The following is a 288,358-nucleotide window of genomic DNA, read 5'->3' as shown; positions in this document are numbered from 1 at the left end:
TTGGAGAGCGATCCGCCTTCACCAACATGCATAAGCAATTCATTAATACTTTATATATATATATATATATATATATATATATATATATATATATATATATATATATATATATATATATTTGAATTACAAAAGACTAACAATAAAAAAAATTGCATGGCGCGAGATTTGATCCGGCGACCTTCGGATTACGAACCCGAGCGCTTACCGTTGCGCCACGACGCTGTAGAGAATTATTAATCGTAGAGAGTATTTCACCGCAACGGTTTCTTTTAACTGTCGATTTTCTCGACAACGGCTGAGAAGTGCATCTTGGTGCTTTGCCACATTACACCTCTGGCCATGAGCTTTTATTATGCGCTGTATGAATCGAATCTGAATTTCACAATTGGCGGCCTCCCCTTGTAAAACCCCCTCCCCACAGTTCGGCAAAAGTCTCGGTGGCAAGCGCTCCGTATGCCAATACAGAGACACTACGCGAAATAGCCCTAGGTGGCAGTATGCACCTAGCATGCAGGCAACAACTTGACACCTTTACACAACACCGATGCCAATGTGCTTTTTTTAATTTTTTTCTGTATTCGAATCTCTGTCTTCCCCTACAGTTTTACTACCTACAGCTGCCTTTAGCACCAGGGAGATTACTCACTGATGTCTTAATACCTGTTCTATCTCCTGTACTTTCTTATTGTTGTTGTTCACCATATGTTCCTTTCTTCGGTTATTCTACATCTTCATTCATTATCTTATCAGTCAACGTAATTTTCATTATCCATCTGTAGCACCACATTTCGAACGCTTCGAGGAGGAGGATATTAGTGTGTACCGTCTCGTCGACAACGAGGTCATTAGAGACCGAACACAAGCTCGGATTTGTGAAGGGTGGAGAAGGAAAGCGGCCGTGTCCTTTGGAAGGAACCATACATGCATTTACTTCAAGTGATTCACGAAAATCACGAAAAACCTAAATCAGGATGGCCGGACGCGGGCTTGAACCGTCATCCTTCCGAACGAGTGTCCAGTGGGATAACTACTGCGCCACCTACCTGTCTTCTTTTCTGGTTTTCCCACTATCCATGAATCAAAACCAAACAATACTGCGCTCCTAACGTACATTCTTGGAAATTACGTCTTCAAAGTAAGGCATATCTTTGATAGCGATACGCTTCTCTTGGCGAGAAATGTCTGATTAGCCTGTGCTTCTCTGCTACATATATCCTCCTTGGTTTGTCCGTCATGGGTTATTTTGCTTCCAAGGTAGCAGAATTCTTTTAACTTCATCTACTTCGTGTCACCAATTTAGGTGCCATCTCGTTGAGATAAGACATTTCGACATCGTAACTCGAAGTCTTCATAAGGTTTTGCCTGAGAGTCCCCGAGATGAAGACGTTTAAATATCGCATTGGGAAGACGCGGAACATTGGCAGGGCACCCGAACCACGAGATGACTTGCCGTGAAATTCTAAGAGATTACACAAATTCTGATCTTACGTTTCTCGCTATACTCATTTGTGCTACTTCTCCGTGCCTTTATCTTTCTCTGGTTCACTCTCAACCCCTATTCTGTACCCACTGGACTGTTCATTCCATTCGTCAGATCCTGTAGTTCTTCTTCACTTTCCTTGAGGACACCAGTGTCACGAGAGAATCTTATCGTTGATATCATTTCATGCAGAATTTTAGTCCCAATCTTGTAGCGTTCTTTTATTTTCCTCATTGCTTCTTTGATGTGTAGATTGAACAGTAAGGGTGAAATACTCCATTCCTATCCAACATATTTCTTAATCTGAATATTTTGTTCTTGGTGTTCCAGTCCTCTTGTTCCCTCTTGGTTACTGAACATAGTGAATATTACCTGTCTTCACTTAGTTTACTTCTGTTTTCCTCAGAATTTTGAACACATTGCACCATTTCACATTGTCAAACGGTTTTTATAGATTGGAAAATCCTGTGATCGCGTCTTGTTTACCCTTCTGTGTTGCTTCCATCATCACGCGCAACATCAGAACTGCCTCTTTGATACTTTTACCTTTCCTGAAGCCGAACTGATCATCATATAATAGATTCGCTGTTTTCATTTCAATTCTTCGGTATATTATACTTGTCATCAGCTTACTCAATCAGACCTCAAACGGAAAGATTTAGGTGTTCGCGCCATCGAGAGTGGAATGGTAGAGAAGTGGTGTGAAAATGGTTCGATGAACCCTCTACCAGGCACTTAAGTGTGAATTGCAGAGTAACCATGTAGATGTAGATGCATGAGTTGTTTAGCTCATTGTACGACAGTTCTCGCACGTATCAGCTCTTGCTATCTTGGGAATCGTGTGGATGACATTGTTGTGGTGGTACGTTAGCAGTATCATAAACTGTACCCACGAAATTTTTTAGTCACTTGGTATGTTTTTAGAGATTTTGATGGAGTGATGTGTATCCCTTCTGCCTTATTTAATCCCAACACTTCCAGAGCTCTGTAAAATTGTGAGTAGAATACCAGACCCTCTGTGTCTTCCATATAGAGTCCAATTTCTTCCTCTGTAAGGTCATCAGGCAATTTCTCACTCTTGCAATGCCCTTCAGTGTTCTCTTTCCGCCTATCCTCGTCCTCGTGCATGTAACAGTTGCATTTCCATTGCACTGTTAAGCTTACAGCCCATCCTTTTAATGTAATCGGATGTAGTTTTGACCTTTCTATGAGCTCTAAGTCATGCAGAAGACCATTTCCGTTTAAATTTCTTCACATTTTTACTGCAAACAAGTTCGCCTTGGCTGCCACGCGCTTCCCATTTATTTCATTCCTAATGTTCATATATTGCTGTATTTCTGATTTTCCTGGACATCTTTGTACTTCTGTCTTTTGGTGAACAATTGAAGTATTTATCTATGTTACCCAAGGTTAATTCGCGGTTGCAACCCTTGTACCATGTCTACTATAACCAGAAAAATGTTCTAGATATATGCTTGTTTAGCATGACCGAATGCACTGAACATTATAGCGCTCACATTTATGTGCTACCATGCTTGTGCCTCATAAACTAACTCCATGACCTTTCTTGATAATGGTATTGAAACAGCAAATTTACTGTTTCCAAAGAAATGTTTAGGTGGTATTATGATGCTAAATCACCCGAGGCGGAAAACAAACTCTTCCTACCACGTATCAAAACAGTTTGATTCAGGCCATTTGCAACGAACTCAGCTAAATGATGGACACAGTAACGGAATATTTCCTTAGTACTAGGATAATATACATTCAGTCTTTACGTTCTCTGAGTATTAAACCCTTTCTGCATTTGTCTCATAACATGTTTCAATTGAAGAAGACTAACATTAAGTTAGATGTGATACCAGCCAGCACATGACAGAGACCGGGTCTGTTCTGAAAGTACGAGGGCTATTCAGAAAGTAGGGAACGTTTCTGCCGGACGCCGCTGGGCGCGCGCCGATCGCGTACACTTTTGCATGTGCGTGCTCGGCAGCTCAGTCGGCAGCCATCCGTGACAGCGGGAACGTCTCTGCGCGTCTGGTTTTTTCGATATTCGAATTTGAAATGTCCGCTGCAATCGAAAATTCCGCAAGTTGTGAGGTGCTGTCTGTCATACCATTTTTATTGGCCATAAACTTCAAAAGTAAGGAACTTTATCATGAACTGTGCAAAGTGTACGGAAATACCGTAAGGAGTGAATGTTCCGTCCGGAAATGGTGCATTCGATTTAAAAATGGCCGAACCAACGTTCATGATGAAGAGAAGAGTGGACGCCCGAGCATTGTGACTGGCGATCTTGTCGCTAAAGTTGATGGAACGATTCGTGAAAACCATCGCTTCAGAATAACGATGCTTTCGCTTTCTTTTCCTCGAGTTTCAAGGACTTAGTTGTTTGAAATTGTCACTGAAATCTAGGCTAAAAACTCATTGCCTGAAGTCTCAGGTGGCAGAATTTTACGACGAAGGTCTTTCAAAGCTTGTGCACCGTTATGATAAGTGCGTCAATGTGTTTGGTGACTATGTGGAAAAGTAGTATGTCAGTCGCTCTTTCAGATATACATAATAAAATGTATTTCTTGTACTTTGATTTTTTTAATGTTAAAACGTTCTCTACTTTCTGAATAGTCCTCATAAGATCCAATCAGTCTCGTAATGGAAACCACAGAGAAAATCAACAATGTTTTATTTGCAAAAGTTTGCTACACCTTCCAGCTACTTCTCTAGGTAGTCACGTTTGTCGTATCGTTGTACCAACTTTCCAGTACTATCAGCATTGAAGGCAGCCATATGTGTTTTCCGCTGCTTCTCTTCTCTGGTCTGCAGTACGTTGTGTTTGTCAACATGTTGTCATCGTAGCCACCGGTTCATGTGAGCGGGGATGAACATCACAGGGAGCCAATTCCAAGCTGTATGGTAATAGATCGAACAGTTCCCATTGAAAACACCGCAGCGGCATCCTAGTGGCACCTGCAGTGTGCGGCTGAAAAGTGTCTGAAGAAGGAAATGCATAACAGGTTCGTTATGTGGGGTAGCGTGAAATCAGGCAAAATCTCGCAACGAGCACCCATACGAGGTGCATTCAAGTTCTAAGGCCTCCGATTTTTTTCTCCGGACTGGAAAGAGATAGAAACATGCACATTGTTTTAAAATGAGGCCGCGTTCATTGTCAATACGTCCCAGAGATGGCAGCACTGTACGGCAGATGGAATTTTACCGCCAGCGGCGAGAATGAGAACTGTTTTAAATACTTAAAATGGCGACGTTTTCCTTACTTGAACAGTGTGCAGTCATTCGTTTTTTGAATTTGCGTGGTGTGAAACCAAATTGAAATTCACTGACAGTTAAAGGAGACATTTGGTGATGGAGTTATGGATGTGTCGAAAGTGCGTTTGTGGGTGTGACAGTTTAATGAAGGTAGAACATCATGTGACAACAAACCGAAACACCCTCGGGCTCGCACAAGCTGGTCTGATGACATGATCGAGAAAGTGGAGAGAATTGTTTTGGGGGATCGCCGAATGACTGTTGAACAGATCGCTGCCAGAGTTGGCATTTCTGTGGGTTCTGTGCACACAATCCTGCATGACGACCTGAAAATGCGAAAAGTGTCATCAAGGTGGGTGCCACGAATGCTGACGGACGACCACACGGCTGCCCGTGTGGCATGTTGCCAAGCAATGTTGACGCACAACGACAGCATGAATGGGACTTTCTTTTCGTCGGTTGTGACAATGGATGAGACGTGGATGCCATTTTTCAATCCAGAAACAAGGCGCCAGCCAGGTCAATGGAAGCACACAGATTCACCGCCACCAAAAAAATTTCGGGTAACCGCCAGTGCTGAAAAAATGATGGTGGCCATGTTCTGGGACAGCGAGGGCGTAATCCTTACCCATTGCGTTCCAAAGGGCACTACGGTAACAGGTGCATCCTACGAAAATGTTTTGAAGGACAAATTACTTCCTGCACTGCAACAAAAACGTCCGGGAAGGGCTGCGCGTGTGCTGTTTCACCAAGACAACGCACCCGCACGTCGAGCTAACGTTACGCAACAGTTTCTTCGTGATAACAACTTTGAAGTGATTCCTCATGCTCCCTACTCACCTGACCTGGATCCTAGTGACTTTGGCCTTTTTCCAACAATGAAAGACACTCTCCGTGGCCACACGTACACCAGTTGTGCTGCTATTGCCTCAGCGATTTTCCAGTGGTCAAAACAGACTCCTAAAGAAGCCTTCGCCGCTGCCATGGAATCATGGCGTCAGCGTTGTGAAAAATGTGTACGTCTGCAGGGCGATTACGTCGAGAAGTAACGCCAGTTTCATCGATTTCGGGTGAGTAGTTAATTAGAAAAATGATTGGAGGCCTTGGAACTTGAACGCACCTCGTACTTGGCGGGAAGCAATATTGTTCTAGGTATCTTTACGTGCCTAGTGTGTGTTCGGAACTGAAAAGAGCGACGCGACGCGATCGACAAGCAAACTAGAGACACCACCCAACACATTTGCGCATAGCTTCATGGGATTTTCGTTATCGTTTCCATTTCGTGATCTGCCGGACATTATTTTCCAAATAGCTTCCCACTTATTTATTGAACTTCATGAGATTAGGACCATCAGGCTCTGTCTTACATTAAACAAGCCTTTCACGCATACGGTATAATTTTTTATGTCCTAGTTACCTAAGAAATAGTAAGTTTAATACGACAAATAGTAATAAATAATATGAGTGTTTGTAGCAACAAGGCGAATAAATATTAGTGAGTGAAAGCTATAAAATACTAGCTGTACGTCTACTACTGCAGCTTCTGTCATTAATAGTGCTAATAATAGTAATAATAATAATGATGACAGGAGTAAAGGAAATGATACTGGCAGACACTATTAAAGAATTTATAGGTGTACAAAATATTTTCTAATATAGCGAGATCTGGGGAAGGGAAATTTAAGGAGACTGCACCAGATAAAAAGTGGGTAAATGAGCAAAATGTGGTTCGAAACAGGGAGATACGGGGGTAACGAGAGTGTACGGCGACAATGGTAATCACTATTATTGACTCAGTAGATATGTCATTAATTGTCTTCTGAAGCTGGAGATGTTATTTAGTTCTCTGTTACAGGATGTTCCAAATAAACTAGTACGCCTATCGCCTGATTTTCAAGAAACAATGGATTAATTTAAGAAGAATAATTAATAGTAATATTAAAAACATGTAATTACCTGCTTATGAGTTATCCTGGAAATGGCAGCCTTAGTCATCCATGCTACTTCACAAGGAATTCAACTATAGATGAATAACCCGCGCGTGAGGCGTACTACATTCATGTGGAACTCCGTTTATAATGTGGGAGGTTACTGCTAAGTTCGGTTTGTGCTACTGAAGAGAACTTCGAGAAAGTGGGTAACGATGGCGTGGGAGAGAAGCTATTTTCTGTCCATGGGAGTGGGCATTTCTGCCAGGTTGTTCAGACAAGAGCGTTAAAGACGATGAGAGATGTGAGGGGCAGTGTTCATTGATAAGACAGTAGAGAAGACAGAGGATATGGAAATCTCTGCTCTTGTGTGCACGCAGGCAGGATAGTTATGGATATGGTGGTGAAATTTGATCAAAGAGTTGAACATCACAGATACAGCGAACACGGGCATTTATAACCAGTTCCAGCCGCGGTGAGCTTCGCCGAGATTGGCCTTGCAGGGTAATACAGCAGTGATCAGTAACTGGAAGCATAGGTTTTTGCAGCCGGCCGCTGTGGCCAAGTGGTTCTAGGCCCTTCAGTCCGGAACCGCGCTGCTGAAACGGTCGCAGGCTAGAATCCTGCCTCGGGCATGGATGTGTGTGATGTCCTTAGGTTAGTTAGGTTTAAGTAGTTCTAAGTCTAAAGGACTGATGATCTCAGATGTTAAGTCCCATAGTGCTTAGAGCCATTTGATCCATTTTATAGATGTTTGCACAAGTTTTATTCAGCTCGAGAGGGAATAGGATTTCACGTTTTTATAGGTCATGCAGAGAGGCTGATGTTTCCTGGTAGATTACAATTACGTACTCAGTAAAATATACATTTTAATTTGTTATTACTCCTAAACTCCTTATTGAAAGAGAGAAATTGATATTTATCGCATTTAGTGTTAAAGATGGTGGGGATACCTGATACTGCGGCCCTAATGATCCTAGAACGACCAACTAGTACTGCTTAGATTTTGGATGGGTTGAGCTTTAACGCTATATCCTGCGCCCATTTTGATAGCGCACGGAGGTCGATGTTGAGAGTCACGATAGCTGTCTTCAGGTTTATTGGTTTTACACTTAGATGCAATCGGAGGTCGTCAGGGTAGATGTGGTATCTACAACGGGGAAAAACTGATGACACACTATTTACGTACAGTGTAAAGGGTATAGGACTTAATACCGAGCCACGGGAAAGCCTGATACTACCTGCCTCGATTGTGAATCTGTGGTGCCGGACAAGACGCATTGCTGGCGAGTCGTCTGGTAAGAGAAAAACCAGTGCATTGAACTAGGCGAGAAATTTAGGCTGCTAAGCTTGGCAAGTAAAATGTCGAAGTCGACGGTGTCAAAGGCTTTGCTCAAATCCAAGCAGCACATGTACTCGCTTCTTGTACATCCACAACAAGTTTCAGCTGAGCTCTTACCTTTATCGAGGCACATGATTTACGGAAACCTGGTCAGTATTCGTCTGGTAGGTTGTTTGTAGTTAAGTAGTTTGTTATCTGGTCGTGGACTATATATTCAAAGTCGGTAATCAGAAGGTTCTGTAGCAATGTCCTTTTTAGGCAATAGCTTGACTAGTCCTTGTTTCCAGGCTAAAGGGAGAACGTGGTTAAGGAGTGGGTGAAGATTTCTGTTACAGTGGGCAGTAGAGGCTAAATACTAAGTTTCGTCATTTGTAGTGTGATGGCATCATGTCCAGCAGATGCTGATCAGGTACCCATTATGGCTTTCTTGACAGTATTGCAAGGTTCTTTCGAATTTGTGGTGGCTGCCGACATTTATCCCCATGAAATAATCAATGAGTCACTGTTTAGTTTGCCTTCAGTTGTGGTTGTTGCTAATGTGAAGTACCGGTTCAGTTCGATTGGCTGTAACACTGGGATAAGCGGCAGGTTTTACTTTGCCTGTACCGATACCATGCAGGTTTTTCCGTAGGACAGCTGCTCTATTTCTGCTGCCATTTAATGAATGGTGATGCGAATCTCAATCAGCGACGAGTACAAATTAAACGTATTAGGATTTATTCAGCCGGAGAGGCAGCTAGGCGTACACTCCGGTACGGAAGCATTGCGACAGTATTTGTCGATGGTACGGGCCAGCGCCGACTCGGCGCCAGGCAACATATAACGTAACGTGACTAGCTGGACGCTGTAGCCGAATGCATAACAGGGATCAAAGTAGCTTTCTCACATCACGTGATGATGGAAATATACCATGTACGTGGTCAGCCTCCAGGGAGGAGATATAGAACATTCTAGAAGCTTTCCGTGACGAACGAAGGTAGTATAAATAGGGGGTCAGGAGGACCCTATAGGCAGTCGAGATCTGCTGACTATAACGGCGCAAGCTCCGTGTCGTTCTACGGCAGGAATGGGAACTTAGCACGATTTGCTAGCCTTGGCTCCGCAACAACCGGAGAGATAGATTCCAAAGTAAGGGATTCAACTGACAGAAAGTAATGCAAGATAGTGCCAGTAGTGATTCTCAGTTATCAAACTATAAGGGCTCTTACAAATTCTACCCTACAGCAGTGATCACTCCCCACCTACTTCCGTATCCTGCTCCTCAGCAGTAGCTTGCTCCTTCTAGCTGTCGGAGTTACAGAAGCTGCCCGTGCCTACATCTACTCTTCGAGAAGATCGATTGAGGTACAACACCTGAATTCAATTCGTGTCAATCTCACTCCCTCTCGGGACACGACAATGGGCCTGCTTGAGTTAGCGTTTCTCACAGCTTGACTGGCTCTGTTGCGCATCTGTTCGCGAGCACAATGATTCTCTGGTGTAAGGTGTAGCCTACATGCCCGATGTCCAGCGTCTCTGAGATTTTTAGTTCATCAGCTAGCTAAGGTGCAGGTTTTTCATATTTTCCGGTCTATATTTATCATATAGTTGGTATTTAGTTGACTAAATTTTGTACTAAAACCGTGGAGTTATTCGTCTATGTCCGAGAAGGGAACAGGAGTCGCCCCCCCCCCCCCCCAAACTGTTTCTTTCGCCTTAGTTGCAGTATCAGATGAATTAATTACTTTGAAGTTTCGGTGTGTAATCATTTGTGATTTCTATCTGGGAAATTCTGGTGAGTATGTCATGAAGACTGCGTCTTGGGCAGACATTCCGGATGCAGGTATTTTAGTGTGACTACTGGACATGCGGTGCGTAGGCGTGAGCTGAAGCAGCGAGCAGAAAGCATCGGCTCACAATGTCACACTAAGTCTGTTGTACTGTCATTATACACTCCTTGAAATTGAAATAAGAACACCGTGAATTCATTGTCCCAGGAAGGGGAAACTTTATTGACACATTCCTGGGGTCAGATACATCACATGATCACACTGACAGAACCACAGGCACATAGACACAGGCAACAGAGCATGCACAATGTCGGCACTAGTACAGTGTATATCCACCTTTCGCAGCAATGCAGGCTGCTATTCTCCCATGGAGACGATCGTAGAGATGCTGGATGTAGTCCTGTGGAACGGCTTGCCATGCCATTTCCACCTGGCGCCTCAGTTGGACCAGCGCTCGTGCTGGACGTGCAGACCGCGTGAGACGACGCTTCATCCAGTCCCAAACATGCTCAATGGGGGACAGATCCGGAGATCTTGCTGGCCAGGGTAGTTGACTTACACCTTCTAGAGCACGTTGGGTGGCACGGGATACATGCGCACGTGCATTGTCCTGTTGGAACAGCAAGTTCCCTTGCCGGTCTAGGATTGGTAGAACGATGGGTTCGATGATGGTTTGGATGTACCGTGCACTATTCAGTGTCCCCTCGACGATCACCAGTGGTGTACGGCCAGTGTAGGAGATCGCTCCCCACACCAAGATGCCGGGTGTTGGCCCTGTGTGCCTCGGTCGTATGCAGTCCTGATTGTGGCGCTCACCTGCACGGCGCCAAACACGCATACGACCATCATTGGCACCAAGGCAGAAGCGACTCTCATCGCTGAAGGCGACACGTCTCCATTCGTCCCTCCATTCACGCCTGTCGCGACACCACTGGAGGCGGGCTGCACGATGTTGGGGCGTGAGCGGAAGACGGCCTAACGGTGTGCGGGAGCGTAGCCCAGCTTCATGGAGACGGTTGCGAATGGTCCTCGCCGATACCCCAGGAGCAACAGTGTCCCTAATTTGCTGGGAAGTGGCGATGCGGTCCCCTACGGCACTGCGTAGGATCCTACGGTCTTGGCGTGCATCCGTGCGTCGCTGCAGTCCGGTCCCAGGTCGACGGGCACGTGCACCTTCCGCCGACCACTGGCGACAATATCGATGTACTGTGGAGACCTCACGCCCCACGTGTTGAGCAATTCGGCGGTACGTCCACCCGGCCTCCCGCATGCCCACTATACGCCCTCGCTCAAAGTCCAACTGCACATACGGTTCACGTCCACGCTGTCGCGGCATGCTACCAGTGTTAAAGACTGCGATGGAGCTCCGTATGCCACGGCAAACTGGCTGACACTGACGGCGGCGGTGCACAAATGCTGCGCAGCTAGCGGCATTCGACGGCCAACACCGCGGTTCCTGGTGTGTCCGCTGTGCCGTGCGTGTGATCATTGCTTGTACAGCCCTCTCGCAGTGTCCGGAGCAAGTATGGTGGGTCTGACACACCGGTGTCAATGTGTTCTTTTTTCCATTTCCAGGAGTGTATAATCGTATGTTGATTCGAGGCCTGAGACAGCAGCTTCGAAACAGGCATACTTTACGGAGTTTCCAGAAGACACATATTAGTCATTTTCTGTTAAGGAATTCGATCTCAAGATGCGTATATTGAAGTTATTTTTCATTATTCTTTGATGTTTGTAACACAGTGTTAAATCAGACCGCATCTACGGCCCTACTCCATCCCCTCATCTGTTACCTCCATCGTGTCTTAGAACGATGTAGCCATATACACTGAAACACCAAAGAAACTGGTATAGGTATTCGTATTCAAATACAGGTATATGTAAACAGGAAGAATACGGCGCTGCAGTTGGCAACGCCTATATAAGACAACAGGTGTCTGGCGCAATTGTTAGATCGGTTACTGCTGCTACAATGGCAGCTTATCAAGACTTCAGTGAGACTGAACGTGGTGTTATACTCGGAGCACGAGCGATGGGACACAACATCTCCGAGGTAGCGATGAAATGGGGATTTTCCAGTACAACCAATTCATGAATGCACCGTGAATATCGGGAATCCGGTAAATATCAGATCTCCGATATCGCTGCGGCCAGAAAAGGATCCTGCAAGAACGTGGCCAATGACAATTGAAGAGAATTGTTCAGCGTGACAGAAGGGCAACACTTTCGCAAACTGCTGCAGATTTCAATGCTGGGCCATCAACGTCAGCGTGATAACCATTCAACGAAACATCATCGATATGGGCTTTCGGAGCCGATGGCCCACTCGCGTACTCTTGATGACTGCACGACACAAGGCTTTATGCCTCTCCAGGGCCCGTCAACACCGACATTCAGCTGCTGATGACAGGAAACATGTTGCTTGGTCGTCCGAGTCTCGTTTCAAATTACGTGGACGGGTATGAAGAAAATCTTATGAATACATGAACCCTGCATGTCAGCAGGGGACTGATCCAGCTGGTGGAGGCTATGTAATGGGCGTATGCAGTTGCACTGATGTGGGGTCCATGCTACGTCTACAAAAGACGCCGACAGGTGACACGAGCGGGATTAGCCGAGCGGTCTTAGGCGCTGCAGTCATGGACTATGTGGCTAATCCCGGCGGAGTTTCAGAGTCCTCCCACGGGCAAGGGTATGTATGTTCGTCCTTAGTATGATTTAGGTTAAGTAGTATGTAAGCTTAGGGACTGATGACCTTATCAGTTAAGTCCCATAAGACTTCACACACATTTGACATTTTCGACAGGTGACACGTACGTAAGCATCCTGTCTGATCACCTGCATTCATTCATGTCCATTGTGCCTTCCGACGGACTTGAGCAATTCCAGCAGGAGAATGCTACACCCCAAACATCTAGAATTGCTACAGAGTGGCTCCAGAACACTTTTCCCAGACATGAACATTATTGAGCATGTATGGGACGCACTGCAACGTGCTCTACCCCTCGTACTCTTACGGATTTATGGACAGCCCTGTATGATTCATGGTATCAGTTCCGCCCAGCACTACTTCAGACAAGAGTCGAGTCCATGCCACGTCGTGTTGCGGCACTTCTGCGTGCTCACGGGGGCCCTACACGATATTGGGCAGGTGCACCAGTTTCTTTGACTCTTCAGTGTAGATTTATTGAACTTGTGAAATACTCGGTTTCATCCAGGTCTCCGACAGAAGTGCTGTATGGATGTCTATGTCTTGAAATACGTGGCAAAATTTGTCGTGATGATCTGGCAGAGATTGGACATTTACTTGTACGATACGGAGATTCATGCGTCCAGGTGCAGAAATTGCATGGATGCTACTGATGGAAAATTCCGACTCTGAGGCGACACTGGTGGAATGCACTTGAGCGGGGCAGTGCAGGTTCCAGGAACTGAAAGCGGTAGGCAGCTTCAGGGAGAAGGGGCCTCACATGGTCAAGGCCAGGAGGAAATGCATCACTGATCGAACAGACGATTGGTGACGGGACAAAAAGAAATCCCCCTACTGCGAGCTGGGATTAACGGAGAACATTAATACGTTAATAAACAGCGAAATAGAAAACGGAAGTAAGACAAATGTTTAAATGTGTGTGAATTTCTAAGGGACCAAACTGCTTAGGTCATCGGTCCCTAGACTTACACACAACTTAAACTAACTTATGCTAAGAACGACACACACACCCATGCCCGAGGGAGGACTCGAACCTCCGGCGGGAGGGTCCACGCAGTCCGTGACATAACGCCTCAAACCACGCGGCCACTCCACGCGGGGGAAGTAAGACAGCTGGCGAACTAATTGAAAAAGTAAATGAGAAACAATAAAAAAAACAGGATGTAGTAATGAAGTGAAACGAAACAGTTAACACACTGGTTAACTTGTGGCTAACTGCATTCTATAATAACAACATGAACACACAAACTAGTGGCAGCAAGGATTGACATGATCTTAGCTTGTGAGCTTACATTGCCGATCTTTTCCGATTTTCGGTCTTCACCATTATCCTTCTGTAGCTCAAATCTCTAAATTACATTGTTCAATATGTATAATCTTTCAGAGGTGAGAGCCTCTCCTGTTGTCAGACTTGACTTTGCGAGTTTGTTTTTCGCTCTGAAGATTCGACATCTTGTCCTGTACGAAACGAACTTCACTATTACTGGTAAAGCTTTTGTAGATCCCGTTGTCCAACGTCGCACTCTGACTTCTGTTGACGTTATCTCCAGCCTTGACTTCTCCTGGGCCAGGTTCATCACTAAGTCGTCTGTGTTCTCTCAGCTGTTGTCCGGAATCTCGAACATCACTGCGTCTCTGATGTTATTCAAGCTCGTCGGACTTCGCGACCAATTTCTCTTCGAGCAATCGTCACAGGTCGCAAATGTTGGAATAATCATAAGTGACTTTGACACAGGGCGGAATGCTGTAGTCCGGCGTTTAGGAGATATCATCTCGATACGGCACACGTTGTTGAACGTACTCTCTCTCTATTCGTTTAGTCGGTTCCGACTCTTCGTGACCCCATGAACCAAATCACGCCACTTTTTCCTGTCTTGCACTTTCTCCCGTAGGCCTTCCAGGTTGGAACACATTGCTTCTGTGATGCCATCGATCCATCTCATCCTCTGACGTCCTCTTCTTCTAGTTCCTTCAATCTTCCCCAGCATTAATGTTTTTTCCAGCGAGGCATGCCTTCGCATTGTGTGTCCAAAGTAGGTCAGCTTTTGTTTTAAGATTAGACCTTCCAGGGGGAAATCTGGTTTAATTTTCTCCAATATTGATCTGTTGGTTCTCTTTGCAGTTCATGGAACTCTAAGAAGTTTCCTCCAACACCACAATTCGAAGGAGTCAATTCTTCGCCGTTCAGCCTTTCTAATGGTCCAGGTCTCACATCCATACATCACAACTGGAAAGACCATAGCCCTCACAATACGGATCTTTGTTGCTAGTGTTATATCTCTGGACCTTATAACCTTGTCAAGGTTCGACATCGCCTGTCTACCGAGCAACAGGCGTCTCCGGATTTCATGGCTGCAGTCACCGTCAGCAGAGATCTGGGAACCGAGATAACTGAATGTGGTCACTACCTCCATGGTTTCTCCTGCTATATCCCACGAATTGGTGGGTGTAGTTGCCATAATTTTCGTTTTCTTCACATTCAGCATAAGACCAGCCTTTTCACTTTCGTCTTTCACCTTCAGCAAGAGTGTTCTCAATTCTTCTTCACTTTCTGCCAACAGGATCGTATCATCCGCGTACCTGAGGTTGTTTACATTTATTCCAGCTATTTTAATTCCTGTTTCTCCTTCATCTAGCCTCGCATTCCGCATGACATGTTCTGCATACAGATTGAATAAGTACGGTGACAGTACTACCCCACTGCATACGGTTCCCACTTGTTCCCTTGTTGACCTAACGAGGCATTCAGTTGCGATTACAGTGGGCACAATATCATAGAGAATGAACGGTGGATCAATGGGAAACTGGTTGGATGCATCGCGTCTCTTATTACAGCAGATCGACGGTAGTGTCCGAATGCGTCGTCACCCAGGCTAAGGACCTACTCTAAACAGAAACCGCTCTATGTACGCAGGTCGATGGGGGCAGTATAATGGTAAAGGGTACACTCATCCGGGCTTCCACGGGCCTGTGATCGGAATGCAAGTTACCATGATAGCTGCGGGCTAAATTAAAATTACTGCGGTCCACGTGTACCGCATCATGCATATTGCCTTCCCCGAAGCCGAAAGTGTGTTCCACAAGAATATCTATAAATTTAACAAGGCCATAATCGTACACGTCATAGTGACAACACTTGCCCAAAAAATTCGTCTGCTCTGAGCCTTATGGAACACTTCTGGGACGCAATCAGGCACCAGTTCCGCCCTGTCAAAGCACTGGGTTGCGATTTACAATAGTTACGTGGCTGTCTGTAGGTATGTGTTGCCACGTATCTCCGAAAACGTGACAGACACTTACCGAATTCAAGCCACGAAGGACTGCTTCAGTGTAGTGTTCCAAAAGTGGACCAAAACGTTATTAAGGAGGTGATCATTATCTTTTGGCTCACCACTGTGCATGACTAACTCAGCGAAGTGGTAACTTTGTTAAGACACGGGACCACGTTAGGGCAAACAGTGTTCAAATAACATTCAGAAATTCTCAGTAACATTCCACTGGTCTTTAGAAATATTGCAGATACAAAACACTACTGGGAATTAAAATTGCTACACCAAGAAGAAATGCAGATGATAAACGGGTATTCATTGGACAAATATATTATACTAGAACTGACATGCGATTTCATTTTCACGCAATTTGGGTGCATAGATCGTAAGAAATTAGTACCCAGAACAACCACATCTGGCCGTAATAACGGACTTGATACGCCTGGGAATTGAGTCAAACAGAGCTTTGTTGGCATGTACAGGTACAGCTGCCCATGCAGCTTAAACACGATACCACAGTTCATCATGAGTAGTGACTGGCGTATTGTGACGAGCCAGTTGCTCGGCCACCATTGACCAGCCGTTTTCTTTTGGTAAGAGATCTGGAGAATGTGCTGGCCAGGGCAGCAGTCGAACATTTTCTGTGTCCGGAAAGGCCCGTACAGGACCTGCAACGTGACGTCGTGCATTCTCCTGCTGAAATGTAGGTTCTCGCAGGGATCGAATGAAGGGTAGAGCCACGGGTCGTAACACATCTGAAATGTAACGTCCACTGTTCAAAGTGCCGTCAATGCGAACAAGAGGTGACCGAGACGTATTACGAATGGCACCCCATACCATCACGCCGGGTGATACGCGATGACGAATACACGCTTCCAATGTGCGTTCACCGCGATGTCGCCAAACACTGATGCGACCATAATGATGCTGTAAACAGAACCTGGATTCAACCGCAGAAATGACGTTTTGCCATTCGTGCACCCAGGTTCGTCGTTGAGTACACCATCGCAGGCGCTCCTGTCTGTGATGCAGCGTCAAGGGTAACCGCAGCCATGGCCTCCGAGCTGATAGTCCATGCTGCTGCAAACGTCGTCGAACTGTTCGTGCAGATGGTTGTTGTCTTGCAAACGTCCCCATCTGTTGACTCAGGGACCGAGACGTGACTGCACGACCCTTTACAGCCATGCGGATAAGATGCCTGTCATCTCGACTCCTAGTGTTACGAGGCCGTTGGGATCCAGCACGGCGTTCCGTATCACACGCCTGAAACCACCATTATCTGCTAACAGTCACTGAGTCTCCACCAATGCGAGCAGCAATGTCTCGATACGATAAACTGCAATCGCGACAGGCTACAATCCGACCTTTATCAAAGTCGGAAAGGTGATGGTACGCCTTTCTCCTCCGTACACGAGGCATCGCAACAACGTTTCACCAGGCAACGTCGGTCAGCTGCTGTTTGTGTATCAGAAATCAGTTGGAAACTTTCCTCATGACAGCACGTTGTAAGTGTCGCCACCGGCGCCAGCCTTGTCTGAATGCTGTGAAAAGCTAATGATCTGCCTAACACAGCATCTTCTTCCTGTCGGTTAAATTTCGCGTCTGTAGCACGCCATCTTCGTGGTGTAACAAGTTTAATGGCCAGTAGTGTATGTGTTTTATTTAAATGGCAGTGGTACATATACTTACCAGTCCTTGTCCAACTGACTTAATGGCGATAGATCGTCGAGCCTGTGTTCCTTCTTTCATATCAGTATTTTTGAAAATTCAGCAGTAAGGCCCATTACGCGCGCACATATACTTTGTATGAGCCGTGATCTAGCGGTAGAGAGCCGAAAATTTAAAATTTATTTTAGAATATCAGATATAAATTTCATTGAATTACAATTGTTCATAACATAATATATTCGGCAAGACCTACACTATTTTAAATACTCACTAACTGCAGTAAATGTAGATGTAGAACTCTTAACTGATCCACTCCTAGCTGCGGCAACCGTTTCTACAAGTGACTCCAGAGGAAAATTTAACTGTTATGTTCTACTCGATATCAAGAACTAAGGATAAAAAAAGGGTACAGAACAATAGAACTCAATATGTAAATTTTGCGTTATTGGTTGTGTGAAATCTTGATCTATGCTAATTTTTGTTCATTATTTAAGTATAAATTTTGAGATAATTAATTTTTGTGCTTGTAATACGAGTTTCTGATACCTTAATCCTCAAACAGAAATACCTTCGCTGCTTGCGTGCTATTCGCGGATGTTCCCTAGTCCAGACTGGAAAAGCTGTTTACAATACCAGCCTCACGACAGTCGTCTTTATCAGGAAACCACGTGTTGTGTAACACAGCTTCTTCCATGATTGATCAACCAATTTGCAAAATGTAGCTGCCGCGCGTACCTCTAGCCGTAAACTTATGCAACGCTGAAATCTTTTATGAAAACAGGTGCACCTCGGAATAAGTAATGCGTCGGACCAGCTGAAGTGAAATTTCCAATTTGGCGCTCCGTACGTGGAGTTCCATTCGTAGCATTGCTTAATGTTGTCTTACGCAGCGTCTTCGGTTGTTGCAGGATGTGCTAGCGATTCCTTGTGAACAGTGCTGAAGAAGTAATAACATTTAACACGATTTGCTCCAAGAAGGACCAAGTTTATCTATCCTATTCCCTTCAGTGCTTCAAATAGCCATAAGTCGAATTCGCAGACTGTTATAGAAGACCTATTTCTTTATTTACTTATGATGATTTTGCTGAACTAAGGAAAAAGGCACTAATTGCTCACATCATTAGAATTTTACCTTTGTAGGTTAGCCGGCATGGAATATCAGCGTGTTTGGTCAGAAAGCTTGTTGGTCTCTTTAATAAAAAAAAAACTGTGTGGAAGGATCAACAAACGAACTTTAACGGATATCATGTGACGTCCGAAACGACCAAACACAACGATTTAAAATAAAAAGGAGGGGAAGGTCAGCGCGACAGAATGTCAATCCCAAGGGCCCGGGTTCGATTCCCGGCAGGGTCGGAGATTTTCTCCGTTCAGGAACTGGGTGTTGTGTTGTCCTAATCATCTTCACCTCATCCGCATCGACGCGCAAGTCGCCGAAGTGGCGTCAAATCGAAGCACTTGCACTTGGCGAATGGTCTACCCAAGGGAGGCCCTAGTCACACGACATTTACATTTTACCATACGAAGCGACTAGAAAGTCGTAGGTCAGCCGGAGAAAACGGAACAGGTGATTATTTGACAGGAACAGAGCCAAACAGAGAATGTGGGCGGCCAAGCAGTTGTGTTCTGAAAGAATAACCTTGCCACTGTGGTATGAAGCTGTGAGAGACTGAAGAGGCGCTCATTTGACGAGAAACAGCGAACTACTTTCCACACTGCGTATTTAGGTAGACTTCAAGAGCCAAATACAGAAGTATTTTCTCTGAGAACACTATTGTGTGTATAGGCAGAAAATAAATTGCTGTTAATTATTCCAACAAGCGATGGCTTTGCTGCCCAGAGTTGCACACTGGAATCTGAAACGAAAGGGCGGTCGTTTTCCTGGGAACTCCTTTCTTACATTGGGCAGCCACGCACTATGTCGACTCACGAACAATCAGTTACCAGCCACCCCTGTCGGAGCGAGGGGGGGGGGGAGTTGGGGGGGGGGGCTAATGGGGGAGGGGGGGAAGTCGGAGCTGTATACCTTCGCAAACAGAAAAGGCAGGTCGTTAGATAGTGTAAACCATTGATTATAAACACGTTTGTCCTTCACGAATCGAGTCTACAGTGTTTTTTTAAATACATTTTGGGGCACTGTAGTATCAGGTTTGCAATCAGTGTTGGAGTTCAAAACTAAATTCTATTGTCTCGGAAGAACCCGTTCCAGAACCCCCGCCCCCCTACCCACGATTTTTGATGCGCTCTGCGTAACTTTTGCCCCCTCCGAAATGAAGCTCTGATGTCAGATTGAGGTTTTAATGAGTGACCCACAGTGCCTATGGATATATTTCACGACAGAAACCGAGTTTATACTCTTGCATGAGCACTCAGGCACAGGAGTGTCAAACATACAAAGTATTGTGTATTATGAATTGATTTTTTTTTCGCAGTCGTGATACAGTTATACTACGGTTTATAATTTCGTAAAGTAAATTAAAAAAAGAAACGTAGTCAATGGCAGATTAGGAAGAATAAGTCTAAAATTCGATCCCCAAACGCCATTACGCTTTATACAGTTACGTATCTCTTCTTTGACTTCTGGCGGGAATTGAGGACTGAAAGCAGTTTTAAATGTTTTTGTCTGAACGAAGATTAGGTGAGTGGTTTAAAAAAACGAAAAAACAAATTCTGTTGGTATTGAAATGTCGATTATTTAAGAATCATTGCAAATTCGGAGCTAATAAAACATTTTCTCTTAATTCAATTATCGAGGGTGAACTATTTCTTTGTTACGTAGGAAACACTCATTTTATTGTTCCTCATTCATTTCCCTTCTTTGCATGACAGAACTAGCAGTCGCGATCTTCAAAAAAGATCCCCGTTGACGAGGAGCTTGTCAGAGATGGACAGAAACTCGACTTTGGAAGAATGTGCGAGGAGACGGTTGTGGCCCCTCCAAATAACCATCCGCTTAATTTATTTAAGGAAATAACGGTAAACCTAGATGTAGATGTCCAGACGAAGATTTGATGCCGCGCTTCGGAGTTCGTGTCCAGTGCCTGACCTCTGGGCCACGTTGCTCGGTGGGGTCTTCAAAGGCTTCCGCATTTTTCTAACAGAATTTGCTTATCTTAAAGGCTACAGCAGTCATAACGCACAGTTTTTGGCATCCATTGGAAACAGAACTTAGATTTTGCAGTATTCCATATAATAATTAATCATCGACTTTTAAAAATTGTAAATTCTGTCGTAATCTACCCGTTAAGAGGAATAATCATACTTTAAAGCTCTAGTACAGTAATGAACCGTGCTGTGGCTCGCGTTGGTGCTGTTTCTAGCTTTCCGCCCTCTGTCGGAGGCCGCACGGTGTCGTTTAGTTGGCATGGTTGCTGTTGTTTGTCTTCTTCTCGCGTTGACTGGCGCCACTCGGATTCGCAAGCGTTTTCTGTCTGCTAGTGGCAGCAGCGACGGTTATCGATAGGTAGTAACTATTCCCCTATCTTTGAGGTGACGTCGTTGTTTTTCCAGGTCGTGTGAGTGGGCAAGTTCGGTTGGGGACTCACGAGCAGCCAGGTCTGCACTGTGCCAGAACACGCCGGGACCGCTGGCGACACAGATGGACTGCCGAACAGAAGGGCTGTGGTTACGAGGGTGCACGACCTCGTCGTAAACAGGATCCAGCAAACTTTAAGATGAGAGCATTTCAATCCACGTAGAGAAACCTCCACCATTGTGATATCTCGCGAATCTCCAGTGTGTTGCTACTCGTTGTGTCGCTGAGGCGAAGAGCAGCAAGTGGAGTGGTTGGAGAAGGCGGATCTCATCAGCTTTCCTCGACTTCTTATAATTATTTACTGCGTTCAACTTGTTACAATTTGTTGAGTGCAATCAGCGGTAATTTTTCTTGCCTAGTGGCGGCTAACGCTCCAGTTTCCTGCCCTAAAGGCCGGTTGGTGATTCTTCTACTCTGGTGGTAGTGATTCCTATTTCGTTTCGGTCGCTCTAAACACAGTGTTCTGGGGACATAGTGCAGACCCCCGGTTCCGGCTTTGGACTACTGTTCCATCGTTGCATTGGGTTTATCGGACGTCAGGTAGCTTCAGCAAGATTATCATTAGTCATTCGTTAGGCTGCCACTACTCTGAGTTACCATCTTGTGAAGTGAATGTCAATCTTGGCTGACTATCTCATCGCTCGCGAAAGTGTTTGTTGTCGGACCTTCTCAGAGGCCGATTCCTGGAGCACCGTCTGTAGCCCCTTGATTCTTGTAAGACACGTGTGTTCTAAAAGGAGGCTTGATGGCCAGTAGTTCAGTGTAACGCTCCTTCAGTCCACGCATTCTGCGGGTATAATATGCCTCGGTACCCTTTAAGGAACTTATGTACTGGCCCTTGTGTTTTATTAATGTATGATTTACCATAATACCATGCAATGCCTACATTAAAGGTTATATATGTCTAGTTAATAGGTCTGGTCGCCTTCTGGAATAAACCTAGCAGTGTAGTGTTCAGTGGATGTTAAGGGTTGTGATACAGAATTTATCATCATCATATTTCACCCGTTTGGTTATCATTTGCCTGTTTTTTTTTAATTAACGTTTGCTATTGTATTTGCTGTTTTACAGCAGGTTTCTAATATATTATTGCCGTTCCTCGCGTGTAAGGCCATCAGCCATGATTGTGGTCATTTGCCTTAAAATTCTAATTTGGCATTTGTATTTTGGCAGTAAGCCTCGAAATCTTATTTACTGCCTTTCCTGGCGTCTGATGCCTTTTACTGTGTTTGTGGTGACTTGCCTTTAATATTTCAATACCTGTAATTTGGAAGTTGCAGCGAGTTTTAAACAATTATTAATTTATTGCCGTTCCTGGCGTGTAAGGCCTTCTTCGCAGATCACAGTGGCTTGCTTTTAAAACATTATCTGCTGTATCTGTATTTAACGGTGATTTGCTAAATTGTAACTCACTGGAAACGCTGTTATTTACACAGTCGTTTATTCTTTCATTAATAGCGAGTGGTATTTTTATTCATTGTTGAGTCTTGAATTACTGGTTTAAAATAAATTGCGTGTAACTGTAAAAGGCAACCAATAGTAACTGATTACGTCCCCATCCATAATCGTAACCGAATCCTGTCTTCCCTTGACTACCAGATTTCAAGTAAGTCAGTCATATTAAAGTTGGAAACTATCTACTGTATATGTTTCAAGGCTGTGTATCCCTCTGAGTGCAAAACACCCAGACAGCATTCATCCAGTATTTGGGAATGACAGCCCTTGGCGGCTTTCAACATACTTCACATGTAACTTCAAATTTATTGCAAACTTTTTCTCCCTCACATCGCCATAAAACAATGAATGGAATAATATTTATTGTTTGACGTACTCCCACTGTTCGTGCAGTAAATCTTCAGCATCGTGTATGACTTTTTAATTTATTTCTTCTTCAGTACTAACTCTATTCGCGGTACGTTTTACAGACAGTATTCATATACACTACTCAATGTACTTGTGATACCATATCGTCGTGCGACACATATTTCAGAAAACTAACTTCGTAAATATTAACATGCGTGAAAAATTATCTGCTTTTCCCACGGTTGTTCTATTCTTTAAAAGTCGGGTGTCTGAGAGGGCCGTTACAAGTATCCTGCTAAACCGTTTTATACATAATTCAATATTCTGAGTTTCGACGTTTCATTCCCATTAATTCAGATGACAGCAGCACACTGTAGTTACGTATCTCCTTCTTTGCATTTCTAATCTCTTTGGTGCACACACAAACATTAAAAATTATGATAATTTTTGTATTAAGATGCTTCAAGAACAGATCGGAGCCCGAACATCCACCACCAGAAAAATTTTTCTGCAAGCAGCTCCAGCTTTGTACCATTTTGAGCACTGAAGCCATATTATCCTTGTAAGCCTTAGCAACCCCTCACGAATCTGACGTCTGCACCATTGTCCTTACTACAGACAGAGACAATACATTTCTGTATGTAGTGCTCCAGTGCCTTATTTGTAGTTTTCTTCCTAAGTAAGAGTCAGTGTCTATTTTCACATGATGAAATTTCCAGTATCTTGGCCTATTTCCATCTCGTACATCAGCACCACACTCCTCAACGTTGAACTGCTACAGAAACAACCGTAGACGATGAGTTGTCTCCACGGTAGACATACAGGGACTGAGGTAGCAGTTTTCGAAATGTAAATTTTGAAGTGACTGTCAGGATTCCATATACACTGACAGAAAATGAACATGTGGCAGCACGAACACCTGAATGAACGCCGCCAAACCGATACTTCAGTATTTTCATCGTTGTGAGGTATGAGGGTCAAAATTTAACAATAATGCGAGTTTACAATTAGTATTTTCAGTACAGAAAATAGCCACTCCTTTAGATAAACAACTACGCGAATACATTATGGCTAACGTTACTAAAACTTGGCACCTTGTGGTGAACGCAACACAACATAGCCAGACAAAGTGTACTTCCAGCTCACACTCATCTTTTGGGCTTCGTGAGAAAGTTCGGTTCGAGTTTGGAGCGTCACACCAATACATCGTAGAGACAATTAGCTGATTGTAATGCAATGATTGCAGAACGACTGGTGGCGATGGACTCAGGACAAACGTATGGCGAGGAAAGTAGTCATAGCAGCTTCCAGAAGGACAACACTGCGAGAATATCGTGGGATTGTTCGATTGGCTGTGAAAGACAGAGGAACGACAACAGGTGAAATCCGGGCAATGGTTACCGCTGGCCTGTACCAAAGAGTGTCTGGTTGAGATACTGAGTTTCCAAGCGTCGTTTACCACTGATATCATACCAAAAACAACAGAGACTTACATGGTATGGAGACGGAGTCAACTGGGCACATTTAAATTCTGTGGTATCTGTCTTACTTCTGTTTATGGCGGTCTGATGAACTCCAGCATGTACGTAAATGATCTGGTGGAAGTTCACAAGGAGCAATGATCGTAGAGAGTCATAGCGCTACCAACTTCTGCACTCATGACGTGGAGATCAATGGGATGTGGCATCAGAATTGGTATGGTAGTGGTTGAAAGCAGTGTGACTGCCCACCATTATGTGGCAAAAAGTTAAAAATCAGTTGTCAAACACTTCATGACCAGGATAACAAATGGCATATTCCAACAGGATAATACCAGACCTTACCTTGCAGTTCACATCAGAGATATCTCGAGCAATGGATGGATCCTTGACTGGCCTCCCCTTCCCCCTCATTTTCTACTCATAGACGGTATCTGGGACATCAGCTTGCAGCCAACAACATTCATAAACTGACAACATGTGCCTCAAGCATGGGAAGAAGTTCCTCAAGAAAGAGACTGTAAGGCAGTTGCCTTACATACCACTTCATGACCAGGATAACAAATGGCATATTCCAACAGGATAATACCGGACCTTACCTTGCAGTTCACATCAGAGATATCTCGAGCAATGGATGGATCCTTGACTGGCCTCCCCTCCCCCCTCATTTTTCGCTCACAGACGGTATCTGGGACATCAGCTTGCAGCCAACAACACTCATAAACTGACAACATGTGCTTCAAGCATGGGAAGAAGTTCCTCAAAAAAGAGACTGTAAGGCAGTTGCCTTCCATACCACAACGAATACGAGACTGTATTCTGACTCTTAAGTGATGGTGATGACACGCATCAGCTGTGAGTGGAACGAAAAATTAATTACTTTGCCTGACGCAAACAGTGAGACACGCAGACGACAATATCGGACGTAAATGTAACTTCAAATATGTACACACTATCGGCAGATATGTAAATGGTGGAGTTCCAGTTCTCTGAGATGGGTAGAATGGCTACCAGAGTGCGTTAGTGTTGCCTGTAAATAGGAAATTCGTGGTAAGTTCTATGGGACCAAACTTCAGAGGTCATCAATCCCTAGGCTTACACACTACTTAACCTAACTTAAACTAACTTAGGCTAAAGACAACACATACACACCCACGTCCGAGGGAGGACTCGAACCTCCGATGGGGGCAGCCGCGCGAACCACGGCAAGGCGCCTTACACCGCACGGCTACCCCGCGTGGCTAGTGTTGTTCGTGTTTGCTGTTGTTATCAGAGCTGATTGGATATATACGAAGTATTAACAGCGTCGGATGCATTGTGAAGGACGCAGAGGTGCAGTGTATGATTGTGAGACAGCGTTATGAGCAACTGTCAAGGACTGAGGAAGTAAGTTTCGAAATCTACGGGGTAGGTGGTCGAATCATCCCATATCCAAATCTGTGGAACATTGGTATGTGACGGTGGTTCGATGTTGGACTGCAGGGTGCATATGGTGCACCAAACGCATTGTAAACCGCTACACTTCTGCACCTCTCCGCCCAGAGCAGGTAATGGAGCCCCTACAATATATCGTGTCATCTCGCACCATTGGTAAGAAAATACAGGCATCCACATGAAGGAATTACTGTTCCATGTGCAGGCTTCCATTAATGCCCCAACCCAAAGGACTAACGTGGTTCCATGATCGGAAAGCGTGAATTGCTGATAAATGGCATCGCATTGTGTTCAATGATGAATGGCAGCTCAGGACTAACATGTATGATCGTCGTCGGCCAATATTGCGCTGTTATGAGAACTGCCATTCTTCCAACGTTCTGGAGCGGCACAGATGTATTATTCCTGCGTAATGGTATGGCGTGCCATCACATCGCAGTCGGTAATGACTGACGAAACGCTATTAGTGTAACTGTACATTGCAGACATTCTGCGTCCTCTTGTGGTAACGCCGCCCCCCCCACCCCTCCCTCCCATGTGACAGTGTCCTGTTGCCATTTTTCAACAGGGCATTGCTTATCTGTGCATGACACGAGAGTTTATGAACTGTATGCACAGTGCTGAAGTACACCCGTGTCCGCAATGCTCTCAGAACTACCCTACAATAGATGTCTGAGACCAGCTCAGACGTTAATTCCACCCAATTACCTGTACCTAGGGGATCAGCGACAACAGATGTGGTCCAGCTTTTCTCAGGAGAGGGTACAATGGCTTTATGAGGACCTTCAAAACTGAATCAGAGCACACATACAATTGAGAGGTAGTGCGACGTCGTAAGTTGCCTCATAATGTCAATTTTTTTGTAAATTTTCAGTCAGTGCAGTACTGCATATCCTTTCAACCTGTGAAGTTTAACTTTGTCTCTTCCCCCTGTTCCAGGTGCTTGGAATTTTTTGTCAAGTAATGTATTTAATATACCAAAGGCCTTGCCACAGCGGTAGCACCTGTTCCCGTCAGATCACCAAAGTTAAGCGCTGTCGGGCTGGGCTAGCACTTGGATGGGTCACTGCCTGGTCGTCCGAGCGCTGTTGGCAAGCAGGGTGCACGCAGCGTTTGTGAGGCGCATTGAGAAACTACTTGACTAAGAAGTGGCGGCTCCGATCACGAGAACTGACACCGACCATGAGAGCAGTGAGAGCAGTCTACTAGCCTAGCAAACTCGTGGTCGTGCGGTAGCGTTCTCGCTTCCCACGCCCGGGTTCCCGGGTTCGATTCCCGGCGGGGTCAGGGATTTTCTCTGCCTCGTGATGGCTGGGTTCGTTAGGTTTAAGTAGTTCTAACTTCTAGGGGACTGATGACCATAGATGTTAAGTCCCATAGTGCTCAGAGCCATTTGAACTAGCCTAGCGCCCATCCTTATCCTTATCCAGTACACCTATAAGCTGAGGATGACACGGCGATCGGTCACTACCGTTGGGTCTTCTGAGGATGTTTGGTTTGGTTTGTGGGGCGCTTAACTGCGTGGTGATCAGCGCCTGTACAAAGTTCCAATTTTTACACAGTCCAATTGTTTTACACAGTCCAATTGTTCTACACAGTCCAATTGTTTTACACAGTCCCATTGTTTTACACAGTCCAATTGTTTTACACAGTCCAATTGTTCTACACAGTCCAATTGTTTTACACAGTCCCATTGTTTTACACAGTCCAATTGTTTTACACAGTCCAATTGTTTTACACATTCCAATCAAGCCACTGTCACGAATGATAATGATGATGATATGACGAGGACAACACAAACACCCAGTCCCCGGGCAGAGAAAATCCTCAGTCTGGCCGGGAATCGAACCAGCGTCTTCTGAGACCTGTTCGGGCAGAGTGTGGGATACCTAACTTGTGGGGAGCATGTCTACAAACGTTGGATAATACCAGAGTGGTTCCTCATGTGTAGTTTTCCGTCTTAGGTGGTTACAAGTCGAAGCACATATGATTTTGCCTTATCAGAATTCATCAAAGTGTCGTCCGCTCCCGGTAGCTGAGTGGTCAGCGCGACAGACTGTCAATCACAGCTGCCCGGGAGCGATTCCCGGCTGGGTCAGAGATTTTCTCCGCTCAGGGAGTGGGTGTTGTGTTGTCCTAATCATCATCATTTCATGCCCATCGACGCGCAAGTCACCGAATTGGCATCAAATCGAAAGACTTGCACCAGGCGAGCGGTCTACCCGACGGGAGGCCCTCGTCACACTACATTTTTTTTTTTATCAAAGTGTCAATCGCGACATTATGTAATTCTGTGGAATATTTTTCTACCACTCGGAGGGAACACCCGAGACAGGGAAGCAGGCGCACGTAAACCTGACGAGATTACGCCTGAGATACAAGGATTAAGATACTTGGGTTTAATCAGCTTTTAAAAGCGGGAAACATTCTTTCATCCGCATTCCAAGCGCGAGAGATTAAACTAGAAAGGAAATAAGTCTGCGAATATTTCATTGCTGGCGTGGCGCGGATGCCAGGGCGGGCGCCCGGGGCCAGGGATCCGCGGCCGCTGCTCAAACAAAGTTTCTGGCGGAGCGTTAATAACGCGGGACGGACGGGACGGGACGCTGCAGCGGCGGGAGCTTCAGAGAGTGCGAGCGGAGAGAGGGGCTGCGCGGAGCGAGAGCGAGAGAGCAAGAGAGAGAGAAGGAGGGGGGGCGGCGAGAGGCGACACAGAGGCTGCCGCTGCCGGACCAACTATTTCATTCATACTGAGAGGATTACGGTGTTCCTCCAGCCTTATCTGGCGCCCGGGGCCCGACCGGCGCCCAGAAGAGGACCAAAACCGGCTGCTCCAGTTTCATTATTGCTGCGAAGAATGCTGCAAAAAACTTCCGCGAGGGCGCGACTCTGATTTCACTGAGCGGTGCATTCTTTGATCCGTGCTATTGGGATCCCGTCGCGAAAGCGTACAGTGCCGGGTTGTTCACTGTACATGTCGTGTGAAAATACTTTGTGGTGTCTGCAGTCTACTGTTTACTGCTTCCCGCCAGTAGTGATCACCACCAGAACACTAAGACGTCTCACTTCTAGTACAAGACGGCGCATGTCAGAAGAGAGTATACAGGGTGTTTCGGTAAGAGCGGGAAAAATTTAACAGGGCACAGAGGATGCTCCACCGGATAATCTGAGGTAGGAAATCTGGGGTCGGAGAAGCCACCTTAAGGGAATAATAGGAATAAAATCACATTACTGTGTACTTTTTTATTTACAGTAGTTACAGTTAACTGTAAAACTATCATTGACACAATGAACGCACTATTTGTATTGTATCTTACAAAATGTGCTAAAACTGACGGCCATCAACCTCAGTACAAGCATGACATCGGCGAACCAGATTCGATGCACCGTGACAAATATCCCTGGTTTGTTTCGAATCAGGCAGCGACAGTTCTGGCAACTAATTCCGTCTCCGTATCCACTGGAGTCTCACCCACAAATGACTTTAGATATCCTCATAGAAAATAATCAAGGGTGTTCAGGTCAGATGATTTCGCCATGTGATAGTCTCTCAGAGACCAGTTTGGCCTGAGCTCCCAGTTGGTGCACATCGACAGCGCAGAAAGATAAGTATATAGCTTATTTTCTGTGTTTACTTCGTAGATTCTTACTTACATTGCGTGTGAGTTTTGTATAGGAGGTGTAATTTCGAGTTTTAGTTACTGTAATCGTAAATTCAGGCAGATTGTAGAGCAGTCGTTAGGCATTTGTACAGGTTAGTTCATACATTCTTTGCATGTTTCTCTTGCGTTATCTAGGCACGGACTCGTGTTTCAGTAACTGTTGTTCAACATCGATTAGAATGGACAGGGACTGTGATTGCTGTGTTTGGATGAGGGCTGAGTTGGCATCCCTTCGCTCACAGCTGGAGGCGGCGCTGACTTCGGTCGCACAGCTTGAGGCTGTTGCCAATGGGCACCACTGTGGGGCGCCGGACTTGGGTATCACGAGGATGTCAACCTCGTCCCGTCTGTCCCCAGATCGGTCTGCCGCTGTGGTAGCCCAGTTGCTGCTGCCCGCAGTGGGGCTGAGCCCTCGCCTGTGGTTGATTGGGAGGTCATTCCAAGGCGTGGCAGGCAGCGAAAGACGTCCCCGGAGGCTGGTCACAAAGCCTCCCCAGGGCGTCTGACAAACAGGTTTCAGGTGCTGTCTCTGGCTGAGCCAGATGCAGCTGCCTGCCCTGTTTCAGAGGATGATTCTCAGCCTTCAAGGTCCGGGCAATCGCTGAGGATGGGCTTATTGGTAGTTGGGAGCTCCAATGTTAGGCGCGTAATGGGGCCCCTTAGGGATATGGCGGCTAATGAGGGGAAGAAATCCAGTGTGCACTCCATGTGCATTCCGGGTGGAGTCATTCCTGATGTGGAAAGGGTCCTTCCGGATGCCATGAAGAGCACAGGGTGCAGCCAGCTGCAGGTGGTGGCACATGTCGGCACTAATGACGTGTGTCGCTTTGGATCTAAGGAAATTCTCTATGGATTCCAGCGGCTATCTGATTTGGTGAAGGCTGCTGGTCTTGCTTATTAGATGAAGACAGAGCTCACCATCTGCAGCACCGTTGACAGAACCGACTGCGGACCTTTGTTGCAGAACTGGGTGGAGGGTCTGAATCAGAGGCTCAGACGGTTTTGCGACAGTGTTGGCTGCAGATTCCTTGACTTGCGCCATAGGGTGGTGGGGTTTCGGGTTCCGCTGAATGGGTCAGGAGTTCACTACACTCAGCTGGCGGCTACACATGTAGCGGAGGCTGTGTGGCGTGGACTGGGCGGTTTTTTAGGTTAGAAGGCCTCGGGAAAGTATGAGGTGGGCTGCAATCTCAAAGGGTACATGGAAAATAGAGGACGTGCTTGGATCAAGGAACAGTCGGAATTGTAGTTGTAAATTGTTGTAGTTGTGCTGGGAAAGTCCCTGAGCTTCAAGCGCTAATATAAAGTACAGAAGCTGAAATCGTTATAGGTACAGAAATCTGGCTAAAGCCTGAAATAAGTTCTGCAGAAATTTTTACGAAGGTTAGGCAGATTTGGTGGGAGAATGTTTCTGTCTGTTAGTAGTGGTTTTTTTTTTTTTTTTTTTTTTTTTTTTTTTTTTTTTTTTTTTTTTTTTTTTTTTTGTAGTGAAGTCGAAGTAGATACTCCGTGCGAATTGGTATGGGTGGAGGTTATACTTAACAGCCTAACTAAGTTAATAATTGGCTCCTTCTACTGACCCCCAGACTCCGATGATAAAGTTGATGAACAGATGAACAGTTCAGACAAAATTTGAGTCTCGTAATAAATAAATACCACACTCATAAGGTTATAATTGGTGGGGACTTCAACCTTCCCTCGATATGTTGGCAAAAATACTTGTTCAAAACCGGTGGTAGGCAGAAAACATCTTCCGAGATTCTCCTAAATGCTTTCTCCGAAAATTATTTCGAGCAGTTAGTCCACGAACCCACGCGAATTGTAAATGGTTGCGAAAACACACTTGACCTCTTAGCCACAAACAATCCAGAGCTAATAGACAGCATCATGACTGATAAAGGGATTAGTGATCACAAGGTCGTTGTAGCTAGGCTCAATACAAGTTTCTTCCAAATCCACCACAAACAAATGCTAAATAATTGTATTTAAAAAAGTGGATAAAGTGTCACTAGAAGCCTTCCTAAGAGACAATCTCCATTCCTTCCGAACTAACTACGCAAATGTAGACGAGATGTGGCTCAACTTCAAAGATATAGTAGCAACAGCAATTGAGAGATTCATACGTCACAAATTGGTAAGAGATGGAACTGATCCCTCATGGTGCACAAAACAAGTCCGAACGCTGTTGCAGAGGCAACGGAAAAAGCATGCGAAGGTCAGAAGAAAGCGAAATCCCGAGAATGGCTAAAATTTACAAACTCGGGAAATTTGGCACGGACTTCAATGCGAGATGCCTTTAATAGGTTCCACGATGAAATATTGTCTCGAAATTTGGTAGAAAATCCGAAGAAATTCTGGTCGTATGTAAAGTACACAAGCGGCAAGACGCAGTCAATACCTTCGCTGCGCAATGCCGATGGTACTGTTACCGACGACTGTGCCGCTAAAACGGAGTTATAGAACGCAGTTTTCCGAAATTCCGCCACCAGGGAAGACGAATGGAATATTCCAGAATTTGAAACACGAACAGCTGCTAGCATGAGTTTCTTAGAAGTAGATACCTTAGGGGCTGCGAAGCAACTCAAATCGCTTGATACGGGCAAGTCTTCAGGTCCAGATTGTATACCGATTAGGTTCCTTTCACATTACGCTGATACAATAGCTCCCTACTTAGCAATCATATACAACCGCTCGCTCACCGATAGATCTGTACCTACAGATTGGAAAATTACGCAGGTCGCACCAGTGTTTAAGAAGGGTAGTAGGAGTAATCCATCGAACTACAGGCCTATATCATTGACGTCGGTTTGCAGTAGGGTTTTGGAGCATATACTGTATTCAAACATTATGAATCACCTCGAAGGGAGCGATCTATCGATAAGTAATCAGCATGGTTTCAGAAAACATCGTTCTTGTGCAACGCAGCTAGCTCTTTATCCGCTCGAAGTAATGGCCGCTATCGACCGGGGATCTCAAGTTGATTCCGTATTTCTATATTTCCGAAAAGCTTTTGACACCGTTCCTCTCTTAAGTTGTTCGCAGATGATGCTGCAATTTATCGTCTATTAAGGTCATCCGCAGACCAGTACCATTTGCAAAGCGATGTAGAAAAGGCTGATGTATGGTGTGGCAGGTGGCAGTTGACGCTAAATAACGAAAAGTGTGAGGTGATCCACATGAGTTCCAAAAGAAATCCGTTGGAATTCGATTACTCGATAAATAGTACAATTCTCAAGGCTGTGAATTCAACAAAGTACCTGGGTGTTAAAATAGCGAACAACTTCAGTTGGAAAGACCACTTAGACAATATTGTGGGGAAGGCGAGCCAAAGGCTGCGTTTCATTGGCAGGACACTAAAGAGACAGCTTACACTACACTCGTTCGTTCTCTGTTAGAATATTGCTGTGCGGTGTGGGATCCTTACCAGGTGGGATTGACGGAGGACATCGAAAGGGTGCAAAAAAGGGCAGCTCGTTTTGTATTATCACGTAATAGGGGAGAGACCCGTGGTCTAGGGGTAGCGTCTTTGATTCATAATCAAAAACGTCTTCGGTCCCTGGTTCGATCCCCGCCACAGTCGAAATTTTGATAAATGATCAGTATTGGCGGCCGAAGACTTCCGGCATAAGAAGTCAGCCTCATTCTGCCAACGGCCTTGTCAAAGAGGGCGGAGGAGAGGATAGAGTTTCAGGGCACTCTCTTGTCCTAGTGGTGGGAAATTGCCCCTAAAGGTGGAAGAATCACCAATGACCAACGACATGAGGATGCAGAAGGCAATGGAAACCACTGCATTAAAGACAAGTAACGTGTATCCACAGGACATGTGGCTTGTAATTGAAGAAGTGTCATGATGATCTCTCCATTGGCAAAAGGTTCCGGATTAGTCCCCCATTCGGATCTCCGGGAGGGGACTGCCAAGGGGCAGGTTACCATGAGAAAAAGATTGAATAATCAACGAAAGGATAACGTTCTACGAGTCGGGGCGTGGAATGTCAGAAGCTTGAACGTGGTAGGGAAACTAGAAAATCTGAAAAGGGAAATGCAAAGGCTCAATCTAGATACAGTAGGGGTCGGTGAAATGAAGTGGAAGGAAGACAAGGATTTCTGGTCAGGTGAGTATCGGGTAATATCAACAGCAGCAGAAAATGGTTTAACAGGTGTAGGATTCGTTATGAATTGGAAGGTAGGGCAGAGGGTGTGTTACTGTGAACAGTTCAGTGACCGGGTTGTTCTAATCAGAATCGACAGCAGACCAACACCGACAACGGTAGTTCAGGTATACATGCCGACGTCGCAAGCTGAAGATGAACAGATAGAGAAAGTGTATGAGGATATTGAAAGGGTAATGCAGTATGTAAAGGGGGACGAAAATCTAATAGTCATGGGCGACTGGAATACAGTTGTAGGGGAAGGAGTAGAAGAAAAGGTTACAGGAGAATATGGGCTTGGGACGAGGAGTGAAAGAGGAGAAAGACTAATTGAGTTCTGTAACAAGTTTCAGCTAGTAATAGCGAATACCCTGTTCAAGAATCACAAGAGGAGGAGGTATACTTGGAAAAGGCCGGGAGATACAGGAAGATTTCAATTAGATTACATCATGGTCAGACAGAGATTCCGAAATCAGATACTGGATTGTAAGGCGTACCCAGGAGCAGATATAGACTCAGATCACAATGTAGTAGTGATGAAGAGTGGGCTGAAGTTCAAGACATTAGTCAGGAAGAATCAATACGCAAAGAAGTGGGATGCGGAAGGACTAGGGAATGACGAGATACGTTTGAAATTCTCTAACGCTATAGATACAGCAATAAGGAATATCACAGTAGGCAGTACAATTGAAGAGGAATGGACATCTCTAAAAAGGGCCATCACAGAAGTTGGAAAGGAAAACATAGGTAGAATGAAGGTAGCTGTGAGGAAACCATGGGTAACAGAAGAAATACTTCAGTCGATTGATGAAAGGAGGAAGTACAAACATGTTCCGGGAAAATCAGTAATACAGAAATACAAGTCGCTGAGGAATGAAGTAAATAGGAAGTGCAGGGAAGCTAAGACGAAATGGCTGCAGGAAAAATGTGAAGACATCGAAAAAGATATGATTATCGGAAGGACAGACTCAGCATACAGGAAAGTCAAAACAACCTTTGGTGACATTAAAAGCAACGGTGGTAACATTAAGAGTGCAACCCGAATTCCACTGTTAAATGCATAGGAGAGAGCAGATAGGTGGAAAGAATACATTGAAAGCCTCTATGAGGGTGAAGATTTGTCTGATGTGATAGAAGAAGAAACAGGATTCGATTTAGAAGAGATAGGGGATCCACTATTAGAGTCGGAATTTAAAAGAGCTTTGGAGGACTTACGGTCAAATAAGGCAGAAGGGATAGATAACATTCCACCAGAATTTCTAAAATCATTGGGAGAAGTGGCAACAAAACGACTATTCACGTTGGTGTTAGAATATATGAGTCTGGCGACATACCATCTGACTTTCGGAAAAGCATCATCCACACAATTCCGAAGACGGCAAGAGCTGACAAGTGCGAGAATTATCGCACAATCAGCTTAACAGCTCATGCATCGAAGCTGCTTACAAGAATTATATACAGAAGAGTGGGAAAGAAAATTGAGAATGCGCTAGGTGACGATCAGTTTGGCTTTAGGGAAAGTAAAGGGACGAGAGAGGCAATTCTGACGTTACGGCTAATAGTGGAAGCAAGGCTAAAGAAAAATCAAGAAACCTTTATAGGATTTGTCGACCTGGAAAAAGCGTAGCGTTCGACAATATAAAATGGTGCAAGCTGTTCGAGATTCTGAAAAAAGTAGTTGTAAGCTATAGGGAGAGACGGGTCACATACAATATGTACAACCAAGAGGGAATAATAAGAGTGGATGATCAAGAACGAAGTGCTCGTATTGAGAAGGGTGTAAGACAAGGCTGTAGCCTTTCGCCCCTACTCTTCAATCTGTACATCGAAGAAGCAATGATGGAAATAGAAGAAAGGTTCAGGAGTGGAATTAAAATACAAGGTGAGAGGATATCAATGATACGATTCGCTGGTGACATTGCTATCCTAAGTGAAAGTGAAGAAGAATTAAATGATCTGCGGAACGGAATGAACAGTCTAATAAGTACACAGTATGGGTTGAGAGTAAATCGGAGAAAGACGAAGGTAATGAGAAGTAGTAGAAATGAGAACAGCGAGAAACTTAACATCAGGATTAATGGTCACGAAGTCAACGAAGTTAAGGAATTCTGCTACCTAGGCAGTAAAATAACCAATGACGGACGGAGCAAGGAGGACATCAAAAGCAGACTCGCTATGGCAAAAAAGGCATTTTTGGCCGAGAGAAGTCTACTAATATCAAATACAGGCCTTAATTTGAGGAAGAAATTTCTGAGGCTGTACGTCTGGAGTACAGCATTGTATGGTAGTGAAACATGGACTGTGGAAAAACCGGAACAGAAGAGAATCAAAGCATTTGAGATTGGTGCTATAGACGAATGTTGAAAATTAGGTGGACTGATAAGGTAAGGAATGAGGAGGTTCTACGCAGAATCGGAGAGGAAAGGAATATGTGGAAAACACTGATAAGGAGAAGGGAAGGGATGATAGGACATCTGCTAAGACATGAGGGAATCACTTCCATTGTACTAGAGCGAGCTGTAGAGGGCAAAAACTGTAGAGGAAGACATAGATTGGAATACGTCAAGCAAACAATTGAGGACGTAGGTTGCAAGTGCTACTCTGAGATGAAGAGGTTAGCACTGGAAAGGAATTCGTGGCAGGCCGCATCAAACCAGTCAGTAGACTGTTGACCAAAAAAAAAAAAAAGGGGAGAGAGTGTCGCCGATATGATACGCGAGTTGGGATGGAAGTCATTAAAGCAAAGACGTTTTTCGTCGCGGCGAGATCTATTTTCGAAATTTCAATCATCAACTTTCTCTTCCGAATGCGAAAATATTTTGTTGAGCCCAGCCTACATAGGTAGGAATGATCATCAAAATAAAATAAGAAAAATCAGAGCTCGAACAGAAAGGTTCAGGTGTTCGTTTTTCCCGCGCGTTGTTCGGGAGTAGAATGGTAGAGAGATAGTATGATTGTGGTTCGATGAACCCTCTGCCAAGCACTTAAATGTGAATTGCAGAGTAATCATGTAGATGTAGGACCTCCCGTCTGCCTGCTGAGATGGGTGGTAACGTGTTCGCCACCCATGCAAGCCGGCCCGGGTTCGATTCCCGGCCGGGTTGGAGGTTTTCTTTGCTCGTGGACTGGGTTTTGCGTTGCCCTTATCACCGGCGCGCAAGTCGTCCAATGTGGCGTTCAATTAAATAAGACTTTTGCTTGGCTGCCCAACTTCCCTGACTAGAGGCCTCCCGGCCAACGATGCCATACGCTCTTTTCCATTTTTTTACGACCTCCCCTTCCAATTCAGCGTCTAAGAAATACAGCACTGAGACGGTTGTGGACATCCAGACGAAAGTGAAGCGGTGTATATCAGGTTGTACTAACATCCTCTGACGAACAGGCAAGGGTACGTTCTCCAACAACTCAGGTAGAACTCTTCGCACAGGTGGCCATTCAGACGGCCGGCTAGAAGATATGGTTCAACGAGATTGTCACCTACAATGCCGGTCCAGGTATTCACAGCGAAGCGTACTTGATGGTGTCACTGTACTACAGCGTTAGAGCCACCTTATGGATAAAGCAAAGTAAATAAAACCTGCATCATGACTTACTAGTAATCCGGTTCGCCTTCTTTCTGCTATATTGTTTCAGTTCCGTCTACCACTTTCTTCCTGTGTTGTCAGTGTTTTACTGCTGACGCCATGTTTGGTCCCACGCTTCGGTGTGGGTAGGCACATATTTTCCAAGCTTGTTACCTGTGTTTACGTTCTGTTCTGTCTTCCCGTTCTGAGTATTTTCTTGACACCCTCCTCAATCTGTTGCTGAGCGGGCGCTGAAGACCTTGCCGTCGTGCGCCCATGCAACCCTCTCCATCCATCCATCCATGTTTCCTTGCGGGAAATAAAGAATGTACGCATGGTAGTTGTAAATAAGCTGGACAAAGCGATTGACAAGTTTACCTCCGTGTCTCCTTAAACTGGCTTCTCCGTCCCCAGGTTCCTTATCTCAGATTCTTCAGTGGGGCATTCTCTGCCCTGTTACATATTTGCCTGCTCTTACGGAAACACTACTTACGTTCCGGATTTCATGCAGACGCAGTTCTTCTGCTGTACGGATAACAGGTGCGTCATAGCGTGTCACCGAAGTAGCGTGACAACTGGAAACATGCTCCGAAGTAGAGGTACACGGGACTTTACGATTCAAGTTGGCAAAACGTCCATATAGCACACAGAAGCACGGCGTAATGCTGATGATATATGGATTGAGTGCAGTGTAACATCCACCTGTACTTAAATGGAGCCAACGATTTGTTCAAAGCCACACAGCCGTGGCTGATGTCCACATCTTGCACCACGCGATACCCATCTTTTCGGCTAGAGGAAATGTGGGAAGCAAAGAGATTTCCCAACAATTAGAACGTTAACCCTGTGACCAAGGAGCGGATTTCTAACGTTGAGGACTTGAACGATTTCCACATCGTTCCGACCTATATTTAGAGAGACTTGGTTACGACGTCGAAAAATCATGTCATGTATATGTGTCATTTTGAAGCATAGTCTAGCAAAACATGACCCCATGCCCCTCCTATCCGCATCCTCCTCGGAGGATGACACGGCGGTCGGATAGTTCCGATCGGCCACTTGTGGCCTGTAGACGGAGTGGTTTTTTCTAGCAGTACGTAAAAGTTATTTGGCTTGTCATAGTAATGAGTACCTTAATCTTTGAAGTACTCCGGTACATATCGGATGAGCTTGAAGGGCATTCTGTTCTATTTTTATCAGGAGCAGCGAGGGGTAACACTGCAAAGCGACATGAAACTGAGGAGCACTAAAGTACGTTAGCAGGGAAGGTGAATGGTCAGCTTCAGTTTATACGGAAAATTTTAGCAAAATGTGGTTCATCCGGGGAGAATAACGAAGGGATAGTAAGTAGTTAACAGAAGGTAGCCTAACATTCCACGCGCCTATTCCATTCCGCCGGGGCGCGGACTGGACGATTGCCGTGACGGTCAGAAACCGACACGTCCTGGAACAGGGCGAAGATGCGACACCAAACCGGACTTGACAACGCACACTGGTTATAACTTGTAGTAGATTAGTTTTTTTAAGTAGAATGTAGTTTTTTCTTCAATATCAGTTGTAGTACCTGCAGCGATTCAAGTTCACGGTCACCTAGAGCCAGAGGCACGCCAAGGCAAAATTAGTTTTATATATCTTTTGGCACACCTGTAACGCTGCAGGAGTGTAGTTTGTTAGGGAAGTATAGCACAGTAGACGTAGAGATAAAAATGTTGTTGCCCATAGTGTAGCTAACATTTCCTATAGCAGTAGAGAAGCTGTCAAAAATGGTTCAAATGGCTCTGAGCACTATGGGACTTAACTTCTAAGGTCATGACTCCCCTAGAACTTAGAACTACTTAAACCTAACTAACCCAAGGACATCACGCACATCCATGCCCGAGGTAGGATTCGAACCTGCGACCGTAGCAGTCGCGCGGTTCCAGACTGTAGCGCCTAGAACCGCTCGGCCACTCCGGCCGGCAGAGAAGCTGTCACCTGTAATAGCAAATACACTGCTAAGAATTGTATTGTAAAAGTTACGAGCCACTAATGTATTAGGTGGTGGGTTAATGTAGTATTGACAATGTTGTTGTTGAAATGAAGATTTTTTTAAACTATGGCTAATCTGTAAAGGAGGTCACGTATAATACACTGGAACAATCGTTTCTTGATTACTGTTCAAGTGTCTGGTATCCTTATCCGGTCGGATTAAAGGAAGACATGAAGCAATACAGACACAGACTGCTACACTTGTCACTGGTAGGTTCTATCAACACGCTGGTATTAAGGAGATTCTTTGCGAACTCAAGTGGCAATCCCTGGAGGGATGATGAAATTCTTATCGCGAAACACTACTCAGAGAACTGACATTTGAGGTTCACTGCGAAACGATTGCACTCCTGCCGACGTATGTTTCTCATAAGGTCCAGGAAGATAAAATAAGAGAAATTAGGGCTCATACGGAAGCAAATAGACATTTGCTTTTTCCTCACATATTTTGCGAGTGGAACATGAAAGGAAATGAGTAGTTGTAGTACAAGGTACCCTCTGCCGTGCACCGTACGGTGGCTTGCAGGAGATGGAGACGAAGATAAAACCAAGTTCGTGACCACTCGCACAGACGGAGGAATAAACAGTAAATTCCGTGTGCTCCATAGCAGTAGACTTCACATAGCGTAAGTCTGACCAGAAGCGACGTGCGGACTACAGCAATGGTCTTCGTAAACCGTGATGTAATACCTTCAAAGGCGACTTTAAATGAATCGAGGGACTTTACGTGTTAATGAGTAAATTTGCTTATCTACTTGATGTGTGATGTGAGGATGGTACATAATGGGTAGGTGAGTAAGATACACAGTTTTAGAAGTAATTCTCCCTGATTTATGTGACTAGGTATCTAGTTGTGAGACAAAGTTACTAATTAGCGTACAGACGCGATTTTCAATTATTTGTATACGTCTGCCGGCTTTCATGCGTTACGATACACCTGGAAACTCAAGTTAGCGATTGGGAGACACCAGGCAGCTTAAAGTTTCAGAATCGTGCTCCCACATCTGTAGCAAGATACACAGCCAAATTTTCCAAACAGAACCGAAGACTTAAACGCTTCTCACTTTTTGGGATGTTGTGGAGAAATCAACTCTTGCGCGTCCATAGCACAAGGATCAACAGTGTAGACGCCCTGTTGTAGCAGTGTTCCAGAGTGCTGAAGCGTCAGACATTTAGGGAACGATACTGGATTTCTACGAGAAATTCGTTATTTACGTTTCTAGTTGCTTCCTACCAGCGAAAACTTAATTAATAAATATTAAGAACATTGCTCGAATCTGTCGCTTCAATCCAACCACGAAGTCATCCAAGTTACACCTCAGGAATGGATGGACTGGTATTCTGTTTCATAGCATGGTGTAGCAGACCCGTGTATCGGATCTCCATCATCAAACAGGGGCCGAACAAAGTCGCCAAAAAATGAACATCGCTTAACATGACTCGTCGCTTGAATGAAGTACTATCTGTAGCGACTAAAAACAAGGTCACAGTTCAAACATTAACTTGTCGGATAGCTTTTTGTAGTGAAAAAGCTGTGATAAAACATTACCAAATCTATATCTAAAACAGCTGGTGACGGGAAGCACCGTATATAACCTGGAGAAAACCTGATCAGAAACACGTTGTGTGGAGTCGTCCATAAGTATTATGCCTCCAAGTGGTAACACAGGCCTTCTCAAGGTTGAAAGAAAAGGATGGTTAAGATACTGGTGCATAGGAAAATCTGTTGGGTAATCACCTTTAACAGGATCAGGCAACCAATGGCTGAGTGACACCTCCTGAACCCACATGGAAACAGACTGAAAAGCTGTCTGGACTCTAGGACCCAGACCAGGTGGTACTTCACCATCCGTTCCTAGGGCAGGGTTTTCCAGCGCAGCTGGTGTAGGCAACGCTACGATAAACGTTTGGATGTCCATTTGAGAACTGTCAATATTATTTTTAGCTTACTAATAGACTGTCTGATGGTTCAAAAGGCTCTGAGCACTATGGGACTTAACAGCTGTGGTCATCAGTCCCCTAGAACTTAGAACTACTTAAACCTAACTAACCTAAGGACATCACACACATCCATGCCCGAGGCAGGATTCGAACCTGCGACCGTAGCATAGACTGTCTGATGAAAAGTATCTAGATACCTCTGTACTTCAGAATTGACCGTTAGATGTTTAGAGAGACGATCCGCCAGTATAAAAGGAGGCTAGGTGTGTTGTGATCACAGCAAACAAGCAGAGTGGTGACTGCGGAACGAGTCCTTGAGGAATACGTAGTGGCTTCAGCGGTGGACTAGTCATTGCATGTCACCATTATACCAAGTACATCAGGGACATTTTGACCCCTCTACTGCTACCTTAGTCAGCTGTTGGTGATTGCGAAGTGGAGCCATGAAGGCACACCCACAGCTGAACCAAGGCGTGGCAGAACCCATGCACTGGCGGACAGAGATCGTCCAGTCCTGCGGAGGGTGGTTGTAAAGAATGACACGAAATGAGCGGAAGAAAGCACTCGTGAGTTCCGAAGTGCTAGCAGCCAGCATAATGACTTTATTTAGGGACATAATGTGACTGGAGCAGCTTCTCATAAGCCACATATTTCTGTTCTCATTGCTAACCGACGCTCGAGATAGTGTAAAGAGTAATCCCGTTGGACACTTGTTACGGTGTGGTCCACATATTGCGTTCAAGGAAACAGTAAATGAGGAAGGATGTGAAAACATCAAAATTTTGGTTTTGATTCTGGAGAAATGTAGGAACATGCAATACAGACCCTACGACTTATCTTAGAAGATAGATTAAGGAAAGGCAAACATACTATAATACTAACACAACATTAGTGTAACCCTCTGGGAAGATTTTTATGTTTTGAGCGTGCATGTGTCTAACGGATAAAAGTATCGGACAGTAATTTCGATATATAATACAATTAACAGAAAAACTAAACACGTTTTACTTTGGGGATAATGAAAGTAGAAAAGTTCATACGAATGAAACAATAAACGGTCGCCTGCCTAATAAGGCATTTCATTAAAACTCCCTTTGAATAGCACACTGGATACACACGAATACAGGACGACCTAAATTGTGGATTCCAGTAGTTATCATTAATGTACAAACCAGTAATTATAGAAAGCCAAATAGTACTCCACTCAGAATATTAACAGTTACGATTACTACCATTACTTGATTCAGTACTGATATGTTACTGCAGGAAACACTGAAAGATTTCTGACTTAACTGACATACAAATACCACAAATAAAATTAAATAATACTACAATTACACTCTTTATATTCTCATTCATGGAAGTGCATCAGATTTCTTTAGTTGTGATAATATTTCAAATATCTTTCCAGTAAGACAGGGACATGTTGGGGACCCATAAACTGATACTGTCTCATTAGTCAAACTCTACGATTATTTCAGAAGGAAAGTTCAATTTAACCAAAATTAACGCTTAGCCCGATTTGGAATAATTTATGTTTTCATCATCAAAATATCCACGGGTGTACAGCCGGTCTACAGTGTCCAACGGGCACAATATTTAGGCGATCATACATGTCGCCATCATCAGGTGAGGACAAAACAAAGTTCCGACCCGGTGTTTCTTCAAAATGCGGGCGATTTTGCCCGAAAGTGCGCCTGTATATGGAATAAACGCAGTGCCTACCTCCTCCCTCGTGATTTCATCAATCTCCACAGGTTGTGCCGTAGTGGTTGGGCGTAGAAGCACGTTGAATATGCCACTCCGAGTATTTCGAAAAAATGGGTACTCGAAGTGGCAGATTCAACGTGCTCTCTGCCCATCCACTGCAGATGAAATCACGAGGGAGGAGTTAAACACTGCGTTTATTCCATATACAGGCGCACTCTCGAGGAAAATCGCCCGCATTTTGAAGAAACACCGGGTTGGAACTGTGTTTTGTTCTCCGAATAAAACTCGTGCACTGGTGGGGAGCGCCAAAGATGACCTCGGTTTGAGGAAGGCCGGCGTGTACCAGATTCCGTGTCAATGTGGCAGGTCGTATATTGGTCAGACGATGCGTACCGTCGAGGATCGATGCCGTGAACACCAGAGGCACACTCGACTGATGTATCCGAGCAAGTGGGCGGTCGCTAGACATTGTTTGTCAGAAAATCACGCTATGGAGTATGAACGCACGAGGATTCTGGTACAGACGTCGAGATATTGGGACAGCGTTGTTAGAGAGGCCATCGAAATTCGCACGAAAGACGACCTCATAAACCGTGACTGTGGCTATAATCTTAGCAAGGCTTGGGAACCAGCGATTGGGTTAATCAAGAGTAAATCGAGCAAACGTATAGTTGTGACGACCACGGCGGACAGAGCCATCACACCGACGTCACCTCAGACGCCGTCGCAATCTATTCCACCGCGCGACCGTGGCGCGGGGCGCGGACGGCGGAATAAGCGCGCCGCGGGCAGAGGGTATTTAGATCGGCCGCCGCCGCGACTGAACCCGGTTCCTCCGGAGCAGCCATAGCGTACGGATCTCCGTGCCGGCACGTTCACAGGAGCTCAGTCCGTCAGTTCACCTGATGATGGCGACATGTATGATCGCCGAAATATTGTGCCCGTTGGACATTGTAGACCGGCAGTACACCCGTGGATATTTTGATTATCAAATACGCCGGGAGAAACTCAAGAATCATATGTTTTCATCGTTTAAAGAAAATTACTCAACACTGAGCTCGATTAACCTGTAAGTAGGCTGTTTAAGTTTTTATATTGGTAACGCCACGTAGCGCTCTGTATGAAAATCACTGGCTGTGCTGTGTGCGGTCTGTGGCTAGTTTGCATTGTTGTCTGCCATTGTGTTGGGCAGCTGGATGTTAACAGCACATAGCGTTGGGCAGTTGGAGGTGAGCCGCCAGCAGTGGTGGATGTGAGCAGAGAGATGGCGGAGTTTTGAAATTTGTAAGACTGGATGACATGAACTGCTATATATATTATGACTAATAAGGTAAATACATTGTTCGTTCTCAACTAAAATCTTTCATTTGCTAACTATGCCTATCAGTAGTTAGTGCCTTCCGTAGTTTGAATCTTTTATTTAGCTGGCAGTAGTGGCGCTCGCTGTATTGCAGTAGTTCGAGTAACAAAGATTTTTGTGAGGTAAGTGATTTGTGAAAGGTGCAGGTTAATGTTAGTCAGGGCCATTCTTTTGTAGGGATTATTGAAAGTCAGATTGCGTTGCGCAAAAAAATATTGTGTGTCAGTTTAAGCACAGTCATGCATAATTGTTCAAAGGGGACGTTTCATATGGCAACCCTGCCAGGATTCGAACCTGGAATCTTCATAGTGTTTGCACGTGCGTTAATAATTCAGCAAGGGGCTGAATAACAGCGTTGCTGGTTCTAAGGACAATTCCAAAAACTGTGTGAGTGCACAAGTGGTGGTTTATGGACTTGCTATATTCTCCACAAGACTCTTCGATGGTGATTGTGCACCTGCACAGTCGCAGCAGATGGCTGCTGGCCACCTCTACAAGGACTACAGTGGGTCTACTCTGTTATGACCTACCTACCAATATTCTTCAAAACTTCGACTGACTCTGCGATGGGTTTGCTCTGTTGTGGCCCATTACCTGTCTGCATGTCAAGAGTCAGCACTGTCTTTTCGTTGGAAGGACAACACTACTTCTTCAAGACTGCATGGAAATCCACTACTTCCGTGTGCATTTTCTTCAACTGCTCAGACTTTGAGAAAAACACTGCTATTTAACTGTGATGAACGATCAGGACTGTCTTTATGGACTGTGAGAAAATTTTAGCTTTTGACCAACATTGTATCAATAAGTGTGTGCATTTGATTTCTTTGTTATTGTAATTACGAAAAATTTTTTCAAATCTGTATTGGCCACTGCCCAAAACAATTTGTAAAATTTTTTGTGGGGAGCATGGGGGCTATGTAAGTAGGCTGTTTAAGTTTTTATATTGGCAACGCCAAGTAGCGCTCTGCATGAAAGTCACTGGCTGTGCTGTGTGCAGTCTGTGGCTAGTTTGCATTGTTGTCTGCCATTGTGTTGGGCAGCTGGATGTTAACAGCGCATAGCGTTGGGCAGTTGGAGGTGAGCCGCCAGCAGTGGTGGATGTGGGGAGAGAGATGGCGGAGTTTTGAAATTTGTAAGACTGGATGACATGAACTGCTATATATATTATGACTAATAAGGTAAATACATTGTTCGTTCTCTATTAAAATCTTTCATTTGCTAACTATGCCTATCAGTAGTTAGTGCCTTCCGTAGTTTGAATCTTTTATTTAGCTGACAGTAGTGGCGCTCGCTGTATTGCAGTAGTTCGAGTAACGAAGATTTTTGTGAGGTAAGTGATTTGTGAAAGGTGTAGGTTAATGTTAGTCAGGGCCATTCTTTTGTAGGGATTATTGAAAGTCAGATTGCGTTGCGCTAAAAAAATATTGTGTGTCAGTTTAAGCACAGTCATGTATAATCGTTCAAAGGGGACGTTTCATAAACCTCAAAAATTGATTGTTCATGATAGCAATCAAGACTAAATTACGTTTCAAATAAATTAAATTTATATGTACTTTTCATCACCTATGAAGCAGGTATTTTAGATAGTAAAATATACACTCTGGCACAGAAGTTTTGCACATGTAATACACAGAAACAAATTGCTATTTTGTTAGAAACAGGATACTTGGTCTTATGGACTCTTAGGAGGGCATCCTGCATCGGTTCCTGAATGGGATAAACACAGGTTTATAGCACTTGGATTATTATTGCGAACACTCACACAAATTATATGGTCCATGCTATAATACATATTTGTGTGCGTGAAATTGGTGGAGCTGTGGCGATATAGTGGTGGCAAGCGACGTAGAGGCTAACTGTACTCACGGCTCTTGATGTTGAATGCTCTTCATAGTTTCTTCTTGGCGACGGATTTATTTCGTGTTACAGCCATTCCTTATTGCCAAGAGAACCATGCAACAGTCAGATCCACATCTGAGGCAAATTTCCATGCAAAATGGCTTCCAAATGCCTCCCTTGGCACCCTCGATGATTACCGTGCAACCGCTTGGCACTGACTGCGTACCGTTCCCACCAACGAACCGCCCAGATCGACCGCGAAAACCACCTTTTAACTCGCGCCAAGCCACTTCCATTGCGGAGGTACTTCGCTACAGCTTTTTTATTTCACAATACAAGTTCCCTAAGCATGAACCAGCTTCCAATGCAAATTTTTCTTTATGAACATACATGTATTATAAAACTTCATTGCCGCGCGGGATTAGCCGAGCGGTCTCAGGCGCTGCAGTCATGGACTGTGCGGCTGGTCCCGGCGGAGGTTCGAGTCCCCCCTCGGGAATGGGTGGGTGTGTTATCCTTAGGATAATTTAGGTTAAGTAGTGTGTAAGCTTAGGGACAGATGACCTTAACAGTTAAGTCCCATAAGATTTCACACACATTTTTTTTAAAAATTTCATTATTTTAAACATCATTTAACTTTAACCATACATACATTACAATCTTTAAATTTCCTGTCACAAATCAATGACCTTAACTAACAAAGAACAAACACTTCATAATTATAGATACTCATTTACATAGTATAAATCTAATTCCTACCCATATAATTGTTAAACAACGTTACAGCATTTGTAGACAGAGAAAGCTTTTGACAATTTTGACGAACATTCCCCCTGAAATTCTGAATGTATCAGGAGAAAACTGCCGGGAGCGAAAGGCTATTTACAACTTGTACAAAAACCAGAAGGTGGTTATAAGAGTCGAGAGGCAAGGAACGGTGACAGAGATTGAGAAGGTAATGAGAGAGAGTTGTAGCCTATACCCGATGTTATTCAATCTGTACATGGAGCAAGCAGTAAAGGAAATCAAAGAACATTTGGAGTAGGAATTAAAGTTAAGGGAGAATAAATAAAAACTTTGAGGTTTGGCGATGGCATTGCAATTCTTCAGAGACAAGAACGGAGTTGCAAGAGCAGTTAAACAGAATGGACAGTGTCTTGAAAAAAGGACATGAGATGAACATCAACGAAAGCAAACAAATTAATGGAATGTAGTCGAATTAAATCAGATAATTCTGAGGGAGTTACGTTAGGAAATGAAACACTTAAATTAGTAGATGAGTTTTGCTATTTGTGTAGCAAAATAACTCATGCTGGTAGAAGTAGAGAGGATATAAAACGTTGACTGACAATAGCAAGAAAACCATTTCTAAAAAGATAAATTAGTCAACATCGAATTTAGGCCTAATTGTTAATCTCTTCTGAAGTTATATGTACGGATTGTAGCCATGTATGGAAGTGAGACGTAGACGATAAACAGACTGGAAAAGAATAGAAGCTTTTGAAAACTGGTGCTACAGAAAACTGCTAAAGATTAGATGGGTAGATCACGTAACTAGTGAGGAAATACTGAACAGATGTGGGGAGATCAGAATCTTGTGACACAAACTGACAATAAGAACTGATCCGTTGGTAGGACATATTCTGAGACATGAAGGGATTACCAGTTCAGTGCCGTAGGGAAGCGTGGGGGGAGAGGGGGAGGGGGGGGGGGGTAAAATTAGTAGTGGGGGACCAAGAGATGAAAACAGTAAGCAGATTCAGAAGGATGTAGGTTCCAGTAGTTACTCGGAGATGAAGAGGTTTGCACAGGATAGAGTAGCACGGAGATGAGCATCCAAGCAGTCTCTGAACCGAAGACCACAACAATGCGAACGCTGTTCATAGAATTTTTTGTTTGTTCAGCAGGGGATCAGTTGAGAGACAATGGCTGTTGGCATATACTTGAAAGTTCAGCCTGTCATAAAGTAGCATGTGTCAGGCACTTGTTTGTGGACAATAAAATTCCTGACGTGGACTGACTTTCCCAGAGTTTCGAACTTGACGCAGTGAGTTATACCGTCGACTCTCATCTAGACAGCATGCTCTATGGTTTCGGCTCTGTTGGAAGACTGGTCTGTCATTCCTCCACGAACATTCAGCCACCTCACTGAATGTGTCCGCAGCAGAGATCAAGCCATTATTTCAGTCGAAAGATGGACGCACCCGATGTTAATGCCCATTGACCCCTGTGGAACACTGTATCGGTCACGCCTTCCAAGTTCGCCCCATTGCTTGTACTTTGCTGCTTGCGGGATTGGTTTCTCTCTCTGTATAGCGAGTGTTTTTCTGCACGCGCTCCGGGCGCTTAGAGGATGGCTACAGTCATTGTAACCAGGAAGAAGGAAGGTACTCTCGGTGGCTTGTGGGGCCTGAGTACCTGACAGTACCCATGCACGGAGTGATTGTGGGCAGTGTCAGTTAGCAAAACGAAGAGGGATGAAGCTGTGCTCGGCTGCCTGGGCGGAAGGGCAGAGCGAGTTACCCACGTGGCCGCTAGCATGCGTGGAGTTACCGTGAGTTAGGAGAGACGAAGCGTTTGGTGGTGCGGTAATTTGTGACTAGCGAGTTTAGTCCCATTCACTCAATTCTATTATGACCACAACGTGTATATATTTGTGGCAAGGGATTTGGTAACTGAACAGGTACTATAATCTTGTAGATGCCACACTGCAAGTAGTTTTGTGTTGAATTATAAATTGTATTTTTTTCACCCAACCGCCACCCCCCCCCCACCCCCTACCGCACACACACGCAAGGTTAGATGTCAAAATAAACATCATTTCCGCCCTTTTTATTCATGAAAAGCACACATTGCATCTTCTACCAACATACAGCGAGATCTACAGAGGTTGTGGTCCAGATTGCCGCACACACCGGTACCTCAAATACCCAGTAGCACGTCGTCTTGCATTGATGCATGCCTCGTATTCGTCGTGGCATGTTATCCACAAGTTCATCAAGGCACTGTTGTACCAGATTGTCCCTCCCCTCAACGGCGATTCGGCGTAGACACCTCAGAGTGGTAGTTGGGTCACGTCGTTCATAAACAGCCCTTTTCAGTCTACCCCAGACATGTTCGATAGGGTTCATGTATGAGAAGATACTGGCCACTTTTGTCGGGCGATCTCGTTATCCTGAAGGAAGTCATTCACAAGATGTGCACGATGGGGGCGCGAATTATCGCCCATGAAGACGAATGCTGCCGATATGGTTGCACTATCGGTCAGAGGATGGTATTCACGTATAGTACAACCGTTACGGCGCCTTCCATGACCACCAGCGACGTACGTCGGCCCTACATAATGCCATCCCAAAACAGCAGGAAACCTCCACCTTGCTGCACTCGCTGGACAGTGTGTCTGAGGCGTTCAGCCTGACCGGGTTGCCTCCAAACACGTCTCCGACGATTGTCTGCTTGAAGGCATATGCGACACTCAAGGGTGAAGAGAACGTGATGCCAATCCTCAGCGGTCCATTCGGCATGTTGTTGGGCCCATCTGTACCGCGCTGCATGGTGTCGCGGATGCAAAGATGGACCTCGCCATGGACGTCGGGAGTGAAGTTTCGCGCTATTGAGTACAGTTTGAGTCGTGACACGACGTCCTGTGGCTGTACGAAAAGCATTATCCAACATGGTGGCGTTGCTGTCAGGGTTCCTCCGAGCCATAATCCGTAAGTAGCGGCCATCCACTGCAGTAGTAGCCCTTGGGAGGCCTGAGCGATGCATATCACCGACAGTTCCTGTCTCTCTGTGTCTCCGTCATGTCCGAACAACATTGCTTTGGTTGACTCCGTGACACGTGGACGCTTGCCTTGTTGAGAGCCCTTCCTGGCAGGAAGTAACAAATGCGTACGTGATCGAACCACGGTACTGACCGTCTAGGCATGGTTGAACTACAGACAACACGAGCCGTGTACCTCCTTCCTGGTTGAATGACTGGAAATGATCGGCTGTAGGAACCCTTTGTGTAACAGGAGTTGCTCATCCATGATTGTTTCCATCTTTGAGCGGGTTTTGTGACATCTTTGAATAGTCAAAGGGACTGTGTCTGTGGTGCAATATACACAGTCAACGTCTATCTTCAGGAGTTCTGGCAACTAGGGTGATGCAAAACTTTTTTTGATGTATGTATTATGATATGGATCTGGTGTGAGAGTAAGTTCTAAGTGGAGAGGTTTTTTGCTTGATATTGTACATCAGGCGTATGCTGATAAACTGTGTTAGTAATTCGCTTGTGCTGAAGCGGATCCGTAATATATTATGTTTGTTCTGTGTTCTTACAGAGGTTGTAATGCTTTCAGCGACAGTCCGATCTTTAGATTTTTCCTGTTACGAATATTATATCTGCATATAGTGCGGCTGCAGCAGCAGTGACTTGCGTAACTGATAAAAGGTTCTGTTATCTCCATTGTTAATACTAACAGGTAAGCAGTTTGAGGAGAGCTGTTGTTGGGTATCTGGTACCTTGTATCTGCTAGTGGGCTGAGCCTCCAGTATCGACATCTGTGTGACGGTACTGTTCCTCGGGCTCATGGCAAGTAAAGCTTCGATCCAAATTATAGTCTTTACTGTAATGACTACCTTACTTTTCCTACTTGCATACGAAATGAATATTGATGCATTTGCACTCTGTGCGGTACGTGCTTCTTGTAGAAATTTGTGTCGGGTAGTATCAAATTGAACACGGTACTGAAGTTTAATTTCTTCAGTGTCTTGTTATCTTTTGACTAGGACAAGTGTTATTCACTAATTCAGTTGCTTGCTGCATTGGACACTGTTCTAAAATTCAAATCAAGTATTCACTTTGGCTTGGGGTTATCAAGTTGGAGCTAATGTATTCGTGAAGTTAGTGAGTGTAACTTACAGTGCAGATAAAATTAATATTGTAGCGTTATTAATAAATGAGTAATTGTTGTACAGTCAACTCAGTCAATAGATTCCACTCTTTCATTTTTTTATGGGAAAATCTACCTACCACACCACAAATAGGTGTCTGTATAGTTTTGATTTGACGGTGTGTTCCAGTTACGAATTAATCCCTCAGTAAAAATTAAAGGAGAAAGGCGACCGAAATAAACAGATTCCTGAAGTACAGAGAAACTGAAATCTGTAATCGGATTTTGGTTGTGGTCATTCAGTCAAATGACTTACTGAAAATGGTGGCGATCGTTAAAAATTGGGTAAAATTCAAAATGTTTCGTCTTGACTTCGTGGCTAGGCTCAGAGATACTGTAACGACGGTCTTTTAGTGACTGAAAGTGAGACATAAAGGGAATCCTCTGTCAGGGAAGACGTGGTGTGTTCCCTACGCTACAGCTGGTAGACCTTGGACCCAGCTCGTTCCTGCACTTGACAACAGCCCTTTTATACGGTTGTAAGCTCATTGAAGAGCAACTAGGTAGATGTCACAAATACAGCGCAGCTATTAAGAGCCTCATTTGCTCATTCCTTATTCTGCTAGCTTGCGATTGCCACAAGACGCCACCAGTGCGAACACTCTTTCCTCTTGGCACGTCGTGCCTTGCATTTACTCGCTGCCTCTCAATTCATTAATTTTCAGCAAAACGTCGTAATGATTCTACTCAGGGCGAGTGCATGGCGCCTCGTCCGAGGACCGACAGCTTCGGACATGTGAAGAGAAATCATCGCGACCACCCATTGGCCACCTCGACCACGATCTCGTATGTTCAGTACCATCTCTCTAGTATCATAAAATCTTCTCATGAATTCCCCCCCCCCCCCCCCCCCAAGTCCAACACCACTGATGTATGCTTTGGACCAAATTTTATGTTTTTATATAGATAGTATTAATCACTGGTTCACGTATCTGTCGATGTAACCTCTGTTTCACAAAGTCAGTGAACGTCCTTGGTTCATTTTTGTAGCTCTGTTATCAGAATGTATATCATTCTCTATCTTTAACCTTTTTTTATTAAATCAAGGTGAGCCGGCCGGGGTGGCCGAACGGTTTCTAGGCGCTACAGTCTGGAACCGCGCGACCGCTACCATCGCAGGTTCGAATCCTGCTTCGGGCCTGGATGTGTGTGATGTCCTTAGGTTAGTTAGGTTTAAGTAGTTCTAAGTTCTAGGGGACTGATGACCTCAGAAGTTAAGTCCCATAGTGCTCACAGCCATTTATACAATTCAAGGTGAAATCGCTATCCACCATCTCCATCATTCCCCTAAGTTATCAGGTACACCAGTAAGTACGTATGAAGACGATGCTTTCTGCTGTCGAGACTATGCAGCAATTTAATTCAGTTCCCAGGGGCGTGTTAATTTGACCTGCCCTGTAGACAAGAGCATGTCCATTATAACTATCCGGGCTGTTATGCCGTGGTCGGTTGATGAATTTTGTCTCAATTCCCAACGTTTCGTCTCCGACTGCGGGAGACATCTTCAAGGGGGTCCGTAGGTCGATGGAAGGTCCAACACACCCACTGGCTCGCTATTGACTGCCAGTGGGTGTGTTGGACCTTCCATCGACCTACGGACCCCCTTGAAGATGTCTCCCGCATTTTGACTGATACGCCTCCTTTAAGGCGAGGAGAGTCACTGAGTTTTCATTGGGAACTCTGAACATTTGTCCCAGCATCATATCCGTAGACCCAAGTTTCATCTCCAGTTACATGAAGTCCGAATGCGAATAAAGACGGTCCTTGAGCTCCGTGAAAACTGACGCACCATTTTCCTTTTGTTCTTCACACTAAAGTCTGGGAACAAATTTTGCGCTCACTCGTTTCTTTTGCAAATTATCGCTTCAAATGCCTTGCACGGACCCGTAAAAGAATTTAAGTTCTTCGATCAGTTCTCTAATATTTATCTGCTTATTTGAACGAGTACTGTTCACCGTTTTTGACCCTTTTCCTTCTGTTTTTGAAGTTAATAGATGTCCCGAAAGTTGCTCGCCTCCTGCCTATTGTACTCCGCTTTTAAATAGCTGATACCACTGTTTGCATCTTCAGAGTTACAGCATCATCGCCATATAACAATTCCAACATTTCATGAAGTTCTTTAGCAATTTTTTGCAACTTGAAACAGAAATTGTTCGAAAGCCATGATATTCGACATACATGGTAAGCACAATTTCACTCTAGCGTATGTGGAGAATGACTGAGAAGTCAGAATGTGTTCCATATTGACGCTGCCTATCTTAACAGATCGTGCTACCAGAAAAAAATCGCATCAAATGGTTGTAACGTCGACATTTGCTGCTAATAAAAGTCATTCAACTGATTTCTGACCATACCTCGCATATAGAAGCAGGAGAATAAAACAAGGCAATTACAGTTAAGAAATGTAAGTTGACGGATTTTGACGTAGACCTTTCCCGTATAGAGGTGATGAATTATAGTTAGCCTCAACTAGTATCTGGGTCTATTAGGACGTCGTGTTTAAAGCAGTAAATACTCGCAGTGACGTTAGAGAAAGGTTTTGGAGACCAGCATTCCGGGGGTAGGGTATAGCGGATGATGGAGAATATCCAGATTAAAGGACGATAAATTTGTGGGTAGCAGATAAATTAAATAAAAGGTATGAAGCCGCGCGGGACCAGCCGAGCAGTCTCAGGCGCTGCTGTCATGGACTTTGCGGCTGATCCCGGCGGAGATTCGAGTCCTCCCTCGGGCATGGGTGATTGGGTTTGTCCTTAGGATAATTTTGGTTAATTATTGTGTAAGTTTAGGGACTGATGAGCTTAGCAGTTAATTCCCACAAGATTTCACACACATTTGAAATTTTTTTTTTTTTTTTTTTTTTGAAAAGGTATGAAGCATGAAGAGAGTAAATGTACAGAATTATTGGTGACAGAGTCTTTATTTTCGAACAGTCACTTTAGAGGTTGTGATATACGAAGTGTACTAACATAAAATATACGTCGTTGTTAATATTAATCTGGTTGTGACAAATAAGATGTCTTTAATTAGCTCTCGTCCAAGGAAATTAATAGTAAGGGGTAAGAGAGTAGTTCATCGCCTGTTTGATCTAAAATACCGATGGAAAAACAGTGTCGTGACATTCTGATATTACAACGTGGTGGCTTGCATGTCAGGAAATGAATATTACTAAGTCAGTTCACTTTCCCAACTTTCTGAATCTGGACACGAAAAGATACTAAAACCGGTTGCAGGTGCAGCGCCAACTAAAGGGGCCTAAAACAAACCCCCTGATAATCTGCAAGGACTAATAGTTATTATCAACCTCACAGAAATTTTTTCATCTAACTGAGGTCAAGTGGGAAGATCGTAACTACTAGCAATTGATAACACACTCGGAGGTTCTAGTAATTCTTGAAAAATCACGTAAATGGTTTCGCTTCAAACTAGCGATCTACAGGGTGTCTCAAACCTTTTGGGTCAAATCGAAACAGGTGGTTCGTAGCTCTACAACCGAGTATGTTGAGATAGGGAACCAATGGTCGTAAATACACATTTATGGTGTTATAGACATACACAGCGTAACTGCATAACAACAACTCAGCTCATAGTAATTGTTCGAAATGACGAAAGCCAGTGTCAATGCATGCATTGCAAAGCGGTGGTGCAGTCCTGCCGCACTCTCGCGAAGATCCGAGATGTCTGTTGTACACTGGAAAAGGCAGCAGATGATAAACAGCGTATACCCATGACCACCAAAGAGACATACTGTATACAGTTTCGCTCAAAGTACGTGTGTCATGTGACAACCGCATGCATTTCACGGGGGCCTTAACCTGTGCCACATGCACTTCCTTGGTTTCAGTTGTCCATTGCATCAGACAGCCTGTGATGTGTTCGTGGTTAGGTGTGTTACTGTGTACAGTGCATTACACTTAATGTTACTCGTCACAAATTTAATGCACATTGAGGCAGGATGTAGTGCCCGTAAGACGTCATCCTAATTGGTAGAAGTTTATCTCCGTGGATCACAACTTACGTGAGACGGTGTCGTGCACGCCAAAGGAGTATTCGGAAACCAGACTTTAAGAACATGGTGTTGGATCGTGTGGCCGACCACCCAGCAACAAGCCCCCGTCAACTAGCCCGTCAAATGCTCATTTCAAACGATACAATGTGGAGAAGACTGGTCATAAGCAACTTGTGCAAGCACATAGATCAACGAATTTTGAGCTCTGCGTTCACTCCTGTGGAATGATTATCCATCGCAACGCTATAGCGCCGAACTTCGTACAGTTTGCATTGTTTACGGATGAGGCCTCGTTCACCCGTGATGGTGGTTTCAAAAGATGCAGCAGCTATGTCTGGAGGGAGGACAATTCCCAATGCTATCCAGTCGGTGGGCACCAGCAACTCTTTTCCGTCAACGTATGGGCAAGCATTCTCCAATATCACCTAATAGGACTTACTTGCTGGCTGCCCGTTTGTCTGACTCAGTCTACCTGGTGTTCCTGCCACAGTTCTTGGCGATCACACTGTAACCTCCACCTCACTTATCGACCTTAATGACAGTGAAAAATTAAACCGCGTGTACCTAATGGAAATTTGGGAAAGCAATCGTCACCGAAGTTAATTTGTCGGTAAAGAGGGAGGAAAGGGTTACATCTAAATGAAAGGAAAAATGCAAATGAAAGTGGTGGAAACTAATTTTGAAAAGGGGCAAAGTTAATAAAGAAAGTAAATGTGCGGCCGTTACGTTAACAATTAACTAGCGGTAATTAGATATTTGAGATTTGGGGGAAATTACGGTCGCCAGTCCTAAGGGCAATTACTATAGTAACTGAAAAAGAAAGGTTATTACACATATAATTAGCACTAGAAGCGTGGCAACTGAAGGTTGACACGTGTAGTGTGAAAACTGAAAATTTGTCAGAAGTAATAAATTTCGCTACACTCTGACTTAATTTAGCAAAAGAATTAATGAAACCGGAAAATCGAAAGTTAATTTAGTGACTGAAGTTAATAGTGAGCTTTCTTTCTGAAGCACATCGAAATTCAGTAAAATACGGTTAGTCTTGGACTACTTCAACAATCATTTCAAAAGCAACTTGACTCTACGCAATTTAGAAATAAGAGATTTAACTTTGAACTTGAATTAAATGATTCTGAACAATTAACAGTAGTAAAATTTTGTACGTACCAAGCTGAGCTGAAGTCACAGGTAAGCTAAAATATGCTAACAAAACTCGCACTCTTAATTTGTACTTGTGTAATCTAAATATAGTAACCAGCTATGAATACTTTAACTGATCTTTGAAATTAAAGCAGTGAAATCGAATTATAATGCTTTAATGCTGGCGTTTGAATTTCAACGGCACTCGGGTTCATTTCGGAAAAGGAAGGGACCCTGCTTGGCAATGCAATTGGGACAATGAGCAACAAAGGTTCATGCTACGTTGCTGTAATTTTGAGATTTGAACAGTTTGAAAAGTTGAGGTCTGCCATACAGTTCTGAAACTTTACGTGCTTTTAGTCTTCCTTGTTGGTTGATTGAAGGTTTGAAGTCGCCGATCGAGGAGGTGGCGACAGTCACACATTGTCGGCCGTCGCTGTTGCAGAAGCTGGATGCTGGCGCGCCTTCTTCTCGACACGGTCACCAGGCGAAACGGGCTCTTGATGTGTGCCAGCTAATGCTTCCCGTCCGCGACACCGTGCTAGAAACTACCATAGCCAGTCGATCGCAATTACATGCTGCGAAACCCCGAAAGCCCTGCAACTTGCGGGAGCGTCACACAACACACCTCCTCCACTGCACTACTCCAACCAGACTCTCCCTCGCTGCCCGCGCTCCACGCGGCAGAGTTAACACTACCAAAGATCCTAACACTTTCGTTCTCCACACGACCTATCGATGTATTCGTTCGATAGCATAGTTTTCCCTGGGCAAGACCCAGCGTAAAATACAAATAATATTTACAAAACAAACCAATTATACATCGACATAAATGCATAAATATATATATATATATATATATATATATATATATATATATATATATATACAAATATTAAAACAATTACAATATATAAAGACACAGAAATGTTATATCTTCAGGTAACAAAATAAGGAAAAAATTATGGTACAATAGATGGAAATAGGAGGATATGCATTTCCGGCGTTACAACACGGCTTGTTGTCCACAAAGGGATGTGGTTTCAACACGACGGTGCAGCAGCCCACTTCGGTGTTAATATCTGCGAGCAACTGAACACGTACGTTCGCCGTTGGCTTCGAAGAGGAAGTCCTGTCACATGGCCAGCGCGAGCGCCGGATCTCAGACTTCTGGACGTTTTCCCCTTTGTGTTACGTCAAGATATTGGTGCATGGAACCCCTTAAAACGGGTGCAGTACTGATCGCAAGGCTCCAAGCTGTCTGTCTCAGTGTACATCAGGAACCAAGAATCTCCGAGAAATTGCGGCAGAACTTCACGCGCCGGTTGCTATGTATGCATTGAGACTGGCGTTTATCCTTTTGAACAATTACAATGAGGTACATTGTTACTATGCGGCGTATGCTGTGTATGACCATAACACAATAAATATGCATTTCCCATCATTGGTTCTCTATCTCAATGTAATCGGTTGTGGACCCTTTATCACCCGCTTAATATGCCCTAAAAGGTTAGAGAGGGCCTGTACAACGTTTCCCTCAATGACCATTTGTAGAATGATATCAAAGCAGTAACCGCACGTCTACAAATCACAGGGACGCAACTGGTGAAACTCAAGAAACATTTTCAGCAAATAATTACACATATTGAGCCTCTTGAGTCACTGGCCTTTAGTATTTTCATTTAAACTCAAGTAAATGCCAGTCAGAAAAATATATCATGGTGGTATAAGACGTGTATGAAGGTGCAATGACGCAAGTCAAGAGCAGTGCAGGTGTAACAAAGGTATTTCCAGTGAAAGTAGGACTACATCAGGGAGCTGCTCTCAGCCCATATCTCTTTGACCTTGTCAAAGATGTGAAAAAAGAGGCACCTTGGAACATGATGTCTGCCGATTATGTAATATGTGAACCCATCCAGCAGGCTCTTCAAGACAAGCTGGAACAGTGGAGAAAAGCTCCAGAGGAAAGGGGAATGAGAATAAGCAGGGTGAAAACAGACTATACAAAGGATGCCAAAGATCTATATATTAACCTGCAAGGAGAACAACTGACGCTCATCAAGAAATTTAAATACCTAGGCTCTTAGATGCAAAGTGATGGAGGACTGGAGGCCGAAATACAGCACAGGATAAATAGTGGATGGATGAACTGGAGGAAAGTGAGCGGAGTACTGTGTGGTATGAAGGTTAGTTGCAAAATCAAAGAAAAGCTTTACAAGTCTGTGGTGAGGCCTGAGATGCTGTATAGTGCTGAAACTTGGCCAATTACAAAAGCCCAAGGGAAAAAGATGGAAGTGGTAGAAATGAGAGTGTTAAGGTGGATGAGAGGGGTGACATGAAAGGATAGGCTAAGGAATGAGTACATCAGGGGAACAGTCAAAGTGGGGTCCATAGGAAAGAAGATCCAAGAAAGTAGGCTAAGATGGTATGGACATCTGCAGAAAAGAGCGGAGTACTACGTCGGGAGAAGAGTTGAAGACCTAGAAATCGAAGGACCAAAAAGAAGAGGAAGACTGAAACTGGGGTGGAAAGACAAGGTAGCAGGAGACCTAAGGGTGAAAGGATGGCTCAGAGAAGAAGCACTGGATAGGCATTTATTGAAGAGAAGGATGCAGCAAGGAAACGCCGATCCCACATGATGTGGGAAACGGCTAAGATGATGTTGAGTCTCGACCCAGTTAAAATCTTGACCTGGTGTATCACTCTCTCCAGTATACAAACAAGAATTGAATGTTAAGCCAAAACATTATGACCACTGGCCGTCGCGACGTTAGATGCCGCCTGGTGGCGTTGTTGGCATGTGACACGAAAACAAAAGTATGTAAGCGGAGCATACACGAAAAGGGGACCACCGTAACGAAAATATCGGCAGCAAATGGGGGAATCTGGTGAGATAAGCGACTCTGATAGAGGGCAGATTATTATTATGCAGAGCCTGTCAACAAGTATCTCGAAAATTTCGAAACTGTTCAAATGCTAACCTGCTACTGTTGTGAGCATCTATGGAAGGAGGTAGAAGGCCAGTGAAACTACTACCAGGCGCTAAATGGTTGTGTAGGGAAGCAGCCTACTCACGTCGTAATAAATTCACATCAGTCTTTCCATTGTGTGCCAGCCAGTCCGCTGTAACTAGCTCTGACGTCATAAATGTTGCGCAATACTTTTAAAATCAAGCAAATAACCTAAAATCGGTTCTAGCATGTCAGGAGTAATACTAAATTAATATGTGTTGAATATCAGTTCGATAACTTTAACCATTTTCGAAAATTTGACGTTTTTCTGTGAAAATCATTGGCGCAACAGAAAAGAGCTAGAGAATTAAAAATTTATATTTATATTCCTTTTTCATAATAATTTAGTAGAAACAAGACTTTGGATTTCACAAATTAAAATTTTAGTGGAAATTCATGATTTTCTGGTTTTTGTCTTAAAAATTAAGGAAGCAAGATAGATTGAGTAGGCTAATAAATAAGGCTAGGATGTTTATATTTAAGTAGAATGGAGATCCGCTATAATCCTAAAGATGTGAGAAGTTTCATTTGAATAACTATAAAACTATAGCGATAGCGTATCTCCAAAGGGCAGGTTCAGAGCTCGTCTACTGCGTGTAGTGTAATTAAATTAATTCTCTCGCCCAAAATATTTTACTTAGCCATGTCAGACTGTTATTATGATTACTTACCTGTGTGCTGAATGCGCATTTAAATTGAGAGCTTCATCTGCCATCAGCAAAAGAAGCTATGATTTATTCAATAACTTAATGTGGTGCATTACTAGCCCAGCGGCTAGTCGGGAGAGCCGATTTGATCAGGCGTTCCCTTAGCCGTCCGCACCGCGGCTTTATATATAAGAACGCTGCGCGAGGAAGCAAGGCCCCAGTTCTCTCCAGACGCTGAATAGCACACCATTTGTGTCGGGAGTCGCGTCGCGTCGGTATCATTGCTATAAACAGCCTCGGATGCCGTATTAAGTTACTCGAGATATGCATAACCATGAAATCATTTTCGAGTGAAGTGTTAGTTCTGGGATGACTTTAATTATCGATCTTCAGTTTGCGTATGTCGTATTTTCACGTGCCGCCGCGGGACAGACATTCTACCATTATTTAGCGTGGCGTTTGATGAACATTATCATCAAATTATGGCGAGCATTCATTTAAATATTTAATTTGGACAGTTATAGTGGCATCAGCGCATTAGACTCTGAACTGCTCTGTTAGTTAGATTGTGTGGATTCTTTTTTTTTTTTCAATCTGTGACTTTCAGATTACAGAGAAAGTTTTTTTTTTCACGACCATTTTTGATTATAAATCCCAGACAATCTGCTAATTCCTCAGAGCTATAAGCTGTAGCTATAAGTGTATTTCTCAGATGAAGTGGGCACTAGGAATTCTAATTACAGGTTTCACGTTTCGCTAATCACTTTCTGGTTGCCAATATTGTAGTTAGAGAGCCAGTGTTGAGAACGGCAAACAACAGCATAAATAATAGGAACTGGTTTTACATTCTACAAACCAAACATTTATATTTAACAACAATAATTCCACCCGCCGCCGCACATATGGTTAATCGGCGGGGAAATGCAGTGTTTCTACATTCTACAAATTTTTATAACACGCCATATATTTTCTACCAGCCGCCCCACATACGGTGCATCGGCCGGGAAGTGTTTCAACATACAAACATTTATACAACAGTAAATTTTCTAACCGCCGCCCCACAGTTGGACAGCCACGACTCTTGACAGAACGTCAAGTGTTTCCGCAACATCTCAGAAGTAACATCCAGCTTCTCGTAGCCATATTATACGATTTTGTTCAAACTCAGTGAGGTGTTGGTAATTGCGTCTTTGTCGCCTGAACACTTTCCACACTAAGCCCGTACGCAGTACGTTCTCGCAAACGCAGCACTTTGGACGGAGCCCCAATAACGTTCGTTGCTTTGTTTCCCGCTCATTTGCTCCGCGCATTTGTACTACGAAAATGTAAGCTTTACGTTTCGTCAATTGAACTGGTGGCAAGAATAGTTCATTTACTTTCCGACAGAGGTCACTGTGGAGCTTGAGCGTAGGCAAAGGTTCTCACGGGCACAGTCGCATAACTTCAGATTTGGACGCAATGAATTTTACGTGTTTGCATTTTGTGAGCAGCATGGATGTTTTTGATGGATTTTTCCGGATCAGAGGAGGAAAACTCTAGATATTGATCACGAACCTTCAGATGTATTTTCTGAAACTTCCAACGTATCAGGTAGGCCTACTGGGTTATATAATTGAAAAATATCGTTAAGAAATAAAATGCTTTTACCATAAAAGCTAATATTTGCTCAAATTATTTTGATATTTTGATAGCGGTTTATAAGAGTATTTATTTATTTATGGACAGATGAAGATGAGGGTTCTAGTACTGCTGCTTGTCCTCATACATCGCAAAACGTGATCACTGATGTGAGCAACTAGTCAGTATTTGACAACCATCCTGAGTCACCAGTGTTCGATAGTGCTAGTGGTGTGACTCTGCAGATGGGTGAAAATTATAGTGAATTTGTATTCTTATCAGCGTTTTTCGACGAAAATTGAAACAATCGGGTATGTAGGACTAAAATTTATGAAATGAATAAGAAGTAATATATGAAAAGGAGATCTGTGTGGCAACGGTGGTCAGTAGTAAAGATATATGAAATGTACTTGTTTGTCTCTATTATTTTGCATATTAGTCTAGTGAAGTTGCCGAAAAGAAGAGATTATTTGTCAGAGGACGCATTTATAAATACTTCATAGGCGAGCAAGGTAATTAGTAGAGACATATTTACTTTATTTACTAATTTTGTTTACGTTGCACTGGTAAGACAACACGAACTTCACATAACGAGGTCAGCTATGATATGAACCACTGCACAATAGGCCTTTCCACCGTTCTTCTGTCACAAAGTGTACGAATAACTCCAAACCAGATGTGAACCTCACAATTGACGAAGGAATATTCCCCTTCAGAGGCAGAATAGTATTCAGTGTTTATTTGAATGCAAACCAAATAAATACAGAATCTGACTTTACTTATTGTGTGACTCTACAACAGGTTATGATTTGAATTTACACAAGTAAAGCAAACAATGTAGATAAATTCGTCGTGTCAGTAATTGGGAGATCGTGTGGAAATTATTTTGGCAAAACACACTGCATTTATGTGGATAGGTTTTATGCAAACCATGTCGTGTTGGACTATCTGTGGCGGAATAAAACCTGGGATGTAGGCACTGTAGTGAAATACAGGACGTGTCTACCTATTAAAATGAAGACTATGAAGCATAGGAAAGTGGAAATGATGTTTTGGAGGAATGAATATTTACTTGCTGTAAAATTGAAATCAACCAGGGATGTGTACTGTCTTTCCACCAAACATCGAGCAATTTCAGCCGTTATTAGCGCCATAAGTAGAGATGAACAGGTAGAGAGACGTAATCCAGATGTTGTAACAAGTGTGAAACTGGAGTAGACAGAGTTGAGTGCATCCAAGCTACTATCCTTCCTGTCGGAAGACACTGAAACTGTAAAAAAAGGTTTTCTTTTACTTATTTCTTTTAGCAGTAGTGAATACTTGGGTTTTGTACAAATAAACAGTCAGAAAGGCAACATCTCTGGTGTGCTTCATGAAGGCCTTAGGTAAGCAGTCAGCAACTCATGTTGGTGTGGAACGGCTTCAAGATTCACAAGGTGGATCAGCACCAAGTGTGGACAGAGCGCTTGAGTGACACTTCCAATAAAGCTCCCAGCTACAGCATGTAAACAAAATGCAGCAAGGTGTTGTGAAGTGTGTGCAGACGAACGGTAAAAGAAACTGGAAGGAAAAGAAACACGAAGGTGGTGTAAGTAGTGTAATGTGGGTCTCTGCGTACCAGCATGTTTCAAAGAGTACCACACCAGAATAAATTATGCTCGATATAAAATAAGCTACAACTCCGTATTGAATTTATCTTGCACGTACATGATTTTTTTAAACAAAGGGCTTTTGTACACGCTCATTTCTTTGAAAACATTGGAAGCAATGAGCTTCAGAAGTTAGAATTTCTTCTTTTCCTGGAAAAAATTGGATTTTCAAAATTCTAGAAAAAATATCACTTACGTTCACAAAAAAATTATATAACAGCATTAGAAAGAAGAAGTTTCAAAGTTTAATGTAAATAGTTTACTGTCTTTACACTTTCTTCATGACTTCTATAAAAAGCGAATGAAACTCTTGAAGTGGGTCAGTCCTTAGCGACAAAGTATGTCTCAACGGCTCAGTGTGGAAGGTGTTAAATGCATTCTTGACTAACACCAACTCACTGCATCCAATCTCAAAACGAACGATCACGACCGTTACAGCGTGTACTTGAAGCAAACCTCATTTGCGTCCTCATAGAGGCACTCCTAGCGACACTCTTATGCGAGAAGCGCGAAATCTGAATAGACGTCGTCATCCAGATGTGGAAAAGCCTACAAACTTTCGTATACGTCGCACAGCTCCTTCTTCAAGTTGCGATTTTTTTTTTCGTGATTGTGTTACTTCTCAAGTCATCATTCCTACTTTCAACACATAATAATAGTACAGGGATGAATGAGGTATCATTGTAAAGGTCTTATTAACCGGCTTATGATGTCGCATACAGATTTTGCGCTAAAGCGTAGTATTTGTGCCAAATTTTAACATAAAAGAGACTTTTAACTGTCATAGGCAACAGGCCTTCATGAAACCCCAGTTTCATACCTATATTTTACGAAGCTAATTTATTGCTTCAGAATAAGAGATTTCCTTTTCATATTATAACAAATGATACTTTGTTCTAAAGTACTTATAATTTTTATACAACATATCACAGATGAAAACCGTGACCACTACGGTAGTCCACTGCGTCTGCCCGTCGTAAAAGTTGCCTTCCTAAATGAATATACTTTTTGAAACGACAAATATATTTGTCATTGTCACCATGAGTTCCGATTTACCTATTGGTATTACGGCATAACGTGTTCACTGTAGCAGGGCTCAATGCAATTACGATTAATGCTCAGCTGATTGACACTGGGAAAACCGTTGTAATAGCACGGACAAACATAACACCATCTGCTCTAAACATTCCTTTTCAGTTGGCGAGAAGACATGCCCATTAAAACTGCGTTTACTATCATTATAAAAAACTATCAGGGATAAACGCTTCGAAGGGCAGGAATGTATTTATGAAATCTCGTCTCTACTCACGGTCATTTATATGTAGCCTTTTCAACCGTAAGTAAATCAAATAACGTTTTTGTATCTCTTAAGAAAAATGAAAAAGAAAAAGGACACGAGGATTACTTTCTTACTTCAAATATCATTTACATCGAGGTACTGTAATGCTCTGTAAAGTATTTTGTTGAAAGTTATGTGCATCGAAATGTATGCTGGGTGATACAAAAAGGTACCGCCAAACTTTCAGGAAACATTCCTCACACGCAAAGAAAGAAAATATGTTATGTGGACATGTGTCCGGAAACGCTTACTTTCCATGTTAGAGCTCATTTTATTACTTTTCTTCAAATCACATTGATCATGGAATGGAAACATACAGCAACAGAACGTACCAGCGTGACTTCAAACACTTTCTTAAAGGAAATGTTCACAATGTCCTCCGTTAGCGAGGATACATGCATCCACCCTCCGTCGCATGGAATCCCTGATGCGCTGATGCAGCCCTGGAGAATGGCGTATTGTATCACAGCCGTCCACAATACGAGCACGAAGAGTCTCTACATTTGGTACCGGGGTTTCGTAGACAAAAGCTTTCAAATGCCCCCATAAATGAAAGTCAAGGGGGTTGAGGTCAGGAGGGCGTGGAGGCCATGGAATTGGTCCGCCTCTACCAATCCATCGGTCACCGAATCTGTTGTTGAGAAGCATACGAACACTTCGACTGAAATGCGCAGGAGCTCCATCGTGCATGAACCACATGTTGTGTCGTACTAGTAAAGGCACATGTTCTAGCAGCACAGGTAGGGTATCCCATATGAAATCGTGATAACGTGCTCCATTGAGCGTAGGTGGAAGAACATGGGGCCCAATCAAGACATCACCAACAATGCCTGCCCAAACGATCACAGAAAATCTGTGTTGATGACGTGATTGCACAATTGCGTGCGGATTCTCGTCAGCCCACACATGTTGATTGTGAAAATTTACAATTTGATCACGTTGGAATGAAGCCTCATCCGTAAAGAGAACATTTGCACTGAAATGAGGATTGACACATTGTTGGGTGAACCATTCGCAGAAGTGTACCCGTGGAGGCCAATCAGCTGCTGATACTGCCTGCACACGCTGTATATGGCACGGAAACAACTGGTTCTCCCGTAGCACTCTCCATACAGTGACCTGGTCAACGTTACCTTGTACAGCAGCAACTTCTCTGACGCTGACATTAGGTTTATCGTCAACTGCACGAAGAATTGCCTCGTCCATTGCAGGTGTCCTCGTCGTTCTAGGTCTTCCGCAGTCGCGAGTCATAGGCTGGAATGTTCCGTGCTCCCTAAGACGCCGATCAATTGCTTCGATCGTCTTCCTGTCCGGACACCTTCGTTCTGGAAATCTGTCTCGATACAAACGTGCCGCGCCACGGCTATTGCCCCGTGCTAATCCATACATCAAATGGGCAACCGCCAACTCCGCATTTGTAAACATTGCACTGACTGCAAAACCACGTTTGTGATTAACACTAACCTGTTGATGCTACGTACTGATGTGCTTGATGCTAGTACTGTAGAGCAATGAGTCGCATGTCAACACAAGCACCGAAGTCAACATTACCTTCCTTCAATTAGGCCAACTGGCGGCGAATCGAGGAAATACAGTACATACTGACGAAACTAAAATTAGCTCTAACATGGAAATTAAGCGTTTCCGGACACATGTCCACATAACATCTTTTCTTTATTTGTGTTTGAGGAATGTTTCCTGAAAGTTTGGTGGTAGCTTTTTGTAACACCCTGTATATAAGGATGTACCATAAACTCATGATCATTACTTCTTATCGTACGGTTCGTTTTTCATGATTCCCTTCATTCCCACAACTGCCCTTATTACAACGACTACACTTATTCCATATACAGTCATTATGTAAAACTATAAAAATGCGAAAGTTTCGCACGGGGCACCTGGTGATAATTAGTCCACAACAAACTACAAACTTGTTATAATTAATTCTGCAAGGCCTGCTGGAGAAAGGCACTGTATAAGCAGTCAGTCGTGACTTTCACTAAAGATGTTTTTCGATACAAACACAAATGTTTTTTTTAAAAAGCTAGCGGAACAAAAAAAACATGGAATTGCACCTCCACTTACTAGATTTTGATCGGTATGGTTGCTGTTCACAGGTATGAAATAAGCTGATAATCGACCTTAGAGTTCAAAAACAAGTAGTGTAGTGGAACGTGAAATTGAAGCGTCACCCATCCACCAGTGTCAGCCCAGTTTGCAGGTGAATATAAATTAATTTACTGTTTTGTTTATGTATTTTTGCAATATTTGTAATGGCTGTGAATTATCTAAAGTCAGGAAGTCGTTTCTGAAAGTATTTGTACGGAGTGTAGCCATGTATGGAAGTGAAACATGGACGATAACTAGTTTGGACAAGAAGAGAATAGAAGCTTTCGAAATGTGGTGCTACAGAAGAATGCTGAAGATAAGGTGGGTTGGTCACGTAACTAATCAGGAGGTATTGAATAGGATTGGGGAGAAGAGAAGTTTGTGGCACAACTTGACTAGAAGAAGTGATCGGTTGATAGGACATGTTTTGAGGCATCAAGGGATCACAAATTTAGCATTGGAGGGCAGTGTGGAGGGTAAAAATCGTAGAGGGAGACCAAGAGATGAATACACTAAGCAGATTCAGAAGGATGTAGGTTGCAGTAGGTACTGGGAGGTGAAGAAGCTTGCACAGGATAGAGTATCATGGAGAGCAGCATCAAACCAGTCTCAGGACTGAAGACCACAACAACAACAACAACAACAACAACAACAAGGCACACAGGTACGAATTAAAACATGAAGAGTCCTTCGGAAGTCAATGAGAGTCTTCGTGGAGCCTTTACCAGCCAGCGGCGACTTCGCGGGCGTGAACAGCTGACGGAGCGCAGCCAAGCAGTACGGTCACGCAGTTATTCTACGAGAAGGCGCATCTGTTGGGCAGCAGCTGAACGCTACAAACCCCGACAACCTTTTTCTCCCTAAACTAACAGGCCCAGTCCGTCAGCTGGGTGGCGCTCCTCCGGCTGGTATTAGAGGTGTTGCTGAGGGCTTCGCCTGTCTACGGTGCGGCCGGGCGTGGTTGCAGCCAGTGACGTCTCCGGTGTTCGACTCAGCGTCCAGCCGGTTGCGGAAGCGGGGTCGCAGCATCTCAGCGGCTGCATCGACGGCTCTTACTTCTGCAGCCCATAGCAGCACACTGATCACCGATAACTACAAACTACAATATTAGTGTCCGGTGAGTCTGTTTCAAGTTGGAAGTGGAGTGTTGTACATAGGGAGTGTGCTTTTAATAGGATTGTTGATTACAAGTCTGCGTGTGTAACTAGTTAATATCTTACAATAACGTCGGGAAGTGAAATGTCAGACGAAGAGCAATCTATGTCCGATAGGAGCATGAGATCCCTTTTTAGGGCGATCGCTAAATTAAAACAATCTAACGAAGAATCTACTGCTAGATTAAAAGAGGAATTAAAACCATCTAACGAAGAATCTACGGCTAGGTTAAAAGAGGAACTTAAAGGGGAGCTAACAAAATCTACAGACAGGTTACAGGAACATCTTAATGAAGTCAGTCGAGAATTAAGTATTAAAATAGAGGCTTCTAAACTTGAAATGCAGGAAAGACTAGTAGGACTTAGTAATAAGATTGCTGATAATTGTTAAAGGTTAGAATAACATATCCAGGAATCGCGTGAGAAAAAAGCTCGCATGGGAAATGATATTACTGACTTAACCAAGAGACTAGATAATGTCAATGTCTTAGTTGTAAATGAAGTAGAGGAAAATAACGATAAGTTACGAGATGCATTTTCTATGCAAACAGAAACTCTTCGTAGAGAATTATTAGAATCTATTAAAGAGGTTTCTACCAAACCTGTAGAGATTTCTTCAATAGATAATGTAGAATTAGAGACATTAACTCATCGAGTAGAAAAAGATCATACTGAAATAGAAAACATGAAATTTTTAATTACCGAAATATGCAGTAACCTTGAGATTTCCAAAGATAATAACATTGACGAAGGTACAGAGCGTTCACATCGTGAACCAAGTGAAGAATCGACATTAGCTAACCGTGTATCCAATACAGAAATGCGAATACAGGAAATTACTAAACGGTTATCAGAATTAGATAATAATGAAAACATCTCAGGTAGTAGAAGTAATAACGTAATCAGAGACAACAGTCGCATCGTGTTTGCTAGCTCGGACGACAACAATACAAATAAAGAATCACGGCAAGCAAATCCGACACAACTCCGTCTCTGCAATCTAAACAAAATCTAACTGTCTCTCGCAAAATGTTGGGATGATATAACGACAAATTCAAATGTAGCAAGTTGATTTCCTGTATGCAAACCAGGAGGCGAACTTCACCCAATAATCCTTATAAAAGCTTTTGAAACTTGATTATCTCCTAAATGGAGTAATGAAAAACGAATTCAATTTGTAATACGACATTTAAAAGCAGAAGCTGCGGAATGGGCAGTACTGCATAGAACTAAATTTATGGACTGGGGTGATTTCGTTAAGCAGTTTAAACAAAATTATTGGTCAAGAGGAAAACAACAACACTTAACTTTAGAGTTGTTAGACCCTCCTCCATATTCTAAACGGTGGGGAGGTTATAGGAATGATTTCAAATGTCATTTAAACCGTGCTAAATTAATTGAAGAACCTAATTAGTAGGTTACTGTATTATATAAAGGAAAGAAAAATGTTATTCTACGAATTTTCTATCCAAACGAAAAAATTCGCGAACAAATTGTCAAAAATGCTGAACGGAGAATTAAAAGTTATAATCAACATGCTATAGAACCCTCATTTCAGGTAGGAGATCTTGTATTAGTACAATCTCATCCTAAAAGTTCGAAGATCAGTAAGGAATGTAGAAAATTCTTCTTTATCTGTGAAGGTCCAAATGTTGTTCATAAGACTGTACACCCCAAAGCGTTACTTCTTAAGGAACCTTCATCAGGTGTAATTAAAGGATTATATAGTGTCGATCAAATGAAACCCTTCATTTCTAAATAAGTTAATATTTAGTATATGTTACATACGGAAGAGTGTTCATAGTTTATTCATGCGAAGTTTTTCGTGATAGTTACGTGTTATTTAAAGAAATAACAGAAAGTTTAAACAAGTGTTCTACAATAATCTACCGGTACTTAAAAAGGAGAAAGATAACTAAAAGGGGATTTATATGGAAGAAATTTTGTTATTAGGCCAGAAGGAATTTTGTATATTTTATATTTACTCGGATAGTAGGAACCAAAGGGGATGGTTAATAATTTTAGGGACCATGGGCGCCCAGAGCTGTATGGCTCACGAGAACATAGCAGAGTTCCTTTAATAGGGATTTGTAATAGTGTTAATATAGAACACACCAAACGGGGCTCTCTCGCTTGTTTCTCCTAAATAATTTGCCATTACCCAATATAGTGTCCGAAGTTAAAGAAAGCCGTGCCGAGATTCTAAAGAAAGGTTTGCTTGATTTCCTTTTGACCTTAGGCATAAATAAAGCATTAGGGAAAAGAACGACGTAAAGTAAATAGTACTATTAGTTATTGTGAGAAACTTATTAGTAATATATATTTTGGAAAGAATAACTCTAGTAAATGAATAAAACTTAAACTAACCTATCACAATTTGAACGCTCTGTCCTAATGTAACAACGTTAAAGAATGTACAAAATTATTATTTACTAGCAACTATTAAATGGAAAGGAGTAATCTCCAAATATTCGGTTATGAATTACCATAATAGCACAATTAAAAGTAAATGACAAATAGTCACAACAATATCGTCATAAAGGGATTGAATCTATCTAAGAGCAAGGACTTTAGATTACGGAAAATGTGAGAAACATGTATAATATTAACATGTATTGTATAAAGAAGAAGTTTTATTTTCGGTTAAAGCCTGACAAACTGAGCTTGTGGGTGGGGTATGTAGTGGGACGTGAAATTGAAGCGTCAAGCATCCACCAGTGTCAGCCCAGTTTGCAGGTGAATATAAGTTAATTTACTGTTTTGTTTATGTATTTTTGTAATATTTGTAATGGCTGTGAATTATCTAAAGTTTTGTATTTATTTTTTATGTTTCATGTACGGAGAGGGCGGCGCAACGAACGGAGACAGCATCTTCACTGCCGGGACCAGAGAGAAAATTGGTGGCCACTATACGTCGCGGGTCGACAGCCAAAGAGCAACAGAAGATCCTGAAACCGAGTTGTTGCGTCGTGCTTCTAAAAACTGAAAATTAAGAATTTGTAAAGTTTCTACAAGAATGACGTCATAGAAAGTTTAATCATGTTGTAAATGTTCAGTTCTATCTTGTCAAGGCTCAGGTTCACGTCTATATGTAGGAAGATAATAAACTAGTGGATGCTACGAAAGATTAAATACGTGTTCCGAGAATTTATTTATGAAGGATTATGTTACGTAATTTATTTGACAAGATTATTAATTTTTGACAACGTTCTTCACGAGTTTGAATCTTGAAAGTTTATTCAATGTGGTTCTAATATCTATTAAAGCAGATAACTTTCATTAATATAATTTCTGAGGAGAAACAAACGACATCTAAATTGAAAAAAGATTGCGCAAACCAATTGGACTGAGTGACGTAATTCTGCGCATACGACTCAAATGATGATGTTTTAATTACAGTTTCGTTCAAGAACCATTTAGAGACAAATTTTAAAAAAGAATTTAAATAATTTTGAAGTGTGTTGTAACTGACGTAGGTGACGAAGTCTGCACATGGTCATATGTCAAAAGAAAATCATTCATACAAAACTTACGTCGTTACACTACAGTAGCTTGTTCCTAAGTTGGGATATTTCGTTAAGTGAAGCCTTTCTAGGCTAGAGCGAACACTGGAATAACTCACATTCCAACGTCTTCTCGTCTTTGCTTCGACAGCACAGCCACCTAGAGTTCTCTGAGAGTCTCGCAGACGTTCTTCTCATTAATTAGTGCTGGAAATACCTCTGGCTCGCTGAGTCTAGCGCCACTTGCTGCAGTTACAACGGGGACCACCCCTCCCACCCCTCCACCACCCCCTCCCAACAGCGCTTCCGAGTTCTACACTGAGCGAAACCATAAAAAGTGGCATCTGGGACCGAATGAACATTCACACTCCTGTCTGGTGCTGCCGTGGTCGTTGAGAGCGGCCGTAAGGAACGCAGATTAGCCATCGGTTTCTCGTGTCATACGTGCGGCAATAAAGTAGTACCAGCAAACAGCAAGAACCAAGGAGCTAGAGAATACATACACGTTGATTAATGTCAGAGAATTGGTATTTGGTTTTGTAAGCTGGACACTTGCTGGATTTGTTTAGGAATTGTGTTTGGAGCCTTCTCAGCGTATAAATGTATGCACATACCCGGTAAAACGATAAAAGATTACTACATATACTTTTACAAATGTTATGTAACCGAGTTGCTTTTATGTACATTGATGTATTTGTTTAGTTGTGTAACACACTGAGGTGACAAAAATCATTGGAACCACGCAATATCGTGTCGGACTTCCCGGAATAGTGCAGCAATTATACGTGGCATGGACTCAACAAGTCGTGTGTCCCTTGTGGCCCAGTGACTTCGCGCTTTGTCATCTATGAAAATTCCCTCGTTATTTGGGAACATGAAGTCCACAAATGGCTGCAGATGGTCTCCAAACAGCCAAAAATAACAATTTACAACCAATGACCGATTCATTATGATCAGAATATCCAGTCGAGTCCACACCATTCTCGAGCCACAACCAGCTTGCACGGTGCCTTCTGGACAAATCGTGCCCATGGATCGTGAGGGCTGCACCACACTCGAACCCTCCCAACTATTACCAATTGCTGTCGCGGCTCATCTGACCAGGCCACGGTTCTCCTGTCATCTAGAATACAATCCATTTGGTCGCGAGCCTAGGAGAGGCTCTACTGGCGGTATGCTGTTTAGCAAAAGCATTTGCGTCGCCGTTGTCCACTAACGACAAATTGTGTCTCGCTGTCCTAACGGGTAAGTTTGTCGTGGGTCCCACATTGATTTCAACGATTATTTCAAGCACTGTTGCTTGTCTCTTAGCACTGACAACTCTACGCAAACGCCACTGCTCTCGGTCGTTAAGCGAAAGCCATCGGCCATTGCGTTGTCCGTAGTGCGATGTAAAGCCAAAAATTTGGTATTCTCGGCACACTCTTCACATTGTGGATCTCGGAATATTGAATTCCCTAACCATTTCCGAACTGGAATGTCCCATGCTCTTAGCTTCAACTACCATTCAGTGTTCAAAGACTTTTAATTTCCGTCGTGCGGCCATAATGACCCTCGGAAATCCTTCTCACGTGGATCACGTGATCTCAAATGACAGCTCCGATAACGCACTGCCCTTTTATACCTTGTGTGCGTTATACTGCCACCGTCTGTGTATCTGCATATCGCTGTCCCATGAGTTTTAACAGCTTGACGTAAAACTTGTTTTATCTACGTTCTCCTTGCTGTATACCTTAACACATATTATCTCTCCAGAATTTTGTGACCATGGAGAATCATGATAAATGCTTTTAGCATACATTGCAACATTTCTGCGACATCCGGTCAATAAGATCGTTAGATATTGTTCTGTGACTGAAAACTTAGTTGCTGGATAGAAAGTATGGGCAATGACAATATTTTTATATACACTTTAGAATGTAAATAACAACTGCAACAGTCATTACTCCAACAATTACTTTTTGCTATCACCTATTAAATTTTAAATGAAGTAAATTTTCAGATTAGAAATTGTAGATTACTTACAAAGTGCTGTAATATCCTGTAAGCAGAAAGTTACCAGTTTTACATTACAACAGCGTATCATAGTAGGACTCCTTCGTACGTGAAGTAAAAAGTTCAAAGTGTAAATTACTCTGTGAAATAAACTTACTATCCTTTGGAACAATCATCTGTAGTCATTCTCATTTTGCAACATTTGGATCTAAAGGATGTCCAAAAAAGAACAAAACTTTTGAAATGGTCACCATTTCTCTTCCGAACGTTGCACGATTTTCATCTGTTTTCTTTCTGACTACAGTGCGCGTCATTTATGTTGGCGGCCGAGTTTAGGTTCGTTCTGCGCATCTTACGTCACAAAATACAGTCAGCCAATGAACTATGAACGACGTTGCCAGATCTCGACTGCAGAGCAGAGCACGGACGAGTGTCTTCAGTTTTAGAAACATTCAGTCATAAATAAAGTAATAGAACAAAAGCAATGTCTTGATAGCAGACTTTGTTTTATAGAAAGTTTGGAAAAATTCATTCTTTATACCAATTACTTCATATTCTATTAATTAATTAAACCAAACAAGCAATAAGACGCCTAATTCAGGCGATAGCAAGGAAAGGTGTTTGTATCAATTTCACGAACCGCTTTTTCTCAATAAAGAACAGCGGTAATTGTTTATTTCCCACTGCACTTTGACGAAATGCGAGTAATTCATAGGCATACCAACAGTGTTTGTCAGAATTTTGCGTGCCCTGTTAGAATCCTTATGGAGGTGTATTGCAGGCTGAGCTGCACTAGCATAACGGTTAAGGCGTTGGGTTAATAAGCGAAAGGTAAAGAGTTCAAACCTTGAGTGATACTAAACATTTTATTTATTTAAAAACAATATCGAAGTGACTTACTTCACGAATTTTATTCGTTTGAATGCAATTTTTTGAATTTTCTAATGCTTTGTCTCTTCATTAATCCTTTCGCTGCTGCAGTCACGTGCTCCCCGCATGCCGCGCTGTGCGCGATTTGGTCATCACTGCAGTGCTCGCCTGTGCAGACACATGGTGTTCCCATTGCTTTGACACACTTATCATTCGATTTCACAAAAACTATTTAGCCCAAAAATTAGATTTTTACACAACTTCTTGACTGATACCTCCCCCCCATAAATGACTTAACTTTGTTTCGATGTTCAACCCAGTTATTGTGCAGCATTAAATGTAGTAACCCATTGTACGAAATTTTGAAGAGTTTGCAGAGGTAAAAGTCCATAGCGTATACTTTCCGTATGGTCGATTTTAGTTGCCACATTGTTGAGAATGAAATGTGGACAAGGTACCTAAATTTTATATAAAATTTATTGTATAACAATATCTCGTTTAATTTAAGTATCACATAGGTGTTGTATGTAATATTGAGAAATATTCCGTCTTTCGCGACTGTAATAAAAGTTTTATTTACACCGAGCGCGTTTGGCTTTATTTTAAAGCACTTCAATCCATGAAAGGTATGGCACATACACAATGGTACTCATGTTCTCTTTCTTGTTTTTGTTCCACAGTCGTAGTTTTACCAATGGTATTGAAATATATTCCTCTTCTGCAACTGTAATAAGCGACATATTTAGACCAGACGCGTTTCTCTCTCTTGAAGCATCTTCAGTGGACAGTATTTTGTCTCCTCCATTGCCAAGTCATCTTTCGTAGTTTTGTGTTGCGGTAACACAATATTCAACGTTTGTGTCGGCTGATCAGTGTTTTAGCAAATAAATGCTGTTTGTGTGTGCCACACACAAAAATTACATTTGACGTAGCTCAGCAGAGCACTTCACTGATAGACGGTATATTCAAGTCCTAATGTTTTTGTAAGTCCACAGTTTTGTTGAATGTACTTTGTCTACTTCCTTTTGATTGATTGAAGTGCTTTAAAATAAAGCCAAACGTGCCCAGTGTAAATAAAACTTTTGTTACAGTCGCGAAAGACAGAATATTTCTCAATATTACATACGATACCTATGTGGTACTTAAATTAAATGAGGTGTTGTTATACAGTAAATTTTATATGAAATTTAGGTATCTTGTCCACATTTCATTCCAAACATTGTGGCAACTAAAATCGACCATACGGAAAGTATACTCTATGGACTTTTACCTCTGCAAACTCTTCAAAATTTCGTGCAATGGATTACTATATTTAATGCTGCATAATAACTGCGTTGAACATCGAAACAAAATTAAGTCATTTATGGGGGGAAGGTATCAGTCAAGAAGATGTGTAAAAATCTCATTTTGGGTCAAATAGTTTTTGTGAAATCGAATGATAAGAGTGTCAAAGCAGATGGAACACCATGTGTCAGCACAGGCGAGCAGTGCAGTGACAAAATCGCGCACAGCGCGGAATGCGGGGAGCACGTCTCTGTAGCAGCGAAAGGGTTAATGCGGCCGTGGTGGGTTTACTTCATGAACCGCGCGCTCCCCCCTAAACGTAATCTTGCGAACTATGCTATACTATGGCGCTGCTTCTATTGGCGCGTGCGTCGTGTGCAACTGGCAACGCAGCAATCTCCCGCGTCTGGGCGGGCATGCGCGAGCCGCCAAGATAAAATAATTGAACTATAGTAACGGAGCGCTTTACGACAGGAATGCGTGCTGTCGTAGTGAACACTTTGCACAAACGTTGAGAATGTTACGCAGAGACTGTTCGCAAACTCCGTGGAATGTTTAATCAACGTAATGCACCGTGTATGTAGACTGTGACCAGACTGATTGCTAAATCTGAGAAAAGCGGTTGAGTTGTGGATCTTAAATCCTCGAGACTTCCTCATGTTAGTCGTTCTGTGGAGAACGTCACCAACGCGGCAGGTAATGTTCTTGTTAGTTGGATGAAATATATTCGCCGATTTTCCAACTGCATAGGTAGACCCGGTACGCAACGAGTTCTAAACGAAGATCGATATCTTCATGTCTATAAAATTCTGTTCTCGGCCCTGCATTTCGCTAAGGTATGACGGTGCAAGTTGTTGCATTCTTCGCCCATTGATCTTCTTACGGACGCACGAATTTATACTATGTTTTACCTGTCAAGATTGTAACGTTCTTTTCTCAACAGAGAGTGCAACAACATCCGTTCCCATAGCATTTTGGGAATATGATTATTTGTAGACAGAGGATCTTTTTCCATCCTAATGCACTTACTTGACACATACGTCTAGAGAGTGTCTGTTTAAACATTGCCACAATTCCTCTACGTCCGTCACAATGGAACTAAATGATATCCATTCATGAAGCTAAGAACTGCTTATAAATTATCAACTATTTTTGCATAGATACTCTACTAGCCTTCTTGTTGGAATCATTAACTTCAGATGATGACATCTTGATCACCAGTCCTTGTCTCTGTACTGACGCGGTCAGGTATGTTTGTATGTACACGGTATAAGACATTTCCATTGCATGTGGATTCTGTAATTAGTTGTTGAAGGCAGTTTTCGAGAAACGTTTTGAAAACTACTTCACCAATCTATACACGGTAAATTAGAGTAATTTTACTGCATGATAGGGGTATTTACATGATACTGGCTGTTGACTATTTCTGAATGATCCTTAAACTGTCACAGTGGAGCCGTGTGGCAGGCGAAAACAGCCAACGGTTAACTTGATTTCACGCTGACCTGTTATACGCGGCCAGGTAACTTCACTTTCACGCTGAATTTCGTCCCCAATATTTTTAGTCAACTGCAATGAACACTCTCCCTCCTGCGGTGTCTAATCTGACTCGCTGAAACCCTCAGATCTTTCTATATATGGTTTCAACAGGCTCTCGATAGCGAGAATAATTTGAGCTTAAGAACTATTCTGCAGGGCAATAAATTCGGGAACTACGTTACGAATCCTTCGACCATTTACTGATAAAATTATGACAGTCTAAGTACTCTATCACACACAGAATGGTCTGGTAAATGTCCCGATCTTAACCACTTATAAGCCGGCCGGACCGAGCGGTTCTAGGCGCTACAGTCTGGAACCGCGTGACCGCTGCGGTCGCAGGTTCGAATCCTGCCTCGGGCATGGATGTGTGTGATGTCCTTAGGTTAGTTAGGTTTAAGTAGTTCTAAGTTCTGGGGGACTGATGACCTCAGCAGTTAAGTGCCATAGTCCTCAGAGCCTTTTGAACCATATTAATCACTTAAAACATGTCTGTGACTGTTTGGAATAGCAGGAGAAACGTACCAATTGATATGCTTCATCAGTCTTATGACTCACTTTCCGATTCCTATTGGTGTCTCGTGTTGCATCTCGCAACTGAACACGCTAACTTGTCCTGGTCCCTGTCGACAGCCTTGTAATTGCACCAGTGTGTGCCTACGACCATCATCCGGCCCTTTGTTCATGGCTAGCGGTAAGAATGGGCTACAGTGTGACCCTCCGATAGCAGTGATATCTGTCCACGTAACTTTTCGGCACCTGCGATTTTTAGTTGCCATGTGTCACACTTCAGAACCGCAATTTATGAATTTAAAACTTGTATGCGTCTGCGACATTAACTCGTTATTTCTACTACACTGAAGGAAAAAATCGCAACATCAAAAAACAATAAATGAATAGTAATGAAATTTCGTGAATACAGTTGTATAGGTAACAAATTTAAGTCATTAACTTTGCAAGAGCGGAGGTTAATGTAAACGCGAGGTAAACCATTGAGAATACGAAATGCTGGTACATTAATAACCGGTGTAGCCCACAGAACGTTGTATGTAAACATGGAAACGTGCGTGCATTGTGTTGTACAGGTGCCGGATATTAGTTTGTGTGATGGAGCGCCGTGACTGCTACACTTAGTCCGTCAGTACATGGATGGTTGATGATGGTTGTGTATGACGCTGGAGTTGACGTCCTGTGATGTCCTGTATGTGCTCTATCGAAGACAGATCTAGTGATGGAGCAGGCCAGGTCAACGTTTCGACACTTTGTAGAGGATGTTGGGTTACAACAGTGGTATGTGGGCGAGCTTTATCCTGTTGGAAAACTCCTCCTGGAGTGCTGTTTACGGATAACAGAACAAGAGGCCGAATCACCAGATTAACGTACAACATTGCACTCAGGGGGCGTGGTATAGCCACGAGAGTGTTGCTGCCATCATACTAAATCGCAATGCACGCCGTAACTTCAGATGTAGGTCCTGTGTGACTAGGCTACACACAGGTTGGTTGCAGGCTTTCACCTGGTCTCCTCCTCAACACAGGGGAATTAACTGTCACAAAATCAGAACCAGCTTTCATCAGAAAACACAACAGACTTATACTCCGCTCCTTAATGAGCCCTCGCTTGACACCACTGAAGTCCGAACGGTTGTGGTTTGAGGTCATAGGAATGCACTGTACAGGGCGTCTGGCTAGTAGCTGTCCTTGAAGTATCAGTTTGTTGCGTGACTGTGTTGCTGACTAATACTCAAATTGCTGCTGTAGATGGCGTTACGATGCCCCAGAGCCGTACGCCAAACACGATGACCTTCCCTCTCGGTACTGCCTCGTTGCCTTCAGGGGCCCAGTCTTCTTGCAATCGTACATTCTTCTGAACACCGCTGCCAGCAATCATGCACAGTGGATACATTCCTGCCAAATCTCTCTGTAATACTCAAGAAGGAACATCCAGCTTCTCGTAGGCCTGTTACACGACCTCGTTCAAGCTCAGTGAGGTGCTGATAGTGGCCTCTTCATCCCGACTAATATCAACCCTCCGTGTCCAATCTCAAAGGCAAGTGACGCTCACGATTGTTACAACGTGTATTTAAGGCAAACCTAATTCGCATCCTCATAGTGGCGCTACCAGAGCCATTCATATGTGTCTGGTATGAAACTGAATAGACATCATCTGTCAGATGTAGGAACCTGCATACGATCTTTTGTTTATGTGTTACAACTCCTTCTTGGTGTTGCGATTTTTCCCATCAGTGTATTTATCACTGTAGATATTACATTGTTGTTCAGCGCAAGTAGCAACTAACAGGTACTGCGAAGTATATCTGCCAACATGTAAACTGTCTCACTACAACGGAAGTGATATATTCTTCCTTGTAAAGTGTGCAGACTGAGTATTCCAACAGTGTGTCAGTGTGTCGTTAACCAGTTTTAAAGGGGTAGTAAAAATAATATACACTCTGAGTGAATAATGAAAATTCCACTCTCAGCTTTTCAAAGCCGTCCCGCACTCCTATATTTTATGTCAAATACTTGTTCATCAAGATGTGGTTATGTGTTTAAAAGTTGATGACAAGCAACTGAAAAGAGTGGGAAGCACAGGTCGTCCAGTAAAAAGTTGGCAGCGGGAATAGTTGCAGTACTTGTAGGTTCTGTGCAGAATTGTGGAGGAAAGGAATATATGGAAAACACTGACAAGGAGAAGGGACAGGATGGTAGGACATCTGCTAAGACACCAGGGAATACTTTCATGTCACTAGAGAGAGCTTTAGAGGTTAAAAAATGTAGAGGAAGACAGAGATTGGATTTCATCCAGCAAATAATTGATTACGAAGGTTGCAACTGCTACTGAGATGAAGAGGTTGGCACAGAAGAGGAACTCGTGGCGGGCCGCATCAAACCAGTCAGAAGTCTGATAACTCAAAAAAGGACGCCTACAGAAGTTTAGCTGTGTGTTGTGGTGTTAAAAAAAGAACTATCAAACATTAGACAAAAGTTACGTAGTGGACCACCACCACCCTTCTGCTGCTACGTTTTTTATTATTTATGTACAATGTATTTGTGTAATATGCACAAAAGTACTCGTCGGAGCAGTGTCAATTATCTTATATTCGTTTTCTGTAATTGCCTGGCAGTTTTAGTTTTCATCAGAATAAGTGCGTTAAGTGTGTTTAAATGTGGTGCAAACGTAAACATTAGGCTACACTGTACATCAGTCTGCATTAATCTAAATCAGTTTACATACTCCGCAAGTCACCGTACGGTGCATGGAGGAGGGTACCTTGTACCTCTACTAGTCATTTCCTTTCCAATTCCACTCGCAAACACACCGAGCGACAAACGGCTGTGTATAAGACTCAGAAAGGGTCTTGTCTCCTCTTCGCGGTCCTTATGTAAGACATACTTGATAGCAGTAGAATTGATTGCAGTGGGCCACAAATGCCTGTTCTGTAAATTTACACATTAGTGTCTCGAGAAAAGAGCGTCGGCTTCCGTCCAGGGATTTCCATTTGAGTTCACGAAGCATCTCCGAATTACCTGCGTGCTGATCGTTCCTCCTGGTAATGCCATGGTCGTTCAATAAGTAATTCCCCACATTTTTTTAAAAAAGGAACATTAATATACATAGACAAACGTCCTTGTTACTGCTTCACATTTAATGTTTGTTCTGTGCGTCGGTGAAGTTTCGAACCGTTCTGGCATTTGGCAGAGCCGTAGTACAGCGTCAAAATGGCGTCTACATACGTCTCACATTACAAGCATCGCGCTGTTATTGAATTCTTGTATGCAGAAAAAGAAACAGTGGTGAACATCCATAAACGTATGGGTGCTATGTATGGTGATGCTGTGGTTGACAGGAATACAGTTGGGCGATGGGTAAAGAAAGTTATAGCTTCAGGAAATCCAGAAACAGAGCTCCATGATCAGCTATGCTCGGGACTTCCTGTCACAGCCACTGCTCCAGACATGCTGAATCGTACGTATGCGCATCACAACTCGACAATTGGCTCTACATTTGTTGGTCAGCGTTGGAAGTGCGTCTGCAGTGATCGAGACTCTTGGATATCCAAAGAAGTGCTCACGATGGGTTAGATGAATGCCCACAGCGGACCACAACATTCAAAGAAAGGATAATTCATCTGAATTATTTGAGTGTTTTGAGACCGACGGACACGCCTTTCTCTCACTGATCCTCACGGGGAACGAAATCTGGGTGCACCACTTTGCGCCGGAAACAAAAAGGCAGTCCATGGAGTGGTATCATCCTCATTCACCACAAAAAAGAAATTCAAGACAACCCCTTTGCCGGAAAAATTCATGGTGATAATCTTCTGGGATTGCGATGGCGTCATTCTCGTCGATTTGATGTCAAAATGGTCAGCCACCAATTCAGAGACATAAGAAAAAACTCCGAATAAACCCAAGAGCCGTTTCCGATCGGAAAAGAATCCAGCAGAGATCTTGGTCCAACGAGATAATGCACGCCCACACACATCGCCAAATTTGGTTGGGCATCACTGCCTCATCCACCCTAGAGTCCAGACCTGGCGCCGTCGGATTTCCATCTCTTTGGGCCGCTTAAAGATTCCCTAGCACACACTTTGAACATGACGAGATTGTCAGTCATGCGGTGAAAAAAAAAAAAACTACGCATACAGGGCAAGATCTTTTACCAGCTCTTCCACAACGTTGGCGTACCGCCATAAACAGTGATTACGCAAAAAAATAGGACATGGATAAGACATGTTGATGTACGTTGTCACCAAATTCTGACTCTTAACTCTAAATATGTTCTGGGGAAAAAATTGGGGCATTACTTATTGAACGACCCTCATATATCTAGCAGCACGCCTCTGAAACGATTTGATGGCTTTCTTTAATTCAACCTGGTGAAGAACCCAAACTATCGAGCAGTACTCAAGAATGGATCGCACTAGCGTTCTATATGCCGCCCCTTTATAGACGAGATACTCGTTACCAAAACTCTACCTGTAGAACGAAGTCGAGTATCCGCCTTCCATGCTGGCAACATGACGTACCCAATCCATTTCACATCGATTTGCAGCTTTGCGCGTAAGTATTCAATCGATGTGACTGTCAAGCAGAAAACTATTAATGCTTTATTCGATCGTTTGGAGGATTCTTTTTTATACTCATTCGCGTTAACTTACACTTCCCTTCATACAGAGCCAGATGCCTTACATCACACCAGTTAGAAATTCCGTCTATGTCACCTTTTATCCTGCTACAGTCAATCAATGACGACACCTCCCGGTACACAACAGCTTCATCAGCAAACAGCAGATGGCTGTCAGAACATTTATGTTTATAGAACTTTTGGCATTCCTGACATTACCTTTGTCTCTGACGAACACTCGCCGTGGAGGACAGTGTATTGGATTCTGTTACGTAACAGTCTTCGAGCCACTCACATATTTCGTACCTATAATCCGTAGGCTAAGATCTTCGTTAACAGTCTGCAGTAGCGCACCGTGCCAATCGCTTTCCGGGAATCTAGGGATTTGTTGCACTGCATCCACAGTTCGCAGCATACAATGTGAGGGAAGGGAAGCTGTTTAACACAACCGATGCTTGCTAAATCCGTAGCGATTATTGGACATAAGGCTTCCCGTCTCAAAGAAGGTTAGTCGAAATAAGAATATATTCGAAAATTCTGCAGCAACACGTGTAAAAGATACTGATCCGCCTTCATGTTTATCCGTTGATTTACTAGTTGATATGCATGAAATGGAAATGGAAATGAAGGGAAATGGATAGGTTAAAGTTAGATATAGTGTGAATTACTGAAGTTCGATGGCAGGAGGAACAAGACTTCTGGTCAAGTGACTACAGAGTTATAAACGCAAAATGAAATAGGGGTAATGCAGGAGTAGGTTTAAAAATGAATAGGAAAATAGGAATACGGGTAAGCTACTACAAACAGCATAGTGAACGCATTATTGTGGCCAACATAGACACGAAGATCACGCCTACTACAATAGTACAAGTTTATATGCCAACTAGCTCTGTAGATGATGAAGAAATTGAAGAAATGTATGATGAAATAAGAGAAATTATTTAGATAGTGAAGGGTGACGAAAATTTAATAGTCATGGGTGACTGGAATTCGGTAGTAGGAAAAGGGAGAGAAGGAAACGTAGTGGGTGAATATGGATTGGGGCTAAGACATGAAAGAGGAAGCCGCCTGGTAGAATTTTGCACAAAGCACAACTTAATTATAGCTAACACTTGGTTCAAGATTCATAAATGAAGGCTGTATACATGGAAGAAGTCTGGAGATACTGACAGGTTTCAGATGGATAATGTAATGGTAAGACAGGGATTTAGGAACCAGGTTTTAAATTGTAAGACATTTCCAGGGGCAGATGTGGACTCTGACCACAATCTATTGGTTATGACCTGTAGAGTAAAACTGAAGAAACTGCTAAAAGGTGGAAATTTAAGGAGATGGGACCTGGATAAACTGAAAGAACCAGAGGTTGTACAGAGTTTCAGCGAGAGAATAAGGGAACAATTGACAGGGATGGGGGAAAGAAATACAGTAGAAGAAGAATGGGTAGCTTTGAGGGATGAAGTAGTGAAGGCAGCAGAGGATCAAGTAGGTAAAAAGACGAAGGCTAGTAGAAATCCTTGGGTAACAGAAGATATATTGAATTTAATTGATGAAAGGAGAAAATATAAAAATGCAGTAAATGAAGCAGGCAAAAAGGAATACAAACGTTTCAAAAATGAGATCGACAGGAAGTGCAAAGTGGCTAAGCAGGGATGGCTAGAGGATAAATGTAAGGATGTAGAGGCTTATCTCACTAGGGGTAAGGTAGATACTGCCTACAGGAAAATTAAAGAGACCTTTGGAGATAAGAGAACCACTTGCAAGAACATCAAGAACTCAGATGGAAACCTAGTTCTAAGCATAGAAGGGAAAGCAGAAAGGTGTAAGGAGTACATAGAAGGTCCATACAAGGGCGATGTACTTGAGGACAATATTATGGTAATGGAAGAGGATGTAGATGAAGATGAGATGGGACATATGATACTGCGTGAAGAGTTTGACAGAGCACTGAAAGACCTGAGTCGAACCAAGGCCCCCGGAGTACACAACATTCCATTGGAACTACTGACGGCCTTGGGAGAGCCAGTCGAGACAAAACTGTACCATCTGGTGAGCAAGATGTATGAAACAGGCGAAATACCCTCAGACTTCAAGAAGAATATAATAATTCAAATCCCAAAGAAAGCAGGTGTCGACAGATGTGAAAATTACCGAACTATCAGTTTAATAACTCACAGCTGCAAAATACTAACGGGAATTCTTTACAGAAGAATGGAAAAACAAGTAGAAGCCGACCTTGGGGAAGATCAGTTTGGATTCCGAAGAAATGTTTGAACACGTGAGGCAATACTGACCCTATGACTCATCTTAGAAGCTAGATTAAGGAAGGGCAAACCTACACTTCTAGCATTTGTAGACTTAGAGAAAGCTTTTGACAATGTTGACTGGAATACTCTCTTTCAAATTCTGAAGGTGGCAGGGGTAAAATGCAGGGAGCGAAAGGCTATTTACAATTTGTACAGAAACCAGATGGCAGTTATAAGAGTCAAGAGGCATGAAAAGGCAAGCAGTGGTTGGGAAGGGAGTGAGACAGGGCTGCAGCCTATCCCCAATGTTATTCAATCTGTATATTGAGTAAGCAGTGAAGGAAACAAAAGAAAAATTCGGAGTAGGTATTAAAATCCATGGAGAAGAAATAAAAACTTTGAGGTTCGCCGATGACCTTGTAATTGTATCAGAGACAGCAAATGACTTGGAAGAGCAGTTGAACGGAATGGATAGTGCCTTGAAAGGAGAATATAAGATGAACATCAACAAAAGCAAAACGAGGATAATGGAATGTAGTCGATTTAAGTCGGGTGATGCTGAGGGAATTAGATTAGGAAATGAGACACTTAAAGTAGTAAAGGAGTTTTGCTATTTGGGGAGCAAAATAACTGATGATGGTCGAAGTAGAGAGGATATAAAATGTAGACTTGCAATGGCAAGGAAAACGTTTCTGATGAAGAGAAATTTGTTAACATCGAGCATAGATTTAAGTGTGAGGAAGTCGTTTCTGAAAGTATTTGTATGGAGTGTAGCCATGTATGGAAGTGAAACATGGACGATAAATAGTTTGGACAAGAAGAGAACAGAAGCTTTTGAAATGTGGTGCTACAGAAGAATGCTGAAGATTAGATGGGTAGATCACATAACTAATGAGGACGTATTGACTAGAATTGGGGAGAAGAAGGGATCGGATGGTAGGACATGTTCTGAGGCATCAAGGGATCACCAATTTAGTATTGTAGGGCAGCGTGGAGGGTAAAATTCGTGGAGGGAGACCAAGAGATGAATTCGCTAAGCAGATTCAGAAGGACGTAGGTTGCAGTAGTTACTGGGAGATGAAGAAGCTTGCACAGGATAGAGTAGTATGGAGATCTGCATCAAACCAGTCTCAGGACTGAAGATCACAACAACAACAACAACAATGCATGAAAGGTCTGCGCTATATCCAGTTGCTTAGTTCTTAGCGCTGCGCGAGAATTCGCGGTGAAGGCAAGCTACGTTAGACGCCAATGCCACAGAGTACTGACTGTAAGCCAAACTGGGATCCCATCTAAACCTGGCGACTTATTTGTTTTCAACTCTTTTAGGTGCTTCTCTACGACACACATGTCTCTTGTTGTCCCTTACATGCGGGAATACGTGCGACAGTCAAACGACGGTAAAGCATAAAACATAAAATTATTCTCCCAACAGCAGGCCGGGGTGGCCGAGAGGTTCTAGGCGCTACAGTCTGGAACCACGCGATCGCTGCGGTCGCAGGTTCGAATCCTGCCTCGGGCATGGTTGTGTGTGATGTCCTTAGGTTAATTAGGTTTAAGTAGTTCTAGGGGACTGATGACCTCAGAAGTTAAGTCCTATAGTGCTCAGAGCCATTTATTCTCCCAACAAATTAGATTTTTGGTGTATTTGTTTGACCATAGTCATGTTGCATATCCGTAGCGTGAGACACAAGGTTCTTAGAACGAAGTACGAACGTCAGTCAACAGATGGCCCACAGCGCTGAATATTAAATGCTACTTTCAATTGCAACTTATGACTTCCAGTTGTAACTGAAATCGCAGCCAGATACTGCAACGCTGTTACTGTGAAAATTGCGACTTCTTGATCACTGCGATTTGCAACGGACATCTGATTTCTTGCCCAACCCTACGGACCAGTGAAGTGGCTTGGAGATAATTTTGTAAGTGGACATATTTTCAGCCAGCCAAGCGATGTGGAGTAAGGCCGTCTTTTGCAAGTTGTAAGACATTTATGAGAAATAACGTATTTTTGTTTCAAATAATTTGCATTGTTATACGTGATTTGGGCTGAAATAAGGGGACGTCTATGGGTAGTGTCTTGAATTAATAACCAAAACGTCCTTGGTCCCGAATTCGAAACCCGTCACCGCTTAATTTTTATTAATGATTAGCACTGGTGTCCGAAGACTTCCGATATAAGAAGTCACCTTCACTCTACCAACGAGCGGTTCAAGGCGCTTCAGTCTGGCACCGCTCGACCGCTACGGTCGCAGGTTCGAATCCTGCCTCGGGCACGGTTGTGTGCGATGTCCTTAGGTTAGTTAGGTTTAAGTAGTTCTATGTTCTAGGAGCCTGATGACCTCGGATGTTAAGTCACATAGTGCTTAGAGCCACTCTGCCAACGGCCTTGTCAAAGAGGGTGGAGGAGTAGATAGAGGTTCAAGGTACTTTCTTCTCTTTGGGGTGGTAAACAGCCCCTAAAGACAGAAGAATCAGTAATGATCAACGGCTTGAGGATGCAGAACATAACGGAAACATACATAACGTGTATCCACAGAACATGTGGTCTATAACTGAAAAGTGTCATTATGATGTCTCCATTGGCGACAGATTCCGGAATACTAATAAAGGTTTCTTGGCCTTCCAGCCGCCTTAAGTGGCTTAAAATCCACGAGCTTTCGGCCGAGTACACCTTGTCCATTGTCAAGTGGTAACTGTCTTCTGGTTGCTGCTGCCGTCCTTACACTGCCTCGCTGCCTTCCGTGACGTCACTGGTACGCGCCCCGGCACCGTATATGGTAATGTTTGCATTGTGCGGCAGCCGCGTCCGCTTTAACCTTCCGATGGCCGGGTCCCACGCTGTGCTTAGCTGTAGGCCGCCGTCTTTATTGAGCGTGTTGTCACAAATTTTTATTTCGATCGCTTCTTTGATTATGCTGTCGCAAAAACGGTTAGTCCGTGTGATAACGGATGTCTCGTCGAATGCAATACGATGACCGTTTTCTAATGCAGGTTCTGCTACCGCTGATTTCTCTGGGTACCGTAGACGAAAACATCTCTCGTGTTCTACATGGCGCTGTTCAATGGTACGCACAGTCTGTCCTATATAGAATCGTCCACACCCACGTGGTGTTTCCTATACTCCTGGCGTTCTGAGTCCTACGTCATCTTTCACAGGCCTCAAAAGCTGTCGAATTTTTGCTGGAGCCCTGAAGACCGAATCGATTTTATGCCTCTTTAGGAGACGGCTTATCTTTACTGTTATTGAGCCACAGAATGGCAAGAACGCAAACTTCTTCTAGTACTTCTTGGAGTCTTTCTGATTAGTTATTTTCGGAAAGATAGCTTGCCTTGTTGTAGTTGTTTTTCTTGAACACTTTCTGTAAGTGGCTCAGTTCCTTCGGCAAGTCTTCAGAATCTCAGACGTTTTCGGCTCGATGCACTAAGGTCCTCAGAACAGAACTTTTCTTCGACGGATGGTGATAGTTGTTAGCGTGCAGATATCGGTCTGTGTGGGCGGGTTTCCGGTAAACGCCGTGGCTGAGACACCTATTTGCTTTGCGGCGGGAGATGTCATCAAGGAACGGCAAGGCACCATCAGTCTCTACCTCCATTATGAACTGGATGTTATGATGGATGTTGTTGATGTGGTCCAAGAAAGTCCAGCCGGGGTGGCCGAGCGGTTCTAGGCGCTACCGTCTGGAACCGGGCGACCGCTACGGTCGCAGGTTCGAATCCTGCCTCGGGCATGGGTGTGTGTGATGTCCTTAGGTTAGTTAGGTTTAAGTAGTTCTTAGTTCTAGGGGACTGATGACCTCAGACGTTAAGTCCCATAGTGCTCAGAGCCATTTGGACCATTTGGTCCAAGAAATCTCCCAGCCTTTCACGTCCATGAGCTCTAATAACGAACGAGTGGTCGACGTAACGATAAAAGCAACTGGGCTTTTCAGGAGCCGTGTCCAGGGTGATGTTTTTAAAGTAATCCATGAACAGATTGGTTACAACTGAGGCTAATGGGCTTTCCCATCGCAACGCCCTGCGTCTGATTGAAATATTCTCCATCAGACAAGAAATTCGAAAACGTCAGAGTATGCTTGAATAAATCCACAACATTGTTGTCAAATTACTGCGAGAGCAGATCTATAGACTTTTTAATGAGAATGCGAGTGAACAATGACACTACATCAAAACTGACCGTAATATCCCTTTCCCCAAGACGCAGGCATTTAATTCTACTGATGAAGTCGACTCTAATCTTGATGTGGTGTACACAGTTACCAACGTGCGCGGTAAAGACGCTGGCCAGATGCTTCACGAGTCTGTAAGTCGGCGATGCAATGGTGCTCACGATGGGCCTTGAGGAAATCGAAAAAGAAATGATTGCCGGAACGACTGACTCATTCACATATAGGGATGTCAAAACATCCTTCGGTGAAATTAAAGGGAAGTTTAGCAACACTGAGTGTGCAATAGGAAATTCACTGTTAAATGCATAAGAGAGAGCGGATAGGTGGAAAGAGTACATTGAATGCCTCTATGATGGGGAAGATTTGTCTGATGTGATAGAAGAAGAAACAGGAGTCGATTTAGAAAAGATAGGGGACCCAGTACTAGAATCAGAATTTAAGAGAGCTTTGGAGCTCTTAAGATCAAATAAGGCACAAGGGGCCGATAATATTCCATCAGAATTTCTGAAATCATTGGGGGAAGTGGCAACAAAACGACTATTCACTTTGGTGTATAGAATGTAAGCGTCTGGCGATATAACATCTGATTTTCGGAAAAATATCATCCACACAATTCTGAAGACTGGAAGGGCTGACAAGTGCGAGAATTATCGCACAATCAGCTTCACTGCTCATGCATCCAAGTTGCTGACAAGAATAATATACAGAAGAATAGAAAAAAATGAGGATGTGTTAGATGCCAATCAGTTTGGATTTAGAAGAGGTAAGGTCCAACAGAGGCAATTCTGACGCTGCAGTTGACAATGGAAGCAAGACTAAAGAAAAATCAAGACTCGTTCATGGTATTTGTCTACCTAGAACAAGTGTTCGACAACGTAAAATGGTGCAAGATGTTCGAAATTCTAAGAAAAGTAGGGCTAATCTATAGGGAGAGACGGGTCATATACAGTATGTGGAAGGGCCAAGAGGGACGACCAAGAAAGAAGTGCTCGGATTAAAAAGGGTGTAAGACCAGGATGTAGCCTTTAGCCCCCACTGTTCAATCCGTACATCGAGGAAGCAATGATGGAAATAGAAGAGAGGTTCAGGAGTGGATTAAAATTCAGGGTGAAAGGATATCAATCATATGATTCGCTGATGACATTGCTATCCTGAGTGAAAGGTGAAGAAGTATTACATCTGAAGAACGAAATGAACAGTCTAATGAGTACAGAGTATGGATTGGGAATAGATCGAAGAAAGAGAAAGTAATGAGAAGTAGCAGAAATGAGAACGGCGAGTATCTTACCACCAGGTATGATGGTCACAAAGTAAATGAAATTCAGGAATTCTACTAGCTAGGCAGCAAAATAACCAATGGCGGACGGAGCAATGAGGACATCAAAAGCAGACTATCACTGGCAGAAAGGGCATTCCTGGCCAAAGGAAGTCTACTAGTATCAAAAATAGGCCTTAATGTGAGGAAGAAATTTCTGAGGATCTACATTTGGAGCACATCATTGTATAGCAGTGAAACATGGACTGTGGGAAAACCGAAGCAGGAGAGAAGCGAAGCATTCGATATGTGTTGCTAAAGGCGAATGTTGAAAATTAGGTGGAGCATGTTCTGCGTGGAATCGGAGTGGAAAGGAATATGTGGGAAAGACTGACGTGGAGAAGGGACAGAGTGTTATGACAACTGTTAAGGCACTGGAGAGTGACTTCTATGGTGTAGTCTGGTGTATTCGGTACACATAACCTTATGACATCAATTTCGCAAGGCTCTTTCTCTCCTGAATGGTTAAGGAGACCTAAAAGTCTCTCCTTACATCTTTCTGTTTAGCTCTTAAAGGACTCTCTTGTCGAAGACTTTTTTTTTTCGCGCTTTCATCACCCGACATGAGACTACCCATATAATTGGGATATTTTGCACACTCAACCTTCTATCCATCCGGCGTGATGGTACAAGGTGTGGGTGTCCTATTCATCTTCGTTGCAACTACCTTGCTGTTACAGAAAATTTGAATTCCTTATACCAGTAATCCTGTCTCCTCTGAACCTCCATGTCTGTCTCCCCGAACATGACTGTTGTATCACATACCTGTACAATGTTGGCACTGATTTGCAAGTTTCCATCCGACGACGAGACCAGTCACATGAGATCTGGTGGACCCTATGACGTGTGCCCACTGAGCCACGCCTCCAGCTGACTATGAGCGCGCTCTGCCACCACAATATTGGATGGCCAACGGCAGCAACAGACCCCACTCGCACTTGGTGCCTTTTCACTATGACGCATTCATTCGTGATCTGTTCTGTGAGTCTCATCCTAATTGACGTTGTGCTAGTTGTACTCTGTTTTCTGTTGCGTTATTTCTAATGAGTCTTCGTTTCTTGGAGAAATGCAAGTTAAGGAAATCATCCAGTTACTGTGTTAACTTGTTGGCTGAACATTTCTGCTCCTGTCCAGCGTTCCCACTGAGCCATGCAACAGCTCACGTTGGTGTTGTTTGTATATTTCCGTCCTCTGCTGGAGGCCAGACCATATCGTTTAGTTGACATGGCTGCAGTTGTTTGTCGTCTTCTCGTGTTGACTGCCGCCACTTGGTTTCGTAAGCGTTGCCTGTCCGCTAGTGGCATCAGCGGCGGTTATCGATATGTAGTATCTTTGGGGCGATGTTGTTGTTCTTCCGGCCAGACCATATCGTTTAGTTGACATGGCTGCAGTTATTTGTCGTCTTCTCGTGTTGACTGGCGCCAGTTGGTTTCGTAAGCGTTGCCTGTCCGCCAGTGGCATCAGCGGCGGTTATCGATATGTAGTATCTTTGCGGCGATGTTGTTGTTCTCCCGGAATGACCATATCGCTTAGTTGACATGGCTGCAGTTGTTTGTCGTCTTCTCGTGTTGACTGGCGCCACTTGGTTTCTTAAGCGTTGCCTGTCCGCTAGTGGCATCAGCGGCGGTTATCGGTATGTAGTATCTTTGGGCCGATGTTGTTGTTCTTCCGGCCAGACCATATCGTTTAGTTCACATGGCTGCAGTTGTTTGTCGTCTTCTCGTGTTGACTGGCGCCACTTGGTTTCTTAAGCGTTGCCTGTCCGCTAGTGGCATCAGCGGCGGTTATCGATATGTAGTATCTTTGGGGCGATGTTGTTGTTCTTCCGGCCAGACCATATCGCTTAGTTGACATGGCTGCAGTTGTTTTTCGTCTTCTCGTGTTCACTGGTGCCACTTGGTTTCGTAAGCGTTGCCTGTCCGCTAGTGGCATCAGCGGCGGTTATCGATATGTAGTATCTGTGGGGCGATGTTATTTTCTTCCGGCCAGACCATATCGCTTAGTTGACATGACTGCAATTGTATGTCGTCTTCTCGTGTTGACTGACGCCACTTGGTTTCGTAAGCGTTGCCTGTCCGCTAGCGGCATCAGCGGCGGTTATCGATATGTAGTATCTTTGGGGCGATGTTGTTGTTCTTCCAGCCAGACCATTTCGTTTAGTTGACATGGCTGCAGTTGTTTGTCGTCTTCTCGTGTTGACTGGTGCCACTTGGTTTCGTAAGCGTTGCCTGTCCGCTAGTGGCATCAGCGGCGGTTATCGATATGTAGTATCTGTGGGGCGATGTTGTTGTTATTCCGGCCAGACCATATCGTTTAGTTGACATGGCTGCAGTTGTTTGTCGTCTTCTCGTGTTGACTGGCGCCAGTTGGTTTTGTAACCGTTGCCTGTCTGCTAGTGGTATCAGCGGCGGTTATCGATATGTAGTATCTTTAGGGCGATGTTGTTGTTCTTCCGGCCAGACCATATCGTTTAGTTGGCATTGCTGCAGTTGCTTGTTGTCTTCTCGTGTTGACTGGCGCCACTTGGTTTCGTAAGCGTTGCCTGTCCGCTAGTGGCATCAGCGGCGGTTATCGATGTGCAGTATCTTTGGGGCGATGTTGTTGTTCTTCCGGCCAGACCATATCGTTTAGTTGACATGGCTGCAGTTGTTTGTCGTCTCCTCTTGTTGACTGGCGCCACTTGATTTCGTAAGCGTTGCCTGTCCGCTAGTGGCATCAGCGGCGGTTATAGATATGTAGTATCTTTGGGGCGATGTTGTTGTTCTTCCGGGTCGTGTTAGTGTGCAGTTCGGTAGGGGGACTGAGGAGGAGCCAGGTCGGCACAGTGCGCAAACACGCCGGGACTGCTGGTGGCGCACATGGACTGCCGGATCGAAAGCCTGTGGTTAGCAGGGTGCACGACCTCGTCGTAAACCGCATCCTGCAAGCTTTAAGTTGAGTGCATTTGCATTCAAGTTGAGGAACGCTCACCATTGTGAGATCTTGGGAATCTCCACTGATTTGGGTTCGTGTTGCTGCTCGTAGTGTTGCCGAGGTGAAAAGCAATGAGTGGAGTGCTTGGGGAAGGCGGTTCTGATTGGCTTTCCTAGATTATAATTAATATTTATTGCTTTCAGTTTGTTGCTATTAGTTAAGTTCAACCAGCGGTATAGAGGTATTGTTCCTGCCTCGTGGCCACTAATGCCCCAGTTACCTGCCCTGCTCCAGTGTATGTTTCCTCGCCTCGCCGCTGCTAGAGGCGTGTAGTTTGGACAGCTTCCTTGATTGTAGGTTGGTTGGCGATTCTTGTACTCCGGTGGTAGTGATTCCTTTCTCGTTCTGGGCGCTATAAGCACAGTATTCTGGGGGCAGAGTCCAGACTGCCGGTTCCGGCTTTTGCGTGTTCTTCCATTCTTGCCTTTGATTTATTGGACATCAGGTAGCCTGGGCAATATTATCTGTAGTCATTCGTTAGACTGCCACTGGTCTGAGTTACCATCTTGTGAAGTGAATGAACTATTCGCTGCCTATCTCATCTCTCGCGAAAGTGTTTCTTGCCGGACCTACGCAGATGTCGATTCCTGGTTCACTGTCTGTGACTGGCCCTTATGTTTTATTATTGTATTTGCTGTGTTACTGTATGTTTCTAAATTTTTTATATAATTGCCATTCTTGGCGTTACCGCAGGTTTAAACGATTGTGCTATCATGTTTACCCCCGTTTTGTCTCTCCTGTTCGGTGATCAGTTGCCTGTCTTTTTAAATTAACCTTTGCTGCTTCATTGCTGTTTTACAGTATGTTTGTTTTTTATAATTGCCATTCTTGGCGTTAAAGGCCTTCAGCCGTGACTGTGGTTCCTTGCCTTAAAACTCTAATTTGGATCACATTGGCTTGTTTTTAAAACATTATTTGCTGTGTCTGTATTACATGCTCATTCGGTAAATAGTAACGCACTGAAAGCACTATTAATTACAGAGTTGTTTATTCCTTCATTAATAATGTGTGATATCTTTATTTATTGTTCTGTTGGGAATTGCCATGTTAAAATAAATGTGTGTAATTGCAAAAGGGAACCAATAGAAACTGATTATGGCCCCTTCCACAACCCTAACCGAATCCTGCCTTCCTTGATTACCAGATTTCACCCAGCGTGACAGCTGCCGCACCACTCCGTAGCCCACCTTCTATTTCCATTATACAGGGTGAGTCACCTAACATTACCGCTGGATATATTTCGTAAACCACATCAAATACTGACGAATCGATTCCACAGACCGAACGTGAGGAGAGGGGCTAGTGTAATTGGTTAATACAAACCATAAAAAAATGCACGGAAGTGTGTTTTTTAACACAAACATACGTTTTTGCAAATGGAACCCCGTTAGTTTTGTTATCACATCTGAACATATAAACAAATACGGAATCAGTGCCGTTTGTTGCATTGTAAAATGTTAATTACATCCGGAGATATTGCAACCTAAAGTTGACGCTTGAGTACCACTCCTCCGCGGTTCGATCGTGTGTATCGGAGAGCACCGAATTACCTAGGGATCCAAAGGGAACGGTTATGGACCTTAGGTACAGAAGAGACTGGAACAGCACATTACGTCCACATGCTAACACCTTTTTATTGGTCTTTTTCACTGACGCACATGCACATTACCATGAGGGGTGAGGTACACGTACACAAGTGGTTTCCGTTTTCAATTACGGAGTGGAATACAGTGTGACCCGACATGGCAGGCCAATAGATGTTCAATGTGGTGGCCATCATTTGCTGCACACAATTGCAATCTCTGGCGTAATGAATTTCGTACACGCCGCAGTACATCTAGTGTAATGTCGCCGCAGGCTGCCACTATACGTTGTTTCATATCCTCTGGGGTTGTAGGCACATCACGGTACACATTCTCCTTTAACGTACCCCACAGAAAGAAGTCCAGAGGTGTAAGATTAGGAGAACGGGCTGGCCAATTTATGCGTCCTCCACGTCCTATGAAACGCCCGTCGAACATCCCGTCAAGGGTCAGCCTAGTGTTAATTGCGGAATGTGCAGGTGCACCATCATGCTGATTCCATATACGTCGACGCGTTTCCAGTGGGACATCTTCGAGCAACGTTGGCAGATCATTCTGCAGAAACGCAATGTATGTTGCAGCAGTTTGGGCCCCTGCAATGAAGTGAGGACCAATGAGGTGGTCGCCAATGACTCCGCACCATACATTTACAGTCCACGATCGCTGTCGCTCTACCTGTCTGAGCCAGCGAGGATTGTCCACGGACCAGTAATGCATGTTCCGTAGATTCACTGCCCCGTGGTTTGTGAAACCCGCTTCATCGGTAGACAGGTAGAACTGCAACGCATTCTCTGTTAATGCCCATTGACAGAATTGCACTCGATCATTAAAGTCATCACCATGTAATTGCTGATGTAGCGACACACGAAACGGGTGAAAGCGGTGACGATGCAGTATGCGCATGACACTACTTTGACTCAGTCCACCGGCTCTCGCAATGTCCCGTGTACTCATGTGTGGGTTCATGGCAACAGCAGCTAACACACCAACTGTACCCGCTTCTCCTGTGACGGGCCTTTTACGGACCCGTTTGCGTGCTACGACCATACCTGTTGCATACAGTTGGTGGTAGATGTTTTGCAATGTGCGGCACGTTGGATGTTCTCTGTCCGGGTACCGTTCAGCATACACCCTGCAGGCTTCAGCTGCATTTCGTCGACACTCGCCATAGATGAGTATCATCTCCGCCTTTTCAGAGTTCGAATACACCATGGTCACAGTTCCTACAACACTACACTATCACAGACGTCTGGTAACACGGTGTACTACAGTTGGTCTGCGTGCGGAGACGAATGCAGAATGACAATAGCAGCAAGCGCTACATGCGGACACTGCGACAGCTAGACCAAACCACAACAGTGCACTACAGCCACACTCGTAAACACGGTCGTCATCGTAAACATGTCCCTGCAGATGCTGCTCGCCGACAGTGGCCAGTGTTTGTTACAACACGCAACTGAACGTCGGAGGTTCCAACCGTCAACTTTGGGTTACAATATCTCCGGATGTAATTAACGTTTTACAATGCAACAAACGGTACTGATTACGTATTTGTTTATATGTTCAGATGTGCTAACAAAACTAACGTGGTTCCATTTAAAAGAACGTAGGTTTGTGTTAAAAAACATACTTCCGTGCATTTTTGTATGGTTTGTAGTAAACAATTACACTAGCCCTTCTCCTCACGTTCGGTCTGTGGAATCGGTTCGTCAGTATTTAATGTGGTTTACGAAATATATCCAGCGGTAACGTCAGGTGACTCACCCTGTATATATGAAGTCGTACGATAGTCAGCCATACTGCACAATCACGACATAAGTCTCTTCAACTGTTCACTTCTACATCTACATCTATTTTGCAAGCACACGGTGAGTGGCGAAGGGAACCTGTCACTACCATTCCTGTTCCACTCGGAAACTGGGCGAAAGAGAAACGTCTGTTTGTACACCTCCGTATAAGCCCTAATTTCTCGTATCTTATGTTAGTGGTCCCTATGCGCACTGTATGTTGGTGCCAGTAGAATCGTTCGGCAGTCAGCTTCAAATGCCGGTTCTGTAGATTTTCTCAATAGTGTTTCTCGAAAATAAGATCGCCTGCCCTCCAGAGATTCCCATTTGAGTTCGCAAAGGCGCTCCGTAACACTTACGTCTTGTTCCAACCTACCGGTAACAAATGTAGCAGCCTGCTTCGATGTCTTCCTTCAGTCCGACCTGGTACGGATCCCAAACACTCGAGCAGCACTCAATAACAGGTCGCACCAGCGTCCTACAGCAGCCTGCTTCGATGTCTTCCTTCAGTCCGACCTGGTACGGGTCCCAAACACTCGAGGAACACTCAATAACAGGTCGCACCAGCGTCCTACATGCGGTCTTCTTTACAAGTGAAGCATTCTTTCCTAAAAAAAAATTTCCAATAAACGGAAGTCAACCGTTCGCCTTCCCCTTCACAGTTCTCACATGCTTGTTCCACTTCATATCGCTTTGCAACGCTACGCCCATACAGTTAAACGACTTTAATGTTTCAAACAGGACACTAGTAACACTGTATCCCAACATTGAAGGTTTGATCTTCCCACTCATCTGCATTAACTTACATTTATCCACATTTAGCGCTTGCTGCAATTCGTCACACCAACTGGAAATTTAGTGTGAGTTGTCTTGCATCATCCTACAGTCACTCAATTTCGACACCTTACCGTGCACCACGGCATCATCAGCAAACAACCACAGATTGCTGCCCATACTGACATTTATGTATGTACGGAACAACAGCGATACTCGATTATAGGCGCTACAGTCTGGAACCGAGCGACCGCTACTGTCACAGGTTCGAATCGTGACTCGGGCATGGATGTGTGTGATGTCCTTAGGTTAGATAGGTTTAAGCAGTTCTAAGTTATAGGGGACTGATGACCTCCGAAGTTAAGTCGCATAGTGCTCAGGCCCCCTTTTTTTAACAGCGATTCTATCACAGTTCCCTGGGGAAGTTCGGAGTTTCCGGTCCGGCGTTTATATACTCGTGAGTGTGATCAGGTGTAAAGGTGGTTTTAAACGGTATTTACATGTCGTCTCAATGGGGATGACTAAGTTCTCTTTCGCTGTGCTTACGTTAGACGTCTGAGTGCTCAGATGTGGCAGAGAATTTTCTTGTCCCTACAGAGAACACAGGGTATCAGCTGTAGTCGAGGATTGAGACAAACGCGCCGCGTGTTGTGGGCGAACCGAGCCGTCACCGCCAGCTCCGGCTGCACGCAAGACGCAGCCCGCAAAGCACAGACACTGTGCGACAGTAGCGAAGGCCCGCGCGCTCTCGCCATCGCGGCGCAGGCGGGGCAGGGGCGAGGAAGCCGGTTTAATTTCATTTGCTGCGGCCGGAATTAATTAAGACGCGGCTGCGGCTGCGGCTGCTGGTGGCTAATGTCGGCCGTCCGCCGGAAGCGCGTCGGCTCCTGCTCGGGGCTGGCTGGCGCTCCGCGGATCTGGGTCGGCGGCCGCGCCGCCATTCGGGGCACGTCCTCCAGGGGGTGCCTCTGTCTCGCGGAGGCGCAGCCTCGTGCGTCGGGCACCACCGCGGCGACCTCCCTAGAGCCACCCAGAGCGCCACTAAGTGTCCCGTGAGAAAGAATCCCGCTCTGCGTGGGTAAACGCTCCACTGATGAATCGGCCCCATGCGGAGGAGTGAACTACTGGCCATTAAAATTGCTACACCAAGAAGAAATGCAGATGATAAACAGGTATTCATTGGACAAATATATTTATACTACAACTGACATGTGATTATATTTTCACGCAATTTGGGTGCATAGATCCTGACAAATCAGTACCCTGAACAGCCACTTCTGGCCGTAATAACGGCCTTGATACGCCTGGGCATTGAGTCAAACAGGGCTTTGATGGCGTGTACAGGTACAGCTGCCCATGCAGCTTCAACACGATACCACAGTTCGTCAAGAGTAGTGACTGGCGTATTGTGACGAGCCAGTTTCTCGGCCACCATTGACCAGACGTTTTCAATTGGTGAGAGATCTGGAGAATGTGCTGGCCAGGGCAGCAGTCGAACATTTTCTGTGTCCAGAAAGGCCCGTACAGGACCTGCAGTATGCAGTCGTGCATTATCCTGCTGAAATGTAAGGTTTCGCAGGGATAGAATGAAGGCTAGAGCCACGGGTCGTAACACATCTGAAATATAACGTCCACTGTTCAAACTGCCGTCAATGCGAACAATAGGTGACCGAGACGTGTAACCAGTGGCACCACATACCATCACGACGGGTGATACGCCAGTATGGCGATGACGAATACACGCTTCCAATATACGTTCACCGCGATATCGCCAAAGACGGATGCGACCATGATGATGCTGTAAACAGAACCTGGATTCATCCGAAAAAGTGACGTTTTGCCATTCGTGCTCCCAGGTTCGTCGTTGAGTACACCATCGCAGGCGCTCCTGTCTGTGATGCAGCGTCTAGGGTAACCGCAGCCATGGTCTCCGAGCTGATAGTCCATGCTGCTGCAAACGTCGTCGAACTGTTCGTGCAGATGGTTGTTGTCTTGCAAACAAAATAGTTCAATTGGCTCTGAGCACTATGGGACTTAACTACTGAGGTCATCAGTCCCCTAGAACTCAGAACTACTTAAACCTAACTAACCTAAGGACGTCACACACATCCATTCCCGAGGCAGGATTCCAACCTCCGACCGTAGCGGTTGCGCAGTTCCTGACTGTAGCGCCTAGTACCGCTCGTCCATCTCGGCCTGCTGTCTTGCAAACGTCCCCATCTGTCGACTCAGGAATCGTGACATGCCTGCACGATCCGTTACAATGATGCGGATGAGATGCCTGTCAACTCGACTGCTAGTGATACGAGTCCGTTAGGATTCAGCACGGCGTTCCGTATTTCCCTCCTGAACCCACCGATTCCATATTCTGCTAACAGTCATTGGATCTCGACCACCGTGAGCAGCAATGTCGCGATACGATAAACCGGAATCGCGATAGGCTACAATCCGACCTTTATCAAAGTTGTAAAGGTGATGGAACGTATTTCTCCTCCTTACACGAGGCATCACAACAACGTTTCACCAGGTAACGCCGGTCAACTGCTTTTTGTGTATGAGAAATCGGTAGGAAACTTTCCTCATGTCAGCACGCTGTAGGTGTGAATGCTCTGAATAGCTAACCATTTGCATATCACAGCATCTTCTTCCTGTCGGTTAAATTTCGCTCCTGCAGCACGTCGTCTTCGTGCTGTAGCAATTTTAATAGCCAGCACTGTACTATATAGACACATGTCTAGGTGTGTGAAACAACTGTGCAATTTTTTGTGCGTCTACAATGAGACTGGAACACTGGGAATGAAATTACTAAAAATTTTCGGTAGCGTTTCAGAGAACAGAGATCATATAAGCTATAAAGACTGTTCCGAAAAGAAGTTAACAAATTTGAAAATTCTTATAAATTAATTCATAGTGCCTACAGAGTTGATTGCAGTGCCAATTTGTAGGGAAATACATCAACTTTTGTCTTGCGTAGTTCGTTAGTGCCGAATGCCACCGTAAAGAACGCTAGCGGCAGTTGCGTTAAAGATGACCGTCATCACTGGACACGAGCGTGCTAGCTGTGTGTTTTGGTGCGAAAAATCGAAGACGGCGACAACACTTCAGCGTAATTTCCGTAGGAAGTACGCTAAAGATCCTCGTAGTAAGCGTACAGTTTATAAGTGGCATAAATGTTTTATAGAAACAGGGTGCTCGGTAGGACAGGGGAAATTATAAGGTCGTCAAAGCACATCTGACGACGTCGTTGAGCGAGTGAGACAACGTTTTGTCAACAGCCCTACGAAATCGACCCGGCGTGCATCTCGCGAACTGCAAATCCCACATACGACTGATTGGCATGTGTTGACAAACCGTTTGTATTTGAAACCGTACAGATTGACCGTCATAAAAGCAATAAAACACACTGATAAAATAGCCTGCAAGAACTTCTTTGCGGATATGTCAAATCGATTACATGAAGATGAACATTTCTTGGACAGAATCATCTTTTCTGACGAGTCGACTTTTCACTTAAGTGACAAAATTAACACACATAACTGTAGGATTTGTGGCAGACAAAATCCACATCAGGCATTGAAAGATGTTCGTGAGAGCCCTAAACTGAATGTTTTATGTGCATTGAGCAAGTACAAAGTGCACGGCCACTTTTTTTTCGTGAGAGAATCATCAACCGGATAGTGTCCCTCAATAAGTTACAATAATTTGTGATACCACAAATCGATGAGGATAACCAAGAACGAAATGTTTACTTCATGCAAGATGGTGCACCACCCCACTACCTGGCTCACGTCCAGGATTTTCTTAGTAACCGCTTTCCAGGTCAATGGATTGGCTGTAATGTGCCAATTGCATGACCCCCACGTTCCCAGACCTGACACTGCTCGATTTTTTTAAATTTGGATTCATCAAGGATATCGTGTTCGTAGCTACTGTGCCGGCTGCTCTACTTGAACTTAGAGTAAGAACTTACACCACCACTGAGCAAGTTACACTTGCAATGCTACAGCGAGTTTGGGAAGAAATTGATTTCCGATGGGATGTGCGCAGGAAAACCAACGGAAGCCACACACAACATCTTTGGTTTAAGTTAAAAAACTTTTCCCAGCAAAAAGAACTAAACGCAGCTCTGTGTCTCCTTTCAATAAATTTGTATGAAGTTTTAAAGTTGTAAAGTCGTTTCTGAGACAACCTGTATGATTTGGCGAAAAACACTCTGGATTACAATTGTTATTGTATTCAATTATTTCAGCCTAGCCTTACGCCACCTTTAGAACAGCACTGTGAAAGACAGAAAACGTGCTAACTACACAAAGACGTCAGTAAGTTAAAGCAATCTGTACTTATTAAAATCGAAGAGCCGTTACCCATCAGCTGAAGTTGACGATGTCCGGAACAGTCGGTAGGAGTGTTTAGCATTGAAGAGAAAAGAGCTCTCTCATGTTTCGCAGGACCACACGAACTGGCATTAATGATGATATCAGTCGTAGCGGGTTTCCTAAAAATAGCAAATGCATGTTTACCATTGTTATTAGAAACAGTTAAATGTACAATATTGATGGTCCATTCTTTTTCGTACTAATTTAAGTAAATCGTTCCTCATTGACTGACGTTGACGTCATACAGCACAAACACGCCCTCACCAGATCTATACAACGCAGTGCTGCCTAGTCAACAGGAGAAGTTTCAGGAGTGAAGTCTACTGACTGTTTTGGACATCCTCAACTTCAATTGATGGGTAACGACTCTTCGATTTTACTAAGTATAAATTACTTTAAGTCACTGACTTCTTTATGTAACTAGCGCCTTTTCTATCTTTCACAGTGCTGTTCTAAAGATCGCATAAGACTAGGCCGAAACTGATGATTTTAAGTAAAAGAACCATTACGATCTATAACGAGTTTCTTCTAATTTTATATTCTTTAAGGTTTCCCGTTCACACTGCAATTCTGTCAGCGACAGCAAAGAACTTGGAAGAGCAATTGAACGGAATGGGCATTGTCTTGAGAGGAGGATATTAGATGAACATCAACAAAACCCAAATGAAGATAATGGAATGAAGTCAAATTAAATCAGATGCTACTAAGGAAATTAGATTAGGAAACGAGACACTTAAAGCAGCAGATGAGTTTTGCTATTTGGGCAGTAAAATAGCTAATTATGGCCAAAGTAGAGAGGAAATAAAATATAGCGAGTGGCAATGACAACAAAAGCATTTCTGAATAAGAGAACTATGTTACATCGAATGAAGATATAAGTGTTACGAAGTCCTTTCTGAAAGTATTTGTTTGGAGTGTAGTCATACAGGGACGATAAACAATTCAGAAGAAGAAAAAGAACAGAAACATTCGAAATGTGGTGCTGCGGAACGATGTTTAGATGGGTAGATGGCGTAATTAATGAGGAGGTACTGAACGGAAATGGGGAGAAAATATATTGTGGCACAACCTGGACAGAAGGAGGGACAAATTGATAGGAATCATTCTGAGACATCAAGGGATCACCAGTTTAGTGCTGGAGGGAAGTGCGGGGAATAGAAATCGTAGAGCGAAGATGAATACACTATGCCGATTCAGAAGGATGTAAGCTGCAGTAGTTATTCGGAGCTAAAGAGGCTCGCACGGGAGAGAGTAGCATGGAAAGCCACAATAAACCATTCCTTGAATTAAAGAGCTCAACAATAACATATCAAACCTAACGAGATAAAAATTGAAAAAGCCGCTCAAATGTTTTGTGAAATGGTTTGTCTAATTGTAAATTCGAGAATGAATACAGGGGTTCCAGAAATTAAGTTTCGGTTTTGTTGAAGTAATTATTGTATTATTCTTGTTTATAATGACATACTTTATCGCATGCTTTCCTTTTCGAACGCTTGGCATATTTTTTTTATCTAACTAAGGCATTTGATAGTGCTGATCGTAAAATATTGCTCCAGAAGTTGGACCATTGCAGATTATGGGGAGTAGCTCACAGTTGGCTCACCTCTTACTTTAGCAACAGACAGCAAAGGGTCATTATTCACAAAGTTGAGAATGGCTGTGTTTTGGGGTCTGAGTGGGGTATGGTCAAGTCGGGGGTCCTCAGAGATCAGTGTTGGGGCACTCCTGTTCCTTATTTATATAAATGATATGCCCTCTGGTATTAAGGATGAGTCTAAAACATTTCTGTTTGTTGATGACATTAGCTTGGTAGTAAAGGATTTCGTTTGCAACATTGGCTCGGTTTCAGATGGTGCAGTTCATGACCTAAGTTCATGGCTTGTAGAAAATAAACTAACGCTAAATCACAGTAAGACACAGTTTTTACAGTTTCTAACACACAATTCCACAAAACCTGATGTTTTAATTTCACAGAATGGGCATACGATTAGTGAAACAGCAGTTCAAATTTCTAGGTGTTCAGATAGATAATAAGCTGACATGGAAAGCCCATGTTTTTGTTCAAAGACATAATGCTGCCATTTTTACTATTCGAACAGTATCTGAAGTGAGTAATCGTTCGACATGAAAATTAGTCTACTTTGCTTATTTTCCTTCGCTTATGTCGTATTTTGTGGTAATAGTTCCTATTCTAAAAGGATATTTTTGGATCAGAAGCGGGTGGTTCGGGCAATAAGTGGTGTAAGTTCACGAACCTCTTGTCGACCTCTGTTCACGAGTGTGGGTATTTTGACATTGGCCTCTCAATGCATATATATTCATTACTGTCATTTCTTGTTGACATTATTAGCTTCTTCCCAAGAATAAGCAGCTTTCACTCAGTTAATACTCAGCAGAAATCAAACTTGCATTTGTACTCAGCAGAAATCAAACTTGCATTTGTATCGGACTTCCTTAACTCTTTTGCAGAAAGTTGTGCAGTATATTGCTGCATCCATTTTACATAAGCTACCCCTCGAACTTAAAAAACTTACAAGGGAACCTCCCCATCGCAGCCCCCTCAGATTTACTTATAAGTTGGCACAGTGGACAGGCCTTGAAAAACTGAACACAGATCAATCGAGAAAACAGGAAGAAGTTGTGTGGAACTATGAAAAAAATAAGCAAAATATACAAACTGAGTAGTCCAGATGCAAGATAGGAATCACCAAGGAGAGCGTGAGCTTAGGAGCGCCGTGGTCCCGAGGTTAGCGTGAGCAGTGCCGGACGAGAGGTCCTCGGTTCAAGTCTTCCCTCGAGGGAAAAGTTTATTTTCGCAAAGCTATGATCTGTCCGTTCGTTCATTGACGTCTCTGTTCACTGTAATAAGTTTAGTGTCTGTGTTTTTCGACCGTACCGCAAAACCGTGCGATTAGTAGACGAAAGGACGTCCCTCTCCAGTGGGAACCGAAAACATTTGATCGCAAGGTCATAGGTCAACCGATTCCTCCACAGGAAAACACATCTGATATATTCTATCGACACAGGTGACGGCATGGGCGTCACATGACAGGAATATGCTGTCGACCCACTTAACTTGTACACTTGACGAGTGGGTAAAAAGATTCTTCTACCTTGGCCGATTTAGGTTCTCTTATGGATGTGATAATCACTCCCAAAAAAGTGATGAAAACATAAGAGATTGTCACATAAACTGCAACAAATGAAGGCAACAATTTCACAGTCGCACAGTTTTCCCTGTGCTCTGTCAAAACATATGTTTTTAACGTTTTCAAATTTTTCCGTGTGTAGACAGTCAAATCCATCGGACGGACGGACGGACAGATAATAAATGTGTGAAAATAAAACTTTCCACTCGAGGCAAGACTTGAACCAAGGACCTCTCGCTCCGCTGCTGCTCAAGCTAACCACGGGACCACGGAGCTGCTCAGCTCACACTATCCTTGATGTTTCCTATCTTGCACATGGACTACTCAGTTTGTATAATTTGCTTATTTTTTTCATAGTTCCACACAACTTCTTCCTGTTTTCTCGACTGGTCTGTGTTCAGTTTTTCACGGTTATCCACTGTGCCAACCTATAAGTAAATCTGAGGGGGGTGTGATGGGGAGGTTCCCTTGTTAGCAGTAATCCACGCGCTTTCAAATCGAAACTGAACAGTTTCCTCATGGATCAATCCTTCCATTCTGTGGAGGAGTTCCTTCAAAAATTAAGCTGATTCTTGTTGTATTGTTGATTGCGTTTACCTAAACTTGTTCTTAAACATTTACTTTTATCTGTTATTACTTTTATGTTGTAATTTCATGTACTGACATTTTCCATGACCTTGTAGATTTGCTCCTCAATTTGGTCCTACGGAACTTAACGTGTAAATAGAAATATAAAAAAATAAATAAATAACAGCATACGCCTGATTTCGATGTCATGACTTTCTTTAAAGGCAAAACAATAACTAAATTATACACGTAAATTCACAGACAGGTGAAATCAGCCATTCCTTAGCTTTGGCAAGCAATAGCTCACATTTATAACAAAGTACATTATACGCAGGTCATAAAATTGTTAACGTCTAATACAGACATAATTTACGTTACATGAAAATCTTGAATCCAACTGTGAAGCTAGAAAATTCGAAGAAGAATTCCTTGTTGCCTATAACATCGTAATGGAAATGAGTAAATCGAGAGAATATTTTAGTGAAATCAGAAACACCTTAGAGCCCGAGACTTTGCAACTGCTTTACAGGCAGAGTGAGAGCCATTAGTCACGAAAATCCTGTGTACTGCCACATCGTTTATTCCCTTATGTACTGCCTCATATAGGCGTTCTGAGTGATTTAAGTTCCAATATACAGGGTGAGTCACTAACTAGTGCCATCTAGAATAATTCCTAAAGTACGATAGGAGCCGAAAAGTTTGTGGCACAAATGTTGCATGTGACAACGGGGTCCATAATATGACGTTGGTTATTTGTTGCTGGGTGGGTTCGTTTCAGAGATACGAAGGTCAACTTTTTTTTTTTAATGGGATTCTATAGTTTGGTACTTATTTTTTGATAGCGGCTATCGAGACGAATCCCTTGGTGTGTAACAGTTAGATTGGATTAGATTAGATTAGTTTTTTGTACCATGGATCCGTGCTGAGGAGATCCTCGTGGATGTGGAACACGTCAATTTTTTTTAAGCTGAAATACTAATAGTATGAATATATACAATACATCATTTGTTTCTATTAAAAAATTCGTCAATGGAGTAGAAGGAGTTGGTCACTAGTAAGTCTTTCAGACTCCGTTTAAACTGATCTTTATTTGTAACTAAATTTTTTATGTTTGCTGGCAAATTATTGAAGATGAGTGTTCCTGGGTAGTGGACCCCTTTTCGAACTAAAGTAAGTGCTTTTAAGTCCTTGCGCAGATCATTTTTGTTCCTGGTATTGTATCAATGAACTGAGCTGTTTGTTGGAAAAAGAGATATATTATTTAGGGCAAATTTCATTAAGGAGTAAATATACTGAGAGGCAGTAGTTGGTATACCCAGTTCTTTGAAGAGGTTTCTACATGACGTCCATGAATTTATTCCACAAATAATACGTATTACACGCTTTTGGACTCTGAAAACTTTTGTTTGACTTGAAGAGTTACCTCAAAATATTATACCATATGACATTATGGAATGAAAGAAGAACAAAGTATGCAAGCTTTTTCATTTTTATGTCGCCTATGTCAGCTAACACTCGAATTGCAAATGCAGACTTGTTAAGGCGTTTCTGCAGTTCTGTAGTGTGTTCCTCCAAACTAAATTTATTATCAAGTTGTAATCCCAGGAATTTAAGACTGTCAACCTCTTCTATCTGCTCTTCTTCATACTTTATGCATATGCTGGGTGGAAGCCTCTTACAGGTTCTGAATTGCATATAGTGAGTCTCTTCAAAGTTTAATGTCAGTGAGTTGGCTTTAAACCATTTATTAATATCCATGAAAATATCATTAGCAGATCTTTCTAGAACTATTGCAATACTTGTGTCATCTGCAAACAAAACGAAATCTGCTTCTGGCAGTGTAACTGATGTGAGATCATTAATGTACACAAGAAAAAGCAATGGCCCTAAGATGGATCCTTGTGGGCCACCACATGTAATTTCTTCCCATTCTGATGATGACTGATGACTTAATTCACTATTCCCTTGCACTGACACCCTTTGTTTCCTGCTAGCGAGTTATGACTTGAACCATTTTACAGCACTGCCCGTGACACCATAGAATTCTAATTTATTTAAAAGGATGTTGTGGTTCACACAATCAAATGCCTTTGACAAATCACAGAAAATACCTGCTTCTTGTAATTTGTTATTTAAATAATTAAGTACATTTTCACTGTAGGTGTAAATAGCCTTCTCGACATCAGAACACTTCAGAAATCCAAACTGTGTTTTTGATAATATGTTATTTGAGGTCAGATGGTTGAGAAGCTGCCTGTACATTACTTTTTCTAAAATTTTTGAGAATGCTGGAAAAAGTGAAATCGGTGAAGGTAAGTAAGGTCTTTGAAGGTCAACGAAGGTCACAAAAGTGGCATGAACGCTCATTTATAGAAAATGTTCGAAATGATGACCATTGGTATCAATGCAGTGCTGTAATCTTCTCATCATACATTGAGTGGTATTCCTTGTCACATCAGAACTTATCGAAGCACATGCTCTGAGAGTGCTCTCTCGCATATCTTGAGGAGTAGTTGGAACGTCTTTACAAACAATGTCTTTTACAACTCCCCACAAGAGCAAATCCAGAGGCGTCAAGTCTGGCGAACGAGCCGGCCACGACACATCTCCTCTGCGTGCAATCCCACGATTTGGGAATTGTCTCTGCAACTCATTCCTAGCCATCAGCGAAAAATGTGCCGGACACCAATCGTGTTCATACCACGCTCTATGCCTTGATACTCAAGGTATTTCTTCCAATAACACACCAAAGTTTCTTGCAGGAATGTGATGTACTTCACCGACCACGGTTTTTGGTGTGCAACTTGCCGCAGCCAACATGGATTTTCAGTTACCCAATAATGCATGCTATGCAAATTAACATTTCCATGGTTCGTGGATGTAGTCTCATCAGTGAAAAAAATCAAATTAATAAATGTGTCATCCCTCTGAATCCGATGTTGAGCCCATGGGCAGAATTCAATGTACCCATACAATCCATACCAGTTGTTGGTGGAGACTGATGTGGTAAGGATGACATTTATGGCGTTGCAGAAAACGAACAACAGTACTCTGGCTCATGCCAGATTCTCTTGTGATTTGACGCGAACTAACACGAGGATCGCGAACCACAGTGGCAAGAGTACCAATATCCGATTCCTCGTTAGTAACTTTCCGTTGCCGGATATGTTTCCGATGCGTTAAATATCCAGTTGTTCTCAGTTTATCACACACATATTTAAATGTACGACGTGTACGGTGTGTACGTTGATGATATCTTTCAACGTATAAGTCTCTAGCTCTCACTGAATTTCGTTGGCTTGAGAAGCATATCGACTTGTTCTTGGAAGGAATACATCAATCACAATCGCTTGATTCGACCATACTAGTCTTACCGTTCCTATTAGCGTTGTATTTCGAAACCGTCGAATGGTGTTTACATGCCAATGGCACGTTAGATGGATACGCCGTATTCCGCGAATATTTACTATTTACATGGTATACGAGAGAGAATTGTCAGAGCATGCGCTTCGATAAGTGCCGATGTGATAAGGAATAACACTCAATACATGATAAGAAGATTGCAGGACTCATTGATACCAATGATCATCAGTTTGAACACCTTCTGTAAATGGACGTTCATGACACCTTTTGACCTTCGTTGACCTTCAAAGACCTTACTGTTACCCATCATTGGATTCGTCTTGATAGCACTTATCAGAAAATAAATACCAAACTATAGCATCCCATTTAAAAAAACAAAGTTGACCTTCATATCTCTGACGTGACTGGACAAACTTTTCAGTTACTATCATGCTTCCGGAGTTATTCTACGTGGAAAAAGTTAGTGACTCACCTTGTATACTAGACAATTCGTACCAAATGTCGGGTAACAGGAGACACTGTAATCACATAACACTGTGCGAAGTTAACAAGTTGATTCGCTTTATTGTTAAAAGGGTGCTTAGACTAACATGATGTTTCACATGAAGTCACACTCTACATATATTCATTTTATCCACACAGAGGATGAAGTAAATCTCTGGGACTTTCTACGAGACAAAGCATGCAGAACAGTATAATCGCAACTGAACGTGTGTTCTCACACCAGCTGACTGTAATTGAAGCTGCCTTCATTCGATGTCTTACCTCATTAATTCTTATGAAATAAAAACAATAACTCTTTATTTGTATTCCATTCATGTAGCTGACAGTCTGGATATTTTCTGTACATCTGTTTCCAATACTAGCACATCTCTCTAATTATCAATTAATTAATGAGTAATATGGAATTCCACGCTTGCCCAGTAAATTACGGAACCGACCTCTTGATAAGTGGATTCATACACTAGCGCTAGATTGTCTCACCAAATGGAATACCACAACTCATTATCTAATAATTTTAACAGTAACTGCAGGCTTTAAGCAGCAGAGCAAAATGAGATCAGTACTAGAGTTGTAATAATGCTGGCGGAATCGAGTTGTGAGAGAACTACGTACACAGACTGATCGGTCTTCGTTAAACAGATACTCGTTGTCCCACTTTTATGTTAGACGGGCCGCATTTACACATATTCGTTAAGTGATAAATTCGCAGACCACTATCCTATGGAGGTAGTAATAATGATAGTGATAATAACATGTTCGACCAAAGTTCTGCACTTTATTATGACTAAGAATTACAGTTTTAGGAAAGACACCACGGAGACAAATGTTTAAAGAAATGCGTAGAAACTGTGTTTCATGCGAGTACTATTCGGTAAGTAAGGTCCGATTGATCGCGAAACGGAAACCACAGTGCGAATCCTACGAAGCTCTGCATAGATGTGTTGGGCAGAGTCTCAAGCAGCGCTTAATTTCTAAACTCTTAGATGCTGTGTCGTCCCCCCCCCCCCCCCCCCCCACGCCGGCCGTAGGGAGAGACTTCTGATAAGACTTGCAAAGAGAAATCATTTTTTAGAAAATACTGTTCTGAAACTCAGGTTTTTAAACCATAGTATCTTATAATCAGAAACATAACACCACAAGGCTCCAATATATATAACAGATGCCACCGCCTACCGCAATACCAGTGTCACTTTGCTCCATAGTTCTGCTTCGTACGTATTGGCACAAGTCGGTAGTCTTCGTGACTATGAAATCATGTTTTCAAATGCTGCCAGCCGCGACGTTCGAACAGTTGCTTTGTAGCTGCCCTATGAACGTGTGTTCGATATTAATCAACAAGGCATTTAGCGGTTAATGACGATGAAGATATTCCTGCTCTATCTGGGTCCGATTTCCCACGTCTTCACTAAACGTTAACCCCGTGTGTATTTTGTACCATAGCAGCTGATGGTTGCGTCGCGTCTGAGTTCATAACAATGCAAGATAAAGATGAAACATTTTAGCCATGTATTATAGTGTATTGAAATGTGCTTTAATAATAATAACCATCATCTAAATTAACAGTTGTGTTCACCTGGTAGTTTAACCCGCTCATAAAACAAGCAGGTTCCTAACCTGATAAGTGAAAATTCCGAGTGACCTGTATTCAGCCAAGATTGTGAAATCTTTAATATATTATTTACAAATCAGTGATTAATCAGTGAAATAATTGATGGAAGCAATAATTGAGAATTTCATAATTAACATTGCTATTATTTTCTGCGTTAAAATGATTACGTAAGGTTATGCTAGATTCAGAGACCACATGAGCTAAATTGTTTGCTGCTTTCACATTACGTATTAATGAAACGAAATACTAAGTTGCTGTGATAAATAGTAACGTTAAACAGTTTATAGTGAATCAATGAAATGTTGAGTACCAAATATGTTGATGTAGAAACCCCCCTGTCCAAATTTACTTTTGTTTCCATGAAATCAGTGTGTTTGATTAAGCAATTGGGTGCTGCAGTTTTGTTTCGAGCGGCTAAACTTTTCTTGAATTTTCAACCACCTTTTACCTAAATCTAAAGTGAAGTCAGTTAGGTGAGCAGGGAGTTGCAGTCTTTTCTGCTGTCCCACTCAGCTTCATAACGTGTGTCTAATTAGACTGGCGAATAATAGCGTACCACCAACTACGTATATTGTTATCGATGCAGAATAGTAGTCCAACTTGCCGGCCGGTGTGGCCTTGCGGTTCTAGGCGCTACAGTCTGGAACCACGCGACCGCTACGGTCGCAGGTTCGAATCCTGCCTGGGGCATGGATGTGTGCTATGTCCTTAGGTTAGTTAGGTTTTAGTAGTTCTAAGTTCTAGGGGACTGATAAGCTCAGATGTTAAGTCCCACAGTGCTCAGAGCCATTTGAACCATTTTGAGTAGTCTAACTAGTGTTATTTGCCATACCCCTAAACTAATGACTTATTTGAAGAAACGAGTTAAAGTCTGATGCTTGTTCCTTAGGTTAACACACACAGTTATTACACTTGTTTTAGTGGTTTTGCTGTCCGGATAGGAAACTGTATTTCTGTTTGTTACATTGCTTATTATTAACAGTATATAATAAGAATATTACCGCTGGCTTTGCATGACAGTATGTTTTGTAAACCAATTCAGAGAATACAAAATACACGCAAGTATTACATCTGGTTTTACATATCAGGATAGTAAATAACACACACAAGTCAAATGGAGGAATATGACAACTACGTGTAAAAATTGAACTGAAAAACCACTATTGTTGTATATAATTTTTTGCGGCCTTGACACAACTCTACTATGTGGCGCCGCTGACCGGGCCAAGCAACGGGTCGCCGCATGTGAACAATCGGCACGTAACTTGAACATAGTGACAACAACGGCGGCAGCATCAAAGCTGGTCGCGGCTGCATTAAAACCGCTCACAGGGACAGCAGCACACGTTGCCAGTGGTGGCGTGCTGATCCGTTCCTTTTGAATGCTCGGGCACGCAGACAATCGCTTCTCGGTGGTGTCGTGCGTGAAGAGGCCTTTTGCACTTACCTCAGAAAGTCAGTTACGTCTCTTTCTTTCTGCATCTACTGATTATTTCTCTGTAATCAAACTAAAACTTAAAGCGTGCTTGAAAATTCCAGTGAAGCTTGTTAAGCATTGTAATTTTGAAAGTAATTCTGAATCTATACGGTCTGTAGGCCTAGCTGCTATTGTGACGCTGCGAGACGCCAAAACGTTGTATTCAAATATCATCAGTACTGTCTACCTAATCGCTCAGTAAACATTACCTTTTGTTGTGCTCGCGCTATTGAATATACATTATTTTAAACACAGGAAACAGGCTATTACGACCCCACTGAAATTAGTTTACATAAAATTACTTCTATAAGAAAACTGTAATGCAGTTAAGTTACAATATGCCTGACCATAAAATACGCACCAATGGGTATTGTTTCTAAACGAAACCAATAGTTGTGGAAAATTCCATGTAATTTAAATATTTCAATATCTTGCATCCCGCAGTGAGCATAACCAAAGAAATGTTTTCTGTGTCTATAGGACAGATACACACAAAAATAATTTACACAAATATATACAGAAATTAATTGCTGGAAATGAATTATGAAAATTCAAGGATCGTGGGATTTTGTTGTTAGCAACAGCAATTAAAGAGAGATCTGATAAAAAAATGACCAATTTTACTCAGAACTAAGCGTTGAACTGGGAAATTCTGTGGCGCAATACATTACGTTATAATAATCAGAATATGATAAACTCGTAATAGAGACGAAAGATCTGTTCTTTGCTGTAAGCCCAAACTGTCTTTTATGTGAGAAAAACATATTTCATGAGTAGCCGCTGCAAACTGAATATTTATTAATTAAACCACAAACAATCAAAAGGGACCTGTTGTCATAAATGTTAACATATTTGCTGCAATCTGACCGAAAAACGTTTTACACGTAGAATACATGTTATAGGAAATGAAATCAACGCATTTGCGACATTGATTGAAATGGTCGAGTTCATTGTGAAGTTGATTTTAATTTAATTCAGTCTCAACTTATCTTGGGTATACTGTACGGCGTACACACACACACACACACACACACACAGACACACAGACACACACACACACACACACACACACACACACACAGTACCTCCTGTCCGTCACATCACGTTGGCGACCCATTGTCACGTTCACTTGTGTTGGCGAAGGGGCAAATTATACATTACTGGCCATTAAAATTGCTACACCACGAAGATGACGAGCTACAGACGCGAAATTTAACCGACAGGAAGAAGATGCTGTCATATGCAAATGATTAGCTTTTCACGGCATTCACACAAAGCTGGCGACCCATTGTCACGTTCACTTGTGTTGGCGAAGGGGCAAATTATACATTACTGGCCATTAAAATTGCTACACCACGAAGATGACGAGCTACAGACGCGAAATTTAACCGACAGGAAGAAGATGCTGTCATATGCAAATGATTAGCTTTTCACGGCATTCACACAAAGCTGGCTCCGGTGGCGACACCTACAACGTGGAGACATGAGGAAAGTTTCCAACCGATTTCTCATACACAAATAGCAGTTGACCGGCGTTGTCTGGTGAAACGTTGTTGTGATGCCTCGTGTAAGAAGGGGAAATGCGTACCATCACGTTTCCGACTTTGATAACGGTCGGGTTGTAGCCTATCGCGATTGTGGTTTATCGTATCGCGACATTGCTACTCGCGTTGGTCGAGATCCAATGACTGTTAGCAGAGTATGGAATCCTTGGGTTCAGGAGGGTAATACGGAACGCCGTGCTGGATCCAAACGGCCTCGTATCACTAGGAGTCGAGATGACAGCCATCTTATCCGCATGGCTGTAACGGATCGTGCAGCCATGCCACGATCCCTGAGTCAACAGATGGGGACGTTTACAAGACAACAACCATCTGCACGAACAGTTCGACGACGTTTGCAGCAGCATGGACTATCAGCTCGGAGACCACGGCTGCAGTTACTCTAGACGCTGCATCACAGACAGGAGCGCCTGCGATGGTGTACTCAACGACGAACCTGGGAGCACGAATGGCAAAACGTCGTTTTTTCGGATGAATCCAGGTTCTGTTTACAGCATCATCATGGTCGGCGATATCGCGGTGAACGTACATTGCAATCGTGTATTCGTCATCGCCATACTTACGTATCACCGGGTTTGATGGTATGGGGTGGCATTGGTTACACGTCTCGGTCACCTCTTGTTCGCATTGACGGCACTTTGAACAGCGGACGTTATATTTCAGATATGTTACGACCCGTGGGTCTAGCCTTCATTCGATCCCTGCGAAACCCTATATTTCAGCAGGATAATGCACGATCGCGTGTTGCAAGTCCTTCACGGGCCTTTCTGGATACAGAAAATGTTCGTCTGCTGCCCTGGCCAGCACATTCTCGAGATCTCTCACCAATTGAAAACGTCTAGTCAATGGTGGCCGAGCAACTGGCTCGTCACAATACGCCAGTCACTGCTCTTGATGAATTGTGGTATCGTGTTGAAGCTGCATTAGCAGCTGTACCTGTACACGCTATCCAAGCTCTGTTTAACTCAATTCCCAGGCGTATCAAAGCCGTTATTAGGGCCAGAGGTGGTTGTTCTGGGTACTGATTTCTCAGGATCTATGCACCCAAATTGCGTGAAAATGTAATCACATGCCAGTTCTAGTATAATATATTTGTCCAATGAATACCCGTTTATCATCTGCATTTCTTCTTGGTGTAGCAATTTTAATGGCCAGTAGTGTAGTCACGTTATAATTTAATACACGTGTACTATTTCAAAACTCCGGTGCTGAACAAAAAAAAAGAAAAAAGGGGATGATGGTGTCTCTGGGAGGTGCCGGAACGCGTTCCGGCCGAAATTAAGCCCTGGTCTGAAGTATGCCCGTCGATCGCGTATCGTCGGTCTTTTGAGTTCTGAGGGCACAGTGACCAGATAAAGATGACTAGAACATAGAGTCTCCCACCAGGTATGGTCCTTTGAGAGATTTCGGCTGGTTTCTTGCAGCCCACATGACGTAACTGTCCTGTACTCCCTTCTTCATGACAATTCTCGGATGCTCACTGCTGGGGCAGTGAGGATGTTGCTAGAGCGTTTCAAGTGGGAAGTGTTTGAGCACCAATCATACAGCCCGGACTTGGCTCCCTCTGATTTTCATCTCTGCTCACATGAACCTACGGCTATGAAGACAGCATTTTGGCACAAACAACAAGCTGCAGGTTATCGTAGTGGTTACTGTCTTCTATGGCGAGGGTACAGTGTTGCGACAGGTTGCGACAGTGTTGCGACAGGTGCCTAAATCGGAACGCCGACTCTGTAGCTGGACGGTGTAGCTAACTGTTGCAAATAAAACATTTCTTTTTATTTACACTGCGTTTTCCGACCGATCGGACCTTTCCTTCCGAAAAGCACTCGTGCATATTGTTTGCCGCAATCGCAGTCAACGATGATCTACTCTGAACATCACTGTATTAAAACAGGTTCTATAAGTGCAGTATATTAAAACAGGTTCTATAAGTGCTTTTCTATAAAACTTGAAACCATTTTGTGTGGGGTAGGGGTGGTGGGGAAGAAAGGATTAGAGGCATATTTAGAACCGATCTGAAGCACGTTTCGAATGAAAAGAAAGACGAGGTTATAAAGAGTTCTGCATACACACACACACAAACACACACACACATACACACACACACACACACTCACACACACACACACACACACACACACACATGCACAGAAACACACTACAGAATTAAAATTAATGGGGAGCTTTCCAGTGAAATTACTACCAATCATCTGAAGCCTGTCTGGGATATGATACCGAAAGAAGGCAGTCTTTATATTCAATATATTTACATATTAATCTGTCCCAAAAAATTTACAGTCCGAGAGCCAGATGTGAATGGGAATTGCTGTGTACTAATGAAAATTTTTGACGCCGTGGAGAGGTGGCGAATCGAGAAGCTAGATAGATAATGATATATATCACAAAGAAGATTTGTAGCTAGCTGGCAGCTGGGAAACAAATAAAATATTTTGACGTTGGTGATTTACCTTCGATACTTCAGAAGTTTGTATATAGCCTCTGTAGCAGTGTGCGGATTAAGATTAATCAACTTAGTGAAGTCCTTTTGCTCCCGGTTGATGTAGATCTAATCATCGACGAAGAAATAAAGGTATACGGGCAATGAATTCCATCTGTAATGACGTACACATTATCACCGCAAGGAGTGAAGACTAAGACCAGATATTGAATAGAATGGATACGCAATTTTGTAAATAATTTTGTTTTAGGATTAAAATATCCGGGACAACGTAACAAAGAATGAAAGAAATGGAGAATTACGTCTTTCCGAGAAGCTGAATTTTTGCATATCTTTTAAAACAATTTCATAACCATTTCGCGTTTGCAAAACACTCACCTCTCTCTTTCATCCCTTGGTTCAGCTGCTCGAAGCGTTTTGGCTTCCATTTAGCAGCAAAGCGAGCAGTGGTTCGTAGGTGCAAAGCGACCGGAAATGGAACACTTGGAGCCGTTTCTTTGTTGCAGGGGACGTGACGTGTGAGAGGGCAGATGGAAGTGAGAGGTGCAGTGGGGGGTCGTAAGTGGTCAGGGTAAGAGGCTCACTGTATGTGTGTGTGTGTGTGTTTCAAGTATCCGGTACTACTGCCTCTGGGCAGGGTTGCGCGTGCTGGGGGAGCCCGTACTTGCCGCGGCGTGACGGCTCGATTCCGAAGGCACACAGTTCGCATTTTACACGGAAACGCGAGTGGTATCCACACTGTCAGAAAAAAATCCTTGTCATCAAATATCAGTATCAAGTAGCAGGAACTTCGGGTATCATTCGACACTACCGTCTCGTCAGTCAGAGCATGCCAGTAAACTCCTGATTTTTCAAGAAATTGAACTCTCACTTATGAAACAGCTTCAAACTTCCCACTCTCATAACGCGCCCTTCCAAATAACAAAAAGTGGGTGCTGCCGCCTGGCGGGAATAGGCTCATCAGGTGTGTAACAGCAAACGTTCAGTACTGCGTCATTGTTGGTTTGATGTTCTTACAATACCACCACTTGCAAAGTAGGTTAGAAATCAGATTAATAATGTTGCTCACGCAGCATATGTTATTGACTGTGGATGGTATCGTCAGAATGGAAATAATGAAGTCACTGTAAAAAAAGTCATTAATTTTGGCACTTATCTTGAATGGATTCCCACGTAGATTTCGTCGAAGTTGTTATGGCTCATCTGGTTGATTCTAGGGTGATTCCACTGTGACTGCTAGAAGGTCCAGATCTGTATTTTAGCAATATTTGCAGACCTAACAAATGCGTTTTTCAGGAAATTCTTAATGATCAAACAATCCCAGATCAGAACAATGGTATTGTAGAAATAATTTTTGACTTGGTGTTCACGATCCACATTTTTATTAAACTTCTTGTAAATTCACATATACTTCTTCTTAATTGTCACATCATCAAGAAAACAGTTTTGTATCAATCTTCCTATATTTAATTTCCACTTTAACCAAACACAAGACTTGACGGTTCTTTTACAAAGCGAAATAACAACTTAACTTCTGCAAAGTGAAACAAAGACTGCTCTGTGAGCATTCGCGCCAAAACGGTTACGAGTAAGTCTAGTATTATGACCGTCTCACGGAAATGAATACACACAAGAACCATATCACTGTAATATATCGATACATCGGAGTACCTATACACTAATAAAACCAAATGTGAATATTTTCACAAAAATATGTCTTTTACTTCGCAGAAAAGTAGTACGATAGTACTGGTATCGAGAACTGGGGTTGGAGTGCCGTAATGGTCACGTAAATAAAAAACCATTAATATGCAGCTGCATTCATGTTGTGAACATTCTGTGTAAAGCACAAGTTTTTAAAATAGGAAAGACCAGTAAACAGACTGTTAATAGATGAGATATTTTTAAATAATTCAGCATAAAGCAGAACCACATAATGATGTAGCTTAACTACATCGGCATACTGTCGTTGCATTGTTAGTTTCATGAGCAGAGTCGGTCATAATGGAAAGTTGCTTTGATCCTAACACCGCACGTCTATTGTAGTTTTAACATCACATTGTGCGACTTTATGCTCACTGTTTTACATACATTATTTCTAACTTTTATTCGCTTTATGCTGTGTTAGTACCTGCAACAAGTTATAACGTAATGTTATGCACAACACTTAAAAAGAGAAAGCAGTGGACAAAGTACGAAAAAATCTATCATTGCTGTTAGGGATAAAGAGATGGGACTGGGGTGTGCTTCAAAGCAATTTGACGTTCCAAAATCAACTTTGAAAGACAATGCTATCTGCTGAGAAACTGATTTAAATAAAAGATACCATTTGCTTAACAGCGAACTAGAGCAATTCCTTATCAAATGGTCTTGATATGTAAATCAGATTTTATGGTTCAACTGCAGAAAATGTAAGGAAAATAACTTTCGGTTTTGCAGAGAAGTTCTTTACGAAACCATTTCAATAAAGAGACAGTGTTGAGTGGCTACAAATATTTTATATTTCAACTGCAAAAGATATAGGGAAAATATCTTTCGATTTTGCAAAGTAGTTCTTTACGAAACCATTTCAATAAAGAGAGAGTGTTGAGTGGCTAGAAATATCCCCACTCATTTATACGGAGACATCTGGAGCTTACTCAAAAAAAAAAAAATTTAAAAAAAAATAAAAATAAAAAAAAATAAATAAATCTCAGCAAACATCAATGAAAGGTGTTACAGGATTTAGAAAGGACAATGTTCAACTTTTTTTATAACATTTAAGAACCCTTTTAGAAAAGATGAAAGAAAATTTGCAGTCGTTATGAGACTGGTCTGACAACCCTACAGCGTCAGACAACTAAAGTTATTGCAATGAGAGGTAAAAGCCAAACTGGATCTGTATCCTCAGTAGAGAGGTGATTTTATTAACGGTTGATACGTGCATGTGTGCGGCAGGTGACTTTGTACCACCTGTACTTGTATTTTCACGAAAAAAACAAAAGCCAGATCTATTACATGGGGCACCAAGTAGAAGCACAGCTGTTTGTCACAAATCAGGATGCATGGAATCTGAAAGTGTCCTTAAATGGCTAGAAGACAAGGTTTTAGAAAGTGCGAATCCACAAAGGAAGAACACGTGAGCCTGATCTTAGATGGCCACTAGTCTCACACAAGACAGTTACCATTTGTTAGCTACAGAAAATGGGTTACACATAATGAGTTCACCGCCTCACTGCTTTCATAAGACACAAACTCTTGACGGAACATTCACGTTCCCCTTGAAAAATTACTGTGTACAGGAAATAGGAAAATGGCTGAAAAATCATGAAGGTAGAGCCTCTTTATGATTTTGCGTAAGATGTAACTAGATACCCCACCTCTGGAATCTCAGTTCTGGGCGCAACTGTCAACTACATAAAAAAGACTGATCTGCTGAGTCTATTATTTTTATTTCACTTCGTATTTCAGTAAGATTTTTGGTAATTATCGGTCCCCACATGAATATTCAGTATATTTACGTGCAATATGTCAGTTTATACATCCTTTCCTCCTCTCATCTGATGAATGTAAAACACGAATGAGAGAGCAAAAAACTAATCAGTATCTACATCTATGGGAGTAAAGGTAGTCTGCAATTGTGGCAGAACAGCCAATCCTCTAAAGCACGTACTAGGTTTCTGTTCGCCTTGGACGATGCTCTTGTATAGGTTGGCACCAGAGTAGAGAGCTCACTGGGAACTTCCAGATGAACGGGACGCGTGGGTTCTAAAAGAGTGTTCCGGAAGACGCGAGACGCACAACACCGACTAAGTGTGAGCGTGCCTATTCTTAATTATGCATTATCTTACTTTTGTAGATTTCAGCTCCAATCAAAAATTAACGTCTTGCTCTCACCGCTCCATTGTTCGTTTAGCGGTATGCAGAATTTTTGTTGCTAAATTCGGAACATTACAATCAGTCGCCCTCGGCCACGCATGCAAGTCATCGTTCTGCTGTACCCTTGTTCAGACATGTGGAGGCGTGATGTAGCTTCTCAGTTCAGTCTGATGTAGTTCGAGTATGGTATAGCTGCACAGATTCCTGGAATCCCTCTAATTCCGATTTCAGTTCGTAGTCTAATTTCCTCATGCCCTTGTTGTTTCAGTACGTGTTAAGTTCGGACCTGAGAGGCTTAACTTCGCAGATCGTGTCTCATAGTAATGTATCCTCTCTAATTTCCTTAGTTACTCTGAATTTTACCGCTCATTTTATGCACTACTTTTGTTTGTGAGAAATACAGTTACTGATTCTCGGGGTAAATCATCCACATTACTTTCAGAATTTCATCTATGGTACAATTATTAACGGCTTACTTCCATCGATTGTTCACTTGCTTCGTGCACTCAGGCCAAGGAAATTACCGTTTGCTAACTACGTGCATACTGGTGAAGTTTTTCTTTATTCTTATATTTGCTCTGAATATCTATGATATGTGTATATGTGCGTGAACGTTACTATTGAAAGATTCTTCTGACCCTTACATAATCAATGGTAAATGCTGTAGGTGTCTCCAATGTAATTTTGAAACTCAATCGTGTGTGTTATGAAGAACGGCAGCCGTCAGACATTTTTTACTTGTTTAATTTATTGGTTTGTTCAGTTGGTCTTGAATAAACATGACATTCTTACTAGTGCACATTCTTACGTGTTCCCTCGCAAACTTCAGTCAGTTTTTACGACCTACTGTTATCCTTTGTGGAACACATGAATATGACCAAGTTATTTATTTCATAAATGTGCACGGGCACCGATGCCCAACCAGATCTTTCACGTATAGATACCCTTCAGGTAGCGCGATGGCTCATTTCCATGTAGAAAAGTTATTTGCTAAAGCTTACAAAATGTTGGGCATGACAGTTGTAGCAGAAAGTGGCTTCATAGCACCTGTCCGTATCCTTTGAACTTTTTCCTTTGAACAGAATCATTTTCCAAGACGATGAATATTCGGCCGTTGTCTCTATCTTGTACACTGAACATCAAGAAGATCCAGAAGACTATGTCTGTCATTCACCTAAAAATGACTTATCTCCAGCTGAAACAAGTCGCACCAGACAGGAACTACTTGTGTCCTGTCCTGGACCCAGTGGTTTAAATCCACCTATGATCAAGAATGATAGACCCAAAGTTCGACGGAAGGGCAGGTGTGAATCCTCTTACGCCATCTGTAAATGACCGCAGTATTTTGCCGAAAGATATAAGGATCCTCGTCTCAGATGAAAGACCAAACTATTCATTCAAAGAAGAGAGGACGACCAGCCAACTCTTGTGACCAGTACGCCATACGAAAAGAAGTTCAGCGAAGGCATTTAGAAGACATCAAAGAAAAATTTTGAAAAAGTATTTTAGCCGATTAATGGAAGAAAATTGAGACTCCCAGCTTAACCCGCAGGACAGGACAGGTAGTTTGGATTATTGAAAGGGGCCAAAATAAGGGGCCGTTAGTTACACTCGAACATATAACTTTATTATTTGATCAAAGATTACAAGAGCTCAAAATTTTTTTTTTCTTAAAACACAGCTTTAACCTTTCGGACTTACTTACCGGCTGAAAGCCACTTTAATTTAAAAACGGCTGAAGGCCTTCAATTAGGCTGAAGGCACAAGGAATCAAACACTTCAAGACCAAACAAGTTAAACTCAAATCGGTTGAAGGTCTAACAGTTAGAACTCCATAATCAGAAATTTAAAAGGCAAGTCTTATCTTACAATAGTTCTTTAATCTAATTAGAATTATATATTAATACCTTCAGCTGCTGACGGGCGTTGATATATTTCAACGGGGACATGTGAAAGTGTGTGCCCCGACCGGGACTCGAACCAGGGATCTCCTGCTTACATGACAGACGCTCTGTCCATCTGAGCCACCAAGGGCAAAGAGGATAGTGCGACTGCAGGGACTATCTCGCGCACGCCTCCCTCGAAACTTAATTCTCACCTTATATGTTCACACACTACATTCGTAGTTTCCCTACATAACAGACACATTACTCGTGCAAGACATTCTTACCAAGTCCCATAAGACTTCGGGTAATATGTGTGCAACCACGTGGAAGGTCATAGCCGGTATTGCCAGAAGTATATACTTATATGGATATGGTGTCTGTTCTTTCGGACATATCCACACAAGTATGTTCTTTAATTAGGCTGCAGGTACAAGGAATCAGACACTTCAAGAGAACACACTTATGTTGATATGTCCGAAAGAACAGACACCATATCCACATAAGTATGTTCTCTTGAAGTGTCTGATTCGTTGTACCTGCAGCCTAATTAAAGAACATACTTGTGTGGATATGATATCTCTTCTTTCGGACATTTCCGAAAGAACAGACACCATATCCACATAAGTATGTTCTTCAATTAGGCTGAAGGCACAAGGAATCAGACACTTCAAGACCAAACAAGTTAAACTCAAATCGGTTGAAGGTCTAACAGTTAGAACTCCATAACATTAATTTTTTTAACAAAGGCCTTACGTGAAACAGTTCTTTAATTTTGGCTGAAGGCCCAACACTTAAAATTCATCAACATTAAAACCTTTAAAAACGCCAAAGGTCTTACCTGAAACAGTTCTTTAAATCAGGCTCAAGGCATAAAGAATCTTAAGAATTAAGGGGAGAAAAACTTCAATTTTTTAAAAAATCTGCTAGAAGCCATACTGGCAACGGCCTTGCCTCAGTGGATACACCGGTTCCCGTCACATTACCGAAGTTAAGCGCTGTCGGGCGTGGTCGGCACTTGGATGGGAGACCATCCAGGCCGCCATGCGCTGTAGCCATTTTTCAGGGTGCACTCAGCCTCGTGATGGCAATTCAGGAGCTCCTCGACCGTACTGTAGCGGTATCGGTCAAGAATGCCATCTTAACGACCGGGAGAGTGGAGTGCTGACCCCACGCCCCCCCTATCCGCATCATCCATTGAGGATGACACGGCGGTCGGATGGTTCCGGTATGCCACTCGTGGCCTGAATACGGAGTGCTTTATAGAAGCCATTCACGTACAAACAACAAGAACAAATAAAAATAAGGCAGTACACCCAAGGGCGCTCAGATGTTCGAGGGTCGGCCTGGAATTCAAACTGTACCGCTCGCTTAGGCGAGACAGGCAGTCGGGGCAAACATTCACGATCCGACGACAACCCAACCGACCGACAGTCAACGGACCCACCGGCAAGATAACCTCATATTCATCCGAGCAGCACACAACAGGGAGTCCAGTGGAACAAACGTGTGTGAAATCTTATGGGACTTAACTGCTAAGGTCATCAGCCCCTAAGGTTACACACTACTCAACCTAAATTATCCTAAGGACAAACACACACACACCCATGCCCGAGGGAGGACTCGAACCTCCGCCGGGACCAGCCGCACAGTTCATGGCCGTAGCGCCCTAGACCGCTCGGCTAAACCGGCGTGGCATCCAATGGAACAACGGGCAAGGTATTGGCGCCCACAACCAATTATACATTGAGCTGTCAAACTACACACCATGCTGGACAGCGACAACACGATGAGGAAAATACACTGCCTGAATTTATGTCAAGGCACAGGGCAGGTGCCGGCAACGGTGGCCGTACGGTTCTAGGCACTTCAGTCCGAAACTGCGTGACTTCTACGGTCGCAGGTTCGAATCCTGCCTCGGGCATGGATGTGTGTGATGTCCTTAGGTTAGTTAGGTTTATGTAGTTCTAAATTCTATGGGGCTGATGACCTCAGATGTTAAGTCCCATAGTGCTCAGAGCCATTTGAGCCACAGGGCAGGTAACCGGAACGTTAACGGCCACAGGGCAGAACATTTTGCTGGTGCACTTCAATTCAAATCACCAAGTACAGTGAAACTCCACCGGAGGGTGGTTATAATTTCCCAACTTGAAAACAGACGTTGTTCAAAATGGTTCAAATGGCTCTGAGCACTATGGGACTCAACTGCTGAGGTCATTAGTCCCCTAGAACTGAGAACTAGTTAAACCTAACTAACCTAAGGACATCACAAACATCCATGCCCGAGGCAGGATTGGAACCTGCGACCGTAGAGGTCTTGCGGTCCCAGACTGCAGCGCCTTTAACCGCACGGCCTCTTCGGCCGGCACAGACTTTGTTGCTCGTGGAAATATCCCAAACTACGACAACGAACTCCAAACGACACAATGTGAACAGTCTTGACTTGCTGGTAGACTACATCAGAACTTTCGTGTCCAAGGTTGGTGAGCCACGGACCTCGTAGCAATGGGTGCAGCCCCACACACTGCGTAGAGACCACCAGCGGCCCCTGCTAAACTACGTCCCGCAGAAAATTCCTCGTTGCTCCACGCAAACCGACGCACTCTCCAGGCCCGGACACGGTAAGAGGACCAAATATGCGTCGGCCGATGAGACGACCAACCGAATGACCAACCAACGGTCGTCCCGCTCCAATCTGCCTCCGTCGGTCAGTTCACGTGTGTAGCCAGCGGTGGGCGAGCAATGGCTGTCGGCGTCTCACTGGAGCTCCGTCCCCCGACTTCACTGTTGCTGCGTCCCGACTGCACTCCTGGTCCGTCCCGAAGCCACTCCCAGACACACGACGACCCGGAAATACTGTCGGTCACCCCAGAGATGGTTCGACAGCGCACTTATCGACACGCGCTGCTGCTGCCGCTCACGTGCAAGTAAGGTAGGAAGTTATTGGCGCTAGTGAATGGAATAAGAAAACAAGGGGCCAGTGCCGGAATAGAAGATGAGAAACAATGAATGGGATAAACGGGAGCCGTGCACGGCTCAAATCTCACCGCACTGGGAAACATAAAAAAAAACCATTCCTAAGACGGAAGCCATTATAATTAAGAAAAGAAATTTTGCACTTATGCAGTTATTTGACCAGTTCTCAGAATGAGATGGAGGTCTTGATCAAGTAGACTGAGTTAACAGACGACGAAAAGACAGCGAAAATGACTGCGTCCCTCCTTTCTGTGAGCAGCTTTATTTGATTGACGGGAGAAAAATGGATAGCTTGTACTAAATGTCGTATGTGGTGTCATGAATAACGTTCTGAAGTTGCTGATTATAAACCCTTTATTTGGTATTTCTGTTTGGAAGGTAAATTACAACTATGTATAGTCTAGGGTAGTTCGCGTAATTCAACGGTAATTGTACATTTAATTAATTTTAATATTATTCTGACATATTCAGCTAACCTTTTTTCGTTCCATAATTCTGTTTTATCGCTGTTAGACCTAGTATTCCCAAAGTCGCGCAGGGCGTTACCATGATACCTGGTGCGGTATTAGGAATACTTTTTCGAAATTATATGAATGTATTTGTGGTTTTTTATTTTTAATTATTTATTAAGAGAGATATTGAATTAATAAATTCGGACAAGGAACAGAAACATCCAGCTTATGGTATTAAAACGTTGGTCGGATATTAAGCATAGTTTCCTAATATTTGACAATAAATATGTAAGCGAGACAAAGTTTAGGAAAGGTTTAAAATTAAGTTCAAAATTCGTTTCAAATCGCTAACCACTTTCAGTACCAAGCACAGGATCACTACATTTTCGATAATCTGTGCTCCATTTTAAGAAGAAAGTAGGTATTCAACACCACACTGTTTATGACCTATTCCCTGGAACACGAGTCGTACAATGATATTTTTTGCGAGTGTATTCAGTGTTATACGTGGACACCGTCAGCAAAACGCGCCGCAAGTACAGTTAATAACAAAGAAGAAATAAATTACAACGTCATGTCTGACGCGGCAGTTTCACTGCGTGAACAACAGAAGTATAGAAAGCGATGAAAGTTTTTTCTTTCGTCATTTTGTAGACAGCGTCAGCGAGAAACAGTTTCGTAAAGGTTTGAAATTATTTGTAAAGTTTGTTGAAAGTCACACATTGCCCTCATTCTCAAATAATGGATGAATATAATCTTGGTATTTGTGTGCTGTTAGTCACACTGCCACAAGACATCTACACAATACACAGGGTGTTCGCAAACTCACGTTGCAGACTTCTACGACTTGTAGAGAGGAGTGAGTACATAATATTTTGAATAGAAACTGATGTCCGGAAACGTACCGTTTCCGTTCTACGACGGAATTCAGATGTTTAATCCATCCTCTTGTGCTTGATAAACAGAATTAGGCGCGACGTAGTACAGTTATTAGGTAACAATTGGAATGATAACGTAACGAAACATCCATTTATCATTTAAACACATTTGAAACATTACGCGTTTACGTTATTCCAAAACAAAAAAGAACCCAGCACACTCTACGTACAGAACACTATGGCTCAAATGGCTCTAAGCACTATGGCACTTAACATCTGAGGTCATCAGTCCCCTACACTTCGAACTTCTTGTACCTAAATGACCTGAGGACATCACACACATCCAAGCAAGAGTCAGGATTCGAACCTGCGACCGTAGCAGCAGCGCGGTTCCGGAGTGAAGCGCCTAGAACCTCTCGGCATTACAACAGTGGCTCGATGTGGCGACCACCAACGTTGTTGCAGACTTAGTACCTACGAGGCATGGTGTGGTACACACTGTCCATCTCACCTGGTGTCTCCTGGAAACCAATAGCTGTTGCAGGACGATTTATTCACGGATCCAGTTACATGGCTCCTTCCGTGTATAGCGATTTTACGATTTTCACGAGTGAGGCCTGAAGAGGGCATCAATGTAATGTCGAAACTGGTAGCACATAGAAGTTCATAAAATAAAATAAATTTCTACAAAGCATACGGCTGTTGGTAAATTATTGCATCAAGATACTCATGTCAGCCGTCTTTCCACGATCCATAATGGATCAACGAATATTAGCTACTCAGTCGGCAATGCGAGTCCTAGAAGTTTGTAACCGGAATTTCCGAACACCCTTTGTAACTGTAACACTTCTCATACTGTGCTGAATGTTTCATTTAAGATTTACCTCTTAATTAGCAGAAAACGCCCGCATTCAATTTTTTACATTCCATAACTTTTCCTACGAAATATTGAAATTCGAAGTTTTGTTGCCCCTGGAAGCAGTTAGATAGGCATTTTGAAACCAGACCCGGGTTTCGCGCCCTGCAATAGATCCTCAAGTGATATACCTTGCAAGCAGATCATTGGAGAGTAGTAAAACTCGGTACAACGACATTTAACAATGAATGATGATATTTACATCCTATAGATCTTCGTAACTAAAGTGCTGGGAGAGAGCGAGAAGAAACGGAGTATACGTGGGGCAGGTGCGCTAGCGCAGAGAGTGGAGGAAGCTGTGCGAGTTACAGTATTGCGGGAGATTTTGTTGTACTGTGGAGCTATTTCACACTCACAAGCAATTGGGACTACTTTGCCCACTTCCAGGATAGGTTCCTGTCTTGCACTTTGGATGACAGTGGCTTAACTACACTCCTGGAAATGGAAAAAAGAACACATTGACACCGGTGTGTCAGACCCACCATACTTGCTCCGGACACTGCGAGAGGGCTGTACAAGCAATGATCACACGCACGGCACAGCGGACACACCAGGAACCGCGGTGTTGGCCGTCGAATGGCGCTAGCTGCGTAGCATTTGTGCACCGCCGCCGTCAGTGTCAGCCAGTTTGCCGTGGCATACGGAGCTCCATCGCAGTCTTTAACACTGGTAGCATGCCGCGACAGCGTGGACGTGAACCGTATGTGCAGTTGAAGGACTTTGAGCGAGGGCGTATAGTGGGCATGCGGGAGGCCGGGTGGACGTACCGCCGAATTGCTCAACACGTGGGGCGTGAGGTCTCCACAGTACATCGATGTTGTCGCCAGTGGTCGGCGGAAGGTGCACGTGCCCGTCGACCTGGGACCGGACCACAGCGACGCACGGATGCACGCCAAGACCGTAGGATCCTACGCAGTGCCGTAGGGGACCGCACCGCCACTTCCCAGCAAATTACGGACACTGTTGCTCCTGGGGTATCGGCGAGGACCATTCGCAACCGTCTCCATGGAGCTGGGCTACGGTCCCGCACACCGTTAGGCCGTCTTCCGCTCACGCCCCAACATCGTGCAGCCCGCCTCCAGTGGTGTCGCGACAGGCGTGAATGTAGGGACGAATGGAGACGTGTCGTCTTCAGCGATGAGAGTCGCTTCTGCCTTGGTGCCAATGATGGTCGTATGCGTGTTTGGCGCCGTGCAGGTGAGCGCCACAATCAGGACTGCATACGACCGAGGCACACAGGGCCAACACCCGGCATCATGGTGTGGGGAGCGATCTCCTACACTGGCCGTACACCACTGGTGATCGTCGAGGGGACACTGAATAGTGCACGGTACATCCAAACCGTCATCGAACCCATCGTTCTACCATTCCTAGACCGGCAAGGGAACTTGCTGTTCCAACAGGACAATGCACGTCCGCATGTATCCCGTGCCACCCAACGTGCTCTAGAAGGTGTAAGTCAACTACCCTGGCCAGCAAGATCTCCGGATCTGTCCCCCATTGAGCATGTTTGGGACTGGATGAAGCGTCGTCTCACGCGGTCTGCACGTACAGCACGAACGCTGGTCCAACTGAGGCGCCAGGTGGAAATGGCATGGCAAGCCGTTCCACAGGACTACATCCAGCATCTCTACGATCGTCTCCATGGGAGAATAGCAGCCTGCATTGCTGCGAAAGGTGGATATACACTGTACTAGTGCCGACATTGTGCATGCTCTGTTGCCTGTGTCTATGTGCCTGTGGTTCTGTCAGTGTGATCATGTGATGTATCTGACCCCAGGAATGTGTCAATAGAGTTTCCCCTTCCTGGGACAATGAATTCACGGTGTTCTTATTTCAATTTCCAGGAGTGTAGTTTCCGCGAGCTACTAGGGAATGTGTTATTCTATTTCCTCTGCAGTTACGTAACATACAACGTCGTATTTATAATACATTAACAAATAAAAGGTGTTTATTAATGCCTCTAGCGAAGAGAGCAAAGTTAAACTGGCCTGCCAGAACCACATTCATTTCATTACATCTACATCTGCAACACACTCCGCAAGGCACCTAACGATGTGTGGCGGAGGGTGCGTCTGGCTCCACTAACTTCCCCCCCCCCCCCCCTCCCCTACTATATTCCACTCGCGAATGGGGCGAGGGACGAATGATAGTCTGTAAGCCTCTGTTTAGGCTCTAATGTCTGGAATTTTCTTGTAGTGGTCATTTTCAAGACGTGAATGGAAGGAAGGAATATTAAAAGACTCTTCCCGTAAAGAGCTCTGTCGAAATATCGGTAGTGAAACCCTCCGTGATGCACGACGCCTTCCTTGTGACGTCTTCCAATGGAGTTTGTTGAGCATTCGATAACGCTCTTGCGCCGACTGAACTATCTCGTGACGAAACACGCCGCTCTTCGATAGATCATCTCTACCTGTTGTATCGGTCCTACGTGGTAATGATCTCATACTGAAAAACAATATTCAAGACTCGGTGGAACAAGCGCCTTATAGGCTACTTCCTTCGTGAATGAGCTACAGTTCCTTAACGTTCTTCCTATGAACCTGAGTGTGGCATCTCCTTTTCGTACAACTTGTTTTATGTCGTCTTCCCAGTTAATGCTGCTCTGGATAATTGTACCTAGATATAATTATGGAAAAAATTTGTAGGACCAAAAAACAATTAATGTAGAGTAATCAAATTTCGGGAATACGTTCGTCTAGGTAACATGTTTAAGTGATTAACACTGCTGAATACCAGGTTAATGTATGCGAGACAAACCATTGCAAATGTGAAATGTTGATACATTACTAACCCATGCAATTGCCAGAATTTTGAAATCAAGCGTGTAAACGTGCATGCATTGCGTTATATATGTGCCAGAACTTAGTTTGTGGGGTGGAGTTTCATGAGAGTTGCTCTTGGTCGGTCAATACAGGGACGACTAATGCTATTTGTAGATGACACTGGAGTTGTCGTCCAATGACGTCCCATATGTGCTCGATTGGAGGCAGGTGAATGAGCAGGCCAAGGCAACATGTCGATACTCTGCAGCGCATGTTGAGTTACAACAGTGGTATGTGGGCGAGTGATATCCTGTTGGAAAACATCCCCTGGAATGCTGCTCATGGATGGCAGCACAACAGATCGAATCACCTGGTCGACGTACAATTATGCAGTCAAGGTGCGTTGCCGGTCGGGGTGGCCGAGCGGTTCTAGGCGCTACAGTCTGGAACCGTGTGACCTACCTAGGGCATGTATTTGTGTGATGTCTTTAGGTTAGGTTTAAGTAGTTCTAAGTTCTAGAGGACTGATGACCTTAGAAGTTAAGTCCCATAGTGCTCAGAGCCATTTGAACCATTTTTTCAAGGTGCATGTAATAGCACGAGAGTGCTCCTGCTGTCATATCAAATCGCATCCCAGACCACAACTCCTGGTGTAGGTCCAGTGTGTCTAGCACGCACACAGGTTGGTTGCAAGTCCTCAACTGGCCTCCTTCTGGCCAACGCACGGCCATCACTGACACAGAGGCAGAACAGGCTTTCATTACAAAACACAACATACCTCCACCCTACCATCTCGCCTGACACCTTGTAAGTGGTCCGACCAGATGTAATTTTATGTAAGAGGTCCGAGCAGATGTAATTTTGATGTATTGCTCATGCGCTGCCTGCGATATGCAAGGTATAAGAGAATCGCTGACCAGAGAGCAGTGTTGACTCAGTACGAACTGTGTAGCTGTAGCAGTAAGTTGTCACTAGTCTGCGCTAGTCTGCGCTAGTCTGCACTTGTGTGGAGTCTGCTCTGGTCTGGTATAGTGTATCATGTTGGCTGGGCCGGTCGCGGTGCAGCGATGCCGGAGCCTGAGTATTATTCTATAAGGTAAAAAGCAGCCTCGCGCATATCTAGTAATGTTATGTGAACTCCCATGTAAATATTTTAAATATGTCGTAGTAATAATCTTTGTCATATAAAGTAATTTCTAACAAGCATTCATTTCAATTTAAAGAATTTATTAATTTCTCCAATCCATGATCACTCCGATTGTTGCAAAAGAAAAATCAGTTGCTTCCTTTCATAAATGACAAATCTGTCGGCCAGCATTGCACAGAGCTGAGCCGGGAAAAGTTATTGTAAGAGCAAGTTGGCGACTTTATTGAGGTAAGAATTTTTGCTTTTTTATTCAGAATGATCTTACAGGGCCATGACGCAGCACTGCTGTCGTCCAAAATTTACCAGGTTACTGAATTTATTTTTTATTACGAGGTTTAGGAATTTTTCTGTTTCGAGCTTACACTAAATGAGAAAAGAATTTTGTGGGTACATTAAATGGAAAACAAATTTTATGTGGAGGCTAAATGTGAATGAATTTCTGTAGGGAGGTTATAAATGGGAACCAATTTTGTTCTGAGGTTATACTAAAATCATATTCATAATCATTATTATTATATATACAAAATTTTTGTGGGGAGGTTACAACCTGACCGAGCGAGGTGGCGGCGCAGTGGTTAGCACACTGGACTCGCACTCGGGAGACGACGGTTCAAACTCCATTCCGGCCATGACGATTTAACTTTTTCTTGATTTGCCTAAATTTCTCCAGGCAAATTTCGGAATGGTTCCTTTGACAGGGCACGGCCGATTTCTTTATCCTTCCCCAATTCGATGGGACCGACGACTGTTGGCTCCTTTGACAGGGCACAGCCGATTTCCTTTCTCCATCTTCCGTAATTCGATGGGAACGACGACCGTGCTGTTTAATCCCCTCCCTCAGTTCAACCAACCAATCACTTGACGCCAATGAAGTCACAAACGGGGTTGCTTTGGAGTCAGTGGAAAGCACGCTACAGGTCGTCTGGCTCGCAGCTGTCTACATCGACATCTACATAGATACTCTTCAAATCACACTTAAGGGAATATTGTACGTGAAATTCGTTGAAATTTGACATTTTCTGTTTTCTACTCCATAGTGTACTTTGGACTTTCCTGAACAGTTGGGTCTATAATATTAAAATCAGACAATTGTGAGACCTTCAAATAATATTTTGTATGTTGATATGTGACTGTCAAATTTCGCAGCTACGCATATACTGCCACAGTTGAGCAGTCATATCATGGGAACTACACAGTCTAGAAGGCAGTGAGTTGCTTTGTTTTGCGCCTATTGCTACGTCTCAGAAGTTGGTATTATGAATAAACAAATCAGTCTTTTGTTTCTGATACTAGTTGTCGTTGAAGGTAGTGTGATTATTGCCTATTTTTGTAGTAAGGTAACTACTACTGCTTTTTATACGTAAATAAGATGACTAAGCGTAAAAGTAACTTCAAGAAAAAAATTTCCGGGTAATGGATTTGTGACACCTGCATTTTCTTCTGAAGTACTTGAAAACACGTGTGCTAGCAGTGAAGGAAACCACGATAACGTTTCGGTAGTGACTACGTCACCTAGTGGATCGAAAAGGAAATTAACTTAAGAAACGGGTGACAGTGGTAAAAGATGATATTATAGGAATTTTAACCTACTATATTTCGCAAATCCTGAGCTACTAAAGAAGTGTTTACATGGGAAGACCCAGAATGTGAATGAGCCCTTCAATTATGTTGTGTGGTGTGGCCTTATAACTCTAAAGCTAGCAGTGTCTGATGCTGTCATTACTTTTAATGGTGGGAACTATGAAAGAATTAAAGTTCCGGAGAAGATAGGGGTAAGATTTGGACAGAACAAACGACTGCGGGAACTGGATGAGCTTCGTGTACCTGAAGCAGAGTTAGATGCTCAGCGGACGACAAAAGAAGCAAGAAAGAAAGGGACAAGCACTGGGCTGTTGTGAGACTTAAGAAAACATAGAATATGAGCCAGGGAAATTCTAGTGCTTAAAAGACACAGAAATGTAAGTCTACTTAAGAATCTGTAATTAAAAAAGTTTTAAATTTTAATATCTCTGAACTAAATATTTTGCAATAAATGACTCGTTTTCTAAAAAAGTACTAATGGTACAGACATGAAATTTTCAGAGCATGCCAAGTGCGGGGTTCAATACATATGGAACTAGAATAATTAAAATATCATGAATTGTTTTGTTTTTATGTTCATTTATTTACAAACTTCTGTCAAAGATTGAGTGTTTGAAAAAAAAGGTAACATGCCCCACAATACAATTTAAGCAATAGTTCATTGTATCTAGAAAGGTGCATTCAATAATTATGGAAAATTGTAAGTTGGTGTCATAAAAAGTTTCCGAGGTGATTGGTCACAACATTCGATAATTTAACATTGGCGGCATAGGACATACAATGTCCCCTTAAGTGCCTCACTGTTTTTCCAATCACGAACAGTGCGCGGAATAAACAAACGCTTAATCTTTCAGTGATTTCACTTATTTTATTATGATGATCGTTTCTTCCTGTGTAAGTCGGTATCAGCGAAGTATTTTCGCATTCGGAGCAGAAAGTTTGTGACTGAATTTTTGTGAGAAGATTCCGCCACAACGAAAACCGCCTTTCTTGTAATGACGTCCACCACAAATCCTGTATCATCTCAGTGACACTCTGTCCCCTTTTTCGGAATAATACAGAACATGTTGCTCGATGTAATTCGTTAATCCTGTCTGGAAAGGATCCCAGACTGAGCAACAGTACTCCAAAAGAGGATGAACAAGGGCAGCCTCTTTAGTCGATCTGTTACACTTTCTAAGTGTTCTGGGAATAATTTGCTGTCACTGTTCCTCCTTCCCCACGACATTGTCTATGTGTTCTTTCTAATTTGAATTGTTCGTAATTGTAATTCTTAGGTAGTTAGTTGAATTTATCGTGTAACCGAAGTTCAACGGATTCCTTTTCGCACTCATGTAGATGACCTCACACTTTTCATTATTTAGGGTCAACTGCCAATTTTTCCACCAAACAGATATCTTTTATAAATACACTCATGGAAATTGAAATAAGAACACCGTGAATTCATTGTCCCAGGAAGGGGAAACTTTATTGACACATTCCTGAGGTCAGATACATCACATGATTACACTGACAGAACCACAGGCACATAGACACAGGCAACAGAGCATGCACAATGTCGGCACTAGTACAGTGTATATCCACCTTTCGCAGCAATGCAGGCTGCTATTCTCCCATGGAGACGATCGTAGAGATGCTGGATGTAGTCCTGTGGAACGGCTTGCCATGCCATTTCCACCTGGCGCCTCAGTTCGACTAGCGTTCGTGCTGGACGTGCAGACCGCGTGAGACGACGCTTCATCCAGTCCCAAACATGCTCAATGGGGGACAGATCCGGAGATCTTGCTGGCCAGGGTAGTTGACTTACACCTTCTAGAGCACGTTGGGTGGCACGGGATACATGCGGACGTGCATTGTCCTGTTGGAACAGCAAGTTCCCTTGCCGGTCTAGGAATGGTAGAACGATGGGTTCGATGACGGTTTGGATGTACCGTGCACTATTCAGTGTGCCCTCGACGATCACCAGTGGTGTACGGCCAGTGTAGGAGATCGCTCCCCACACCAAGATGCCGGGTGTTGGCCCTGTGTGCCTCGGTCGTATGCAGTCCTGATTGTGGCGCTCACCTGCACGGCGCCAAACACGCATACGACCATCATTGGCACCAAGGCAGAAGCGACTCTCATCGCTGAAGACGACACGTCTCCATTCGTCCCTCCATTCACGCCTGTCGCGACACCACTGGAGGCGGGCTGCACGATGTTGGGGCGTGAGCGGAAGACGGCCTAACGGTGTGCGGGACCGTAGCCCAGCTTCATGGAGACGGTTGCGAATGGTCCTCGCCGATACCCCAGGAGCAAAAGTGTCCCTAATTTGCTGGGAAGTGGCGGTGCGGTCCCCTACGGCACTGCGTAGGATCCTACGGTCTTGGCGTGCATCCGTGCGTCGCTGCGGTCCGGTCCCAGGTCGACGGGCACGTGCACCTTCCGCCGACCACTGGCGACAACATCGATGTACTGTGGAGACCTCACGCCCCACGTGTTGAGCAATTCGGCGGTACGTCCACCCGGCCTCCCGCATGCCCACTATACGCCCTCGCTCAAAGTCCGTCAACTGCACATACGGTTCACGTCCACGATGTCGCGGCATGCTACCAGTGTTAAAGACTGCGATGGAGCTCCGTATGCCACGGCAAACTGGCTGACACTGACGGCGGCGGTGCACAAATGCTGCGCAGCTAGCGCCATTCGACGGCCAACACCGCGGTTCCTGGTGTGTCCGCTGTGCCGTGCGTGTGATCATTGCTTGTACAGCCCTCTCGCAGTGTCCGGAGCAAGTATGGTGGGTCTGACTCAATGGTGTCAATGTGTTCTTTTTTCCATTTCCAGGAGTGTAGTTTTGCAGTTAGTTTTGATGTTCTGATGACTTCACTAGACGATAGAGGACAGCACCATCTGTAAACGACCTAAAACGACTGCTCAGATTGTCTCCTAAATAATTTATACAGATACGGAACAGAAGAGGGCCAATAACACTACTTTGTGGATCACCAGAAATCACTTCTGTTTTACGCGATGTTTTCCCATCAATTACTACGAATTGTGACTCTGTGACAGCTGGTCCTTGAAGTAACAAACATCTAACAGTTTTTTGTGTCACTGTAGAGCACACTGTTGCTCAGATTACTGCTGCACATGTAATACGATGCGCCAGAGCCATACGCCGAACAGGAGCGTCTTTCCTCTCGTTGACGCCCGGTCTTGTTGCCACCGTACATTCTCGTGACCACCTGTGCCAGCAATTATGTATAGTGACTACATTCATTTCCAGCCTTTCTGAAGTCTTACACGACCTCGTTCAAAGTCAGTGATGTGTCAGTATTAGCGTCTTTGTTGCCTTAAAGGCTTTCTTGACTAACATCAACTCACCACGTCAAATCTCAAACTAACGCTGACTACCGTTGTAGCATACAAGACTTGCATCCTCGTAGTGGTGGTACTAGAGGCATTGTTTTGCGACGTATGCAAAATGTGAACAGACATTGTCTTTCAGAGGTAAAAACACACCTACCAATTTTCGTTTATGGGATAGCGATATCAACATATATATATATATGGCGGTAGATGGTGTAAAAAAGGTATAAGAGGGCAGCGCACTGGTGGAGATGCAATTTTACTCAGATGGGTAATGTGAAGATGTTTGGGAAATGATTATGGCCGAACGACGGGAATAAACAGTCTCTGAATGCAGGCTGTTAGTTGGACCTAGACGAATGGGACATTCCATTTCGGAAATCGTTAGGGAATTCAATATGCCGAGAGTGTCGAGTGTACCGAGAACACTAGGTTTCAGGCTTTATCTCTCATCATGAACCACTCAGTGGCCGAAGGCATTCAGTTAACGACTGAGAGCAGCAGCGTTCTCGTAGATTCTTCAGTGCTAACAGACAAGCAACACTCAGTGAAGTAACCACAGAAATCAATTTCGGACGAACGACGAACATATCTCTTAGGACAGTGCGGCGAAATTGGATTTTAATTGGCTGTGGGAGCAGACGACCAACGCCAGTGCCTTTCGCAACAGCATGACATCACCTGTAGTGAATGTCTTGGTCTCTGGACCTTAGACTACTAGCAAACCGTGGCCTGGTCAGATGAGTTCCGACTTCAGTAGATAAGAGCTGGTGGTAGGGTCAGAGTTTGGAACGACCCGACGAGGCCATAGACCGCTAGTTGTCAACAAGGCACTGTGTAATCTGGCGGTGGCCACATAATGGTGTGAGCTGTGTTCAGATGGTTCAAATGGCTATGAGCACTCTGTGACTTAACTTCTGAGGTCATCAGTCGCCTAGAACTTAGAACTAATTAAACCTAACTAACCTAAGGACATCACGTACATCCATGCCAGAGGCAGGATTCGAACCTGCGACCGTAGCGGCAGCCCGGTTCCAGACTGTAGCGCCTAGAACCGCACCGCCACTCCGGCCGGCTGGGCTGTGTTCACATGTAATGGACTAGCCCTCTGTTCAAACTGAACCGATCACTGACTGTCAGTGTTTATGTTCGGTTACTTATAGACCATCTGAAGCCATTCATGGACTTCACGTTCCCAAATAACGACGCAATTTTTATGGATGACAATGTGCCATGTCATCAGGCCACAACTTTTCGCAACTGGTTTGAAGAGCATTGTGGACGATTCGAGCGAATGATTTGGCCACTCAGATCGCCCGTCATGGATCCCATAGAACATTTATGGGACATAGTCGAGAGGTCGATTTGTGCACAAAATCATGCACCAGTAACACTTTTGCAGTTATGCACCCAAAAGAAGCAGCATGGCTCAGTATCTCTGCAGGGGACTTTCAACGGCTTGTCCATACCACGTCGCGTTGCTGCGCTACGCCGGCTATGATGTTTGGATGGATCACTTCAGTGGAAACGGGCTAAGAGCTGGTCTTTCAACAACGGTACGCCTGCGCTTTATGGCTTTCCCGTTCAGCTTAGTTGTACGAGCTACTATCCCACGACCTGGCTCAGGACATTAACTCAAGCAGGAGTGACCAGAAGGGATTGTCCCTGGGTTTTGGCGTGCACAAGCCTACGCTAGTACCACCGATAGGTCGAAATGTGCGGCCACATAGTGCTGAATGTAGCGGCCTGGGCTTCTGTGTGCTGTATCCACGACGTGGGCTGTCGGTAAACCTGGTATCTACCTCTACATCTACATACTCACACAGGAAGCCACCATACGGTGCATAGTGTAGGGTAGACACCCTGTACCACTATTCGTCATTCCCTTTCCGGTTCCACTCAAAAATGGAGAGAGACAGAATAACAGCTGTCTGTATACCTACGTACGTGCCTCAGTTTATTTTCCGTTCTCTTCGCCGTCCTTAAACGAAAAGTACGATGGCGGCAATAGAATCGTTCTGCAGTCAGCCGAAAGCGGCGGTTCTCTCAATTTTCTCAACAGCGTTTGGTGGAAGACACATCGTCTTCCCTCCAGACATTCCCATTTGAGTTGAAGCCGGATTTCCTGATACTCGAGCGTCGATCGAACCTACCGGTAATATTTCTAGTTCAACTCGTCTGCATTGTCTCCATGACGTTGTTTAATCCGACATGGCGGACGTCCCAAAGAGTGGACCGTACTAGTCTTCTGTATACCACCTAATTTATGGAAGGGCCACACTTTCCTGGAATTTTCCCAGTAAACCAAACGCCTTCCCAAACGCCTTCCCTAGATAGTTAGGTAATGCGACTCCGTAACACAGAAAACCGCGAATCCAATGCTCTACACCTGCCGTCCAGGACAACGCACTGGTTTCTATTACGAGGGTGAGTCAAATGAAAACATTAAATTTGTAATAACAAATCAAAATTTCGGGCAATTATCCTGTAAGTTGGTAAGCGTGCTACAAACAGCGTGCAGAATGGCCTGTAGGTGGCAGCATAGTGCATGTGCGCACATACCGTCGCAGCATTAGTATAAAGATGGCCGCCCCACTTGCGACTTGCACCAGGGAAGAACAGTGTTCTGTTCGGTTTTTTCGTAGTGAAGGTGTGAAACCTATTGAAATTCATCGACGAATGACGGTTCAGAACGGTGATGCATGTTTGTCACAACAGCAAGTCTACGAATGGAGTAGGAAGTTCGCAAATGGTGTGACATCAGTGGAAGATGTTCCTCGTCCAGGTCAGGCACAGCGAGTTGTGACTCCACAGAACGCTGCAGCAGTTGAAGCCATAGTGAAAGATATCCGCCGAGTAACACTAAATGACATTGCAGCATGTTTATAGATTAGTCATGGGTCAGCACACCACACTGTGCATGATGTGATCGTGTTTCACAAAGTGGCCGCAAGGTGGGTGCCACGGTAGCTGACTCTTGAAATGAGAGAAGGACGTGTTCATGCTTGTGAAGGACTTCTTCGGCGCTTTGAACAAGAAGGTGATGGCTTCCTTGCAGGAATCGTTACTGGGGACGAAACCCGGGTGCACTTCCACCAACCGGAAACGAAGAGAGTGAGCAAGGAATGGCGTCAATGCTCATCAGCAAAACCAAATAAGTTTCGAACAGAACCATCAGACTGGAAGGTTATGTTGACTCTCTTTTGGGACCAGAACGGCGTCATTTTGGAGCATTACATGCCTAGAGGGTCCACTGTAACCAATGCATCATACACAGATCTCCTAAAAGTCATTTGCGGCCTGTAATCAAAACAAAGCGACGTGGATTGCTGTCAGCAGGTGTCCTTTTGCAACATGACAATGGATGGCCCCACACTGCCCGCACAACAGTTGCAACAATCACATACCTGCATTTTGAGTGTCTTCCTCATCCAACATACTCACCAGACCTTGCCCCAAGTGATTTCCATATGTTTGGACCACTCAAAGACGCAATGGGAGGAAAGAAGTTCCGTTCTGATGAAGAGGTACGCCACGCGGTGCATGAGTGGTTGCGAGGACTACCAAAAGAATTTTTTTTCTAAAGGAATTTATGCGATTTGTAAGCGCTGGAGGACTTGCATTGAGCGTGAGGGAGATTATGTTGAAAAGTGATACAGCCTTGTACCATTTCTGCACAATAAATAATATTTAAAGAAATATTTAAGGTTTTCATTTGACTCACCCTCATACTTAAGAAGCCTTCAACCCGCTCGCGTATCCGAGAGAATATTTGGTATGCTGGGCTATCGTTAACAACCTGTGTGTGTCAAATTCTTGTCTCAAATGTACGAGTGCGTGCGGGATATTATTGCCCTCTTATTCTTATGTGAAAACTCTTGAAGCTTTCTAAATAAAACAACCGTTATTAACAGTCTATGTCTTTCTCCTTCGTGTCTACATTTTTCCTGCCCTTTACTCGTAGAGGGTTTTGAACTGTAGCGAGTAACATTGTGGTGTGTAACGTCCTAGGTCAGTGCGTGAAAACCAGCGTGCTGTAACCGAGTATGGTATTCGAGCAGTTCTTTCACACATGGGGCACAGTCTCTTTCAGCATGACAATGAGAGACCATACCCGAACGCTGCGACATCTGCAACAATCCGACACCTTGGTGTCACTGTTACCGATCATCCTTCATACAGTCCCGACTTGGCCTCATCCCATTTTCATCTGTTTCCAGAACTTAAAGAACACCTTCGAGGTCTTCACTTGGACAGTGATGACGGGGTGCAAGTAGAGTTGAGATTGTGGCTCCGTCATCGAAGTCATGCATTCTACAATGAGGGTATCAAGAAACTGGCCTCTCGTCGTGAGAAATGCGTTCGTCGCCAGGGTGACTGCGTTGAGAAATAAATCTGTAGACATGAGGAATAAAGATGTCGACTCTGCCAGTTAAAAGTTTTACTATGTTGTAGCTGTGCGGACGACGAAGAATGTAGCGGCTGCTGGTTGAGAACCACAAGTCGTTTCCAGATCCACGGATAATTATGGGATAGGCATCAGTTAGAACTGCAGCTTAGCTTCCTCTACCTGTCCACTCCGACAGCGCTCTCGACATTCGCTGGTTAATAAAGTGGGTGCGCCCACAGTGTCGCCATCAAAACTGCACACTGCATCTGCGGGAGCGCCCAACAAACACTGCTGCCTCTGTCAAGACTCAAGCTGCTGTGTCTTCTCTCTGCTCGCAGCCCTACAGACACTCTCCATACAGATAAACAACAGCGCAGCTACTGCTACTTCGTCGTTGCTATCGATACATTTAAACAAAGTATCATTGATGATTACCCACTAATTTACAATACTTGTGTAATAATTACAATGAGTTATATAGTTCACAAATAAATGTACGATTACATCGATTGTGTATTAAATATAGTTGCTTTAATAAAGCGTACAGATTCAGAAATAGCGGTATATTACAATGTATCACCAGATGTTAAACTCCTAAACATTTTGGATGGTGCCGAAGGTATTCTATCAGCATTTTCGGTGTTACAGTCTCTGTTGTCCTTTTAGAAAAAGGGAGAAAATGAAATGGCTACAGCCAGTTTATGGGAGACTATCTTTTCCTGGTCACGCTCTGCTGTGGCTCAGTCTGCTTAAAGGGAAAAAGAAAGAAAAAGGAAATCATACGTTTGCGTTGTGTATGGCGACTGGCTATACATCCTATTACCCTTCTCTCATCTGACTACATCCATCGCGCTCTCTTCCTTTCTTTGTCCATCTCCTCCTCCATCCCTATATCTCTGTCCCTCGCCTCTCCCCCTCTCTCTGTCCGTATTCTCTTCCACCCTCTCTCATCATCTCCTTCTACAACTTCTATCTTTTATATCTCCTCCTCCCCCCTCTCTCTCTCCATGTCCTCCTGTCCTCTCTCTCTATCCATCTCCTCCTCTCCATTTTCTATGTTCATGTCCTCCCACCTCTCTATCCATCTTCCTGTTTATTGTTATTGCAAATTCAGATTGTGTAGTAGCATACTAATGACAAACCAATTAGCCATTAATATAACTTTCCTGTTTGCTATTTTTCGTTATTGTATATTTCATACATAAATATTTTGTTAAAAAGTATATAGTGTATATGTGTCTGGCGTTTATTACAGAAACGTAGGATGGTTGTCCATAAAGTAAGTTCCAGTCAGTCACGAAATGGAAACCACTGTGAAAACCCGGCAAGGCTTTTCACAGATGTGTTGGGCAGTGTGTCTAGTATGCCCGTCGATCGTATCAAGACGCTCTTTTCAGTTGTGAGCGCACTGTGAGCGAGTAAAGATGCCGCTGAGAGGCTTCGCCTTAATGAATTCAGCCCACCTAACACAACTGCCACGCACTTCCTTCTTCATGGCAATTCTCAGCCGCAGTCTGCAGGGGCAGTGAAGATGCTCCTGCAGCCTTTTCGATGGGAAGTGTTCGACGACCCACAACACAGCCCTAATTGTCTTGTCCTGAGTATCACCTCTGTTCACATGAAAGGCTGGATACGAAGATAACACTTGGTCGCAGGCTACGCGCTATAGACCAGTGTAGAGAATTATCGGATGGAGTTGGAAATTTCGTATAACGCTCTGACAAAAGTCTAAGTCGGAGCGGCTACTATGTAGAGAAGCATCTGGACAGTAAAGCCAACTTTTGCAAATAAAATGTTTCTGATTTTCTCTGTGGTTTCAATTTTGCAACCGATCGGAACTTACTTTCTGGACAACACTCGTATAAAAATATGAAGTAAATCAGAAAGGTACATTTTGAAATTCTGCGTGATAATGTTTTCTCTTTGTATATTACACACACACACATACAGGCGCACATAAACACACACACATACACACACACACACACACACACACAAACACACACACACACACATATATATATATATATATATATATATATATATATATATATTAAAGAATTAGATATCTAAATCACACCCATATTAGAATTCAATGTGGTGACAAAATTTCAAAGCAATCGTTCAAGAACTTTCTGAGATACATAAATTTGTGTAAATGAACATTTACTTTTTATATTTATATTGGGTACAATTGCTCAAGTCCAAGCTGGTTGAAGGAAACTGCGACATAGCTGTGGAAAGGGAGACAGATAAGCTTGAACATTTAAGTTTTTATCTATATATTTTACAATTGCCGAAATCCAAGCTAGTTGAAGGAAAATACTACGTAATTGTAGAAAGCAAGGCAGATAAACTTCTTCTGTACAAAAATAAACACTGAAAAATAAAAGCAAAAGACAGGCGCAGTGGATGGTCTCTGTATGGTAAAATGGCTGAAGTATCTGCCGCTTCGTGAGATTCATGCTACGATCTACAATCGATAACTTGCCGTACTTTGCCAACTTTTTGTAAGGAACGAACCCTACATTTTGGAATACTTACCTGCCATTTAGATCCTTTTGAGGTCATTGGTAGTTTGTGTGAAGGAAAGTCCAGAGGTTGCCTCCCAGCCCTTAATCACCACCTAGAGCTCATTCAACAGAGTTTTAACCGTGATTAACAAAAATCTTCTCGACGTACCAGCGGCAGATTAGCCATTCCTCATGGGATCAGTCTAGCATATTTTATGCAGACGTCAGCACTTGTAAGCACACATGATTCAGCTGCTACATGCTCTCTTCATGAGTCTGAAAACATCTTGTGGAGTTCTATGAATTCATTCTGAGCGAGGAGATGGAAGATAGCACCTTCCTTTCACGATTAGTTTCCAGTGATGAAGGTACTTTACATACAAGTGGAAAGGAAAACAGCTGCAACTTAGGAACATTAATTTTGTTACCTATGGCACAATAATTACTTCAAAAACAGTGTTTGTAGGTAAATTCGTATCAATAACGTGTCATCAGTTAGTCACATTTATAATAACTGTTTTTGAAAATCTAGGAGTAGACTATGCGTGATGCATGTGGTAATGTAGAGAACGATGACTCTGACATTCAGTTAATGGAAGCTTTCGTTGCTTAAGGATATTGTATCGCAGTAAATTGAGGAGGGACATCTTTCGAACTATCTCAAGGGTCAGACTTCTAACTGTACTCGATGTACTGTCTTCCCACGATGGCGGTTGGGAATCAGTGATGATATTGTGTAAGGTTACTACACTGGCAATGATGTACCAGGTGGTAATAATTAAAGTACAGCTACTGACGGAGATCCAGTGTGGGCTGCAATTATCGTATGGCAGCCCAACGTGCTGGATGTTCTAATGTGTTAATAGCGAATCGATTTACTATCAAAAACAATTAATAGGGTGTGGGGCGGAGAAGGTCAAACAAGTGAGAAAGTCATAATGCTGATTTTACTATTAACAGCCGATTACACATTTTTTTAATATGAGCACTGGAGACATCGAATAGATGTTGCATTTGTAACACGACGTGGTCAGCAGCTGCTCTCAGCAGTTCCGGTGGAGTTTGAGCAATGTATTCCTCTTTACTGGCCTTCATATCAGGTGGAGACCGAAAGCGTCGCTGCTAAAAGCGTGCTTTCAGGTTTCACCAGAGCCAAAAGTCACACGGACTGAGGTAGGGTGATCTTACAGGGTTTGCATCTGTAAAACCTCTGCAGATAACGTTTTCGTGGAGGGTTGCATTAAGCAGATCTTTCACCAGGCAAGCCACATGAGATGTTGCCCCATCTTGCATGAATACAGTGGATTCCACACATTTGCGTTCTTCCAAAGCAGGAATCACGTGCTGTACAAGGAGGCTTAGATAGCGTACAGACGTCACGGAACACCTGATAGGCCCTCTCGGTGTACACTCTCGAAAGATATACGGCCTGAGAATGAAGGTGCTTGTGAATGCACACCACACAGTCATGTACGGTGACTACGAAGGCTTTTCATGCACTAAACGAGGTTTAACAGTAACCTAAATTCGGCAGTTCTCTGCACCCTATAGCGTAAAATGTGCATCGTCACTCCACAGGATATTGCCCGGCAAATGTCATCAACCTCGATCCATGCCAGAAACCAAGAGCAAATTCAGAACGTCACTGCGGATCATAAGGTTTCAGTCGTTGTATCATCTGGATGTTTACGGGTATCTGCGTAAAATAGACCTCAAAGCCATGGAATGGACAATTCTCGTGACACTGCGCAAGCACTAGCACTTCATGGTCAGTTACAGCAAAACCAACCACGTCAATATGTTCCAACAGGATAAACCGTCTTCCTCTTCACTTACCACGCCATTTATTTTCGTATTTTCAAATTTGATTATCATCTTCTTTAAACCATTTAACAACAAGGGCGTCTCCTCAGGCATTTTAGTCGGCGATACTCTCTCAACACAGCACCGTAATAGCTAAAAAACAGTTTCACTAATAGCGCACGGCCTGTCTTCTCGATAGCCATAGTGTTCACTCACTGCCCTGTCAAATGACAGCATGGATGTCACACCGTCATACAGTCAGTGTGTAGCGACGGATTTGCACCTTGTGGCCACAGCTGCAACTAACTGTATTTCAGAGTAAATCGGTTCTGCATAACAGCATTATCATATCTACCAAGTTTCACTGCCATTCGATAATTAGAGTCTACACTGGGTCTTTTAGAGTATAGCCACTCACTATAAATTATACATATTCTCCAGTCTTTTGATGGTAAAAGTGGCTACGGGCGCAGTTAATAAATACTGGCGCTTGGCACAGATTGTGTGTACGTCCGCGGCGTATGAAATGTTTCACAGTCAAATAGTTTCGATACTGTGACCCTCACAATAATACTGGGCAATTAAATTATCGCTGGATGCCCTCGTCTCGTTAAACCTCTGTAGTCTAGATCGTGAAAATCGATTTCGGTGTAAGAGACAGATAATTCGTAGAAACGCTGTCAGCGTGTTAGCGCACCATAACAGACGCGGTAACCCATCTCTGTTGATGAAGCTAGTTATTGGGACAGTTATTTATCGGTACGAAGTTTGTTTCATGTTAACTGTTTCTCCCGTCGCTTCTTAGTAGAACAACTTCATAATTACCTCTTCGACGACGATACAATTACTTAAAGTATGATGATGGCCACGTTAAGCCGGAAACCTGTTAACAAAATAAATTTATGTTGCATCGCATACGCTATATTGTACTCTCCTTTTATAGTCCAGCTCGATTCAGACCTTCGTTCCAGAATAATTAAATCCTGATTGTTTGCTTTTCAGTTGTATATATCGCAAAAAAATTAAATAAAGCCATCGCATTCACGCATTAAGAAGGAAAAAAGAAAGCAGAAGGTGTAACCGACCAATAGAGACATTTGTACACGAGAAAACGGACACCATAATGGGTTGCTTACTTAAATGAAGAGTTGCAGTACCATAGAGATTAACATACCCCTAACATCTATTTGTTCTGACACAGAGATGAACGTTACAGCTATATTGTCAGAACACACACATACAGATTATTTTATTATTTTTGTGTGCAGTTGCTGTATTTTGTAAAAGTAGACTTTAGTGGTCTATGTCACAGTCAGTAAAATTCTTCTGGGTTTGAGGCCGCATTGTCAACTACAAAAAATGGAAAACACCTATTTCTGCCACTGACAACACTCAATGCAAAGACCAATAAAAGAACACCTGATACCCTTCCTCCTCACCCACATATCCAATGACAGTACTCCTCCATAGTGCATAAGCAACAAGGTAAGTGCTCACTCAGCAGTTAACAATGCACCATGAGGAAGGCGACTTGCAACAGTCGCCGGAACGTCGGAATTTTGTAGTTGACAATGCAACCTCAGACTCAGAAGAATTTTATTGACTGGGTCTGATGTAGTTTCTTTCCGCGTGTACGTCTTGAAATAATATGTATTTCCTCCTGTTTCTTTTACTTTTAATTTTTTCTATTTCCTTATTTATTTTTTTGTACGACGCTGCCTGCCCCTATTTTTAAGTGAATAAAATAAAGTTTAATTTTTATTTTTCTTCGTCTTATGATCATTATGCCGCAGGCTACCTAAAACTTGTAACACGGTATCTCAAAGTGATTTATAGCTGTCATACAACTGTTGCCAAATTCGTGATAGTACTTCTTCACAGTTGCACCTTGTGTGCAGTCGAAGTGCGTCGTATTTGCCTCTCCCTGCAGAAAGATGCATGCGTTGAGTGGTTGGCCGTCTTTCTCGAGACGAGCGCATGTTTGATTTCATTCCCACCTAAACAGAAGTACGTACGTTATTCTATCGCTCACGACGTCCGATTAGGCAGCAGCAGATGTTGCCGCAGCCGGTATTACTTTGAGATAAAGACGAAATCTTAGAAAGAAGCACAAGTGCTGGTTTACTGGATACTTTTCGCCTCGTAATGCTAGTGCCAGTGTGACAGAGAACATAAAAATGGCAGATATGTTGTGGTTTCAAAACTCTGCTCGTGTCTTAGGAATTGATTTTAAAGTAATACGACACCCTAGCAAGCCATGGAAAATGGAAAATACGAAATACCGAGATGCTGTACCAGGGGTTGTATCGTTATATTAAACACTTAGTATTTTTTCCTTGCACCGTTTCCGAATATAAAGTTCAGGTGATATACTTTAGCGATTTCCAACAGCTAGTGCGGTTGATACGTACTAGATAGGGATTAGATATTCGAGGGAAGCGCGGAGGGTAAAAATCGTAGAGGGAGACCAAGAGAAGAATGCAAGAAGCAGATTCAGAAGGATGTAGGTTGCAGCAGTTACTCGGAGATGAAGAAGTTTGCACAGGATAGAGTAGCATGGAGAGCTGTATCAAACCAGTCTCTGGACTGAAGGCCACAACAACAAAACATAAGGAAATATAAAATAAGGCTAAGCTGTCACTGAAACACTTATCACAGTTAAAATTCATCAATATAGGTGTTTCCCAGGTGAACATACAGGATGCTCCAATATCATCATTGTAAAGTTTCTTGGGAGATCAAAACTGTGTGCTGGACCGAGACTCGAACTCAGGACCTATGTCTCTTGCAGTTTAGTGCTCTACCGACATTTTTTTCTCTAGACCTCTTCCACTTCAGGCGTTGGCACCTAACATCCATACTACTCCCAAACACTTGTGTAACCTACAAACAAAAACGATATCTACTGCCGCAGCCACATTTACTCTAAACGCTAATTAAGAAGGATGTTTGCAACCACTTCATGCTTCACTCACGAACAAAATGAAATACGGGTGTGATCGTTTTGTAAAAAAAATGCTGTTATTGTATTTATTTTTCTTTTTTAAAAAAATCTTCTTCCACGTGTGTTCACAGCAGCCAGGTCGTCCCTTGTTTGAGGGAGAGTTACACACCCTATCAATACCTTTGATCTCTCTCATCGGTCCAGCTTGTGATATCTTCAATCTCTTCTCACACCAGGTACACCTTAATGGCCTAGAGCGTGCTTCAACAGCAACCACCAATAATTCGCAAAGAGCGAAACGTACGATGCCTTGCTCCGTAGAACTGTGTAGTTGCTCGTTAAATAGTGCCAAAATTTTAATTACTCTGCGAAACCCTCACTAGAAAAGTATGACAACGTCTTACGTCTAACCCACACCGTGGCGTTGTGACGAGTCGCAATGCAGTAACTGACGTCAGGATGGATCAGTTCGGTGGGCTCTACGGACTGAGGCGTCCGTTGAATCAACAGTGCCAAAATGGGACGCGTGAGCTCCAACAGTCGGCGTCCGTATCAAAAACGAAACGGTGGTGTTGGCTTGTCGACAGTGGCGCATCTGGAGCAGAGAGGGTCCTCGGCAAGATGTAGAGTGCATAACCGTTGTCGGGTGGAGAATTTTTCAATCGTTATAACATACGACAGCGCCCTCACCAAGTGGGAAGGCAAGGCGATTTTGCTCCTGACCCGCTTCCAGCCAACCGCTGGATGTCGAGCGCTCAGTCACGTTCCGAGCGAATGTCCATTGAAAGTAGCGGTAGGAGCTCTTGGTTCAAGGTGCTCATGTGGCCGGTAGGATATTCAGCAGATATGCCGACCAGATAGGTCCGAATGTGACGTAATGGCGGCGCGTTATGTTCAACAAGAATCGACAGCTGGAGGGATTGAGGCTCCACCTACTCAATCAGTGTACCAGTGAGGGCGTCCTTGTCCGGAGCACGTAGATGATGCATTGTCCGCAGGCAGAAAGATAGCATTCCTGCTATTTTGTATGTTGATCGGTCCAATGACGCTCGCATGTGTGGTCAACGTCAGTGTCTCATGACGGGTACGGAACATCCTAAAATCGCTGACGAAATGACCAAAGGCTGACTGGAAGTCGGTAGCAATTGTAGCGGGCAGTGGGAGAACGTGTGTGTAATGATTAAGTTCCGCAGCGAGTTACACGTTCACAAAATGTGCCCACGTGATCATGTCTAGTGTTCGTAAGATATGGAGAGTAACTTGCTAGCGGATCATACACTACTGGCCATTAGAATTGCTACAGCACGAAGATGACGTGCTACAGACGAGAAATTTAACCGACAGGAAAAAGATGCTGTGATATGCAAATGATTAGCTTTTCAGAGCATTCACACAAGTTGGCGCAGGTGGCGACACCTACAACGTGCTGACATGAGGAGAGTTTCCAACCGATTTCTCATACACAAACAGCAGTTGCCCGCGTTGCCTGGTGAAACGTTGTTGTGATGCCTCGTGTAAGGAGGATAAATGCGTACCATCACGTTTCCGACTTTAGATAAAGGTCGGATTGTAGCCTATCGCGATTGCGGTTTATCGTATCGCGACATTGCTGCTCGCGTTGGTCGAGATCCAATGACTGTTAGCAGAATATGGAATCGGTGGGTTCAGGAGGGTAATACGGAACGCCGTGATGGTTCCCAACGGCCTCGTATCACCAGCAGTCGAGATGACAGGCATCTTATCCGCATGGCTGTAACGGATCGTGCAGCCACGTCTCGATCCCTGAGTCAACAGATGGGGACGTTTCCAAGACAACAACCATCTGCACGAACAGTTCGACGACGTTTGCAGCAGCATGGAGTATCAGCTCTGACACCATGGCAGCGGTTACCCTTGACGCTGCTTCAGAGACAGGAGCGCCTGCGATGGTGTACTCAACGACGAACCTGGGTGCACGAATGGCAAAACGTCAGTTTTTCGGATAAATCCAGGTTCTGTTTACAATATCATGATGGTCGCATCCATGTTTGGCGACATCGCGGTAACGCACATTGGAAGCGTGTATTCGTCATCGCCATACTGGCGTATCACCCGGCGTGATGGTATGGGGTGCCATTGGTTACACGTCTCCGTCACCTCTTGTTCGCATTGGCGGCACTTTGAACAGTGGACGTTACGTTTCAGATGTGTTACGACCCGTGCCTCTACCTTTCATTCGATCCCTGTGAAACCCTACATTTCAAGAGGATAATGTACGACCGCATGTTGCAAGTCCTGTACGGGCCTTTCTGGATACAAAAAATGTTCGACTGCTGCCCTGGCCAGCAAATTCTCCAGATCTCTCACCAATTGAAGACGTCTGCTCAATGGTGACCGAGCAACTGGCTCGTCACAATATGCCTGTCACTACTCTTGATGTACCTGTACACGCCATCCAAGCTCTGTTTGACTCAATGCCCAGGCGTATCAAGGCCGTTATTATGGCTAGAGGTGGGTGCTCTGGGTACTGATTTCTCAGGATCTATGCACCCAAATTGCGTGAAAATATAATCACATGTCAGTTCTAGTATAATATATTTGTCCAATGAATACCCGTTCGTCATCTGCATTTCTTCTTGGTGTAGCAATTCCTACGGAAGGTCACTCCCAAACATTCATTATCCGGATCCTTGGTGAAGGGTACTGGCATACTGATAGCCAGTCCTCTGCCAACATCCGTGTAGTACGACTTCCGCAAGTTGGTACGGCTCTCGGCCACCTCACCATAGCACTGAAGCCACGTGATCACCGTACAAATGTCTCCTGCCGCCCTCGCCAAGGGAACTACCTCGCCAGCATAGGAACCATATTTAAAATGCACACTGCAGAAGCGTAAATGAGGGCAACCTTGTCGCACGAAATGCTCAATGGTGACTGGTGGCAAGGACAGTGGGAGGGGCTGCGTGGATGAGGCAGAGACCACACCAGCCGATATTGGGGGCAGACGCATCTTCTATAAGACAGCCTGCAAGAAATGGTGCTCAACTCGGCAAAATGCGTGGGCGAGGTCAGCCAACAAGTGGGCGCCTTCTAAGTGACACACCGACTTGAGCGCAACCACATGTTGCCATAGCCAGTTTGATCACCAGACCTGTCTCCAGTCGAACACATATGGGACATCTTCGGAGACAATTCCAGCATTGTCCACAAACAGCATTAACCGTCCCCCTATTGACGTGCCAAAAACAGTCCTGGAACTCCGTTGCACTAACTGAATCCGGCACCTAGGCACAATGCATTCATGTTTGCATGCTTGCATTGAACACTGTGGCAGTTACACCGGCTATTAATGGACCAAAATTTCACATTTGCAATGGCCTGTCTCGAGCTAACACTAACCTGTGGTCTTGCAATGTTAACCAATTACATGTGTTACATAGACAAGTAAATTCACGAAACTTCAATACTCTACATTAATTATTTTTTGGTGCTGCGAATTTTTCCATTAGTGTACAAAGAATACGACTGCCGTGTGGTCTTCTTTAAAACAAATTTATCTAAAGAAAGTAAAAAAGTAGGGAAATGATTACCTGTTAAGCAAAACATTGTATACGGTTAAGGATTGCTTGGATCTTACAGACAAGGAGATAGGAAAAAAATATAATGCAAGTAATTATTAGAAACAAGGAAACATCCCTGTCATTTCGCAACACGACTTTGCACTACAATGCTCTTCTTTGGATTTCTGGAAATCTTATTCAAAAAATCTGATATGCATAATATTGATATCGTACCGTCTTTCCGAGCTCAACACACCACTCTTCATTGAGGGACACGGACTCAGTTTTACAGGCAAGCAAATGGAAAACAAAAATTGTCGTCCTTGGCCTGATCTCAGCCCACAATGTTTGTAGCCTTACGTTATGAAATAATGTATGTATAGTACATGTGCTGTGTGTACTGTTTTTGGCACTGAAAAATTTTCTTTATAAAACTTCTTTGTAAAGCAGTAATATACATTAGGAACAAACCCAACGAGGTTTATCTGCTTCTAGCAGATTGTTGTTGTATTTGTGATAATGGAGGCTCCAGTCTTGTTCGGCCTATCTTCATTTACGTTTTCCGTGGTCCCCCTAAATTGCTTCAGGCAAAGGTTGGGATGACGCCTACTGTATTGCCACGGCCAACTACCTGATCCATCTTTTTAAACCAGACCTACTAACATTTAAGCCGGCCGAAGTGGCCGTGCGGTTAAAGGCGCTGCAGTCTGGAACCGCAAGACCGCTACGGTCGCAGGTTCGAATCCTGCCTCGGGCATGGATGTTTGTGATGTCCTTAGGTTAGTTAGGTTTAACTAGTTCTAAGTTCTAGGGGACTAATGACCTCAGCAGTTGAGTCCCATAGTGCTCAGAGCCATTTTTTTACTAATATTTAAATGCTCTTGTATACGAATAGAGACAGCGTTTGTGACGCATTGCCTGTAGATTTGGTCTCAGGTTTCTTCGTTACGTACCTCAAATCAACATCTACATCTACATTTATACTCCGCAAGCCACCCAACGGTGTGTGGTGGAGGGCACTTTAGGTGTCACTGTCATTACCTCCCTTTCCTCTTCCACTCGCGTAGGGCGCGCGAGAAGAACGACTGCCGGAAAGCCTCCGTGCGCGCTCGAATCTATCTAATTTTACACTCGTGATCTCCTCGGGAGGTATAAGTGTGGGGTAGTAGTATATTCTATACCTCAACCAGAAACGCACCCTCTCGAAAGCTGGGCAGCAAGCTACACCGCGATGCAGAGCGCCTCTCTTGCACAGTCTGTCACTTGAGTTTGCTAAACATCTCCGTAACGCTATCACGCTTACCAAATAACCCTGTGACGAAACGTGCCGCTCTTCTTTGGATCTTCTCTATCTCCTCTGTCAACCCGACCTGGTACGGATCTCACGCTGATGAGCAATACTTAAGTATAGGTCGAATGAGTGTTTTGTAAGCCACCTCCTTTGTTGATGGACTACATTTTCTAAGGACTCTCCCAATGAATCTCAACCTATCAGCCACCTTACCAACAATTAATTTTTATATGATCATTCCAGTTCAAATCGGTCCGCACGCATACTCCCAGATATTTTACAGAAGTAACTGCTACCAGTGTTTGTTCCGTCCCACAGACATGTATTATGAATACACTTACAGCGCGCGCAGGACGAATATGGAAGACGCAGTACCTCGTCGGATGCGAGTTGAAAACTCTGGAATGCTTTTTGAGGAACAACGGACACTCCACAAGTTATATGACAAATGTCACGGTAGCTAATATTTAGTGAAGTGACACGTCAGAAGAAGAAATCTCCGTGCAACAGTCGCTTGCACCTAGTGGTTATACAGGAGTAAATGCCTTTTTTAAGTAAATATATTGTGCTGTGTCTTCTTACTAAAGATATTCTGCAGAACAAGTACCGAATTTGCTTGCACTTACAAGCTGTGTGATCGGCTAATCTGAACGAATTTTATGGGGCCAAAACTAGACAACTGTTTACATTAATAGCGAATGTGTCAACAATACGGGTACCCGTAGTCTGTGTGCAACCACGAGGAAGGGATGTCTGTAGAGAAAACAGATATTTATTGAAGAGGAGTAGCAACCTTTCCAGTATTTACAGGAGCAGGAGTCTGGGTGATTGATTGATGTGTTCTTGTAACACACGCAGACAAGATCTTGCTGTGTTGTTACTATACCTAGGCAAGCTAAAGTAAAGTAAACTACAAGCTTAAATTTACGAGGAAACGCGGCTCTATGTTGCGACGACATGATATGTTGACAGATGAGCAAGGGTTACCAACACAAAATCAAACAGTGGTAATACAGGAGAGAGTCTATTACTGAGGAAGGAATCAGGAGTGAAAGTAAACTACTATTACGGCATAGTGAACGGCCTTCACAACCACAAAAGGCACACGGCCACAACGTGGCACTGGTTCGCGGAAGATGGAGAGATTGAAAGAATGTATAACATAAAAGAAATTATTCAGGTCGTTAAGTGAGGCACTAGTTCAATAGCGATAAGGGACTGCAATTCGATAATAGCAAAAGAAAGACAAGGGAAGATAATATGGGAACATTGTCTGGAGACAGAAGAATGAAATGGGAAGTCGTCCGACAAAATTTTGCGCAGAGCACAATTTGACCAGTGTGACTGGCTTTAATAATCACGAAGGGAGTTTGCAAACGTGGAAAGAACTTGGAGACACCACAAGTTTTCAGATATCTTGCGCAACAGTAAGAACGTGATATAAAAACGAGATTTTAAAAGATAAAATATTTGTAAGAGCGGATGAGGACTCTGATCGTAATATATTAATCATGAAATGCTGATAAAAACTGAAGAAAAACAGAGACACACAGAAAGAAGGAACCGTTGAATTCGTTGAAACAATCATACGTGGATGAGAGTTCATAAGCGAGCATTACGCGACGACTGCTTAAAATAGGCAACAGAAATGGAACAGAATATGAATGGGTAACTCTGAGATATTAGTAGTGAAGGCAGCTGAGGAACAACGATGCAGAAGGACAAAGCTCATCAGAAATATTTGGATGACAAAGGAGCTCTTAACTAGGATTGGTGAATGGCGAAAATATAAAAATGCAGCAGATGGAACAGAGAAATGGTAACAACGACTTCTAAAAACGAGATTGACAGAGGATGCAAAATAGCAAAAGCAGTAATGGTTAGAAAGGAAATGAAAAGCTATGGAACAATGCATCAATGGTGTAGACGCAGATGCTACGTACAGGAAAGTTAAAGAAGAAAAACTTTGAATGAAAGAGTAGCATCTGTATGGACTTCATGATCCCAGATGGCAAGGCAGAACTAAGCAAAGAAGAAAAACCTGGAAGGCGAGCTACAGCTTGTAAAAAATCGGGATTACACTTATAAGAGCCGGACATGAAAGGGGGCTAATAGTTGAACAGAATGTGAGACAAGGCTGCAGACATTCCTACATGTCGTTCGGTATGTACATAGAGCAAGCAGAAACCAAGAAGAAACCAAGATGGAATGAAGTTCACGCAGAAGAAAGAGAAACGTTGAGGTTTTCCGATGACAATGTAATACAAGCTTTTGAAATGTAGTGTTAACAGGAAAATGAGAGGATGTGTCTTATCTCCACAACATTCGTCCTTCCGGGCTTTTTTATTGTCCTCAAACACAGTTCTCTTAGTAAAGAATGAAGCAATGACCTATTAACATAACAATTTAATTATCTCATTGTGAAAGTATTGAAGGGCGATCTGTTTCAATTGTTAAAAACCGTTCAAAGCCAAATTATTTTTTATTCAAGGCAACCGGTTTGAAAAGTCTTAGGTGTCATCTTCAGGTCTTAAACATTTTTTTGGTAGTAAAACATGTTCATTTTGCGCTGAACCTCATGCATAAGATGTCAAATAGATAAAGCTCAGCGCATTATAAACGTTTCACTTCGCTAAAATATTTAAAAACACACAGCACCTTGCCGAAAAGGCTATTTCCTTATGGATATTGCTCACAGAAGCTTGTTACATGATACAAATGAGGTAAACAATAGCACATCTGTTCACATATGTTGGACACGTACTAAACAGTGAAAATCTACTTTAAATGGTGTGCAAGGTACATATGTTGGACATGTAATAAGCCGTGCAAATCCACTTTAAATAGCATACAAAATACAGTACCTTGTAGGTCATTTAAAGCGGATTTGCAGCATATGTGAACAGATTCGCAATTGTGTTCCGAATTTGTGTCATGTAACAAGCATCTGTGAGCAATATGTATATGTATATGGCCTTTTGGACAAGGTGCTGTGTGTTTTTAAATATTTTAGCGTTGACAAACGTTTATAGTGTGCTTCTTATATCTTGTACATCAGGTTCAGCGTGAAATGAACATGTTTTACTACAGAAAAATGTTTATGACCTGAAGATGACAGCTAAAACTGTTGAAACTGTTCGTCATGAATAAAAAAGTATTTTGTGCGATCTTGGTTTTTGAATGGTTTTTAACATAACAGAATTTTATATATCCGTCAGAGACGTTTACAGCATTTTAAATATTGTACCCAAGAAGTCACATCACCGGATTCTGGTTGGATTCGTTATTGTTTTTCTCCTTGTAAACGTTATGGCTGTAGATGTTATATTAGGGTTAATTAGCTATATCACAGGACCATGGACGTCCGCGAAGACATAGAGAAGGGGGCAAGGTTCTAAAATGCCCTTTTAATATAACTCATTCGGTGAGTTTGAGAACTTGTCGCTACCAAAGAACTAAATACGATAGAAAGTAGAGAAAACATATTATATCTCAAAAGGTTTATAAGCTCAACGGACAAATGTAGTGGCTCCAGTGCGCACTCACAGATGAGTCACTGAGGCTTTAGAGATGGCTCAGCATTCGAGTTACGTGCTCAATCTGTCTCTACGTAAACATAAGACTAGCGATAAGTGAGACATTATTATGTTTCAAGCGAACATTATACGTAGAAACGACAGAATGGCAGAAAGGAGAAATCGTGTTTTTCTGCACCAAAGGCCGTTCGCTGGATGAACTTGCTGGATTTGTTGGTGTTCCACGGCGGATTGTTCAGTGGGTCTACAAGCAGTGGTGTAACACACGAGGCGACGAAACACTGTATCAGAATTGTGACCGGAAAAATATCCTAACTGAGAGGTACCGGAGACACGTTTCACTGCTTGCGGATCAAAATCGTTTCCCTACCCGACAGGAATTCCTGCAGGCAGTTAATGAAGGTTCATCTCCAACCGTTAGCGAGAGATCATTGCGACGGTAACTGCGTGCAATGAACATTTGGAATCGGTCACCACACAAGAAGCTACTACTCACACAGAAACACAAAGCGACGTGTCGTCAGTGGGCTACAGATCTTCGAACCTGGGCAGCACCTGGCTGGCGGAACTTAATATGGTCTGACGAATCACGTTTTTGCCTGTATTCTAATTACGCAAGTTGTCGACTGCACCGAACGCCAAATGTGGCATTCTATCTTGAATTTGTGCAAGGTCATCTGCAAGCTGGAAGTTGGTCTGTGATGTTTTGGACGTGTTTTTATCACTAACTTCACCCGCTCACTAAGATGACCACTGACGAACGAGCATGTTTATTTAGACATCCTGAATGATCATGTGTCTTTTCGGTCAACATCTGCATTATGAGTATGCTATCCATAACTCTACATTTGACGGCGACAGCAAAAAAGTTCATCAGGCACTAAGAATATTTCACTGATTTCATAAACACTCTCCCGCTCTATTATATCGCATCTGGCCTGATAAATCACCTGAAATGAACCCCAAGGAAAATCTGTGAGACATGGTGGAACAACGGCTAAAACGTCGGTATCAGCATCCTCACACTTTGTTGGAATTAACTGAACAAATCTTCAGCGAGTCGCTGAACCTGAATGAAATGTACCTGCAGAACCTAGTGGACTCCCTTCCTAAACGAATCGAGGAGGCTGTTAAGTTCAGGGATGTAATTGCATGGTATTATGATTTTAATGACTTTCTAATAATTTGGTCATGTAAGATTAATTGCCCATGTAATGTAGTGTGAATGTTACTTTGAAACCTCAAACATGATGATGTTTGATTGTTGTTTAATGTTGTCTTATAAAAATTTTCGTGGATGCCACATTTTTTCATGGTAATGATATGAAAATGTATCATCACACGATTACTTCGAAGTACCCAATGAGTTAGGTAATACACGTATGGGACGAGGGCAAGAGGTACTTTGGTATGTCAGTAATGTTAGGTGCAAATGAAAAATTAAATATCTGAAACTGAAATGAGAGAAGGTGGTGTATTCTAGAAAAATATCACACTTGAGCAACAATAATATCCTCAGCAAATTTCAGTTCGGATTTCAGAACAGTTGCTCTACTGAGAGTGCCATTTACATGTTCACTCACCAAATTTTGCAAGCATTAAATGTTAAGATAGTGCAGGTTTGTATTTACTGCAACCCACCTAAGGCATTTGACTGTGCGAATAGCAGCATTTTCTTAGATGAACCGAAGTCTTATGTGTTTGATGGAATAGCCAACCAGTATATAATGTCGCACCTTACCAAAAAAAGCAGATCGTTGTACTTGAAAATTCAACCACTATAGTCCAGGGACGTTACTCTGACGGAAAAAATAACCTATGGCTATCCTCAAGGCTCTATCTTAGGCCCTCTTTTGTTCCTCATATGCGTAAGCGATTTTCCATCTAATATATAAAAAGCAGAAGTAGTTCATTTTGTAGATAATACTGTTATTGTAATCAGTCTAAGCACACATACACAAAGGTAAGAAATGATAAACAGTGTATCATTGACTGTTCTTCAGTTTTAAAAATACACAACATATTCATTTCTGCTCATCTAGGGATTCTACAACAATGATACTTGGAACGTGTGGTGAAGAAATAATAAAGAGTGTGGAGAATTCAAAATTTTTAGGCGTGCATATCGATGAGAATTGAAACTGGTAACAGCACATCTGGAAACGCACAAAACAGTTCAGCCGAATTTGCTTTTAGGATCATTGCAATTCGCATAGAGAGACAAATCAGTTGGTCGGCATATTTTGCATTTTTTTAATTCTTTAGTAGGATATGGAATAATGTTTTGGGGTAACCCATCTTTAAAAAGAAGTCCTCATTGTTTTTAGACGTCTGTTTAAAGAGTTGGGCATTCTGACTATTGCTTCATATTATATTTACGTCCTCATGAAGTTGTTATAAATAACCCTCTACAGTTTAAAAGAAACAATGCTGTACATAATTACAACATCAGATGGGAAAGTTACATTCGTTGCTCCACAATGAGGTTACCTTTAGAATAAAAAGGTGTAACAGCCACGAGATAAATTTTAGTTACAGTGCGACGAGAGGAAATTATGCCTCTAATATTTATAAACGTTATCTATCCGACATATGAAAAAACAGTGAAAACGATGATAAACATTAATTATTTATATAATATTCTATGATGTAATTGAACTTATCGATGTGTATCATACAAAGACAATGATAACTGTAAATTCCTTTTATGATCTCCGTTTGTCTTCCTTTGTTTTTTACCTTTTGTTGGTTGGCTTTTGTAGGTTGCAGACGCATATCAAACTGAAGAAATTGTAATTATCAATTGTCTGCCGCCATCTTAACAATTATCTCAGCGGAAAATTCAAATTACGCAACTCTGCAGACATAAATGCCGAACGTAATACAAATGTGTAAAAATAAATGTGCACCGGTGGCCCCGAACTCATTTTAATGAAAATGATTCGAATCAGATTGGTTTTTTAATAACAGTGCTCATAGCACGATTCTTATAAGAAATTTTTCTAGCTGATGTATGGAGCCGAAATTAATTATGCACGAGTTGCGAAGAATATTGTTTCAGGTAACATACACTCCTGGAAATGGAAAAAAGAACACATTGACACCGGTGTGTCAGACCCACCATACTTGCTCCGGACACTGCGAGAGGGCTGTACAAGCAATGATCACACGCACGGCACAGCGGACACACCAGGAACCGTGGTGTTGGCCGTCGAATGGCGCTAGCTGCGCAGCATTTGTGCACCGCCGCCGTCAGTGTCAGCCAGTTTGCCGTGGCATACGGAGCTCCATCTCAGTCTTTAACACTGGTAGCATGCCGCGACAGCGTGGACGTGAACCGTATGTCCAGTAGACGGACTTTGAGCGAGGGCGTATAGTGGGCATGCGGGAGGCCGGGTGGACGTACCGCCGAATTGCTCAACACGTGGGGCGTGAGGTCTCCACAGTACATCGATGTTGTCGCCAGTGGTCGGCGGAAGGTGCACGTGCCCGTCGACCTGGGACCGGACCGCAGCGACGCACGGATGCACGCCAAGACCGTAGGATCCTACGCAGTGCCGTAGGGGACCGCACCGCCACTTCCCAGCAAATTAGGGACACTGTTGCTCCTGGGGTATCGGCGAGGACCATTCGCAACCGTCTCCATGAAGCTGGGCTACGGTCCCGCACACCGTTAGGCCGTCTTCCGCTCACGCCCCAACATCGTGCAGCCCGCCTCCAGTGGTGTCGCGACAGGCGTGAATGGAGGGACGAATGGAGACGTGTCGTCTTCAGCGATGAGAGTCGCTTCTGCCTTGGTGCCAATGATGGTCGTATGCGTGTTTGGCGCCGTGCAGGTGAGCGCCACAATCAGGACTGCATACGACCGAGGCACACAGGGCCAACACCAGGCATCATGGTGTGGGGAGCGATCTCCTACACTGGCCGTACACCACTGGTGATCGTCGAGGGGACACTGAATAGTGCACGCTACATCCAAACCGTCATCGAACCCATCGTTCTACCATTCCTAGACCGGCAAGGGAACTTGCTGTTCCAACAGGACAATGAACGTCCGCATGTATCCCGTGCCACCCAACGTGCTCTAGAAGGTGTAAGTCAACTACCCTGGCCAGCAAGATCTCCGGATCTGTCCCCCATTGAGCATGTTTGGGACTGGATGAAGCGTCGTCTCACGCGGTCTGCACGTCCAGCACGAACGCTGGTCCAACTGAGGCGCCAGGTGGAAATGGCATGGCAAGCCGTTCCACAGGACTACATCCAGCATCTCTACGATCGTCTCCATGGGAGAATAGCAGCCTGCATTGCTGCGAAAGGTGGATATACACTGTACTAGTGCCGACATTGTGCATGCTCTGTTGCCTGTGTCTATGTGCCTGTGGTTCTGTCAGTGTGATCATGTGATGTATCTGACCCCAGGAATGTGTCAATAAAGTTTCCCCTTCCTGGGACAATGAATTCACGGTGTTCTTATTTCAATTTCCAGGAGTGTACGTCAGTGTTGTGCGCGGCTGATATTCGTTGGTTTTAATGATCATTTTGCTAAAGATAACTATTTCCATCGTAATCGATAGTTGTATAGAATCTGTTGTATGAACTGTGATTTAGTGACACTTACACAACTGACAGACAACACTTTAACACGACGTCAACTTGGAGTTCTTTAGCAACTTGACCAAATCTTTAGCCGGGAGAAAAATTATTTAGTAATTACTCAATGTAATAAAATAAGATTATCATTTTCATTTACAAATTAGTTAAATGCCAAACCACTGAATAAGACAGCTAACGCCACAAAGGGATGCACAGTGGTACAACTAAAATGTTTGGTCACTTGTCCGGGGATACAAAATATCTATGAGACAGCAAAGTGAAATTGTAAAAACAAACTGAAAAAAGTTTCTCTCTTGACAACTCCTTCTATTTCGTAGAATAATTTCCATTATTGTACTGTGTATAAGGTAGTCGATAGAAATTATTAACTCAAAAAGAAGAACTTATAATTGTTCAGCATGTAGCCACATCTATAAATTAATTTTCGATGTGTATTTAAAATGACTCGTTTAACACCATTAAGATTTATCGTAGAAAATGATCCATAGAACATGACACTAACTAAGTAATTAAATCAGAGCGACTGAGGGAAACCATGTTCCATATCCATTAAAATAATGAGTAAAAACTGCCATTTCGTATGTCTCACATCTTAACATATTATTGGATGTGCTGTGGTGTTTACATATTTTCTTTTCTTTTTGTCGACTCGTGCAGTAAAAGGTATGTAAAAAAGTTTTTAAGTTACATTTTTTGGCTCTGTTTACTCAAAGTGTTGAAGGAGAGCAATGCCTTGGGAGTTAAGAGTCGGCCGCCGTGCAGAAGGATCTTGGCCCGCAGTTCACTGTGTACCTCCATAAAGGGCCGTACTGGGATGCGGTGTGCAGATCCTAGGGGACCGCAGCGTTCCGAGTTGGTCGGCATCCACCCCGACTTCAGGACATCGCCGTAACCACTGCGGTCGCCGTCCAGGGGAAGCAACGTGGTATTCCTCCAAGAGTGTGTGTGACAAACAAACACGATTTTTGAAGTCATAACATTTCTCAGCACAGCAGTAATAAATCAGGGGTTTCTTAGGTCAGTCGACAATTATTTTCAAGAATTCATAACGAGTTAACAATCGGTAAACCAGTTTCCAGGAGGAGGTAAGTGGAACCTCCTGCTCCTGCCCACTTTCCCGCACCACTTTGGGTGCCTGTGCATGAGCGTTTTGTTGCTATAAAGGTTGATAGCTGGACTGGTCTAGACACATCCAGAGTTTTTTAAGGAACAAAATATAGATACCACAGTGATGAACTGCGTAGTACTGAAATGGATATCTTAATGATTGAAATGAAATATTGATCATACCTGGAACACCATTACACCTATTGCAATAAACTTAGTACTATTAAAGTAATTATTTTTTTCAAGTAACATGTTTGTGGTGGTTTCCAATATTTATCAAAAAACTTTTCATTTGACATTTAAGACTAAAAAAAAAACAACGCACTACGAAGGAATTATCTGAATCGGATGGAAACCAGTAGATGTGATGCAGATGTAGAAACAAAAAAATGATTACAATTTTAGAGAAATAGGATGTTTTATTCCAAAAAAGAGCTTCACAGATTGGGCAAATCAGTAAAACTTTGGTCCAGCTCTGGCCCTTACACAAGCAGTCATTCGGCTTGGCATTGATTGACAGAGTTCTTGGACGTCCTCCTCAGGGGTAGCGTACCGAATACCGTCCAACTCGTCTGTTAGATCGTCAAAATCCCGAGGTAGTTGGAGGACGTTGCTTATATTGCTCCACATTTTCTCAGTTGGAGAAATATCCGGCGACCTTCCTAGCCAAGAAGGGTGTTTGACAAGCACAAATACTAGCAGTAGAAAGTTTCGGCGTGTGCGGGAGGGCGCTATTTTGCTGAAATGTAAGCCCAGGACAGCTTGCCATGAAGGGTAACAAAACGTAGCGTAGTGTATCGTCGATATACCGCTGTGCTGTAAGGGTGTCGACAACCAAGAGGGCGACAACCAAAAGGGTTCTGCTATGAAATGAAGTAACACTCCAGACCATCACTACTTGCTGTTGGGCTGTATGGTTGGCGATAGGTTGATATCCTACCACAGCGCGGGGAGTCTCTAGACATGTCTTCTCTAGTCATCGAGGTTCATTTCTAAGCGGGAGTTATCACTGAAGACAACTCTACTCTACTCAATGTGATTCCATGCTGAAGACGTTTCTGGAGACGACCCGGGCAGCACTGGAATATGAGCCCCACCATCACCCGCTGCACGGCCCAACCGAGATTGATGGTCTGGTGTGCCATCTCTTTTCATAGCAGAACCTCTTTGGTGGTCGTCCGGGGAACCTTCACAACACAACGGTACGTTGACGATACTGTACGCACAATTTTGTTGACCTTCATGACAAACCGTTCTGGACATATTTTTCAGCAGGATAATGCCTGACCGCACTCAGTGAGAGATTCTTCCGCCTGTCTTCGTGCTTCGGAAACCCTACCTTTGACGGCAAAGTCGCCGAATCTCCCCCAAATTAAGAAAGTTCGGAGCATTATGGACTGGACTGGACCCTCCAACCAGCTAGGGATTTTGACGATCTAACGCTAACTTGACAGAATTTTCTTCAGAAGGATATCCAACAACTCAACGAGTCAACGGCCAAGCCGAATGACTGCTTGCTTTGGCCAGAAGTGCACCAACGCGATACTGACTTGCTCAATCTGTGACTCTCTTTCTCTTGAATAAATCATCCAGTTTTTCTTAAATGAATCATTTGTTTTCCTGTTCATGTACAACACATATCCCGATTTCCGTCTAATTCGAACAATTTCTTCGTGGATCGTTGCCATTTGTGTCTTAGCGTGTAGTAAAAGTACTTTCTTTGAAAAATCTGTTTATGAATGTGGTGCTGCTATTGGTATTTTGTGCGTCTTACATGGTTCGACCTTTACATTGCATAATTAAGATTTGAGAGACAGTATCGAGGTAATGGGGGCTCGTACAGCAGTGAGAATATACTACGCGTGGTAAACAGGCAGTCTGAAGGACGTAGGGTAGCACGGCAGCTCTTGAAATTGGCATTCGTGCTCGCCGCGGCCACAGCTTTTATAATGTAACTGAAATGAAATGGTTCAGTATGTAATCTCCACAGATGCTCAACAGTTGCAAGGACGTTGCTACTGTAAAACATTTAAGTCGTCGTCAAGTGCATCTCTGTACGAGCGTGAGGAGAAAGCTCACGAACGCCTGTCGTAAATCATCGGAGAGCCAACGCTACAATGACTTGTTTTAGTTTTGTAAAGGGACAGGACCCATGGATCTTGTCCTGTCATCATTTTAGGACATATTCCAATGAATATGAGTCGTATTGAGTGTTTGTGATTCCTTGCTCAGTATTCATCTGAACTGTAATCCTTTAGTTTAATGCTTCTCATGAACTGAAACCACTTAAAAATTTTTGGTCACAGCGCTAACAATTTTTGCATACTTCACTCCATTTGGTGCGTGAAATAATGCATCTCTACCAAACTGGCACTGCCATATGCTGCTATAGTTGCTGAATCTACGTAAATATAAAGCATGTTAGGTTTGGTTCTATGGTCCGGAGAGAAACGGCGTGGCTTGTTCTTTGTGAAAACTTAGTGTCGGTACTACTGAAGGCTGTATTTATTACTTACCGTGTTCCATGTAAGAAGGTGTGTACGGTTATACCAAGCGGCATATATTGTTATGAGGGACTGTTGATACACATCTAGATGTTCAGGTTGATATTTTGTTCATCTAGATTAGAGGTTCCAAACAAAATTTTCTCGAGGCCCCCCTCATCGAGCATGATTGGTACCTTGTCGTATCACACTATCAAGTACCTAAAAAAGCCCAATTAAGAGACTTTTTATACGTTTTCTATTTTTGGTACTTAGAAAAAACATTGACATATTCATTTTTGAAAAAATATTGAGCGACCAAAACAAAAAATCTGTTATACGAAATATATTCAATATATTTTTTTATTCTAATGGCATCTTGCGGACCCCTCTGGCATAGCTCGCGGACCCCTGGGGGTCCGCGGACCACCTGTTGGGAACCACTGAGCTAGATTTTACCTTTGCTTCGAATTTACTTCTGTTGTTTTTTGAGTGTAAATTAGTAGTGCGTAGCGTCGTGAAATTATCAGTGACAGTCATCATCTGAAATCGGCTGCCTAACCTATGCACTAACGTTTCAAAAACTGTTTTATAAGTTGAAGGATGTGCTTGTTAAGTGTCTACTAAAATTATATTTTTGTCTTTTCATGTAACTGTTGATAACGGGGACAATGTATGACGGCTTTGAACAGGAGTCACGAGGTCAAATGTCTGGACACAAATCACTTTCCCTCAGAGCAATGATCACGTACTGTCCCCAATCTTCTTTATGTGACAGTTTCATCGCAATTCGTAACTTCATGAGCATTGAGTGGTTCTGAGGTGAGTCGAGTATTATTTTTGGCTGCCCCCTGTATTGAATCATATTATTTTTCTTTCCTTCCATATATGCTATATGTAAACTGAGTGAGTTATAAACCAAAGACAAAGCCAAAAGTAAATTAACTAGATGTTTTGTGGCAAGGACAATGTTTTGATACACCATTAAATATCTGTATGAAACAAAATAAGAAATATGCTCTCAAATTTATTAATTCATGTATCTTCTCACTTTTGTTTCGGGGAGTGGCAGAGTACGGACGTATGCTCGGCTCCGTCGTACCGGCATTGCTAAAAATGTGTATTTTAACCGTTCGTTAAAAGTAGCATGAAAAGTTATTATAAAAGGAATGTTTATGATCAAGTTTATAAGTTCAACTCCTATCTGTTCATCATTTCAGTCGCCGCCGAGATCCTGCATCAAGAGGTCCGGTGCAGGCGAGAATAATTAACGCCAGATCTGGAGGAGCGTTCCTGCACGGACATTGTTACACTCACGACTAAACGTAATGGAAATAATGTGAAGGTAACGACTCAGACTTGATAGGCACCTATTGAACTGGGTTTACTTATAATAAAAATATTGCCCTTCGTGTGTTTAAGAATTTATAGACAGATTGACAATTACAATTATTGCGGTGATTACGCGGTGAATGAAATGATATTCAAGGTCTGTTGATATTTGTATCAGTTAAAGTTCACCCAATATTGTGCACAGATTCATAAATTACCTTCAAAATTTTCGCAGCTATTCATTGTAGTCAATTTTTCCAATTATCAAGCAATTATTTATCCAGTTCCATTTCGACATTCCTGTTCACCCTCTCAGTCTCAATGCTTTGCCAGTAATGGCAATGTCTTATTCTAACAAGGGAACCTCCCCACCGCACCCCCCTCAGATTTAGTAATAAGTTGGCACAGTGGATAGGCCTTGATAAACTGAACACAGATCAATTGAGAAAACAGGGAGAAGTTGTGTGGAACTGTGAAAAAATAAGCAAAATATACAAACTGAGTAGTCCATGGGCCACATACGCAACATCATGCACGCAGTCAGTTCAGGAGCGCCGTGGTCCCGTGGTAGCGTGAGCAGCTGCAGAACGAGAGGTCCTTGGTTCAAGTCTTCCCTGGAGTGAAAATTTTACTTTATTTATTTTTGCATAGTTATTATCTGCCCGTTCGTTCATTGACGTCTCTGTTCACTGTAATAAGTTTAGTGTCTGTGTTTTGCGACCGCATCGCAAAACCGTGCGATTAGTAGACGAAAGGACGTGCCTCTCCAATGGGAACCGAAAACATTTGATCGCAAGGTCATAGGTCAACCGATTCCTCCACAGGAAAACACATCTGATATGTTCTATACGACACTGGTGACGGCATGTGCATCACATGACAGGAATATGTTGTCGACCCACCTAACTTGTACACTTGGCGATTCTTCTACCTTGCCCGATTTAGGTTTTCTTGTGGATGTGATAATCACTCCCAAAAAAGTGATGAAAACATAAGAGTTTGTCACATAAACTGAAAATAAAAAATAAAAATTATCACTCAATGGAAGATTTGAACCAAGGACTTTGCTTTCCGCAGCTGCTCACGTTACCACGAGACCATGGCGCTCCTGGAACCGAATTTTCCTTGATGTTGCATATGTTGCCATGAACTACTCAGTTTGTATATTTTGCTTATTTTTTCACAGTTCCACACAACTTCTTCCTGTTTTCTCAGTTGATCTGTGTTCAGTTTTTCAAGGCCTATCCACTGTGCCAACTTATAACTAAATCTGAGGGGGGTGCGATGGGGAGGTTCCCTTGTAAGTAAAATCACTATTAAATACCAATAGAGTGAGGTCAAGTAGAACGGCTAGGATTAGAAGTTACTATTTTACGAAATTTAAGAGCTGCTTAGCAATGGCGAAGCATAAACCACGCCCTCCTACCAGGAACAATTACAGCAGCTGTCGCGCGGAACTCTTTTGGAAAATATCGGAAAATCGCTCTCAGGAGGGCTAGGTGAGGTAAAGATGACTGGAGCCTTTTTTTCCTTAGTTTTTCGATTCATTTCCGTGAGTACCAGTTTGCAAAGAACAATTAAGTGCGGATGCCGTCGTTACTTCAGCGGTCCCATTCCTCTGCAGCCTCTGGGTCTAGCGATCGGCGGCACGATGCCGGAGCTGCGTGCAGCCTCCACTAGAGGCAGAATAGACTTCCGGCCGAGAGGCAAGCAGTCTTCGCTCAGCAATTTCGCAGTCTTGCCGTTATTAGCGATTGACGGGATTCTTAGCGAAGTTGGATAATTGGCCGGGACAACATCTGATAAAGTCCCGCGGGTGATTTCAGGGATCGGTTGTCGGAGGGGGGGGGGGGGAGGGGGGGTCGGGGGGGGGGAGGAAGAGGTAGACAGGAGGGGGGAGGGGGGAGGGGGTCACACGCACACTGCGTGACGCCGCCCCACAGGATCAATGTTGCCAACCACTCGACTGCAAACTGCCGTCGAGGAGGCCCGCCTGCCTCCGAAGCCGGCGCACTTCTGCGCGCTGCTCCGCCGGGGAATTTCATTAAACTGCTTTTATTAACTCCGTGCGAGAGAAAACTTGTAATTTGATTGGTTTGTAAAATAAACCACAGAAACAGGATATTAAATTCCTTCCGAGTATATTATCGCGGATATTATAAAGTAAGGCCGTGATTAAGGCTAATTTGCTGTCGGTGCCTAATTACGATGGGATTTAGGCACGAGTCGTTCGCCTGTGAGCTCGTCCTCAAAGTCTACTTCCCAAGGTCAAATTCTCAGGTCTCGTCAATATTTGTAAATCAAGTCATGGCATAGCGGTCATTGTAAAAAAAAAAAAATATTTGTTGATTTCATTGCAGTTTACTTTAGGAGAAGCCATAAACTTTCATCTAAGTGTTGTTGTTGTTGTGGTCTTCAGTCCTGAGACTGGTTTGATGCAGCTCTCCATGCTACTCTCTCCTGTGCAAGCTTCTTCATCTCCCAGTACCTACTGCAGCCTACATCCTTCGGAATCTGCTTAGTGTATTCATCTCTTGGTCTCCCTCTATGATTTTTACCCTCCACGCTGCCCTCCAATACTAAGTTGGTGATCCCTTGATGCCTCAGAACATGTCCTACCAACCGATACCTTCTTCTAGTTAAGTTGTGCCACAAACTTCTCTTCTCCCCAATCCTATTCAACATCTCCTCATTAGTTATGTGATCTACCTATCTAATCTTCAGCATTCTTCTGTAGCACCACATTTCGAGAGCTTTTATTTTCTTCTTGTTCAAACTATTTATCGTCCATGTTCCACTTCCGTACATGGCTACACTCCATACAAATACTTTTAGAAACGATTTCCTGACATTTAAATCATCATCTAAGTATATCTTGCATTACCTGTCCACCTAAACAATACTGAAACGATTATTTTGGATCAATTCAAGCAACATCCAACATGCAGTTCACAATCAACTGCCTGGCAGAGGGTTCATGGTAACACTTTTAAGCTACTTCTCTACCGTTCCACAGTGCGAGCTCTGATTTCTCTTAGTTCATTACAATATCATGTTTTCGTATGTACTTGGGGGTCAACAAAACGTTTCCACTCTCTGAGGAATAAGCTGGTGATTGAAATTTCATGAGAAGATCCTGCCTTTGTTTTAATGGCTGCCATCTCTGAGACCTGGTGGTCAAGGGAGGCCGGATTCGGTTACGATTATGGATGGGGTCGTAATCAGTTACTATTGGTTGACTTTTCTTTTAATTACACACAATTTATTTAAAATCAACAACAAACTAAAATAATGGCAATAATTTAAGAACTGTTTCACCGCTGAAGGCCTTAATGGCAATAAATTACGAATTGTTTCACAGCTGAAGGCATTAATGGCAATAAATTAAGAATTGTTTAACTTGTTGTAACTTACGAACTACAGTTATTAAAATATTGAAAATAAATCACCAAGGTCTTAAAGGTTAACCGCTAAAATACAATTGCCACATTATAATTTTATGACAAGTAGCGACAGTCACGGCTTAAGGCCTTTAACGTCAAGAGTGGCAATTATTAAAAAAATTTAACAAACATTCTGTCAATAGTAAGGCAATAGAAACAGTTAATTTAAAATACAGGCAACTGATCACCAAACAGGTGAGACAAAATGATAGTAAACTTGGTAGGACAACCGTTTAAACTTGCTGTAACGCCCAAAATGGCAATTATATTAAAAAACTTGCAATAAAACAGCAAATATAATAACAAGGTTAATTCAAAAGGACAAGCAACTGATCACCAAACAGGTGATACAAATGATGGTAACTTGGTAATACAATAATAAAACACAAGGACTAGTCACAGACGGTGCTCCAGGAATCGACCTCTGAGTACGTCAGGCCGAAAACACTTTCGCGAGCGATGAGAAAGGCAGCCAATACTGCGTTCACTTCACAATATGGTAACTCTGACTAGTGGCAGTCTAACCAATGACTAATGATAATCTGCTGAAGCAAACTAACGTCCGGTAACCAACGCAACGATGGAACACCACGCCAAAGCCGGAACCGGCGGTCAGCACTACGTCCTCAGAATTCTGTGTTTAGAGCGTCTGAAAGGAGAAAGGAACCAGTACTACCAGAGTAGAAGAAACACCAACCGACCTCAAAATCAAGGAAACTGTCAAAACTACACGCCTTACCGCATAGCAGCGGCAAGGCGAGGAAACATACACTGCCATTACATACACCAACCTCCAGGGCAGGTAACTGGGGCGTTAGCGGCCACCAGGCAGGAAAAACACCGCTGGTTGAACTTAGCAAATAGAACACATAGAATGCAGTAATTAGTAACAGGACTCGAGGAAAGATAATTAGATCAGCCTTCCCCAAGCACTCCACTCGGTGCTCTTCGTCTTGGCGACACTGCGAGCAACAATACGAACCTAAGTCACTGGAGATTCGCGAGATGTCACAATGGTGCAGGTTTCACTGCTAGGATTATAATCGACTCAAAACTTGTTGGATCTGGTAGACGACTAGGTCATGCACGCTCGCGACCGTAGCCCTTCCGTCCGGCAGTGCATGCATGCTGCCAGCGGTCCCGGTGTGTATTCGGACGCCCTCTTGGCTCCTCCGGAGTCCCCAACCGATCTGCTCACTCACACGACCCGGAAAAACAACGACTTCACCCCAAAGATAGGGCCACAGTTACTACATATCGATAACGCCACTGCTGCCACTAGCAGACAGGCAACGCTTGCGAAACCAAGTGGCGCCAGTCAACACAAGAAGAATACAAACATCCGCAAGCATGTCAACTAAATGATACAGCCTGGCCTCCAACAGAGGAAGGAAACCTAAAACAGCACCAATAAGAGCCGCAGCACAGCTCAACCTCAGTTCATGTATCATATTCGTGGGACTTTTTTCCCTATTCGTGATAGTACAAAACAAGCTGCCCCTCTTTGAACTTTTCCGATGTTCCTCGTCAATGCTATTTTATGCGGATGGCAAACCGCACAACAGTACACCAGAAAAGAGCGGACAAGCACAGTCTCTCTAACAGACCTGTTATGACTACATTTTCTAAATATTCTTCCAATAAATCGCAGCCTTTGGTTTGCTTTCCCCCACAACATTATTTATATCTGCGTTCCTGTCTAAGTTATTTGTAACTGTAAACCCTAAGTATTTAGCGGAGTCTGCCACCTTCTGATTTGTGCGATTTGTCATGTAACTGAAATTTAGCGGATTGTCTTTAGTGCTCATGCGGATAACTTCACATTTTTCACGATTTAGAGTCAATTCCCACTTCTTTCACCACACATATATAGTGTCTAAGTCATTTTGCAACTCGTTTTGATCATCTGTTGACATTCCGTGACGGTGAATGACAGCTTCATCTGCAACATGGTTGATAATTTCCTGAAAAAGTATTTCATTGCGTTTTCTCCGTCAACAGGTAGTATTATGCGGAGTGGAAGATCGATCTTTCCCGCCAAGCTTACCATTGTTTCTAAATTGTGATAAAATGTACATGATAATAACAATTTGAGCTATGAGACGTTTATCACAAGTTACTAATGCTGGGTATCGATATGGAAGTGTGACTTCAATAGTCATTCTTTTTTTCTCATTTTTGTGCTATATGTTCAGCATTTGACTCAAACAATCTCTTTCTAATTCGAAGGGTGGCAGGAATGAAAAATAGAGGGAGTGAAAGTCTATTTACAATTTGTACAGAGACGAGATGGCAGTTATAAGAGTCAAGAGGCACGAAATGGAAGCACTAGTTGAGATGGGAGTAAGACAAGGCGGCAGCCTATCCCCGATGTTATTCAATCTTTATATTGAGCAAGCAGTAAAGGAAACAAAAGAAACATTTGGAATAGAAATTAAAGTCCATGTAAATCAGTATATCTGGGGATGACAAGCAGGAACTTAAAAACTAGGTATAAAGAACAAATAAGTAGTTGGAAATATGAAAATAGCCATTGTACCTTCGCCGATCACCGGATAAAACATGGAATGTGACATGACAGTTATCAGAGTGAATAATCACAACAAAAAGCTCCTGACATTGCAAGATAACTTTCACATACAAAGAGCCACTGCAATGGAGAAGAAGGTACTCAGCAACGAAATCCATATAAAAAATAACTCTCTGATCATGCTAGCCACCAGAACAATAACAAACTGAAATGTGATCAGGATAAATATTTAATGAATCGTCTTCCCCTCTTCTTCTCCCACCCTCCAACACACACAAACATGTAAACTCATATTCATTTTTAAAAAAACACACACACAAACATATACTCACAGCAAAATACACACACACAAACAAATCCATATATATATATATATATATATATATATATATATATATATATATATATATATATATATATATATATATATACAGGGTGTTTCAATGCCAGTCTGAACTGAATCGTCCGTCTCCCAAGTGATTCAACATGAAAATATTTGCAAAAAGGCTGAGGATACACTAATTTTCTGACCTTTCTTCAAACAACTTACAGGAATTCAGCCAGGTAATATTTACAGCGACCGCTGATATTTCGGCGGGAGTACGCCTCACCATTTTCAAGTTTGTGCCCTGAAAATGGCGGGGTGTACTCCAGCTGAAATATCGACGGACGCTGTGAATATTACCTGGCTGAATTCCCGCTAAGTTGTTTGAAAATTGTATACGTCAGGAGAAACTCAGTTCTCACATTTTCTGATTGTTATTGAGAGAACATTTTGGTTTATATTGTCGTAAGCTTTGACATGTGTCAATTTTCGCTACTAATTACGTATGTTGCACGCCGTGTACTAATTTTCCACTCTCAACTTTCCGCTGCAAGTGGTCGCTTGTGTCACTTGGGCCTTGAACCGGCCCTAATCCTGAGTATAATGTTATATCATTTGTTATTCAGCATAGTTTTTTAGAAATAGTTTTGGTCATATCAGACAATGCAGACACGTACTTGTAGGCGTTATTGTATCACGACGCATTTGTATAGTCTGGTTATATGAATGTGTGGTGCCTGCGGACGTGACCGAAAGAACAGACACCATGCGCATTTTGCAGTTGCCGTTTATTATGTAAACTGAAGGTGGAGGAGGAGAAAGGAAATGAAAGGGAGGCAACTGATGATGTGAGTTGTATCGGGACTTTATGCGGTATCAGCGGCGACAAATGAAAATGTGTGCTGAACGGGGTCTGTAACTTGGGATTCCCTACTCACTAGCTAGTTGCGTTAAACGCTGCACTACTCGGACACAATGTGTATCGCTAATGCGCGGACTATATCGGTACGCTCCCAGGCCGACTAAATCTCCCATCGAGCGCCAGCCGACCACAGTCTCTGTACATGTCCTCCATGCTAGCTAATTTTAGATTCCCGCAGGAGCTCGGGTGTAAATGCGCATCCACACTGAGGATAACTGACTCGTTGCTCGTCGAGGCAAATCAGTTATACGAATGTGTGGTGTCTGCTCTTTCAGACTTGTTCGATCTGTACACGCTGCTAATTTAACTAATACAAACACGACTGTATGTTACAATAAAATGACTGTTGCATTAACTGATTAGTTATGCAGTGGAATTGTCAGTAGTGAACTGAAGACTGTATTGTTTCTTACTGTTTATCTTACATTTAGCTCTTTCTTTTTCCGAAACTTGCGCCTATCACCACTTTCTCCGACCTTCACCATCATCTGACTCGCCGTTAATTGACAATATATTATTTTTGATCACCAGCAGCTGATCCCGTGGTGCTGTGTGAACTCGCATATAAACAGCAAACAGCGTTAGGGCGATTCCTTACACCATCTTTTGATCAAATCTTAGCATCTGAGGACTTTACATCACACAGTTTCTCAATCAGTGATGCACTCTCTGGTGCTTAGTTTGTGAAAGAAAGCTCAACTTGTGAAACAAATCTCATGTTTTTCACAGGTATCTTCTTTGTGTCAGAATGTTCAGAAACTATAATCTATTTTACTTGTTCGCGTTTTCTCCATCTCAGTTCCTTCATACGGAATTAACATGGCGATGTGTGAACGAAATACGTGTGTCTGCCTAAGGGTCATATGCGTCTTGGCCTATGTGTTCAAATGGTTCAAATGGCTCTGAGCACTATGGGACTTAACATATGAAGCCATCAGTCCCCTAGACTTAGAACTACTTAAAAGTAACTAACCTAAGGACAGCACACACGTCCATGCCCGAGGCAGGATTCGAACCTCTGACCGTAGTAGCAGCGCGGTTCCGGACTGAAGCGTCTAGAACCGCTCGGCCACAACGGCCGGCGGCCTGTGTGTCATTGCCAGTTTGTAATTGTAGTGAATTTAGACTACAGTCAGGCCTTCAGTTCGTTTTGGAAACTAGAAACTACCGTATTATTCTTTCGGAAAACTGAGCTGCCAAAGGAAATAGATATTGAATTACTGCTGTCTGTCAAGCACATACTGCGTTATTCTCTCTTCAACACGGCTTACGAGATGGTGCGAATGATAAAAGTTGTGGAGAGTAATGAATGAAAGGAACTCCTCAGTTTATATCAAGCAATGAAAAAGGTTTCTCACAGTCAAAGTAGGTAACCGATAGTCGGAAGCGTTCACACTTAACAAGCGTTTGCTCCAAGGTTGTTGCTCCTCTCCTACCTCGTTCATAAAACGTATATACTGATAAGGTTCCTAAATCTGGGGGAGTCGATGTCAAACTGCGATTTTGCGAGTAGGAGGTGAGCGTACATGTAGTTTGTGGACGATTGTGGCTGAAGATGAAGAAGTCGTAAGTTATCTTTCAAGAAAATATGTGCAGGAGAACAGGGAGTAGGGTAGGGAGGGTTAATGTTGCAAAAACGTGGTATATTATCATAGAAACGGAGGGGTGGGACTTTCTTAAAATCCGTGACGGATATTATTTGAATATGAAGGAAGATTACGATTTAACGTCTGGTCGACGACCAGATTCTTCAGGGACAGAGTTCAAGCTCGGATGAGGAAACGTGGAAGGAAGTCGGACATGTACTTTTCAAAGGGATCGTCTCAGCATTTGCCTTAATCGATTTAGGGGAACCACGCTAAACTTACAGCAGGATAGCCAGACGGCCATCTGAACCATCTACCTCCCGAATGCGAGTACTGTGTCTTACCAGTGCGTAACATGTTTGGTAGGAACTATTAAAAATACAACCTTAGACAAACACTTGATGTCAGACTCACAGCGCCTGGATTTCCAAGATAAAGTGAAGAAAACACAGGCCACAAGTAAGTAGCTACACACAAACTGATTCAGATGCCCTTACCGCTGTCGTTTTATGTAACCCGTAATGTTATTGTTGGGCTTCATAGACAACGCACGACATTTTTATATTCTCTCGCTAGCAATGCGCGAACTATCGATCCTACAGGAAAAATTAGCTGAAACTTTTCGTAGGAAATTTAATCTAGTTAAACTACGTACCAGGATAAGTTCTCGCCAGAGACTATGATTATCGAGTTATTCAAGAAAAACAGGCAAAAGTTACCTCTAAACGTACTTTCACCCGACACTCATCCCTCACTGACCAGGATTTGTAGTACGATGTTCGTTGCACTCCCTCCTAAAGCGGTGCAAAATTTTCTGACTGCTGGAACTGTTCCCGATATTCGAGCTTTTTCTTATCTATTGATTGAGATATTACCCTGCCAGCATAGTTTGCTGTTTGTTAACACTATTTGTTTAAACATGCGTATGAAACTAATGAACGAATAACGACTTTAGTAAACATTACGCTAAAACTTATTACGTTGACACTTTGATCGAAACTTAAGCCTTGCAAGAAAAGTAGTTTCGTAATCAGAAGGCCTGAGAATCCAAACATGTAACTGTTTTTCATGATGTTAAGATTTACAAAACTGATATGTAAAATTTACACAAACGTCAATTTCACAATTTGTGGGTGATCGACTAAGCCAGTGACATAATATGGTTCAAATGGCTCTGAGCAGTATGGGACTTAACTTTTGAGGTCATCAGTCCCCTAGAACTTAAAACTACTTCAACCAAACTAACCAAAGGACATCACACACATCCATGCCCGAGGCAGGATTCAAACCTGCGACCGTAGCGGTCGCGCGGTTCCAGACTGTAGCGCCTAGAACCGCTCGGCCACAGTGACATACTAAAGACAGCCAATGAAGACGAGGACAGGTCGAATGTAGAAAATAATTCGCCCAGTCACAAATTTTTGTACAGCGAAAGAACCAAGTGGCATGAACCATGTACTGGAAATCCTCAATGTTGGGGACTGAGTATGAGAGTGCGGTGCGTTTGATGGTTCTTTTTGTACGTTTTTCTTGAATAAATCGGCAGTTACGATTACCAGTGAAAACGTATCCCCGTACAAAATTTCCTACAAAAAAGTTCTGTTCATTTTTTTCTGTAGGAGTAATAGTAGTCGCGTAATAAACAGGGGAATACGAAAAACTCACGCGTGGTTTATGATGGCCGGATATTACATTCCGAGCTGCATAAAACGACAGTGGTAGGACTCGCTGAATCACCGTGCGTAGCATTGTGGGATGACAGTAGACACCCGTCCCTGCTTGCACAAAAATGCAACAGTACAGGCGTTTTGTAGAAAGTACTGTGTCTTACGGGACGGAGCTAGGGACACCGTGAAAGATAATGAAAAAAGGCTTCACGCAATGGAAACGATGTACCGGAGAGGTTGTTGCAGAACCTTGATAATGCCCAGGATAATGGAAGGTGATACCAGTTGAATTACGGAAAAAGTTTTATCAGTGTTACACTGGATGGAATAAAAACATCTGAAATTGTAATTCTCGTAGAAAAATATGGATGGTAACAGAATACCTCAGAAAGTGTTACTAGAAAGACAACTCGGAAATTGGAAAGAAGTAGAACTAGAAAAAAAACTGGTAAACGGCGATTGCAGAGCGACGCAAGAAAGATAATAGACTATACTTGTACAGATGAAGAGCACGGAGATTGCGTTGCGATGGAAGGCCAACGACGGTGTAAAACAACCAATGCAATGTATATAATATCTTTCCGTAGCGTGATAAAGCTGTAAGTTTTGCAGTGAAGTCCAATTGCATCGTATATAAAGAGAGCACGCATCAGCAAAGCTATAACCACGACATTAATTCGCGATGTGTCGCGTAAAGAGGATAACTTCCTATTTCATAAGGACTTGTATATAGATTTCTGAGGGGAACGTGCTATAAGACTAATAACAATAACTACATTGGAATTGATCAACTAGAGAAAATTGTAGCAAGCTTCTAATACATGTCGGAATCTGTTCTCGTATTGTACTAGATTGAACTATCTAGTTAAAAGCCACTGTCAAGTAACTCAGAGTGAGCTGTGGACTAAGTTACTGCTGTTTCATTGAATCTTCTCCCCCTAAGCCCTTTATAGCCTAACTGGCACAATTTTAGATACTCTTGCCCAAGAGGGATCTCATCAAGTTAACAGGAATGGAACCAGATTTCACAGTAGATTCTACTGCAGTGGACTCAAAGAAGGTCCATCAGAGCTTTGGGATAGCGGGACTCATATTCACTCTTAGAAATGTCATTGCGAATGAAAGTTTATATAGTTACATTTCTTCTGCGACGAAAATTCTCCGGTAGTTTACATAAAGCGAAAAAACAGACTCCAAACACGATTATCAACACGTCCACCAATTTCCCCCCCCCCCCTCCTCCCACTCACACTCACACACACACACACACACACACACACACACACATACATACATACATACACAAACGCACGCACATGCATGAAACCTGATACTGAAATGATAAATAGAAATTGGTTACAATATAAGCAGAGAGAGAGATTGACGTGTAACATCCTGTCGGTGACGGATCACAGACTCAGGTGAGAGAAGAACAGGTTAGGAGATCGGCTGTGTCAAAGGTCTCACACCGGAATCTGTCACGAACGATTTAGGGAAACATAGGAGAACGAACTGCAGTGCTCACAGATGCCAGTCGAGTACCTTTACGACTGCAGTACCTTATTCGGTATCTTGGTTAAAGTAAACGTAAGGAAGAGATGCAATTGAATTGGGTGAGACAATAGAATGGTTGGGTATAAAAAAGCCAGTAAATATTTAAAATTTGTAATAAGTAGAATACGGACTGGACATTTGTCTGAATATATTTTTAAAAAATTCTGAGGCCTATCCTTTATTCTTCCTCGCTAACCATACTTTTACATTCAACGTAATTCGACGTTCTTCTGACCAGGTTATTAAGTAGCCTTGATAGGTACTCAAAAAGAATCTGACTACCTCGCATAGTGCTTCAGTAACCTCTTAACCAAAAAGCCGAAAAAGGCGGTAGAAACATCGGCGAGACTGTAGCAACAGGCCGGCCATGTACCCAATTCAACTCAGAGGATCGTTTACTCGCCACGGGAACATCACGGAGACTCTCAACGCTCTCTGGTGGCACACAATGCAAGAGAGGCGTTGTGCATCACGGGCAAGTTTAATGTTGAAATTTCGGGCGTTTTAATCTACGTATCACACTAACAAACGTTCCCACACCAATGCGACACATGCGCAAATCGTGGTAGAAGCCTAATTTTAAATTTTGTTCGGCAGGAACTTTTAATTTCCATGAGCAATACCTTTTTTGTTTGCTAGGAAAGTTGTTCGTCTATAGACAGTTTCGCTTCACCTAGTTTTTGTGAGAAACTAGCTGTGGTACCCGGCTTCGCCCAGGGAGCTGACAGGTAATTTTGTGGTAGTTGGAATAAAAGGATAAATTTTAAAGTATAAGAGATAAAAAATTTATTGACAACATATTTTAACTAATTACAATACTTGTTATGTGTAAGATGTAAGGTTCTAGGCGCGCAGTCCGGGACCGTGCGACTGCTACGGTCGCAGGTTCGAATCCTGCCTCGGGCATGGATGTGTGTGATGTCCTTAGGTTAGTTAGGTTTAAGTAGTTCTAAGTTCTAGGAGACTGATGACCACAGCAGTTGAGTCCCATAGTGCTCAGAGCCATTTGAACCATTTTTTGTAAGATGTAAAATTTATTTATTGAAAACATATTTCAATTATTTACGATAGTTGTTCATAAACAACAATTTTCATTCTGTTATCTAGGGTACAAACGTAGAATTTTTTTCGAATTTACTGCTAGAGAGCAAGCTACGTACAGTACACAGCGAGAGAAGCATGAGTCTTTGAGGTTGACACCGCAACATTTTAAAGTTTGTTTCAAAGGGCTCTGAGCACTGTGGGACTTAACATCTGAGGTCATCAGTCACGTAGAGTTTAGAACTACTTAAACCTAACTAACCTAAGGACATCACACATATCCATGCCCGAGGCAGGATTCGAACCTGCGACCGTAGCAGTCGCGCGGTTCCGGACTGAAGCGCCTAGAACCGCTCGACCGCTTAGGCCGGTTTTCAAAGTTTGTCTTCGGTCTTTGTTAATTGTTAAACTGCAGGCTGATTTGATTGGAAGTTGCAGTCTTTTAAAATGGAATCGCAGTTCAGAAGAGATCAGTGATATTTGGGTATAAACAGTGTGTGTCGTTTGTACTTTCCTGTCGTAAGTTCGGCATCGATGATGTTATTCGATAGCTGTTTGACGATTATCCTTGTTCCGTTAGTTAGTTCTGGTGAACTTTCTGAGTAGTATGGTCGGAGATCCAATTTTAAGTTGAAGGCATTTTAATGGCATTCCTGGCACTTGCAAAGGGTTTAGAAATTCTGCAGAGAAGTTCACACTTTCTTCAATGTTTACCTTTGTGTCGATCGATTTGTATATTCTCTCTTCACCGAGAACTTTCTTTTAAATATTAAAGTTGATATCGTCGACAATATTATTTTTAGTTGCCCTTTGAAACAACCAGTCCATATTGATATAGATGTGAGCAATGTTTGGATAAATTTGGCAGAGGAGTTCGTTTTCAGCAGCCACTATGTTGCACAAATCACCGTCGAATTTAATGGTGCCGGTGTCTGGTCAGTGGGACATGTGGCTTCGCCTGTTTGTATAATTTGTTGAGCAAAATGTGCTGTTGCTTCGTCTTTCGATAGTTCAGCTCTTATATTTTTTGTTAGTAGCAGTATTTGTATGCGTGGCGAGAGATGTGATTTCTTTTTTTAACATGCATTTATCCCATCTGCTGGTGCTCACCTGGGGATAACCTGATGTGTTTGTCGAAAATCTCCTGAGAGTTTTATTCATCTACATCTACATCTACATTTATACTCCGCAAGCCACCCAACGGTGTGTGGCGGAGGGCACTTTACGTGTCACTGTCATTACCTCCCTTTCCTGTTCCAGTCACGTATGGTTCGCGGGAAGAACGACTGTCTGAAAGCCTCCGTGCGCGCTCTAATCTCTCTAATTTTACATTCGTGATCTCCACGGGAGGTATAAGTAGGGGGAAGCAATATATTCGATACCTCATCCAGAAACGCACCCTCTCGAAACCTGGCGAGCAAGCTACACAGCGATGCAGAGCGCCTCTCTTGCAGAGTCCGCCACTTGAGTTTATTAATCATCTCCGTAACGCTATCACGGTTACCAAATAACCCTGTGACGAAACGCGCCGCTCTTCTTTGGATCTTCTCTATCTCCTCCGTCAAACCGATCTGGTACGGATCCCACACTGATGAGCAATACTCAAGTATAGGTCGAACGAGTGTTTTGTAAGCCACCTCCTTTGTTGATGGACTACATTTTCTAAGCACTCTCCCAATGAATCTCAACCTGGTACCCGCCTTACCAACAATTAATTTTATATGATCATTCCACTTCAAATCGTTTCGCACGCATACTCCCAGATATTTTACAGAAGTAACTGCTACCAGTGTTTGTTCCGCTATCGTATAATGATACAATAAAGGATCCTTCTTTCTATGTATTCGCAACACATTACATTTGTCTATGTTAAGGGACAGTTGCCATTCCCTGCACCAAGTGCCTATCCGCTGCAGATCTTCCCGCATTTCGCTACAATTTTCTAATGCTGCAACTTCTCTGTATACTACAGCATCATCCGCGAAAAGCCGCATGGAACTTCCGACACTATCTACTAGGTCATTTATATATATTGTGAAAAGCAATGGTCCCATAACACTCCCCTGTGGCACGCCAGAGGTTACTTTAACGTCTGTAGACGTCTCTCCATTGATAACAACATGCTGTGTTCTGTTTGCTAAAAACTCTTCAATCCAGCCACACAGCTGGTCTGATATTCCGTAGGCTCTTACTTTGTTTATCAGGCGACAGTGCGGAACTGTATCGAACGCCTTCCGGAAGTCAAGAAAAATAGCATCTACCTGGGAGCCTGTATCTAATATTTTCTGGGTCTCATGAACAAATAAAGCGAGTTGGGTCTCACACGATCGCTGTTTCCGGAATCCATGTTGATTCCTACATAGTAGATTATCGGTTTCCAAAAACGACATGATACTCGAGCAAAAACCATGTTCTAAAATTCTACAACAGATCAACGTCAGAGATATATGTCTATAGTTTTGCGCATCTGCTCGACGACCCTTCTTGAAGACTGGGACTACCTGTGCTCTTTTCCAATCATTTGGAACCCTCCGTTCCTCTAGAGACTTGCGGTACACGGCTGTTAGAAGGGGGGCAAGTTCTTCCGTGTACACTGTGTAGAATCGAATTGGTATCCCGTCAGGCCAGTGGACTTTCCTCTATTGAGTGATTCCAGTTGCTTTTCTATTCCTTCGAAAACCGGTTCATGGAATAAAACATTATTATTCAAAAAAGTGACTGGTGGCAGTATTGTATGACTTATTTACATTCAATATACAGTCACGGTTCTAAAATATCCGTAATGGATAAGCATAGTCTCGTAATGTTCTGTACAAAGCTTCGAGTGATTCCCTCGGTGCCATTGTGCATTCGGGGAGGTAGCGTTGCTCACGTCCGTAGGTTTAACCTTAAAATACCCTACACGTGCCTCCTGGGTGGTGCTAATTGAGCAACAGTGATTACAGGCAGCCAGACTATCCATAGGCTCTCCTGGCAATGACATATCAACTAAATAGCAGAAACAGTTCTTTTCAGAGCCTATTAACAAGAAACATTGGGCCAACTGTCAGACTCCTTCATCTGAATATCGAAAGCATTAGCAGGGCAAAGTGTGACTACCTGTCAAAATTTTTGCTGGACAACAATATCGATGTCGTCGCCATTCAAGAAACTCGTGTTTCCAGCGAAGAAATATTCCGAAGCCGAGGTCGAATTCCTTGATATTCTGCACTTGGTGTAACTTACCACGAGGTGTATGGAATTGCTACGTATGTCCGTAACAACATATACGAAGCTTCACTGATTTCTGTAGGTGTGGAGGCAGATATACATACAGTTGTCATACAATTGCACGGCATTACTATTAAAAATGTTTACAAACCACCCATAACAACATGGCCCGATTTTCTCCTACACACAGCAGAACATCCTGCAATTTACATAGGAGACTTCAATAGTCATCGTGAACTTTGGAAGTACTCTCAAAATGATGAAAATTGGAGCATGCTTGCAGAATGGATCGAAGAGAATAATCTTCATGTAGTGTTTGATGCCAAAGATCAAGTCACTTTCAGGTCAGCTGCTTCGGACAGGGATTCAAATCCTGACTTATGCTTTGTTAGCTGCAACGAAACTGGTTTTCCCATCAACACCACAAGGAAAGTGATAGATGCCTTTCCTCACAGCCAACACAGACGTGTAATAATACAAATTGGCTGCTCTGTTCCTGTCATACGATCAACTCCGCATGCTCGATGGAATTTCCAGAAAGCTGACTGGATGAAGTTTTCAACGGAACTGGATAAGACCATTTGATGGATACCTCCATCACATAATAACTATCAACGCTTCATTGGTGCAGTAACAGCAACAGCTAAAAAGTGTATGCCAAGAGGATACCGAAAAGAATATGTTCCAGGATGGAATGATGAAAATGAAACACTGTACCAACACTTCCAGCAAAATGGTGACCCAGAGATAGCTACGGAACTATTGTCCAGCTTGGACATGTCTCGGAGGCAGAAATGGGCAGAAACAGTCGAAAATATGGACTTTACCCACTCGAGCAGGAAAGCATGGAGTCTCCTGAGAAAACTGGGAAGAAGTGCACCAGCATGCAGAAAAAATTCCCAAGTAACACCAGACCAAATTGCTTCCCACATCATTACTATCTCAACAATACCTCCTGACAAGAAACATACAAGACATATCAGACGACAGCTTCGTGACCTGAAAAAGAAAGCATCTCCCTCATCTGAGTATACCCATCCCTTCACAGTTTCAGACATTGACTCTGGACTGAAGGACCTCAGACCTCTTAAGGCACCTGGATTCGATGGTATCCATCCAGAATTCCTGATCCATATGGGAGGAAAAGCTAAGAAATGGCTGGCAGAATTCTTCACTGACATCCTGCTGACTGGTCAACTTCCATCAGAGTTTAAAAAGGCGAAGATAATATCTGCTCTGAAACCTGGCAAACCCAGCAACAAGGTAGAAAACTATCGCCCCATTTCCCTACTCAGCTGCTGCTACAAGCTTTTTGAAATCCTAATATATAACAGAATAAGTAGCGCTATCTTGGAGAACGTTCCAGTTGATCAGGCAGGCTTCAGACCAGGGCGTAGCTGCTGCGAGCAAGTATTGTCTCTCACATCCTTCATAGACTCAGGATACCAAATGAAGCAGAAAACACCTGTGGCATTTGTTGATCTAACTGCCGCCTTCGACACTGTGTAGAGGGAAGGTCTTATCTACAAATTTCTTCGCATCATACCCTGTAGAACAATGGCTCGACTGATTAACAGCATGCTAAGTGATCGGAAGTTCCAGGTAATCAGTGGAAGCAGCGTAAGTAAGGATTGCCTCAAGGATGAGTTCTCTCACCCTTACTGTTCAACCTACATCTATGTGATCTACCTGACACTTCGTCCAGAAAATACTGCTATGCCGATGACCTGGCTCTAGCCCTAAAACACCAGGAAATGAAGACAACAGAAGAGATTCTAGCCAATGACCTGTTTGCATTAGATAATTATTTCAAAATCTGGAGACTCCAACCCAGTGTAAGTAAAACAAAAGTGTGTTGCTTCCATCTAAAGAACCGGTTGGCGAACGTAAAACTGGAAGTAAGTTTCAGAGGCAGAATTCTTCGTCATAATTGGAACCCAAAACATCTTTGTATCATCCTGGATCGTACACTATGCTTCAAACAACACCTTCTTAACTTAGTTCAAAAGCTGAGGACTCGAAACAACATCCTCCATAAGCTATGCGGAACTACCTGGGGATCTTCAGCAACCAACCTGCGGTCTTGAGCTCTGGGCTTGGTGTGTTCAAGTGCTGAGTATTGTGCACCTGTTTGGATGAACAGTCATCATACAAGGCTTGTTGATAGCCAGCTAAATACGACAATGCGGATAATATCTGGTGCAATCAGATGTACTCTAGTTTATTGGCTTCCACTGTTAACCGGTATAATGCCTCCTGATCTACGCAGATGTGCTGCCCTTATGAGAGAATTCCACAAAATCTCCAGGAATTCTAACCTACCCGTGCATAGCGACCTGCCACTTTTAAATCGCAAGAGACTGAAATCACGCCAACCAACTCTGTGCGATGCTGCTGACATGGTTGCTAAGGATTTCAAACCTCTTGAAGAATGGAAAGGTCGGCGGGAAGCAGTGACAGATGTGGGCCGGCATAGCATCTTCTCAGGTGCTAAACTTCCAAGTGGATTCGACTTACCACGCAAGACCTGGACTACTCTCAACAGAATCCGTACCAGCTATGGGCGATGCAGGGATGCTCTCTTTAAGTGGAAGAAGCTGCCTGATCCATCTTGTGACTGCGGGGCTCCATACCACACTGTTCACCACATTGTCAGTGAATGCAGGATTCGAGCCTATCACGGCGCCAAAGAGAACTTCCTGCTAGCAACTCCAGATGCAGTGCGCTGGATTGAAGGACTGGATATTCAGTTATAAAGACATACTTAAGTTTCTTGTGTGTCAATATGTACATATGTATAAGTAATTTAATTTCATGATATGTCTGTATTAGCCATACGTTAAATAATAAAAATTGTGCATTCGTCCCAGACGATAATTTTAGCTTGCTGTAGAAGTTCAACCCGTTCAGTTGCTCTTCAGATTTTACATACAGGGAACTAATCTTCAGCTATATTCAACAGTAGTTGTAGGCCGGAATGGGATGTTCGTCCTCCTTCCATAAGTGTGGCAGCAATACCATATGGTGCCACTACAAGTGCCACGTGGTGTTTAGTACATACACTCCTGGAAATTGAAATAAGAACACCGTGAATTCATTGTCCCAGGAAGGGGAAACTTTATTGACACATTCCTGGGGTCAGATACATCACATGATCACACTGACAGAACCACAGGCACATAGACACAGGCAACAGAGCATGCACAATGTCGGCACTAGTACAGTGTATATCCACCTTTCGCAGCAATGCAGGCTGCTATTCTCCCATGGAGACGATCGTAGAGATGCTGGATGTAGTCCTGTGGAACGGCTTGCCATGCCATTTCCACCTGGCGCCTCAGTTGGACCAGCGTTCGTGCTGGACGTGCAGACCGCGTGAGACGACGCTTCATCCAGTCCCAAACATGCTCAATGGGGGACAGATCTGGAGATCTTGCTGGCCAGGGTAGTTGACTTACACCTTCTAGAGCACGTTGGGTGGCACGGGATACATGCGGACGTGCATTGTCCTGTTGGAACAGCAAGTTCCCTTGCCGGTCTAGGAATGGTAGAACGATGGGTTCGATGACGGTTTGGATGTACCGTGCACTATTCAGTGTCCCCTCGACGATCACCAGTGGTGTACGGCCAGTGTAGGAGATCGCTCCCCACACCATGATGCCGGGTGTTAGCCCTGTGTGCCTCGGTCGTATGCAGTCCTGATTGTGGCACTCACCTGCACGGCGCCAAACACGCATACGACCATCATTGGCACCAAGGCAGAAGCGACTCTCATCGCTGAAGACGACACGTCTCCATTCGTCCCTCCATTCACGCCTGTCGCGACACCACTGGAGGCGGGCTGCACGATGTTGGGGCGTGAGCGGAAGACGGCCTAACGGTGTGCGGGACCGTAGCCCAGCTTCATGGAGACGGTTGCGAATGGTCCTCGCCGATACCCCAGGAGCAACAGTGTCCCTAATTTGCTGGGAAGTGGCGGTGCGGTCCCCTACGGCACTGCGTAGGATCCTACGGTCTTGGCGTGCATCCGTGCGTCGCTGCGGTCCGGTCCCAGGTCGACGGGCACGTGCACTTTCCGCCGACCACTGGCGACAACATCGATGTACTGTGGAGACCTCACGCCCCACGTGTTGAGCGATTCGGCGGTACGTCCACCCGGCCTCCCGCATGCCCACTATACGCCCTCGCTCAAAGTCCGTCAACTGCACATACGGTTCACGTCCACGCTGTCGCGGCATGCTACCAGTGTTAAAGACTACGATGGAGCTCCGTATGCCACGGCAAACTGGCTGACACTGACGGCGGCGGTGCACAAATGCTGCGCAGCTAGCGCCATTCGACGGCCAACACCGCGGTTCCTGGTGTGTCCGCTGTGCCGTGTGTGTGATCATTGCTTGTACAGCCCTCTCGCAGTGTCCGGAGCAAGTATGGTGGGTCTGACACACCGGTGTCAATGTGTTCTTTTTTCCATTTCCATGAGTGTATTTCCGCCAGCAACAGAAACGTTTTCCAGGTGTCGCCTGATGCGTCCAAGTAAATAATTCGGACAGTTTTGTTGTCGATCCGGTCCGTGACAACGTTGCAAATTTCCCTACGATTGTCACTGAGGAGTGGTTTGTTGTGAGAAATGTGCTGAAGTACTTCGTTGATGTTGTAGTTTTTTCCTTTATATTGTAGAAGTTTTGCATACAAATAGAATCTTTTCGTGCTACTTGCATCCCAAGTTTTACTAAGGCCTGGTTGTTCAATGCTAGACATTTATCTTCTAAGCCAATGAGTGTTTCTTTCAAGATGTCGTCGTTAAATGTGATCGCCAGTTCAGGATGAGCTTCTCGTCTTTGGTGCAGTATGTCGTCACTCATACTCTCTTTGAAAGACTCTCATAGCTGTTTTGCATTCGATGGCTTACACGTTAGAATTATGGGGAATAAGAATCTCACTTGTTCAGCCAAGACTGTGAGTGTGACTTCTTGTAGGGTTGATTTCCAGTGGTTGTCGTTTCCGAGTAGTCCTAAGCGTTGGCATGCTTCTCTGTACGTATGGTATATGTAATCGTGAACAGTCTTCAGATCTGTGAAACTTGTTGGTCCCCGTATTTCGTGTAGCAACGTCCGGAGGTAGAAACATTTGATGTTGCTCGCATGTGCCGTGTATACTTGGCCCAGCGCCCCAGTTTTCATGATTCCTGGATGATCTCTACTGGATTTATTTGTTTTCATCGTTGAAAGATTTTTCTTGTTGTGTTCCAAGTGTTATAGGTGTGGACGTTATCGCGAGTAGATCCGCTTGACACAGTTGGTAAAAAGCTGTCGATGTTGTGCTCTGAGGTGATTCGCTTGCAGTTTTTCTGGAGGTGTCTTCTGTGAAGTAAACTCTCTCTCCATTCTCCAAATATTCTACTAGATGTGGCACAGTTGGTTTGCGTTCGTGTACGAGAAAACCGAATATCCACCTCGCTTTATCTACACTGTGGATGTATCTTCTCGTCTGGTACGTTATGATCTCGTCGTTCCTGGTGTGTTGCTCACTGTCTTTGGCTATTTGAAATACTGTCATGTCACTGCCTTTCTTCACATGCTTACTGACATATTTGATGGATATCACTGAACTTCAGTATTCTACGACTGTGTGTGTCATATTTATTATCTATTACCAGTTCGGCGCTCCCTCGTATTCGTATTTTTGCTGTGGAGCTACCGTTTTTCGGTTATCGTCTTCTGTATTTGGGATAGCCATCAGTTACGGTTTGCGTGTGGTCCAAGTATGGTTTTGGGAAATTTTTGTACATTTTGTATCCCTCATACATGGAGATCTGGGGTTTAATGGCGCCCATAGTCCGTGAATCATGTTTTTGACTACTGTGTCGTACAGTCCCGTATCTTCTAGTGGATTTGGAAATACAGCTTGGATGAGTTTGTCGGTATACTTGGGTTGAATTCTGTTATGTAGCCATTTGGGATTGTGTGAGTGAGGCAGTCCTCGTTTTTGCCATTCTGTTGTATACATCCAGCGTCTAACGGTTCCAAAGATATGGTATTTTTTATGACTTCGATAAAGCTCACGTGTTTTTGTCGGACACCTTGGGCTAATATGGCGTGTTGAAGCACGAGGGTTTGTCCGTATCTTAGTTTTTCTTTGATTTCTGGCCACGACGAGTTGCATATGAAAGTTACGAAGAGATGATTTCGTCCATACTTTCGTAAATACATCACGGCATCTTGAGTGCATTCATCCATGTGTCTTGGTGAGGGTAAGACTACGATTGTTCCAATATCGTCAGCGTTTCCGTCCTTTGTGATTGCGTCTCCAAGGTGTATGTGATCTTCTGTGGGTTCTTTCTTCTGATTCAGTCCTATGTAAAACATCCATTCCGTTTCTATTTTTGCATACATATTGCCCATACACTGTTGGAATAAATGGCGAGTTTTGAGAATGTGATTATATGTTTCACTGTCTCTGATCATGAAGCGGTAAACAGAGAATTCCGTGGAAGTTATTTTTTTGTTTGCTTCCACGCTTGTTTTATGTTTGATTTGTTTCACATTAAAATGATATACGTCCTCTCTATACAGAAGTATTAATGAATATTGGAGGGATTCATATACACGGTGTGCCTCCGCATTGCGGTGTAGCAAATGGTTCAAATGGCTCTGAGCACTATGGGACTTAACAGCTGTGGTCATCAGTCCCCTAGAACTTAGAACTACTTAAACCTAACTAACCTAAGGACATCACACACAGCCATGCCCGAGGCAGGATTCGAACCTGCGACCGTAGCGGTCGCGCGGTTTCGGACTGAAGTGCATAGAACCGCTCGGCCACCGCGGCCGGCCGAGCTTCTGGTAGGGTGATATTTTCATGACTGACTTGAGTTCGCAGTCTTATATTATAAGAATGTGTCGCAGTTTTTGATTCTTCAATCCGTTCATTTCGTTGTTCTTCGGTTTCTCTGCTTCTCAGTGTGCTCATTCTCGTTCGTTGGGAATTGAAACGCGCTTAGCGCACTTCGTCTGTTTCATTTTTTGGCTATTCTTTTTGCTTTCGCCGTTTTGCTGCAGAACTGACTAGCTCTCCTGCTCTTTTACGTTTGCGTATTGTCTAAAATACAATCAGATCAACTTTCTATTAAGAGACACACTAAGTATACTTGAAACACTTTACACACTTTATTTTCGATTAATGTTCAGTCACTGTATCACTTTGACTGTTCACACTTCGCTGCTTATTTTTGTTCACTTAGTGCACTACTATTTCGGCACCCCTTTATCACTGGGAGGAAACTGACGTTCGAATCCACGACGGGGTCTTGCTTCATATAGATTTACCAATGGGTAGTGCTACCAGTGGCGAATTCCAGAACATACCAAAAAGGCTTCGAATGGCCACAATGTTCCAGAACATCCCACAACATTCGAGAGTGTTCTTGAGTGTTCTACAATGATCTCGGATGCTCCAGGATGTTACCGAACATTTGGGAATCTTCTCCGATGTTGCAGACTATTCTTGAAAATTCCAGAACATTGCGGATCATTATGGAACGTTCCGGAACATTATGGAATGTTTTCGAATGCTCTAGAACACTCTAGAATGTTCTGAAAATTTCTAGAGGGCGAAATCTCTGAGCCCTTATGTCTTCAAAAGCTCGTCCTTTAGGTAAAAATGGGAACCGTCTTCATAGATGAGGGATAGAGAGCTACCGCGCTTTATGACTCCCTTGGTCATACCGGTCCTCGATTCTGAGTTTTAGTGGCACGCACATTGTACACTTACTTTTATAATATATATTGATTAGACGTTTCGAAAAGAATGACCTTATTTTAGAATGTAACAATTACCAAGCATGGAACAGTTTGGCAAGGATATGTGTCTTGTTTGAATAGGTATGGCCTAGAGTTTCAGAAAATCGCCATTACATGTCAATCAATGTTTCTTCTCAGTTTTCAGTCATTCAGAAGTAAGACAGCGTCCGCTCAACAGTAGGCGTTTTGTGTTCTGCAGTTTGCAAAGAGTGAGGAGGTGATTTCGGTCCAAAGTGATTTTCGTCAGCGTTTAGGCACTGAGCCGCCTGTACCCAAAAACATTCGTCGTTGGCATCCCCAGTTTGAAGAGATAGGATGACTGTACAGGAGCCGGCCTCGGTGGCCGAGAGGTTCTAGGCGCTTCAGTCCGGAACCGCGCTGCTACTACGGTCACAGGTTCGAATCCTGCCTCGGGCATGAATGTGTGTGATGTCCTTAGGTTAGTTAGGTTTAAGTACTTCTAAGTCTAGGGGACTGATGACCTCAGATGTTAAGTCCCATAGTGCTCAGAGCCATTTCACCCATTTGATTGTACAGGTCGAAGTCGAACAAGAAACCACAGTGACTGGACTCGGTTATCTTCAGATGCTGCAGAACTGTCTTTCTTCACTACTTCAGGAGGACTCAGACGACTTTCTATTCCAACAGGCAGGAGCCCCACCACTTTGGCACAACGCATGTCAGTTTCTCACAACGCTGGATATGGTTCAAATGGCTCTCAGCACTACGGGGCTTAACATCTGAGGTCATCAGTCCCATAGAACTTTGAACTACTTAAACCTAACTAACCTAAGGATATCACACACATCCCTGCCCGAGGCAGGATTCGAACCTGAGACCGTAGCAGTCGCGCGAACGCTGGATATGGCCTCATGCGATTTTTTCTTGTGGGGTCATCTCCCCATTACCTCGTGAGATAAAAGAAATGAAGAACAGAATAAAGGCTGCCATAACTTCTGTAAAAGCAGATACATCGTGTAAAGTTTTATCACGCACTTAGCTATCGTCTAGATGTCGTTCGTGTTGCTGCTGGTGGGCTCATTGAGTATTTGTAATAGCATAGCTACCAATTTAAGATTTTGTGATTACTTCGCAATTCATTCCATATTTGTAGTGTGTTTTTATCAACAGACAAGGAGATTTGAAATCAAGTCATTCTTTTGGAGTACACTGTAAATCAGATTTATGTGATGTGACTTCTCGAAAAGCCCTGTTTGATTATCAGAGGTATTTCTTTCAGGAAGAGCAGCATGCAGCACTGCGAGGCCGGCCTGTTTCTCCCGCAACTGGGCGCTAAGTCAACACAACGTCGCGGGAATACTCCGCCGGCAAACGAGAGCGGTGCACATGGTAAACATGTCTCTCGTGTGCCAGCTGATGCGAACGTATTTCGTCTTGTAGTTGCAATCGGCCACATTTACAGCTAAGAGTAAAAGTAAATAAAAAGAAACAAATTGTAGTGTTTGGTTTATCTAAATCTGCATCTAACATCCGCAATCCGCCTTACAGTGTGTGGAGGACGGTACTTTGCGTACCAATGTCATTCTCCTCCTTACCGTTCCAGTCGCGAATGATGCGAGGCGAATAAGATTGTTGGTAAGCCTGTATGTACCACTATCATTGCTTCTTTACTGTTTCAGTCTCGAATGATGCGAGGGAAATACGATTGTTGGTAAGCCTGTATGTACTACTATCATTGCTTCTTTACTGTTCCAGTCGCGATGGATGAGAGGGTCAACGATTTTTGGTAAGCCTGTATATAACACTATCATTCCTTTTTTACTGTTCCAGTCGCGAATGTTGGGAGGGAAAAACAATTGTTGGTATGGCTGCGTGTATCACTATTATTCCTTCTTTACTGTTCCAGTCGCGAATGGTGAGAGGGGAAAAGATTTTTGGTAAGCCTGCGTGTGTTACTATCATTCCCGCTTTACTGTGGCAGTCGCGAATGGTGTGAGAGATAAACAGTTGTTGATATGCCTGCGTGAATCACAATCATTCCTTCTTTACTGTTCCAGTCGCGAAGGGTGAGAGGGGAAAAGATTTTTGGTAAGCCTGCGTGTGTTACTATCATTCCCACTTTACTGTTGCAGTCGAGAATGGTGCGAGCGAAAAACTATTGTTAGTAAGACTGCGTGTAACACTATCATTCCTCCTCTACTGTTGCAGTTGCGAATGGTGCGATGGAAAAACGATAGTTGGTAAGCCTGCGTGTGACTTCGAATCTCCCTAAACTTGCGTCATCATATTTTCTTGAAATATGTAGGAAGATGCAATATATTGGTTTATTCTTCTAGAAACGTACGCTTCCGGAATTTTAACAGTAAATAACATACTGGTGTACAACGCCCACTCTAATATCTTTGGCAAATAGGCTCTATGCTGCGATCTGCCTAATTTGAAACACGATGCTCGTTTAATAGGAGACAGTATCTCTAACGGTGATCTTCACTTTATTTATTTTGTTTTCTTACCAGCTTTCTCTTGCTGCTTACTTTTACTACTGTTAATAAACTAGTATTCACAAGGAGCACGTTAAATTTCACGAATATACACCAGTTCAATTTTGTAATCTTTAAACAGTTAATGGCAGTAGAATTGTTATGCTGTTCGTCGTAAATTACTTTATTACTGTCTACAAAAATTTTACCTTTAACCTAAAGAAATATACTTAGTCTTGAAACGTGTTACTGGAGAAGAAGCTAATGAAATAGCTGTACTAGCGGCAGTGCACTACAACCCACGGATAAGCTCTCGGCAATTACATCACGATTACGGTGTCTCAGGTAGATAGTATTGTCAGAATACTGCATCGTCCTAAGTATCATCTATATCACGTGTCACTGCATCAAGAATTTCATGGCAACGGTTTCCATAGCCGGGTAGTTTTTTGTGTATGGCTAGTCAGCAAATACAAATGACATCACGTTGCTTGCCGATGTACTATTTTCCGCTGTGTCTACATTCACAAACCACGGTAGCGTTAATCGGCATAACATGCATTACTGGTTACTGGAAGCTGACCATCAACGTCCTTGGTTGGTCAACGTATGGTGTGATATCATTGGAAACAAACTCACTGGTCCGTATTTTATCGACTGCACGTTGAACGGACGCCAGTATCGAACGTTTTTGGAACAGAACTAACGCATGTTATTGCCCTGGACGTTCTACACCGTATGTGGTTTCAGCATGACGACTGTTCAGTGCATTAAACAACTGAAGCACGGGAGGTACTAGACCCTGTTTACACTGGTCGGTGGATCATCAGAGGTGGCCCTATTAACTGTCCCGCTAGGTCGCCGGATTTGACGTCGCCAGTTTCGACGTCGCCGGATTTATTTGTGTGGGGTCATTTAGAAGATAAGGTGTACCAGCAAGTGCTAACAGACCGTGAAGACATCGCCGACCACACCAGAAACATCTGTGCTGACATTCCAGCAGGTGTAGGGTCATCCCAAAAGCGGATCTCTATTTTTATTGAAGTTGGCGGTACTACGTTTGAACATATAACTCTAATTAGAAAAGTAGAGCAGCAGTCGCCTCGAGCCACGTGCGCAGTGGCTAATCGAGTAGTCCCCTGTTCGATATTTAGGAGGAGTACAACATTGCGAATGGCGTTTCCAATTAAAAGTTATGAAATACTGGCCTGTCTTACCTTCGCAGCATGGAGCCAGGGTCGCAAGTGCCATTGGGTAATCGATGGCCACTGAGTAGCATGTCGTAATTTATGACTGTGTACCCATTTCTATTCCTCCGATTACAGTGCGATCTGAGGCGAAAGGAATAAAATGCTTGAGAAGAAAATGTATGTAAATTATGCTGTAGAATCGTAATATACAACAAAAAAACGTGCACCCATTGAAGATTTTAAAGTAGTTCTCCACTACCCAAACACGGGCTGGGGCAGTATGTCGAGTGTGGTATCATTGGATGGTTCAAATTGCTCTGAGCACCATGGGACTTAACATCTGAGGTCATCAGTCCCCTAGAACGTAGAACTACTTAAACCTAACTAACCTAAGGACATCACACACATCCAAGCCCGAGCCAGGATTCGAACCTGCGACCGTAGCGGTCGCGCGGTTCCAGACTGAAGCGCCTAGAACCACTCGGCCACTCCTGCTAGCGATATCATTGGATGTCCCTGTCGGAGACAAATTGAAAGTACACCCTCTTTTGATCCGAAGTGTAATTTTCTAGATATTTCAACGCCTTCTGTTAAAAATAAAATTATCAGTTCACTATCTATGCTAAGTGATGATAGACTGGCTTAATTGAACTCTGTGGCTTCAAAGTCTTCTATTATCACTGCCAAATCCATTTCCTATCTTGTGTTTAAATAGACCTTCCGTCGAAATTACGGAATGAAGGTGCAATATGTTTATTGTTAACTCCTGTGCTGTTTACCATTACCGGTGCAGACAACCATTTTTGTTGCGCTCAGTGTAGACAGGTGTCGAGAAAGACATTATTCTAGTAAATATTTCTTCCTCATCCTTTTTCTACCCCGTATTTTGTTTGCAAATAACAGACACTTTCAGTAACTTTAATGTATTTTATAGTGCAATATTACTGTAATGGAAGTGAGCTGAAGACACTTGAACATCAATTAAATCCGCCAAATCCATTATATGTAGATTCAACATGGAATTAGAGAAGATACTTGACCACATGACTGTAATGGGCGATTGAACGTCACTTCGAAGTTGTCGTCATCTGCTACCACAGCCAGCTCCGTCTACTGTGCCTACGATTACACACATGTACTGCTTTGTACATGATGCTCTTGCTTTCGAATCAAAGACTCCCCAGGTAGACGTTGCGGTCTGGTTCCGTTTCTCTGCAGCAACAAAGACAGTCGACTAATGGTTACATACTGCAAGATTTACTGTTGTAATCTAAAGAAAGCCATGTCACAACAGCTCTACCTAGTACCAAATGCTTGTAACATCATACTGACCCGAAAATTTCAAAGAACAATCACAAGTTGGACATGAATACGCATCTGCCTCCTATATATTCGTACCCCATTAATACTACTCTAAAAATCATTCCCATTGAATGAACCCATCAACTCAGGAGCGGCCAAGATTTCGGCTCACAGAACGTGCCAGAGCACGATTGCCAAAGCGATTACACTCTCTACGCAGCCGAGCGAAGCGGTGCAGTGGTTGGCACACTGGACTCGCATTCGCAGGACGATGGTTCAAACTCGCCTCCGGCCATCCTCATTCAGAGTCTCCGCGATTTCCCTGAATAGCTTCAGGCAAAATACCGTGGTGGTTCCTTTGAGCGGTCACTGCCGACTTCCCTCCCCATCCTTCCCTAATCCGATCGGACCGGCGACGTCGCTGTTTGGTCCCGTCCCGCAACGCAACCAACTAACCACCTGGCTACACGTTTCACCTACCGCCACGCCACGCACTCTGAGCGCGAGAATGGGAAAGGTGGGGAACACTGTGAATGTCCCCCATTTAAATGGCAGTGCAGTCGCGTTGCAAGAGACTTGGTTTTATACGTAGATCACAAACAAAACCAATTTTCAATATCATTTAATTATTTTTAGCGCACTGAAGACGTAGTATAATTTGTATCTGGTACAAACTGTTGGCATATAGACAGCCACAGATAATTTTACAGAGTCTTATTTAGTTTCACAATCGAAAAAAAGGTCTTTCACACAAATATGTATATCGAAATATCGTAGCACATTTGCAATCACGTTATTCAGACTTGGAAACTTTACCTAAAGAAAGCAATGTAGACGTCCTGGAAAGTTTCAACAGAAAAAGATTTGCCATTAAAACTGATATAACCTTGCAGATCAAACAGTTATATCAGCACGTGCGCAGGGGCGATTTCAATTGAAACACTAAAGATCTCCAAAAAACAGATTTAAGATTGACAGAGTGCACACAACCTTAAGGGGCTCCGGAAAGGCTCAAAATCATGAAAAGTTCAATTTTTACTTTTTTGTGTTTTCTGAATCTGCAGACTATTACCTTTTATTAGATATATAATTTACTCAATTCCGAAGACTACAACTATTTTTAAATTTTTTTTGAAATGTGTTCTACATGGGCGTGACCCACTGTGGCGCTGTTAAACTGTTGTCAAATGGTGTTATTATTAACGTCCGTGTTCATCAGGTACATTTTAGTGATGTGAGATAAAGTATGTGTTGTGGCTAACCTGTGATGGTTCAATATATATCGCTGGTGTGATTGTCGATTGTTTCATGTTTATTTACTCTGTCGTTATCTCGAAAATATTCGTAATTAATTCTGTTTCTCGAGTCTCTGTTTTGTTGAAGTATAATAATGAGTAAAAGTAAAGTTATTAGAAATCCTCTGAAGGCTTTTAAGAAAAGGAGAAATGTTGGAAAGCCAAAGGTATATGTTATTACTGTAAACAATAAAGACGATAACCAAGTGAGTTAACCTAACCTCTCAAGTACACCTGCCCATAGCAGTCAGAGTGGGAAAGAAAATACTTCACAGAAGAAGCTCGGTTCAATGAGTGAAAACTATGAATGTTTTATGGGCGAATCGGATGTGAATGAAATATTTGATATGTCGGTTCTCAAAGGAATTTTTTCAAACTGTGTAAGATGTATTCATTGTAGTGAAGTTGGTCTGGAACTCTCCATAATAAAGCACGTAGGACTTGCTAGTGAAATACAACTGAAATTTGATAAGTGTTCATACATGACCACCTTTTGGAACAGTGTTGCAGTAACTGCAACTCAAGAAAATGGTAGCAAAATCTACGAACACAACAACGAGCGATGCTTGCTTTAGACAAGGAACGCCTTCGGGCTGCAGACAGGGCTGTAAAGAGTCTAGAAATACAAGCAAGAGTAAACAGGAGGAGGAACAAGAGGAAGCTGGAGGAGGAGTTTGCAGAGGATGAAGATAATCCATCCTATGGACCTGGAATGCACTAAAAAGTTAATCCAATCTTTGTCGCTCGATTCCCAAAACTTTTATTTACTCATACTAATTACATGTTTTCTAAGGATCTTCCAAACATATTTGTTTCAAACTTTCAGTAAATGTTACACAGTACCTTCTGCATAATTTAACGCAGCCTTTTTCCAAAAAACTGTATATTTTTGAACATATAAATAAAAAATTGCAAAAAAAATGTTGTGAATTTTCATTACAATTGAAAAAAAATCATTTTTAATAACCGAACTAAAATTTTGTAAAATCCCTGTGTTAAGTTGTAGCCCATATTCCAATAAATAATCTGTAAAAATTTCAACTTCCTACCTCAAATACTTTGTGAGGAAAGATGTAATTTATTAGCATTATTTTAACATTGCAAGTACAGGGCGTTCCGGAGCCCCTTAATAAAAATATCCTTGTAATCCTTTCAAGGCCACAATCAATTCTTCAGACCTCTTGTTTTTTTAAGGCCAGTGGGGATAGGAAACTGGGCTGTGCGGCGGGGATTTGTCGCTCGGTCGTTCTTTCATCTCCTTTGCCCTCTCTCAGTCACTTTCATCGAATAGTTCACCTACCTCCATATTTCTTCCTTCCGACGTCCCTTCACTCTGCAGTAGTAGATACACGCTAGGCAGTGTAAAGCAGCGTTGATGAAACCACTATCTAATACCTACCACACAGAGACCGCGTAACTCAAGTTGCAAGTCATTCCTGTAAGTTCTTTTTCACAAATTTTGGTCGGTAGGAGAATGCAGTTTCATTGCAGTAAGCCATTGACAATCCTATTACCGTCTTTTTATTCATAAGGAAGCACATGAAATGGCTATCAAGTCCGTATCTACTATGGTAATACGCTATCATTTAAAGTTCACGGTCTATCCAACATATCCAACACGTAAAAGCAGCCAGAATTCCTGCAAGACCGACCCGATTAATTCTGCGATCTGACAGTCACTGACCCACCACTATTAGCGAGTTGAACATTCGGTCGTGTCAGTGGGCTTCTATGTCAGAAGTGATCGCCAAAGTATTCCACCAAGAACAGGAACTATGCCACGCGGAATTGTCTCTACGGCCAAAAGATCACACGCTTATAAAACTTCAACAAATTAATTCCGAAAGATCACACTTTCCTCAAAATGTTCGTAACTTAAACCGCTTTAGTCACGACACGTTCTGTCTGAAATTATCTCACTAGCTCTTCATTTTACATAATATTTTCGCAGAGACATCTAGCATGGTGTTACTCAGAAGTAGGTAAGCGAGCGACTATCTCGATGCTCCTCTCTGCCAATCTAACTATCTGCACGCGGGAGCCGCTTGATTCTGATTGGCTCTTGATCTGAATGACCAATCAGAGTGGTCCTTCCCGCTGCAAAACTTTCCTTAACCAACCACTAATTAGATAGCCATTTACGTCATTACAATTTCAATTTCTAATGTACTGTTTAATAAAATAGAACGAATTGCAAAATATTGTGTAAATTAATATAGAAATTTCTTCCGCTTCAGACTTTTATTCTGGCTGCTCTCTTAGAAAAGCAAGCACACATCGACATACGTCATCAGCATCGTGGTTGCAACACGATTTTCCCACAGTTCAGTTTTATAAGGTTTTACATAAAAATTACAAGAAGTTTTAATGTATGTGCCGCATACACTCTCTCATTCATTGCCATGTATTTACACAAAAAATAAGCAAATAATAATTCTGAATGATTTTTTATACTACATAATGTAGCGTAATTAAAGTTTTGAAAAGAAAATTCCAGTTAAGTAATTTTGTACACTGAGAACTTTGTTATAGCTTCTATTGATAATAAAAACCAATCTGTTCTTGTTTCTGAGTTTTAAATTGTAAGTGTCGGTTTTAGGACAATTAGGTAATTTTCTCAATCTCCGTAACTGTGATAGATAAAAATCTGAAATTTTGACAGGATCCCTTCTTTAATAACATAAGATTGTGTACCAAGTTTGAACGAAAAATGGTTCAAATGGCTCTGAGTACTATGGGACTTAACATCTGAGGTCATCAGTCCCCTAGAACTTAGAACTACTTAACCTAACTAACCTAAGGACATCACACACATCCATGCCCGAGGCAGGATTCGAACCTGCGACCGTAGCGGTCACGCGGTTCCAGACTGAAGCGCCTAGAACCGCACGGCCACATCGGCCGGCTAGTTTGAACAAAATCTGATGATAGTTACTATGGTTTATTTAGATTCTTAAGGGGTATGAATTTGCGTTCCGACTGAATGTTACTTGAGACCGTTCTCACGGCTGGTAGCATCAGCTGCGCCGTGAGTCAGAGTGAGGAAAAAACGCGGCCATTCTGAAACCACTGTGCTACACGGCTGCATGCCTTACATCACTGAATATTACCTCGTAATAACTTGCTACGTTACAACTGTCTTTGTCAGAATGTGTCCCTTCTACAACGCGATTTTGTTTTAAAATGCATCGCCATCAAATAAGAAGGAAATTACCTTGTAGTGCCTTACCTTTAATAGTGTGCAGTCAAGTCTACTGAAAATATAATGTCAGAAATCCATTACAGGTGTTCTAACTTTCATTCCGCATTCCCTTTTCCTTTATTAATTCAATAATAGCGAGTTTTAAATGGAAATTTTTTTCCAGTCATGCTTCCATTCATAGCTGTTGCAATTGACAATGGAATAATGCCCGGGGCATCAGAAATTTTATTGTTCATACCACCAATTTCTTCACGTTTTCTATGCCTAAAAATTTAGCGCAAAGTATTTCATGATGTACAGAAGAACGAATCCCGTCTCTCGATCTTTGTAATTGTTTGCTCTTTGATCATTAACTAAATCTTTAAATTCTTTCTGCATGGTATTGCAATGTCGTTTCATCTCAGATAAGCTGTACCCGTCACTTATACGGACTGGGATTCTCGTTGTAAGGTAGATCTCTAGAGTTGCTCATTCCGTGCAAACAGCTACTGAACCTGTAATCGTTCTTCACACCACAAACAGATGACGAAAGGTAAATAACGTTGACACCACATCCCTCCGAACCCTGAGAATTGTGCCCACCGTAAAACGCTAAATTACATGTCTCTCTGTTCCGGGCATTTCCGAGAAGGACCTAGCAAAGCCGAGAGGCAGGATGGTCGTTGGACGGTCCGCGGCCCACACATGCTCCTCGCGTGATGTTTAGCACCCCGCCGTGACAGCCCTTGCTTTAATTATGTTAAGACGATTAATCTGCAGTGTAGCACCTCTGTACCCCTGCTCTGCTATTCCCAGTCTCTCCCTGCAGTGAAAGGTAGCCTGGGAGGTGAAATTCAAAACATGTGTGAATCTGTTTAAATAACATCATAAGAAACTTGAGTCTATGTGCGATTGCGAATTTAGGAGCGGCGAAGTGAAAGTTAGGAATACTGCACTTGACATACAAATAGTTGTCACTAATGGCTTTAGTCAATTTCAACGTATATAACCGAAGGGCTCGGATAATGTAGCTCCAGTATACGTCATTACCTTTAACTTACGCGGTCAATGGCGGGAGATTCACAGGTTCGGTACCTGGCACAGCCAGGGATTTTTCCTTCGTGGGAAGTATAAATTACGTAGTCACGTGTCCCTTAACCGGTATCTGAGTAAAAAATTCGGCTTAGTACTTACAAACTACTGACAATACGTTGAAATTGACGTGAAAAATATAAAGCTGTATGTAAGAGGTGGAAGATGCTTTGAATCAACATAGGTCTTTATACAAAATAAACCACCAACCAAGTGCTACATGAGCTTCTCTATGTGTGCATAGAATGCTGTTGCTCTTTGCTCATAAAAAGCATTGCTGACGACACAGAAATTTACTTGCAGCCAAAAATTAGCAAAATAAATTGGCACATGGTGGTACCCCAAAACAAGAAATTGATTTTCGGAATGAAACAGGAGAACTAGAAGCAGAATGAACTGAGAATCAGTGTTTACAAATAATGTGAAAAGTAACTGCGGAGTTTATCTGCTCGTCCGCTCAAGTGACAAATAGTCTGAAGTGTCTCGAACGACTCGGGTAATGACATTAATGGTAAGGAGTTTATCCAGATTCCAGGCCACGAGGCGGAGCCGAGAGCATGCAACTCCAGCACACCAGACGTTGTACACAGTCAAATGGTTCAAATGGCTCTGAGCACTATGGGACTCAACTGCTGTGGTCATCAGTCCCCTAGAACTTAGAACTACTTAAACCTAACTAAACTAAGGACATCACACACATCCATGCCCGAGGCAGGATTCGAACCTGCGACCGTAGCAGTCGCACGGTTCCGGACTGTGCGCCTAGAACCGCGAGACCACCGTGGCCGGCTGTAGCAGTCTTTCTTCTTCCGAGACGAAGAGGTAAGTGTGGCTCACTTAAAAGCATATACCATCCTTGTTCTGATCCAAGGTTATTCTGAACCGCATCTGGTGACCACGCTCACAATATGCCCCTTTCAGGGTAAAATTTAATATATGCTTTTACAAAAATGGTTCAAATGGCACTGAGCACTATGGGACTTAACTACTGTGGTCATCAGTCCCCTAGAACTTAGAACTACTTAAACCCAACTAACCTAAGGACACCACACACATCCATCCACGAGGCAGGATTCGAACCGGCGACCGTAGCAGTCGCCCGGTTCCAGACTGCGCGCCTAGAACCGCTAGACCACCGCGGCCGGCTATGCTTTTACACAAAGGGCAAGTATTGTGTTGATAATTGACGATAGGACAATTTTGTAGATCAGTCATTCAACCACAAACGAATTATAGAAGCTGTTAATACATACACTCCTGGAAATTGAAATAAGAACACCGTGAATTCATTGTCCCAGGAAGGGGAAACTTTATTGACACATTCCTGGGGTCAGATACATCACATGATCACACTGACAGAACCACAGGCACATAGACACAGGCAACAGAGCATGCACAATGTCGGCACTAGTACAGTGTATATCCGCCTTTCGCAGCAATGCAGGCTGCTATTCTCCCATGGAGACGATCGTAGAGATGCTGGATGTAGTCCTGTGGAACGGCTTGCCATGCCATTTCCACCTGGCGCCTCAGTTGGACCAGCGTTCGTGCTGGACGTGCAGACCGCGTGACACGACGCTTCATCCAGTCCCAAACATGCTCAATGGGGGACAGATCCGGAGATCTTGCTGGCCAGGGTAGTTGACTTACACCTTCTAGAGCACGTTGGGTGGCACGGGATACATGCGGACGTGCATTGTCCTGTTGGAACAGCAAGTTCCCTTGCCGGTCTAGGAATGGTAGAACGATGGGTTCGATGACGGTTTGGATGTACCGTGCACTATTCAGTGTCCCCTCGACGATCACCAGTGGTGTACGGCCAGTGTAGGAGATCGCTCCCCACACCATGATGCCGGGTGTTGGCCCTGTGTGCCTCGGTCGTGTGCAGTCCTGATTGTGGCGCCAAACACGCATACGACCATCATTGGCACCAAGGCAGAAGCGACTCTCATCGCTGAAGACGACACGTCTCCATTCGTCCCTCCATTCACGCCTGTCGCGACACCACTGGAGGCGGGCTGCACGATGTTGGGGCGTGAGCGGAAGACGGCCTAACAGTGAGCGGGACCGTAGCCCAGCTTCATGGAGACGGTTGCGAATGGTCCTCGCCGATACCCCAGGAGCAACGGTGTCCCTAATTTGCTGGGAAGTGGCGGTGCGGTCCCCTACGGCACTGCGTAGGATCCTACGGTCTTGGCGTGCATCCGTGCGTCGCTGCGGTCCGGTCCCAGGTCGACGGGCACGTGCACCTTCCGCCGATCACTGGCGACAACATCGATGTACTGTGGAGACCTCATGCCCCACGTGTTGAGCACCCGGCCTCCCGCATGCCCACTATACGCCCTCGCTCAAAGTCCGTCAACTGCACATACGGTTCACGTCCACGCTGTCGCGGCATGCTACCAGTGTTAAAGACTGCGATGTAGCTCCGTATGCCACGGCAAACTGGCTGACACTGACGGCGGCGGTGCACAAATGCTGCGCAGCTAGCGCCATTCGACGGCCAACACCGCGGTTCCTGGTGTGTCCGCTGTGCCGTGCGTATGATCATTGCTTGTAGAGCCCTCTCGCAGTGTCCGGAGCAAGTATGGTGGGTCTGACACGCAGGTGTCAATGTGTTCTTTTTTTCCATTTCCAGGAGTGTATTAATCTTTGTGTTTATTAGTTGTACATTTCTCAGTTTCTTTCGTATCGACGTAGTAACTGATAGTGTCCCTGTGTCTCATTTCGAGTTGCATTGAAGTCGGAACTGTAATCCTCAGGGACTGGTATACTGAATACACACATTTGGTAGCTACACGACTTAATTTATAAATTACATGTGAGCCGTAGGCAAAACTTTCTCAATTGTACGCAAATAATCAAAGGGTCCTCAGTATATCAGGCATTCCCTCTACGCCTATAATCTTGCTCTTGCTACAAAGGGAAAAAACTGAAGTAGTTGAAGAGCATTAACAGGTGTTCTGTATGCTATTATCGCCAACAGCATGAGGTCAAATACTTCATAGATTTTCACGCCGTCGGTGGGTAAGTAAATGATCAGAGCTGCAATTCTCTTTGATAAGTAGAGAACCCACGTGTGTGCATTAATGGTGTCCGTGTTCAGTGTTGTTATCGGTCCTGTAGGTACACTATGTGATCAAAAGTATCCGGACACCTGGCTGAAAATGACTTACAAGTTCGTGGAGCGCTCCATCGGCAATGCTGGAATTCAGTATGGTGGAGGCACACCCTTAGCCTTGATGACAGCTTCTACCCTCGCAGTCATACGTTCAATCAGGTGCTGGAAGGTTTCTTGGGGAATGGCTGTCCATTCTTCACGGGGTGCGCCAGCGAGGCAAGGTATCGATGTCGGTCGGTGAGGCCAGGCAGGAAGTCGGCGTTCCAAACTAACCGAAAGGTGTCCTATAGGATTCAGGTCAGGACTCTGTGCGGGCCAGTCTTTTACAGGAATGTTATAGTAGAGCAACCATTCCGCCACAGGCAGTGCATTATGAACAGGTACTCGATCGTGTTGGAGGATGCAATCGCCATCCCCGAATTGCTCTGCAAGTGCAAAGAAAGACGGCGCTTAAAACATCAATTTAGGCCTGTGCTGTGATAGTGCCACGCAAACATCAAGGAGTGCAAGCCCCTCCATGAAAAACACGACCACACTATAACACCACCGCCTTCGAATTTTACTGTTGACGCTACACACGCTGGCAGATGACGTTGACCGGGCATTCGTCATGCCACACCCTGTCAACGGATCGCCACATTGTGTACCGTGATTCGTCACTCCCCACAACGTTTTTCCACGGTTCAGTCGTCCAATGCTTACGCTCCTTAGACCAAGCGAGGCGTCGTTTGGCGTTTACCGGCGTGATGTGTTGCTTATGAGCAGCCGCTCCACATTGAAATATAAGTTTTCTCATCTCCCGCCTAACGGTCATAGTACTTGCAGTGGATCCTGGTACAGTTTGGAATCTCTGTGTGATGGTCTGTATAGATGTCTGCCTATTACACATTACGACCCTCTTCAACTGTCGGCGGTCTCTGTCAGTCAACAGACGAGGTCAGCCTGTACACTTTTGTGCTGCACGTGTCCCTTTACGATTCCACTTCACTATCACATCGGAAACAGTGGACCTAGGGATGTTTAGGAGCGTGGAAATCTCGCGCACAGACCTATGACACTAGTGGCACAAAATCACCTGACGACGTTCGAAGCCCGTGAGTTCCGCGGAGGGCCCCATTTTGATCTCTCAGAATTTCTAATGGCTACAGAGGTCGCTGATATGGAGTATCTGGCAATAGGTGGCAGCACAATGCACCTAATATGAGAAACGTATGTTTTTCAGGGGTGTCTGGACGCTTTTGATCACAGAGTGTAAGTATTTAACATTTAAAAGAACATAGTACTTATACGGGAAAACAGCGATCCGTAATTATTATAAATAAACTGGAAGAAGTCTTGATCGCATAACTTTTGTAATGTGGTGACCGGTTTCGATCTTTTTGTAAGATCATCTTCAGACCATGAATGTCTGCCGGAGGCGGTGGCGCATGGCAACCCTCTTGCTTGTGGCTGGTGGTGTACACCATGCGCCACCGCCTCCGGCAGACATTCATGGTCTGAAGATGATCTTATAAAAAGATCGAAACCGGTCACCACATTACAAAAGTTATGCGATCAAGACTGCTTTCAGTTTATTTACATAGTGCAAGTGCTGTGACCACCGTCAGATGTTGAGTGATCGCCGGCCGATGTGGCCCTGCGGTTCTAGGCGCTTCAGTCTGGAACCGCGAGACCGCTACGGTCGCAGGTTCGAATCCTGTCTCGGGCATGGATGTGTGTGATGTCCTTAGGTTAGTTGGTTTAACTAGTTCTAAGTTCTAGGGGACTAATGACCTCAGAAGTTGAGTCCCATAGTGCTCGGAGCCATTTGACCCATTTTTTTGAGTGGTCACTGTGAAGGACACGGACATACCACCTACTATTGAGGGACAAGGTCATGAGCCACCTGACAGTGTTTGAAAGCGACCAGCCGGTAGAATAGTTCTAAACCAGATTCGCGGGGTATACGTCTGTGACAGTGGCCGGATGCTGTACTCCATCGGAACGTGAGGATAGGCATATTCGTGGTCGAGATTCCGGTCGACCAAGTCTGACCCCCCACAAGGGAGTCGCCGTATTGTGCACCAAACGCATCTTAAACCTTCCACATCCGCGCCTGCCATGTGAGAACTCCTTTTTCGAAAATTATGATACATAGGATACTGAAATTACCTCTCCAGCATGATGCAATCCAAAAGGAAATTGATACATTAAAACAGATAGCAGTTGCTAACAATTATAATGCCCATCAGGTTGATCTGTTATATCAAAAATTACAATAAATAATGATGGCGTTATAAATTCCAAGAAGAGATTTACACAAATGATATACATGGGACCTATCTCAGATAAAATAAATAAATTATTTAAGAACACAAGCGTGACAATAGCATTTAAAACTAATAACCCCCTACAGATGAAACTTAAACACACAATTGGAGGCTCAAATAGATACCAAAAGTCAGGCGTTTATAAAATAATATGTAATGAATGTGAGAAACAGTATATTGGCCAAACTGGCCGTAACTTTTTAACACGTTTCAAAGAACATACTACTAGTACTGCACGTACCAAATCAATATTTGGTCAACATCTTGATGGATACAATCATTCTGAGGGTTGCATTTCTAGCAATTTGATAATATTACATACTGTGCCAAAAGGACCACTGCTAAATACCTTAGAAGAAATTGAAATTTTTTCACTTCACAAAAGTAATCCATTATCTGTTTTAAACGAACAACTTCAGTTCAAAAACAAACATTTCTTTGAGCTTTTCGATGATCTGCTTTAGAATGTTTACTCTTCTGTCCTTTGTTTTAAAAGGTTTAAAAAAAATTAAAATTATTAAGACTTTTAGCAAATATTTTATCTTTACATTGTAATTATATTTTACCAAACATTATTTTATGATTGACTATCTGTTTTAGAATTTTGGCTTATATGCTTTTAGACTGCATATTGCTAATTCACATCGTTTTATTTTTGACACTGGCTCATAATTTTATAATTTTAAATTCTTTCATTTTTATTTGCTTATATGACTGGAATATAACTTGTGGAATAGCAATGCCTTTAAAAAATAAAAAAAATAAAAAAAATTGGCCCATGTAATCTACACATCAACTTCATAGATAATATTTCATTTATACGGACAACTACTTCGTATCGTATTTGTGCAGCATGTAGTATACATGTCAGCTACAGATTATTGTAGCTTACTCTTTAAAAATCGTTTCAATAAAGACATGTTGCTGCTCAATAATACATCGTCTAACGCGACAGTCTTTGCCATTCCATTTCGCAACAACTTCGTTGGAAAGAAGCCTGCTGCCACATCTTTGCACTGGCGTTTGTCCTCACCATGGCAACCACTAGTTCGACTATCGACTTTACAACAACTTCAGTGAAAAAAAGCCTGCTGCTTCATCTTTGCAACGGCGTCCAACTTCACCATAGCAACCAGTGGTTCCAAATGGTTCACTGACGGGCCTTGAGAGGGCAACCCATGTACTGCCAAACCGAAGTTCATTTTCCTACTTATTTAAATATTTTTAACACTTCTTAATTGACAATAGCTGTTTAATAAGCTAAGTTTAGTGTGTATTTATTTCTAATTCTTGACAATGTTCTTTTAACTAAGAAATCTTAAATTGTAATTCGACTTTTAACTCATTGCTTAGTAATGACATCATGCAGTCAGAAGTGGGTGGAGCCTCCATTATATATAGTAAGACGTGCACTGGTTTCTCCAGTAGTGATTCTCCAACAGAAAGAGGTTCCTACTCAATGGTAATTCAACGCTTTATAGCTTTATAACTTTATGTATTTTCTTTAATGTATGTAGCCCTCTAATTAGGGCTTTGTATACAACTTGTAGGTCTGAAGATGACCACAGTAGTGGTCGAAACCGGTCACCTTGTTAAATAAATCGTGATCAAGACTGTTTTTAATAGTAATTATTGAGAACTCCTTGTTATCCTACATCTGTGGTCGGAGAATAGCAGAAGCCAAACTCAGGAATTACCATACCATGTGCAAGTTGACGCTAACGTTACAACAGAAATGGTTGTTTTTGGAGTGGTGCCATGATCGGGAAGCATAGACTGCTCATTAGTGTTATCATATTGAGTACAGCGACGAATCGCGGTTCTGCACTACTGCGGACGACCATCGTCATCGTCATCGAGGATGACCGTAGCCCATTCTCAGACTGTCTGGGAAAGCCACAACGGTGCTACTCCTGGCATTGTAGTGTGTGGAGCCGTCAGGTATGACTTCTGGTCACGTATAGTAGTGACTGAGGTGCTCTGAGAGCGCAGTAATAAGGTGTTATTCCCATGTGACGTATCGTGGAGCCATTTTTCAACGGGACAATACACGTTCACACACGGCACGTGTCTCTATGAACTGTCTGCGTCAGGCTGAAGTACTCCAATGCTCAGCAATATTACATAATCTATCACTGTTAGAACATGTGCCCGACCAGGTTGGACATCAACTCTGCTGCAATACCAATATCCAAGATATCAGCAACCTGTTTGAGGAGTTGTGGGCTGTCTTGCCTCGGGAGCACTTGCGACCCGTTTAAGACACCCTTCCCAACCGAACCTATGCAAGCGTCCACGTCAGACAGGGTTCAATCTCATTTTTGTGAGGAGACTAACTTCCAAGGTCTTTGTAAATTTCTCAGTAATTGTCACTCGATTTCATAATCACTGAAACAACATAACATACACTCTCAAAACGTGAAGCCTCACTTCGTTTCCTCCTCCTCTCCTGGATGCTTCACATTTTATAGTCAGGCGCTGTACTCAAAATCTAGACTTGGAAGACAATATATTGTGACAGTTAGCAGCTGGAACACACAAGCACTGCTAAATGTGAAAGAGTGTTTTTGATCTATGAAACACATTGCACCCCAACTGCTAAGAAATAGCGACGAGGAGGAATTCCTACTGCGCTAAAAACATCTAGAAGACTCTACGCTTTTCCATTGCAGACTATGATTGCTCACTCTTGACTGGATCTGCCCGTACGGGAGAAGCGGATGTCATTCTGATTGAAATGCACCGTTCAACAACTGTCTGTATGAAAGCTAAATCCCTGGATAAACTGTATAGAGCAAATAGTTTCTATTCTTCACGTTCTCGACGATCAGTAATAGAATACATGGGAAACTTCTAACAGACATTCAATGAGAAATGTGATATACAGTGCAGAGGTCAAATTTCCAATGAGATTAAAGTTCAGAAGAAAATTCACGTATTTTGTGGATGTGGAACGACTTGAATGGTATCCGCAACAGTAAGTTGAGCCAACAGGTAACTTACTGGAGTTGTAAACAGGGTGAACGCTAACAGACTAAAATCATCAGTGTAAACACAAACTGTTCAGGGTTGTTAGTACAAGGCGACAGATATATTTTCTGCGATTGTTCTTAGGTGCAAGATACGGCATGCGCTTTAGATTGTCCTCTTACTCGTCATAAATACACTCTAGGAGGACAATGTCTGGGAAACAATGCACCTAGAGTGCATGCAGAATAACATGGCCGGTAGACGCACTATCGGCATGCCTCCTGTGGGGGGAGGGGGGGCTCACGTGGGGAGGGCTCACGTGGGAAGGATGGTAGTGGTGGGGTTGCAGGCAGGCTTTGTTGAGGAAAATCTGAGCGCTGGAGAGGAAGTGCTGTTCTATAGCCTATGCTCACTCCTTTTGTAAATATCAAATGGAGCCACCCCATGCCCACATTTGCATGGCGATCTGCTGTCACCTCTTCTTCGATTAGTATCTGAAAAGAATGATCCTAAAACGCAACAAAAGTGGCGATTTACTTTTTGCTATCTTGTTATCCACTTGTAACTTTCAGAGAAGCGTCATGAGTAGCAGATTTTGAGTAGAATCTAAATTTATCTTGTTGCCATGTTAAAATTTGCTTCTTTTGCTAACACACAGTGGAGTTCACAAAATGTCACCTCACTAACATGTTGTGAAGAAGCTATTGCTAGAGAATTCTGAAATTTTATTAAGTTTAGTAAGTGTAACACTGAGGAAAAGTAAGGTTGATACTTTTTGAAAAAGCACATCCTCGGTACAGAAATACACATGCAATGACTTCACTAATGTTGTCCCGAAACCAACAACATTTCTTGTTTCACCTGCTATAGATGCCCCTTAAAATTGCATTCTTTTATAGAAAAAGTCCGTAGTTAGTGGACTATCGGTGGATAACGTTGTTTTGCATAACTGGCATATGGCAAAATATTTTCCTCTCTACATGCTGCTATTTGCCAAAACATCATTTCGATATCTCAGCCTGTTAATGAGATATAAGGAATGCTTCGAATATTACACTCTGGCTTCATCACTGACATGCGCGATCCGAAATGTGTGTGCTACATCAGACGAATTTTTTTTAGGATTGGTGACAGATCGAGATCACCCAAGACTAAAAACAACTTCAATATATTAGCTGAATTTTGTATGCAGCAATATATAATGTAACAAAAAACAAAACGACCTGTAGTTTTAGTTGCAAATTTTTTTCGAATTTCGCACAGAGCCTTACTTAAATGCAGATATCACAATAACTATGACCATTAACTAAATACTGGGCACGTTATCATGAAGATTACACATAAAGCTACAAGTAACAAGAGAAGGAAATCTTTTTATTCAATAGTTTCTATAAAATACACTACTGGGCATTAAAATGGCTACACCACGAAGATGACGTGCTGCAGACGCGTAATTTAACCGACAGGAAGAAGATGCTGTGATATGCAAATGATTAGCAAATGGCTCTGAGCACTATGGGACTCAACTGCTGTGGTCATAAGTCCCCTATAACTTAGAACTACTTAAACCTAACTAACCTAAGGACAGCACACAACACCCAGCCATCACGAGGCAGAGAAAATCCCTGACCCCGCCGGGAATCGAACCCGGGAACCCGGGAATGATTAGCTTCTCAGAGCATTCACACGAGGTTGGCACCGGTGGCGACACCTAAAACGTGCTGACATGAGGAATGCTTCCAACCGATTACTCATACACAAAGAGCAGTTGACCGGCGTTGCCTGGTGAAACGTTGTGATGCCTCACGTAAGGAGGAGAAATGCGTACCATCACGTTTCCGACTTTCATAAAGTTCGGATTGTAGCTTATCGGGATTGCGGTTTATCGTATCGCGACATTGCTGCTCGCGTTGGTCGAGATCCAATGACTGTTAGCATAATATGGAATCGGTGGGTTCAGGAGGGTAATACGGAACGCCGTGCTGGATCCCAACGGCCTCGTATTACTAGCAGTCGAGATGACAGGCATCTTATCCCTACGGCTGTAACGGATCGTGCAGCCAAGTCTCGATCCCTGAGACAACAGATGGGGACGTTTGCAAGACAACAACCATCTGCACGAACAGTTCGACGACGTTTGCAGCGGCATGGACTATCAGGTCGGAGACCATGGCTGCGGTTACCCTTGACGCTGCATCACAGACAGGAGTGCCTGCGATGGCGTACTCAACGACGAACCTGGGTGCACGAATGGCAAAACGTCATTTTTTCGGATGAATCCAGGTTCTGTTTACAGCATCATGATGGTCGCTCCGTGTTTGGCGACATCGCGGTGAACGCACATTGCAAGCGTGTATTCGTCAGCGCTATACTGGCGTATCACCCGGCGTGATGGTATGGGGTGCCATTGGTTACACGTCTCGGTCACCTCATGTTCGCATTGAAATCATATTGAACAGTGGACGTTACATTTCAGATGTGTTACGACCCGTGGCTCTACTCCTCATTCGATCCGTGCAAAACACTACATTTCAGCAGGATAATGCACGACCGCATGTTGCAGGTCCTGTACGGGCCTTTCAGGATACAGAAAATGTTCTACTGCTGCCCTGGCCAGCACATTCTCCAGATCTCTCACCGACTGAAAACGTCTGGTCAATGGTGGCCGGCAACTGGCTCGTCACAATACGCCAGTCACTACTCTTGATGAACAGTGGTGTCGTGTTGAAGCTGCACTGGCAGCTGTACCTGTACACGCCATCCGAGCTCTGTTTGACTCAATGTCCAGGCGTATCGAGGCCGTTATTACGGCCAGAGGTCGTTGTTCTGAGTGCTGATTTCTCAGGATCCATGCACCCAATTTGCGTGAAAATGTAATCACATGCCAGTTCTAGTATAGTATATTTGTCCAATGAATTCCCGTTTATCATCTGCATTTCTTCTTGGTGTAGCAATCTTAATGGCCAGTAGTGTAGTTGAAGCAAGATTCCAGGACGTGCACCTCGACTCTGTCATCGTAGCGTCTCACTGAGCAACCTAAAGCGGGCAACCATATCTGGCTCTCCTTGCGAGAAAAACGAATGAACTAGCCCAGTGCTTCGGATGAAAACTGGCCACTGCACTTCGGTCAACGCATCCTTCGTGGACTCTACTGACATCACCAAACACTGGTCCGAGAATTTTAGAGACATGACAGTGATCAGAGGCCATGGCCGAAAACTCTCACGAAACAGTCAAGTAAATCATCATTGTGTTGTCCTATTGCGTTGCGTACGTGATGTGTGTCCGGCTTATTAAACTGAGCGCCAGCGGGCAGTATTGAGCCGGCGCTAATGACCTGCGGCCGCAAGAGGCGCCCAGAGCAGGTGCGTCGCACGCCGGCATGCTCGCCACTGCGGGAGGGCACCGACAAAGCATAACTCACGGTCGTCAATCACGGGACGGACTGCGGCCGGGTCAGGAGCGCGCCGCGGCACGCTATGCCCGGAATCCCTCCGCGTCTCGGCGTTGGACCCCACGCACTTTCATGGCCGCTGCCGACCTCACCCTAAGAAGAGAACTGGTCACTATACTTCCTGCATAAACGAGTGAAACAAAAGTAGAGCCGGCTGAATGTTTGACAATGGGGAACGTGCAGACGTGCCGACCATCACGTCACCCGAAACTGTTCTTCCAAGACTCGATGGTAAATGGACGAGACTCAGAAGGCATTCGTTTCTCGTATAATGACGCAGTTCTTTCAGTAAGCAACAATGACCATTCTCATAGAGCTCAGGTGATATGCTAGAAAGTGTGACAGTCACAAGAATGCGAAAACCCATAGAAAACGGTTGGGAGTCGCTTGAAAAGCAGACAAGTTGCACTCCGTCTTCAGGCCACGAGTGGCCTACCGGGACCATCCGACCGCCGTGTCATCCTCAGAGGAGGATGCGGAAAGGAGGGACGTGGGGTCAGCACACCGCTCTCCCGGTCGTTATGATGGTATTCTTCACCGAAGCCGCTACTGTTCGGTCGAGTAACTCCTCAATTGGCATCAGGAGGCTGAGTGCACCCCGAAAAATGGCAACAGCGCATGGCGGCCTGGATGGTCACCCATCCAAGTGCCGACCACGCCTTACACTGCTTATCTTCGGCGATCTCACCGGAACCGCTGTATCGACTGCGGCAAGGAGAGGCTAATTGTCTGTGCGAAGCAAATAAAAACCTCGCTGAGCCCAAGCCATGCTGCCGTGAAAGAAAGATGGCCCTCCAACGATTCTGCTACAATTTGTCATAATATTTTCTCCTCGAAAATTATTAGACGTGACACAGTACCGTTGAAGGACACAAAGAGGGTTGTCTTACAGTCGTTCAAAGATACTGGGCAAATGCCACTAAGAACAGACAGCAAAGCCTGACGTCAGAAAACTTGAGTGTCGCACCGAAACAGAAATCTTTTACGCTATTATAGAAACTATTATTATACAACTATATTGAGTTGGCGCACAAGTTGGTAGCGTTTTTCCATAGCTCATTTTTTCAGAAAAGCAAATTCCTTGAGGGCTGTTTGAAAGCGAGCAGGAAAGGTGAAAATCAGAGGGCGAAAGATATGAATAAGGTGGGTGCGGAATGACTTCCCAACCCATCTTGTATATACTGTTTTTTGTTAGTCTAGCAGAATGCCGACGGGCGTTATCGTGAAGCAGTGACACCTCACGATGTCTTCCTGCTCGATGTTCCTGTATTCCGTCTGCAAGAAGCCCCAATTGTTGCAAGAAATGTGAACTGTGATGGTTATACCTTGGGGAGGCAATTCCTAGTATACCACACTGTCACTATTGCACCAGATGCATAACATTACCTTCTGTGAACGTGCAGATGTCTGTGTATGAGGAGTTCCTGCTTTGTTTGGGGTCAAGAATTCCTTTCTTTCCTCATGTTAGCATAAATACAGTGTTGTTCAGGAGCCCAATTGATGGCGAAAAAGGAGATGTTCACATGTGACCATAGGCTGATTATTGTGACGTTTCCCGTTGCATTCAAATATCGCGCAGTGGTAGAAAGATCACATTTTAGCATATCTGCTAGTTCTTGAGTACACTGACGTACATCATTGTAGATTAATACGTTTAAACGACCTTCACCAAACTCCGAAGATCTTTCTGAACGTGGAGATTCACTAATGCCGAAAACTATCGTCCTCAAACTGAGAAAACTACTTCCTAACCGTGATCTGTGCATTGACATTATGGCCATATGCGGCACAAATGCTTCTGGCTGTCTTCTCTGCTGTTACCCCTCTACTGAACTGAAACAGATGAATATATCGGAAATGTTCCGATTTTTCCATTCGGTACTCCGTTTTTTGGCGTCCTCAGCTCCACTCACTATTTCCAAATCACAAATTGACTATATGTAAACTCAAATAGCAAATAAAAGCAATTGGTAAACAAACCCATAAAACCTGAATACCAACATGCAAAATCCAAACTCTACCAACTTATGCATCAAACTTATATTTATTGCCAAGTAAGATAGTAGTATTCTGTTTTAAATGCAAATAATTACAAATAAATTATGGTACTACTCTGACACACGTGTCTAAATTATTAACGTCAGAGCAGAAACCCTGAGTGACCCCTACGTGCTGTGGAACTGATTTCTAAAAGCACACGTATCAACAGCGGAACTCGTATTTTTTATTTTTATTGCTATACGATACAAGAATGGGTTATCTTATTGAATGACACATTATTATCAGTACTTAGTCATAATCATAAAGTGACATTGGTAAAGAACGTAACGTACAGTTTACCCAGACTACATGAGGAACTGGGATTTGGAGACGTTGTGTACCACAAGAAGGCAGCCATCACCAGCTGCTGAGTAGCCAGTGAGAGCCAGAGCTGTTATGGGCAACTCAGTACCACTACCCGTTTTCCTTATTATTGTAGTTTTAGAATCGTGGTTAGAGCATAGTTATCTAAAGCAATCGTGATATTAACAGGAACGGAATTGAATTTGTACCTACAATGTATTCTTGTGATACAAATTATTTCAATTTGAATCTGAGAGCCACCACAGTTTCTTACAGTCACCGACTCTAAAGTACCTTATTGTTGTGATTCTTGAGTTTCTCCCGGCGTATTTGATAATCAAAATATCCACGGGTATGCTGCCGGTCTATAGTGTCCAACGGGCACAATATTTCGGCGATCATACATGTCGCCATCATCAGGTGAACTGACGGACTGAGCTCCTGTGAACGTGCCGGCACGGAGATCCGTACGCTATGGATGCTCAGAGGGAACTGGGTTCGGTCGCGGCGGTGTACTCAGAGTGGCAGATTCAACGTGCTCTCCGCCCAACCACTGCAGCACAACCTGTTGAGATGGATGAAGTCACGAGGGAGGAGGTAGGCACTGCATTTATTCCATACACAGGCGCACTCTCGGGGAAAATCGCCCGCATTCTGAAGAAACACCGGGTCGGAACTGTGTTTTGTCCTCCAAATAAAACTCGTGCACTGGTGGGGAGCGCCAAAGATGACCTCGGTTTGAGGAAGGCCGGCGTGTACCAGATTCCGTGTCAATGTGGCAAGTCGTATATTGGTCAGACGATGCGTACCGTCGAGGAGCGATGCCATGAACACCAGAGGCAAACTCGACTGATGTATCCGAGCAAGTCGGCGGTTGCTGAACATTGTTTGTCGGAAAATCACGCCATGGAGTATGACCGCACGAGGATTCTGGTACAGACGTCGAGATACTGGGACAGCGTTGTTAGAGAGGCCATCGAAATTCGCACCAATGACGACCTCATAAACCGTGACTATGGCTATAATCTTAGCAAGGCTTGGGAACCAGCGATCGGGTTAATCAAGAGTAAATCGAGCAAACGTGTAGTTGTGACGACCACGGCGGACAGAGCCATCACACCGACGTCATCTCAGACGCCGTCGCAATCTGTTCCATCGCGCGACCGTGGCGCGGGGCGCGGACGGCGGAGGGAGCGCGCCGCGGGCGGAGGGTATTTAAATCGGCCACCGCCGCGACCGAACCCAGTTCCCTCTGAGCAGCCATAGCGTACGGATCTCCGTGCCGGCACGTTCACAGGAGCTCAGTCCGTCAGTTCACCTGATGATGGCGACATGTATGATCGCCGAAATATTGTGCCCGTTGGACACTATAGACCGGCAGCATACCCGTGGATATTTTGATTACCTTATTGTTATTAGCTCATGAATTTTACATTTTTGTATTTTTTGTGAATACTTAGTATAGTGTGCATGTACAACATATTGTGCAAATGTAATGATTGTAAGCATCAATTTAAATGACTGATCACACCTCCTTCAATGTCTGTAACTATTTTATTTATTGATTTACTAGTTTTTATATCTTTCCATTATTCAAATGTTTGTCAGAACATTGTGTCCTCTACAGTTATGCAACAAATGAATACAGCATGAGTACCTCACATTTTGTCATGCTTGTGTATATGTTTAAGAGCAGTTTACTGTGTTGCTAGTGACTTTATTTAAATACTGACTACAATTGATAATAGAGGTTGTTGTGGTCTTCAGTCCTAAGACTGGTTTGATGCAACTCTCCATACTACTCTATCCTGTGCAAGCTGTTTCATCTTACAACACTACCGTCTGCTATTGCTATTCCATAACCTTAAAGCTGGAGGCGAGTTGTGAAACAAAACTATCTTGTTAAAGCAATTATGGTATAACGCTACAGAGCAGTGTTACCCTCTGAGAGGAATTTTGTTGTGTTGACCGACTTGTACCTAACGGGGGTGGCTTATCGGAATTGAAAGTCAGAATTGCGTAAATATTTGAACAGTAACAAACCAAATTTTTGCCTATCTGCACTGTCTAACGGATAAAGAAAACGGTCGGCAGCCTAATTATGCAAGAGAATGATTAACATTTTTCTCCAAGAAAATAGTTATTAGCAACTTTAACGGGTAAACACAACCTATACTTTGTCACACGCGAGTGCAATGAACTCTGACACATGCATATGTTTACGGCAAGATCGAAGCTAACAGCTAGAGCAGCACAAACTATTGGCAAAAGTATAACAGATACCGAAACACACTATTACTTTCAGGGCTTGTTCAAACCGAATGGTCTTTATAACATTACTATTAACATTCACTGCAGGATCATAAATTGGAATAGGTTAATTCTCTCTCGGTTAAATACTTTACTATTTAAAACGAGAGTTAATTGGAATCCACTAACAGGTTGCTTCACACTATCTTTTGAATAAAGAAATTATGGTTTTCATAAATAGTGGTCTTCCCATTACTTGTTACCTAGCATTAGCATAATAGACAAACTGTGGATCCTGTTATACTATTAATAAGCACTTCCAATACACAAGAGAGACAAACACTTAGCAATCATCAACATATAATTTTCTACTATAGCAGTTTTCCACTTTTACTACAGTGAAACACAATGTTGACAAAATTGCAAGAAACTGACTCACCTTTTAAAATTTACTACAGACAGCAATGTGATCATTTATCAAGCAAAACTTTATAAGCCTCAGTTTTAAGAGCTTTTAATCTTTAAAAGAAACTGCAAATTGTCTTTATCACCACATTCTTCTACTTTCAAGTAAATGATTAAATAGGTGACTTTGAAACTCCACAAAACTATAAATTAGACTATTTCCATCACTCGGAGGCTTTCACAAAACTACATTTACAACTTCCCACAATTTCATGAAAATCCACAGTAAACCTGAGTACTCTCTTATTACCAAAGATGAAACCACATCATTTAATGTTTTGAGGCTTTCATTTTTTCCACAAACTAGGACACTCGGTAATCATAGTTCAAATGGAGAGGAACCTGAGAGGTGTTGTAATAGGGAAAAAGATCAAGGTAGTTACATGAATTCAATTATAAGTTACCTTATATTTGTGCACACTAAAACATCCAATAAGCTGATCCTTCACTGTACATTATTATTGCATTCCGACACAGTGATTGTGCAATGTGGTGGCAACTGCATGTTGGTAGGTGGATTTACGGGCAGAATTGCTGGACTCTGTCCCTTCTTGGTGGCGATGATGGATACCAATTCCAGAATCGTTCCAACTATTTATCCATCCATTCGAGGCATGGGAAAGTGGCAGAAAAAGCCTCTCTCGGAACCAGCACGATATACAACATTAACATGGCAGTGCACAGTTTGGTAGCTCGTCCCCGACTGACTCTTGGTTCAACCTTTTCTACCTAGCCAACCACAATTTGCGCGCGCTACACAGTTCCGTTCCCAAGGGGAACTACTACACCTTTTACATACAGAAAAACTAAGAATCCTAAGTGAAGGTCAGCAGTTTACATAACAGCAACAAACATTTTAAATAAAACATAACCTTTGCACATATTCACATTTCTAAAAAAAAGTATTCACACAGAAATTACAATTATATACAGTAAGTTTTGTTCCCTCCAAATGGTACAAAGAATTTAAATGACAGATATACTACATTGCACAGAATCAAACCATGACATCAAAGTTTTAACAAAGAAAGGAGTATACAATTTTATGTTATTGATTCAAACACATTTACAGATACTCAATTTTATAACATTAAAACAAAGCAAAAAAGCAAAATAAATCAGTACAGCATTAGAGCTATGGTGTTACAATCCCCCAATACTTACTGTAACCTACATCCTTCTGAATCTGCTTAGTGCATTCATCTCTTGGTCTCTCCTCTACGATTTTTAACCTCCACGCTGCCCTCCAATGCTACATTTGTGATCCCCTGATGCCTCAGAACATGTCCTACCAACGGGTTCCTTATTCTTGTCAAGTTGTGCCACAAACTCCTCTTCTCCCCAATTCTATTCAATACCTCCTCATTAGTTATGTGATCTACCCGTCTAATCTTCAGCATTCTTCTGTAGCACCACATTTCGATAGATTCTATTCTCTTCTTGTCCAAACTATTTACCTTCCATGTTTCACTTCCATACATGGCTACACTCCATACAAATACTTTCAGAAACGACTTCCTGACACTTAAATCTATACTCGATGTTAACAAATTTCTCTTCTTCAGAAACGCTTTCCTTGCCATTGCCAGTCTACATTTTATATCCTCTCTACTTCGACCATCATCAGTTATTTTGCTCCCCAAGTAGCAAAACTCCTTTACTACTTTAAGTGACTCATTCCCTAACGTAATAATACAGAATGCTGATAATTTAAAAAGTGGCCAAACACATTTGGTAGATGACATCACCTTCGTAAAAGAGTGCCAAAAGACAATTTTGACAAACAGGCATAAATGATCGTTTAAACAATATGTAACGACAGTATATTGTCATTTATCGCAAGCCCACGTCCGCAAGAATACTCTTTTACTTCCAGAATGAGATTTTCACTCTGCAGCGGAGTGTGCGCTGATATAAAACTTCCTGGCAGATAAAAACTGTGTGCCTGACCGAGACTCGAACTCGGGACATTTTCCTTTCGCGGGCAAGTGCTCTATCAACTGAGCTACCCAAGCACGACTTACGCCCCGTCCTCACAGCTTTACTTCTGCCAGTACCTCGCCTCCCACCTTCCAAACTTTACAGAAGCTCTCCTGCGAAACTTGCAGAACTGGCACTCCTGAAAGAAAGGGTATTGCGGAGACATGGTTTAGCCACAGCCTGTGGGATGTTTCGAGAATGAGATTTTCACTCTGTAGCGGAGTGTGCGCTGATATGAAACTTCCTGCCAGATTAAAACTGTGTGCCGGACCGAGACTCGAACTCGGGACCTTTTCCTTTCGCGGGCAAGTGCTCTACCAACTGAGCTACCCAAGCACGACTTACGCCCCGTCCTCACAGCTTTACTTCTGCCAGTACCTCGCCTCCCACCTTCCAAACTTTACAGAAGCACTCCTGCGAAACTTGCAGAACTGTACTCTCATTCTGGAAACATCCCCCAGGCTGTGGCTAAGCCATGTCTCCGCAATATCCTTTCTTTCAGGAGTGTTACTTCTGCAAGTTTCGCAGGGGAGCTTCTGTAAAGTTTGAAAGGTAGGCGGCGAGGTACTGGCGGAAGTAAAGCTGTGAGGAGGGGGCGTGAGTCGTGGTTGGGTAGCTCAGTTGGTAGAGCACTTGCCCGCGAAAGGCAAAGGTCCCGACTTCGAGTCTCGGTCCGGCACACAGTTTTAATCTGTCAGGAAGTTTCACTCATTAACTTGTTCATGAACGAACCATAATTTATATTTATTATGGATTGTCTGATTGTGACAGAATGCTTATAACATTGGCACAACATATGAATTTCTATTGAGCATAAATAATTGTCAATTACAGCTGAGGTATTTGCAGCCTAGCAGTGCCTACTACGATGAGAGGTCTGCGCCGGAAGTTGGAGCGATTAGGGCCCGAAGGCAGCTACCACAAGTTCGGGCATCCGTCACTGCCGGACCATCTTCTATCATCAAGACCTCCTTCCTGTACGTGGCGGCTTTCTACTAGTGGGCCACCTCCAGGTTCAACTGGCGCTCCGGTAGCTACGCCAGTACACTACCTGTTGCGAACGACATTGGAACCATTATCAGTACATCTTCTATCCCCCAGGGGACATATACCGTCTTCGGATAAAAATCGAGCCGTCTTTCAAGGAGTACTATTTTTTTCCGGCAGTGTGTGTTACGGGTCAGTTTTGTCTTGCTCATGAAGTGTTTTGTACTGTACTTTCATTCTCAGCAAGGGATGAAGTCGAGACTATATGGACGATGATCGATGAAAGTAAACCCAAGGTATCATATTCTTGCTTATTTGGCAGTCGGATCGTTGCAGATGTCGCTTTCATGTGTGGCCTGGCGGTGCTCCATCTGTTTAAGAAATCTTCGAATTCATCCTTCCACTTTTGTCGATTACAGCGCGCTGTTTTTCGTGCGTCGACATAATTACTTTAATCACCACCATATTACACACTACAATTCGGAAGCCTCTAGCAGCAGAGAGCTGCAATTACCATTGAAAGAGTAATACAGATAACAAGTAATACCTAAATCGATATTGAGAAAACAATAAGAAATTTAGAGGCATTACTTTTCAACACACTCTCGTATTGACACTGTTTACAGTTGTATGGTTCTAATTTACTGCCTACATTTAGGTCTTCTATCTTCTTGGTGTGCTCATTGCCTCCACTAGATGAATACAAAATACGTTTTCTATGAGCTGTATCCAACAACTTTCAATTTCGCTGCCCATAACCTTATTTCCTGGGCACTTCACTTGTTGATAGAGTAGGATATTTGGGTAGTTATGGAGGGAGGGTGAGCATATGGTGTGGTAGTTGGAGCACTCTGAAGATATGATATTCGTTTGTGGTCATATGTGTCTGCCTATGTGTGTATATGTGTGTGTGTGTGTGTGTGTGTGTGTGTGTGTGTGTGTGTGTTTAATTATCTTGAGAAGCACAAGTACAATTTTTTTCATTTTTTATATTTTCTTTTTAAGATAAGTTATGAATTAAGTGTGCAGAAGCAGTGTTGTTTCAGAAACGCCTTAATTTAACATTAAGAAGAACATTTCAGCATAAAAACAGTCTTTGTTGAGAAATTATGTAACATCAATGACACATTTCACCGTTTCGGGCATCATGAGATTGTCAACAAAAACAAGAAACCAACGAATTAGAAACAAACATAGGAAGGACCATGCCTCTCTTCTACTTATTTCTAATTGATTGGTTTCTTGTTTCATGGACAATCTGATGATGCCACAAAAGGATCAAACGTGTCATTGATATTAAATAATTTCTCAACCAAACCTTTTTTTATCCTGAAGTTACTCGAAATTGGTTGCTGTAGCACCCTGCCACAATGGAAATTAATAATTTTTATGGAAGAACATATTAACAGATCAGCTGGTAGAGAAATGATAAATGAAGGACAAAATCCTGTAGCAGAAGAGGATAGAAAAACCAAAACAGTGATATAAATTCAGCGCTGATCAGAGAACTGATAGCAATGATGCATCCTGGTGCGAAGAGCTACTACTGTGCAGGGGTGGGTTACAGATGTAGGTCGTGGTGGGGGTGCAGGCTGCTGGTTGCTTAGAAGAGCAATATCAGGAAGTTAAAGATGTTGTTGAGTTTCATGCTACTGCCTACATAGTACAAATTTCTGAGATCGCACGTTTGGAGGACAGCATTGTATGGTAGTGAAACACAGAAGGTGGGAAAACTGAATCAGAAGAGAATCGAATCATTTGAGTAGTGGTGATACAGAAGAATGTTGCAAATTAGGTGTACTGATAAAGTAACGAATGAGGAGCTCCTATGCAGAATCGACGAGGAACATTTAGGAAACACTGCCAATAAGAAGGGACAGGATGGTAGGACATCTGTTAAGACATCAGGGAATAACTTCAGTGATACTAGAGAGAGCAGTTGAGAGTGGAACCTGTAGAGGAAGACTGAGATTGGAATACATACAGCAGATAACTGTGGACATAGGTTGTGAGTGCTACTGTGAGATGAAGAGGCTGTCACAAGAGAGGAATTCGTGGTGGGTATCACGGAACCAGTCTGAAGACTGAAAAAAAAGAAAGAAAACAAGATCACACATAGTGCTGCGGTGCAATGCTAACGCCACTTTCAGCACATGATGTGGTTCACTTTGGTGTGCCAGGAGGCCCATCTGTCACGCAAGAAGCCCGCTATGTCGTCGGTTTCCAGGAAAGAGGATACGCAGAGGTTTGCTCAGCAGTGTGTTCTCCAGTTTGGCGTCGAGTGGCTGCTCGCGGATGACACCATCAGAGCAGAAGCCTGCCGGAAATCTTGCAGGTGATAACGGCCTCAAGAGGTGGAGCTCTGACCTCATGAGGAGAGGCACAGGGCGCCAGATAGGACCCACCATATTAAGAGGATGGCGGCTGTACCTCCCCAGTCATGGTCTGCTGCCAGGCTCAGTATGGTGCAAACGTGTGAAGCAAGCAGGCGATCGTACCACTGACAAGGGGAGGCCGCCAATTGTGAAATTCAGATTCGATTCATACTGCGCATAATAGAAGCTCATGGCCAGAGGTGTAATGTGGCAAAGCACCAAGATGCACTTCTCAGCCGTTGTCGAGAAAATAGACAGTTAAAAGAAACCGTTGCGGTGAAATACTCTCTACGATTAATAGTTTTTGACAGCGTCGTGGCGCAGCGGTAAGCGCTCGGGTTCGTAATCCGAAGATCGGCAGATCGAATCTCGCGCCATACAATTTTTTTTATTATTACTTTTTTGTGATATATATATATATATATATATATATATATATATATATAAACTATTAATGAATTGCTTATGCATGTTGGTGAAGGCGGATCGCTCTCCAATTGTACCGCCTCCATTTTTCCGTTTTTTTTTAACAGGGTGTACCAAAGCTCTCCCGTCCGCACTGATTTTCGACGATGTTACAAGTTGCGCTAGGGACCGCATCTACCTTCTTTCGAAGTTAGCAGGCAACTACGCTGTCATGCGGCGGCTCGTTTCGGCCCATTCAACATCTGTCCTTCAAGTGTAACGAGCGAGTAACGGAGTTTATATTTCATACCTGCCACAGCAAATTTGTGTTCGTGGGGTCTCTACTCTAATTCGAACGTTTAAGTTACGCTATACGCATTCGTTTCGGAATATCGTTTCTACGTCTTCCGTTAACTATACGTGGTTAACATTATGAAGACAATTAATAACATTTGTGAAATACAATTTTGTTTGCGGAAAACATAATGATGTTCGATATATATATATATATATATATATATATATATATATATATATATATATATATATGAATTAAAAAAGAAACAAATACTAAAAAAAAAGGTTGCATGGCGCGATATTCGATCCGGCGACCTTCGGATTACGAACCCGAGCGTTTACCGCTGCGCCACGACGTTGTAGAAAATCAATAACTTTAGAGGGTATTTCACCGCAACGGTTTCTTTTAACTGTAGATTTTCTCGACAACGGCTGAGAAGTGCATCTTGGTGCTTTGCCACATTACACCTCTGGCCATGAGCTTTTATTATGCGCAGTATGAATGGAATCTGAATTTCACAATTGGCGGCCTCCCCTTGTGAGATGCACTCGTGCTTCTGACATCCAACTGAGTGAGTTTGAAAAGGGACAGGCTGTGGCCTTCCAAGTGGTTGGATGTTCCTTTCGCAGAACTGGCACACAAGTTGGACGTGCTGCCTCAGCTCTACAACAATGGTGGTATCAGTGTTCACGTGAGTATTCTGACACACGTAGACGAAGTCCTGGACGTCCACGCAGGACAGGCGCCCGCCAGCATCGTCGTATTGTAAGGGGAGTAGTGGCAGATCGTACACCTACCACTGCACGCAAAGAGGGCTGGTGAGCCCAGACGTGTTAACACAAACTGCTTCGAACCGGTTATTAGCAGTGGGACTATGGGCACACACACCTCTAGCACGTCTTACATCACACGTCAGCAACACCATCCACAGCTCGACTGGTGACGTGAAAGACTCATCTTGGAAGATGTAATGTGTAGCGGCACCACCGTTTAGGATAGGAATAGTTAGTTTTGTGCGATATTCTGAGCACAGGTTACAGACAGGTGTGGGCCAGATTGCAGTGGGCTATGCATAGCAACAGTTACGAAGTAGAATAGAGGCCACAGGGGCGCCAGATTGCTGAGAGTATACGTAGCTGTTTTGCATGTTGCAAGTCGCAGGCAGAAGGGGCCCACTGGCCAACCTAGTGTGTTGTACGTGATGCAAAGCGGCGCACTTGGCAAAACAGAGGTGCACAGCCGAGTATAAATAGGTGCCGCTTTTTAACGAGATTCATTTAAGTGTGGGTACCCGCCTGGATAGCGGGGCGTGGCACACCACCAGCTGCACACAGCAGCAGATGGGGCGCCAGCATTCCTGTCCACGGTGGGTCGTCGGTTCGACACCCTGAGGCCGACACTGGGTCTGTAGCCAGCCAGCCAGCGCCGGGCCACTCCATGCCTCGCTACTGCGGGCAGTCGTCCTGGCTTCCAACACACGCCGGAGGCATCCCGAGGTGAGGGCCACAGATTTGGACACTGGATCACGAGCGTTTGTCGTCGCCGCGATCTCAGCCACGCCTGTGGGAAGAAGCAGCAGCTGGCCACCTGCAGCTCACACCGAGCAGCGCTGAGTTGGTAGGGACGCAGAATGCTGAGCCAACTGTCTGCGCATCCTGACGCCATCACAATTCCGCAGCTGTCTAAGGCCGGCACGACACAGCATTGTGTTGCACGGGCCGCTGGGGTGCTTCCTCAGAATTTCGGAGCCCTGTGACGCAGAGAAAGAGGAACGGGGGCACTGTAGTTGGAAACAATAAATCACTTGGAAAGTTCTTGCCGAGTTTTAATATGGTGCCTTCTAGCTCCACCCACTACATCTGGCACCAGCCACTACAAATGGAACACCATGGTCTTGAGTGATGAAAGTAGATTCTGCCTGCACAGAAGTGATGGTCGTTTGCGCATATAATCTATACCTGGTGAGTAATGTCTCGTAGAGTACATTTGTCCGAGACACTCGTCACCGTTGGTGTTCCTGGAGGAGACGCTGACCAGCGCTAGGTATATGCAGAATGTGTCAAACCCGTTCTTTTGCCTTTCTTACAACAGGCAGATGTGTTGTTCGAACAGGATAGTGGTCGCCCACACACTGGCCGTGGATCTCAACGTGCTCTGCAAGACGAGCAGAAAATTTTCTGGCCAGCACGTTCATAGGACGTGTCCCCAGTCGAACACGTGTGGGATATGATGGGACGAGCAGTGACTCGTGTGGAATCATCAGCCAACAACTCTTACAGAACTGCGCGAACAGTACGATCCAGGATGCCACACTCATTGCTTGAACTGCCGCTGGTGGAACCTAAACCACGTACTAACATAGGTGTTTCAGCAGGTACCTGCGGAAAGCTTATGCCGTTGATCTGTAAATGTAATCATTTCAAGTGCTCCATATACACTATTGCAACAATGAATCTTGAATTAACTGGAAACCACTAAAAGCGTGTGACTTTTTTTGCCTGGCAATGTATTTCATGCATCTAAGATAGGCAAGTAACTTACTTCATTCAAACCTGGGATAAATGATGTAAGACGCCTTGCCTATCTTAAAGTGCATGAAACATTTTCCAGTTGTATTCTGGCTATCGTGAATAACATTTCTTATTCGTGAAAGATCTTCTTTAGTTGCAAATACAATGTAATCACTCTGAGGGACAGAACGTTTAACTAACTTTTTTTAAACATAGGAGTCGACTTATTGACACAGAGTAAAAAAAATGTGGTTCAAATGGCTCTGAGCACTATGGGACTAAACATCTGAGGTCATCAGTCTCCGAGAACTTAGAACTACTTAAACCTAACTAACCTGAGGACATCACACACAGCCACGCCCGAGGCAGGATTCGAACCTGCGACATAGAGTAAACATAGGTCAGAATATTGCTACGTATTGTGAAAATACAGGGTCTTCTGATGTACACATTCAGAATTATACTATTGCTAGAGGATTCTAAACAGACTATTTTGAGACGAGGAACTACAGATCGAAAACGAATATTTCAGTTTTGTACAAGCTCGTAACTGTTATTTGAAATGAATTACGTGTCTGCGTTAATACATAAGAACGGCGCATAAAATTTAGCAGCACTCGCTGTTGGAAAATTGGACACATGACTATGACGACCCCAACAACCGGTTTCCCTTAAGTTTCTACTATGTTTCATATACCAACGATTTCATATAATTCCGAAGGAGGTAAATTCAGCGTGGACAAATCACTGGTGATTGTTTATAATTCTGCAAGGTATAGCCACAGCATCATTACTGCTTAAGTTTGTTTGTGCAATTATTTTTTCGCTACCAAGTAGACGTAAAATATAAATTAAACAAATCCACATCGCAAATGTCGGTAGTTGCGATCAGCTGGAGGTATAATTCTTTACATGGAGAAACCTTAAGGTTTATCCACAACACATGCGACTGTAATTCACCTTTAAGAATTTTTGTTCCCATGTAGGTCACACAATTAAAAGTAAGCAATACCGGAGTAACAGAATCTGTATTCTCTCTCTCTCTCTCTCTCTCATTTTTTTTTTTTTTTTTTTGGCTATACTACCTTTCACATGGGAATGAACCTAATTGAATTTAAGTTTAGATTATTTAAGCGAAAAAAATTACAGGACACAGGAACAAACCGGAAACAAACTTCTCTCCTACTACAACCACTGAGTAAACGAAGTATAACAATTACATATGTTACCTCACACGGAGTAGAAGTTAAATCCTTCTTCAGTGAATTGGTTCAAATAAGATGGCTGAAATTTACCTTATTGTCTTATTTCTTAAGAAGAATGAATACAAAGAACCATAAACACACTGCAGTGTAAGTGCTGCAGTGCCTCAAGGTACCCCGCCTTGGTGTGTTTCACATTCAATACGCAGTACCGTCGGATACAATCTTTACCTCATCTCAAAGTATTTAGTTTCGTATCCTACACCGTCTGTATAGTTCCCACCCTAAAATAATGTGACATACGCAAAAGCATTGGAAATATTAGACAGAAATTGTTGTAAAGAACTACTGAATTACTGCAATGCTATGGCGGCAATGAGTACTTGATATAGCAATAGACTGAAGCCACGCTACGACAGATATAGTTATGCCATTTCTCATGCAAGCATATACATGCATTCATCGATTCAAATTTAATATTGTCGAAAGTATGTAAACCTGTATGAGAGATTTTCACTGTAAGTGATTGTCATTGAATGTATTATGAATAGCACATGGCATCGTGGTAATGGATTAATCATAGCCTCACAGAAAATATAATGGGTGTTCGACAAAGGGGAACATATCTGTACGCCAATTTACGCTTTTACGGGTACTGTAATGCCAATTTATTTGAACTTCGGCGGAAACACCCCACCGGAAAAAAATTGTTCTATTAATCGCGTGCAGGTGGCATAAAGAACAACATGAAAAGCGTCGAACGCCCGTACCCCCGTTCCACTTGCTATGTGGTATTCAATCGAGGCGATCCGGCAGAAAAATCGTATTGGATTCCTCTAATTGCGGATCCAATAACATGCCTGCTGAATACCCTCACGCAGTGGCTGTTTAGCAGAGGCGAGCTGACGTTATATGAGCACACAGTCGGCTTCAAAATTGCAGTCGTGCTGTTCGCAATCTATGCCTTTCTAGGCAACGCGTCTTGTAGGGCATATTCACGGATCAGGTAGTGAATCCAGGTGCACAGAAAAGAAGATAACCGCTTCACTTAGAACTGGATGAATCATCTGAGACACACATCGGCTTCTGTTTATTGTGGTCGTCGTGTAGCTTGTCAGGTACTAAGCGAATCGCTCTTAGTTGCCGTGCACGGTCACGTGAGGAGTTTCAGACGCGAGGCTCCAAACCTGTTCTCTCTTCTTTCCTTCGGACTTATGATACACTCTATAAAATTAGCATCAGTTGATCATTGGTGGTAAACTTCTCCCGTGCGAGCATAACAATAGTCTGTAAATTGTCTGCATTCGAATTTGAGAGTTTAATTGGCGAAGAACGCCAATATGGTGGACGTTTTCAATGTTTGACACAGCAACCAAATTTAAGACGATGTTTCAAACGAAATATGTGTAGTATGTAATAATGTTTTTCAGACGAAATAAATCTCGGGTGAACAGCCTGATATGAGCGTGTATAGGACACAATATACTGTGTCCTATGCACACTCATGCCAGGCTGTTCACCAGAGATTTATTTCGTCATAAAATACTCCTGGAGAAATTGAAGAATCACAAGGCTTTTCAGATTTGCCTACTATATCATAACAAAGCTGTAAATTCCGAAAATAGTATTAATCTTCAGCTGGTCTTTACCCCTGGTATATGTATAGCGCGAAAATTCCATTGCATTTTCATCGCTCTCCTTAATGCCAGTTTAAAGCTTAAATCTACGAATACTGACGTTGTCATTGCTTGATACTGGTATCTATATAGTCTCCTGTATTATTGATAATGTATTCGCTAACTGTATCGAAAATTTTCAGCCATGCTATATGACTCAAAATTTACAGACAACAGTTTACCTAAATAAGAATTGTCCACATCTAATGCGTACCAAATTGTAAAAAGAAACGCAACAATTCGTGACGTGTTTGTGACATATGTATATGCAAGCTGTTAATAGAAAGTAATCCATATTTTGAAGAGTGACATTGTGGAACAAAGTAAGGAAAAAACATCCAATAAACATAGACTCTAAAACACATATCTAACGAGCTCTAGAGCAACTGTTCGTCTTCGTTAATATGTGAGACATATCTTCTACCACAAACGCTCTGCTTTTACGAACGACCTACAAAATGCTGTACGAAAATAAGGACACATTCCTCCGTTATTGTCCTTGGATACAGCATGCAGCAAACATCGGCTAGTGTCGGTACTGTAAATCGTATTCACAGTTTTGTGTTGAGTGCAGTGCATATACTAGTTCTAATAGGACCAATTAATACTTTGATAAGTCTGTGAAATACTATTACATTGTATCCAGAATAAGATTTTCACTCTGCAGTGGAGTGTGTGGTAATATGAAACTTCCTGGCAGATTAAAACTGTGTGCCGGACCGATACTCGAACTCGGGACCTTTGCCTTTCGCGGGCAAGTGCTCTACCAACTGAGCTACCGAAGCACGACTCACGCCCGGTACCCACAGCTTTACTTCTGCCAGTATCTCGTCTCCTACTTTCCAAACTTCACGGAAACTCTCCTGCGAAACTTGCCGAACTAGCAAGTCTGGAAGAAGCGGTATTGCGGAGACATGGCTTTGCCACAGCCTGGGAATTTCATATCAGCGCCCACTCCGCTCCAGAGTGAAAATTTAATTCTGGAAACATCCCCCTGGCTGTGGAAAAGCCATATCTCCGCAATATCCTTTCTTCCACGAGTGCTAGTTCTGAAAGTTTCGCAAGAGGTCTTCTGTGAAGTTTGTAAGGTAGGAGACGAGGTACTGGCGGAAGTAAAGGTGTGAAGACGGGGCGTCAGCCGTGCTTGGGTACCTCAGTTGGTAGAGCACTTGCCCGCAAAAGGCAAAGATCCCGATTTCGAGTCTCGATCCGGCAAACAGTTTTAATCTGCCAGGAAGTTTCATTGCGTTGTAGTTTTCTCTTTGCAATTACGAGAATGATGGGAGCATATTTTCTTCTGGTATGGTCTGGAAAATGGGAGCAACAGTCGATCCATCGTCCTGTGTGCTTAAAGATATCCAGAACGCAGGGGACCATCTGCACACAATTATTCAGTCGTCTTTTTCAGTGATTAGCAGACTTTGACTCCGTAGCTCCAAGGACGGCAGACATCGCACCATTCGTATTCCTGTTGTGTATTCCTGTTGTGTAGAAGCGGGTATTGCAAGGAGTGGAAGAAAGACCGGAATTAGCGTACGTAGAATTTTAAAATCTCTCTTCTCTAGTCATCCTGTAGTCTGCGTGAAACTGCATGAAGATTTGTTGCGTATACCCATTTCCTGTAAAGCGTGTCCAAGCTCTTCGGCCACAGGATTAGCCTACCAGAATGCAATTCTGCCAGTGAATGATTAGGTGAAAATCCATGTCCCACCACAAACATACCGTTCAGGGACAAGACTAGTTTTAGGCGATATGGTGGCGTCAGTTTTCGTTACCAATGTGTGTGGGCTGAGGCAAATCCACAAGCATTTCAAGAAGCAAAGCATCGTCGCCGATTTTCGGCTAATGTGATAGGATATAGAGCGTTACGTACTACCAAACAAGTTGACTGGTGGACGGTATCGTCACATCCTAACAATCGATTTGCCTGACATGCCAGAGGAGGTACTCTTTATAATGAATCTAGCCCCATTGGAACTTTTTCACGGTTAATGAAGCCAACCTCGGGGAAGATCAGTTTGGATTCCGTAGAAACACTGGAACACGTGAGGCAATACTGACCTTACGACTTATCTTAGAAGAAAGATTAAGGAAAGGCAAACCTACGTTTCTAGCATTTGTAGACTCAGAGAAAGCTTTTGACAATGTTGAATGGAATACTCTCTTTCAAATTCTAAAGGTGGCAGGGGTAAAATACAGGGAGCGAAAGGCTATTTACAATTTGTACAGAAACCAGATGGCAGTTATAAGAGTCGAGGGACATGAAAGGGAAGCAGTGGTTAGGATGGGAGTAAGGGTTGTAGCCTCTCCCCGATGTTGTTCAATCTGTATATTGAGCAAGCAGTAAAGGAAACAAAAGAAAAATTCGGAGTAGGTATTAAAATCCATGGAGAAGAAATAAAAACTTTGAGGTTCGCCGATGACATTGTAATTCTGTCAGAGACAGCAAAGGACTTGGAAGAGCAGTTGAATGGAATGGACAGTGTCTTGAAAGGAGGATATAAGATGAACATCAACAAAAGCAAAACAAGGATAATGGAATGTAGTCTAATTAAGTCGGGTGATGCTGAGGGAATTAGATTAGGAAATGAGACACTTAAAGTAGTAAAGGAGTTTTGCTATTTGGGGAGCAAAATAACTGATGATGGTCGAAGTAGAGAGGATATAAAATGCAGACTGGCAATGGCAAGGAAAGCGTTTCTGAAGAAGAGAAATTTGTTAACATCGAGTATAGATTTAAGTGTCAGGAAGTCATTTCTGAAAGTATTTGTATAGAGTGTAGCCATGTATGGAAGTGAAACATGGACGATAAATAGTTCGGACAAGAAGAGAATAGAAGCTTTCGAAATGTGGTGCTACAGAAGAATGCTGAAGATTAGATGGTTAGATCACATAACTAATGAGGAAGTATTGAATAGGATTGGGGAGAAGAGAAGTTTGTGGCACAACTTGGCCAGAAGAAGGGATCGGTTGGTAGGACATGTTCTAAGGCATCAAGGGATCACCAATTTAGTATTGGAGGGCAGCGTGGAGGGTAAAAATCGTAGAGGGAGACCAAGAGATGAATACACTAATCAGATTCAGAGGGATGTAGGTTGCAGTAGGTATTGGGAGATGAAAAAGCTTGCACAGGATAGAGTAGCATGGAGAGCTGCATCAAACCAGTCTCAGGACTGAAGACCACAACAACAACAACAATGAACTTTACGGTAGAATCTAACTCTTAGCCAGACTTGACTTGATTTTCTTACGTAAATCCAATATTTCTGATGTACACATGTTCATACAGTTTTTCGATTTTCAGACACGATTTTTCCCTGAATACAATTTATTATTTATATATACACTCCTGGAAATGGAAAAAAGAACACATTGACACCGGTGTGTCAGACCCACCATACTTGCTCCGGACACTGCGAGAGGGCTGTACAAGCAATGATCACACGCGCGGCACAGCGGACACACCAGGAACCGCGGTGTTGGCCGTCGAATGGCGCTAGCTGCGCAGCATTTGTTCACCGCCGCCGTCAGTGTCAGCCAGTTTGCCGTGGCATACGGAGCTCCATCGCAGTCTTTAACACTGGTAGCATGCCGCGACAGCGTGGACGTGAACCGTATGTGCAGTTGACGGACTTTGAGCGAGGGCGTCTAGTGGGCATGTGGGAGGCCGGGTGGACGTACCGCCGAATTGCTCAACACGTTGGGCGTGAGGTCTCCACAGTACATCGATGTAGTCGCCAATGGTCGGCGGAAGGTGCACGTGCCCGTCGACCTGGGACCGGACCGCAGCGGCGCACGGATGCACGCCAAGACCGTAGGATCCTACGCAGTGCCGTAGGGGACCGCACCGCCACTTCCCAGCAAATTAGGGACACTGTTGCTCCTGGGGTATCGGCGAGGACCATTGGCAACCGTCTCCATGAAGCTGGGCTATGGTCCCGCACACCGTTAGGCCGTCTTCCGCTCACGCCCCAACATCGTGCAGCCCACCTCCAGTGGTGTCGCGGCAGGCGTGAATGGAGGGACGAATGGAGACGTGTCGTCTTCAGCGATGAGAGTCGCTTCTGCCTTGGTGCCAATGATGGTCGTATGCGTGTTTGGCGCCGTGCAGGCGAGCGCCACAATCACGACTGCATACGACCGAGGCACACAGGGCCAACACCCGGCATCATGGTGTGGGGAGCGATCTCCTACACTGGCCGTACACCATTGGTGATCCTCGAGGTGACACTGAATAGTGTACGGTACATCCAAACCGTCATCGAACCCATCGTTCTACCATTCCTAGACCGGCAAGGGAACTTGCTGTTCCAACAGGACAATGCACGTCCGCATGTATCCCGTGCCACCCAACGTGCTCTAGAAGGTGTAAGTCAACTACCCTGGCCAGCAAGATGTCCGGATCTGTCCCCCATTAAGCATGTTTGGGACTGGATGAAGCGTCGTCTCACGCGGTCTGCACGTCCAGCACGAACGCTGGTCCAACTGAGGCGCCAGGTGGAAATGGCATGGCAAGCCGTTCCACAGGACTACATCCAGCATCTCTACGATCGTCTCCATGGGAGAATAGCAGCCTGCATTGCTGCGAAAGGTGGATATACACTGTACTAGTGCCGACATTGTGCATGCTCTGTTGCCTGTGTCTATGTGCCTGTGGTTCTGTCAGTGTGATCATGTGATGTATCTGACCCCAGGAATGTGTCAATAAAGTTTCCCCTTCCTGGGACAATGAATTCACGGTGTTCTTATTTCAATTTCCAGGAGTGTAGAAAGTTATCATGTATCGCTTACACACAATGAAAATTAGTGGACACATTATTACCACCGAACGCTCTGAAAATAAATCTACATCATTTACAGTATATAGCCTACTGAGTTATATACAAGACTAAGATATATGTTTCCATTTACACTGATGTGACAAAAGCCTTGGGATAGCGATGTGATCACTTACAGACGGCGGTAGTATCGCTTTCACAAGGTATAAGAGGTCAGTGCACAGGCGGAGCTGTCACCTGTACTCAGGTTATTCATGTGAAAAGGTTTCCGACGTGGTTATGACTGCAACGCAGGAATTAACAGATCTGAATGAAGAATGGTAACTGAAGATGGAGGTATGGAACATGCAGTATCGGAAATCGTTAGGGAATTCAATATTACAAGATTCACAGCGTCAAGAGTGTGGCATTAGCTCTCACCACGGACAATGCAGTGGCCGATGGCCTTCGCTTAACGAATGAGAACAGTAGCGTTTACGTCAGGTTGGCAGTGCTAACATACAAGCAACGCTGCTTGAAATAGTCACGGAAGTCACTGTAGAACGTGCGACGAACCTATCCATTAGGGCAGTGCGGCAAATTGAGTTTCTGTGGGCTATGACAGCAGACTACCGAGGCGAAACCTTTGATAACAGCACGACTTTGCCAGCAGCGCCTCTTCTGGGCTCATGTCCATTTCGGTTGGATCCTAGATGAGTGGAAACCGTGGCTTGGTCGGATGAGTCGCGATTTCGGTTGGTAGTGTTCCCAGACCCAGCGAAGCCGTGGTCCCAAGTTGCCAACAAGGCACTGTGCAAGCCTGTGGTGGCTCCATAACAGTGTGGGCTGATGACATCGGAAGGACTGGATCCTCTGGTCTAGCTTAACTCATCATTGACTGAAAATGATCATCTTCGGCTACTTTGAGACCATTTGCAGCCATTCATGAATTTCATGTGCCCAAACAACGGCGGAATTTTTTTGGATGACAATCCGCCATGTCAGCAGCCCACAGTTGTTCGCGATTGGTTTGAAGAACATTCTGGACAATTCTAGCGAATGATTTGACCACCCGACATGAATCCCATCGAACATTTATGGGACATAATCGAGAGTTCAGTTCGTACACAAATTCCTGCTTCACGATTACGGACGGCTGTATGGGCAACATGGCTGAATATTTTTGCAGGGATCTTCGAACGATTTGTTAAGTCTATGCCACTTCGAGTTGTTGAACTACGCGGGGTAAAACAAGGTCTTACACTACATTTGGAAGTATCCCCTGACTTTCAGCACCTCATTGTAACGTTTTATTTACTTTACTATCGATATGAAATGGATATTCTTAAGCAAAAGAAAGTTTCTACGTTGATGTGTACAAATTTTTCATCCTATGTCATTCGATATTATTACTAAAAATGTTAATATAATTATCAACCCACGGAGACTAATATATAATTTAAGTTTATTTGATAATGAACAGAGGTTAACTTCATCATTCTTTGATTCATGATATGTTGTGGAACATCAATAAGTTCTGTATAATACTATTTCTGACGCGAAGGGCGGCACTTCAGTCCAGTTTGTGGCAGATAATTTTTCAGATCGTTTCAATTGAGGAAATAGTTTTGGTATTCTCAATGAGTTTGGAAGTGATTTGTTTCGTTTTGATCTGTGATGTTTTGCAAAAACTGTGAAATGCCATGCGAAAGGATTATCAACAGCAAATGTTACCTCATTAGTTATTAAACTGTCTCCCGTTTCATTTCAAAGGACACTGGACAGTGGAATTGAATATTACGTCGTAACATGTCACTAGGCGCTGAGGCCATCTTGGAAAGCTGAGTACAGCTTCTAAGCTGATATGTAATGTCACCTAACCTTAACCTATGAAATCATTCTCACATAATGACGATTATTACTTAGCAAATTTATTACAAAGAATATTTATCAGCACTGAAATTGTGGAATATTTAAGGGAGGTGCATTATCTCCAGCAATGGTTCGAGATGTCCATGGATGATGTGGGACAACCTGCTTTCTTGGAAGTGGCCGAGAGCACGTCACATAAACATTTAATGGGCTGTGAATTAGTCGGGGAGGTCCAGTACGTTTGACAGCTGTTTCTCTTGATCTTAATCCCTTGGTTTTACGGGTGTGGGGACACTTAAAGTCTTTGTGTATGCAAGCACCATTAATTATGTATCAACACCACAGGAAAACGTCGTCAATGACTGCCATTTGATCCTGAGGATTTCAGGACAGTATGATTCACTATGACTTTGGAGAGAAAGAAGCCTTACTACAAATGAACTCCTCTAGCGATGTCTACCAAGTGTACGTCGTATGCAGTACGTAGCCGACTACATTGTAAGCTGTGCTGTTTCACAGTAAAAGAATAATGTGTTCTCGTTTCCTTATTCACTTGTTTACTGCATTCTGTAGAGCGTTCACATTTACAAACAGTTTTCAGTGGAAGAAATGAATTTTGCATTGGCGAAGATGAAAAAGAACTCATAGTTCTTAAATGATGCATTTTAGAACACATCTCTGCTTGGCATTTTTTCTTATTGTTTACATACTACCGCTTCTCAATGAATGACTTACTTCATTTAACATCCTGTATTTAATACAGTGCTTTTCTCTACACTTACATAAATTCAACACATTCTTTTCGAAGATAAACCTCTTGCAGCATAAAGATGCTTCGCATGACAAATCATTCCAAATGCTCGATCTGCAACAAACACAAGTAGCATATCTTTCTCAGCTGATATGGATTAGGACTTGTACTACAGTAGTACAAGTTTATATGCCAACTAGCTTTGCAGATGATGAAGAAATTGATGAAATGTATGATGAGATAAAACAACTTATTCAGGTAGTGAAGGGAGACGAAAATTTAATAGTCATGGGTGACTGGAATTCGAGAGTAGGAAAAGGGAGAGAAGGAAACGTAGTGGGTGAATATGTATTGGGGGTAAGAAATGAAAGAGAAAGCCGTCTGGTAGAATTTTGCACCGAGCATCATAGCTAACACGTGGTTCAAGAATCATAAAAGAAGGTTGTATACATGGAAGAAGCCCGGAGATACTAGAAGGTATCAGATAGACTATAAAATGGTAAGACAGAGATTTAGGAACCAGATTTTAAATTGTAATACATTTCCAGGGGCAGATGTGGACTCTGACCACAATCTATTGGTTATGAACTATAGATTGAAACTGAAGAAACTGCAAAAAGGTGGGAATTTAAGGAGATGGGACCTGAATAAACTGACTAAACCAGAGGTTGTACAGAGTTTCAGGGAGAGCATAAGGGAACAATTGACAGGAATGAGGGAAAGAAATACCATAGAAGAAGAATGGGTAGCTCTGAGGGATGTAGTAGTGAAGGCAGCAGAGGATCAAGTAGGTAAAAAGACGAGGGCTAGTAGAAATCCTTGGATAACAGAAGATATATTAAATTTAATTGATGAAAGGAGAAAATATAAAAATGTAGTAAATGAAGCAGGCGAAACGGAATACAAACGTTTCAAAAATCAGTTCGACAGGAAGTGCAAAATGGCTAAGCAGGGATGGCTAGAGGACAAATGTAAGGATGTAGAGGCATATTATGGGTAAGATAGATACTGCCTACAGGAAAATTAAAGAGACCTTTAGAGATAAGAGAACCACTTGCATGAACATCCAGTTCTAAGCAATGAAGGGAAAGCAGAAATGTGGAGGGAGTATATAGAGGGTCTATACAATGGCGATGTACTTTAGGACAATATTATGGAAATGGAAGAGGATGTAGATGAAGATGAAATGGGAGATACGATACTTCGTGAAGAGCTTGACAGAGCACTGAAAGATCTGAGTCGAAACAAGGCCCCGGGAGTGCACAACATTCCATTAGAAATACTGACGGCCTTGGGAGTGCCAGTCCTGTCAAAACTCTACCATCTGGTGAGAAAGATTTATGAGACAGGCGAAATACCCTCAGACTTCAAGAAGAATATAATAATTCCAATCCCAAAGAAAGCAGGTGTTGACAGATGTGATAATTACTTGTTACCTATTACGAAGGGAATAATTTCAAACCAAAATCTCAAGTATCTGCCTTCCATCTTAGGAACAAACAAGCTAAACGGAAACTCCGAGTCATGTGACAAGGGGAAGAGCTGAAGCATACAAACAGCCCAAAATACCTGGAAGTAACATTGAACAGAGCGCTTACTTTTAAGCAGCACCGTCACAACACTAAAAAAAAAAAGGTGTATGCCAGGAACAACATACTGTGGAAGCTAGCAGGTTCATCGTGGGGAGCTCAACCACACGTTTTGCGCACCATGGGTCTGGTGCTGAGTATCTCAGCAGCGGAATATGCGGCGCCAGTTTGGAGGAACTCTGCTCACACTAAGCAAGTTGACGTCGCCGTAAACGAAACTGTACGTATTGCCACAGGATGCCTCAAACCAACTCCCAAAGACAAAATTTATCCCATCATAGGCATAGCACCACCCACTATCCGCAGACAAGTAGCCGCCACGATCGAAAGATCAAAACAAAAGAATGATCCTCGACATCCGATGCATATGCACCGAAAACAACGTGTCCATAGGAGTTTCATTGAAACTACTGAAGAGCTCGCCACCAAGCCCGTCGCAAGGTGGCTATCTCTTTGGGAAGAAATGGTGCCACACTCCACAATGGAACTACTTGAGGAGACATCTGCAGGATTTCAACAATATTTTATAACTTGGGAGTCATTAAACCGGCTGCGCACTGGAGTAACTGGGTGCAAATCAAACCTATTTAAATGGGGCTACAGTGATAGCGATAGGTGTGAATGCGGAGCAATAGAGGACATGGGCCACCTATTGATTTGCCCAGATATGTCTATAACATGCACTAAAGATGATATTTTGAACGTCAATGACAAAGCAACCTTCGTTGCTAATTACTGGGAAGGGAAGATATAATTGGTGCACCCGGATAAGGAAGAAGAAGAAGAATTCACAATTTCTTTTTTTGTTTCTTAATCCCATATTGTCTGTGTTGAATCGTCATGTTCTAATACAAATTTACGATCTCATTTTAGGTTAAACTTTTTTTGCTGCTATTTAATAATGTTTAGCCATTTGACAGACTAGAAGATCATAGGGTCATGTGGTTTTAATTCTCAACAAAAGCAGTCAGTAGAACCAAGGCATTAATTGTAATGGTAATGTTTATTATCGTAATGTTGTACCCTTGTCTATCACTAGAGTTCTGAATGTGTTGCAACACTTATTCTGTAGAAGTTCGCCCTTCTTTGATGCTACTGCTTTTTCTAATGAACGCAGTGGGTCCGAATTTAAGCTGTTGTTGACGAACGTTAGGTTTTTGCGCTGGTAACATTTCTATAGGTTTTGTCGCTAATACAGCGTACGTTGTGATAATTTGATCATGGTCGTACCAGTGATGTTAACTGGAAAGTGAAATTGTGCTCCTGCTACATCACCATAGTTCCGTTTCTCAGTACACAACTGCTACACAGACCCAGTTGGATCACGCCTGTGAGCTTTCCATTTTTGTAACAGTTTATGAAGATAATTTCTGGTGAGAATACTGATTAAATCTAGTGTGCTTGTACTCTGGAAACGTGGTTGTCGGGCTAGTACTTCTCTTCAGCACTCTGCTACCTTTGTTTTCCATAGGTACAGCTATACCTCACACGCCTGTGCCTTAGTCTGTACCACTCTTTTGGACAAACTGTGATGCCTACTCTCAGACATCCTTGTTAATCTGCTAGTGACATGAGGACATAGGTTTGAGATCAATAGTACCTCCTGTGTTGGTACCTGGATCTACATACCTGAAGTTCCTCACTTGACCAAACATTGAACAGTAAAACAATGATGTCATACGTTCATGTCCAGTATGGGAAATGGAACGTATAAATGCAGTTTTTCTCTATCCATGCCGACTAAACAGTTGCTAAGCGATAGAAGGGTGTTAGGTTCATCACAGTTAAATTCATTATATGTTGCAGTTCCGTGGAAAATTCATTTTGTGGCTGATCTAATATGCTGAGAACAGCTTTGGAGGTAATATTCAGTACTCAGTAGCCTTTGTATTTCACAGTAAAAGCTTGTTTCCGTGTTGCTATATGTAGTCTGGTTTCATTCAAACTACCTGTCAACGCTCACAAAAGCCTGGCTACAGTTCGTCTCCCACTCTAACCCAACCCTCTAACCCCCCTCCCCCTCACCCGCCCACCTACCCAAACTCACTCAGTCATTCACACACACACACACACACACACACACACATACACACAGTGACATTCTCACACACAGTGACATTCTCCTGTCTGATATGCTTAACTGAGTCTTAATGCTCTCTAAGTTGTTATTTATTGTCATAATAAAACTTCTGGTACAGTGCACTACATGTGTCGTTCTTCTCTTACATTTCCCGTGTTATTTTACAAGGTTTGTTCCATTTTAGAGAGATGCATAGTATGACGTTATACTGTAGTTTTCTTGGTATTCGCTATTACCTGCATTTGCTCCATTATATTATTTAGATTCTATATATCTTAATTGTCTGCGACACCGAATATGATTTTCGGTGATTTCCCTCCTGCATTCAACTATTCTCTTTACCTTTGTAGTTATCTCTATGCCGCTATTTCCTCTGAGTGATTCGGCTGCCCTTTCAGTTTCTTATACCTGAGTCTCAGTTCTTGATACTAGTTTTCTAAACCTCCTGAGACATTCTCTTTCCAAGCTTCTTCATGTGGTTGCACGACTAACTTGTGTGTCTGGTGTACCTCATTTCGCTAATTCCCATATGAGGAGAGTTAATGTCAACGTTCATTTGTGGCTATCTGGATAACAATATTACAAAATTCAGAGGCTAAACTATGTTCAGTACTGTTCTGTTGAGGAAATGAAGTGTAATCAGAAATATGATAACCTACCTGAACATCCACGTTAGCACGCTACCTAAGAGTGATGAACTTTTCATCACTCTTCTCCATCTGTTCTGGCAAAGTGTTTACACGTAAAAAAATAAAAGGAAAAGAAAATCTATCCCACTTATTTAAGAATAAGATCCAGTGCAAACGTTTGAACTTTATAGTGTATGATACACCATCAAATACATAGCAACACTTAGAGATAACGAATGGACTGCAAACTGAAACACCCCCGCTTAATTCCTTATTGGGTTTTGCGTAATTTGTCGAAGCCGCCGAACAGGTAATTATTATGGTAATATTACCATGTGCTTATTGGATGAAAGGCTATCGGTTTTTCTGCTGTGGTTTCGGGGGTATTTCAACCGAGTGGGGCTCTTTTGCAACTGAATAGTGGAATGATTGAAAGTTTGTCTATTATTAACCCATTAAGCCCCAAACTATTTTTAATTGAATTTTTATACCTTAATTATAATGTACATTGTGTATGAAGCACAATAAGTACAAAAACAGTCAAAGAATATTTATACGTGCTGATGTAATGGCCGTCCTCAAAATAGGACGCTGGGATCTAACAGTATCGTATAGCATACTAAACTGTATTCAAGTCTTAACTATTTATTTCTTGTGAAATGGTACAAAACACTTCACACACAGTGTTACATGGCATTTAACACAATATGTTTTTGGTTTCCCGTTGCATTTAGCTCTTACACATCTTCTTTGCGTGCTTCTTTTGTCAATCATATGACCAATTCCATCAAACCTGATGTCTGGTATCACTCTCAACTGACTTGATGGGTATTCCATTGGACGTCCAATATTCGGTCTTCCAGTGTCCAATTTCAAGTATGTAACTGTAACAGCATGTCTGAAATCCAGTAAATCCAGTGCATTTTTCCCATGTACTAGTCTGCAGAAGAGCCAGGCATTTATGAGGGCCTTTTCCAGCACACGTGTAAATAGGACCCAGTACCATATTTCCCTCTAATTACCGTCGCATATTTTCCAACTAACCGGTCATGGTGATCAACATCTCCCATGTACGCATTATTCGACTTCAAAACGGCAGGTTGTTGCACTTGCGTCTTCTTACTTGCTTGTCTACTGTACCTCGTAGCTGCTTCCAAAGGTCCAACTTTGTCAAAATTTGTACCAATTGTAACGCATCTGTTGTCGTGGCCATTGAACAAATAAGACTTCACCATTCCTGTCGAACTGGTTGTCGTAGTTTCCTCGAACTGTCTTTTTCAGTTCGTTGCTGCTCAGTAGTGGACAGTCACCAACTCGAGTCTCTCTTACAGTCCCAGTTGCTCTAAAACGCAAATTTCTCAGATGATTCAGAAGATCTCTACTAGTAAAGAAATTGTCAAAGTACATACAACGATTCTCGGGTGTTTCAATGCAGTCCAGCATGTTTATGACTACTTTTGATCCCAATAGTAGGTCATCCCTTGCAGTATCTTCTGGATCCTTTCCACAGTATAAATCAAATTTGAAACAGTAGTCACTTGCTCCACAGAGAGACCACAATTTATAGCCAAATCTAATAGGCTTGCCTCTGATAAACTGTTGCAGCCCACTTCATCCATAGTATTTGAATATCATTTGGTCAATTGACATATTTTTCTCAAATATTCCAAATGTTTTTCAAAGATTCATTTATCATTTTCAACTGTATTATTTAGTAATGGGTAACATATTCATAAACATACTTACATAATACGCTGTAAATTTCAAAGTGACTTCATATCCTGTAATATACACTCCTGGAAATGGAAAAAAGAACACATTGACACCGGTGTGTGAGACCCACCATACTTGCTCCGGACACTGCGAGAGGGCTGTACAAGCAATGATCACACGCACGGCACAGCGGACACACCAGGAACCGCGGTGTTGGCCGTCGAATGGCGCTAGCTGCGCAGCATTTGTGCACCGCCGCCGTCAGTGTCAGCCAGTTTGCCGTGGCATACGGAGCTCCATCGCAGTCTTTAACACTGGTAGCATGCCGCGACAGCGTGGACGTGAACCGTATGTGCAGTTGACGGACTTTGAGCGAGGGCGTATAGTGGGCATGCGGGAGGCCGGGTGGACATACCGCCGAATTGCTCAACACGTGGGGCGTGAGGTCTCCACAGTACATCGATGTTGTCGCCAGTGGTCGGCGGAAGGTGCACGTGCCCGTCGACCTGGGACCGGACCGCAGCGACGCACGGATGCACGCCAAGACCGTAGGATCCTACGCAGTGCCGTAGGGGACCGCACCGCCACTTCCCAGCAAATTAGGGACACTGTTGCTCCTGGGGTATCGGCGAGGACCATTCGCAACCGTCTCCATGAAGCTGGGCTACGGTCCCGCACACCGTTAGGCCGTCTTCCGCTCACGCCCCACAATCGTGCAGCCCGCCTCCAGTGGTGTCGCGACAGGCGTGAATGGAGGGACGAATGGAGACGTGTCGTCTTCAGCGATGAGAGTCGCTTCTGCCTTGGTGCCAATGATGGTCGTATGCGTGTTTGGCTCCGTGCAGGTGAGCGCCACAATCAGGACTGCATACGACCGAGGCACACAGGGCCAACACCCGGCATTATGGTGTGGGGAGCGATCTCCTACACTGGCCGTACACCACTGGTGATCGTCGAGGGGACACTGAATAGTGCACGGTACATCCAAACCGTCATCGAACCCATCATTCTACCATTCCTAGACCGGAAAGGGAACTTGCTGTTCCAACAGGACAATGCACGTTCGCATGTATCCCGTGCCACCCAACGTGCTCTAGAAGGTGTACGTCAACTACCCTGGCCAGCAAGATCTCCGGATCTGTCCCCCATTGAGCATGTTTGGGACTGGATGAAGCGTCGTCTCACGCGGTCTGCACGTCCAACACGAACGCTGGTCCAACTGAGGCGCCAGGTGGAAATGGCATGGCAAGTCGTTCCACAGGACTACATCCAGCATCTCTACGGTCGTCTCCATGGGAGAATAGCAGCCTGCATTGCTGCGAAAGGTGGATATACACTGTACTAGTGCCGACATTGTGCATGCTCTGTTGCCTGTGTCTATGTGCCTGTGGTTCTGTCAGTGTGATCATGTGATGTATCGGACCCCAGGAATGTGTCAATAAAGTTTCCCCTTCCTGGGACAATGAATTCACGGTGTTCTTATTTCAATTTCCAGGAGTGTATATACATCACATGATCACACTGATCCTCACTGCAATCCATGGTTGTTGCTGGCCGGCGCGGTTGACGCGAAACACGTAATTCTGCACTTGTCAGTTTCTGTTTCAAATCACTCGCGAATCGGTATTAGTGAGGGTCAACCCCACGACGATCAGGGGGACGCGCTCACTCGTCATACTCCGGTGAATTTTACCGTTTACAACTCACTCGACCACCATTCTTGCCCGTCTCTCCCGCACCACTTCTCACTCGACACTCTACAGTACTACTCCGCACTCGACACTAGTCTCACTGCCTCCTGCAGCGCTTGACAATCGACTCCTGTCTACTATCGACCTGGGCGTCGGATACTAGCATCTATGGTCGTGGGATCACGGATCCCTTACATCCTCACCCTAAAAACCTTCTTTGTAGCCACAGGCGAAAATTAATAATAGGAACATATTATCACATAGTATATAAATGAAAATGAGGAACGTAAGTTCCTGTTCAAATACTGAAAATTACTTCGTATCACAAATAATACCCTATTGACTCCGGTAGCAAACTGCCCCTACAGAAACGTTATACATCAATATGTCTTAATTAACATAGCGTGGTAAATATTTTTAAAAAACTTTGTCTTGGGTTCAATTACCAAAAATCTTCACTTTGAAAGGTTTGTATGAGCCGTTAACTACATATTGGTTACTGGTTAACCTTTTATAACTTGCCACAGCAAAGACAAGGAAAGACTAGTCGAATGCCAGCTACTCCTTTGGTATGCCGTCCTTTCAGCAGGATTCCTGCTGTCCATACTACTATCACTCTAACTCATAACTCACTTACCCAACACACATAAAAGTTAAGGAAGAAGAATCACAACTTATTTGAGTCTTTAACAAAAGCAAAATTGAAAATGAGACAAAATATAACATTTACACCTTGACCTATGCAATTATTTTACAATCCCTCATACCTCTACAAATTGATTCAATAATATTAAATGCTACATTATTGCACTAAGTATGTCTTATGTAACTATTTGCATGACTATAACTAATGTGGTCATCCAATGAAAAATTTTAAATTACTGATCATTCCATTTTACCAAACATTTAAACTCCCATATGTGAATTATTGTCACTAATGCTCAGGTGAGAAGTACAATATTGACTGTTATATTGACATTAATTCAAATCTGCTGTATGGATATTTATCATTCATTACACAGTGCCAGAATTCTGCCTCTAAAGCTTGTCCTAAGTATAACCATAATTGACTCTGATAGCTAATTGGATACATGAATTACTCATTGCTCATAAGCTACACTTTCTGTTTTATTAGCATACCTCAGATTAACATGTATACCTACAAACAACTTGCAAAGAGATATTGCTCATGTGCTAAATGACATACTTCAGTACTTGAAATATCTCATATTCCATACTCTTCATTACATATAACTCCCTCAACTTAACAGCAACTTCAACTGCAAATATATATATATATATCTTCAGCCTACATCAATCCCCCATATACTTTAATACTTCAAACATCTCATACTCAATATACTTCATTACACATAACTCCCTCAACTTAACAGCAATTTCAACTGCAAATAAATATACATCTTCAAACTACATCAACCCTCCATATTCGCTGCAATAACTACATAAAAATACTACTCCAGGCTCCTTGGCCTCTCCGTTCATCATGTTTCACATCATTTATTCGAACAACTATGTCCTCATGTATTGGTTTCTTTATATGCCATCCTAATTACAAGCTGATACATTTCTTCAATTTTCTTACAACAGTTTGACCTTCACATGCCTCACAAAAAAACTCTCTAAGATTACATAAATTCTTGTTTGACCAATTAGCTTCCCACCACATTTTATAAACATCAGCTTTCTGATCTCATTCTCATTTTATTACTTCTGGCACTCATAATTTTGCAGTGTACTGACACTAAACTGATTTTTAACTACATGATTCTTTGACATCTCACACTCCACATGAACAGTAACTACTTATCCTTATTTTAAGTCAACTATAAATCTGCTAGATGGTTCCTGGCCAAATTACTTGGATGACCACTACCAATCCTAACTACTATACACTAACTTTCTTAATCTAAGGATAGAGAAAGATGGTAGAGGAGTGAAACTTGAAATAAGAAATGAAGTCTCACCCAGCTGGGAGTGTACCAGACGCCACTTGGTATACCAGCAAAAGAGTTGCTGGCTCCCTACACCTCTCTTATTTCTTCAATTCGTACCTCATTATCCCTTTGTCTATCATCTCTTCTCTCATAATTACTGTCATCATCACCTCTCCTATGATTGTGATAAAACTGTCCACCATTGCCATGGTTCCTATATCCATTACCCCCACCCCTACCTCTGTAATTCGGTGGGCCATTAAACTGACTTTGACGGTAATTACTACCACCTTGGTTCTGATCACACATCTGATTGTTTTCCTGTGCACAAATAGTTTCTAATTGCTCCAATACTTCCATTAAAGTATCTTTATCTTTAATCAGACTTCCAGATACGTTTTCTTGCATCCTACGACTTAACCTCCTTTTAATTGGTGATATCATTATGTCGCCATTCAACAGCTGCTCCAATGTTTCATTCAACTCCCATAGATGCTCAGCAAATTCTCTTAAGGTACCTCTCAAAGTGTTAAGGGACTTGCGATGCAGTAAATCTTCAAGTGTTGCACATTGGTGACTTTTGGACCAGTAATTCTTTAAAAGCTCTTCCTCAAATTTACTGTAGCTGGTGACTTCTTCTTTCTTCCTAACTCCCCAGGGGAAAGCTTCACCTTCCATTCTGTCTATTGCGAACTGAATTTTATCTCCATCTCGTAAGTGTGCTGGGAGAACTCCTCGTAGCCACTTAGTAAATATCATTGGATGCAATGCCCCTTTGGGTTTATATTATTGTCTGATGTGGGTCTGGGTATACCTGTTATCAGCATTTACAAGTGTAATGAAGTTGCCCTCCCCTACTGATAAGGTGGCACTATTTATCTTCCTATCAATCTCTTCAGTTTTAGTTTCTAGCTGTTGGACTCCCTCCTGCAGCTGTTTGATCTCATTTGTGACTATATGTTCCACAGCCGCCTCCAATTTCACTTGCCTATTTCCCAATTTACCGATATTAACTTGGCACTGCTGTTGTATTTGTGCCATGTCTTCAATCTGTTGGTTCTGGTGTGCTTCCTTTTCTTGCATTCTCCCTTCCAATTCAGTTTTGACTTCCTTGACATCCCCCTCAGCTTTTCCAAATATCTCTACTCTCATATCGTCTATCTCTTCTCGGAGTCGGTCTACCTTCATCTGTAGTTTGTCATCTCTCTCCTTGAAAGGTTATTCTCATCTGTTCCTGGAATTTCTGCAGCCCTTTCCTTAAGTTTTCCTGGTATACTTGGGACATTTCTGCTATACTTCTCTTAATTTCTTTGTTCTCTTTCTTGATTTCTTCATTTCCTTTGGACATCTCTTCTATACGTTTGTTGGTTTCTTCATTTCCTTTCTTGATTTCTTGGAACATCTTGAATATTATTGACTGTAATTCTCCATCCTCTAGACTCAGTTCCTTTCCAATAGGTTTTACTGGTGTCCCAGGGTAACCGGTTGAATGACCCAATGGGCTGTCCATTGACATTCCACTATTACCTATTCCTGACTCATCCTTGTCCTCCTGCCCTGTCTCCATTTTTCTAACTACCTCCTCCACAACCTTCTCTTTCAATTCAGGATCCATTCTAACTATTCACTATGCACAGACAAGAAAAAGAAATTAAATTAAATTAAAATAACCTCCTAGTAACCCAGACACTCACTAATTAACTAATTACGAAATACCCCTTCACTGTATTAGGTTAACCCAGACTGGCAAAATAGACCTCTCCATTGAACAGCATAAATTACAGAAGCCTACCCAGATCAGACATCAATGACCGCATTTATACACAAAATCTCGAAGTAACATACACACAACTTAAAAGACCTATAAACATGTAGTTTACAATAAATAATGCAAATGAGACACTGTTCGGTGCTGTACAGCATGGAAACACATGCATATTAGCATACCATACTTCAGAGCAAATTCTCAAAGAAATGTTAAAAAAATATATTGTTTTTATATTTTCTGCAATTGACAAATTTAATTTGAAGTTCCTTCCGCACTGTTAAGATAGTGCAATATTAATTAGTCTCGCGCCAGCAACTCGTCCTCACTCACATCTCGACGCTCGTCGAAGTCGCGATCTTTTGACGTTTGAAGTCGCGCTTCTAGTCGTGTTGGCGTTGGCTCCTCCGGAGCGGCGGCTGTCAGGCGAAGCGTAGTTGTAGCTGGTGTGGTGCCGTGTGCAAAGCGAAGCTCGCGGCGAATCGCGCTGACGGAGTCTCGAAGTTCGGTTGTTGGCGACGGGATGGAGCTGTTGTCACGTATTTCGTTCATCGGCGGGTAGGTGGAGCAGGCGTCGTATACTTCCGGGGTACGCCACTAGATGTCGAACTCCGCGTCGTCGTTGTTTCTACTTCAGCCACGTGGCTCCTCGGAAGTCACTGGTCAGTGTGATACATCTCCGCTATCTAAATCCTTGATGTCGCGGCGTGTGGAACCTCTTCACTGCTTCAGATGCTTTCGTTAGCCGCTCACACTCTGGGTGACGTCATCCAACAATTACGCCAAAGACAACACTCGCGAATGCGGTAACAGTTTATGGGTCCACATCAAATTCAGCGATTTACACAGTTCAAAAGACAATTTCTGATACAAAGTCACTTGAAAACATGTTCCTGATACTTTCGTAACGGAATTTTGGCTGGTTCACTCTCGGTTACGTACAAACCCGCCTTTTCTTAGAGTATGAATTTTACAGCAATCCACGTAGATTTTCCTGTCCATACTTTAACTCATCGTTTGTTAACACTGCTTTTGTCACTTGAACATGTAAAAAGAAACTTTTGCACTGTATTGTCTAAATAATGTGTTTCGTTCCCGCGATTTCTAATTTCACCATAAACACGCTACATTACACTGTTTCTAGTTGAAATACTCTGATTTTAGTCACGGTAACGACAATACCGAATTATTTTTGCACTAAAATTGTTCAGTAAGTGCAAATGTCATTCCACTGAAACGAAAAATGGTGCTTAATATAACATTGTTCGGATCCGAAGATTGAAACTGCCCTTTTCACAAGAGCCAAGATGAAACACCCCCGTTTAATTCCTTATTGGGATTTGCGTAATTTGTCGAAGCCGCCAAACAGGTAATTATTATGGTAATATTACCATGTGCTTATTGGATGAAAGGCTATCGGTTTTTCTGCTTTGGTTTCGGGGGTATTTCAACCGAGTGCGGCTGTTTTGCAACTGAATAGTGGAATGATTGAAAGTTTGTCTATTATTAACCCATTAAGTCCCAAATTATTTTTTTAATTCAATTTTTTATACCTTAATTATAATGTACATAGTGTATGAAGCACAATAAGTACAAAAACAGTCAAAGAATATTTATACGTGCTGATACAATGGCCGTCCTCAAAATAGGACGCTGGGATCTAACAGTATCGTATAGCATACTAAACTGTATTCAAGTCTTAACTATTTATTTCTTGTGAAACGGTACAAAACACTTCACACACAGTGTTACACGACATTTAACACAATATGCTTTTGGTTTCCCGTTGCATTTAGCTCTTACACATCTTCTTTGCGTGCTTCTTTTGTCAATCATATGACCAATTCCATCAAACCTGATGTCTGGTATCACTCTCAACTGACTTGATGGGTATTCCATTGGACGTCCAATATTCGGTCTTCCAGTGTCCAATTTCAGGTATGTAACTGTAACAGCATGTCTGAAATCCAGTAAATCCAGTGCATTTTTCCCATGTACTAGTCTGCAGAAGAGCCAGGCATTTATGAGGGCCATTTCCAGCACACGTGTAAATAGGACCCAGTACCATTTTTTCCCTCTAATTACCGTCGCATATTTTCCAACTAACCAGTCATGGTGATCAACACCTCCCATGTACGCATTATACAACTTCAAAACGGCAGGTTGTTGCACTTCTGTCTTCTTACTTGCTTGTCTACTATACGCCGTAGCTGCTCCCAAAGGTTCAACTTTGTCAAAATTTGTACCAATTGTAACGCATCTGTTGTCGTGGCCATTGAACAAATAAGACTTCACCATTCCTGTCGAACTGGTTGTCGTAGTTTCCTCGAACTGTCTTTTTCGGTTCGTTGCTGCTCAGTAGTGGACAGTCACCAACTCGAGTCTCTCTTACAGTCCCAGTTGCTCGAAAACGCAAATTTCTCAGATGATTCAGAAGATCTCTACTAATGAAGAAATTGTCAAAGTACAAACAACGATTCTCGGGTGTTTCAATGCAGTCCAGCATGTTTATGACTACTTTTGATCCCAATAGTAGGTCATCCCTTGCAGTATCTTCTGGATCCTTTCCACAGTATAAATCAAATTTGAAACAGTAGTCACTTGCTCCACAGAGAGACCACAATTTATAGCCAAATCGAATAGGCTTGCCTCTGATAAACTGTTGCAGCCCACTTCGTCCATAGTATTTGAATATCATTTGGTCAATTGACAAATATTCCTCAAATATTCCAAATGTTTTTCAAAGATTCATTTATCATTTTCAACTGTATTATTTAGTAATGGGTAACATATTCATAAACATACTTACATAATACGCTGTAAATTTCAAAGTGACTTCATATCCTGTAATATATATATATATATATATATATATATATATATATATATATATATATATATATATTACAGGATATGAAGTCATATATATATATATATATATATATATATATGTATTACAGGATATGAAGTCACTTTGAAATTATATATATATATATATATATATATATATATATATATATATATATACACTCCTGGAAATTGAAATAAGAACACCGTGAATTCATTGTCCCAGGAAGGGGAAACTTTATCGACACGTTCCTGGGTTCAGGACACAGGCACATAGACACAGGCAACAGAGCATGCACAATGTCGGCACTAGTACAGTGTATATCCACCTTTCGCAGCAATGCAGGCTGCTATTCTCCCATGGAGATCATCTTAGCGATGCTGGATGCAGTTCTGTGGAACGGCTTGCCATGCCATTTCCACCTGGCGCCTCAGTTGGACCAGCGTTCGTGCTGGACGTGCAGACCGCGTGAGACGACGCTTCATCCAGTCCCAAACATGCTCAATGGGGGACAGATCCGGAGATCTTGATGGCCAGGGTAGTTGACTTACACCTTCTAGAGCACATTGGGTGGCACGGGATACATGCGAACGTGCATTGTCCTGTTGCAACAGCAAGTTCCCTTGCCGGTCTAGGAATGGTAGAACGATGGGTTCGATGACGGTTTGGATGTACCGTGCACTATTCAGTGTCCCCTCGACGATCACCAGTGGTGTACGACCAGTGTAGGAGATCGCTCCCCACACCATGATGCCGGGTGTTGGCCCTGTGTGCCTCGTTCGTATGCAGTCCTGATTGTGGCGCTCACCTGCACGGCGCCAAACACGCATACTACCATCATTGGCACCAAGGCAGAAGCGACTCTCATCGCTGAAGACGACACGTCTCCATTCGTCCCTCCATTCACGCCTGTCGCGACACCACTGGAGGCGGGCTGCACGATGTTGGGGCGTGAGCGGAAGACGGCCTAACGGTGTGCGGGACCGTAGCCCAGCTTCATGGAGACGGTTGCGAATGGTCCTCGCCGATACCCCAGGAGCAACAGTGTCCCTAATTTGCTGGGAAGTGGCGGTGCGGTCCCCTACGGCACTGCGTAGGATCCTACAGTCTTGGCGTGCATCCGTGCGTCGCTGCGGTCCGGTCCCAGGTCGACGGGCACGTGCACCTTCCGCCGACCACTGGCGACAACATCGATGTACTGTGGAGACCTCACGCCCCACGTGTTGAGCAATTCGGCGGTACGTCCACCTGGCCTCCCGCATGCCCACTATACGCCCCCGCTCAAAGTCCGTCAACTGCACATACGGTTCACGTCCACGCTGTCGCGGCATGCTACCAGTGTTAAAGACTGCGATGGAGCTCCGTATGCCACGGCAAACTGGCTGACACTGACGGCGGCGGTGCACAAATGCTGCGCAGCTAGCGCCATTCGACGGCCAACACCGCGGTTCCTGGTGTGTCCGCTGTGCCGTGCGTGTGATCATTGCTTGTACAGCCCTCTCGCAGTGTCCGGAGCAAGTATGGAGGGGCTGACACACCGGTGTCAATGTGTTCTTTTTTCCATTTCCGGGAGTGATATATATATATATATATATATATATATATATATATATATATATATATATATAGAGAGAGAGAGAGAGAGAGAGAGAGAGAGAGAGAGAGGGGGGGGGGGCGGTCGTTACTTACCTCGGCAACAAAATGTGGTAAAATTACCACGTTATAACAAGAAAATACATCAGCAGTAGCAGAGTTTCATATTCGAACGTGCAGCAATACCAATACCTGAAATGATAACAGTAGGTCCCAGTGACCTATTTCGAGTACACCAAACTTTATAACAATGGAAAACAAGGAATATAACTCCAATTGAGCTAACAATGCAAGTAGTTTAAAAGACATATTGTTGACTATAAATACTCACAAAAAATTCTTTGCTGCATATTTCAAATATTTCAAATTGTCCATAAAGTAAATACCTGTAATAACGAAAAGTGTACCTTAGTATTCAATAATCAATTAATGGTTGATTTTATTGCTTTTAACTCTCTGTAAGCATACATTTGTTATAAAAAGCATCAACAAATGACGTAGAAGAGTAATAGTTGCAAATTAATAATTTATTGTGTAGTTATAAGTAAATATGTGCTCTGTCCTCAAAATAGGACACTGGTACTACATGGGTTAAGGACCACAAAGGTTGCGATGTACAAACTGTATTGTATTTTCTTCGCAAACTCAAATTCTGAGGCAGTTGCTACCTTCACCTTACACGTCTAATTACGGTTATATCTCTTATTGGTTGCTGATTTTAGGTACTTTGTCACACGCAATGATGATGGTTAACATCCACAACAATCCTCACTGCAATCCATGGTTGTTGCTGGCCGACGCGGTTGACGCGAAACACGTAATTCTGCACTTGTCAGTTTCTGTTTCAAATCACTCGCGAATCGGTATTAGTGAGGGTCAACCCCACGACGATCAGGGGGACGTGCTCACTCGTCATACTCCGGTGAATTTTACCGTTTACAACTCACTCGACCACCATTCTTGCCCGTCTCTCCCACACCACTTCTCACTCGACACTCTTCAGTGCTACTCTCACTCGACAGTAGTCTTACTGTCTACTGCAGCACTTGACAATCGACTCCTGTCTACTATCGACCTGGGCGTCGGATACTAGCATCTATGGTCGTGGGATCACGGATCCCTTACAAAACTCTGAAAACAATATAATCAATCTCCTCACAACTACGTATCTCAAGACCTGAGTTCATAAGACTTTTTTACCTTAGATCGTCGTTAGGAATCTGTTTTCCAGCTTTTTAGGTGCTTTCTTCTATACTGATGTAGCTGACAGGACGTGTCATAATGCACCGAGAGGTCCTCTACATGGTTTAATCCAACTCATATAAACAACAGACGTCTTGTTGGAAGCTGCAACTTAATGTATTCTGTCCACAGCTTGTCTCCTAGGGGTTAAAGTTGGTGCTTCTGGATCACGGCATCCAGGGTTCGATTCCCGGCTGGGTTGGAGATTTTCTCTTCCCACGTACTGGGTGTTTGTGTTATCATCATTTCATCATCATCATCACCATCATTTGTGAGAGTGACTAGATTGGATTGGGAAAAGAAAATGGACTGTGTAAAAATTCAGACTTTGTACAGGCTCTAATGACCGCGCAGTTGAGCACCCCATAAACCAGACCTCATCATCATTAATGTTTTCTGGTCAAGTCATTTCAGTGACTTAGTATGGGCCTTGGTGACTGGTTAAAAAAATCTCGGTTTTATCTTTAAGTGTGTGTGGGATTGTTAACAATGCCCACTGACTAACTCTGTAGCGTGGTAATTTTCCTGTACTTCGCCCCATCTGTTCAGCACCTTCTAAGGCTTTATTGGCAACCTGATTCACTCTTTACCAAACCTACAGCAAAAGTTTCATTATTTCTTTTACTGTCTCACTACTGGTTCAAAGATTGGGTTTTTTGTTGTCAGAAGGAGATGGCATCTCTCTCATGTAGATCACCTTGCGAGGTGGAAGATTGGTACGGTGAGGACATTACATTTTTACGCTGAATTTTTTACCTATAGGTACGTGTTTCAATCGTTGCACTGGATTTTGACATAATGGCTTATTTTGGAAACATTTCTATGTAGTCTCTGTACCTTCATTTGCTTGTGGATAAAAATGGCTTGATTACGTGTGAAGCAACTGCTTCTTTAGACTGAATATGAAATTTTTACTCGGACCTTCTGTTATGATATCCAGTATTCCGAATTTAAGAATATAATTGTTACCGTGGCTTGCGCTACTGCGTTAGCTTGTCTGGAATGCCTGCCGCTTCACTGTATTGAGAAGATATCTATTATTGTTAATATAACTTATTGCCTGTAGGGTCTCGATTAAACAGTACTAAAATTTACAGTCAAATCATTTCAAATTGCTTACTCTTTTCTGGAAATCAAACGGGACTTTTCAATGACCAAGGTCAACTTTCCGCACACGAGTTTTATAGTGTCTGATATAATTTTCCACATCATATCTCCTAGTATTCCACCAGTAGTTTCTCGAGACTCTTCTCTAGTAGTTATGCGACTATCTTGACCTGCTAACATGTGGTCACGTGTTTATAGGAAAAATTCACCCTTGAATTCTGCCTCCATGAATCGGCCACGTTTTGTTCATCTGCAGACTATGCTCTCACACTTCACGATTTTTGGTTGTAGTTTGAATGCCTGACGACCTACATCAGCTGATGTGCCTTCTGCCACTGACACACACTCTTACCTCATACCTTTAATCCCAACAACCATTTTAGGGATGTGTGGTATGCTACTGCTACTACTTTAAATAGTAGCAGAAGCAAGTAATTCCTTATACGACTGCTAGCATCTCCTTTCCTGTTCCTGAGTGATTCCGTTCCCCTTTAATGAGTTTTCTCGATGCATAAAGCCACTGGACCATCTTTACCATCTAAACTTTGAATGGGAACGCATCCAGTGCTGAAATCACTACAAAGATGAATTCTGTTTGGAAATCTGTCGACAACAGTACTAGATCTGACATAATGCATTAAAGAATGTAAAAAGTTTGTCTAGTGAAACAACTACACATCAAAGAATAATAGCTTTTGCATAAAATATTGACACTGAAAATGTACTACACAGATACTTCTTCGGTTTCGTTTTCTGTGAAACAAGATTCTACTAATTATTATTATTATTATTTCTTTACTTTCTCAGACGTTAAGTCTGGTTAAAAATGGAAGTGACGCGGACCTTGATCAAGCGTCACTTGCTTTTAACTGTACAGTATATGTTATATTGCATTTAGGAACTTTTGGGTAATTGAACACGTATCAATAATTACGGATTTCTGTAATTGTATATATAAGTTTGGATGTAGCTGTATTGCATTGATGTACTGGTGGATATTGTGTGGTATGACTCCTGTAGTTGATAGTATAATTGGTATCATGTCAACTTTATCCTGATGCCACATGTCCTTGACTTCCTCAGCCAGTTGGATGTATTTTTCAATTTTTTCTCCTGTTTTCTTTTGTATATTTGTTGTATTGGGTATGGATATTTCGATGAGTTGTGTTAATTTCTTCTTTTTATTGGTGAGTATGAGGTCAGGTTTGTTATGTGGTGTTGTTTTATCTGTTATAATGGTTCTGTTCCAGTATAATTTCGATGAGTTGTGTTAATTTCTTCTTTTTATTGGTGAGTATGATGTCAGGTTTGTTATGTGGTGTTGTTTTATCTGTTATAATGGTTCTGTTCCAGTATAATTTGTATTCATCATTCTCCAGTACATTTTGTGGAGCATACTTGTATGTGGGAACATGTTGTTTTATAAGTTTATGTTGTAAGGCAAGCTGTTGATGTATTATTTTTGCTACATTGTCATGTCTTCTGGGGTATTCTCTTTTTGCTAGTATTGTACATCCACTTGTGATGTGATCTACCGTTTCTATTTGTTGTTTGCAAAGTCTGCATTTATCTGTTGTGGTATTGGGATCTTTATTATTATTATTATTAAAGTATCTAGCAAAGAAAAATGTATGTACGAATATATAAGTCTTTCTAGTCAATGCTATTAGGGTATTACTGCATGTATTGAACAAAGAAATTATTGTATATACATTGGCAGAAAAAAATCAGAACAGCAAGAAGTAATTAAAGTAGAGTAATGAAATTTAGGGGATACATTTGTCTAGGCAACATATTTAAGCGATTTATTTTGTAAGATCACTGTTTAATGCAAACGTGAGACACGCCATTGGAAATATTAAGTGCAAATTTGCATGTATTGTATTGTACAGATGCCGTACATCAGTTTATGGGTTTGTGTTCCAAGCCTGTTGCACTTAGCCCGTCAATACATGGGCGGTTAATACTTGCCGTGGAGGACGCTGGAGCTGTCGTCGAATGATGCCCCATATGTGATCCATTAGAGTCAGATCTGGTGATCGAGCAGGCCAAGGTAAGGCATCGACACTTCAAAGGGCAGTTAGGTCACAACAGCGGTATCCAGGCGAGCGTTAGCCTGCTGTAAAACGCCCCTAACGCCCCTGGAATGCTGTTCGTGAATGGCAGCACAACAGGTCGAGCCACAGGACTGATGTACAGATTTACAGTCAGGAAACGTGGGATAACCACGAGAGTACCCCTGCTCTCATACTAAATTGCACCCCAGACCATAACTGCAGGTGTGGGTCCAATGTATCACGCAGACCTGTTAGCTGCAGGCTCTTAACTGGCATCCTTCTATCCAACACGTGGCCATCACTGGAACCGAGGCAGAACCGGCTTTCATCAGCACACGCAACAGACCTGCACACTACTCTCCAATGAGCTTTCCCTTGACACTACTGAGTGGGTCAGTGGAATGCTCGCCACATGAGATTTAACTTGGAGCTATTCTTATAGTAACCGATTTGTTACAGTTCGCTTTGTCACTGTGGTGCCAAGTGCTGTTGAAATTACTGCTGCAGGTGCAGTACAATGTGCCAGAGCCATTCGCTGAAGACGGTTGTCTTCCTTCTCAGTAGTTTGTTGTTTTTTTGGCGGAAGAGACCAAACAGCGAGGTTATCGGTCTCATAGAGATTAGGGAAGGATGGGGAAGGAAGTCGGCCGTGCCCTTTCAAAGGAACCATCCCGGCATTTGCCTGGAGCGATTTAGGGAAATCACGGAAAACCTAAATCAGGATGGCCGGACGCGGTATTGAATCGTCGTCCTTCCGAAGGCGAGTCCAGTGTGATAACCACTGCGCCACCTCGCTCGGTTTCTCAGTAGTACCAAGTGGCTGTATGGAGCCCGGTATTCTTGCATCCTTATATTCCCATGATCACCGCTGGTAGGAATTATGTAGAGTGCCTACACTACTCGCAAGCCTTTCCATAATATCGCCGAAAGGACATCCAGCTCCCCGTAGCCTTTTTCCACGACCTCATACAAACTCAATGAGGTGTTGATGATGGCGTGTTTGTCGCCTTAAATGCTCTCTCGACTAACATCAACTCACCACGATTAATCTAAAAGTTACTAACGCTCATGACCATTACAGCATCAGCGCGTATTTAAAAAAAACCTGAGTTGTGTCCTCATAGTGGCACTACTAACACTACTCTTATGCGACTGGGAGAGAAATTTGAATATACAGTATCTTTCAGATGTAGAAACAGACCTATCATTCGTTTATCTCACACAACTCCTACTTGGTGCTACAACTTTTTCCCTAGTAATTAATTTTTATGATATATATCCCTCTGTCTCTTTAGCTCTTCCTATTTACGAAAACCTGGTCACATCATCACATCGACAGGTGCAATACATATAAAAATATGCAGTAATTGCAGCAACACAATTTTGGGCCATGACAGTGGAAGCGAAACGATGCGACGTTGTGTCCATCATCAGCACTGTGGAGGGAGACGTAATTGCAGAGCTATATGGACTTGCTAGCTGTTCCACGCGCTCACCCATGTCAGACCACTACCCTCCTCTTCCCCCCTCCCCCCTCTCCACACCAGCCTATGGCAATCATTGCCGCTGCCTTACTGCGTGCATTCCTTAGGCAAGCATCGCAACACGATCGCTTGTACACTAAGTGGGCATTGCTTTTTGAGGTCAACCAAACAACCAAATCAGTTGAGCCGAGAATAGTTGAAGTATTTATTAATGGCTTCTAACAAATTATGAAAAGGCCTAGCGTACTGAAAAGAGTGATGCAAAATTTAAAGTAGAACTTTTTCCTAAAGGTGATTGGGGTATAGAAAATACATACAATATAGAAAATGCTGACTAGGGTAATGTTAAAGTAACAGTAAAACAAACTTCCCATGACGATGTAACGGATGTTGAAATTAAGAAAGAAAATAGAGTGATTGAGGAGGTACTAAATAGCAAAACTGAATTTGAGGATTGAGGGATTAAAACGTCTCAGAAAATGCAACATAGTCCTTTCAAACAAATTATTTCAGTTTCATGCTTCTGTCAGCTGTGACAGACCACTTCTTAGAGGAATTCTTAGATAGTCTCACGGCCAGGAGTGTACCATTTATCACTCCAAAATTCACTTAAACCATCGTTTTGTGTATTATCTGAAAAGTATTCATTCAAGAAGATAGATTTAAATTCGGAAACGTATTACAATGCATCATTACATCAGCTCTACCAACACAATGCATCTCCCCTAAAATGACTTATAAGAAACTAAATTTTCTAGCGCTGAGACTCTCCCTCCCCTCCCCCATTTGGCAACACATCTCCAAAATTATTCCCGAGTCCCAATGTCCACACTGTATGCGTACAGGGAGGAGTTACTCTTGGTATGAAGAAACAGCTTCTAGATGCCGCAAAGGACACAGATGCAGTCAGCTGCATTTGGTGGCTCATGATGGTACTAACGACGTGTCTCGCTTTGGATCGGAAGAGATTCTTATTGGTTTTGGGCAACTAGCTAAGATGGTTAGGAGTGCCAGTCTTACTTGCGAGATGAAGGCGGAGCTCACCATTTGTAGCATCGTCGACAGAACCGACTGTGGTCCTTTAACACAGAGCTGAGGGCTGATTCAGAGGCTCAGCGAGTTCTGCAGCGGTGCAGGTTGTAGATTCCGTAACTTGCGCCGTAGGGCGGTGGGTCGAATGCACACAGGAAGCGGCTCCATGAATAGCGCGGGTTGTTTGTAGGGGACTGGGCGGTTTTTTTTTTGGTTTGAGGATAGTTTATCTTGTAGTGAAATTGAAATAGACAGTTCCTGTGAGTATGGGTAGAGGCTATACTTCACAAACAGGATAAATTAATAATTGGTTCCTTTTACCGAACCCGCTGCTCAGATAATACTGTTGCTGAACAGTTAAAAGGAATATTTAGTCTCGCTTCAGGTAGGTATCCTACTCAAACAATTATAGTTGATGGTGACGTAAAAATATCCACGAAAAGTTCACGAAAATATTTCTTTAGGGTCGATGACAAGCCTAAAACATGGTCCGAAATCGTACTGAATGCTTTCTCAGAAAAATAGTTCGAACAATTTGTTCCGGAGCCTACTCGAAGTCTAAATGGTTGAGAAAACGTACTTGACCTCTTACGAACATATACACTCCTGGAAATTGAAATAAGAACACCATGAATTCATTGTCCCAGGAATGGGAAACTTTATTGACACATTCCTGGGGTCAGATACATCACATAATCACACTGACAGAACCACAGGCACATAGACACAGGCAACAGAGCATGCACAATGTCGGCACTAGTACAGTGTGTATCCACCTTTCGCAGCAATGCAGGCTGCTATTCTCCCATGGAGACGATCGTAGAGATGCTGGATGTAGTCCTGTGGAACGGCTTGCCATGCCATTTCCACCTGGCGCCTCAGTTGGACCAGCGTTCGTGCTGGACGTGCAGACCGCGTGAGACGACGCTTCATCCAGTCCCAAACATGCTCAATGGGGGACAGATCCGGAGATCTTGCTGGCCAGGGTAGTTGACTTACACCTTCTAGAGCACGTTGGGTGGCACGGGATACATGCGGACGTGCATTGTCCTGTTGGAACAGCAAGTTCCCTTGCCGGTCTAGGAATGGTAGAACGATGGGTTCGATGACGGTTTGGATGTACCGTGCACTATTCAGTGTCCCCTCGACGATCACCAGTGGTGTACGGCCAGTGTAGGAGATCGCTCCCCACACCATGATGCCGGGTGTTGGCCCTGTGTGCCTCGGTCGTATGCAGTCCTGATTGTGGCGCTCACCTGCACGGCGCCAAACACGCATACGACCATCATTGGCACCAAGGCAGAAGCGACTCTCATCGCTGAAGACGACACGTCTCCATTCGTCCCTCCATTCACGCCTGTCGCGACACCACTGGAGGCGGGCTGCACGATGTTGGGGCGTGAGCGGAAGACGGCCTAACGGTGTGCGGGACCGTAGCCCAGCTTCATGGAGACGGTTGCGAATGGTCCTCGCCGATACCCCAGGAGCAACAGTGTCCCTAATTTGCTGGGAAGTGGCGGTGCGGTCCCCTACGGCACTGCGTAGGATCCTACGGTCTTGGCGTGCATCCGTGCGTCGCTGCGGTCCGGTCCCAGGTCGACGGGCACGTGCACCTTCCGCCGACCACTGGCGACAACATCGATGTACTGTGGAGACCTCACGCCCCACGTGTTGAGCAATTCGGCGGTACGTCCACCTGGCCTCCCGCATGCCCACTATACGCCCTCGCTCAAAGTCCGTCAACTGCACATACGGTTCACGTCCACGCTGTCGCGGCATGCTACCAGTGTTAAAGACTGCGATGGAGCTCCGTATGCCACGGCAAACTGGCTGACACTGACGGCGGCGGTGCACAAATGCTGCGCAGCTAGCCCCATTCGACGGCCAACACCGCGGTTCCTGGTGTGTCCGCTGTGCCGTGCGTGTGATCATTGCTTGTACAGCCCTCTCGCAGTGTCCGGAGCAAGTATGGTGGGTCTGACACACCGGTGTCAATGTGTTCTTTTTTCCATTTCCAGGAGTGTAATCCTGAACATATAGGATCATGAGGAAAAAACGTTGGCGACAACAGGGTCGCCGTAGCGACGAGGCCAAATACCGTAACATCCAAACCGAAAAAATTAACACAAAATATACCTATTAAAAAAAAGCAGATAAAATTCGTGCGACACCTTCTTAAGAGAAAGTCTCCACTCCCTCCAGTTTGACTGCATAAGCGTAGAATGCATATGTTTTAAATTCTTACGAAACAGTATCGACGGCAGTTGAGAGATATATATAAGATAAATTAATGGGAAACGGTACTTATACCCTATGCTACACAAAACAGGCAGAACAGTGTTGCAGAAGAAACGAAAAATCATACCAAATTTAAAAGAACGCAAATTACCCCAGATTGTAAAAGTTTTACAGCCGCTCGAAATTTAGCGTGAACTTCAATGCAAGATAGTTTTAATAATTTACAAAACCAAACACTGTCTCGAAATATGACAGAAAACCCAAAGAGATTACGGGCGTCAAGACGGAATCTATACCTTCTCCGTATAATGACAGTGGCGATGTTACTGATGACAGAGCCACTAAAAAAGACTTACTAAACATATTTTTTTCCGAAATTACTTTATCAAACAAGACGAAGTATATATTCCAGAATTCGAATCAAGAACAACTGCCAAGAGCAGTAACTCAGAAGCAGATATCCTTGGTGCATCGAAGCAGCATGAATCACTCAATAAGGGCAAAGCCTCCAGTGCAGATTGTATAACAGTCAGATTCCTTTCGGAGTATGCTAATACAATAGCTCCATGTCAAAAAACCATATACAACCGCTTGCTCATCGAAAGATCCGTACCTAAAGATTGGAAAGTTGCGCAAGTAACACAAACACCGAAAAAAAACGAAATAGGAGTAATCCGATGAATTACAAACCCACAGCAATAACGTCGAACATAAAATGTATTCGAAAATTACGAATTACCTTCAAGAAAACGATTTATTGACGGAACACCCAACATGTATTCAAAAAATATCATTCTGCATCTTTATTCTCACGACGTTTTGAGTGCTATCGGTAGCGGATATCAGATTCCACAATTTTTTTTATTTCCAGAAGGCTTTTGATACCATTCATCACAAGCGACGTCTAATCAGTTTGCGTGTCTATGGACTATCCTCTCAGTTCTGCGACTGGATTCGTTATTTCCTGTCAGAAAGGTCACAGTTCTTGTAAAGTCATCACATGATCAAAACCAACTGAAAAATGATTTCGACAAGGTATCTGTATGGTACGAAAAAATACACTATTGGCCATTAAAATTGCTACACCATGAAGGTGACGTGCTATAGACGCGAAATTTAACCGACAGGAAGAAGATGCTGTGATATACAAATGATCAACTTTTCAGAGCATTCACACAAGGTTGGCGCCGGTGGCGACACCTGCAACGTGCTGACATGAGGAAAGTTTCCAACCGATTTCTCATACACAAACAGCAGTTGACCGGCGTTGCCTGCTGAAACGTTGTTATGATGCCTCGTGTAAGGAGGAGAAATGCGTACCATCACGTTTCCGACTTTCATAAAGTTCGGATTGTAGCTTATCGGGATTGCGGTTTATCGTATCGCGACATTGCTGCTCGCGTTGGTCGAGACCCAATGACTGTTAGCATAATATGGAATCGGTGGGTTCAGGAGGGTAATACGGAACGCCGCGCTGGATCCCAACGGCCTCGTATCACTAGCAGTCGAGATGACAGGCATCTTATCTGCATGGCTGTAACGGATAGTGAAGCCATGTCTCGATCCCTGAGTCAACAGATGGGGACGTTTGCAAGACAACAACCATCTGCACGAACAGTTCGACGACGTTTGCAGCAGCATGGACTATCAGTTCGGAGACCACGGCTGCGCTTACCCTTGACGCTGCATCACAGACAGGGGCGCCTGCGATGGTGTACTTAACGACTAACCTAGGTGCACGAATGGAAAATCGTCGTTTTTTTCCGATGAATCCAGGTTCTGTTTACAGCATCATGATGGTCGCATCCGTGTTTGGCGACATCGCGGTGAACGCACATTGGAAGCGTGTATTCGTCATCGCCATACTGGCGTATCACCCGACGTGATGGCATGGGCTGCTATTGGTTACACGTCTCAGTCACCTCTTGTTCGCATTAACGGCACTTTGAACAGTGTGTTACGACCCGTGGCTATACCCTTCATTCGATTCCTGCGAAACCCTACATTTCAGCAGGATAATGCACGACCGCATGTTGCAGGTCCTGTACGGGCCTTTCTGGACACAGAAAATGTTCGACTGCTGCTCTGGCCAGCACATTCTCCATATCTCTCTCCAATTGTAAACGTCTGGTCAACGGTGGCCGAGCATTGGCTCGTCGCAGTACGCCAGTCACTACTCTTGATGAACTGTGGTATCGTGTTGAAGCTGCATGGGCAGCTGTACCTGTACACGCCATCCAATCTCTATTTGACTCAATGTCCAGGTGTATCAAGGCCGTTCTTACGGCTAGAGGAGGTTTTTCTGGGTACTGATTTCTCAGCATCTATGCACCCATATTGCATGGAAATGTAATCAAATGTCCGTTCTAGTATAATATATTTGTCCAATGAATACCCGTTTATCATCTGCATTTCTTCTTGGTGTAGCAATTTTAATGACCAGTAGTGTAATAATGAAAAGTGTGAATTCATGCACATGAGCAATGAAAGGACTCTCCTAAATTAGAATCTCATGATAAATTATACAAATTCAGCTAAATACTTTGGGTTTTACTATTACGAATAATTTAAAGCGGAATGATCACATAGACAATGTTGTGGGAAAAGCAACGAAAGGCTGCTATTTATTCTGCAAAACACTTAGAAAATACAACAAGCCTACTAAAGAGCCTGCTTGCACTACAATGCCAGTCTGTTCTCTTCACCAGTATTGCTGTGTGGAGTGGGATCCGCATCAGACAGGACTGACTGATTCCATCATAAAAGTTCAAATAAGCTCAGGCTTTTTGTATTAGCATGAAATAGGAGAGAACGCCACTGATATGATATGCGAATTAGGATGGTAATCATTAAAATGAAAGCGTTTCTCGTTGCGGCAGGATCTTCTCATGAAATTTCAATTACTAACTTCCTGCTGAGAACGTGAAAATATTTTGTTGGCCCCACCTACATAGGAAGAAATAATCATCATAATAAAATAAAAGAAATCAGAGCTCGCACAGAAAGATTTAGGTGTTCGTTATTCCCGTGCGCTGTTTCGACAGAGAACGGTAGAGAAGTAGCTTAAAGGTGCTTCGGGGAACCTTCTGCCAGGCACTCAGTAATGAATTGCAGAGTAATCATGTAGACGTAGACGCAGAAATGGTAATAACGGGATTAAAAGGTAAACTGGGTTGGTATTGGGAGAAAGGTGTCTTTTCCGCACGTAGAGACAGATTCGTAGAATGTTTAGAGTGGACAGAGTGAGTGACAACTAACTAAGGAAAAAGTGCACATTAACAATAGGTTCGCTGTCGTGGTGGAAACGTGAATGCTAGAATATTAGAAATTCTGAATATGAACTCTAATTAACGTGGACGAGGCACAGCAGGCCTCCACTGTTTCAAAGTTATGACCCAGACAGTCGTGTAGATAATGTACAGCTGAGGCAGAACTGAGATCAGAATGCATTCCAGTCTGAAAGTATGGTTAATGAAGATAATACGCCGCGTGAGGGAAACTAATTCCCGCCTATGTAGAAACTGTCGCTGACCATGCGGAGACAGTAAAACAACCAATAATTCGCAAACACACATTAATAGTAAACCAACATACACAGAGCGAGGACGGGTATGATGCTTCAGTAGCAACAGCCAGTACTGATAATTTGTTCAGCAACATTTATTATCTAATGGAAAGAGTTTTGTACACACTAGAAAAGAGGGACAAACTTGAAAAGAGAAACATTACAAACAGTAGTGAAGATCCGACTAGTTCATTTCTGTCAGGTGGTAACGAAAATGAAGTAACTGTTTACAATTACCATAACATCTACATCTACATACATACGCCGCAATCCACCATACGGTGCGTGGCGGAGGGTACCTAGTACCACAACTAGCATCATCTCTCCCTGTTGCACTCCCAAACAGAACGAGGGAAAAATGACTGCCTATATGCCTCTGTACGAGCCCTAATCTCTCTTATCATTGTGGTCTTTCCGCGACATGTAAGTTAGCGGCAGTAAAATTGTACTGCAGTCAGCCTCAAATGCTGGTTCTCTAAATTTCCTCAGTAGCGATTCACGAAAAGAACGCCTCCTTTCCTCTAGAGACCCCCACCCGAGTTCCTGAAGCATTTCCCTAACACTCGCGTGATGATCAAACCTACCAGTAACAAATCTAGTAGCCCGCCTCTGGATTGCTTCTATGTCCTCCCTCAATCCGACCTGATACGGATCCCAAACGCTCGAGCAGTACTCAAGAACAGGTCGTATTAGTGTTTTATAAGCGATCTCCTTTACAGATGAACCACATCTTCCCAAAATTCAACCAATGAACCGAAGACGACTATCCGCCTTCCCCACATCTGCCATTACATGCTTGTCCCACTTCATATCGCTCTTCAATGTTATGCCCAAATATTTAATTGACGTGACTGTGTCAAGCGCTACACTACTAATGGAGTATTCAAACATTACAGGATTTTTTATCCTATTCAACTGCATTAATTTACATTTATCTATATTTAGAGTTAGCTGCCATTCTTTACACCAATCACAAATCCTGTCCAAGTCATCTTGTATCCTCCTATAGTCACCCAACGACGACACCTTCCCGTACACCACAGCATCATCAGCAAACAGCCGCCATTGCTATCCACCCTATCCAAAAGATCATTTATGTAGATAGAAAACAACAGCGGACCTACCACACTTCCATGGTGCACTCCAGATGATACCCTCACCTCCGATGAACACTCACTATCGAGGACAACGTACTGGGTTCTATTACTTAGGAAGTCTTCGAGCCACTCACATACTTGGGAATCAATCCCATACGCTCGTACCTTAGTTAAGAGTCTGCAGTGGGGCAGAATAAGATGGAAATATACATGTTAAAATTCCTCTGAAGGATGCAGCTTCACTATTTCAGCATTTTGAGGAGAATGAGTAAACAGATTAAGGCAACAGCCAGTTTAATATGCTTGAGGAACGTATGAACTGTGATAGCTTGTGAAGGGAAGTATTAGCAGACGATGATGTAAATAGCAATGATATGAAGAAACGCAGTTGCTCAGAAAGTGTAGCTGATCTGTAGCAAACGAAGATAGCTGAAAGCACCAAATACTTTGATTTTATGTTCCTGGATGTGTTAGAAAAGACAGCTGACAATGTAATTACTGATAACCCCGTGAATCTAAGTGTGAATTTGATTGTGGGTGAGAGATGCTACTTTAGCTGTAACCAGAGTGAGAAATATTTACTCGATGAATTTCATGATGCACAAAGTAGCCAACTGAGTACAGAATTAAATATTTTTAGACACGATAGTACGCACTCTTCTTGCTAGTGGCAGCAAAACAACTGCATTGTCCCAAGCTTTGTTTGTTCCCATACCTAATAAGAATAATTTTGTTGTAAAGAGATTAACTGGTTTAAGAATAGTAGGTGCTGCTTGAAAACTTTCTAGACCAGTAAAGCAAGAAGCTTTGATATCAATAGGTTTAAGAGAAGTACTCATAATAATACACCATCCTTGTTTAATTATGTCCGGTTCAACTGCGGGTATGTTAACTGACACTGTTCCCTAATCAAAGTACCAAAGGGAGATCAACTTTCATCAGAACTTGGTAGTATTGACTTAGTCAAACTGATGTAATTTTTGAATGTTGGGCTCCATAAGGTTCCCTTTCTGTGCAACGAGTGTGGAATATACAATTATAAATAATGTAGCAATCAGTCGCGGAAACATAATTTATTTTTCTTGTTGCTGATCGATTTCGACTGATATCAGTCATCATCGGTGCATTTTTCTAAACGATACATGCCATAAGTAGAAGTGCTGTCCTTGGAAGATTTCCGCGACTGGTTGCTACATTATTTATAACTGATGTAATTACCGTGCCTTTCATTGGAAAGCATATTGCAAATAGTAATGGACATGTGAGTTATATATTAGGGTGATGAAAAATAAGGGGTACTAGGAGAACGGTACTGAGGTTATGCCTGTTCCTAAAGAACATTTCGAATAACAGGTAAGTCATATGCAAATGCTTACAGATTATAGTATCCACATAATTTACCTTTAAAGATGGGTTATTAGTCATCAAAGTCTTTCCATTATGGTTGGGGGCATTATTAGGTGATAAGATATAGCTGAGACTCCAAAACTTTGTCGACCTGAAGAAATTTCTAGGTAACTGCAATATGTAACGATTCGTCATCTGCCACTCTTTGGCAGATACATAATTTGGCTTACTGTGCAGACGCTGTTGAACGAAATCTTGGTCCCTTTCAGGTTTAACACCTTCTTCTTATCTTTTCTGTAGAGTACAGCCTGTAGGGAATCTAGCAATCGTTGCCAGATACACATTTTGGCATAATGTACAGTTCCAGCTGAATGTAACCTTATTTATGGTTTCTGGTTTCATTCCTTTTTGTTTTTTATCTGCAGTGAGAAAGAATTATATGTTTTCATGTTTGTATGTAAGCTGTTTCTGGGTGAGAATTTTCATATTATAACAATTATTCACCGATTCTGAAATACTTGATTCATGCAAACCAAGGAGAGTTTGGATTAGCCAATTTAAAATTTTCATTGAAATTCTAGAACTTCTAGATAAGAGCAGAATATGTAGCAGCAAATATGGTATGTAATATCAGAATTAATAGTCGGTAGTAAAGTATATAAATAATTTCCATGAAATATTGTAAAATTTGAAGTTGTCCGAAATCTAAGGCTATGAAGTCTGCATAAAGTTGTATTTTAAATTGCGTATTACGTTGTCTGTATTTAAGAGAGTTTAATAACATTCTGCCATATAAAGACAAGGTAAAGCGATTCTTTACAATTATTCGAAGAAAATGTGAGGAAGCGGAGTGCTGCTCATGCCAGAAATTAAAGGAAAGATGTCAGTAGGCTCTGAGAAAATGGGAATAATGAATTAGAATGACCAATTGAATGGAAAATGCTGTGTGAAGGGGGTCAGTGGGATGAGGTATGAATTCCCAGGGATCACCTGCTTCAAATATTTGATATTTTTCTTAAATTTTGTCACAAAATAAAGTAAGGGGTGATGAGGGAAAGCAAGCGCTATACCTGTGTGCCTCCGATGGAGAGTGAGAGTCAGGCGTTTTCCTCCGACACTGGGCCAAGGTCAAGCCGGCAGTGACTGACACGGTAAAAAAAAGAATAGCACTATAGTCTAAAGTGACCTAAAATGTTGAACTAATATTACAAGACTTGACAACATAATGTAAAATTACGTGAACGTCAAATTTTTTGAGTCTCAGCATGATCTGCTCAAAAGGTTCCTCAAAAATCCACGTTTTCGAAATTTCAAAAGCATGTAACATTAAAGTTAGTAGAGCTGTACTTTTGGAATTAGATTCAATGCATTGTAAAAACATATATGTCATTGTTTCAACTATTAGAAAAATACAGATTTTTCGGACTAAAAGCTGAAAAAAGAGTCGCATTAACTGACATTTATAATTAGGATAAGAAGTGAAGATAACAGCACTATACTGAGTATACGTAATGATGGAGCTTTACTAATTTCTAAGATGATACTCCATTTTAACCGAAGGAAATAAATTAGAAAAGAGAGAGTTCGGGCGTCGCTGTCTACCCTTGATTACCGTTTGAAAAATTTTGGAGGTCAAAGTTTAGGCGTTATCCGGCTGAGATTTCTATAGGGCATGACACAGAGTACGCTTTCACTGGGAGAAAAATTGGGAACTCTTTTAGTAGATGTAAGCAATTTTGTGCTAAAGGTGCACGGTTGCCTATTGGCAAGTGTTACGTTCACCATCAGCACTGAGAGGATAGGAAGACCCATGTGTCTTTCTGGCGAGAAGTTGCGCGATCGCCGTCAGTCATATGTGATGTGTTTCGCTCGACTACAGAATGTCCCGTGATTGTGTCCGCAATTGTGTCTACTAAGCCTCGGATATCGTTAATGACGACTGACGTGATTTTTTTTTGACCGAGTCAGATGTTGCGCTTATCTAGTACAAATGTATAAAAGAAAAATTTCTAGTATTAGACAAAACACTTCAACTTGAAAAGATTTCTAGTATTAGACAAAACACTTCAACTTGAAAAGAACTTCGAAACTTTAATATATTTCAAAACTGTTAAAAAACTATTGAATTTTGCATACTGCCCTGCAGACTGTCTGCACCGTCAGCAGGGATTCGCTGCACAGTGGATGACATAATAATAAATGAAAAGTAAATATAACAGCAACAATAATAATGATAATGAGTAATGAGGGACAGGTGGAAGGAGAGTCTTCTTTGTTTTATTCTCCCAGCTGGTGCTCACTGATCTGTACTGCTGTTTATGCTGATGATTTGTGATGTTGGTCGACTGACTTAAAGAACGCGAATGCTAACCCTCTCAAGGTTCTGGGTACCTAGGAGAGTGGTGCTGGAGGCGTAAAATCCCCCCGATAAAGTCGCACTATAGGAGTGGGTGAGACTGGGTATTTTCGATGATAATTTATGGTAAGTACGATTAGACTAAAACCATTCTGTCCTAAATTACACTTGCACAAACATAAGAGCGCAAGCAGGTTATTTGAAGTTGTCTGTTAGGATTTTTGGATAATAAATTATGGGTATTGAGATTACACTTACGGGTCATACATTAAATTAGGTTAAAAGTACTTGGACATTAATTAGATCCTAAACAAAGCTAAGAGAGCAAGTGAGCAGTTTGTATACATTAGGGTCATTGTGGGGAGCTGTCCCAAGTGGCTGATTCGTTTACTTAAGAAGAATAATATAGCCCACTGATCTCATACCTGCACAGGTCCACTGACGGTGAGATATGTCTTGCTGTAAACAAACCTATTACGTGATTCAAGGTACATAATGTGGCTCAATGATCCGCCACTGTTTATCGAACAGTATTCTTGCCCTATCGGGTTCTAGTCACGTAGGGTCATTTGGATCATGCATGGCGTTGAGCATGGTCCTTATGAACCCACAGACTTCCTACTCACATATGAGTTACAGTATCCCAACTAACGTGAACAGTAATATCATGGAACGATACTCCGCAGTGACAGACGGTTAACAATCATCCCTCTGTACAATAAAAGCCCTAAATAGCAAATTATCGCCAGTTGGTATATTTTGTGATCTCTGCAAGGCATTTGACTGTGTGGATCATGTCACACTCTTAGAAAAGCTCAGGTTTTGTGGAATTGAAGGCTACACACACAGCTCGTTTGATTCATACTAAATGAACAGAAAGCAAAACGTTGTGCTGAATAGCACAAATAATTCTGGGAGAGTGGTAAATTCTAGTGAATGGGGAGTTATCACAAAGGGAGTCCCACAGGGATCAATTTTAAGTCCTCTGCTGTAACTTATTCATATGAATTACCTCCCACTTAACGTTCAGCAAGCGTAACTAGTACATTTTGCAGATGACACTAGTGTTATAATAAGTGCCATTCCACAAAAATCGGCTGAAGATATTGTTAAGGATATCTTTCAAAGAATTATTGGTTCTCAGAAAAAGGACTCTCCCTTAATTTTGAAAAAACTCACTGTATCCAGTTCTGTACACCGAATAAAGTCATACCGACAATTGACGCAGCATATGAACAGGGCTCAGTTAACAGGGTAGATTTCTCCAAATCTTTGGTTGTTCACATTGATGACTACTTGAACTGGAAGAAGAATATTACTGAGCTTCTCAAACAACTAAGTTCAGCTTATTTCGTTCTTCGAATAATCGCTAGTCTTGGTAATAAACAGATCAGCCTCCAAACGTACTTTGCACATTTTCACTCAATATTGTCTTATGGAATAGTTTTCTGGAGTAACTCACCTCTTAGACTTAAATTATTGATTGCACAAAAGAGATCAGTGAGAATAGTTAGTGGTGTTCACCCAAAGACGTCATGTAGGCACCTTTTCGAGGAGTTAGGTATTTTAACTGTACCATCAGAGTACATATATTGGCTAATGAAATTCGTTACAAATAATCGATCTCAAATCGTGAAGAGCAGTTATGTTCATAGGTACAACACCAGAAGGAAAAATGATCTTTCCTATCCGTTATTGAAGCTGTCAGTTACTCAAAAAGCAGTACATTATCAGCAAAAACAGTCTTTGATCATTTGCCCAACAACACAAAGTGTCTGGCAGGTAGCAGATCAAGTTTTATATCTAGCTTCAAATCATTCCTTTTGGGCAACTCCTCCTCCTCCATGGACGAGTTTCGGTTTCAGAAATGGCAAAAAAAAAAATTACCTCTAAATGTAGTTGCATTTGTAGAACTAAAAGTTTCAGTAATATTAATATTAGCACTATTCATATGTGTATACATATCTTGTAATCTGACTTGTTCCACATCACATCGATAAAATAATCGAGAAAAATGATCTACGGAACATGACATAACTAAAATAAACTGTCGATCAGTAACCCATTGTGGCAGACTTTTCTCCTTCTTACATACAGTACAACACGATATTCTCACACATAACAATATCCAAATGTGATTTTTAAATGAGAAATGCGCTGTGTTATTTTACCACACTTTTACAGTTGCATTTCACGTCAGTTTGGAGTTTCGCACATGCAGTGTAGATTTTGATGTGGGTCTAGCTCTTAACGAGTTTTTGACTACGCTGCGAACACCGTCACAGTAGAGAGGTATGTTCGTACCAGACGTGCGCTCCAGTGGAGAAAGGGATTCCTCCTGTATGGTGCGGGGATTTGTGCCGGCTCAGTTCTATGAAATGTTTTCGATATTTTTGGCCAGCGCGGAACGGCTATCAGGTGGTGATGAGGGCGGCTATTAGCCGTGGGGGTGGCGGCTTATCTGTGGCGCCCTCTCGACCGAGCCAGCCCCTCCCCGCTTTCACCCCCTTGACACGCAGCGGCTGATACGGCAGTCGTTAGCCGTGGCCTGGGCTGGGCTACACCGAAGCGGGAGGCCTGAAAAGAGCCACGTCGCTGCTGTATTGACGCCGGCCTTTAACGATCGTGACGCCTGACGAAACCAAAGGAAACGGAAAATGGGCGCGTCGTTAAACGCGGGCGGAAACACTGAGGCGATAAAATCTGGCTCCCCGCGATGAATGTCAAACAGTCCGCTGTTGACGGGCGAAGTGCGTCCACAATATGTGGCCGCTTTGAATTTTTTGTCGGTGTGTCCTGGAGTCGACCTTTACTCAGATAAAACAAAGATCAACCGTATGTGCGGCAGTAGGATGTCCACAGCGCTGCAGCTGCTTGGCGAATGACGATGTGATTCACGATGGCACTTAATTTCTTCAGCCATGTTAACGCTTTCACAGTCTTGAAGGAAGAAACTGCATGTCAAAGAAAGGAAAAAAAAACATAGGGCTCACGATCTTTCATGTCTTAGAATGCCTGTGGCCAGATGAAATGGTTTTTGATGTACTTTCGCTTGTACCTGGATCATAATATCAAAATGATTGACGTCTAGCTGTTTACAGCCAATCGGTGAACACACTTGGTTGCACCTTATGCCCCATTCCTCGTTGTCAATCCGTCTGCTACTACAGGTAACCGCAGACGATGGTCGCTGCCAGTAACCTAATCTGTCGCAATCCGTTTCGTTGTACGTTTTGTTTCTCTGTGCGGTTAGTTTATTTTGCGTTACAGAACGTCTGCAGCTTGCAGTGGAAGAATGTAGAAATGTGTGATTCCTAACCGAAAACTTCGACAATCTGCTCGTGATAAATGTCGTCAGACAAGCGAGAATGTGTACTCGATGTGGTAATAGTTCAAGAAGGAGAGAGACAATGACGCAACTCTGTTGCTTCTAACGAATATATTCGAAAGAATTGCAGACATTTTGAGGGTAGATACAGTGCCAGAAAAGAAATTAGTACACCATTTTAGAGGTTTCCAATTCAATCATGATTCATTCTTGCAACAGTGCCAATGGAGTATATGAAATGATTGCATTTGCAGATCAGTAGCACAAGCGGGTCTGAGGTACCTGGTATCGAATCATGCTGAAACGCCAATTTTAGTACCTGGTGTAGCCTAAACCGGCGGCAATGCAGGTTCTGACTATGGCACCCAGTGGACCTGTTCGCATAGTTCTCTGACACCTGTTGGATGACGAATCGCATGAGTCACTCCTCACGCCATCATATCCCACATCTGCTCGATAGGAGACAATTCCGTTGATCGTGCTCGCCAGGGAAATTTCTGCACGTCTTGCAGAGGACATTGAGCTGCGCGAGCAGTGTGTGGTCGACCGTTATCCTGTTGGAACAACAAATCGCCTTTCTGTTTGCAAGAACGATAAAAGACCGGATCTATCTGAACCGTGAATTTACTTTCAAAATCTTCTCTTAAGAATGTACTTTATTTACTAGCGATTCATCAAGAACATTAACACATTTAATCACACTATGTGAGCGTGGAAGTAGTCGCCAGGGAGTAACTGATGAAATCAAAATGAAATTGCTTTTAATAAATGGGAATTTCTTCTCTAACGACCGCTCACAACAACCTCTGAAAGACTACACAGGTGCAAATCTGCAGCACACCAGATTACCTTAAAGTAAAAGTTTTAACAATTCACACAAGCACACAAACTATGTACCCTGTAGGAGGGATGGAAATGGTACAAAACACTAAAATTAAAAGATTAACTTGCACCGAAGGTGCAACTTAATATTAACTTCTAAGAAAAGTCTTAGGGTGGAAGGGTGTCAACTTTACGTGCTAAAAAGACCATTTAAATAAAAGCTCATGAAATGCAATCTTACATAAAATTATACAAGGTTGACCAAACATGCCCTACAGTACACATATACCGCCTCTCGAGATGATAGGCAAGATAAAAACATATTTCAGGAACTAGGCCGTTACACTTCAAGCAATAAATTCGTTTACACACCGAATCCGACAAACATGTCAGAGGCAGCTATTAACGTACGGCAGATTGATAGGGAGATCACCGAACAGCCCGAACCGCAGGTTGCTCTAACCCACAAGGGAAAAACGAACTACTCAATTCATAAATAACCACCTTCCAGAGGGTGGGAAAACGTAGAAGAATGGTGGGACGACCCCAAATCAAAGCGCCCGGTGACCTCACCAAGAAAACAAGTAGAATTTAACAAGTAAATGAAACAACATATCACCAATCACTTAACTTCTAATCAACTGCGATTTCTGGCGAAGACCTGGCGGGGCAGCCCCAAAACGCTCTCCCAAACCGTCCGCTGCCAGCCGCTTCAACGGACGCAGGAAGGCGCGTCGATTTCCCGTCTCACGGCGTCGCAGCTCGCACCGGCCAGACCGATGTCGTGGGTTGACTCCTGTTGCTCTCGTGTCGGCCGGAAAGCCACTACCCCTCGCTATACGGCGCGGCCTACTGGACTCACGTGGCGACCTCACATGCGCCGACGCTCAAGGCGGACAAGTCATCTTGTGTCTCAGCGCGCGACCGACCAACCGATCGATCCAACCGCCAATGACCGTTGCCTGAGTAACAGACTGGTGCCCTAACGCGCATACTCAGATGCAGCAATTAAGCCCCCCCGACCGGGCGACCACTCGTTGAGTTCTCTCACTGCGCCACAAATTCGGAAGAGAGACAGACTAGCAAGCTGGGGACGAGAGACTGACACCAGACTGACTCCAGACTCACCCAGACTGACCAACTGGGGAGTTTCTTTTTTTTTGTCCTTTATTGAATTTCGATTCCCCCCGAAGGGAGCGGGCTGGCAGTAGCTTAGTATGCCGCTCTTCAGCCTACAGACTTTGTCCAGTAAGATGAAGAGAAATAAATAATAAAAACAGGCGATAAAATCTGAGACTTAAATAGTAACAGGGATAAAAAATTGTGGATCTTAAAACATAGAACAAAGGGGTGATGATGCTAATAAAATACATACAAAGCAGGCAGGTAAAATAATAGACAGACAATTAAAAAAACACGGCGACAGTCTGGTTTCTGTTTGCAAAAGACATAAGAGTAACATCCAGTGACAGCATGGTTTCTGTTCGCAACACTAGAAAGACGAACAACACCGAACATTCACTGGAACACTGCGCTAAAAAGTTGGCAAATCTGACATACCACAGCCCAGAGCAGGTGGGGGGAAACTGGACAGATGATGGGTAAGTAAAAAAGGGGGAAAGGAGAGGAAAAGCGAAGGGGGGAGGGAGGAAAGGATCCGATGGAGGATGAGGACCCATAAGAGGGGTCGGGGGTGCTGGGCAGACGTGACAGGGAGTGGGGAAGGCAGAGGTGGGGAATACAAAAGGACTCGGGAGGGGGGGAGGGGGAGAACTGTCGAGCTCATAGCGCCCGTTAAATGCACGTGAACAGGCAACCTCTCCCCTTTCCCACCAGAGGGAGACACCAAAGCTGCGATTGCCACAGCGGCGCCACCGCCAGAAACGGAGGGCGACTGCTTCTCACAACGCGCCGTGGCGCGTTCTTCAAAACAGCAATTTTTACCACGGCTCACTAACAACACTCTGCACATACTGAGCTATGGTTAGCGTCTCCTCCACAAACACCAAGGCTGAACGAGAGTTGTAGCTTATCGCACCCCGCACCGCAAGGCCTGGGGTATGGCCGGTCTGTCTTGGACGAATGCAGCCTACGAAACAGTGCTCACCAAGGCCATTTCGTACTTGCAAACGACCATCGCTTGTCTGCAGCAGAACCTGCTTTCATCGCTCAAGACCATGGTGCACCATTCCAAGTGATCCTCTGACGTTACCAGTCCAGCCGTGCACGTTGATACCGTGGCGTGAAAGGGGAATGGGCTATAGGTGTATAGTCCCACTGCTAATAACCGGTTCGCAACAGTTCGCGTTGACACGTCTCGGCTCAGAACCCTTCTTATCTGTCCTGTGGTGACTGTACCGTCTGCCACTGCTTCCCTTTCAACATGACGACCCTGGCAGGCGTCTGTGCTGCGTGGGCGTCCACAACCTTGTCTAAGGGTATTAGAGTATTCACGTGACCAGTAATACCAGTATCGTAGGACAAGTGATGCAGCCCTTCCAGCTTGTGTGGTAATTCTCCGAAAGGACCATCCCGCCTCTCGGAAGGCCACTATTTGACCCCAGACTCGCTCATCTGGCTGTAAGAAGCACGAGTACTTCTCCGTGGCATGGCTGCCTCTTTCCTTCACACCACACTGAGCCTCTGGCTGTGAGTATTCTCTATTAAAGGGAAGAAACAGATGACGCTCTGGTAGCTATGCCACTGTGCTATGTGTTACCAGACTACGCTGAAACCATCATCATCATCAGCTATCCTTCATGTGGCATGTGCCATCGGCATCGGCATTTGTCATCGGATCAAAATCGACGCCGTCTTTCCAGGTGTACCATCTTCCTCCGAGAGTGTAAAAGCTCTGTCGCAAAAGTTTATAAGATAAAAATACTGTGAAGAAGAGGAGGAGCCAGGTTCATCTAAGGGGAAGCCTGCTAAAAAGAGCAGAACGGAAACACGAGTAACAAAGTTGGATTCATTCCAACAAGATGTCGTTCATCGCCTCATAAGCGGGTGTTACCACATACGACAAAACTGAGCGGTAATATTCGCGAGGCAGAATTATTCATTAATCATTGGCAACAAGACTTTTTACTTAACGGTTGTCATAGCCCTTTGTTACCGCTACAAAAAACGTTAGTAGACAGAAGACTCTAATGAAGAGAGATGATGACGCAGCATCAGTTTTTAAGAAACATCTTTAAAGTGCCGTCTAAAGACATGTTGTAGCTCGATGAAATGAGGATAACCGCCGATCATTCCGTCAGTGAAGTGTGTACTGATGATACTAGATGTGGAAGTTTCCTGTGGGGAAACGGCGCAAGGATTACTGTCTTGCATACTGGAACTTCATCTGATTTTGTTCATAAATGTCTCCTCGTTTACAAATCGAACAAAAAAAAATGGATCTGAGCACTATGGGACTTAACATCTGTGGTCATCAGTCCCGTAGAACTTAGAATTACTTAAACCTAACTAACCTAAGGACATCACACACATCCATGCCCGAGGCAGGATTCGAACCTGCGACCGCAGCAGTCGCGTGGTTCCGGACTGAGCGCCTAGAACCGCTCGCCCACCGTGACCGGCGAACAAAAAAAGTGACTACCACAAGGACATGGACCGCGAATGTTTTCTGAAGCGATTCAAGGCGCAAATGTTCGGAAACTTAAATCGGCCTCTATCATTACAATGAAAAATGCCTACTGCTACTCCGTTAGTAAATGCTCCGACGATGGCAACATACGTAAGGCGGAGGTCTTGTAAATAGTGAAATAATATAAACCACAGTTTCACAGTATGTTGTGGACAAGGTGGCTAAAGAACCTGGCCACGGGGTTCTAAGACATCCAACATACCACTGCCACTTCAACGACACCAAAATGATTTGGTCTCAGATCTATTATTATGTGGCATCAAATAACAAAAGCATAACTTTGGCTAAAATTCAAAAACTGTCAGACGAAGCAGCAGCACAAATAACACCAAAGAAGCGATGTATTGCTGTACGCCACACGGTTGTTACACAAGCATGGAAAACTGAAGTGAGTGTAGGAAGTACTATCGAAAATGTGATTGTACCCTTGAGAAATACCAGTGGCATTTCCACGGAACATAGCATGGATAACGACAGCACGGAGGAAGAAAATGATTCGGAATTGTCGTTTACCCTTTGCCAAAATTCGTCTTTCTATTGTTTTTGTGCTTAATATTTGTTACTGATCTGTCTACTTCATTTTGACAATAAAACTCATCTTGTTATTAAGGGATACCCGTCTGCGCAAGTATGATGTATTACATGCACACTAAATTGATTATAAGTATTCAAGCAGTTTGATGTTGTGGATCATTGTATTTACATGAACGATTCGGTTCCATTTATTCAAGCAGTTTGATGTTGTGGAATATTGTATTTACATGAAGGTTTCGGTTCCATTTCTTCAAGCAGTTTGATGTTGTGGATTATTGTATTTACATGAACGATTCGGTTCCATTTCTTCAAGCAGTTTGATGTTGTGAATTATTGTATTTACCTGAACGATTCGGTTCCATTTCTTCAAGCAGTTTGATGTTGTGGATTATTGTATTTACATGAACGATTCGGTTCCATTTCAGCACTCGTTTCGTAACAAATTCTCCAGGCAAACGTGAATTTTTCTGATTATTATAAAATACAGTGTATTCCCCGTTGCTTTTGTTGAGGTATGCGAATAATAGGAAAACGGGATCATTTTATACACAAGAGTTCATTCGTTAAGCTATGAGAATATTCCGATACTGTAAAGCGAACTCAACACTGCACGTGAAAAGACAGCGTGAGCATGTATAGTCCAATTAAAATGACTTTGTGATTGACAGATTACAATGGTGGGTGGGTAGTGTTGCCAGCGTCCTGCCACTCACAATCCACAAGACACACCAGGTACCTAAGAAACAAGCAGCAGAGCTAGCAAGTGGCACTCGAGGAAGTACTACAAGTGGATGGTGGTTGAGTCCTACCACTCTACTCGCAGGTACTTTTAATCGGCGTGTAGTCGGGTCAGAACCGCACAGGTTCTAGTGCGACAGCCATACTCCGCGCACTCGCATTGACACACTGACTTCCGCCCCTCCCAGCCTAAACTGTGTTCGCTATAAATCGTTCCGCTATTCTGATCCAGGTATAGATATGAAACACACTATGTTCATGTAAAATAGGGATTATTAAAAGACTGAGTAATTGTTTCTTCTCTCACGATCTGTGTTACCATAAGCAAAGAAGCTCGTCGTTTGCAGCAAATATGAGAGTCCACACATAGATTTAATCACCGCGCAGAAATATTTGAGTTACATATTATATTTAGATTCAGGAACATTAGCGGTGGTACACTTTGAAATCGGCGCATCACAGTAATGAAGCACGCCTTACAGGATCCAAAACAACATCGTGTTGCACGTGGGCAGAGTGCAGTATTGCCTTCATCTTCTGCATTCTAAGGAAAACAAGAATCCCTTCTGAGTTAGTGGAAGTGAACGACAACAATGCACCATCATATACTACCAGCCATTAAAATTGCTACACCACGAAGATCACGTGCTACAGACGCGAAATTTAACCGACAGGAAGAAGATGCTGTGATATGCAAATGGTTAGCTTCTTAGAACACTCATACAAGGTTGGCGCCGGTGGCGACACCTACAACGTGCTGACATGAGGAAAGTTTCCAACCGATTTCTCATACACAAACAACAGTTGAATGGCGTTGCCTGGTGAAACGTTGTTAAGATGCCTCGTGTAAGGAGGAAGAATGCGTACGATCACGTTTCCGACTTTGGCAAGGTCGAATTGTAGCCTATCGCGATTGCGGTTTATCGTATCGCGACACTGCTGCTCTTGTTGGTCGAGATCCAATGACTGTTAGCAGAATATGGAATCGGTGGGTTCAGGAGAGTAATACGGAACGCCGTGCTGGATCCCAACGGCCTCGTATCACTACCAGTCAAGATAACAGGCATCTTATCCGCATGGCTGTAACGGATCGTGCAGCCACGTCTCAACCCCTGACTCAACAGATGGGGACGTTTGCAAGACAACAACCATATGCACGAACAGTTCGACGACGTTTGCAGCAGCATGGACTATCAGTTTGGAGACCATGGCTGCGGTTACCCTTGACGCTGCATCACAGACAGGAGCGCCTGCAATGGTGTACTCAACGATGAACCTGGGTGCACGAATGGCAAAACGTCATTTTTTCGGATGAACCCAGGTTCTGTTTACAGCATAATGATGGTCACATCCGTGTTTGGCGACATCTCGGTGAACTCACGTTGGAAGCGTTTATTCGTCATCGCCATACTGACGTATCAACCGGCGTGATGGTATGGGGTGCCATTGGTTACACGTCTCGGTGACGTCTTGTTCGGATTGACAGCACTTTGAACAGTGGACGTTACATTTCAGATGTGTTACAACCCGTGGCCCTATCCTTCATTCGATCCCTGCCAAACCCTACATTTCAGCAGGATAATGCACGACCGCATGCTGCAGGTCCTGTACGGGCCTTTCTGGATACAGAAAATGTTCGATTGCTGCCCTGGCCAGCACACTCTCCAGATCTCTCACCAATTGAAAACGTCTGGTGGCCGAGCAACTGGCTCGTCAGAATACCCCTGTCACTACTCTTGATGAACTGTGCTATCGTGTTGAAGCTGCATGGGCAGCTGTACCTGTACACGCCATCCAAGCTCTGTTTGACTCAATGCCCAGGCATATGAAGGCCGTTATTACGTCCAGTGGTGGGTGTTCTGGGTACTGATTTCTCATGATCTATGCACCTAAATTGCGTGAAAATGTAATCACATGTCAGTTCTAGTATAATATATTTGTCCAATGAATAGCAGTTGATGATCTGCATATCTTCTAGAGTAACAATTTTAATGGCCAGTATTGTAATTATGACGCACCAGTTAGGTGGCGCAAACACTTCCATTATGGTCCAACAGGTCTGAGTGACGTAGGACGAAATGGTTGACTGACCGACCGTGTGTTATGAACCGGGAATCGCAAGAGCTGTGCTCTAAGACAGTATAAGACGCATGGTTTTCTGGGAACTATGGAATTAAAACTTAAAAGGCAAAAATACTTTGTTGTCTAAAAGACTGTGGGCGTTCGTAAATGTACGCATATTTATTGGTTCGTCGGTGGGGAAGGAGGCGGGGGACAAACAGCGAGGTCATCGGTCCCATCGGATTAGGAAGCGATGGAAGAGGAAGTCGGCTGTGCCCTTTCATAGCAACCATCCCGGCTTTTGCCTGAAGCGATTTAGGAAAATCAAGGAAAACCTGAATGATGGTGGCCGGACGCAGGTCTGAACCGCCGTCGTCCCGAATACGAGTCCAGTGTGCTAACCACTGCGCCACCTCGCTCGGTACGTACAAAGAGAGTAACGCTCACCGCCACCCACCATAAGGTGATTTACGAAGTACATGAGGGTCACTCCAAAAGAAAGACACACTATTTTTTTTTAATCCATCTTTCATTCCACATGTTTGAAAGTTTTACAGTGTGTTACATCCTTTAGGAACAACATTTTCATTTCTCCACGTAATTTCCATCCCTCTCAACTACATTACGCCATCTTGGAAGCAGCGCCTGTATACCTGCACGGTTAACTTCTGGACCAACCTGTTGGAGCCACTGTTTGGCAGCGTGCACAAGGGAGTCATCATCTTTAAACCTTATTCCACGAAGAGAGTCTTTCAGTTTCCCAAAGAGATGATAGTCACATGGAGCCAGGTCAGGACTGTAAGGTGGGTGTTTCAGTGTTGTCCATCCGAGTTTTGTGACAGCTTCCATGGTCTTTTGACTGACATGTGGCCGTGCATTGTCGTGCAACAACAAAACATCCTGCTTTTGGCGATGTGGTCTAATACGACTCAGTCGAGCTTTAAGTTCCTTCAGTGTCATCACATATACATCAGAATTTATGGTGGTTCCACTTGGCATGATGTCTACAAGCAAGAGTCCTTCGGAATCGAAAAACACCGTAACCATGACTTTTCCAGCAGAAGGTGTGGTTTTGAATTTTTTTCCTTGAGTGAATTTGCATGATACCACTCCATTGATTGGCTCTTCGTGTCTGGTGAAAAATGATGGAGCCATGTTTCATCACCTGTCACAATTCTTCCAAAAATTTCATTTCCACCATTCTCGTACTGTTCCAAAAGTTCGCTGCATACCTTTTTTCTTGTTTCTTTGTAAGCCTCTGTCAACATCTTGGGAACCCACCTGGCACAAACTTTTTTTAACGCTAACACTTTCAGTATTCTGCAAACACTTCCTTCCCCTATCCCAATGTAGCGTGACAATTCGTTCACTGTGATGCGTCTGTCAGCAGTCACCAATTCGTTAACTCTCTGCACATTGTCTGGAGTGTGTGCAGTACGAGCCCTGCAGCTGCGAGGACAGTCCTCAATATTGCCCGTTTCATCACGTAACCTGCTTGCCCACCGACTAACTGTGCTGCGATCGACAGCAGCATCTCCATACACCTTTTTCAATCTCTTGTGGATGTTTCCCACTGTCTCGTTTCCACAGCACAGGAATTCTATGACAGCACGTTGGTTCTGACGAACAAGTGTAGCAGCCATCTTGAAGACGTGCTGTGACGGCGCCACTCACGGGAACAAGTTGAAGAAGGATTTATCTACACACTGTAAAACTTTCACACATGCAGAATGAAAACTGTATGTTTACAAAAATAGTGTGCATTTTGGAGTGACCCTCGCAGATTTATATGTGAAGATGACTGATTACTACGCCATTTATGACATCCGTGTTGCACAGGGGTGAGGAGAGCGGGGAGTGGAAGAGCCACTCTTGACAGGCTCGTCACAGCTGGAAGGTTATCATGTTGACAGTGCTATTAGAAGGGACTATTCAGACCGAGCCGCTGATCTCGGGAGGTCTGCGCCAACTTTTCCGCTGTCACCCCTCAGCATCCGTCACAAACAGGACCGGCGCATCCGACGGCAAGACTGTGGAGGCGACGCGTGCACCCCCGCCGTGCATAAGCAGCTAAACCGGCCGTCTGGGGGCCGCGGCGCCATGAATTATTCAGCGCGTGCGCCACAATTTGCGCTGCGCCGCGGCGCCGGCCGCCCGCCAAGACCCGCCCCTGCAGGCGCGCAGGCCCGCCGAACAGCCGCCACCTGCCGGGCTACCGCTCGCTGCCTGTCACCGCCGGCCGCACACGCGTCTCCGTAATTGGCGAGGCCCAAGAGCAGAGGCACCGGTATCTGTCACTGTCACTCAGGTACCATATACATCCTGATACTGCACGACTTCTGTAGAAAAAGTGATGCAACCTGTCTCGATCCCGAACCCTCAAAACATCGTTAAGGGGGATAGGACGTCAAACGGGCCGACTTGGAGCAGGAGAGGCACCACAGGACATTTTATTTTCTACTGTCTATACTTTCATAAATTAATTCATAAAACTTTGTCAGCATGGCCACGAAGGAATCAGGATTCACACTCATAGCAGTGGAAGTGCAAAAACATAACAAAATAAATCTTTTTTAGATATGAAATTTCATCATTTTTTCACTTCCTGTTGGCTGCATTTGTTGCTATAGGTACATATTTCTTCACAAGTAAGAGAGATTCTTTGATAAATTTTGCACACTATACAAACCATACTTACAGGTGTATGAGGGTTGTTTTGGGTTGTTCGGGGAAGGAGACCAGACGGTGAGGTCATTGGTCTCATCAGATTAGGGAAGGACGGGGAAGGAAGTCGGCCGTGCCCTTTTAAAGGAACCATCCCGGCATTTGCCTGGAGCGATTTAGGGAAATCACGGAAAACCTAAATCAGGATGGCCGGACGTGGGATTGAACCGTCGTCCTCCCAAATGCGAGGCAAGTGTCTATGCACTGCGCCACCTCGCTCGGTCAGTTATATGAAACTCTAGGATTTTCCAAATCTATTAAAAACTGTGGTGAAAATTGAGGTAATTAACTACAAAATTTGATTTTTTTCTAAACATGAAGTTTAAAACGTAACAGCTTACTCATTTTTTCATAAAATAAGTAGATTCTAGAGTTTCAGACACCTGTAAGTATGGTTTGTATGCTGTGCAAAATTCATCGAACAGTCTCTCTTACTTATGAAGTAAAGCGTATCTACAGCAACAAATGCAGCCAATAGTAAGTGAAAAAAATGATGAAATTTCACATGTAAAAAAAATTATTTTGTTATGTTTTTGAACCTCCGCGGCTACGAGTGTGAATCCTTCCTGGCCATGCTGACAAATGTTTTTGAATTTACTTGTAAAAGTATAGACAGTGGAAATTAAAATGTCCTGTGGTGCCTCTCCTGCTCCAAGTCGGCCCGTTTGACGTCCTACCCCGCTTAAGTGGTATTAACTAGAGTGAATTATCACTCTGCAGCGGAGTGTGCGCTGATGTGAAACTTCCTGGCAGATAAAAACTGTGTGGCTGACTGAGACTACAATTCGCGACCTTTGCCTTTGGCGGCTAGTTGCTGTACCAGGTCTACTTGGGTAGTTCAGTTGATGGAGCACTTGCCCTCGAAAGGCAAATATTCCGAGTTCGAGTCTCGGTCCAACACACAGCCTTAATCTGCCAGGAAGTTTCATATCAGCACCCCCTCCACTGCAGAGCGAAAATTAATTTTGGAAACATCCCCCACGCTGTGGCTAAGCAATGTTTGCACAAAATCCTTTGTAAGTGGGCTGATTCTGTGTTGGCAGCGCTGTTTAGTGCTTTGCGTTGGATCTCTAACTGCGCTTTCTTTGTAAGAGACTCCGTGGCTGATTGGACTCGTCGTTGGAAGTTAATAAGCAGTAGTGTTGGGCAGTTGGAAGTTAGTCGCCAGCAGTGATGGAAGTATTGTTCGGCAGTTGGAAGTGAACAGCGAGCAGTGATGGATGTTAAATGTGAGAAGTTAGCATCGATGAAGAGTAGGGGTCTGAAATCTTAGCGTAGCTAACGATCTGGAAGTATCCGACTTGGAGATTGAAAATTATTCATGATTATATGTCTTTGTACTGAATGTTAAAATGGCTCTGAGCACTATTGGACTTCTGAGGTCATCATTCCCCTAGAACTTAGAACTACTGAAACCTAACTAACCTAAGGACATCACGCACATCCATGCCCGAGGCAGGATTCGAACCTGTGACCGTAGCGGTCGCGCGGTTCCAGACTGCAGCGCCTAGAACCGCTCGGCCACCCTGGCCGGCTGTACTGAATGTCAATGACGATTTATATTCGTGTTTGAACTGGAGGTCACATTATTAAGGTAAACAATAGATTATTTGGTTTGCAACAAAATCTTTCCTAAGCTAACCACATGCCTATTAGTAGTTGGTGGTTTTAGTAGTTACAATCTTTTATTTAGCTGGCAGTGTTGACGCTCACTGAATTGCAGTAGTTCGGGTAATGAAGATTTTTGTGAGATAAGTGCTTAATGAAATGTATAGGTTATTGTTAAGATTCCTTTTTGGTCAGGGTCGTTCTTTTGAATTAATTATTTGAAGTCAGGTTGTAGTGTTTTTGAGCAGTCAGACTGCGTTGCGCTAGAACATAGTGGGTCAGTGTTGACACGATAACAAAAAGTAAAGAGGCTCAGTACGTTTAGTTTTACTCAGCTGTTTCAGAATCAAATAACGTAGAAGTTTCATCTTCGTAGTCATTCCGAAATTTAAGTACAGACACAGACATTCAAATAAAGAAGTTTCACCTTTTTTCCAGAAGTGCTAGTCTCGCACGTTTCTCAGGAGAACTCATGTAAGTCTAGTAGATAGGAGACGAGATACTGACGGAAGTGCATCTGTGGGGAGAGGTCGTGCATCATGCATGGGTAACTCATCTGGTAATCACTTTTGCAGAGGTGAGGCGAGAACATCTTGTTTGGATACCGCTTATCGAGCAAGTGATTCCTGTTTAGCTTCTTGCCACAGCAAGCACATCGCATCTGTCTTTCAAGAGCACCATGGCACACTTGCGCCACCAGGGCCCACAATTAAGTTCTCCTTTCAGGCGGACCACGCAAGACCTCGAGCACATGAAACTGAATGATTTATCTGGGACAATCTTCACACTGCACCTCAAAAGTAATTGGGGTCCTTTCATCAAGTACTGGTAGCATTGTCTATACAAAACTGAAAGTGTAGAGATGTGCACAGATGTAATGTAGAGAGATGTTCGTGACCCCAAATTGAGGCAATCTGACAGTCATAGAGGGGCTGTTACAGAAGTCTAAGCTGGATTTGTCCCCTGCAGTCTGAGGGTCTTCCAGCTCCTGTTCGAAGTCCCACGAGATGTTGCGATGACAGCTTACAAACCATAGAGTAATATGATAAGTCTCCTAGCTTAAAAGTGGCAAACTTTTGAGACACTCTATGACGTTTTAAATGGTGTACAGAAAATCTGAATTGATGAAGCACGTGCTGTCCAATTTAGTTACCGGGGGCTGCAGGGCCATCGTTACGTAAAATAGACAGCCCTTTGCATGTACCGCTTGTGGCCAGGAAGGCCACGTCCGATTGGCATGTGTCCAATGCAGACTACCAGTTGGCGGCCTTGCACTCCCAGAGAAACATACTGCACTCCCCTTCAGCTGTGCAGTGGCTAACAAAGAAACAGATGTTCATGCCCAGGATCAACGCCCTTCCACTGTTAATGGTCGACGACTGTGCACCGTACCACATACTTCCTTCAACGTCGTCACTGGTCGAGCTAACAAAGGAAAACCACCACTCGCACGCATACGCTGACCTTCTCGAGATGATGGGTTTTAAGTGAGGAGTTGTACCGACTTCTGCCTTCGACCAACAAGCGAAGCGTCGAATGACTGCCGCCCACTCAGACATTGAACAATATGTCCGCAGACGAACAATTGTTCCTGAGAAAATGCAAGAAGCGGCATTGTACGCCATCTGACCATCGACTTTTCAGATGCATGAACTGGACGAGGACCCGAAATCAGATGACGCAAAGGACTCCACCACCTAGGCGTCGGGTAGAATTACCCCTCTCCCTACCAATGCAGCCCATCTGTCTCATCACAGTGTCGTAGCAAACTACAATACCTACCTACGTCTACTGCTGACATTCCTCCTTCTGATGTTCAGCATACGTGCGAGCACTTCATTGACAGTATTCACCAGTGGCTACCAAGTGTCACATCTGACTCTTAGCCGGACGATACCGAGGATGAATGAAAGCACCCCGTGGGTGTCGAAGGTGTGGGTGGCACCTCGGCTGTGTCCATCACTGTCCCATCACAGTAAACATAGCTACATGGTCAGATTTGACGGAGCTGCCCCTGGTGACCGCAGACTGTATATAGAGCAACCTACTGGAGTGAGCTGCTGATCAGACTTATCACCTAGCAACAATTAATCTTAGTAACATATGAGCATGCCAAAAACTTCCGTGCTCCAGGACATGCTCAACGCAACGGACGTTGACATTGACCGGCTTTAGAAACATTTCACAGGACCATTTAACTACACGACTTGTGTCTCACATGCATCTGTCGCTGGTAATGGAGTGGTGGTGAAGGTAAACTTGTTGCGTATGTCGAATATCCATCTGATGCTTGAGGTGTGGCTCTACCTTCGTCATGGATGTGGTCATGCTCCTATTTATGGGCAGCCAGGACAGCTAGCTTTTGGGAGAGAATCTCAGCAGCGCCAAAATGACCAAGGGTCAATTACTGCGTCATTCACCAAGTGCATTGCTTGGCACAATTGTCAATAAACTCCAGCTCAAGGACCTGTGCTGTGCCACCACCCTTGGTCATCAAAGAATATGGCCCATCTTGCTTCTCCAGAATGTTGGCAGCTCATAGAGAACACATGGAACTTCTGCACTCGCTGTCACTGCACCTGACAGTCTACCATTTCGTAGTCGTTAGTCTGCACCAAGCTGTCCCTCCAGGAGAACGTGATTGCATATGGCAGAGACGTTATGGCGTGAGTTTGACATTCAATGGATTTACATTACAGAATTCTACGGGAATATTCCTCACTGCCGCACTCACCTGCGTGGTAGACGATGGTGAATAGTGCAAATGCTCTGTTCACCACCCGTGCAAGCCCCCACCTTGATCGTCAGGGCGTGCACTTAAGACAGACGGTCAAAAGGGATCGTCTGTATTTTACATCCTTGCCAAAGGCGACACCAGAGAATGAACTTGATCCGCGTTTTTACGAGGGACGATGGATGACACCTCGATAGCGTGGTGTGGGGCATGCCCTTCACGCCCATCACATCCCCAAGAGATGATTTCAGAAATTTTTCACTTCACTTTTGGCACAATCCCCTTGGCTGCTGCAAGGGATTTGATCTAAGCTGTAATGGAGCAGAAGGTCGTGGGAGCGACGCAGACGGGAGGCGCAGTAAAGTCGCTGGGACCTGACAGCCTCCTTCTGGAGTTATACCAGGCTTTCCACTATTTGCTGCCACCAGCCTCAAAGGATATCTGCCACGATCTACTGTCTCTCACAGTGTAGCTCTCTTGAGCACTCCCTGAAGGACTGATCGACCCACAGATAAAACATGAGGTGGATCCAGGATCCCTGGACCTTACTCAGTCGTGCATGAAGATTTTCACTCGGGTGCTGGCTGCTCGTCCCAAATGTCCGTTATGTCGTTATGCATCGTTAGGAGACGTTCAGGAAGTTCACACTGCGCTCTGTCGGTATTGGACCTTGAAATTCGATTACCCAGGCTCGCTAAATGCCTCAGGTCATGGCCTACCTCGACACCAGTCAAGTGGAATCATTGTAAGATTTGAGCAGGAGTGTTGGGCATGGATTTTTGTAAAGAAGGACTGTTTTTTTTAAAAAAAATATCTCCAGCTAGAGTTAGGTGTTCATACAAAGACTCCAGAAATGAAAGTGCAGATTCAGAGTTAGAGAGACGTCCAGCTTTAGGTGGATTGTGTATGACACAGGTGAGACACTTTTGTTGAGCTCAATGAACACTTATTCTGGATATTTGTCAGTTTTTACAGTTCAGCACAACCGTGGGAAACAAATTTCCTCGTACATATGCTGCTATACTTGCCCCTCGTCTGTTACATGTGTCACGTCTTGGGGGGGAAAAGAAACCTCACAGAACTGGAGTGGATACTGAGATTCAACCATGTCTCCGACAGGAGCTGTCATGAAAGCTGAGATCCTGAAATATGCACACTGATAGACCTCTTTTTTCCACGAACGCCTATTTGCCTGTGCTAGTCTGCTTTTTATGCCCTTCTTGCTTCGCCCTTCGTGGATTATATTATTTCCAAGGTAGTAGAATTCCTTTGACTACTTCGTGATCACCACTTTTGATACTGAATTCTCATAATCTCATTTATACTGCTTC

At 43.3% G+C, this 288,358-nt stretch overlaps 1 pseudogene; it reads left to right on the top strand.

Moving 5' to 3' along the window:
* Positions 1 to 26,656: 26,656 nt before the first annotated feature.
* Positions 26,657 to 26,774, top strand: LOC124797110 (annotated as a pseudogene).
* Positions 26,775 to 288,358: the final 261,584 nt, after the last annotated feature.

This window comes from Schistocerca piceifrons, chromosome 4 (assembly GCF_021461385.2).
Source record: "Schistocerca piceifrons isolate TAMUIC-IGC-003096 chromosome 4, iqSchPice1.1, whole genome shotgun sequence".
NCBI lineage: Eukaryota > Metazoa > Arthropoda > Insecta > Orthoptera > Acrididae > Schistocerca > Schistocerca piceifrons.
Note: the sequence above shows the minus strand (reverse complement) of the source record. Positions and strands in the feature narration are given on the sequence as shown.